The sequence below is a fragment of the Carcharhinus amblyrhynchos genome, chromosome 5 (assembly GCF_965287045.1).
Source record: "Carcharhinus amblyrhynchos chromosome 5, sCarAmb.v2.hapA, whole genome shotgun sequence".
Taxonomy (NCBI): domain Eukaryota; kingdom Metazoa; phylum Chordata; class Chondrichthyes; order Carcharhiniformes; family Carcharhinidae; genus Carcharhinus; species Carcharhinus amblyrhynchos.
In genome coordinates, this window is record NC_137328.1 from 58,031,481 (window position 1) to 58,319,838 (window position 288,358).

At 41.4% G+C, this 288,358-nt stretch overlaps 1 protein-coding gene, 1 long non-coding RNA gene and 1 pseudogene across 4 annotated transcripts; 2 read left to right on the forward strand and 1 right to left on the reverse strand.

The window, feature by feature from the left end:
- Positions 1-48,682: 48,682 nt before the first annotated feature.
- On the reverse strand, positions 48,683-80,693 carry LOC145343446 (uncharacterized). The gene is made up of 4 exons (XR_013886707.1): positions 80,636-80,693; positions 57,518-57,664; positions 53,208-53,303; positions 48,683-49,084 (listed from the first exon to the last, which is right to left on the reverse strand). It is a non-coding gene; the product is annotated as an uncharacterized LOC145343446 (long non-coding RNA).
- Positions 61,527-61,727, forward strand: LOC145343583 (U2 spliceosomal RNA; annotated as a pseudogene).
- Positions 80,694-112,499: 31,806 nt separating the features above from the next.
- On the forward strand, positions 112,500-212,180 carry LOC145343058 (transducin-like enhancer protein 1). Of its 3 annotated transcripts, none has more exons than XM_080188857.1 (20): positions 112,500-113,001; positions 113,465-113,565; positions 114,471-114,534; positions 114,700-114,744; positions 151,750-151,812; positions 152,776-152,880; positions 160,564-160,768; positions 164,528-164,544; positions 184,835-184,954; positions 186,390-186,443; positions 189,575-189,727; positions 192,246-192,378; positions 192,700-192,884; positions 199,003-199,079; positions 199,811-200,060; positions 201,813-202,060; positions 202,636-202,783; positions 205,745-205,895; positions 209,098-209,174; positions 210,522-212,180. In XM_080188857.1, exons 1-20 carry the CDS (start codon positions 112,978-112,980, stop codon positions 210,627-210,629), a joined length of 2,328 nt encoding a protein of 775 aa, XP_080044983.1. In that variant the 5' UTR covers positions 112,500-112,977; the 3' UTR covers positions 210,630-212,180. The 3 variants fall into 3 exon arrangements, with proteins under 3 accessions (XP_080044983.1, XP_080044984.1, XP_080044985.1); XM_080188858.1 differs by having other exon boundaries at positions 152,776-152,850; XM_080188859.1 differs by lacking the exon at positions 152,776-152,880.
- Positions 212,181-288,358: the final 76,178 nt, after the last annotated feature.

Consider the following 288,358-nt stretch of genomic DNA (forward strand, 5'->3'; position numbering starts at 1 on the left):
TATGCCCTGATCGCCAACCCTCTGGTCATCTCTGGGTCAGCCTCGAGCCTCCCCTGCCTCAATCCCACCACCGTCGACAGTCCTGATCTAGCCCCTGGCACTGCAGATCAGGTCTCCCCATTCCCCCCATCCATTGACAGTCCCATCCCCCTGTCCTAGTCATGACTTTCCCACAGGCCTCACTCCCACTGATCTGAACCCACAGGCCCAATCCTCTATAGGCCCCAGGCCCATTAGGCCTCACCCCCTTAGCACTGCCCAATGCCTGGTGACAGTGCCAAGATGCTCCCTGGGCATTGCCAGGGAGCCAAGCTGGCACTGCCCAGCTGGCAATGCTCAGGGCCCACCCCCCCCATCCCCGATCTTCTGGGGGGGCCTCCATGGCCTCTCTTCCCTCCAATGAGGTCAGGCCACCAGCTCCCCGCAGGTGGGGAAAAGTTGCACACCCCACTGGAGTAAAACACTCCTGACAGGGGGGCCGAGATGCTTGCGGGCCCAGAGATTTCAGTCCAGGTTTGCTAATGGGATTTCAATGAGCATTTCAATACATTATGCAGCTTCATGCTGATTTCTGACTTGAGTCTCTCGGATAATGCAGCGCAGCGGGCCCCAATACCTTCGAACAGGCAATAAAACAACATTATTAACAGTCTGTAGCATAGTTTGAAAGTTGATGAAGCTTTAGTCTGTGGTTTTTGGAAAAACAAAAGAATGCACCTGAATTATGATCAGCTCCACTCATTTATTCTCCTTGTGTCTGCATGGGTTTCCTCCGGGTGCTCCGGTTTCCCCCTCACAGTCCAAAGATGTGTGGGTTAGGTTGATTGGCCATGCTAAAGTTGCCTCTTAGTGTTCTGAGATGTGTAGGTTAGAGGGATTAGCGGGTAAATATGTAAGGATATGGGGCAGGGAATGGTTGGGATTGTGGTCGATGCAGACTCGATGGGCAAATGGCCTCTTTCTGCACTGTAAGGTTTCTACAATTCCACTTGTGCTTTGGTGTGTGTTCCACATAGTATGCCATTTTCACACTAGATCAATTAGATGTTAAATTTCAAGACAATGGGCAGGAGGTATGAGGAGGCTGATTTTGAGCCTGTCTCAATGATCCAGGACATCACCGATGTGGGCAGAAAATCTGGAGAGAATCAATAAACACAATTTTTGTGGGAGAGATCCTGGGGGTGATTCTCCGATTTCACTGTGGCCGGTGTAAATCGTGCTGATCTCAGAGAATAACTTGAAGGCCTAAGAATCGGTTTCACGCCAGTGCCAAACAGTTTGCAACCCTCCTGGCCCCTTTTTCAATGACGCAAACTAGATTCCACCCAGAAATTTAAGTATGCATCATCCGTTCAGCTCCCAGCACATGGGATTTTCTGGCTTTCAGGCATGATGTGAGAATCACTACTGGTCTCCACTAGCAGAGACCTGCCACAATGGCGGGGATCTTGGAGGTCACTGAAGCCCCCAAGTGGTTGGGAGCATGGCTGGTGGCACTCATTCAGGCAGTGCCCAGCAGATGCCCTGGAAATGGCCACTGGACACCCCAGCAGTGACCACCAGGCACCCTGGCAGTGCCATTTGGGCATTCTGGCACTGTCAGTTCAGTGCTGCCAGTGTGCTGGGGCAGTGCCAGGGGGGTGAGGCCTGCCGAGGCAGCTCTGACATGGGGGCTGTGAAGTGGGGCTGTGCCGGGGAACTATGCAGGTGGGGTCATGCAGAGGTGGGTCATGTTGGGGTCAAGGGGGGACACGTCAAGGGTCAAGCAAGGGGATGCATTGGAAGGGCCTCAATGCCCAGGTACTGGTGAGCTTTGTTGGGCAGTGGGTAGAGGAATTTGCCACCAATGGTGGGGAATGTTCGATGCTCTAGGGGAAGGGAGGAGGTCTTCCAATGCACTGTGAGATTGGAGCAGTATTGTAAAACAACAGCCGAGTGCTCTGAAGCTTGTATTACTGAGGTGTTTAGCAGGTGCCCCTCCTACGACTGGCATGGAACTCTGAGCTCCCCGAAGAGGTTTTTGAGTGTAGGAAGAACGTGGTCTGGCGCTCACTAATAAAACCAGTTGTTTTGCCGTTATGATATTTAGTCATTTTTTTGGGAGAATTCCGCCCCCACGTTTCTCGATTTTCCCCGGCCCTCACCAATGATGTCATAAGGTTCACATCCATAATGGGCAAGAACCTCATTTTAATGGATTTAAATGTATTGACATCTAATTAGCCAGTCCCCTACCCCACCACATGATCCCACCTCACTGAGGATTCGAACCTCGCTGATATGATGTCACATCAGCTAAGGTTTACAGCAGCTTTTGCTAGACTTGATAGCAGCTGGAGAAGAGGGACCTGCCGAGCAGTGTTCTGGCATTGCTCCTGGGCACAAGTTGGCACAGTGCCAACGTTGTCATCCCAGAAATGCCATCCAGACAGTGCTAACCTGTGCCAAGGGGCTGCTCCAGGAGGCGGTGCCTGGAACCTCGGGGGGGATGGGTGGGAGGAAGGGGGGGGTCGTTTCCACCAATGGGTAATGAGGGACGAGGGAGGAGAGCAAGCAGTGAAGGGAGAATGCAGACATAGCTTGGGGGGGAGGGGACCGAGAATGGGCAATGAGCTGGAGGGAACACTATGGATACGTCCACAGTGGTAGACGGACAAAGTCCCCTGGTGACTGGGGTGGGGGGGGGGTGTGGGGGGTGCTGGGGGGGCGGTGGTTCCCCAATGATCGGTGGAGGTAAGCCTCCAATAACTCCTTGGTGGGGGGGGTGGCGTGGGGGGGTGTTTAACGTCAGCCCTGATTGAGAAGGCCCTTTGAATGTGGCGTCCCAATCTTGGTGGAGCCAGCCTTGCCGGTTCTATCAGGCCCCACCTCACCAGTGACAGTGTAAACCCCATGCCCATTTAAGATATGATTAACACACTTTTGCTGTATAATTACACTGAGAGGCTGAAGATCTGGAGTGAAAACGGGGCTGTACAACTGGTGAGCTACACATCAGTCTGAGCCTGAAATTTTGAAACCATATGCTAAGATTCCACCCTAGATTCCTCATTATTACCAAGTATCAATGTTCAAAACATCATGTACAAAATGCTAAATAGCTCTAATCCGAGGCTTCCTTTGTTCATGGCCACTTCCTTTTGTTGCAGTATGTATTTATGTTGAAAAAATGTTGACATCAATAAAGCTTAACAAGTTAGTTTGATGAAAGTCAGTTTTCTTTTTTAAGTTGCAGTTTCATGTTTCCATATTCGCTAACCACAGATAAAGCTGGCAATCATCTCGAGTCCCATCTGTGTTCACTTCCACTGTCTTGCAACTATGTTTGGCATTTCCACTGTAGCTTAAATGCCTGGTTAAGATAAAAATTGACACACTGTTGCTGTATAATTTTGATTTAATCCAAATCGGATCCAAATGAAGTTACATTATGTAAATAAGGAGGTTCCCCCCATAGCTATTTCAGAAGAAACCTCATTACAACAGCTATTTCCCGTTTTGGTCGGCCCTGTGGAAACAGTTAATCTAAATTGGGTTTGTATGGTCTATTTCTACCACAGCTTTTATTTCAATGTACCACTTGAAGATCTTATGGCACGAAGATGCTGTCTTGAGGATAATTTATCAGGACAATGAAACCACCAGAGAAGTATGCGAGCCACATTTCCAATCAGCATGCTGAGGTGAAGGAATATGAACTGATCCATTGGACACTGAATTTAAACCATCTTGGTCATGCTCACTGGGGTACTTCAAGGTGGCAAAGTAGCACTTTGGTTAGCACTGCTGCCTCCCAGCACAGGGACACGGGTTTGATTGGGTCATTCTCTGTGTGGAATCTGCACATTCTCCCATTGTCTGCACGGGTTTCCTCCAGGTGCCCCAATTTCCTTCCACAGTCTAAAAGAAGTACTGGTTAGATGCATTGTAAGAAGTCTCACAACACCAGGTTAAAGTCCAACAGGTTTATTCAGTAGCAAAAGCAACTAGCATTTCAACTATTATTTTGTAAATTGAGTTTGTGTCTTTATATGACCTGTTTGTGAATAGAACTCCCACTCAGCTGACGAAAGAGCAGCACTCTGAAAGCTAGTGGCTTTTGCTACCGAATAAACCTGTTGGACTTTAACCTGGTGTTGTGAGACTTCTTACGATGTTTACCCCACTCCAACGCTGGCATCTCCACATCATAGATGCATTGGCCATGCTAAAAAAAGCTTCTCAGTGTACCCGAACAGGCGCCGGAGTGTGGCAACTCGGGAATTTTCACAGTCGCTTCATTGTAGTGTTAACATAAGCCTACCTGTGACTAATAAAAAACTTTAAAACTGTGGTCAGTATTGTGCTCCCTACATATCTGTTTGTAGCACACTGAAGTATGAATGTTATTGAATTAAAGAACTGTGAAATGTATTTCTGTTATACTGAACATAGATGTACATTCTCCAATGTCTATGTTATGCACACTTCATAGCTGTCCAGTGACTATCCCAAAAATTCAGTAACACACACCTTTCAATGATCAATTACTTGATTTCATTACTATTGTCCTCAGTATAATTTCTATTATCTTGTACATAACTGATTCGGTTGTTGCAAAATATATGTCCTATAGCAGCTGGAATGATTCAGTACCATTATGGCATTTAATGCTGGGATTATATGTAAAATATTTGCGCAAAATCTGAGTTTCACAACTTGTCAAAGACTGCTGTCAGTAATAATAACAAATCACTTGGTGAATCCTGGTGAATTTTCATCTGAACAAATTCCAACCACAGCAAATGTTTCTTTTGTCCCACTCTGGATATGGTGGCGCATTTGGCAGTGTATACTCTTTTCACTGGAACTGAGTTTTGTTTTTGAACCAATCTCCATGATTTGGACTAAGTGCTGAGGTGCAGCTTGATTCCTTAAAGCTCAGTCCTGAACTGTTAGCCAAGTTCCATCACAAGCTTGAGCATTGATTCCTCTTCTTACGCAGCACAATCCAATTCCACATGGCTGGAAATTCAAAGCCTTTTGGCACAAAGGCACAGTGGTTAGCACTGCTGCCTCACAGTGCCAGGGGCTTGGGTTTGATTCCTGGTTGGGTTGCTGTATATGTGGAGCTTGCATGTTCTCCCTGTGTCTGTGTGTGTTTCCTTTGGGTGCTCCGGTTTCCTTCCACAGTCTGAAAGAAGTGCTGGTTAGGTGTGTTGGCCATGCTAAGTTCTCCCTCAGTATACCCAAGCAGGCACTGGATTGTGGTGAGCAGGAGATTGTCACAGTAACTAATGTCCTACTTATGACACTAATAAATAAACATTGAACACTTTTGCTGCAAACCTGCATTCAAGTACTTGTATCAGCGTCCCTGGATTTTGTTAGCTGGCTTCCGATACACTGCATGGAAGTAGACATGCTGGCCATTTCTGTTATAATTGTACCTCACAAGGAATTCAGGTCAGGGTCTGCACACTTCTTTGGATGGCTTTGGCGCTGACAGATTGGCTGCTGACTGGTTCCAGTAGTTGAATAACCTCTGTTGGTTGGTTGACCATGACTGCATGCTTGGTTGCAGGTTGATGGATTGGCTGGACTTCCCTGTCTGTATATTTCAAGCTACTCACTGGATAAGTGCACTGTGTCAGCATGGTGGCCAGGAAGTGGTAAATGCATTCGGAAACATAGAAGTCATTATAAACAGTCCACTCCAAAATCTGGCAAAATACAGAAAATAAAAAGAAAAGTGAACATATTCTGGGGAGGGAAAGCTAGAGAACACGGTCCCCAGGGAGACTCCATCCTCAGCTTAGAAACTAAGGCCCAGCCTTTCCAGTCAGCAGAAATGCTGGGCACATTGCCACTGCCTGTAAAATTTTCTCAACAACATTATCCATTTTCAACTGGAACTTTTCATTCCAGCTGCTGAATAAATGAACAACTCAATCCTTTCAAACAACAAGCATAGAAGAGTCAATGAAGAGAGGAAACGTCCCTTTTACAACAGTAACTGCTGTATTCAGGGAAGTTTTTAAACCTCTAAAATCTTTTAATGAATGAATGTGGGTTAGTGAATGAGTGGAAGGATGAGTGAATAGGTGAATGAGTTAGTAAGTGTAGTGTTTTGAAATTACAATGTGCATATTGTTCATTTGAAGCTACTATACTATATTTGGAGCCCCTAACCAGGGTTGGTTCGCTCAATTGGCTAGACAGCTAGTTAGTGATGCAGAACAATGCCAACAGCATGTGTTCAATTCCTGCCTCAGCTGAGTTCTTAATGAAGGCCAGCCTTCACAACCTTGCCCCTCGCCTGGTTAAATTACCACCAGTCAACTCTCTCCCTCAAAGCGGAGAGCACCCTTTGGTCATCTGGGACTATGGTGACTGTACCAGGAGAGGGAGTTCTACAAACAGAAGCAGAATACGGAGAAACTGTTTTAATAAAAGATTCATGTTTGCCCTCGCTTTTTGAATTCTTGAGTTTGCTCTGGCTGTTTCAAGTTCCAAGAACTTCACATGAGTGACAAGGCTGCAAGATAACCATTTACGAATCATTTTAGAGGAATGAATCATTTACTCCCAATATCAAAAACCGCATTCTGTGCATCAGGAGTCCTAACGTACAACTTCCAAGTTATGTCCAATGATCTAGATTCCAGGAGATTTGGACATAAACCTGTATGAAGTACATATATTTACTGCTAACATTGCTGCTACAGCATTCCTGTTCACATATCTTTCTGTACATTGAAAGAGCTGTCACATTGTTAAGGTTGAATTGGCAGAGTTTTATTCAGCAATTAGCTATGTAATACCTGAATTGGGAGTGCCTGCTACTCGACCACCAGTGTCAATTGGGAAAACCTTCCATTCCTTGCACAAATATCTTTTACTTAACCACGGCAGGATGAAAGATTATCCACATTCTTGTAGAAATGTTTGTAAAGTTTTCAATAATTATTGGGTTAAGAGAGGTAGCGATCATATTACTGGCTGGAAAATTACATAAAGCAATACATGAAAGATTTGGGTTCAGAACTTGGATGAGGTACAGACATAAAATAGAAGGGCACCATTGACAAAATTTGTAAAGGTGGATAAAGGAGTGCTCAAGTTCTTCACCAGAAACAGGCATTAAGTTTTTACCATGCAAATGAAGGCCCTCTTTTTAAAACTTTTATGTTCTGATCACAACATCTATTCCAACTGTTCCAGTTACATTCATAAAAAAATGATTTATGTGCAATCCATAAAGGGATTGGTGGAGGCCACCAGTTAAAAAGGTAACTTTGTTAAAAATGTGACATCTGAATGTGGAACTGGTAGGAGCAGAATGTTTTAATGTAGCTATTTCCCTCCTGGTCACTTCCCACTATTCCCAATCACTCACTCTCTCCTCAACACTGCCCATCACTCCTTCCAAATGCTTTTTATTCTCTCCTGATTGTCCTCTTTCTTCTCTCTCAACCTACCTGACCACTGCCAGTGACACATCAGCTCCAACTCCAATGTCCATCTGTTGGAGAACTGCCTGCCATTGTCCAGCCTAAACTTGCAACTTGCTGATCTCTACTAAAAGAGACATAAGTCCAACATCAGAGGGCCTCAAGCCCAGCCATTAGGATGTTGTGATCAATCCCTGCATGCATTTTTTTGCCAGCCTGTTGGCACAAACCAATTCCTTGGACTTTGACTTGTCTTCATTTGGATTTGGAAAGGTTTTAATCAACTATGAATGCCGTGCCAATGATTGACGGAAATGTAATAGAAGAGTTATTGGAATATTTGAAATCACATGGACTTGCTTAATAACAGCACAAAGGTAGAGTTGTCAGAGTGTGTTTACTTTTGGAGCTATTTGTTAAAAATGAGGGTGGAGAAACACTGTGAAAGAACATTGACACAGATATCTGAGTCGTCACTGAATATGACTTCAGGCATTTAGTCCCTTAAATATTTGGTCCCACATAATAACATGGGTTTAATTTAACAGAATTAATATTGAAAAAGTTCAAACATGTTTGGTCTGCGAAAGTAAAATCTAACAGCCTTAATCTGAAGCATCGCATAGATTGCCTTATATCATCTTTATTGACAATCCCTTATGCATACAAAGACATGTAATAATTATGCAAATCTATAAAACATATTCTCATTAAATTTGCTACCAAAATTAGTCCTATTTCTGTGAACAAAGGTAAAAGGTGCTCATGATATAAATTTGCTTTCTTGTACTTTTACGTAACTTGCTTGAGATTTAGTCAATGTAGTATGATCTCAATATGCAATATGCAATATCAGTATTCACCTGGTTTCAGCAGGTTGTGTGTGGCATTTTTCTTTTTATCTTCATGATCCTGTACTCCCTGGGAAGGTTATTTTCCCCGAGACTGCGTCACATGAACATTGCTTTTCTGCAATGTTAGCAGCTCTGAATGTTTGGACTCTTCTAAATGGCATTGGTCAACAGATGTAGGGGCTTTTTGAACACTCACCAGCATGTGATAATAAAATAGATTCCGATGTTAGCTTGGTGTTAACCTTTACAATGAAATTGATGAAAACACACTGAATTCAAACTCCGAGCATTTTGGTGCTGACCTACGGTTGACACATTGTAGTCTGAAGCCTTCCACCAGCCATGCTGTAGTCATTGGGATAGCATTATTTAGGGATACTGGGACAGACAAAGGCACGTGGAAGACTAAGGGTGATTAATGGCATGTGGCATGGTTTGTTTTTGAAATGTAGTCTGGAACATTAATTTTGTGGTGATTCTTATTTCAGTATTAAGAGGAGGCTGTGATGGTCATTGGAAGAAGCAAGGTAAGGTATGGGACTGTTGGTGAATGGGGAAGTGGGCCTTTGTTCACTGAATGAATCAATCGCAGTTAACCAGACATGGAAAAGACTGCATTCGTTGCATTCTTTCTGTCTACGCCTGTATCATTTCCATCCCCTCATATTCCATCTCCTCCTCCTCCTCCTCTTCAACTGGTTGCCTGGCATTAAAGGCTATGTCCTCCTTATTGCAAGTTTGTACACTACCACAAATCTAACACATATTCTGCTGAGTACCTCAGGTCTCTTCCAGAGCAGTGTAGGCAGTAGAAACTTTGTTTAAGTACCCTGGCAGTCTGCTATATCACATGCATGGCATTCATTATGCTACCCACATGTGCATGGGTCCTGCATCAGAATCACTAGTGTGGTTTGTACAGTCAATGGCATCCATGCACTTTGGAGAAGCTTGCATCCTTGCAGAGCTATATTTTCACAAGCTTGCTTCTCTCCAGCAAAACAGAAGAAAATGCATTCAGTTCCCTTGGAATTGGGAGCCTTAGTGACCTCCCTTTTACATCCAGAAGAAGGCAAACTGAAAAGTTGTAAATATCTCCTCCTCCATCCTTGAAGGAGCAGAAAGTTCATTGCCACAGTCACTTTTACAGACACTGACAATGCCATCCCTACCCTACTTTGATTGTGCAGTTCTAGTTACAGTCTGTGGCAGATTTTCGTTGAGCATGTCCTGAGTAAAGGAGAAATCAAAAATCCATCAGTGGCTGTGTTTGGATAAGGGATTGGATAAGGCCAATATGACCTCCAATGAGAATCGTCTTCCCGTTCCTCTCCTCGATCCAGCACGTTGTTCTGTTCTCTAGGCGCATCTGCTCCTACTCCTTTGGGTGGCACAGTGGTTAGCAGTGCTGCCTCACAATGCCAGGGATGTGTGTTCAATTCCGGCCTCAAGTGGCTGTGTGGAGCTTACACGTTCTCCCCTTACTTGCATGAGTTTCCTCCAGGTTCTCCAGTTTCCTCTCACACTCCAAAGACGTGCGATTAGGTGGATTGGCCATGCTACATTGCCCTTCAGTGTCAGGGAGATTAGCAGAATGAACACATAGGCTTATAGAGATAGGGCCTGGGTGGAACAGTTTTCAGTGTATGTTTAACAGACCCAGTTGCCTCTTTCTGCACTGGAGGACTTCTGTGATTCTATGATTCTACTCCCTGTCACGCTTTACAACAAGCGGGATGCAACTGCTGTATCCTTGGCAGGGAGAAAATGATTTGTGCAGAAAACTTGGTGTCAGGGTAAAATCCCACAGCATCTGCCACATCACTTCCTGTAGACTTCAGCAACAGTAAACAACTGTAGAAACCACCAAACACAGCTACACTCTCAACAAGAGCCAAGAGGAATGAATTAGCAACTACCTGAAAATATTTGATGATTGCTTGAATTAGAACTGATGATATGGATTTCTACATGCTGACCAACACATGTTTAGCACTGTGTGTTTAGGAGAGGCTAGGAGATGGTGCTCCACAGTGGTTAGCACTGCTGCCTCATAGCGCCAGGGACCCGGGTTCAGTTCCTCGCTTGTGTCGCTGTCTGTATGGAGCCTGCATGTTCTCCCTGTGTCTGTGTGGGTTTTCTCTGGGTGCTCCGGTTTCCTCCCACAGTCTGAAAGATGTGCTGGTTAGTTGCATTGACCCAAACAGGCGCCGAACTGTAGCAACTAGGGGAATTTCACAGTAGCTTCATTACAGTGTTAATGTAAGCCTTACCTGTGACTAATAAATAAACTATTAAAAAAAGGCAACGTTGACATCAAATCTGTTTTACCTGCTGACTGACATCAGAAGCTTCTTACTCTGCACACTTTAGGCTAATTTTTATCATGGATTCCAGAGCTCTGGCATCAGGATCAAGTGGAGGTCCTGACACGCACTTGCCCATATTTGGCTTGGCGATTTTATCAGAAATGGCCTCCAGCTGCTGGTAGCTATCAAAGGACTGGGTGTCTTTGAAGTCTTAAGAGCTCCACTGAGACCTTGGAGAGGTGAGTATCTTCAAAATTCTGAATGGCAGAAGGTGGAGGGCCCCACTGAAAGGAGGGGAAATTCCTCTGTAGCATTGTTAGGGTTACAGTGTTGGCCTCCCCGCCCCCGCCACACACACACACACACACACACACACACACACACACACACACCTCCTATCATGCAGTATGGAGCTTCTAGCTGGCCCAGGCTGGAAGAGGTCTCACAACACCAGGTTAAAGTCCAACAGGTTTATTTGGTAGCAAAATCACTAGCTTTTGGAGTGCTGCCCCTTCGTCAGATGAGTGAGACTGTCACAGAGACACCTCCTCCACAGCCCGCCTCTGTAAAAATGATAGTGGACTAGGAAAGTGACCTTGAACATTTCCTTAGCAGTGGGACAGCACTAGGAAGCCATCCTGATCAAGTTCCTCTCACCTCCCAGCCTGTCACCCTGTGACCAAGAAAATCCTGTCCTTCCAGTTGATATTCTGTGTGTGCACTAACACCTTTACAAAATGACATCTGGTGCAGCTGGTGCCAAAAGTGTACAGAAGTATTTCACACACACACGATTCTGGAAGAAAATCAATCCTTGTGGTGCCAAAAAATGGAATGTTACAGAGCTCAATTTTGCAGCCTTATCATTCAACCATATGGGAAAAGCACGACCTGTTCATTGTGAGACATATTAGCCTCATTCAATTGACATTTTTGGTCTCTCATGAGTCCTATACATTCTTGTAATACAACATCAAAGACTTCAAATAATGCCATACAGTTTTATCTGGAATGTAACACTAAATCAGACCTACCTGCCCAATTTTATCATGGGCACAATGTCTGCTTAGAGCTGTTCACTCAACATAACATTGAAAGTCAGCTTTAACCTAAATGGTCACCAGTATTAAGCTGGTTTCACAGCAAAATTAAAGCTCCTACAAATCTCAAATTGATGTTGTGTGAATGTGTTGTGACTTCTCAAATCCATGCCTACTTTTCCTGCCATGTTTGAAACTCACAAATCAGATTTCTGCTTCTGCCCAGCACTGAATTAGCTGTAATCAAAGACAAAACTGACTGTGATTGTGTCAGTAATATATTATCTCTCCTCATCATAGTTGATCTCACCACAGAACCATAGAACCATATAATCCCTACAGTGCAGGAAAAGGCCATTTTGCCCATCAAGTCTGCACTGACTCTTCAAAAGACCATCTTACCCAAGCCTCCACCTCTGCCCTATCCCCATAAACACACTCATTTACCATGGGTAATTCATCTAACCTATACATTTTATAGGGATTTTAGCATGGCCAATCAGCCAATACTAGATATCTTTAGACTATTGAAATGTTGGCTATGCTTGTTGATATCAGTGGAAAGCAAATTGAAAGGGGTTTATAACAAGTGGCTGATATATCACCATTCATTTTACAATTCTGCTAAGGCTGAAAAATTCTGTCAATTGGTTTGTTGGTTATTAAGTTATTCAAAAATGTATCTCTCAGCGATATCTATACTTCTCGAATTCTAGCTGCTTCTACATTCCCAATTATAATCACTCCACTGGACCTTCAGTTGCCTCAGCCCCCAGCCATGGAATTGCCACTCCACACTTCTCTGCTTCTCTACTTGACTTCCTTCTTTTAATTCACTCCTTTGTCCAAGTGTCTGGTAATCTGACCTTCTTTCTCCATGTGTGGCCTGGTGTGGTATTTTTTGCTTTATAGTGCACCTGTAAAGCACCTTGAGACATTTCATTATAAATTGTTGATGTTGATTGTTTTTTTCAATCAATGTTAAAAATCAGTGAAGCAGTATTACATGTGCACATATAGGGCCTGATTTTACCATTTTCATTCTAAGTGCCGAATCTGGGCATAATGCAGATCGAATTTAGAAAGCTGCTTTCAGGCGCCCCCATACGCACTCAGCCATCTCCAGTCCGATTCGTGCTGTGGGTGGGGCTTTGCACGGCCGAAACGATCGGAGCTCTGAATGGCTCATGCGCAGTAGGAAAAATATTTGAAAAAGCCCACCTGTGTCAGATCGCTCCCAAGCCACACAAAGTGGAGGAAGCAGCCCAGGAGGTAAAAGCAGGAGTGATAGGAGTGATGGCACACACACACATCACTGTCCACCTTTTCCACCCCCCCCATACCTACACACATCACTGTCCACCTTTTCCACCCCCCCATACCTACACACATCACTGTCCACCTTTTCCACCCCCCCCATACCTACACACATCACTGTCCACCTTTTCCACCCCCCCCATACCTACACACATCACTGTCCACCTTTTCCACCCCCCCATACCTACACACATCACTGTCCACCTTTTCCACCCCCCCATACCTACACACATCACTGTCCCCCTTATCAACCACCCCCATACCTACACACATCACTGTCCACCTTATCAACCCCCCCCATACCTACACACATCACTGTCCCCCTTATCAACCACCCCCACTATCCACATACATCACTGTCCTCCTTATCCACCCCGCCACTACCCACACACATCACTGTCCCCCCCCATCCACTTTCCCACTACCCACACACATCACTGTCCTGCTTATCCACCCCCTCACTACCCACACACATCACTGTCCACCTTATCCACCCCCCCCATACTTACACACATCACTGCCCACCTTATCCACCCCCCCATCCCCACACACATCACTGTCCCCCTTATCAACCACCCCCACTACCCACACACATCACTGTCCCCCTTATCAACCACCCCCACTACCCACACACATCACTGTCCCCCTTATCAACCACCCCCACTACCCACACACATCACTGTCCCCCTTATCAACCACCCCCACTACCCACACACATCACTGTCCCCCTTATCAACCACCCCCACTATCCACACACATCACTGTCCCCCTTATCCACCCCCCCACTATCCACACACATCACTGTCCACCTTATCCACCCCCCATACCTACACACATCACTGTCCCCCTTATCCACCCCCCCACTATCCACACACATCACTGTCCGCCTTATCCACTCCCCCACTACCCACACACATCAGTGTCCCCCTTACCATCTCCCCAACCACCCACACACATCACTGTCCCTCTTATCCACCCCCCCATTACCCAGACCAATCACCACCTCTGCCCCCCTTCCCCCCAATGATCATCCATGGAGAGGCAGCGGACCCCCCAGCCCCCCTCAGATCCCCACCAGAGATCCATCCGCTCCCCCCCCACCAGAGATACATCTGCACCACCCCCGCCCCCCGCATGCCTGGGATACACATTACCCGTCTCCCTCCTGCCGCACCCCCTTCTCCTCACTCATCCTCCCAGAGAATGGCCCGGTCTCTCACACCCCACCACCCCAGAGGAACATCTGACCTGCCTCCTCTTCCCTCCTCACCAGACAACGATTAGCCCTTTCCCTCCCCTCTCCCACCAGAGATATATCTGACTTGCCTTCTCCTCCCTCCCCTCCCACCAGACTACAGCCTGGCCTCACTCCCCTTCCCTCCAACAACCAGAGAACAATCAGACCTGCCTCCCTGCGTTCCCCCCACCACTGATCTGTGTCAGAGAACCATTGGAAGCTCTGAACGGCCTCTTCAGCAGCTGGAGTGCCCAATTTAAATGCATTTAAATCGCCGTTGCGCCCGTTTTGGGTGCGAATCAAATCGCCGTCATTCCCGGGTTTCGGTAAAGTGGCAATCTGCGCGGACATGGGCATGGATTGTGTTAATGGCCTCGAGGCGGGCGTGAGGCAATAGTAAAATAGGGCCCGTAGTTTAACACGACTAACTGCACTCGAGATAATAAATGCATTGACTGGTATTAGGTGTCTTGTTTTAAAAGGGACAAAATGATTGTCATCAGACACTTGGCTGGAAATCAGCCCCTCTGTGTACAATCAAGACATTTTAGCCTGTAACTGTTGCAATGGCGTTCACAGAACTAAATAAATACCAGAGTCTTATCTCTGCTGTCTGTTGCACAACCTCACAAAGTGGAAAATCAGGCTGTGAATCAAGACTTCTTCTGATGAGTCTCCTCTTAAATAGGCCTCAACCTTTTCCTGAACATCCTATTATCCCGCCTCAAAACATATGTGAGTGTTAGTTGAGCATAAGATCAAGGATTACTGGCATGATCCTTACAGTTGTGAAACTGGTTAAAATCATAATACATAATAATGAAAAAGGGGAACTTACATGCATAAGAAAAAGGAGCAACAGACGCCATTTGGCCTCTTGAGCCTAATCTGTCAATTCAATTGAGCAAGCAACTGTCTCTAAGCCAATGCCACATCACAACAGATGGACCCTCTTCAACCGATTGTGTCTGAACATCTTCAACATAATGATGAATGGGTGGAGTTTTCAAGCAGAAGTTGCCAAGACACAATAGTAACTAAGGCAATGCGGTGGCACAGTGATTAGCACTGCTGCCTCACAGTGCCAGGGACCCAGTTTCGATTACGGTGTCAGGTGAGTATGTGGAGTTTGCACATTCTCCCCATGTCTGCATGGGTTTCCTCTGACTGCTTAGGTTTCCTCTCACTGTCCAAAGATGTGCTGGTTACGTTGATGGGCCATGCAGAATTGTCCCTTAATGTCAGGAGGGCTACAGAGTAAACATATCGAGTTCCCGGGATAGGGTCTCGCTGGGATTATAGTCAGTGCAGACTCAATGGGCCAAATGGCCACCTTCTACACTATAGGGATTCTATGATCCTAATAAAACATCATTTACCAAAGCACGCCGATCAACACATAGACTGGGCATGCTATTTAGAATAAGCTATGGTATGTGATTAACTAATTCTATGTATTTGTGATGCTGGAAGGTTCTTCGCTTATATTTCCAGCCTATCATATTTGTTCATAAACTAGTAAATTAATAATTAGGTTAAGTGAAAAAGAGTAATCTGATCGATGCAGGCTATGGTGTAATACAGAGTAATAGTCTGTTTCCTCAGAATGCATATAAACCAGCCAACTATCACAGCTCTTCATTCATGGTCTGAGACAATTCAAATTTGAACGAAGTGGACCAACAATTCTGAAAATGTCCATTTTATTTACTATTAATTTCAAAATAGAAGAATTAATTAAACATCACTTTTGAAAATGCAGAACAACTGAAAAAAAAATTGCATTTAAATGATGTCTCTCATAGATAGATAATTGTTCCTGAGGAGCAGTATCGAGAGGCAGCGATTTTTGGGCGTGTGAGGAGGCAGCAAAAAGGTACATTTTTCTGTTTATATTGTTTAACTTTTTATTTATAGTTTTAAAAGTCGCGAGTTTCAGCGGTTTTTTTTAAATTAGTTAGAAACCGGAAGTAGTCACTAGGACGCTTGCCGGTAGTTGTAGTTTTTTTTTCTCGGGCCCCTAACCCTATAAATTAGTGCAGAGAGGATACCCGATCCTCTACACTGGTAGAGAATCCCACCCTCCCACCTCCTCTAACCTAATTATAAGTGTGGGGGAAGTTTTTTTTTATATATTTTTATTTTTCTGCTGGTAATTATTTCAGGGATGGCAGTTCAGGCAGTAAGCTGCATCTCCTGTGGGATGTATGTGGTGAGGGACTCTAGTAGTGTTTCAGGTGATTTTACTTGTAGGAAGTGTGTTAGATTGCAGCTTCTGGAGGAGCGTGTAAAGGAGCTGGAGGTGGAATTAGAGGAGCTCCGCATAATTCGGGAGGCGGAGGAGGACATCGATAGGAGTTATAAGAAGATAGTCACTCCTAGAAATGAGTCTTGGGTCACTGCCAGGAAGAGGGGAAAGAAGCAATTGGGGGGACAATCCCCTGGGGCTGTTCCCCTCCAAAATAGGTTTTCGGTCCTGGAGGCTACAGTTGAGGAGGAATCAACTGGGGATAACCGAAGGGAGCAGGTCTCTGGGGGTGAGCCTAGTGTGAAAGCTCAGGTGGTTAGGGGATGTAAAAGATTGGGCCTCGTGATTGGGGACTCTACAGTTAAGGGGACGGATAGGAGAGTCGAAAGTAATGGTAGGGACTCGGGGCTGGTGTGTTGCCTTCCGGGGCTGGGGTCCGGGATGTATCGGAAAGGGTATTCAGGACTCTTAGGGGAGAGGGAGATCAACCCCAAGTTATAGTTCATGTGGGGACGCATGACATAGGGAGGTTAAGGGAAGGGGATATTAAGCAGAGATTTATGGAGTTGGGGTGGAAACTAAAGACCAAGTCTGATAGAGTGGTTATCTCCGGACTCTTGCCTGTGCCACGGGATAGTTTAGAGAGGAATAGAGAGAGGGAAAGTTTGAACTCGTGGCTGAGGGGATGGTGCAGGAGGGAGGGGTTCAGGTACTTGAGCAATTGGGGCTCGTTCTGGGGAAGGTGGGACCTCTATAAGAGTGATGGTCTACACCTGAATCAGAGGGGGACCAATATCCTGGGGGGTAAATTTGCTAAGGCTATGCAAGGAGGTTTAAGCTGATTCAGAGGGGGGGTGGGATCCTGAGTAGAGGGGGTGAAAGTGAGGGGGGCGTAGATGGGGACTGCAATGCACGGCATCGTGGGGCTGGGGCAGAGCAGGGTTTGAAATGCGTATACTTTAATGCGAGGAGTATTCGCAATACAGTGGATGAACTTGCAGCGTGGATCAGTACCTGGGACTTTGATGTTGTGGCCATTTCAGAGACATGGATAGAGCAGGGACAGGAATGGTTGTTGCAGGTCCCGGGGTTCAAATGCTTTAGTCGGAGTAGAGAAGGAGGTAGAAGGGGGGGAGGGGTAGCATTGCTAGTCAAGGACTGTATCACAGTGTCAGAGAGGAAGTCTGATGAGGACTTGTCTGTTGAGGTAGTATGGGCGGAGATTAGAAATAGGAGAGGAGAGGTCACCCTGTTGGGAGTCTTTTATAGACCTCCTAAAAGTTCTAGAGAGGTTGAGGAAAGGATTGCGGAGACGATCCTGGTTAGGAGTGAAAGTAATAGGGTAATTGTTATGGGGGACTTTAACTTTACTAATATTGATTGGAATTGCTATAGCTCTAGCTCGTTAGAGGGGTCAGTTTTTGTACAAAGCGTGCAGGAGGGTTTTTTGAGTCAGTATGTAGATAAGCCAACTACAGGTGAGGCTATATTGGATTTGGTGCTGGGAAATGAGCCAGACCAGGTGCTAGACTTGGAAGTTGGTGTGCATTTTGGTGATAGTGACCACAATTCGGTTACGTTCACCTTAGTGATGGAAAGGGATAGGCATGAACCTCGGGCCAGTATTTTTAGCTGGGGGAAGGGTAATTATGAGGCCATTAGGAGAGAATTAGGAAGCATAGGTTGGACTAGGAGATTACAGGGACTGGGAACGTCCGAAATGTGGAGTTTTTTCAAGGAGCAGCTACTGCGAGTCCGTGATAGGTATGTCCCTGTCAGGCAAGGAGGAATTGGTAGGGCTAGGGAACCGTGGTGCACTAAAAAAGTTGATTCGTTGGTTAAAAAGAAAAAGGAGGCTTATGTTCGGATGAGACTTGAGGGCTCGGGTAGTGCACTAGAAAACTTTAGATTGGCTAGGAGGGAGTTGAAGAGTGAGTTAAGAAGGGCTAAAAGAGGACATGAGAAGACTTTGGCTGATAGGATTAAGGAGAATCCTAAGGCGTTCTATAGGTATGTCAAGAACAGAAGGTTGGTTAGGGCAAGATTAGGGCCAGTTATAGACAGCAGAGGGAAGTTATGTGTGGAACCGGAAGAGATTGGAGAGGCATTGAACCAATATTTCTCTTTGGTGTTCACGCAGGGGGACAAGAATATAGCTGAGGAGGACACTGGGTTGCAGGGGAGTAGAATAGACAGTATTACAGTTGATAAGGAGGATGTGCTGGATATTCTTGAGGGATTGAAAATAGATAAGTCCCCTGGTCCGGATGGGATTTACCCTAGGATTCTCTGGGAGGCAAGAGAAGTGATTGCAGAGCCTCTGGCTCTGATCTTCAGGTCGTCGTTGGCCTCTGGTATAATACCGGAAGATTGGAGGTGAGCGAATGTTGTCCCATTGTTTAAGAAGGCGAACAGAGACTTCCCCGGGAATTATAGACCGGTGAGTCTCACTTCTGTTGTGGGCAAGGTTTTAGAAAAAATTATTAGGGATAGGATTTATAGTTATTTGGAGAGTAATGAATTGATTGGAGATAGTCAGCATGGTTTTGTAGCGGGTAGGTCGTGCCTTACTAACCTTATTGAGTTTTTTGAGAAAGTGACCAAAGAGGTGGATGGGGGTAAGGCAGTTGACGTGGTATATATGGATTTTAGTAAGGCGTTTGATAAGGTTCACCATGGTAGGCTTCTGCAGAAAATGCAGATGTATGGGATTGAGGGTAATCTAGGAAATTGGATCAGGAATTGGCTAGCAGATAGGAGACAGAGGGTGGTGGTTGATGGTAAATATTCATCATGGAGTTCGGTTACGAGTGGTGTGCCTCAGGGATCTGTTTTGGGGCCACTGCTGTTTGTAATTTTTATTAATGATCTGGATGAGGGTATAGTTGGGTGGAAAAGTAAATTTGCTGATGACACCAAAGTCGGAGGTGTGGTAGATTGTGAGGAAGGGTGTCATAGTTTGCAGGAAGACTTGGACAGGTTGCAGAGCTGGGCCGAGAGGTGGCGGATGGAACTTAATGCGGAGAAGTGTGAGGTAATTCACTTTGGTAGGAATAACAGATGTGTTGAGTATAGGGCTAACGGGAGGACTTTGAATAGTGTGGATGAACAGAGGGATCTAGGTGTATGTGTACATAGATCCCTGAAAGTTGGGAATCAAGTAGATAGGGTTGTTAAGGAGGCATACGGTGTCTTGGCGTTTATTGGTAGGGGGATTGAATTTAGGAGTCGCAGCGTCATGTTGCAACTGTACACAACTCTGGTGCGGCCGCACTTGGAGTACTGTGTGCAGTTCTGGTCCCCACATTACAGGAAGGATGTGGAGGCTTTGGAGAGGGTGCAGAGGAGGTTTACCAGGATGTTGCCTGGTATGGAGGGGAGGTCGAGAAGAATTGGCGAATGTGGACTGGGGGAGCGCGTTGGAGGGAGGGTCTGTTGAGGAGCAGTGGAGGATCTTTAAGGAGATCTTTCTTGGTGCTCAGCGGAAATTTATTCCGATGGTCAAAAAGGACCGTAGGAGGAGAGGTAATAAGCCGTGGATAACGAAGGAGGTGAAGGAAAGGGTTAAATTAAAAGCGGAGGAATTTAGAGTAGCTAAGAGTAGTGGGCGAGAAGAGGATTGGGAGAGGTTTAAATGTCAACAAAGATTGACAAAGAAGTTGATAAAGAAGGGTAGGAGAAACTATGAAGCTGGGCTAGCGCTTAATATAAAAAAGGATAGCAAGAGTTTTTATAAATATATAAAAAGGAAGAGGCTGGCTAGGGTGAATGTTGGTCCTTTAGAGGATGAGAAAGGGGACCTAGTGGTAGGGGATGAGGATATGGCTAAGGTATTGAATAACTTTTTTGTTTCTGTCTTCACGGAGGAGGACGTGAATAATTTGCCGGGTGTTAGAGGTGGAAAGGTGGTAGGACTGGAGGGTCTTAATGACATTACTGTTACTAGAGAGGCAGTGCTCGACAGACTGGAGGGGCTGATTGTGGACAAGTCCCCAGGACCGGATGGAATGCATCCGAGGGTTCTGAAAGAAATGGCGGAGGTGATAGTGGATGCCTTGGTGGTTATTTTCCAAATGTCGCTGGATTCCGGGGAAGTGCCGGATGATTGGAAAACGGCTAATGTTACGCCGTTGTTTAAGAAGGGTGCCAGGCAAAAGGCGGGGAATTATAGGCCGGTTAGTTTAACGTCTGTGGTAGGTAAAATGTTAGAATCTGTCATTAAGGAGGAAATTGAGAGGCATCTTGAAGGGAATTGCTTGATAGAGCGGACGCAGCACGGTTTCATTAAAGGGAAGTCGTGTCTGACAAATTTACTGGAGTTCTATGAGGATGTGTCTAGGACGGTGGATAGAGGAGAGCCGGTGGATGTGGCCTTTCTGGATTTTCAGAAGGCGTTTGACAAAGTACCTCAAAGAGGTTATTGCAGAAGGTCGCGGGACATGGAGTTGGGGGTAGGGTGTTAGCGTGGATAGAGGATTGGTTGTCAAATAGGAAGCAGAGAGTGGGGGTCATTCGGGTGCTATTCGGATTGGCGGATGGTGACTAGTGGAGTGCGCCAGGGGTCGGTGCTGGGGCCTCAGCTTTTTACCATTTATATAGATGATCTGGAGGAGGGAACCGAGTGTAGGGTGTCGAAATTTGCTGATGACATCAAGATTGGGGGAACGGCAAATTGTGCGGAGGGTGTGGAGAGTCTGCAGAAGAATCTAGATAGGTTGGGCGAATGGGCCAGGAAATGGCAAATGGAATTTAATGTTGGCAAGTGTGAGGTGGTCCACTTTGGTAGGAAGAATGGTAGGAAGGACTATTACTTACGGGGTGAAAAACTGCAGCAGGCGACGGTGCAGAGGGACCTCGGGGTCCTTGTGCATGAGTCGCAAAAACCCAGCCTGCAGGTGCAGCAGGTGGTCAGGAAGGCGAATGGGATGCTGGCCTTCAAAGCAAGGGGGATTGAATATAAAAGTAGGGAGGTCTTGCTGCAGCTGTATAGGGCATTGGTGAGGCCGCAGCTGGAGTACTGTGTGCAGTTTTGATCGCCGCACCTGCGCAAAGATATTTTGGCCTTGGAGGGAGTGCAGAGGAGGTTTACTAGGCTGATACCGGGGTTGAGCTATGAGGAGAGGCTGAATAAACTGGGCTTGTACTCGTTAGAGTTTAGAAGAATGAGGGGAGATCTCATTGAGACGTATAAGATGATGAATGGGATGGATAGGATAGAGGTGGAGAGACTCTTCCCGCTCAAAAAAGACAGTAGGACTAGGGGGCACAGCCTCAAGATAAAAGGGGGGCGGTTTAGAACAGAGTTGAGGAGGAACTTCTTCACTCAAAGGGTGGTGAATCTCTGGAATTCTCTGCCCGTTGAAGTGGTGGAGGCTGCCTCGCTAAATATTTTTAAGACGCGGGTTGATGGGTTTTTGATAAGAGAGGGGATTAAGGGTTATGGGGAGAAAGCGGGAAAGTGGAACTGAGCCACGACAGATCAGCCATGATCTTATTGAATGGCGGGGCAGGCTCGAAGGGCTAGATGGCCTACTCCTGCTCCTATTTCTTATGTTCTTATGTCCTATAAGGAGAGACTGAGGGATTTGGGGTTGTTTTCGCTGGAAAGAAGGCGGCTAAGAGGGGATCTTATTGAAACATATAAGATGATTAGAGGTTTAGATAGGGTGGACAGTGATAGCCTTTTTCCTCGGATGGAGAAAGCTAGCACGAGGGGGCATGGCTTTAAATTAAGGGGGGGTAGTTATAGGACAGATGTCAGGGGTAGGTTCTTGACCCAGAGGGTGGTGAGGGATTGGAATGCCCTGCCTGCTGCGGTTGTAAATGCACCTAGTTTGGGGGTGTTTAAGAGATCCGTGGATAGGTTTATGGACGAAAAGGGATTGGTTTAGGTTAGCGGGTCATTGTTTTTTAACTGGTCGGCGCAACATCGTGGGCCGAAGGGCCTGTTCTGCGCTGTAATGTTCTATGTTCTAATGATTTAATCAATCAGTTTAAATAATAATGAAGTCTAACATAGAGAATAAATTCATCAACCTTTTTGAGCATGGCTACCCACTGAGAGCAAGGCACCAGTGTAGTTACCTGATTTTGCATGTCACATGTAGCACAGTGGAGGGATAATGAAATATCTTTCAATCCAGAGCTTCCATCTCTGCCAAAGCTAACAGAAAATTAAGGAAACAAAGTTCTAAGCTTTTTTGATTTTTTTCTGTGTGACCACATTGATTATTAATAGGGTATGTTTTTGTGTCCAATGTGCACATTTTGAATATATCTTCCTGAAATATTCTTAAATAGTTCACAAGACACATTTAAATTTAGCCATGAATGTGTGCTAACACTTAGGTAAGCTATATCTTTGCTGAAAAGAACTACAATTTTGAACGCACACATACCCAGATACCTGGTCTTCTTATGCTGGTGATTTCTCGGCAGTGTTGTGTAGAGAAGAGCTTTTAACCACCTTAAACACAGTCTGCTTCTGCATGGAGCAAGCATTGCAACTGTTTGCATGGAAACATCCCTTTCCCTGCCCTAGTAGGAACCAACTGGCAGGGACACACCAGCCCCAAGAAGACCAAAAATGGGCAATACTGAAAAGGTTTCTCATTATTAATCTCCTCTGTAAGCGGGAAATAAGGCAAAGAAATTGCTTCCCCTATTGTGGGTGCCCACAACAAAGGAAAAGGAGACAGAAAGGGAGAAAAACAAACTGGGAGAGAGATTGCTTTGATTAGGTTATTCTACTGTGAAATGTTTCACTGTGAAGTTTCAGTTGGTCTGGGATGCAGTGCACAAACTCGCTTGCTCAGTTCCAGCAAGTTAGCCAGTCAACAGTACCGCCCCGGAGCATCAGAGCCCTTTTCAGATATCAAGTTATAGAACCATGGGGGGTAAACATCCATCAATGTAATGTCAACCGAAGGTCAACCTTCCCCATCTGGAATAGGAAGGGGAGTAGGTGCATGGAGAAATCATCACTTCCAAGTTTCCTTCTAAGTTACACAACATCCTGACACTGAAATATAACCCTGTTCAAAAGTCGCAGTTGAAGAAGAACACTCACCCCCACTTTTTGGGGAAACTAAGGATGGACAATAAATTCCAGTTTTGTCAGAAACATCCATAACCTGAGAATACATTTTCAAAATGAAAAATATCACCAAACAAAATGTTCAACGTGAAATATTAGCTGAAGGTTAATGCCTTCAGCTGTTTTTTTTAACAACTAGAGCATGTTTTAAAAATGGCTGCAAATGTCACCTGACTTACAAATAGGCCAAGTTTCTGGCAGCCTCTAAAGGTGGATTACTTGGGGACATGTCTGGGCAGTTTGCTTGATAGGCTGTGCACCTATCATTGTCTGAACTCTCTGAAAGACATGAGGACAATAGGCTGTGAGAGTTCACACACACACATATGCTCACACACACACACACACACACACATATGCTCACACACACACACACACACACATATATACGCTCAGACACATACACACACACACATATGCTCACACACACACACGTATACGCTCACAAACACGCACACATATATGTTCTCACACACACACACATATATACACACACACATATGCTCACACACACACATACACTCACACACACATAGGCTCATACGCACATAAGCTCACACATTCACATCCACATATATACTCACACACACATACACTCACACATACACACACACGTATGCTCACACATGCAGACTTACGTACACACATACACTCACACACACATGCACACACATACACACACATGCACATGCACTCACACACATGCTCACACATGCATACGCTTATGCACACACATAACTCCAAACACATATGCACACAGACACACCACAATATTCCTCCAAAAAATTTTAAAAAATCATCACCCCAGTTGCCATGTCATTTTTATGTATGCCTGGTGTTGCTCCTGGCATGCCCTCCTGTAAACTTATTTGAACCAGGGTTGATCCCTTGGCTTGATGGTAATGGTTGAGTGGAGCTTATGCCTGAGGTTCCAGATTTTATTTGAATACAATTCTGCTGCTGCTGATGGCCCACAGGGTCTCACGGATGCACAGTCTTGAGTTGCTAGATCTGTCCCCATCTATCCCATTTAGCACAGTGGTCGTGCCACATAACATGATGGAGGGTATCCTCAATGTGAAGACAGGATTTCATCTGTGCAAGGACTGGTTGTCACTCCTATCGATGCTGTCATGGACAGATGCATTTGTGGCTGACAAGCTTGTGAGGATGAGGTCAAGTCTGTTTTTCCCTCTTGTTGGTTTCCTCACCATCTGCTGCTAGGACGCTTGGAGCTACATCTAGGAGCTACATCCTTCAGGGTCTTGTCAGTTTGATCTTAACACCAATCTGCGAAACAGGTCTCCCAGTTTTTGTAATCCCCCAGAATTAATAAGAGGGTCTTTACAGGGTCAATGGGCCAGAATTTGCTGGTGTCATTTCCAGGTGGTCCGTTTGGTTTAATTCTTTATTGACTTGTTTTAAATGGTTTGACACGATTAAGTGCTTTATTGGTCCAAAGTGTCAAATGCCTTGCTGTGTGTCTGGAGTCACATGTAGGCTAGAGCAGGTAAGGATGGCAGATTTCCTTCCCAAAAGGACATTAGTGAACCTGATGGGTTTATAGAACAATCAACAGTGATGCTATGATCGTTATTAGATTTTTAATTCCAGATATTTATTGGATTCAAATTCCATCACCTTCCATGGTGGGATTCAAACTCATCTCTCTCGGTCTCTGCGTTACTGATCCACATGGATCCTAAGCTCCAACAGAAATTAATAATTAAAGCAGAGACCTTCTCGGTCCGATTTTACCATTTTCATTCTAAGTGCTGAATCTGGAAGCAATTCAAATCCGACTTGGAAATCTGCTTTCAGGCACCCCCATACACACTTAGCATTAAAAAAAAATCACGAGTCTGATTTACACTGTGAGCTTAGCGTGACTGAGACAATTGGATCTCTGAACTGCGCATGCACAGTTAGAAAATTGTTTGAAAAAGCCTGCATGCGTCGCATCGCTCAAGGGCCACGGACGAAGTGACCCAAGAGCAAAAAGCAGGAGTGATGACCCCCACAGACATCACTCAACCCCCCACAACATAATTGTCCCCCTTATCTATCCACCCTTTCCACTACCCAGACCGATCGTGGCCCCCTGCCCCTTCCCCCACCACCAATCACCCACAGAGTGGCACAGGAGATCTGTTTGTATAATGATAATTATAAAACTATGTGGAGCATTGGGATATATTTGCCCTCAATCACAGTGTCATTTTCTTCACACTGGGCATGGAATTCTCAATGAACACTTCTCTTGTTGGCGATGTTCATGGAAGAAGAGGAGGCAAATGATCTGTTGGCCTTCATAGCAAGAGGATTCAAGTACTTGATACAATTATGCAGCACCTTGGTGAGACCGTACCTGCAATGTTGTGCGCAGTTTTGGTCTCCTTATCTGAGAAAGGATGTCCTTGCTCCAGAGGATGTGCAGCAAAGGTTTACTAGACCAGTTCCTGGCATGGCAGGACTGATGCATGAGGCAGTTAGCAACCACAGCACTGAGTCAGTTAGGATTATGCATGCAGAAGCTCACAAGAATGTAGGCGGATCTCATAGAAACTTATAAAATTCTAACAGGACTAGACAGGGTAGATGCAAGAAGGATGTTCCCAGTGCAACAGTTCCCGGTGGGGTGGGGGGGTGGGGTGGTGGCTTCAGCCCCAATTGTTCTGGTGGGGAAGGGTGGCGATTGGTCCAGGTAGGGGGAGTGGGGGTAAGAAGTGATTGGTCCAGGCGGGAGGAGGAGTAGTGATCAGTCCAGGCGGGGGTGGTCCAGGCAAGGGGACGGCGATCAGTCCAGGCAGGGGTGGCAATCTTTCAGGATGGGAGTGATCACTCAAGATGGCAATTGGCCAAACTGCCCCATGGTCGCAGGTGCGGGGATAGGCCACAGAGGCAGGCTATAGCTGGGGTAGATAGCAACAGGTTTCTGCGCTCATGGAGCACAGAGATCTGCACGTGCACAATTGCGCTCACTGCTGCTATCACCCGGCCTTTGGGGAACTTAGGTCCCATCCACTCCCCCTGCTGGTAGATTCCAAGTTTGTGCACTTAGCAACATCAATTGATGGGGGGGTGGGGGGGGCAGCAGTGTGGTGATTTCAGCCACAATTTGTCCAGCAGGGAAGGGTGGCAATCGGTCAGGGGGGAGGAGGTGATCAGGAGAAAACAGGAGAAATCAGCAACTTTTTTAACAGGAGTTAAAAATCAAATCTTACCTCTGCTTGATCCTGATTTCTTGGCTCTCGCGTGATTTTGCCGGCTTGCTCTGCCCATTGATGGGTGGAATGAACCGGTAAAATTCCGCCCATGATGTGTAAAGCGTATTTTTGTGCATGCTGCATCTTGGCCAACAAATCTGTTACAGAAGCATAGAACCATAGAGAATAGGAACAGGAATAGGCCATTTGGACCTTCAAGCCTGCTCTGCCATTTAATATGATCATGGCTAAAGATCTATTTCAATGTCACACTCTCCTGCTCTCCCCAAACTCCTTGATGCCCTTAGAGTCTAGAAATCTATCTATCTCCTTCTTAAGTATATTAGGTGACTTGGAATTCACAACCATTTTTGGTAGAGAATTCGACAGGTTCACACAGTCTGAATGAAGCTATTTTTCCTCGTTTCAGTCCTAAATGGCCTTCCCCGTATCCTATGACTGTGATCCTTTGTCCTGGACCCCCAGCCAGTGGAAACAACATTCCTGCCTCCAGTCTGTCCAGCCCTGTCAGAATTTTACACATTTCAATTGGATCCCCTCTCATTTTTCTAAATTCCAATGAATATAGACTTAGTCGGCTCATTTACAAAAAAGGTACAGATTTATAAAGCTTGGGCACCCATATTGAAAGCATTGACAACGTGCCAACCCAAATCAACCAAATCAACATCTGTACTAATTTCGACTTTAATTTCCAATCCATCAGTCTTAAATTTAACTTTCTGATGACAAAGAACTTTTTATTGGCATAGACTTTACAAGATGCACTCAGAGAAGGCTTGGCTAAATAAAATTAATTCTAAAATCTTACAGAGATTGATGGGATTGTTTCGGGAATACTGGGTATTTCAGAGTTCTAAGCACACTCAACTATTTAGCTGACAGAGTTACCCAGTTTGTATAATATATTCTGAAAATCTGTGTAAGCCAACACAAGCCACTTTGAGTCACTCGTTTTGTAGCTTTGAGAGCCAGCGTACCATGAAAATTCAGGACAAATCAAGTGAGAATTGAAATCAAGTGCTAATTTATGTGGTTCTTTAGCGCTGAAGTCCTATTACATTACATGAAAAAGAATTGAATAAAATTAAAACCATTTTCAATTTTACCAACAATTTGGAGAGATCCTTTAAAAAATAGGAGGGCACTTGTGATTGGTAATGAAGCAATTAGTCTAGCTGATAACTCATTGATGCTTTATATTCAATATTCAGAAACCCTATTAAATATAATTTGGCTGCAATTTTATATACAAACAAAAAAATATGTATTTTCATTACTACAAATTAACTTCAATGCATGCAAAGTTTCAGTTTATTAGATGCCATATTTAATTATCAAGTGAACTTGCATAAGACAATTATTATTCATAATTTTAAAACCACAGGGTCTCCCTTGTAACACAGTTGTGCCTTCCTCAATGCCCACAATGCCCTTTCTGTGAATCGAAGCCTGGGCATGGTGGAAAGAGTTGTGTGCCCCAACTATCCATTGAGCAACACTGTCGGGAGTTTCTTGGTCCTACTGGAGTAAGGTCAGGGGAAGGTGCCATGCAAGGTATGGTTCAAGATGTCTCCAGTTGCTTAACAGATGAAAGAAGACATCACAACTCACTGGCTGCAAAGACAGAAGAAGGCTGCAGTGACAAGTTGGCCCCAGTCATCAGGATTTGACATGTAACCGAAAACTGACCAGCAATTCATTGTTATGGTGTGGACAATGATGGTGCCCCAAGATTCCCATGTATAACAAAGTTATGTGTAGATTTCCACCAGAGTCCATTTGCCAAGTCCTGTGTTGATGGAGAATTGGTGACAAGCTGTAAACCTAGGAATCCTTCGTCAAGAATCTGCAGATTCATGGGTGTTGTTGGACGCCTGTAGGTAGTAATCAGCAGGAGGTTGCCTTGCCCATGTTTGACCTGGTGCCATAAGGATCCATGGAGTCTGGAGTCAATTAGAGGACTTAAAGGATAACATCTGTCTGTATACCACTGTGCTACCACCTCTGGTAGGCAGATCGGACATATCCAAATGATAATGCTGATGAACATTGTCTGCTCATTTTAATTCCATGACTCTATGTCAGGCTGTTGCTGACTCGTCTGTGGGACAGCCTTTAGATGTTAGTAAGGAGGACTTTGCATGGTTGACCAGGCTGGTTTCTGTTATTCTTTCCAGAGTTTATGTCTATGCCAGATCCATCTGGTTTCATTCTTTTTAGACTTTGTAGTGACTTGAAGCAGTATGTTTTGCTGGGTATTTCAGAGCGCAGTTAAGTGCCAACCACATTTCTGTGGGTCCAGAGTCACATTAAGCCAGATTAGGTAAGAACACAGATTTCCCTTCCCGAAGGACATTATGGAACCGATTCAGTTTTACGACAATCATGAAGATTTCATGCTCGCCATTGCTGAGAGTACCTTTAAATTTCAGATTTATTTATTGAATTAAATTCCACCAGCGACCAAGATGGGATTTGAATCTAAGTCCGCAGAGCATTAGCCTGGGTTACTGAACTGCTAATCCGGCAGCAGTAGCTCTATGCCAACACCTCCTCGTCAAAAACTTAAATGATCTCCGTATCACTCAATTCATGCTGGTGACTCGTCCGAGTTGGACAGATCGTAGGCTTGTTGAATCAGTGATGATCATCCACCCAGGGCCGAGACATTGTCAGATTCAAAAGTCCAAGGACGAGATTAATGTTCCAGCATAATACAGCCTGACCCAGGAGAGGAATTCCAAGTGCTATTCACAAGCAAACTGGAAATTCTCCACACATCCAACTCAATTCCAGAACGGTGAGATTAAATAAAGTCAGCTGTACTAGACCCCTGTGCCAAGAACATTAGGTTCATAACACCGTCATCACCAAAACTGGTTCAACGAAAATGATGCTGAAATCCAGAACAAAAATAAGTAGCCATCATTGACTGACAGAGCAGCCCAGGGCAGCAAGTCAAGAAGGCAACATTTCAACTGTTCAATTCTGATAGCTCAGTTGATTGGAATGTACATCCTGTGGTATGTGGGAAATTATGGACATGCCGTGTGTCCTCGACAAGCATGTCTGAAAAAGAAGGTTCTATTGGCTGCAGAAGCTGGAGTTCTAGGTTTCAGGACTCAAGTGGTGGCTGGAATCATTCTGATGCATCCACAAGGCAGAGAGCTGTGTGGGTAGCACATTGAGGGAAGTGGTCATGCAACAGATTTGGAGCATATAGGCAGGGAAAAAATGGATGAGTGCCAAGCTGTCTAAGAGAACCAGGCAGGTAATATAGGAATCCCTGAGTCTATCTTGCCTGCTAATCAGTTTTCCATTTTGAATAATTCCACAGAGAAGTGCAACAAGAGCCAAGTTCTTGGCACTAGGGGTGGCTCAGATCTACAGCACATTGGAAAGAAGAGTGGAAGAACAGTACTGATAAGGGATTCATTGGTTATCAGAACAAGCAGGCATTTCAAAAGCTGTAGATGTGTCTCCAGGATGGTACATTGCCTCACTGGTGCCATGGTCAAGGATGTTACAGATTGGCTGCAGGACTTTCTTCTGAGGGATTTGATTTTGATTTGATTTATTACTGTCACATGTATTGGTATGCAGTGAAAAGTGTTGTTTCTTGTGCACCATACAGACAAAGCATACAGTACATAGAGAAGGAAAGAAGAGAGTGCAAAATGTAGTGTTACATTCATAGCTAGGGTGTAGAGAAAGAGCAACTTAATGCGAAGTAGGTGCATTCAAAAGTCTGATGGCAGAAGGGAAGAATCTGTTCTTGAGTCAGTTAGTATGTGTCCTCAGACTTTTTCATCTTTTTCCGAAGGAAGAGGTGGAAGAGTGTATGTCCGGGCTATGTAGTGTCCTTAATTATAAAGTTTATTTATTCGTCAGAAGTAAGGCTAACATTACACTGCAGTGAAGTTACAGTGAAATTCCCCTAGTCGACACACTCCAGCGCCTGTTCGGGTCAATGTGCCTAACCAGCATGTCTTTCAAACTGTGGGAGGAAACCAGGGCACCCGGAGGAAAACCATGCAGACACAGGGAGAATGTACAAACTCCACACAGACAGTGAACCAAGCTGGGAATCGAACCCGGGCCCTTGGCACTGTGAGGCAGCAGTGCTAACTACTGTGCTGCCCCACTATGCTGGCTGTTTTTCCAAGGCAGCAGGGAGTGTAGGCCGTGTCAATAATGGGAGGCTGGTTTGAGTGATGGACTGGGTTTCATTCATGGCCCTTTTAGTTTCTTGCAGTCTTGGACAGAGCAGGAGCTGTACCAAGCTGTGATACAACTAGAAATAATGCTTTCTATGGTATCTGTAAAAGTTAGTGAGAGTCATAGCTGACATGCCAAATTTTCTTAGTTTTGTGATAAAGTAGAAGCATTGATGGGCTTTCTTAACCATAGCATCAGCATAGAGGGACCAGGCAGGCTGTTAGTAATCTGGACACCTGAAAACAAGACCATTTCTACTTCATCCCCATTGATATAGACAGAGGCATCTCTTCCTCTATGTTTTTTCAAGTCCATATTGACTTGTGTACTTGACTATAGGTGAACAGCCAACGGTCATTGTCCATTTTGGTACCAACAGCATTGGTAGGAAGACGGATGTAGTCCTGAAACCAGACTTTAAGAATCAAGGAAAGGAAATAAAAAGCACTTGCAACAAGAGAGATGATTTGAAGGCACAAATAAAGGTAAGTGGTATCATTTTATTGCTGTTACAGAGACAAGTTTGCAGGATGATCTAGATTGGGAATTGAATATTTCAGAATATTTGTCATTTAGGAAAGATAGGCAAAAAGGAAAAAGAGGTGGGATAACATTGTTACTGAGGGGCAAGATCACTACATTAGGAAGAGCAGATCTTCACAGTTACCAGCTTATCTCTGGTTCTTCATGAAAGTGGTCAGCATTCTTATATAATCTCACAGTTAATCCCATAGCTGTTGGGATATTCAACATTGGGACAAAGAGCAACCAAGTTTGATCCTGTGCTTCTGCAATAGCCACTGATCTCCTTTCCAGGAGGAGTCATTGGGTAGCATTTAGGAATTGGAAAACTGGTTTGTTTGATTCCCTTGATACACAACGGTTAGAGCACATCAGTTCCATCCCATATGAGATGAGCAAATGCACAGAGCTGATGGGGAATTTTACCTGCAAACACACTGGGAACATCCTTGGTAGCTTGTGGAAAACTCAAAGGTCTCTGTACTTTTGCACAGTTAACTCCATAACTTATGACCTTTGGCCCTGTAGGTTCTCTGTCTGGATGTCAGTCTGATTGATAGGCTGGGCTTCCCAGTGAGTGGGTAGCTCTAGGGCACAGGACCAGGCAGGTCAGATCTCTAACCATGATGAAGAGGTCAGGTGGTCAAATACCAAAACAAGGTCAGATCCCTGCAGCTAGGATGCCTGACTCAGCGGTTGTGCAATCCATGCAGAGTTTGCATGGAAGAATGGGTGCAGGCAGATGGTGGATATGCTTGGACAAGGTGCTCCCACTCCTCCTAGCCCATAATGTGTGTTCCATGAGGCTGCCTTCACCTCTGCTGCTGAGGCTTTAGCAGCCCTGGGAAACACAGCTGGCCAATGTTAAAGCTACAAAGCAGAACAAATACATATCTTGCAGCTTTATTAATATATTCAAAACCATTGGGAGTGGCTTGATTGGCTTCCCCTTCTCCTGCCTCAGGAAAACCTGGAAATCAGTAGGTTGTAGCCCTCAGTCCCACCTACTACCCCTCAAAGGTGTGAACATGCTGTTGCCATAGCTTCAGCCACTCACCGAGCCATACATCTACCAACTGAGCCATAGGGGAAAGCTGCAAAGTAGGTCTTTCACTTAGAAACACAGCAGGTAATTTTTTATCTTCTTCACTTGGGCAATATTCTGATGGAGAAAATCACTCACACAGCTTTGAATATCCAGTGTGTACTTGACACCTCTGCTTTTATAACAGTTGTTGCTTGGCAGTCTTTAGCAATCAATTATTGGAACAGTCAAGCTTAGCCATGCATTGTATGCCATTCACTATCGCTTTGAAGAGTTGAAATGTGGTTCTCCTAATTTGTACCAGTCTTGCAGAGAGTGCAGCGGATACATAAGCTCCCATAAATGCTCAAATACTGATGACACAAATACCATCCTTTTTTTTATTTATAAGTGTCACAAGTAGGCTTACATTAACACTTACAACAACATCTGCAGTTAAGTTACTGTGAAATTCCCCTAGTCGCCACACTCCGGCGCCTGTTAGGGTACAGTGAGGGGGAATTTAACATGGTCAATGCATCTAACCAGCACATCTTTTGGACTATGGGAGGAAACCGGAGAACCCAGAGGAAGTCTACGCCGACATGGGGAGAACATGCAGACTTTGCACAGACAGTGACCCAAGCTGGGAATTGAACCCTGACTGTGAGGCAGCAGTGCTAACCACTGTGCCACCATGCCACCCATGTTCTGTTGATTTGGAGTGAAAATCAGAAAGCTTCTACAACGAATAGGAAATCCACTCTGCCACATTATAGCCCGCATAAAAAAAGGATCTGAAGTGTCTTTCACATCTTTTCGTAAAATTTACAGTACAGAAACGGGTTATTCGGCTCACCTGGTCTACGTTGGTGTTTATGCATGACACACCTTCCTCACTCCTCTCACTCTACTTCATCTTTGTACTTTATTCTTTTAAAATCTTTCCTTTTCCTGTCACAGTCAATGTTTATATTGTTTTAAATTGCACATAAAATAATTGGACACTTTTCTACATTCTGGACTCTATATAAAAACTGATTGTTGCATATTTGCTTTCTCTTCATGACTGCATTCTGATCAGCTTTATTTGTTAGCTTGGTTTCTGTTTATTTTTAAACAGATGTTGACCTTCAAGCACTAAAGTAAAACACTTGTATTTCATCAAACTATGTGATGGAACTTGGATGCTAATTATCTCCCTGGCTTTCTAAGCAAGCCAGAATTGGCTGCGACTGAGAATATCAGGGATGTATCAGAGGAAGCCAGTGTTTCATATGGAAAGCTGGCTGCCCAGCGTTATTCTGTCAACAACTCAGTCCTCGCATTTGATGGTGTGAGTGCTGATTGCGCTCTTGTTATTATAGGAAGTAAACAAGAAAATGAATTCCATGGGACAACACAGCCTCTTTGTCTCCTCAAAATCCTGTGTCTGAACTTGAGCCAATGCACTAAAAGTCTGAGTGTTTGTGTCATCGGTATTTGGGCACTTATGGAAGCTTATGTATCTGCTGCGTTCTCTGAGAGAGTGCTTAGGGCAAATTAGGAGAGCTACATTTCAACTCCTCAAAGCGATAGTGAATGGCATACAATGCATGGCTGAACTTGATTGTTACAATAACTGATTTCTAAAGACTGCCAAGCAACAACTGCTATAACAGCCGAGGTGTTAAGTACATGCAGGATATTTCATACCTGCTTTCATTTTGGCCAGCACTCAACTTCTCTGCATTTCACTTTAAGTTGCAATTTTATATGGCCAAGTGTTAAGTACAGCGTGATATATTTTCAATTAAGGTCTGCCAATTAGTATTAGATCCAGGTATACATGTTGCAATCTGAGTTACCCAAAAATGGAATACAGGTAGACCATTGCCAAGGACTATGATGTACATGTATCAAATGGTATCATGCTATGGATCTTGCAACATAAGTAAGGTAGTTTGGACTTGTCCATCTAATCTACTGATGTGAGATCCTGATATCTGAAACCTTCTCAAAACGTGAAGATATATGTCTGTAAGCACCTGGTAAATTTCAGTGCATGATGTATAAAAGTTGTATTCCAAAATTCCCCAGATTCAGGAAAGGTTCCTTTAGATTGGAAGATGGCAAATGTAACTCCTTTATTCAAAAAGGGAGGGAGACAGGCAACAGGAAACATGAAACCATAGGCCAGTTAGGTTAACATCTATCACAGTGAAAATATTAGAAGCTATTACTAAAAATATTGTAGAAAAATTCAAGGCAACCAGGCAAAGTCAACATAGGACATGGGAAAATAGGAATTAGGAGCAGAAGTGGGCAAATTCAGCACTCAGATCATGGTTGGTCTCTCCTTGATCTCAAATCCACCTCCTCATCTGTTCCCCATATCCCTTTATCCCCTTTTTTAGTAGAAATATATCTATCGCCTTCTTGAAACCAACCATTCAACGATTCGGACTCCACCGTTCCACAAATACACCACCCTCTGCGAGAAATAGTTCCTCCTCATCTCAGTTTTAAACCTACCGCCTCTCAACTTATACTTGTGACCTCTTAAGCACAGGCTAAAGAGATGTGTATTGTCTCTAGCTGGGACAGTCAGTGAGATGTTGCAAGCCCAGGCAAGTCATTGGGTTACAGATAGTGTGACATGAACCCAAGATCATGGTTGAGGCCGCCCTCATGTGTGCGGAACTTGGCTATCAGTCTCTGCTCAGTGAGAGAAATCTCACTAACTATCCTTCCTGGAGACAATACACATCTCTTTAACATGTGCTTAACCCTCTCTCCACTCAAATTGTCAGTACCTTTTAGACTTGATTACCTGTAAAGACTTGCATTCCAATCATTATTCTGTAAATTGAGTCTTTATATGCCCTGTTTGTGAACAGAACTCCCAATTACCCCTTGACGAAGGAGCAGTGCTCCAAAAGCTAGTGGTTTTTGCTACCAAATAAACCTGTTGGACTTTAACCTGGTGTTATGAGACTTCTTACTGTGTTCACCCCAGTCCAATGCTGGTATCTCCACATCATATCTAGCAATAATCCAGTCGTTGAACTTGGACCATGATAGATTCCGTTACAGCTGCAGTACTTCTGATTAAATATTTATCCAAACCTTCACTAAAAACTGAGACCAGTATTGTCTTCCCTCGTTTAAGAGAAGCCTACAACATGGTCTGACATTCTGGTCTTTTGCTGAAAATATCAAGAATTCTGGCAAATTAGACAGTCTGCATGGCTGAATATTGGGGTTAATATTTAAAAGTACATGTACCCTACTGCACCAGTTCATGGAGACAAAAAATCAACACTTCTCTCTGTTCTAGCACCTTAATCTGCACATAAAGATCAGATCATGGAATTCCTGCTATGCTGATGACAGTACTTTTGCTACTCAAGCCAATGACTTTCCTACCCTGGACTCCAGGCTCAGTAATGATACGGAATTTATGGTAGACTACTGTCTGATAATGGTTTCATCAACCTAGAATCACAAAGACCATTCCCTTTGTCTTTCACTTGTACATTGTTTACACCACATGTGAACTCAATCTTACGCTGAAGTGGCAAATATCTTAAACATGATGCTCACTCTGTTTAATTGGCATCAGCCTCTAACCTGAAAAATCATCATCTGAAAATAGCTTTGAACATCAGAACCTGAAATGACTGATCAACAAACTTGCAGCTTGACCTGGGGAGAAAATACTTCCACTTTACAATCATCTGTACTTGCACTTCACTGTTCAGCTTTAGAATATTGCAGCCTATTCCAGCTCACTCCTCTGAGACCAAACTATTGACCATTCAACTTCCTGCTACCAAACATCTTGCATCAAGGCACATTGAGCCCTACATTTCTCTCATTCCCTACAGCAGAGATCTTTCACATTATCATTGAGGTGCAGTAACAAAATTAATGGACAGATTTTATGATAAAGTCATTTGCCAGTTCACTTTGATTTATTCCATCCAGCAACAACAAGGCAGTCTTCATGACAACTAACATGGTCATCCTCTCCTCATACCTTTGACTTTTCCTCATGTGCAGGCATTAAAAGTGAACAGAAAATGCTTCTGTAAATCACCAGACCATTTTCAATCCTACGAACTGTCAACCAGGATTCTTCTGACCACATTGAAATTGGTTTTCTCAACTACTATTGAACTGGACAAGGATGGTGCGATTCAATGTTGCACATTTAGCGTTTTCATAATAGCAATAGATTTATTTGCAGAAAAGTATAACTATGTCCAAATCATTAAATAATGCTCACAATCTGAACTATGCTATCCTGAGTGTTTCATATGCTGGTCATGACAGGAAAAAAAGGGTATTGTACTTATATAGAGCCTTTTATAATTTCAGGATACTAGGAATGCAATTATTATTACTGAGTTATAAGAGAATCCAGCTTTAAATATGAAGTTTTCACCAGCTGTAAATACAGAGTTGTAAGATTAAAAAGAGTAATTCTCCTATGTGGCATTAAAAATGAAAAGCAAAATTCATCCACCAGACCAAGGTTTAGAAGTTTATAAACATGTCTGGGCATAATGTGTACTCATGAATACTAACATCCTGTGGCATAGGATATGATATAACACAACGCAGTTCTGAAAAGCACAGCTACTAACCTCACATGGCCCCAGCGAGGCATTGATAAATTGTAAAATATCATACTCTAATATTAGATAACTTTAAGGATGCCCCTAAATTTCTTGTCAACTGAAATCTTCGGTACTGAGTGTGGCAAGGACATGTGTGCCATCTGCACCTCTCAATGTCCTGTTTAATTGAAGGATGTTAACTAAAACGAAGGATGGTGACTAAAACGTGATGTTGTTCATCATATTTGCTCAACATGCTTCCTGCAGGTTGCCATACATATTGCAAACAATATGTATGGCAACCATACATTTTCTGCCATACATATTGGAAACAAAGCAGAATTTTAAATTTGTTGGATTCACTCCAGTGTTTTTCAGGGTAAATATATGACTGCTGGAATATAATAATGATCGTGCTATCCTTAATTAGGGTGGAGGTATCTCAATAGACATGATAGCTTTCCACGCAGAGATTTAAGATGAATACTGTTTTAAATGTTGATGGATATCCTAAATACTAATTTCATAGAACTATCATGTTGTAAATTACATGTTCAGTTCTTTAATAAATATTTATAAAATTAAGAAGTATATTGTCTCATACAGTCGTCTATATCAAATATTGAAAACCTGTCTCTAAACATACTTCAGTGGAAAGGCACATTGTTGAGGAGAGATGCAATATCTGTTATTGTTATAACCTAGCTAAAACTTTTTAAAAAGGCTATCTGGAGGACAGTAAAATGCTGTGATGGTCCCTTTCTTTTGGGGAGAGATAATCAGACCCATTTTGGTGTCTGTGAGGCCTGTCTTTATCTTAAGTGGGAGTGATCATCAGAGAAGTGTGCCTAACTTAGGTTAGTCCCAAAAAGAGGCTAGGAATGTAATTCCTTCTATCTTCAAGTGCTTTATAGCAAATTGCACACTTCTGAAGTGTAACCACTATCTTATTGTCGGGAAATGTGCCAGCCAATTTGAACACGACAATATTCCATACGTATCAAAGCAGTAATAATCATATAATCCATGTTCTTAGGTGTTGGTTGAGGAATAAATATTAGCCATAATACTGTTCTCTTCAAAATAGTGCCATTGAAACTTTTACAATCCCATGAGAAGACAGATGGGGCCTTGTGTTAGCATCTAACCCTAAATACCACATTTGCAACAGTGTCTCTTCCTCAGTACTGCATTGAGGTGTTCAGACATCAAGGGTGGGGCTTGAGGTACAACATTTCTGACTCCAGAGGTGAAAGAACGACGCAATGACCCACGGTTGACAATGCCCTAGATGATTGGAAATATACACAAGACTGCCTATGCTAAATAAATAACAGGACAACAATAAATCCAAACTTGGATTTATTTGAGATTCACACTTCATTTTGCATGTTTTATGGTTCTTGCCAGATCACCAATAGTGCCAGAATAACTGCTATCCAAGATCAGAGTGTTCACTGCCAGACTTCACGTAGGATTACATAGGTTTCATTGACTATACAGAACAAAAACAGGTGATTCAACCCATGCCTGTGTTTATAATTCATTCGAGTCTCTACCTATCTTCTCTCATCTAAATCTATCATCATAGCTACCTATTCTCTTCTCCCTCCTATTCTAATCTAAGTTCCTCTCAAATACATCATTTTACTCATCTCAACCACTCCCTGTGGTAACAAGCTCCACATTTTCAGCACTCTTTTGATAAGGAAGCTACTTCTAAATTCTCTATTGGATTTCCTGCTGATTCACCTTATATTCATGGCCTCTGATCACAAGAGGAATCATTCTCCCTGTACCCATGCTATCAAATACTTTCATAATTTTGAAGACCTCTAATAGCGAAGACCTCTGGTTTTGTTTTTCAAGAAAAAGAAACACAGCCTGTCAATCCTTTCCTGATATTTCTGGTATCATATTTTTAAATCTTCTTTGCACCCTCTCCAGTGCCTCCACTCCGGGGGGGGGGGGGGGGGTGGGTGGGGGGGGGTGGGGGGTGGGGGGGTGGGTGGGGGGGGGTGGGGGTGGGTGGGGGGGGGGGGGGGGGGGTGGGTGGGGGGGGGGGGTGGGTGGGTGGGGGGGGGGGGGGGGGGGGGTTGGTGGGGGGGGGGGGGGGTTGGTGGGGGGGGGGGGGGGGGTTGGTGGGGGGGGGGGGGGGTGGGGGGGGGGTTCACCGCCACCATACTCAACTGTGAAATTTGAATTTAATAAAAATGTGAAGTTAAAAGTTTGGATGTGTTTGCATAGTGGTATAGTCATTGAACTAAGAATGCAGAGACCTGGGGTAATGCTCTAGGGACTCAGGTTCAAATCCCATCACAGCAGATGGTGAAATCTGAATTCTCTAAAAAAATCAGGAATTAACTTTGGTTCAGGGCAATACAGTGGCACAGTCGCTAGCACTGCTGCCTCACAGCGCCAGGGATCTGGGTTCGATTCTGGCCTTGAGTGACTGCCTGTATGGAGTTTGCACATTCTCTCCCGGTCTGCTTGGGTTTCCTTCAGGAGCTCCAGTTCCCTCCCACAGTCCAAAGATGTGCAAGTTAAATGGATTACCATGATCAATGTGTGGGGTTACCGGGATAGGACAGGGAAGTGGGCCCAAGTAGAGTGCTCTTTCAGTCTACCAAGTCTGTTGGTGCAGACTCGATGGGCCAAATGACCTCCTTCTGCACTGTAGGGATTCTATATCCTAAATAAAACTTACGGTGGGATTTTCCAGCTTTTCCCCCTGTGGTGAGTTCCTTGGCAAGTCAGCTGGTGAACTATGCAATTGGCCGTTGACTTTGGTGGGACTGCACAGAAAACATTCCATGTAGGGAGTGTAAATCCTGGCCCTTGTGTTTGGTTGGCCTTTTTTATGGCATTGCTATCCTGCAGCTTTTAGTGATTAGTGTATTTGTATTCTGAGATCACTTTTTTCCTCTACTGGGTTAGTTGAACTAGAACCTTCCGTGTTATTAGTAACCTCCCTATTCTTCCCAGAAAAAATGTGCTAACTCGCATTTATCTGTGTTGAGCTTCACTTACCAACTATTTGCCCATTTTGCAAGTTTGTTAAAGTCCTTCTGCAATTTGTTGCAGTCCTCCTCAATTTTTGATGTCTTCCACAAATTTAGAAATTTGATTCTGAAATTCAAATGGTTAATATAACTTGTGGAGAGCTGTGATCCCAGCATGGATGCTTGTAAGAAAATCACTTCACACATCCTGTCATCCTAAAAATCGTTCATTATTCCCACTCTTTGGGTGCAATTTTACCATTTTGATACTAAGTGCTGGATCTGGGAGTGATCCAGATCCGATTTGTAAACTCGTTCTCAGGTGCTCCCATACGCATTCTGAATCACACTGCAGAACGCTGTGGGCATGGCTTAACACACCCGAAATGCTGCTTCTTCAATCAGAGCCTTAACTGCGTATGCACAGTAAAAATAAATTTGAAAAACGATTCCCTGCCACATTGATCCCGGGCCGGATAAAGCAGCCCAGAGCTATGCCCCCATATCCATTGCCTCACCCCCATTACATAACTGTCCCCCTTATCTAACCACCCCCCTGCTACCCAGACCAAGCGCAACCCCCTGCCCCACATCACCCCCCTCTCCACCGTTCACACACAGATCCCCCCACCAGAGAATGATCTGGTACTTCTCCTTCGCCACCCCCCACAACTCCCAGAGATACATCTGACCCGCCTCCCTCCTTCTCTCCCTCACTACCAGAGAATGACCTGACCCACCTCCCTCATCCCCCCCATCACCGATCTGAGTCGGAGAGCCGCTGGAAACTCTGAACTTATCTCCTCAGAAGCCGGAGCGCCCAGAACAGACCTTTGCGGACAATGTCTGTTTCACGCCAAATCTGGAAGGGTGAACACAGTGGTAAAGGGGGAAGTGCTGGTAAGTTTGGGCATCCAGTCCATTAATTCAATTTCAATGCATGTAAACGTATTTAAATTGACATCACGCCCCATGTCGGGCACGGTGCTGATTGCGTTCATTTTGGGCACTTAGTAAAGGGAGAACCGGCGCAGAGACGGACATGGATCGTGCTACTCACCTCACACCCAACTTTACCAAGTTTTCGCGCCTGAAACAGGTGCAACTTGCTGGTGAAATCAGGCCCAGTGTTTTCAGTCTTGAAGTCAGCAAACAATTGATTCTGTCACTTGTCCCCAGATCTCACAACCTCTGACCTTATTCATTAGGTATTATGAGGGTTATCTACGACTTTTAAAAACCCAGAAAAATTACTTCTACATTATTAACATTGTTTACTCTGTTACCTCCTGCTTAATATATTCGATAAGGTTGGTCAAGCAAAATTTTCCCTTTTGACATCCATATTAATTGATCAGTATTACATTTTTAGGTTCTACACTGCTGCCTCACAGCACCAAGAACCCAAGTTCGATTCCTGGCTTGGGTCACTGTCACGTTTTTCTCGTGTTTGTGTGGGTTTCCTCTGGGTGCTCTAGTTTCCTCCCAAAGTATGAAAAATGTGCTGCTTAGGTGAATTGGCCATTTTAAATTCTCCCTCAGTGTACCCAAACAGGTGCCAGAGGGGGACGACTAGGGGATTTTCACAGTAACTTCATTGCAGTGTTAATGTAAGCCTGCTTGTGACACTAATAAATAAATAAATTTCTATTCTCTGCTTTAGTCAGAATTCCATTATTTTTCCTACCATTGATATTCAGCTGACTGTTTTATAATTCCCTGGACATATTCTGTCTTTGTTCTTAAATGAAGGAATAAAATGAGCTATTGATCAGTCCTCTGGCACTATACCATTTATGAACAAAATACTGAATATGAACAGTAATGCCTCTGCTATCCCAAGATTCTTTTAAAATATGTGGATGCATTCAGGGGCTTCATCCTCTTTGGGACTTTCTACTTTATTCAATGTATCTATGTTTTTATTTTTAATGCATTTATCTCATTGCTCAGCTCAATATTCAATCTCAGGCCTCCCTGTTCTATCTCCCCGGTAAATACCAAAGTAAAATATTTATTCAATATTTCTGTCATCTCTCTACTGTTACCTGTGGCCTTATCCTGTCAATCCCTTAATGGTCCTATTTGCATCACAACCTTCATTCTTTTTTATTGATATACCTGCAAAACATTTTACTATTTACTTTTATGTTGCTTGATACTTGAATTTCATACTTATTTTTACTTGTCTCCTAAGCTCTTTGTATTCTTGTATTCAGCATTCCTATGCTTTCCATAACTTAATATTTGTCTCTTTGCTAACCTCAATGTCTTTATTTGCCTGGTGCTTAGACAAAAAACAAAGAAAATGACAGCACAGGAACAAGCCCTTCAGCCCTCCAAGCTTGCACCAACCATGCTGCCCGGCTGAACTAAAACACCTGACCCTTCCAGGGACTATATCTGTCTAATCCCATCTTATTCATGTATTTATCAAGATGCCCCTTAAAAGTCACTACCATATCCGCTTCCACTATCTCCCCGGCAACAAATTCCAGGCACCCATGACTCTGTGTAAAAAATCTGCCTCGTACATCTCCTTTAAACCTTGCCACTTGTGCCTTAAACCTATGCCCTCTAGTAATTGACTCTTTCACCCTGGGAAAAAGATTCTGACTATCCACTCTGTCCACATCTCTCATAATCTTGTGGAATTCTATCAGATCTCCCCTCAGCCTCCGTCACTCCAGTGAGAACAAACCAGGTTTCGCCAACCTCCTCTCGTAGCCAATGCCCTCCATACCAGGCAACATTCTAGTAAATCTTTTCTACATCCTCTCCAAAGCCTCCACATCCTTTTGGTAGTGTGGTGACCAGAATTGAACACTATATTCCAAGTGCGGCCTAACTAAGGTTCTATAAAGCTGCAACATGACTTGCCAATTTTTAAACTCAATGCCCCAGCCAATGAAGGCAAGCATGCTGTATGTCTTCTTGACTACCTTCTCCACCTGCATTCCACTTCCAGTGACCTGTACACCTGTACACCCAGATCCCTTTGCTTATCAATGCTCTTAAATGTTCTGCCATTTACTGTATATTCCCTATCTGTATTAAAACTTTCAAAATGCAAACTGTTTAGTTTGTTCTTTCTCTTTAGCTGAATATATTTACTCTGCACTCTGTCAAACAGCATTTTAAATGTTTCTCATCATTGTCCTATATCAATGTTTGGCAGTATTATTGCCTTTATTATTTTCCCTAGTTCTATTTCCAGCCCTCCATCATCTTTTCTCAAATTTATTAACTTGGTTTATGTCATACTTTCATCCTTCTCCGTCATCATAGTGAAGCATACTATAATACAGTCACTTTTATCTAAATGTTCCCATACCTTTATTTCTCTTATTTGCTCTGGTTCATTCCTCATTATTACATCCTTTAGCAAGCCTTGCCTTGTTGTGCGTTTTACATATTGGATTAGAAAGAAATCCTGTACACCTTGTGGATATTTCATTCCCTTACTCTTGGTTCTAATCTCTTCTGTCCCATTAATATCAGAGTAGCTGAAATCTTCTATGATTATTATTCAATTTTTTTTACGCAATTCCCTAATTTGGCGGCATGGTGGCACAATAGTTAGCACTGCTACCCCACAGCTCCAGGGACCCGGGTTCGATTCCAGATTTGGGTGACTGTCTGTGTGGTATTTGCATGTTTTCCACAGTCCAAAGATATGCAACTTAGCTGATTTTTGGCATGCTGAGTTGCCCCTTAGTGCCCAAAAATGTGTAGGTTGGGGAGATTAGTGGGGTTACAGGGGTGGAGTGGGCCTGGGTAAGATGCTCTGTCAGAGAATTGGTGCAGACTCGATGGGCTGAATGGCATCCTTCTGCACTGTAGGAATTCTATGATTTCTTCCTCCATCTCCCTTCCACCATTATATGTGCCAGAGACAGAACCTATTTGTGCGATTGATCCCTTCTGATATTTTATCTCTATCCTTGTAGATTCCATTTTGTCTTGCTGATTGCAATGTCTTTTTTTACTACTACCATTATCTTATCCCTAATAAGTACAGCCTCTCTGTTTTGCCTCTCTATCCTTTGTAAATATTTTATACCATGCAATGTTTAATTCCCAGTCCTCACTTTTCTATATGTCTCGATAATTCTCATTAAATCTGGTTCCTTCCAACGCATGATTGCTTCCAGCTCCCTTGTTTTATTATTACGTACATTGCTGTACAGACATTCTAACCCATTTAATAGGATTTACTCTCACTTTTTGTTTAACCATCTTTTTAGACTCCCGTTCTATAATTGCATTTGTTCCCTTGTCATCACTGTTCTCCTTTACTTTATTCTTTCCTATGTGTTCCTGTCCTATTCTGCTTATACTTAGGCTGTTTATGTTTTTTGTAGTACCCTCCCCATTACTTGTTTGAAGTTACTACCTGCCTTGGGTTCCCTTTCCACTGGGTTCCCTTCCAGTTCAGTTGCAGCCCATCCCATTGGTACAGTTCTATCCTGTCCCAGAATGTTGTCAGTATCCTATGGAAAGGAACCCTCCTTTCTCACACCAGCCCTTTGTCTGAGTGTTAACTCTCCTGATTTGTGAGCTCCTATGCCAATTTGTATGTGGCCGAGGGAACGATCCAGAGGTTAATTTTGAGGTCCTATGTTTTAATTAGAGCCAAACTCCTGATACTCTTTAAGCAGGACCCCTTTCCTGTACCTTCCTATGTTGTTTGTTCCAACATGAACCATGGCAATTGGGGTTTCCCTTCCCGAATTCCAGTCCAGCCGTGGTGAGATCCTTTATCCTGGCACCGGGTAAGCAACACATCCTTCAATATTGTTGTCCTTGACTGCAGGGGATGCTACCTAATTATAGAGACCCCCATTACTACCATATTCTTATTCTGTTCTTCCCCACCCAGGACAGCCTCCAGAGCTATGATGCCTACCTCTTCACTGTGGCTGTCCTTCCTACAATCTTTCTCATTAATGTCCTCACATAAGTTCACATGCTGCTGACTTTATTTCTGCATTTCACCCACTGCCCAGAATTCAAAATTCTGCAACTGGCTCTTGCAGGCTCCATCTGGTCCCACCCCTAATGTCGATGACATTGGTGATCTTGGTGAGCAGAGGGTGGGGGGGAGGTTTAGGGGTTTGGCGAGGCAGAACTGGTGGTGAAAGGGAGTAGGAGGCCTTTGCTAGTAGGGACAGGTGGTGCCAGTCATGGATACTCCTCAGGCACCTGGATCAGCAAGTAAGCTTGAAGGTATTATCCTCCTAAATGCACTTCACTGTGTGAAAACTGCTGGGTTACTCAGGAAACCTGTCCAACAGCAGTTTTGAGAGTGGATTGGTGGCACAGTGGTTAGCAGTGCTGCCTTACAGTGCCAGGGACCGGGGTTCGATTCCTGGCTTGGGTCACTGTCTCTGCAGAGTCTGCACATTCTCCCCATATCTGTGTGGGTTTCCTCTCACAGTCCAAAGATGTGCAGGTTAGGTGAATTGGCCATGCTAAATTCTCCCTCAGTGTACCTGAACAGGAGCTGGAGTGTGGTGACTCGGGGATTTTCTCAGTAACCTCATTTCAGTGTGAATGTAAGCCTACTTGTGATTAATAAATAAACTTTAGGTTCCAGTCACAGAATGACAATAACAGTGACAGCTCCATTGTCATATTTAAAGCTGCAACATTGAGTCAGGCTGGTCACCCACTTTACTGCCTCAGTTAAAGCCAGAAATGGGCAAGAGGTGGTGGGTGGGGCTTAATTTGCCAGACATCCTGCAGCTCAGATCGGAACCAGAAACTGCACACGCTCAGAAAAATCTAAAAAAGAGCAGCTCCCCTGACAGAATCCCCCTCCCCCATCCTGGGCCAGATACAGCCTCCCCTTCCCCATCCACACAGACATTAGAGATCACCTCCCAACATTACTGACCCCCTTTCCCCCCACCCCACCTCGGACTCTTGCACGTGGCCCCCTCATCACCCACTCTGCCCCTGGCCCCAATGGCTGACGGACATTACCGTGTCTTGCCCCTGCACCTGATATCAACGTGCAGAAGTACAAATTTCACCCCTCCCCCCTCTACAGTTAGCATGCCTGCAAGGGCTGACTTGACTTCCTCTTCATGATAACAAGGCAAACTGCATTAAACTTGTTGGAATGCGCTAACGGGTGTGTGACTCACCCAAACCGCCTGCAGCTGACCCGCCCTAACAAGGGACAGCTCCATAAAAACCCCCAAGGATGGACAGGCAGTACAGGAAGAAATGGCCTCCCGGAAGATTTTCTGATGCTGATCTGGCCAAGTTTCTGGAGGCAGTGGAGGCAAGGTGGGACACCCTCTTCCCCCCAGTTGGACATCATCCCAGGGGAAGGGATGGAAATGGAAATAAGTTTCTTGCAGCCCAGATTCCTCTCCCTTGTACTTAACCTTGTGTCCTGGGAGGCCAGGAGAACTGGGAAGGAGTGCCGCAAAAAACGGAATAGCCTCAGCCAGGCAACAAGGGAGAGTGTTTAACCGCATCTAATGTCTTCCCCTAAATGACCTCAGAAAGCCCCACGCCCAGCACCCTGCAAGCTTCCAGCCCCTGACCCCCAGACACCACCCGCCTCCCCCCCTCAAGGTATCACAACCCTTGCCCTCTGAGGGCCACCCCGTGATACTCTGCAGGACTCATGCCATCAGATTTTACATGGCTCCTTCTATCCCCAGAGGAGAAGAATGTCCATAATTGCTGGGAGAGGGTGAAGATGGGGTGGTGCCCTGCCTCTGGCGGCTGTCTTCCTCCAGTCCTGCGAGTGGTAAGGCCCGGGCCCCCTCTGCTCGCAATTCTCTCCCCGACCTGAAATGCAATATGGCCACCATGAAACGACCCTCTCTGAGCAGCAGAGCAGTTTGAAAGCAGAGACTTACCTCCTCACTCACCCTCTCTGCTCCAGAACCTGAATCTGACTTTTATACTTGAGGTGTCTTCCAGACTAACCTGGCTGCAGCAAATGAGGTGGTTAAGACAGGTGAGCTGGGACAATTAGGAGTGAAACTCACCAATTACATTTGGATGAATGCAAAAACCTGCAAATTGATGTCATTCCCATTTTGGGCGGATCCCAATCGCTTTGTTTTTTTCTTGGTGTGAAAATAAGCGCCATTCCTGCTAGTCGCATCACGGCCAATTTTATGACTTTTTCCCTCTGCAAATTGGGCACAATGGGTTTGTAAAATTCTACCCAACACCATTGACAATACAGCACTCCAATAACACTGAAATATCAGCTTTGATTTTTATACTCATGCCCCGGAGTGAGATGTGAACCCAAAATCTTGTACCTAAGAGACAAGGGTACTACCATCTGAGCTGCAGTTGACATCTATAAAATATAAGCAAAGTCAGGTGGTATTTCTGTGATGATTACCTTCTTTTGATGGCTGAACAAGCCAATTCTGGAAAGGCAAAGCCTGCTACAAGTACCACACATGAAGTTGTTCCTTGTTAATGGTGGACGGTGAACTTTGCTGACCCTTTGTTTACATGGCTCGTGTCTGCTCTGGAGATTCTGAAACTATGTGTTACCATGATGGCAAAATCCTGCCTGGTGTTGCCACTTGCCTGTGGGCTTGACACTTGTGGTGATTGATGTTGAGGGATCTCATGTCTCTTTTGACAATATCATGAATTGGAGCTTTGGGCATACTTGGCCTGGGCCACCTCCCTATATAACATATTCTTGAAGATGCAGCCATCTTCCATCCTGCACACATAAAAACGGTAGAAAAGTTTCGGTGTAGAAAGAGGCTATTCAGCCCATCTTGTCTGCACCAGCCAAAAGAAAGAAAAAAGAAACTAGCCACTCATTTTAATCCCATTTTCCATCATCTGGTCCAAAGCCTTGCAGGTTACAACAACACAAATGCATTTCCAGGTAATTGGTGGTTGAAGCTCATAAATAAGCTGAACATTTCAGCTTCAACCACCAATTAGGAAGTAAGTTTCAGGTGCCCATCACCTTCTGAGTGAAAAAGCTTTTCCTCATTCCACTCTGATCCTTTTACCACTTATTTTAAAACAATGCCCTTGATAATTGACCCCTCAGCTCAGGGAATCAGCTATTTTCTCTACACCCATCACTTGCTTCATTATTCTGTCCAGCTCAATTAGGTCACCCCCTCAGTCTCTTCTGCTCTAAGGAAAACAACCCTAGCCTGTCCAATCTTTTTCCAAGCTCTGGTAATATTCTTGTCAATCTCTTCTGTACTCTCTTCAGAGTATGTCCAGCAAAACTTTGTTTGCTTGATTAACATCAACTTCTTGATATGTTTTCCCTAGAAAGAACTGCTTTATTGGTGATTCTATCTTTCCATGTGTTGCTAAGGAGGCATTGTAGACACTGGAAACAGTGTGATGACACAATGGAAACTCCATCCTTTGGTGTAAGTGGATGGATTAATGAGTAAATAGGCATTTAGCCAAACAAAATTACATTTGAATTAACTTCTTTATTTTACACAATTACAGTTTATCTTGAAACAGTATTACAGGTGTTTAGCTTTTCCTTTCTAAATTATTAAAACATGACAAAGTATCTAAATGCTACAAATTTAGCTGCCATCTGGTTGGAATGCCGATATGGAGGGATTGGGGAGGTGTCAAATCCTGAAATATTGACAGGAAGACTCTCAGTTTGAGCTCCTATTTGTGATTGACAGTTGCTAGTCTGAGATATGGAAACATAAAATCATAGAATCATACAGCGTGGAAGAGTCCATTCCACCCATCAAATCTGCACTGACATGTGAGAAAGAGGAGAGGAGTGAGCTGACAGTTTATTGACTCAGTCTTTTATTACAATCCCTGCTGCTATTAATTCTGAACAAGTCAGATCTCAGAGTGAAACTTTTGGCTTAATAGATCCTAATTTTTAAATTTTTAAGAAACGTGGAGGTAAGTTACTGAACAAATTCACATGAGTCTGCTGATGAACCTGTAACATAAAGAATAAAACATTTATTAAACAAGAAAACTATTACATCATACAAAAAGGTTGGAAATATCTCAATTCAGGCATAAGAAAATTATTCAAATATTCACTATTGCTTCACCCCAGCCGTATCTTTACTGACAGGCACAAGTTCAGAAAGATAAAACATCCATTTTATATGTTAATATTCAGGGTAAATATTGGGTACATGCGAGCCAATTGACAAACTATGGTCAGACATACCACACTCCAAAGTAAATGACAGATGTGACCAATGCAGGTTCTATGGATTTCTTGACAACAAACTCAGATGCTTGTCATACCATGAGCCAACCACCCTCAGTGATTTCTCTCTCCCATAAGCGTTTCCAATCGCTACATTTGAAAAGTGCCTGGAATTCTCTCCTACATATTGATCTCACTCAGATGGCTTCAACAAGAATCCATCTCTAGGGTTTCGATCTCACCTTCTGACATGCCTTTTCTCTAGCTCTCTAAGTATGTTCAAGCTTCACCTCCAAGTACGCTTTCAAATCTTCAGCCGTGCTGAGCAGGACATCATTTCTTCAAAAGGTATCTTTGCCCTTGCAGCCCACAGCAGAGTTGCCAACCTTCAGTTACCCTCTCAGATCTTCAAGCTTATCTGGAGCCCACTTTCCTTCAAGTCTGCTTCTTGCAGCTCTCCCTCTTTAATTCAGAGCCTGTTGTACTGGTCCATTTTCGCAACTCTACTGAAAAGATCGGTTTCTGAACTTACCTGGAACATTTTCTTTGTTTGAAACCCTTCTGCTCTCTTCTCCTCTGTTCTTGGGGCACCTTCTCTTGAAAGACGGTCCTCTTCAGGAAACTAATCTGCCACTTTGCACATTTTCACTTTTCTTTTTCTTCTGCGCAACTGTGTTCTCAGCCTAAAGATGTGATAATGGACAAACTGCAAGTATGACCCTGTCCCAGCTAATGTATGCCTGCAATCAATGAACTGGCCAAACATGGCAATTTTCACACTGATACATGTACAGGAAACCTGAGGTCTACTGGGAACTGTAATTCCTGAACTCCAAACTCCTGATTTAGCTGAGTATTGCTGGATTTCCTAAAACATCAGATAAATAAACAACAGTCTAATTTTTGTGTGTAGATTATTAATGGTTGTAATTTTCATAATAGAATGTATTTCTAACATCAGCAAAGCTGCCACATAAAAGTACAATTAATGTGTGACCAGAGGACACAATTGCTCTGCTAAGCTCCCTATATTTCATAATTAAAAATAATTTATTAATAATGTTTCCACTTGATTCCTACAGTTACATATAATGAATGGTTTTGGAGTTGTGCAGTGTACAAAATCATCCCTTTCAAATTCCATGCTACATAACTCACTTGCTCAATCATTGTGCAAAATTATACTATGCCTTCTCATTTGATAGATTACTACGCACTATGAACATTTTCCATATCATTTGTATATATGCATATTGCAGTCTGAGTTCAACATGCCTGATATAGAATCATAGAATCCCCACAATGCAGAAGGAGGCTATTCGGCCCATTGAGTCTATACCAATTCTCCAACAGAGCATTTTCCTCAGCCCACCCCCTGCCCTATCCCTGTAACCCCACGTATTTACCCCAGTGGTCCCCCTAACCTCTTGGGACACTAAGGAGCAATTTAGCATGGCCAATCAGCCTAACCTACATATCTTTGGATTGTGGGAGGAAAGCAGAGCACCCAAAGGAAACCCAGACAGACACGGGAGAATGTGCAAACTCCACAGAGACAGTGACCCAAGACTGGAATTGAACCTGGTCCCTGGTGCTGTGAGGCAGCAGCGCTAACCACCGTGCCACCGTGCCATCCTAATATCTCCATTAATTACTTTTGTTATGCCTAGTGTTCAAACATGGGCTGGGACTCTCCAAAGTCCCCAATTCTCGTGAAAATGGGAGTAACTCCTGCTGATTTTTTCATTGTCATTTTTAGATTGAATCTCCCACACTCTATGGATCACAGAGTGCCCTAATGGGATTCCCTCTGAAAATCACTAATCGGGGCCTGTTCTTGCCCAAGAAGTCAGCAGCATAGCACTGAGTGGGCCACTCCCATGTGCCGATTTGTCAGAGTGGAGATCGGTGCATGCACTGTAATCCCACATTGCGAGCCTCTTGATTGCTGACCAGTGCTGCAACCACCTCCCACCCCCCAGCCACATCACTGGCCTTCTGACCCTCCCACTACCCAATCGCTGGCCTCCTGGACCTCCTCGGGCTAGTCCTGAAGTTCCCACTCCCTGGCCAGCCCCGATCTTTCTGATTCCCTACCCAGTCAGCCCCGATCTCTGATGCCCCACTCCAGCAGTTCCGACCCCCACCCCTGACAGTCTCGACATGCAACCCCCCCAGGCAGCCCCAGCCAGTCCTGAGCCCCCACCCTCCACCTCAATGGCCAGCACCAATCACCATCTTCCCTCCCTCTCCCATGATCCTGAATGCAGAGTGGCAGCGGAACCCTCCAGTCCCACCAATCACCCCCCAAACAGGACTCACCCCCAATAGGCCCTGTCCCTCTCTGGCCCCACCCCCTTAGGACTGCCTGATGCCCAGTGGGCAGTCCCAAAGTGCACCTTGGGCATTGCCAGTTTGCCTCTTGGGCACTGCCAGGGGGCCAGACTGGGACTGCCCAAGAGGCACCCCCCTTATCCCCTCCCCAAACTCCTGAGGGGGCCTTAATGACCTCTCTTCACTCCAGCAAGGTGGGCTGCCAGTTCCCCATTAGTGGGGAGCAGTGCGAACCCCGCTGCAGTGGAGAGACTTCAGCCCCATGCCCTCTAATGATATTGAAATGTAGAACAGCATATTGAAATCAGTTTTCCCAGTGTGAAGCTGATTACTCTGAAAAGCTAAGCTAGGAGGCTCGCAGAATCCATGTGGGAAGTCCACAAAATGGCCTCGGCTGATGTCTCCTGGCCCATGCGCTGCTAGAGAAGTGTTGCATGCTGGGAGAATCACCCCCATGGAGTGTGTTTGTATGGAAGCTTTTGGAATTTTTTTTTGGAAATTTACATGAGCAAGACTGACAAAATGGCTGCCAATAGTCAGATGATTTTTGCAAATTTAATATGGAAAGTTCAAGCTTCCAGATAGTTCCTAATTGAATCAGTCTAGATGTGGGCCTCCTCTCTGAATGAACTTAGCCAGACAAAGACTGTGGAATTTACATCAACCACTGTCAATGGTTTACTCCAAATTCAAAATCAATGGACTTCCAGACTTCACGTCTCCAAGTTTCTAATTTAACAATTAGAAACCAGTTCTAATGCAGATACCAGTTAACCATATGTGGGTGTGAATAGCCATCACTTATCTTATTGTATAGCAATGGCTTTTAGCTTTAAACTATTCTGAGTGCACAATGGCAGTTGATTATGAGACCAAAACTTGCTTCTATAATAGAACTTACTCTCCCAAGAACCAGAGAGAAACATTCAGTTGGCAAAGAACCCCACAGCAAATTATCAGCTGCAGAACAAGACAGTAACACTGAAGCTTTGCTAAAGCTGAAAACTTCTATACCTTAAAAGCCACTCAGCTTAATTTCTGATCCAACTCCATCTGTAAAGAAAGCTGACCTTCCGGCAAAATTGACTAAATTCACGATCTGCAGAACACCCATCTCTTTATTTACAAAAGTGTCATAAGATCAACAACCATAGTGCACCTGTGCAACCGCATGTGAAATCAAAACTTCTCAATCTTGCATTCCCTGACACTTCTAGCTGCTCAACCAATATCCTCAGCAGGGAGAAGGAAGGTCTCCACTCTGTAAGGGCCTCTGCCACTTTGTCAGGGCCTTTGAACTCTGTGAGGCCCTTTGCCACCTCAGTTTGATGTTTTCTACCTCTTGCTGTCTCACTAGCAATTTTTCAGTGGCTGATTGTAGAAGCTCATCATCCAACTCAGTCATTGCAGAGGCTCTGCCCCAGTAATCCTCCAAGTGGCCCTGAGCTTGACTGACCATTGCAAACATGTATCCATGCAGTAACTTCCTGAGCTACATCTAGTACCCACTGAGTGTCTCTGTGCTGATAGAGGGTGCAGATGACTGTTGTGAAACCTTTATACTTACACTTTCTTCTCCCTCTCCAATGTCCTCGGTCCTCTATGGGCATGTGACAGCGGGACAGGATATCCTGTTGTTCTCTTGCCCTCGTTCTGTTACCACCTGAAAGTGAGAGAGGAGAGGGTGAGTGACTGCATGAGCTGCCTTCAGTATGGAGGAACGCATGACCCTTAAGTTTCAATGTGACATCCATGGATCCTAACTGGATGGACTGATCTACTGAACCCTGCATCTTCACAGACTCGATCGTGTTCCTCACTAGCCAGCTGGGCTTCCTGCTTTCCGAAGTCAGTCAGATTCTTCTGATCAGACTGACTTCTCCTTCTCCATTTTCTCCTTCTCTCCCCTATTATTCCTTAGTTTCTCCTGCACAGAGAAAGAAGATGGGTTTGTGAGCTATTGGGTTTCATGTATCTTTCCCCTCCTTCCAGTCTTTCAAGTAATCCATTGAATTGTGTGTGATGATTGATGTACTGCAGTTTGTTCTAAATGTTCCTGGGCAGCATCCTCCAGGTGGTGCAAACATGCAGATAAAAGGATAAGGCTCACAGAGACACATCATTAGTATTGCATACTGATGCTTTCAATGCCTGAGCCCCTTCGTCCCTACCCCTACCAGACAGCATGTGAGATCTCTGTGTGGAAGGTTCAGGAAGTCAAAGTGTCCTGCAGGGTAGATGGACTGCATTGGGGCTATCAGGTTGCTGCTGAGGCTTATGACCCGTTTACCATTCAATGCTCACACATTGAGTGTGAGCAGCTGGGGATTCACTTATGATGGTGAAGTGGTGAGGTCATTCTCCACTTCCTGCACTGCGGTACAGTCCTCCAGTGGATGCTGTGGTTACTGACCACCTTGGAGACTTCCTCAAGAGCCTGATTTATCCACCAGCTCAAGGCCTTCCTCTCATCCTCTGGTTGGAGATAACCCCCTCCTAGCCTCCACTTCATTCTGCAAGAGTCCCAGGAAGGCGTCACCAAACTTGAGGGCTGGAGGTCCCTGAGATATGTGGGCCATCTACCTTGAGTAGTGGATAGGTTGCTGTCCAAGTGTCTTTTCATACAGTCCTCACCACCGTGCAAAATGTCAGAAAACCCTGACTGCATAACTAATGAGGGCGGCATTACACATTAAAGCACAAGTTCCCACTGGCCTACATGGCAGGAAACACTCCCCATTCCCACCCCATGTCAGAAAGGAAAATTTCAGCCTCAGTCTTTTGCCTTACCTTTTTCAATTTCGTCAGCTACTGTTCAATATGGAAGGGTTGAAAATTTTCAATAAATTCATGCCACACATTAATATCTGTTAGTGTTACAAGGGAATGAGTGTTTATTCTGCATCCTTGCAGCAATTAAAATGTGTTTCCACAAAGAATAATTTTCACTTTTTATGTGTAAGGAAATGTGTTACTTCATCGCAAGCTGTAATTCACACTTTGCTCCCAGAGAAATAAGGGCTGAATATTAAATACAATTATGGTCGTGTTCCAGATGTGATTTTTCAATCATTTTGGTATATTCATATTCAGCGGTGCAGTTTATTGCATGCGCATTGGCAAGAAATACATCCTTTCATTATTAATTCAGCTCATGTGGCTTAATTGGACAAGACTAGAGTGAATTTGACAAACATCACAGCAGCAGAAAAGGCAATCACTCTTTCAAGATGGAAATTTGTTTGATGTCTTACTGTGTAACTCATTTACTCTCCTCAGGAGTCATGTGACCCAATGCTAATCAGCCAATGATTGGTTTTTCGTCTCGTGGTCACATGGCCTGAATACTAATCAGCTCGAACTTTGTTTCACCGCTGTTATGCAACCCCATGTTTGACTGTCAAGGTAATATAGGCAGATAAGTGGGTGCTTGATGAGCACTTGACAGAACTTCACAGAAAATTAAAACCTTAAAATAGCATGAGAAAGTCTTGTCAAATCAAGCATGATTATCGTGGAATGCTTAAGGAATTCATCATCTGCATAAAATTAATATACTTCAGAGCAGACATGGCTGGCAGTCAGTGGGGACTCATCAAATTTTTATTTATATGTGTTCACCAAATCACATTAATTCTGAGAGCTAAAATTCACTGAGAATGAAGGTTATTTTCTGTTCAATCTAATTTATCTGTGACAATAATCATTACTAATAATGTGTCAAATTGAATCGTAGCCAGTTTTGCATGCTTGCTGATTTGGAGAGCTGTGTTAAGCCAGCCCAGGGCAATTAACCATTGGCAGATCTATACAAAGCTGAGAGCAATGAACTCGCACAGTTGAAAATTCAAGGGTGCCGGACCTATTTGTGTCGTCAAGAATTTCTTGATCACAGTCACTTGAGCATTGCAGATGCCTTCCTCCTGACTTACTGCCAAATTTGATCAAACTACAGGACCTAAAAAAGCACCCATTCTCATACGCATCTTTGACAAAGTGTTGGAAACACTTTGGGTAATCTGCAACCTGAGCACCACATGTGGCCCCTCAAGGTTCTGAGTGTGGTCCATGACTGCTGCCCACATGCAAAATTGTCACATATCATTGCTTTCCATCCATGTAGCTTTTCTTCCTACTGGTATAACTGAAATCACATGCACATAAAGCAAGGTACATGACGTAAAGTGCATGTTGATCGCACACAACATTGACTGTGAAAAATGTGCACTGCCTCTGCATTCAATCAAAGTATAAACATTAATTTTGTTTTACCATCATTAATAAATGAATAATTAAATATTTTCTATAACATATTATGAAATATTCGGCATGTATTCAATCCTAGACATGGTTGGTGAGGTAGCCTGATTTCAATATTGCGGTCCACTGAGGTGAAGGAGGACCCACTCATGTGAACCACTCACTAGCCTGGGTTCCTACCATTCGTTTATTGGCCCAGATATCGCCCTCAACTGTTGAATAGTACCAAAAAGATTGATAAGTGACATCTGGAATATGCCCATAATTATGTTTAGTATTCATCTTCTTTGGTGTTCTGCATCTACTCCTCAGCAATTTTCTGTAGATTCCTGAAGGTATTAAACTTGAATCCTTCCTGCGATGAAATACACAAGCACGAAGAGCCTTCAGTGGAATAAAGAGAGAGTGTTTTTTTTACGAAATAAGAAACAACTGAGTGTCCTTGGCTGAGAATCCTAAGGAGCCAAAACTCAGGTGTCGAGATTTCAAAAGAACAATAAAATTGGGAGCATTGATCTCATGTGCAAATGACTACCATTGATATGTCTGAGCTCATTAATAAGTGGTAGGAATCCACAATCTACATCTACAATGTATTATAAGAAGTTTCTCATGATCTGCAGAACAGAACCTTTGGCACAGTTGTAGTCTTTTCACCTCTGAGACAGAAGGTGCAGTGTTCAATCCCTGCCATTGTAGCAAGTGAAGAGCTTGGCTCTGGCTCAGGATTGTGGATTAGTGTCAAGTGATTGTTGGAGGTCCTCCCCTCTTTATATGAGTTGTGGGACCCAGAAAACCTCACACTCACAGGACCAACTGTCCTATCAGCTGGTAGAAAGATGGTTATGGCCAAGGTTTATGTGATGGTCTATCAGGCAGATAATCAGGCTATGAGCATTTTAAATTACTCTACTGTTCTCCAAGGGAAGTGTATGCTGATGTGATGAAGAGGCAGAGTACCCTGGAGATTGTTGCAGTGTCAGATCTCTCAGAACAGTTTCTAAGACTCTTTTGAAAAGGCAACAAGCAGTAATGCAATATATGTTTTGCAGCAGGCACTTTCCATAGACCTGCCAAGATCTCTTTGGGGCTATTCAGCCTGTCACAACAGCAATCAGTTGTACATCCCATGCCCAGCAGCAACGGACTCAAGGATGAACTCAGAAGTATTTTCAGAAAATTACAATGTGGCTGCTTCATTGAAGTCTTTCTCAATGCCTTGACATGAGCCAGGTTCTGATATCAGCCTGGCTACAAAATTGCAGGAACTGAAAACATCCAAAGCCATTATTAATCCACACATGTTCTTTTAGTTGCTGGCAGCAGGTACACTAAGATCCTCATGAGCTGCCTCCATAGGTACCAACTGATGAAGATAGCCATTTAGGATCCAATTCACAGGATGGTGACATATGTGTTAGGGAGATTTGCAACACTGATCAGCAGATGCTGCACACAAGGGCAAGAATAAGAGGCTACTGAGGCAAGAAATTCTCTCCTAAAGGCAATCTTGCCGACCTTTCATAAGAGACCCTTAACATCATGCAGTATCCATCAACTCTCTATCCAAGTCCTTTTGTTAACTCAGGTATTCATTTGGCCCTCATTTTTACATACCAGGTAGGCTTTTACACCCTCGCTTGAGCCTAGGCCGGAAAATCCTGCTGAGGTCAATGGACATTTGCATCGTTTGCCCCTTGCCCATTCCAAATCCATGGCAGGTGGGGCGGTAGAATTCCGGCAACCATCTATTTAATCTCACACCTATTGAGTATTGCATCAAAATAAAAACACAAGTCATTATACATTGAATGTCAAGACCTTTAACTCATTAAATATTAAATGTTTTGGGAATTAACAAATTACTCTCACCCCGTGAAACCCCAAGTGCTTTTCCATTCATTTACATGCTCACTCCACAGGGTACTCCCCTAGCAATGGTGTGGAGGAAGGCTGCTGCTTCTCTTGTTTCTGTAGATCAGATATGGTTGTGGCTAGTGTCCATTCAGTGCCTGAGTCATACTCAGGCCCTACACATTCAGGGCCACCTGCTTCTCTGTAGGGGCTGCCCCAGTCACAGAGCCAGCTCACAACATTGATTCATTCTCAAAGGAGCCAAGGATCTGTCCACAGCTTTTGAAACACTTGAGAGGAGTCCCTATTACCTTGAGCCTGCCTGTCCTCTGCACTTTCATAACCCATGTGCATTCCTCTGGTTGCCTGAAATGGTTCAGCTCCTTGCAAAGATGAGATGAATGGTTGGCCTATCTCACTCCATACACCTCATGGATAAGACCATGCTTTGGAACTCTATGCATCCTCACAGCATTCACTCAGTGCTACTTTTTGGGGGAGTCTAGAACTAGGAGTCATAGTTTGAGGATCAGGGGTAAACCCTGAGGTGAGGAGAAATTTCTTCACCCAGAGTTGTGACTCTGTGGAATTCACTACCACAGAAACTAGTTGAGGCCAAAATATTGTGTGATTTCAAGAAAGAACTTAAATATAGCTCTTGGAGGAAATGAGATCGAGGGAAATGAGGGGAAGGCAGGATTAGCATGTTGAATTTGATGATCATCCATGATCAAAATGAATGGCAGAGCAGGTTCGTCAGACAGAATGGCCAACTCCTGCTTCTATTTTCTAACTTCCTATGTTTTAATGTTACACGTGACTCTCCATGAGTGCTGCGGTCCTGCAATGGAGGACATCATGCATTCATATACGAGAGAAATGGCTCCACTCATATGATCCTCCATTGATTCTCCTGCACAGTGGTTGCAGGCTGGTGCCACTCATTCTATACATGCAACAAAGCCCACTGATATGAATGGATTTGTATAGGTGGAGGTTGTGCTGGAATGAAGTGACCAAGTGTCAGTGTTGCAACCTCTGCGTTTTCCAGTGTAGTGGGAGCCCTGGTCTGTTCCTTATCCACAACTGTACCTACTAGAGGGATGTAATTTAGGTAAAACAGCTGATCCTTAAACTAAGTCCTGATGCCTCCTTTTGATCAATGGCATTAATGGGCACACATGGTGGAGGGAATGTTAGACCTAATCATTGCTTTACTCACTCTCTGTAGGCTCCCCACCTGCCTCACCTCTGTGGCAGGCTGCTACAGCATGACCCATCTGACCTCCATTATCTGTTCCTCCATTACCATGGCAACAAAATGTACTTTACCGCCAGTTTGTTGTTGCTCCCTGGCTTCACTCATAAGTAAGAAGTCTTACAACACCAGGTTAAAGTCCAACCAGTTTATTTGATCGTAAGCCCACGAGCTTTTGGAAATGCTGTTCCTTCTTCCTTGAAGAGATTCCTGTCAGAGAATCCTTCCTGAACTGATATGGTTTTGTAATCACTTCAATCAGGCCATTGAGGTTGGCCTATTGAAATATGAACTCCCTGATTAAGGGGTTAATTGATGGGCCAATCAAGGAGTCTCTTCCTTGTATTTAACTGGGAGTGTCAGTTCCTCTGGCACTCCTGAAGGTAGACTGCTGAGTGATAGTACTCTGCGCACTGTTATTGGAATTGTAAATAAAGGGATTTTGATGAAGGGACTTTGGCCTCTGAAGACTTATTACAATCTTCTTCTTCTTCTCCTCTTCCCTCTTCCAGTGACTTTTCCTGTGGTACCTCTGCCCAATCTCCCTGTTGCATTGTGGAGCAATGGGGATGCAATGTCTACACTGATGTCAGGAAATAAATGGTTTGTTCAGAATCCTAATAGTCAGGATAAAAGAGGCTGGAGGTGGGTTGGGGTGGGGTTTGCAAGTCTTCAAACTTTTCCTGATTGTTCAACAGTTTTTATATCTCACTTCTTAAAAATTCTTTCACAGAAACGTAAGCACCGCCAACAAAGCAAACATTTGCTGCCTATTGTAGCCATTCAATTCAATTTTCAATGTTAAGAGCTTTGTCATCACCATATATCATATTGCCAGGCAATTTAGATATCCATTTGCTCCATTCAGCCAGCAAATTCAGTGTCCAGCTGTTATGTATTCATGTCTGTCCCTAGTTAGAACAAAGCCACTTTAAGAGTCTGATCACTTGGTGTATTGATGACATCATTGGCCAATATGTATGGACAAATAGCCAGCCTATCCTAACAGCCTGTACAGTAAACACCTTTCTAATAAACCTCATGTTTGCTTACATCTTCATGGTTGCAAGCCTATCCTTTAAAAATACCACACCAACCACCACTGCAATACTCAGGCGGGAGTTAGCTAGCTCTCTTTCGCCCCGCCCCCCCCAACCCCTGAATCCGTAATACTCCTTTTATTTGCTCCATGTAAGATAGCCTTCCATATCCTGTAAATTAAAATTAATCACACTTTAGACTACAACTCTGGAGTTTCATTGAGTGTATTTCTTTCATCTCTCCATGTGGCTGGTAGACTAGTTACATTGTTACTCGACACTTAATTATTGTGCAACAGTAAAATGGGGCGAGTTGGGATGTATGCTTACATAACAATTAGTTCTCAGCTCTTAATGTATAACATAATATACCATCCTACTTTCTTTAAAAAATGTGTAATACCTCTGTATCAATATAATTGTTCCAATCATTAACATTTCTCTAAAATCAACTTTTCTCAGAATACTTTAAAGGTCTTTTATAGCTTGTTTTCTTTTCTGAGAAAATTGTTATTCATCGTATCACTAGGATGTTATGCCAATGTCTTGTGGATTTGGCATTGATCATTCTTAGCGCTGGGTTGGCATGCTATTCAAACAATGTGTGTGTTGCTCCTGGTGTTATAGGAGCCCTGCTTGACTTTGCTAATGTGTCACTTGCTAGTGAGGTTGTTGACATTGTAGGGGATGATGTTTGTTGTGAACGTGGTGTCTGTGTCTTTAAGACAGTCCAGTAGATATGAATCCCCTGACCTGAGAGACCAATGGAAACAGTGTGAGTGATCGCACCCGTGGGTGGAATTCCTCCCTTGGAGACTCATTTAGAAGCCATGTTGAAGTAGGTAAGAACTGGAACTATGCTCCAGGGCAGCCTAGAATTGGAACTGTCCTGTACCTGTTTGTCTTATCAATAAATACCTTTTGTTCCTAACAAAATCTCAAATCTCTTGATGATGCTAGAAAGCCACAACATAACAATGTTGATGTTGCAATGCCAATTAGTGATGTTGATATCGCAATGCTTATTGGTGATGTTTTTGATATTGTAATGCCTTTTGCAGATGTTGTTGATATTGCAATGTTTATTGGTGATGATATTGCAATGTTTATTAGTGATGATGTTATTGCAATGTTTATTGGTGATGATGCTGATTTTGTAATATCTATTCATGATGGTGTTGATATTACATTGCTTACTGGTGATGTTGGTGCTGCAATATTTACTGATGATGTTGCTATTGCAATGCTTATTGGTGATATTGCAATTCTAAATGAAATTGTTGATGTTGCAATACATATTGGTGACAATGTTGATATTGCAATGTTTATTGGCAACAATCTTGATGTTGCAATGCCTATTGGTGATGAAGTTGACATTGCACCACTTATTGATGGTATTGGAATGCTTATTGGTGATGTTATTGATGTTGCAATGTTTATTGGTCATGTTGTTGGTATTGACATGCCTATTGGTGTCACTTCTTGGTCTTTTGGCTAAGATCAAGTGTAGTATCGTCATGCTGTGCTTGAATTGAAGTCATTAGGTTACATTTCAGCTTCATTTGAAGCAATTTTTTAAAAGCTGCATCTTGGCCTTTTTAGCTAAGATTCAAACGAGATCAAGCCTTGGAGGAGGAGCTATGCCTACTCCAATCAGCTTGGATCTTGTAGATCAGGCCCAAGACAGGAGGTGAGAGCCCTCTCTCGTCAGCTTGGATCGGAAATGTCTCAACTTGTTGGGACTCTGGATTGGACTTGATTAGATTGAATTGGAATTTAAAAAATTGGTGATGCATTTAATAGTGCAAAATGTATTGATACTGTAATGCTTTTGGTGATATTGATGTTGCAATGCCTATTGGTGATATTGATGTGTCGCTGCTTATTAGTGCTGTTGAAATTGTAATGCCGATTGGTGATGGTGTTACATATTGGTGATGTTGTTGGTGCTGCAATACTTAATGAGGTTGATATTGCAGTGATCACTTGGTGATAATATTGTAATGCCATATGATGTTGTTATTGCAGTGCTGACTTGTGGTGATATTGATATTGCAATGCTGATTGAAATTGATATTGCAATAAATATTGGTGATGTAGCAATGTTTACTAGTAATTTTATTACTATTGCAACATTTATTGGTGATGATCTTGATGTTGCAATGCTTATTGCTGATGAAATTGACATTGAAATGCTTATTGGTGATAATGCCTATTGATGATGATATTGATGTGTTGTTGTTTATTATTGCAATGCTGTTGATATTGCAATGCCTATTGATCTTGATGTTAGAGTGCTTTTGTTGATTATATTGTTATTTCGGTATCTTTGATAATATTGCAAATCTTAACGGTGATGTTTTTGATATCAGCATGCTTATTAGTGATGATCTTGATGTTTATTAGTGCTGTTAATATTGCAATGCTTTTGGTGAGAATATTGATGTTGCAATGCTTAATGGTGATGATGTTGATATTGCAATGCATTTTTAAAAATTACTCCATTCTTAAAGTTACAAAGTCATTGCGCAGAGTGGACCAGGCATGCCCTTTAACCCCTTTCCTTTCTTCCTCCAAGAAACAATTCAAATTGAATTGATTCATCATCCCCCCAAGAGAGATGTGCAAGAGCTTGGGGATGATCTGATGCTTGTTCTTAGTCAAAAAGCCAAAAAGCGATCAAGCATTTTTTGAATACTTCCTACTGTTTGCAAGTTTACACAGTAGTGCTCTTGAAATTGCTATGTTTATTGGTGATGATGTTGATATTGCAATGAAGTTGATGTTACAAACTTTAGTAGGAATGATGTTGATATTACAAGCCCTTTGGTGATGGTGTTAATATTGCAATGCTTATTATTGCTGATGTTGATGGTGCAATGCACATTAGTGATGATGATCTTGCAATGCTTATTGGTAATGTAATGTTTATTGGTGATAATAATATTACAATGCTTATCGAATGATTGTGGTGTTAATATTGCAATACTTGTGATGATGTTACTATAGCACTGCATTTTTGTGATTTTCAGAACTTATTGGCAATTATGTTGTAATGCCTATTGGTATTGCAACAATTATTGATGTTGACATTACAATGCCCTTTAATCCCTTTCCTTACTTGCTCCAAGAAACAATTCAAATTGAATTGATTGTTCATATTGCAATGCTTATTCATGATGGGGTTGATATTGCTGTATTGTGATGATGATATTGTAATGCTTATTAGCGACGATATTGATATTGCAATGATGTTGATATTACAAAGTTTAGTGGGAATGATGTTAATTACAACACATTTGATAGTGTTGATATTGCAATGCTTATTGGTGATGATATTACAATGCTTGTTGATGTTGATATTGCCTTGCTTATTGGTGATGCTGTTGACTATTGCAGTGCATATTGATGTTCCTATTGCAAAGCTTATTGGTGATTTTGATATTTCAATGCTTATTGGTGATGTTCATATTGCAATGCTGAGCCCCTGATGTTGATATCAGAACACTCATGATGATGTTGACACTTCAATGCTTGTTGACAATGATAATATTGCAATGCTTTTTGGTGATGAGGTTTATGTTGCAATGTCAATTGGTGATGGTAATATTGCAATGCTTATTGGTAGTGCTCCAGTTTCCTCCCATGGTCGAAAGACATGCTGGTTAGGTGCATTAGCCATGCTAAATTCATCCTCAGTGCATCCAAACAGGTGCTGGGGTGTGCTGACTCAGGGATTTTCACAGTAACTTCATTGCATTGTTACCGTAAGCCTACCAATAGACATTAATAAAATAAATTTTAATAAGCTGATAATATTGCAATGCCAATTGATGTTGATATTGTAATATTTATTGACGATATTGCATTGCTTATTGTTGGTGATACTGCAATGCTTATTGGTGATGTTATTGTGATATTTACTGGTGATAATATTGCAACATTCATTGAGGATACAATACTTATTGGTGATCTTGTTATTATTGCAATGCTTACTGATGATTTTGATATTGCCATGCTTATTGAAGATGGTGTCGATTTTTGCAATGGTTATTGATGATGTTCCTATCGCAATGCGTGTTGGTGATTTTGTTATTTCAATGTTTATTGGTGACATTCATATTGCAATGCATATTTGTGATGTTGATTCTATTGCATATTGGTGATGATTTTGATATTACAACGCTTATTGATGTTAATTCCTATTGCAATGCTTATTGGTGTGTTAATGTTGCAATATTTATTGGTGGAATTTTCTTCAACTACCAGCAGACGGAACCATGATGGGTAAGGCTCCTAAATTTTCCATGATGGAAAAAGCTGTTTCCCGCTGGCAGAAAATTAGTTAGGAATTTTGTTAGCAGGTTAAAGGCTGATCTCAGACGGGAACCAAATTTGCAATCATTTGCATCTCATGAATACTCATTAAAAACTGACTGGTATTACGTTCTCCCCTCTGAGTGCCCCACCAATGGATAATTAGTACGTTCTATTTCCCAACTATATATTAGGTGGTGTGTGCTTGGAAAGCTTCAATTCATCAATGACTTGGAGGTCAGTCGATTCTACTTCTGCGATGCTGTGAGATAGCATATGCCTGTATCACAAGCTGTACCACTGCTTAACTTGGGAGGCAATACCTATAGAGAGGAGGGAAATGGAGACAGTACTGGGGATGGCAGTGAAACATAGGAGGGATACAGGACCAGGGTGTGGTCAAGAAACAGAATGGATTAAGGAAAGTCTTTCCAGGGCTAAGGGTTATAAGACCAAGGAAGAGTCAGAGACTGTCCTGGGGCTGAGGCCAAAAGTATATACAGGAGTTTAACAGCAATGGCGCATTGAATGTTGTCAACAGTGAAGGTAATATGTCTAATTTCTCACTGTATTAACCATTTCTGGCATCAAGCTTGTTGAAAACATTTGCTCCTGCTTGTGCTGGCATGATCTCTTCCAATGTCAGAAAAGAGAAGTGCTCTTTATTGCTTGATGAAGATCTTTGGGACTCGAGCAGATTCATAACCAATGCTCTTACCACAATGGAATTTACCAAACCAGAAGGCTCTGTGACTCTGACAATCACCTTTTTTTCCCCATCTCTTGGAGTTCTTTCAAGTTTAATCAGTACTTTATGTGTGAGATGAATCATGGTTTCATTGCTGGGTCAATAGTGATGCGATATTCCAAAATCTTCAAAGCATTTAATGATCTCATTAATCCATTCTGGGTGTATTTGTCTTGGATTCTCGAGGGGTCTTCGGTAGGGGATTTTCACAGTAACTTCATTATAATGTTAATGTAAGTTTATTTGTGAGACTAATAAATAAACTTAAGTAATGCATGCATTCTGTATATTCAGCACAGGTCTTCCCTGCTGGTGTCATAGGCTTCAAGTTTCCTGAAAAAAGGCATAATTGCTTTTTCTTACTGGAGAAGAGTTGTTTGCTTTGAGTACTGAGGTTATTAGGAAAGGGAAAAAAACAATGTTTTTACTCTTGGTCACTGATTTAATAATTCTGCCAAGGTCGGTCTTCCATCACCAAAAAAATCCTCTTAATAACACAAGTAAGAGCCGCACTCGTGGCTTACAACATACAAATCAATACTCGGAGACTTACGAAATACCAGTCCAGATTGAAACAATGGGTTTTAACCCCTCACTGCTCACTTCCTATTGGGCAAGCCTCTGCAAGACAAATGCACCCAGAATGTATTAATGAGATCATTCGATGCTTTGAAGATTTTGGAGTATTGCATCATTATTGACCCAGCAATGAAACCAGTGATTCATCCCACACATAAAGTACCAATTAAACTTGAAAGATCTCCAAGAGATGGAAAAAAAAGGTGATTGCCAGAGTTACAGGGCCTCCTGGTTTGGTAAATTCCAAATAAAGAGTTCATATTCCACGAAGCCCACAGGGTATTTATTGATGATTTCCCATGCCTTTTGTGGTCATCGTAACACATTCAAAAGAAAAGTACTGTTCTAGTACAACATTACAATGTAGAAAATTGCCCAGGTATGGCCTGTCTACAAAAAAAAGGACAAATCCGATCCAACCAATTACCATGCCATCAGTCTACTGGCTATCATCAGAAAAGTGATGGAAGGTGTTATAAACAGTGCTCTCAAGCGGCATTTATACAGCAAAAATCTGCTCACTGATGATCAGTTTGGGTTCTGTGAGGGCCATTCAGCTCCTGATCTCATTATAACCTTGGTCTAAACAAGGACAAAGAGCTGAATTCAAGAGGTGAGGTGAGATCTACTGCCTTTGATATCAAGGCCGTAATGGGAACCAGGGAGAATTCGAGATAGGCAATGAATGCTAGCCTAACCAGTGACGCACACATTCCACGAAAGAATAAACAAAAAACCTTTAAGATCAATGGAGGTTGGACGGGTACAGCTGATGACTCCAGAAGCAGCGGAGACAGCAAGATACCCGATTTGTTCCCTGGTTGGAGTTAGACTATCTCAGTCAGGGCTTTGTTTGGAATACCTGAAATAGACCTAATGCCCCCTAATGTTTGGGAATAAAGAACTAGCCTGTTCTAGTGACCCTCACTGGCATCATGTACATGTGGATGTCTGATCAAGATTAGTCTTGACTGTAATACTTCATATGCTGGAGCAATCAATAAACATTCACTACCAATGCTTGAAGTGTCATTGTTAAGACACCAGAAGATGAATCTGCTCCTTGTACATTACCCTAGAAAGATGTAAAGGCCTTCAAGAGCAGGGGAGAAAGTTAACATTGTAACTGGTTTAAAAGAAGAAAGGCATGACAGACAAAAAGAAATAAACACAATCACCAACTTTTTTAAATTAAAAAAGCAATTTTTCAAATGTAATAACAGAAGTGCTACAATGGAACTGATCTAAATTCCTTTAGGACTGTATTACTCATGAATTATTATTTTAAAAGATAATTACTTTAGTATTTCTGCATCAAATTAAAATAATTTGCTTCAGGATTTACATGCTGGCTGACTGTACAGAAGTCTATTTTGGCTGCTGGGAGTTGAAATCAAATAATTGGCTTAAGTCTTGATACCCAGTCTCGACACATTCATTTTTACTGTGATTGGCTCGAGCAATAGATTAGATCTTTAACCTCTGAGCTTGAACCCAAGGGATGGAAATTTCCTCACTCTGTTGTCAATAGCCAGGCAATTCAAAACATGTTTAAATTGTTTACATGAAATTGCTCTTAACCAAATCAAAGACAAATTGACACAGGGTGGATGGTGTCAGACATGGTAAAATGCCAGATTTGTGTAAGACAAAACACTCTTGGCCAAGATAGTGGGAGCCTCATTCTGCAACTGGCATTATTATACTATAACAATGATAGAATGCTAAAAGTGCAATATAAATGCAAGATAAGATGCTTTATATGAGCTCTCAAATAAAATGTGTCATCAATGCACACAAGGTAATATTAAGACAGATAGAGAAAAGCTTGGTTAAAGAGGAAGATTTTACAAAGTATCTCAAAGGAGGAGAGTGGTAAAGAGAGTTAGGGAGGGAATTTCATTTCTTATGACCTAGTGGTATTATCACTAGATTATTAATCCAAAAACTCAGCCAATGTCCAATGTCCGGGTTCGAATCCTGTCATGGTAGATGGTGGAATTTTAATTCAGTAAAGAAAAATCTGGAATTAAGAATCCACTGATAATCATGAAACCATTGTCGATTGTCGTAAAAACGAATCTGGTTCACTAAGGCCCTTAGGGAAGGAATTCTGTAGTCCTCACCTGGTCTGGCCTACATGTAACTCCAGAGCCACAGCAATGTGGTTGACTCTCAACTGCCTCCAAAGGCAACTAGGGATGGGCAATAAATGCTGGTCAGCTAGTCACCCAACTCCCACAAATGAATTTTAAAATACATACAAAAGAACAAAGACTGTTGCTGGACACCTCTGTCAATGCTAACCACCCACCCCACCCACACCCCCCTCACCCCGCCCCATGATTATACGCTGTATTTCCATGCCCCCATCCCCAGTAGAAACTGATTTTCTTCCTCCCCAGTTGTGGCGAATGCCTTCCCACTCAGTTACTCATATCTCCCAACTCAAATACCACATCCCCCACTTAAGATTCCCCACTGAGAAAGAGGACCGCCCCTAGAGAACTGCTGGTTAATTTGGTTAGTTGGCAGCTCCAGCAGTCCTGGCAGTGCCAAAAGTATTACCAGCACTGCAATGTGGAAGCAGGAACAGGCCCATGGATCACTGGAAACAGGTAAGTCCAGGTTCTTCAGCAGGGTGGGTTTGGACAGGATAGGGAGGTGGCGGGGGTGTGGGTTGGGTGGTAGGTTTAAGGCAATAGGTGAGTTGGAAGAAAAGGGGTGATTCCATCTTAGCAGGGGCCACCTCTCCCCCCACCTCCTCCCTCCCACAGCAAACCACAAAGAGCAGCCCCTGAAGATAGAAATCCCACTTCATTCCTGTCCTTTTGAAGAATTTATTTAAATAATTGGGCTGTACACTCCTGCCTGACAGCCCACGCCAACCATTTTATGGTGAAGGCAGCTTATTATAGTGGTAACTTGACTTGGTAACAAACCAAATTAACCTTTGATGATCTATGTAAATTTGGTGCGTGGGCTGCCAAAATTTTGGCTCCCATCCATCCCCCATGTTTTTGGGGGTGAGCTCCAGCATGGGTGGAAAGCTGGTGGATGGGCACTTGACATATTTTACACCAAAAACCTACCTGGCGGGAGCATGTAAAATGCAGCCCCTTATTTTTAAACTGTGGACCCGAGTTCTGGTCCGAAGGTTTGAAAACAATATTTACTTGAGACAAAAATAAAAAGTGTTAACGTGGCATTACTGATCAAAATCACATTTGTTGCATTATATTGTACTGCACAGTAAATTTTACTCATGAGATGTACTATGCTGCTGTTCAGCTTATAGGATTAGACGCAGTGGATTTGGAAATTTAAAATGAAATAGAAGAATCTGTTGGTGAAATGTTATTATCTTGTAATAGCAGTTCTAACCCAATGTACACAATCAGGTCCTTTATCTGAGTGGATGCCCCATTTAGTTTAATGAAATAATTTTTAAGAGAGTACAAACAGGAAAACAACATTGGTGGGACAACATGTGGAAGAAAAAACTGATTTGAGGATCTGAAGGAAATAGCACTGGAAAAGATGAAGGGAAGCAACAAATATTGTTCACAGTTCTGCTGATGTTTTTATGAATAAATATTTTTGCTAATTGGCACTTTTCAGAGGTATGCAGTGACAGTGTTTCAGAATTGAAAAATATTTCCAGCATAAGGCACTTTAATATTTAATTTTTCATTGTACCCATTTTTTCATTATGTTCTTTTTGATCAGCCCATGGAGGCATCGTCATATATAAAATGTTGGGGATAGGGAAGCCCAGATTAATTTCAGGATGTGGAGCAGGAGAGAAAGAAGGACTGTTTCCATATCATAAATATATGAGGAGCCTATCCTTCCCTAATTGCTTCCAGTGTCCCACCAATGATGCCCACCACCACCAAGGTTGTATACCATTTCTGGACTGAGAGGATAGGCAGACACCTCTAACTCTTTGACCTATCCTGCAACTGGGTTAGGTTGACCCGACTGGATTTGTGATTTATCTCCCCCAGCACTGTGAATTTTTACTAATTCTACCAAGTGGGAATTAGGAGACAGTGTTAGCTATGAAGCTGACAAGAAGTGGGCAAGGTGTAAAAGAGGTATCTGACCCAGTGCTGTCCATTTTCCACCCATGGGAACAACTTATATTGGCTCCTGTGTAATGGTTAGAAAATGGATGGACAAATTACACACTGACCTGCATCATATCACCATTCAAAGTAGCACGATGAAACCATCTCAATATGAGGCCTCAAGCGAGTGTCATACCAGCAGCGGCCATCACCTTCTGGTGACACTGCTGAGCACAGAAGAGCTACTGGTCTCTGATTTGCTTGCAGTTCCTAATGGATAGGACTTCCACTTCAGGGATCCTTGACTCTGGGGATGGTCTGTTGCTAATCTTTCAAGTGCTGGGCGACACAAGCTGCAGTGGCCTTTCCTCAATAGAGGTAAAGCTGGGGTCTTGCTGGCTCTTTAGCTGCTTGCTGAAATCCCTGTCACACCCACAAAATTGTGTTCATTGTTGCAGGTTTTGTCTCTTAGGTGAGATATTAAACTGAGTCCTCATCTAAATTAGAAATTAAAACGTCCTGTGTTATGATATGAAGAACAGAGATCCTGACCGAGCTTAAAGATCATCAACTCCCAATGTGGCGAGTCTCCATCACTGGCTCATCCCTTTGGTTGATTTTCCTGTAAAGGTTGGACAAAATGTCAACCCATTGAGGCAAAAAGGGCACTGCTAGAAATGCTGTTCATCTGGTGAAATGTGCTTCTACTGATTTCTCACTGAAATTACACAGAGAGACTGGGAGGAAGTTTGGCTTCAGTATTTGATAAAATTCTACTTAGCATTTCAGAATAAAGGTAAATGAAATGCAAGTCTTTTAAAGAGAGTCCTTTTTGCCATAGAGCACAATTCAAAATTACAATGGGTTCAAGTCATAGTCTTTAGCTGAATAAAAACAATTACAACCATCTCCTTTTGTGTTAGTTATGGCTGTAGATGGTTGCAAATACTTCAGCTTTACCTTTTGCATTGAGGTGCTAGGCTTTTCCATCATTGAGGATGGGGATATTTTTGGAGCTTTACTGAATGATTAGCACCTCAATGCTGAACAAGTTGATTTGGTAGAGGACACAGTTGTTGAATTGTCTTTCTTCTTACTAGACTTGGAGGATCTTGTAAAGATACTGCTGGTGGTTTTCCAGTGTTTTGAAGTGCCTGTTGGAGGCTGTCCAAGCCTCTGAAGCATTATAGGAGTGGGGGAATTACTGCTGCTCAGTAAACCTGTCTTGGATTTGAGTTCCTGCTCCTCAAATACTCTTTTTCCTCAGTTGGCTGAAAGCTGAGCTGACACACTGGAGGTGATGATAAATTTATGTCATGCATGTGTGCCTTCATCCAGTAGTGGCTCCCAAGATATGGAAACTCATCCACATTTTTCAGGATCTCCTGTTGAATCTTCATGATGTTCGGAAGTGTTGTGCTGTGGGAACTGATTGGAAAAGGACCTTAGTTTTCTGAGTGTTTAGTGAAAGGGCCCTTTACTCAAACACATTGGTGACAGAGATCTGGTGACACAAGTGGCTCAATGTAGCCGACAATGAGTTGACATTTTCTTTCCCTTTTCCTGTGGAACTAAAACAATCCACCCAATCACTCCTAATTCAAAAACTAAAATGTCTGGCTTAAGTGCAGGTATTTGAAACAATAAACCAAACTAACCACATCCAAATTACTGCAAGTCTTGAATTTAATTCAGTGAGTGTCTTTTACCAGGCAAGTCAATTTGTTAGTTTGCTTCTGTTGTTCTTGTGTGCAAGGTGATTTGAAAAACATGCTTTCCTTCTGTAGATATTCACTCGCCATCCTAGATTACTCAGTCTTTCTTCTAGTTCTGCTCACTTGATGAGTTGATCTTCTGGTTATACATCCACAGCGGTCTGACATCAAGCTTTGATTCCTTGGCAGTCTCGCAAGCAATTCAATGAATAACTACTGAATGAAGTATATCCTGTGGGATAGAAGAAGCCAGTAACTCTGAGTATCCTGACGAAGCCAATGTACCCCCAAAAAATAGCTTTAGTGGCTATGATTTGTTTGGGTTCTTTGATGTCAAAGGTTTGCATGGTCATGTGGAGGTTTGGTCTCCATGCCTAAAGAAGAATATATTTATCTTAGACCAGGTATAATGCAAGCCCAGTAGATTAATTGGTGGGATGAGAGCATTATTCTATGAAGAGAGATTGAGTGTATAGCATGTGGAGTTTATAAGAAAGAGATATGAACTTATTTTCAGAAGGCTTGACAGGATGGATATTTCTCTTGGCTGGACAGTCTGAAACAAAGATGGACAGTTTTATAATAAGGAGAAGGCCATTTCAGACTGAGGCCAGGTGAAATTTCTCTACTCAGAAGATTGTGAATGCTTGGAATTCTCTACCCCAGTGAGCTGTGAATGCTCAGTTGTTGAATATATTCAAGACTGGGATCAAACAATTTTTAGATTCTAAGGGAATCACCCAGGGGGATTGGGAGCAAAAGTGAAGCGGAGATCAAAGATCAGTGATGACATTGAATGGCAGAACAGGTTTGTGGAGCCATAAGACGTACCCCTCATGTTTCATTCTTGCAGACTTCTATCTGAGTTACTCAGATTTTTTTCTCTTGCCTCTTGAGTTAGAAAGCTGTGGATTCAACACCTAAGAGCCAGAATTGGAGAAAATAATCCAGACCAACATTTGAGTGCTATTCTGCAAGAGTCTTGAAATAAGAATGGTTCAGGTTGTATGTTAAATCAAGCTCCCATTTGTCCTCTCAGTAAAAGATTCAGTCACACTATTCAGAGGAGACCAGAGGAGCCCTTCCTAGTGTCTGGTCAATTTAACATTACCACAAAACAGATACATAGGTCATTATCTCGTTGACGTTTGTGGGGCCTGCTACATCAATTTGATGTCATATTTTCTCTCATTGCAATATACTTTAAAAGTAGTAAAATGGCTTTGAAGTAGATGGCTGAATAATTGGTTAAGACACTATACAAATGGAAGTTGATTTGTTCATTTTTTTTTCTTTCATCAAGAAATGTGATCCAAACATATCTAAACCCTCAGGCTAGAATGAAATCTACACCTTCTTTCTTGAGACTAGATTTCAGCATGAACCTAATCATGTGATGGGATTATTGATCACAATTAAGTGCATTTTTCTGCTTACAGGATAGAAAACAAGCTTAAGACCTGGCTTTGGTATTTCTTTGAATGCTTTGGTCCTCAGTTGTAGACTGTGTACTTGATGGATGTTTGATAGTACATGTTGATCAGCCAACACAGATTATTGAACAATATCACTTGTTCTCTTCATCAGGACACTTTTGCATAGCATGCTCTCTATTTCCTCAACAAAAATTGACAATCTTTTCAAAGCGAAGAAAGCAGCTTCATAGCAGGCACCCAAATCTACAAGTGGGAACCTTTCAGCTGGTACATTCATGCACAGTATATAAAAACCAATCAGCTGTAAAAATGTTTTTAAAATGAGCCTGATTTTTGTCAACTTTGTGCTGTAATATTTTGTAAAAATGATCTGTGTAAATTATGGCTCAATTTAAAAAATGTAGTATTTGTAAGTTTTCTTTTATGAGTATACGGTATTAATACATGGTCTTTTTAAAATAATTTAGTTAAAAGTATGCAAGGTCTGTCAGTTTGGAATATTTCTCAAATAAATTACTTATTTTTATGCATTCCATCTATAATGTTCAACAAAGCTGGAGTTCCAAAAGAAATGAGTCGCTATGACAATATAGGATGAGATTTTTGTGATGGAATACTCCCCATTTGTCTGGATGAGTGCAGCTCCAACAATACTCAAGAAGCTTGACACCATCCAGCACAAAGCAGCCCGCTTGATTGGCACCACATCTACAAACATTCAATCTCTCCAGCACTGATGCTCAGTAGCTGCAGTGTGTACTACCTACAAGATACACTGCAGCAATTCACCAAAGATCCTTAGACAGCACCTTCCAAACCCATGGCCACTTCCATCTCGAAGGACAAAGGTAACGGCACATGAGAACACCATCGCTTGCAAGTTCCTCTCCAAGTCACACAAAATTCTGACTCGGAAATGTATCGCCATTCCTTCGCAGTAGCTGGGTGAAAATCCTGGGATTCCCTCCCTAACAGTATTGTGGGTCAACCCACAGCGCGTCGACTGCAGTGATTCAAGAAGACAGCTCACCACCATCTTCTCAAGGGCAACTAGGGATGGTCAATAAATGCTGGCCAGCCAGTGACACCCAGGTCCCATGAATGAATAAATAAACGCCCAGAAATCAGCAAAGGTTGATGGTGGGTGGGAAAAGCAGCGTAGAGTGGTTTTGCCTGTTACATAGTGCCAAAGATTTTCAGTCACGGGTTCCATGCCATTTCATTGGCAGGAAGACCTCCAATTGGCCTGTCCTGGCATCACCTCAGCACTACAATCATGGGGGCATCACGTTTAAAGGCTGCCCCAGCACACACCAGTCACACTATGAAGGTGTTGCAGAGGAGAGTGTTAGCTGGAGAGTGTTAGCTGTCAGGAAATCTGGCATTTCCACATCAGGAAATCTGTCCCCAGGTTTCCATATGCTTCACTAGAGAGATTCTTGAATGAAGTATAGGCCTAATTTGACATAATCTACTCCCACTCGGGGCACTCCAAGCAGCAAGGTCATGAGTGCCAACGCGCTGCAGGAGAGGACGACCATCCAGTGCCACGAGAGGATGAATGATCTCATCTGTTTTGCCAGGGCAAGTCATTCTTCTCATCACTCTGGACTCACACCTCACAGAGCCATCACACATCCACAGTGATCCCACTCCCTGCCAACTAAGGGACACCACCACTCACTCTCTCATACATATTTTCTCCCCTGTGGGTTTTGTCCTCATCACCTCGCTGGTCCAACTCACCATTCACACATGCTAGGCATCCTTATCATCTGTCATGGCAACCATCCTGATAACACACTTGCTATCTGTTTTCATGCAGGAAAAGTTGGCTCACAATAAGAGGGAGAGAAATAACAGACTGGCGAAGGGATGTCAGAGCTGAAGATATCCAGCTGGCTGAGGAGGACATTGACTGCTCCTGTGCTGATGATGAAGTCGGTGTGATAAGCCAAGTGAAGATCTAGCACTGCAACAGCCATCAAACAACAATGCTCTGAGTCCTCTCTCCTGTTTTTAAAGGTCCCTGTCCTGCACTAATGACTTCTCCTTTCCGTTACAGGCACATCTGGGAAGCAGCCCAGGGAGTCCTCCAGCCACAGAGGTGGGGGGGTTCCCACACTCGGAGCATTGCTGGAGGCCAGGAATGTGCTGAATCCCAGCCAGGTGACGAGCCTCTGGATTTAGTCATGACTCAATTGCTGGAGCTCCAGGGACAATCTCAGGAAATCAGGAAGAGATGTCTGGTACACTGCTTGGATTGAAAGGCTGCATGCAGGAGTCCATCTACCTTCTGTTTAAGGTGATAGCGCCAAGACCCCAGTGCAACAAGATCAACACAGCTAGGTGGCAGTTGCCGTAGAGACCTTGGTGCAAGACTTCTGTCCTGCATTGCAGCAGGACATGTGCTCCATGATGTAGGATGTGCGCTCCATGGTGCAGGACATGCGCTCCATGATGTAGGATGTGCGCTCCATGGTGCAGGACGTGCGCTCCATGGTGCAGGTACTTGCTGGGATCCAGCAGTGTCAACGCCAGAATATGGTAGAGCTTTTCGAACTCACTCCAACTGTCTCTTTATCCCCAGGAGAAAGCCAGGGGCTCCCAGGCACTCATATAGGCAGAAACATCAGCTGGTGCACACCCCAGGGCCACACACCCAGGTGACTCTGGGAGTGTCTCGCCCTGTGACCGCTCCAGCTCCACAGATTGAGGAGGATGGCACTGCTGCTCAGCAGGACCTCAAAAAGTAGGCCGGGGCATTCCAAAGGATACCTGCCAGGGACATCACAAACAAGAGGGAATGATAGACAGCAGACTGCCTCCACCTCCGCTGTGGATGTTGGGGATGCACCAAGACATAACAGTATGGTTAGAAATGTTAAGAAGCCCCAGTTGAACAGTGTGGGCATGGATATTAAGCACTTGTACATAACGTTCATCTTAGTAAATAAACTCTCATTAATTGCACCCTTTCTGTAGCTCCTTATATTGATCAGCTTTGTTCCTGGAGTCCCAGCCTGAAAACTGTGTTCCTGCACCAGGAAAAGGCAGGTGCTCAGTCCAGGGCTTCCTCCATGTGTTTTGTTTCCAGCACATTGGTGGTGTCCCTTCACAGTGACTGAATGTATCAGTCATGTCTGTTTCTCATCAGGAATGAGGATGTCTCCCACAATGTTAAGGGTGAGTGTCACTCATTCCAGTCATTGTTAATTTGTGCTCTCTGCACCTTTGAGCTGTGGATGGCCCCCTCTCCTATATGCCTCAGCCTCCTGTGATACTGACCTCAAGGGTACAGATCACAAAGAAGGACATAAGATCAGCAAAGGTAAAACTTTCCCCACTGTGTTGCCATGATATGACCCTAGTCATTGGGAGTAAGCGAGCTGCCAACAGCCAGACAGGAGGCAAACACTCACAGAAACTCTGTGAGAATTTATGCCTCTGTTCCTTTTGTAAGTCATCATCATCCTTCTGTAACGTAGGGACTATGGACAACTGCTGTGTCCCTATTACAGGAGCCTTATCATAAAGTGTTGCTGCCATCAGTCTGACAGGAGAGCAATGCTCACAGAGACCATTGGAGATAATGGGATTCCTCATCACCCATGAATCTAGTGACATCTAGCACATCCCCAGTTCATTTGCCTTGTCTGGACATTACCATTGCCTTATTGCCAACATCCGCCCCCTTGAGGGTCTCTTCAAGCTTATCCCCTTCGACATCCTCTTCGCTGGTCCTCCAGGCATGTCCATTATCTATAACTGAACGGTCTCCACTGCAATGGATGCAGCTCCTCCATCTTTTCCTCAGGCACTTCCTCCCACCATTGCAGCTCCAGGTTGTGCAGGGTACAGCGAGCAAACACAGTGCATATCACCCTTTGTGGACTGTGAAACGTGTCAGGGGTCTGAGAGTGGCCCTGAATGTAAGGGCTGTGCACAATCCCTAGGATTCAAGCACACATCTACAGGATGTGTTTGGTGATCACATACTAGCTGAACATTCAATGAATGGAAGTCCTTGTGGTTCATATAGTTTACTGCTTGATGCCCTGGAGATTTGAGTGCCACACGAGTGCAGTCGATGGCATCCTGCACCTATGGAAAAGCAGAGATTTATGCAAAGCCCATTGTTCTTACATCCTGGCTTGGAAACTTGTGTGTGGAGGCTTATGAAATTCCACAAAGGTCACCTGTGGAGCCCTGGAAGCAGCCACTGGCATAAAAATTGAGCACTTCTATAACTTTAAATGACAGTGGATGCCTTCCAAGTTCCCATGGCACCAAATCTTGCAGAGGGCATCAGATGTGACCAACCAATTCCCTGAACTCGTGCAATCTTCGACGACACTGATTCTTGGACATCAACAGTTGTGTTAGGCACCATCTGCAGACCCTGGGTATAGTGAGGTATCACCAAGCGACGGCTCACTGGGATTCATTCTCTACGTATGGAGCAGGCCCTACCACCCCTTCCTCTTATGGTTCTGCTCCTGCCTTTGTTGAGCTAGGCGCCACCATTAACTTCCACATCTCTGCTGCCTATGAGTAAGAAGAATGACAACGAGAATGACAGGCTCCATATTTTGTAAATTCTCCTCACTGCAGTATTGAAAAGAGAGATTTGATGGTTAACATTTGTCTTCTGAGGATCACTCTGTGCTCATCTGAAGTCACCTCTCAAAGCCCACTGGCTCAGGTCCTGACCACCACGAAGATGTCCAGTCCATACTTCAAATGTTACTTCAGCAAGACCCAACACCATCTTTGCCCTACATCACATGACCATGTGGACACAACTTAGCCACTCGACTGCAAACTGAGCTCACATCTCTGGAGTAGGCACTGTCCCAAGCTACACTTCAAGGCTTTGCACTAGACCTGGTCAGGGAAGCACTTGTCAATATGCACTTTGGCACACAGCCATGGATTAGGGGCACTCTTCCAGGCAGTGTACCATTGACTATTCTCTCTAAGGAAATGTATTGCTTGCCCAACCAGCCAGTGACGCAGGCACACCATAGCATTCACCGTTTTGGAAGTCAGTGGTGTACCAAGGGTTAAATGCTGAACAGCAATCAGTGGCATTCATATATATAAGTGGTGATTGAGTGGGCAAAATTATGTGACGAGTTTCACACCAGGCATGTCCATTATCTATAGCTGAAGGGTCTCTGCTGCAACGGGGTAATGGTCACTGACATGTCTTTCCATTAGCCTTGCCCTTGTCAACATTCTGCCTCCATCATTCCAGTCAATCCCCCTTCCTGTGTCAACCCGATACCCACGAGTCTTCCTTTCGGTAATAAGCCCCTGGTACCCTAGAGTCAATGCTGCCCCCCCCACCCACCCCCCATGTTACTCCAGGACTCTTTCAGAGTTACTCCAGTCTTCCTCCAATGTTACCCTGGTCTCATAGAACATAGGACATAGAACACTACAGCACAAACAGGCCCTTCGGCCCACGAGTTGCGCCAATCACATCAATACCTACCAATCTATAGACCTATCTATAACCCCCAATCCCATTAAATCCCATATACTCATCCAGAAGTCTTTTAAAAGACCCCAGCGAGTTCGCCTCCACCACCACTGACGGCAGCCGATTCCATTCACTCACCACCCTCTGAGTGAAAAACTTACCCCTAACATCACTTCTGTACTTGCCTCCCCGCACCTTAAATCTGTGTCCTCTCGTAGTGACCATTTCAACCCGGGGAAATAGCCTCTGAGAATCCACCCTATCTATTCCTCTCAACATTTTATAAACTTCTATCAGGTCGCCTCTCAACCTTCGTCTCTCCAGGGAAAAGAGTCCCAGCTCCCTCAACCTAACTTCATAAGGCATGCCTCCCAGTCCAGGCAACATCCTTGTAAATCTCCTCTGTACCCTTTCAATAGCTTCTACGTCCTTCCTATAGTGAGGCGACCAGAACTGCGCACAGTACTCCAAATGAGGCCTGACAAGGGTCTTATAAAGTTGCAGCATTACCTCCCGATTCCTAAACTCAATCCCTCGATTAATGAAGGCCAGTACACCATACGCCTTCTTGACCACATCCTCCAACTGCGAGGCCGATTTAAGAGTCCTGTGGACCCGGACCCCAAGATCCTTCTGCTCTTCAACACTACTAAGACTCCTGCCCTTGATAGTGTACTCGTTCATCCCATTGGTTCTGCCAAAATGGACGACTACACATTTATCCGCGTTGAAGTCCATCTGCCACTTCTCCGCCCAGTCCTGCATCCTATTTATGTCCTGCTGCAACTTTTGACATCCTTCCAGACCATCCACAACACCACTGACCTTCGTGTCATCAGCGAACTTACTTACCCATCCCTCCACTTCCTCATCTAGGTCATTGATGAAAATTACAAACAGCAAGGGTCCTAGAACAGATCCCTGGGGCACTCCACTGGTGACTGACCTCCATGCAGAAAAAGACCCATCCACAACCACTCTCTGCCTTCTGCAGGCAAGCCAGTTCTGGATCCACAAGGCCAAAGGCCCTTGGATCCCATGCCCTCTCACCTTGTCAAGAAGTCTTGCATGGGGGACCTTATCAAACGCCTTGCTGAAGTCCATGTACACCACGTCCACTGCACTTCCTTCGTCAATGTGTTCATTCCTTCAAGTGAGACCCTGGTTTCCCAGAATAAAGCCCAGTCAGCCCAACTGAAGTCAGAATAAATACCCCCGAGCTGAGCCAGTACCCCTGAGTCAAAGGCTAATCATCTCAAGTTGGAGCCGATGGCTGCAAGTCAACCCTCTTAATAGGTGGAGCCACTCTGTGAACGCTACATTCCCCTCGGAATGATGCTCACTCAGTGCATGCCTTTTGAAGCCAGCTGTGATTTGAGCCATTCTGACATCATTCTGACTTGGCTGGATTTTTTGACAGGGATGGGCAGGGGCTAGGGGTGGTTGGTTCTCCAGTATGGGCCCAATAATGAAATGCAAATATATTAGAATGAAATGGGTAAAGTGGACCTTCACTAACGGGGAGCGGGGTGGAGGGGGGGGGGGGGGGGGAGGTCAGGGGGAATCACAGCAGGCTCTCACACTGACGGAAAAGGCAACTTTGGCCTTCTCATAATATTTCCCATTCCCATCTCCGAACCTGCCCAACGCCAACAGGAGTGGAAAACCCCAGCTACAACTTAACATTTTTACTACTAACCAATGGTTTTTTTAAAAAATAAATTCTGACCATTTTCAATAACCTGAAAAATATATCCTGGTAAAATCAGCTAGGCATCTTGTTGCTGCTCACCATTCAGTGACTCCTGGTAGAAAGAGTATAAGTGTACTTGAGTGTGATGCTTCATGTGAAGCCCACTATCCCACTGTCTAAGATTGGACTAGAGGTCTGCCACGGTTTGTGAAATTATATCCTGCCATGTTTCAGCATTCTCTAGACTAGGGAAGAAAAAACAGGAGAAAAGCAAACAAAACCTTTTTTGAAAGGTTATTTATATTAACACCCAATGGATTTTGTATTTGACAGAAGCAATTATTGAACAATGCAGACTGAGAAAAAGTATGTTTAGTTCAGAGACCAGTGCTTTTAAAGCAATTTTCTTTGTGCTTTTTTAATTACTTCTAATAATTCAACTCTGAATTTTTTAATATAATGCATGTGTAAAGCAACTCGATGGAAAATATATATTTTGTTAGATGGAAATGCTGCACTTAAAAGGTTACTTACCAGTGCACTAATATGCTTTTCCCATGCTTAACATTCTTGGTTTACTGACATTGCTCATCTGATTGTTGTTTCATATTTTCTGTTCTAATCTTCCGTGATCCTGGTACTGCTCTCTCCTCTGAGGTTCTTTTTACTGATTAAATGAATCTGCTCAAAGCCCCGGTTCCCAGGCTCTTTGATCTAATCTGATCTGATTTGATCTGATCGGTTCAGCGGGACATCGGGGAATTAACAATAAGCAGCTTTAGCACAAGTGTTTAATAACTCAACACAATCTCCTTAGTGCAGAGCTGCTCATGTTCTCATACAGTCAACAGTTTGTGGTGTAACAGATTGGACATCCTTCTGAACCCAAGGAATTTTCTGTGCTGTGAAACTAATCACTTCAAGTTCCTTCATAAATCACACTGAGCGGATTTTATCATCTAACAAATGAAAGAAAGAAAAAAAACTTTCATCCACTGAGATAAAAAGGTCCTAGAATATTATAATCTAAATTCTATCATCTTATTTATGAATTCTCTCATCTACTTAACTTCCTACAAGCATGAAATAAATTAAGCAGATTCAACCTCAATGAACCCACCAGACCTACACTGACCCTATTTGGAAATCCAATGAAAACAACATGGTTTGGATAAAGCAGCTGCTGTTGGCTTCCATTCAGCACAATGTAAAGGAAATGATGGTGAACGGAAGTACTGCAGAACATAAAAGCAACTTGTATATAGGGTTAATCAACATTTTTTTGTTCACGTCAACACTTGCAGTGGCCGTTTAGCTCTGTCCTTTCAGAAAAGGATCACTTGCAGTAAGACTTGCATTGCCTAACAGAAACAGGTGGTTTTGAACAGTTTCTGTCAATCTTTTATTTGTTTATGAACAGGCAAAATACTGATATAAATCCAGGGTCATCTTGCTCATTTGCTTTACTGTGCTGAACATGGATTGCCACTCTTCTAGTTCTCTCCCCACTGCAAATCCTGGATTCAAAATAAAGTCATGAATGGTTAAAGCGTAGAAGAAGATCATCCTGCTGAGGAAATGTTGCCTCTCTTGCAAGAGCCATTTAGCTAGCACCACACCTCTGCCCTTTACTTGGAGCCCTGCAATGTCTATCTCTTATGTACTTCTCCAATTCCCTTTTGAAAGACATGACTAAATCTGCCTCCATCACACTCTTAAGCAGTGCATTTCAGATCCTAAATAAAAGTTTATAGACATCTTCTTTCACAAATCCCTGTCCGATATGGTGTTTGCATTATCACTTTATTGTATGTGTTATTCTATACTTAAGTTTCATTAAATTGATTAAACAATTTTTCCAAGACTTTTATAAATTTAGCCAGTTACTAACTGAAATAGTGATTACTATGGCACTTCTATTCTTATTGATATTTTCTTTATTTTGTGCTGGGGAAAAAGATTAAATTTTTATAAAATTAGGATGAATTATATAACTTGGAGAGTTATTTTATTTTTACATAAGAATTTTTGTTGGCAAGAGAAACAGTGATGATTTATCCTACTCATTATTCTTTCAAATAGATATATAATGAGCCCTCTGGCTCTGAAATACCCAATCCCGGTGATACTAAAATCAGTCACTTTCACTTAAGCCTGAATACATTTACAGTACAATAAAAAAGATCTTTTATACGATTAGTCAATCCCCAGAGCTTTGCATGTGAGTAATCTGGCGTGTGGAAGGCTATGTTCCATATGCATTACCTGTATTAAGCCACTTTATTTTTCATCAAGCTCTTTCAGTTGTCTCTTGTGAGAATTTGCTTGTCTGTTGTGTGATATGGCAACTAATGACCACGCTGCAAAGTGTTCACTGATGATGCTGGTCCTTATTGCGTTGATTTGTTTTGATTTAGGAAAGACTTCAACATTGCTTTGACCTAGACTTCCATTTTGGAGTTACTTGGTATGAATGCCTCCAACAAGCGATCTGGGTCGGTCCTGAATCTATATATTGTGTGTTTTCCTCTGTATCTGTGTTACCTTTCATAACAGTGTTAATCTGCCCCTGTATCTCTGTTCTCTTTATTTTCTCTGTGATTTTTTTTGCCATAAATAATCCCGGAAGAGAATTTCACTCACTGGAAATGCATATCAGAAACTTGGGGGTGCACCTGATTAATGGATCAATAATTTTCCGTTTGTTGAAATGAACCAATTTTTTTTATGCTTTGTTCTTTTTGCTGTGTCTGCTATTGTCATCTTTTCTCTGTAACTTTCAGAGTGCCCTTAGGATTTGCTCTGTTATTCCACATGTCTTTTTCTTTATGCTTTTTCCTGCAATGATCTGAAACAAAAAAAGCCAAAGACATTACCTCAATTGTTGCACAATGGGGAGACATTAAACAGCGAGTGAGAGAATATGGGAGACTGTAAACAGGAGATCCATGGTCAGCTCTGTAAATGGTGTCACCCGAACGGCTTTGATTTGCTAACCACCTGTTTTTAGCATAAGGCCTAAGTTGACCTGAGTGTTATCACACAAGGAATGTGTGGAGATACTATTGTCAGTCGGTGACTCAGAGTGCATCTGCATTGAAAAGCTTTGTTTCTGCATGACAGAGGGGACTTTGGAGCATCAGGAATTGGAATGGACATGGTACATTTTTGATTTGTTTTATGAATCATCTTTGAATTATTATGAACTGATGATTACTTGATGTGTTTTATTTTTGATTTTTCGAATGAGCTGAAGGAACATTTTCCACAAAGGCTGCATTCTTGGAGATTATTTTATGTGATAATATGAATAGATGGGAAAAGGTTTATGTGCAACATTGCAAATGTAGAAAATAATTAGGAATAAGACAATTGCAGTGCCTTGCCCAATGAGAAATAACAACATGACTTATCTAAGTTGAGAGTCTGGATTTTCCTGTCCCAACACAGATTGAAATGCGTCAGATGGACTTTAAAAATGGTAGGTGGGACGCAAATCCGGGATTTCTGTCTCAATGCCAGAAACATAAAGTGTCACTGGCACAGGGTGAGGGGACAAGTCAGGAACCTGCATGCTGATGCCCCCATGTTTCTGGGACCAGTGTCGGACATTCTGCAATTCTGAGAGTGTCAGGCCAATTTTGGGAAAACATACATGAATTACACCAGTACAAAGGTACCATGAATGATGGAGGATCCATGTTTTGGAGGCTGGGAACCTTATGCAAGGTAAGTATAAAAAATCTTGGCTACTTCACATATCATAATGAAATGCATAAATTATGTGTGTTTTAATAAAGTGAATGATTTTAGTGTATTGAAAAGGTAAGTACCCATTAAATAATGTGATTGCCTGGTTATCACTTCTGACAACTGACAAGTATTGTGAAAGTGGAGAAGTTTTCAGATGCATTAGAGTATGTTATACTTTGGATTGAGTGCTATTGTAAAATAGTAAAATCAAGATCTGAACTTGTGAAATGTCTCCATTGCTTTAATTTTTCCATGTAGTTCAGCCATCTGTTTGTCTGTTTAAAAGCTTGGAGTGATGGGCAAGCTTTAACTCAATCTTTGACGTTCAACTCAACTGTCTTTTTGGCTATGACAAAACTTTAACAGATGGCTGAGTTTCTGTCTGTGTTAAATAGCTTTAATAGATCCATTCCAGGAGGGTTTATATACATGGTTGTTCCATGGAATTTCTCTATGAATGCTTGGTTGACTTCCAATTTGTTGATGGATTCCATGCAGCAGCTCTCTTGGCACAGCTGTCAAAGGAGAGGTGAGCTTATTAATTTTGAAAATGGTTGAGCTTTTCAAAGAGGATAAACGTTTTTAAATGGGTATCAAATAATGTCTGTTTATTTTGACAAGATTATGAGATTTTCAGGTGGGTAATATTTTTAAGTGGCTGATCAAATAAGGTCTGTTTATTGAGCTTTCCAAATCAGATGTTGGGCAGAACTTTCTACACCCTCTTCCGCACCCCCCCCCCCCCCCCCCCCACCGCAACCCCAGCCCCACCCCACCCATCCCTCCGGCATGTCTTGCAACAGTGGAAGTGGTTGGCGGCTGAATCTTCAAATCCCATTAGGTCTCCTGCTGTTTGCACCACCCACAGGTAGGGAGCCTGTGGTAGAGGTTCACCGTCAACTAGATAGGAAGATCCCATCATTGGGAACAGTTGAAATGTTTTGGTCAATGAATAGGAAGTGCCTAATCAAGTAATGTTTATTTATTTTGAAAGGTCTATAGGCTTTTTGAAGACTTTCAAATATTATTATAGGGCTTATGAGATCAGTTTCTAATGGATACTGGATGAATGGGTTGGTGGGGTATAGGATGTTACGGGGTGAAATGGGGTAGAGGTGATAATGGGAAGTGAGAGGGTACGTTGGGGGGACCATGCAGTAGTTTGGCAGCAAACACAAAAGCTCCAAACTTACACAGGTTACAAATCTGACATTGGCAACAATATCATATATGTCAGTGCCCTTAAAGGTTAATCCTGCCAGAGTCAAATGTGTACCTAATTTGCATGAATGCCTACACCACTAGGAATATGTTTTGTATACCCTATAAACCACCAGTCTGTACTCTACTGCTCTTCGGGAGGCTAATATGTTTCATCTCACATGGCATATCGACCTACAAATTTATTCACCATCTCTCAGTATCGGGAGTCCAGGGGCTTTCCCTGCCCACTCCATTTCATATTTGAGGAAGTTTGAGGATCCACCACACCAACAAGGTCAAATGAAGCCCCCATTCAAGAGCAGCACCCATGCAGAGTTATGACAAGAAGTATGTCAAAATTGCTTCAAAATTTTTTCTAATGTGGATTTATTCCATAACCTTGAATTTTCATTGCTGGCAAGTTACTTTTTTTTTACAATCAATTTGTCTTGTAAACAAAGTCAATATGGTACTGACCAAGGAGTAAGAACAGTAAAGAACAAAGAAAATTACAACACAGGAACAAGCCCTTCAGCCCTCCAAGCCTGCACTGACCGTCTAAACTAATAAACCCCTACCCTTTCAGGGAGCATATCCCTCTATTCTCATCCTATTCATGTATTTGATAGCCTGAGCTGCTGAAGCCAGTGAATCCAATACTGACAAAGCTGCTTTCAGGGTAGCGTGATTCCAGCAATGCCCAGCAGAGCAACCTGTGTTCAAACCTGACTGGATCAGTATTAATATCAGGAGTTATGTCAATCACATTAAATATTAATTATAAGTAAACATATTTAAGAAATGTTCTGGGAAGCCCTTTGGATTCTGTTCACTTGACTGGTCAGATAATGTACTGGATCTTACTGACTGCATTTCTTTAGTGGCATTTTGGTTATACATTGAGTTAGCCCCAATCTGAATTGCGGTGGACATGATGATGCTAGAATTGGCCTCAGTTTCCTCAGCCTAGGGAGGACAGATTTGGCCTTCTCCTGAGGTGCCCAGCATCACAGATGCCATTTTGCAGACAATTTGATTGATTCCATCTGATTTCAAGAAATGGCTGAAGGCAATGGAGACCTCAAAGGCTATGAGCCCTGACAATATTTCAATAATAGCACTGAAGACTTGTGCTCCAAACTTTCTATGCTCCTAGCCAACACTGATAGCTACCCCTCAACATGGAAAATTGCTCAGATATGTCCTGTATACAAAAAACAGGATAAATCCAAGCTGGCCAGTTACCACCACATTAGTCTATTCTCAATCGACAGTAAAGTGATGGAAGGGGCCATCAACAATGCTAACAAGCAACACTGCTCAGTAACAACTTGCTGACTGACACTAAGATCAGATTCTACCAGCATCACTCAGCTCATTACAGCCTTGGTTCAAACATTAACAAAAGAGCTGAACTCCAGAGTTGAGGTGAGATGCCAGCCATTAAGGTCAAAATTAACCAAGCATGGCAACAAGGAGCACTGGAAAAACAAGAGTAAATGGCAATCAGGAGGAAAATTCTCCACTGCTTGGAGTCACACCTGACACAAAGATTACAGTTGATTGTGATCAATCATCACAGTTCTAGGAAATTACTGCAGAAATTTCTCAGGGTAGTACCCTATCGCCAGACACCTTATGCTGCTTCATCACCTTCCTTCCATCGTAAGGTCATTGATGTAGATGTTTGCACAATGTTCAGCACCATTTGTGATAACTCAGATACAGCATGTTCAAATGCAGCAGGGCCTGGACAATGTCCAGCCTTGGGCTAATAAGTGGCAAGTAGCATAAGTGCCACACAAGTTCCAGGCAATGATGATCTCCAAAAAGAAAGAATCTAACCAACTTCCTTTGGCATTCTATGGCATTGACATCACTATCAACATTCTGAGGGTTACCATTGGCCAGAAACTCAACTGAACTAATCATATAAATATTGTGGCTACAAGAGCAGGTCAGAGGCTAGGAATCCTGAGGTGAGCAATTTACCTCCTGATTCCCCAGAACCTGTGTACCATCTACAAAGCAAAAGTCAGGAGTGTGATGAAACACTCTCCATTTGCCTGCTGGATTGCAGGTGCAGCAATACTCAAACTGTTTGGCACCATTCAGGACAAAGCAGCTTTGACTGGCACCCCATCTACAAACATTCACTCCCTCCATCACTGACACATAGTGGCAACAGTGTGTGTCATCTACAAGATGCACTGCAAGGATTCACCAAGCCTTCTCAAACAGCACCTTCCAAACCCACATCCACATATAGAAGGGCAAGGCTGCAGTCAGAAGGAACACCACCACTTGCAAGTTCCCATCAAAGCCACTCACCATCCTGAACTGGAACTGTATTGCCATTTCTTCATTAACATTGGGTCAAAATCCTGGAATTCCCTCCCTAACAGCATTGTGGGTGTACCTACACCATATGGACTGCAATGTTCAAGAAGACGGCTCACCACTACCTTCTCAAAGGCAACTAGAGATGATCAATAAATGCTGGCCTAACCAGCAATGCCCACATCACATAAATGAATAAAAAGGAACAATAGTTGACATTCCAGTTGTTGATTACTACGTACAATCCCACTGGTGGATTTTGGATGAGGATTGCATTGTACCTGCAACTGTTGGACATTGAACCTGTTGTTACTCATGGATAACATAAAGAATGTACCTCTCGGACAAGGTACCAAATAATGTTCATGGAATTGCAGTGCCTTCAGGATAGTGGGAGAGAAAAAATTGGAAGGTAAGAAAGGAATTTTTAAAAATGTCATGAAGAAATAAAATAAATCCTCTTGTTAGAAAGGCCTAATGGTAATCATGCAGGATTTCTCATACGCAGCCTTCTTAGTCTGTGAACCGTAAAATTTGGGAGGTAGAAATGTCATCTGCTGACCATATACATCTCCCATATTATAATTACCAGATAGTGTTACATATCTGTTGGAAAATTATGTATGATTTGAGAGGGGGAGAAAACAATATATTGTAATTATTTTGAATTGTTTTAAAAATCCCAGCTTGTTCAATGCTTCTTTTTTAGAGTGATAACATTTCACCAAAATTTTGATTTCAAATGAGCACAATGAGATATTTTTGTGGATGCTATATGGGTATTTTTCATAAGCTCTTTCCAATGTAACTGAGATATAATTAATTTGACCTACTTACTGAGAGTCAGCACAATCATATTTAAATGGATTGGCTGAAGCAACTGTTAATAGAAAGCCTGTGTTTAATTTAATCCTCTCGAGTAAGCTCATCTGCTCCAGAATTATCAATGCTTCATTGTCAATCGAAGTTTTTAATGGCCCATGGTACACTGAGGTAAGAAATACATTCTCTCTCTGCCTTGTTTATACATTGCACAGACTAGCTTAAAATGGAAATGGCCTGTGTTCTGAACATATTGATTCCTGGTGTTCTGGAGTCTGTCCTGCTTAAATTATGGAACAGATTTGAAGGTGCTGGCAACAATACAAAAACAGCTGTTCATGTGCATGTCTGCACTTCTGCAACTGTTTAAAAGCTCTGTTTGCTACTTTAATTTTCTAATCCGTGATATTCCTAGATGCAATGTTTAAAGTGGAATTTGTTAAGTAGTGGTAATTCTCTTAATTGAGTACCTTAAGCCCCAGCAATCTTAACTCTGCCAATGCCTTTTGGCCCTGCTCATTCAAATAGTTAAGATTTCACAAGTATTTGGTCAAACTCACTAACGTCAATAAGGTCAAAGAACAATTTAGTAATCGCTTGGAAAAGATCAAGTTGTGCTGCATGTTATTTGTCAAAAATATATGCACTGACCTAATCTTTTCTAGACTCGGGTTCATTCCTTCCTCAGCCAAGTGGGCACTTGTTTAATTTCTCCTTCTTAACACACGAAGATACTAAGCCCCAACTAGCTCTCAATTCCAATTTCCCCGTTTGGTTCCTCTTAGCCCCACTAGCTTTCTTATAATTCATGAGATGTGAATGTCAATGATTAGGCCAGCATTTGCTCCCCATCTCCAATTTTATTTTATTCATTCATGGGACATGGGTATCACTAGTAGGCCAGCATTTACTGCCCATCCCAAGTTGCCCAAGGACAGTTGAGAGTCAACCAAATTGCTGTGGTTCTGAAGTCACATGTAGGCCAGACCAGGTAAGGGTGGCAAATTTCCTTCCCTAGACGACAGTAGTGAACCAAATGGATTTTTCTAACAATCAACAATGGTGTCATGGTCATAGGTAGATTTTTAATTCCAGATATTGTTTATTGAATTCAAATTCTACCATCTGCCATGGCAGGATTCGAACCTGGGTCCTCAGAATATTAGCCCTTGAGAAAATGGTAGTGAGCCACTTGAGCGACTGCAGTCCAACTGTTATAAGCACTGTCGAAAAGGGAGTTCCAGGATTTTGATCCAGCAGTTGTGAAGGAAGGACAATATAGTTAGGGTGGCATGTGGCTCAGAGAGGATCTTGCAGATGGTGATGTTTCCATGCATCTGTTGGGCTTTGTTGTTTGAGTTGGTAAAGGTCGTGGTTTGAAAGGTGATGTCAAAGGAGACTTGCCATGTGCATCTTGTAAATGATGCAAACTGATATTATTGTATATCAATGATGGGGGGATTGAATGCTCATGGTGATGGATGGAGTGCAGATCAAATAGGTTGCTTGTCCTAGATGGTGTGAAGCTTCTTGAGTGTTGTTGGAGTTGCTCTCAACCTGGCAAATGGAGAGTATTCCATTGCAGTCCTGAACAAGTTGTCTAGTATACATAAAGCTTGCAGGAGTCAGTAAGTGAGTTACTCTCCACAGAATTAGCAGCCCACTGACCTGCTCTTGTAACCATAGTATTTATGTGGCTGATCCAGTTCAGATGCTGTTTATTGTTAATGAAAATGTTGATCTTAGGGGATTCAGTGAAGGTAATTGCCATTGAATATCAAGAGATGGTTAGATTCTTTCTTGCTGTAGACAGTAATTTCCCGGCACATATTTGGTGCAAATTTTATTTGCCACTTATCAGCCAAAGCCTGAATGTTGTCCAGATCCTGCTGCAAATGGCATGACTATATCAGTATCTGAGTAATTGCAAATGGCACTGAATATTGCAATAATCAGCAAACATCCACATTCTGACTTTCTGATGGAGGGAAGGTCATTGATGAAGCAGTTGAAGATGGTTGGGGCGAGAACATGCCTTGAGGAACTCCTGCAGTGTTGCCCAGGGTGGTAATGGTCAGCTTCCCACAACCACAACCATCTTCCAACCCATGGAAGGTTTGCCCCTAATTCTCATTGATGTCAGACTTGGTACAATTCCTCAATATTACATTCAGTTAAATGCTGCCTCAAGGGCAGGTTCATCTCTGTCCTACACTGCTGATTACTCCTAATTCCACTGTTTAAGAAAACATATGTGCTATACATGTGTAAAATGATGGGCAGTGCTCCAGAAAGCATGTTTCAGTCTGTTGCTAATCTCAAAGAAATCACTAATGATCAATGAATCGATGATCTGGCTTTTGATGGAAAGGGTTCCAGAGGTTCACGATCCTTTGAGAGAAAAAGAAAATTCTCCTCATCTCTGTCTCAAATGAGTGACCTCTTATTTTTAAACAGTGACCCCTCATTCTGGATTTTCCCATAAGAGGAAACATCTCCACATCCACGCTGTCAAGACCCCTCAAGATCTTAAAGGTTTTGATCAAGTCTCCTTTTACTCTTCTAAACTCCAGTGAATACTAACCTAACCTGTTCAACCTTTCCTTGTAAGGCAACCTGTCCATTCCTGATATTAGTAAACCTTCATTAAACTACTTCTAAATGTTTTTACATCTTTGCTTAAATAAGGAGACCCACAATGTACCCAATATGTCCTTTATAACTGAAGCATAACCTCCCTAATTTTGTAATCAAATCACTTTACCATAAAAGATAACATTCCGTTAGTTTTCCTAATTACTTGCTGTACCTCTTTGCTAGCCTCCTGTGATTCATGCACTAAAACATTCAGATACCTCTGTACCTCGGAGCTCTGCAATCTTTCACCATTTAGATCATTAGCTTTTTTTTATTCTTCCTGCCAAAGTGGCAATTTCATATTTTTCCACATTATACTCCATTTCCTGGATCTTTACCTACTCATTTAATCTATGTCTCTTTGTAGCATATTTACATCCACTTCACAATTGACTTTCCTACCTATCTTTGTGTCAGCTAATTTAGCAACCTTGCCTTAGAGAACACTATGAATCTTCCTCATTATACTGTCTCCTACTACCACTATATTCTTTTCTGTTCCTCCGACTGCTCAGCCTGCAGCTCGATGACTCAGGGTCAAAGCTTCTCAAGCCAGAGACATTTGCTGCAGAACTGTTTTCCTCAGATAACACTCATATCCCAGAGCACCCACCTGCTGCAGCCTTGACGCATCATCCGTCCTGCCACACTTACGAGGGTTTATTCATTACTTAATTGTTTTATTCAATTCTTTAGATAATTGTTTATCTTATCACAAATTCCAGTACTATCAAAACCTTAGGAAAACAGGTGCTGACCATTTATTGGATATTCACCAACAGCTCACTTTTCCCCTTGTAGTAGAGTAGAAGCCAATTCCTGCAGGGGGGAAACGTTAGAAATAGCAAACGGATATCTCCCTCCTCACAAACTTTCGTACTCTGTCGAGGTTGCACTCCAGGTCCAGTCAGCAAATGTCCATCTTAGAAAGAGTGCTACAAGATTGGGACCTATCGATGTCTATGATGCTCGTCTGATCTCTGGCTATAGTGCACTCCTGTTGAAGTTTCAGGGGCAAAAGAGCAAAATGTTGTGGGCTTCTGGTGTGTTTCTAAACACATCAAGTGTTTAATAAAAGCTGCCAAAAAATGAGCAAAAAAGACAACATTACTTGTTAAAAGCATATTGAGCATCATTGTAATTAATGATGAACTTGTGCAATATTCCATGCCTCCAGTGTCAAACCGCAAAGTAGGTACTTTGGTCTAGGTCAACTGGAAAGGGAGGATTCCAAAGCATCAACTCAGCCCAACGTGAAGTAAATAATGTAGAGGAGGTTTCTCCCCGGGTGCATGGGTGTGGCTACCATCAATAGTAGTTGTATTGCAATGGAACAGCAGTGGGAGGAAGAAAATCCAAAGTATGGTCTATAGGAGATATTGCCCCTGGCATTGGTTATCATGTAGCAGTCATGACAAAAGAACAGTGCATAATGAGGCTTAGATTGTGAAGGGAACCCACGATTAAAGAGGATCACAAAGTTTTACAGAAATAAGTAACCACCTTCACGAGAGAATAAAGGTGATGAAAGTAATCACAGACTTCACCTTTCAAGCCAGATGGACATTCCAACCTACAACATGGTACATCTGAGAAGTTTTTTTATTCATTCACAGACACGGGCTTCGCTGGCTGGCCAGCATTTATTGCCCATCCCTAGTTGCCCTTGGGAAAGTGGCGTTGAGCTATCTTCTTGAATCACTGCAGTCCACATCTGTGGGTTGACTACAGTGCCACTAGGGAAGGAATTCCAGGATTTTGACTGTGAAGGAATGTCAATACATTTCCAAGTCAGGATGGTGAATGGCTTAAAGGGGAACTTGCAGGTGGTGACGTTCCCATGTATCTACTGGCCTTGTCCTTCTAGATGGAAGTAGTTGTGGGTTTGGAAGGTGCTGTCTAAGGATCTTTGATGAATTGCAGTGCATCTTGTACATAGTACATATTGCTGCTACTGAGTGTTGGTGGGAGAGGTCTTTGTGGATGTGGTGTCAATTAAGCAGGCTACTTTGTTCTGGATGGTGTCAAGCTTCTTGAGTGTTGTTGGAGCTGCATCCATCCAGACAAGAAGGGAGTATTCAATCACATTCCTGACTTGTGATTTATAGATGGTGGACATACTTTGGGGAGTCAGGAGGTGAGTTTTTGCTGCAGTATTCCTAGTCTCTGGTATGTTTTCCCATTCTACTCACAAATCTACGCATATGGACAATAGGAAGGCCTCAACTTATTGTTGCTAATTATAATTGAATTTTGCAAACATGGCCTGAAGCAGAAAGAACCCTAGCTAATGTGGTGATTGCATACAAGCTGTCTGCCATTTTACACACTTAAGTGCCCTGTTTTCACCAATAAAACAGCTAGAACATGAACCTTGCCAAATGAGTTTAGGATGAATTTTCCCTTGTGTGCACAAAGTGCAGAGATGGCTGTGGAAAATGGCGTTCATTGTGCCAGCTGCAATGGCATGTTTTTGCACTGTATTGTCTGCTTCAGAACTAACTAAATATCCATCCATCTCCATTGGATTGCAGGCAGGCAACTCCTGATACACCTGTCCTGACATGACCTTACTGCTTCCTCGCTTGGGAGCTGTATTTAAATCATACCAGAACACAGACTAGGACTGCTCCAGGCGAGAGATAGCCCAGAAACCAAAAAACAGCAAACCCCAAGTTTTGTGACTTCTCATTGAGGCACCTGCTGGACCCCATAAAGAACCACCACAATGTTCTCTCATCTGGTGATGGCCAGTGGTCCGCCAACCTCACCATCTGGCTTGGGAGATGGTGGAAAAGGCAATCACTGCCAAGGCCACTTAGAAGAGACCAGCCACCTGGTTCAGGAAGAGGATGAATCATTTCATCTGTGCCATCATGGGAAGTTCATCACTTTGCTGCTCTTAACTCATGGACTCACCAGCCCATCACACATTCACATTCATCTCACTCACTGCCAGCTCAAGGGACGTCACCATTCAGTCTCTCACACACATTTTCACATTTCCATCAGGCTTATGGCCTCTCGAACTCAGATCCTTATCTTGCCCATTGTTCCATTCGCCTCACACACATACCAGGCATCCTTATCATCTGCTTTGGCATGTGTTCTGCTCACACTCTCTCCATCTGTCTTTATGTAAGACAAGATAGCCCATAAGAACAGAGATGGAGTGGTTAAAATTTGGGCCCTCACTCCTTTTGAGGATGTGGAGTGCACCTGTAGCAACAGTGACCTACACACCCAAGTGAGAATCCTGCATCAACTCATCCTACAGACAGTCCTCTCCATTTCTCTAGTCAGTGTTGAACTGCTGTATCTTCTTGCTCAAATGCTCACTAATATTTGGCATTGGGAGTAATTCTGAAATTATTGCTCTTGAGATCTGGCTTTTTGATTCCGTCTCTAACTCCCTAAAATCTGTTTTTAGGACCTCATCCCTTTTGTCACCATTGATCCCAATGTGAATCAAGATCTCTGGCTGTTCTCCTTCCCCCAAAAGATGCAATGCAACTGCATTGTGACATCCTTGACCCTGGCACCAGGGAGGCAACATATTATTCTGAAGTCTGCTTGCCTAACTATTGAATCCCCTACCACTAGCATTTCCTGCTTGTGCAGCTGAGCCATGCATGGTATCATGAACTTGAGTCTTACTACAGTTATCTAAAGGACCATCTCACTCACCAGTATCCAAAATGGATAAGCAAAGCAAGTTGGCCTCAGGGGATTCCTGCACTACGCGCCTCTTCCTCTGTGATACTGTGGTGCTCACCCATTCCCTTTCTGCCTGTGTACTTCTTTGCTGTGATGTGATCACCTCTCTAAAAATGCTATCCATGTAATCCTTAGCCTTGCAAATGCATCACAATGACTCTAGCCATCACTCAGGTTTTGCAACCTGGAGTTCAGGGCTGCGATCCTCCCATCCGGACCTGCAATTTTTCTGTTGGGTCCGGGCGGGAGATGTGTGTCACTGGCCTTGTTCTGGGATTTGCGCATACGCCAGGAACTCATGTGCACCTCCCAGAGCTGGCGAACAGTCGCTGGTCACACCATGCTGGAAACCAGCGACAAGGCAGGTAAGGCAGAATCTTTTTTTCATCTGTTTTAAATGTATTTTACATTTCATTTTCGGGAACTTACTGGTCCCGATTGAATCTCCCACTTGCCAGGAGTACTTCATTCTGGCGGGATTTAGAGGAGCTCCCCACGTTTGGGGAACAAACGGGAGACCCCCGTCTGAATGAAGGGGAGGCAATTGGAGCCCCGCAGGGGGTCGGGTGGTGGGGGGGGCATTGTTGCCTTCTGGCACTGCCCAAGGGGCAAAGTGCCCATGCCCAGGGGGTACCTGGGCACTGCCCATCAGGTCATACCAAGGGGTGAGGCCTATTGTGGGCAGAGCTTAGGGGTGATCGGTGGGGGGGTCCCACTGCTGCTTTGATGGCGATCGATCTGGGATGGAGGGAGGGTAGTGATTGGGGCGGGGTGGAGGCAGGAGTGGTCTTCTGGGGGGGTGGTCTGACCCCAGGGGGTGGTCAGCAGGAGGGTGGTCTGCCAGGGTGAGGGTGTTGGGCAGAACACCACTGCTGGGGGGGGGAAGGGTGGGCTGGACATCGGGGTGCTTTGGGGCCAGGGAGTCAGGGCTGGCCTGGGAGTTGTTGTGGGGGCTGTGATTGGTGGGGGGGGGTGGTGTGTGGTGCTGAAGGAGCAGCACTGCGGGGGTCCCAAGCTGGCCAGCAAACAGGGAGTCTGACAGATTGAGACCACTGCACGTGTAGAATTCCAGAACTGTCAGACTCTGGCGCCAATAGGCCCTGCCCCCCCTTGTTTTTTAATAAGATTCATGATTGGGACCTCCGCAGTGCACAGAGTGGGGAAATTCAAGTGAGTAGTTGTACTGACAAAACAGTCGGGATCTAGAACAGTTTTCCCGCCAATTCAACGCTTTTGGGAGAACTGCAGCCCAGGTTTTGGGAACTGATGACACTTCCTTCCATACTGCAATATATTCATCCAGGGCACTTTGTGCCTGCACAACTCCCCACATCCTGCAACATGCACATTCCACATAATTATCACTCATGTGTTTCCCCACCACCACCCCCCAAAATATATACGCCTGTTTTCTGACAAATTATTATAATAGAATGGAACCCAGAACCATGGTGAGACCTGACCTACAGTGTTTGTGATTTAAGGGAACTGGCTTGTGACTATGGTTCCTTCATGTTTGTAGGTGGAATGAACAGCAGTCGGGCCCTACATGTTCTGAGAGTTAGCAGCAGTTGATGGAAGAGGGAGATGATGGACTCAGTAGAGCTGGTGCAGGCCAAGATACAGCCTCTGACTATTTTCCACTTTCTCCCAGTCATTACATCAGTGCCGGCACATTACTTGATGAGTGTGAGGCTACCCTGTGAAAATGTTAATTGTCACCAATCCAACCATTACTCCAATGGCTTTGTTTGAAGTTGGAGACTCCAGTGTACCAGGTCAACTCAACAAACCTCCTTCGACAACAACTTCCAAACTCCTGACTTCTACCATCTCGAATGGCAAGGGGAGCAAATGTATTGCAATATCACCACCTGCATGTTCTCCTCCAAGTCGCACACCATCCTGACTTGTAACTATATCATCATTCCTTCATTGTTCCGTCAAAATCCTGGAACTGCCTTCCTATCAGCACTGTGAGAGGGCATACTCCAGATGGACTGCAGCAGTTCGAGAAGGTAGCCCCTTCATCTACTTCTCAAAGGCAATTAGGGATGATCATGTGATTGTCCCTAACCCAATCCTATGAAAGGATAAAAAAAATCAAAGGTTATGGAAGAAACCTGATGTGTGCTAGGACCTGGTACATCCAGATTTCGGTTAAATTTCTGGTCCTTCTAGCACATTTCTAACAAAGCTATATCAGGTATGTGAAAACTTCATTAAAATTATTGATGCTAACCTAGGCAGTAAAAACATTCAATTAATGTTGGGGCAGCATGATGGCACAGCAATTCCAGCCTCGGGTCACTGTCTGTGTGGAGTCTACACATTCTCCCCGTGTCTATGTGGGTTTCCTATGGGTGTTCCTATTTCCTCCCACAGTCCAAAAACGTGGGGGGGGTTAGGTTGATTGGCCATCCTAGTGTCAGAGGAATGTGGGGTTTTGGGACTTGGGCCTGGGTGGGACTGTGGTCAATGCAGACTTGATGGGCCGAATGGCCTCTTTCTGCTCTGTAGGAATTCTATGACTATGTAATTCAAACAATAATTGAGGTCTATAACCAGAGACTAAAAAAAAGGAGTTAAACATGTCCCAATACTGCAAATGCTGAAAATCTGGGGGAAGAAAAAACAAAAATACTGGAAATACTCGACAAGTCTGACAGTATTTGTGGAGCGAGAAACAGAGCTAAAGGTTATTTTCAGCAGAACTAAGTAAATTGATCTTAATTACATTTAAAAAAATATATTTACAGTGACCTTATCATAAAAGTTGGAGGTACAAGTTGTCCAGCATCTGAAAATTGAATTTAAGTTCTGGATTCATACATCAGTCTTTATCAGAACTGGCATAGTCAGACTTTCTGACTGTCAAGGTCAAATCAGGATACACGCAAGAAATCAAAGAGGAGGAGGGGAAAAACAGATAGATGGCACCAGTTCCTGTTCATTACACAGAAAACATACTCAACCAATGTGCTCCAAGATGAGAGATCTGGAATGTCATTGACTCAAATAAGTAGATTGTTGCGACTATGCTTTCATTCCACACCAATTTTCCTGAATAATTTTTCTCCCCATCGCTCTATTTCTGATGGTGTTGGCTCTTTACTTGGTTCATGCAAGTATGCAGCATTCATACTGAATCTTGACATTGACAATCAAGGGCTGTTCAAGTATGCACACTTTCATATGTGAGAGCAATTCTCTCCTCACCTAATATCTACTCAAATGCAAGTCCACCACTTGAACTGTATTTAGAAATGAATGTCTTAACTCCGTTTTTCCCATTTACCTCGTGTATTGAAGTCAATTGTAGCAGACCCATCAGAACTCACTAATTTAACACAGACCCAGGATCCTATGTGGGTACTTTGTTATCTATGTGGCTAAACTACTCACTGAATGAACCCACTGAATTATTGTGAAATGCTGAGTACTCTTGTTGTTAATTTGCTTTTTCTATAAAATATCATTAAACAGGGTATAGATAAATATGGTGTGAAAATGGTGCCTTGCTAAATTGATACTGCTGGCATCTGACAGCATTAGAAACTACTAAAATCATTATACTAGATTATTAACGGTTAATTCTGTCACTTACAATAGTCAAGTGCTTGCTGCTGCAGATTTGGCTCTGCACATCTATTGGAAATTCTACCTCTATATAAGGACTGGCACCCTTCGCTGTGAACCCAAACAACGCCAAAACCTTTATCAACTCCTGCCATATCCTTTTCCCAGTGTCCCAAATCACTGCAATGGCCGAGTGGCTCCTTTTATTGTTCCACCATCCCACAATCTCAAATCTGGTTATACATTATCCAAGGCTCACAATCCCTCAGGATTCCTGTTCTCAATTCCCAAGCACTCATCTCATTGTTACCAATCCTCACAGCTTTCAACAATATTATATACAACTCTGACCTCCAACCTACCTACCACTTGGAACATCTATCTTCCCTGGTATTCTGGGCTTTACAAAACTGCTCAATAACATTTTAATATGGTTTACAGTTTCCATGCAAATACGTACATAGTTGTAGGATTTGAGCCCCAAAATTATCTGTTACACAACTGCAATGTTTTGACATAATAAATGACATACTAAAGCAAATATAATACTGTACATTAGAGGAAATAAAATAGCATATCCTCTGAGTTATCATGAACAGGTGAAGCTACCTGGACATATCAGAAAGGCAGTGCCAAGGGAGACTGCAGCTCTCCAGGGAGATGGTCACAGATGAAGAGCTCACACCTCGTCCACTCATAGACAGGCCCTGCCAAAAGCAGTCAAATTTTCTTTGGCCTTGAATTTCTTTGCCTCTGGATCTTTTCAGTGCTTAGCCAGGGATCTGTGCAGCATCTCATAAATGGCAGCACACAGCTGCATGATGCCAAAAAAAAAGTAAAGTTATAGTTTATTTGTTAGCCGCAAGTAAGGCTAACATTGACACTACAATTAAGTTACTACGAAATTCCCCTAGTCGCCACACTCCAGCGCCTGTTTGGGTCAATGTACGAACCAGCACATCTTTCAGACTGTAAGAGGAAATCCGAGCACCTGGAGGAAACACACGCAGACACAGGGAGAATGTGTAGACTCCACATAGACAGTGACCCAAACTGGGAATCAAACCTGGATCCTGGTGCTGTGAGGCAGCAGTGCTAACCACTGTGCCACCGTGCCGCCCCACCCTTGCCATGGCTGAAAAATACAACAAATTCCCCCCTGATTGGGCCTCCCAGATTTGGGGGGGCCCTTAGATTTGTTGCAATCATTAGTTCCACAATGATGACAAGTACAGGGTATTAGTGACTGTACCCATGCACTTCATTGCAGTGATAACGTAAGCCTATTTGTGACACTAATAAATAAAGTTTAAAACTGTAATGTGGGCATCATGTCACCTACTGACTAATTAACTGGAGATGTGCATCAGCAGGAAGGCCTACCACTTGAAGGTACAGCTGGTGTACAACCACAAGAAAAACTCCCTGCATGTCTGTGCATGCTTTACTGGAAGCTGCCATGATGCATTTACTCTCCACCTGTCAAGCTTTCCATTCCTCTTCCATCTCATGCTTGGCCGATCACCAGGTCTGTGGATGGATTCTTGGAGACAAGGGCAAACCCGAACCTATGGTTCCTCATGCCTGTATGGGTACTGTGAGGCATTAGAATGACAACCATCTGCCATAAGAACCCTCCTCAAGCAGTCCAATGGCCTGCTCAAGATGTGCTTTCGCCACCTGGATCATTGGATGGTGCTCTGCAGTACTGACCTGCCAGGTTTCTTACATGGCTGTGGTGTGATACATACTTTACAACATAGCTGAACAAAGGGAAATGACTATTGATGAGGTAGGGACAGAGGACGGTGGGATGTCTTTGGAGAAGGAATTTGAGAAGGACCTAGGAAAGTATAGGACAGGGGATGCAAAGAGGAAGATTCCTGCTGCATGGTCGAGGTGACCATGGAGGTGGCCGGGCCCAGGGTGTCACTGCAAGGTTTGCAAGAGACCATCTGATGCAGTGATGATTCAGACGAGGAATTCTGAGGTCTACAAAAAGAATCACATGTGCTGGGATATGAAAGACAATCCTGGTCTAAGCTCATGCAATCCTGATGAAACATTCTCGGATAACTAAGAAGAACAAAATGACCAGAGAATGAAACACAGGAGGAATGGATGAGGGTAAGGCTTGGAAATCTTGGAGACTCTGCAGTACTGAGGCATTCTGCACCAATTTGTGCTCAGCATGTTTTCGCACAGTAGAAACACCCTCACTATCTGCACGCTACAGGCACACTAGCCTCTTTAACTGCTGCACCCAGAATAACAGTCTCACCATCGCTAACTTCCCCTGCTGTGGGACCATGGTTACTTCCATAGCTGCCTCTTCAACTGGCTTGATGGTTCTCATCATTGGGATCCTACCTGTGGTACAGATCATTTCCCAGGTGTTGTGCATCTGTTTTTCCTGCAAACACAAGAAGAATAGGAAGATAATGCCCTGGAATCTTGTAGGAAAAAGGGCAACTGCTCCTAATGAATCAAGGCTATATGTTCGCATTGTCATCAGTCCCCATAAGCACTGTGCCTCAAGAGTTTCTCCAAAGGCTGAGTCAGTGTATTGGACATACACTCCTCCAAAGGTGAGGAGCAGCATGTTTCCTATGTCCCTTCATCTGCTGGGTTGTAGCCCATGTGACCAAGGGCCTAAACCTACTTCTTGGAGATCTGGCTCACCTTTCCCTTTCCATAGTGCAAAAAGTAACTGAATATATTGCAACACTGGAGCTAAGTGTGTTGCTGATCTTCTGTGGCACAGCCAATGTCTGCAATGTTGATCCACACCCTCTTCATGATTGTTGGTCACAGATTTTCACAGTAATTCATTGCATTGTTGGTGTCAGCCTACTTGTGATACTAATAAATAACTAAACTTTTCCAACAAGAACCTTGCAGTCTGCATCCATGAACGTTGGGGCTGATGTGCCGTGGCTTGCATGGCTGTTTGTATGACTGTGATATTCTGGCATTGGAGTGCAGCAAATGCAAAGGTTAGTGTGTGTGTTTGCTTCACGACAAGTATACATCAGCTAGGCAAAAGTGAGTTCTAGTTTTCTTGCAAGTGTTGGGAGGCTCATGTGAAGGCTTGATTATCTTGTTTTTCATGTGGGCAGGCCATCGTGGATGGGGTCCTGCTGTTTAGTGGCAAGCAGACCTTTTTTTTCCTTTGGGATGATGTGGAAGTTGGGAATGGCTGGGACAATCAGTATCTTCATATCTGAAGGGTGTCAGATAGAACTACTGAGAGAGGCACTTCAAGAACGTGTGTGAAAAGCAGCTCCTGAAGTTTGGGGCTGTGCTCAATTCATGCATCATGTTGGAACTTGCTGTAGCTGAGAGAGAATAGGCAAATGCTTGGGGGAGTAGTGACAGATTGGACCATCACTTATACTTGTGAGGGAATACTGAGGCATCGGAGAAAAGGCTCCAAGGAGTCTGCAATGGCTTGACTATTCCACAAAGGTTCCATTTATGCTGGGCCTTTTTTTCAGGGGGGCTTTCAAATATTGCACTGCAAGGATAGAGAAAGTGTGAAGGTCAATACTCACACTCTAAGCTGCAGCTAACACTTTTCAGAAACATCAATATTGACTTGACAATTGTCCAAAGGGTTGGTGGCCAAGACTGACCTAAGAACTGACCTGCTGCAGAATTGGCCCACTTCCTTGCCAGGTTGGGCCTGCTGACATGGATGGCAGGCCCATCTCCAGGTTAACTAAGGCCCTCAGAACTGCAAAACCCCAATTTTTACTTCAATTGGGAAATTCCAGCCTCTGCTTTCTGTTTGTTCATCGGTATGTGTTCCAACTGTTTAGTAGTGCTTAAAGCGGTATCATTCAATTGAAAGCGATTTGCCTTTTTATGTAAAAAACATTTTGGGTAGATGGACAGACACTTTGCATGTATAATGTGTGTCGCTTTCTAGATGATACTTTCAAATATATTTTAGCTTCATTTGAAGCAATTTTTAAAAGCGGCATCTCGGCCTTTTGGCTAAGATGCAAATAAGATCAAGCCTTGGAGGAGGAGCTATGCCTATTCCAATCAGCTTGGATCATGTAGATCAAGCCCAAGACAGGTGGTGAGAGCCCTATCTTGTCAGCTTGGATCGGGAATGTCTCAACTTGTTGAGACTCTGAATTGGACTTGATTTGATTGAATTGGAATAAAAACAACAAAAAAAAATTGATTTTCCTCTACACTCTAAATGCTGTTAGGTGTTTAAATAGATTCTTTGTCTCAATATCATTTCTGACAGTACCATTCCTTGTTACCCCTGTCTGAAATTTAAGATTTTTTTCTTAAACCATACAAAAGATATAATTTTATAGTTTTTTAAATTTTTATATTATGAATACAAGCAATTGTACTTAGAAGAGCAATCTACATGCACAGCATTATTACTTCATAATTTCTTAATGAAATGTTTAACTTGCACAGAACATGGCAACAAATCAGTCCTGAATTACCCACCCACAACTTCCCACCATTCTTCAAATGACTAATAATTAGGTAAACTGCACACTAAATCGAGAAATAAATGCTTTAATGACAGATAACCCCTTAGGGAAAATAGTTGTGTTCTGTAATGTGTCACCCGATTACACCTACTGCTTTGCAGAAAAATGAGATTGCCATTGGCATTCAGAAGTGTTATGAAATACGCCAATGCTAAAAAAAAATGATGGCCATTTAAATCTTGCGCCTTTAGAAGTGACAGCTTTAGATATGTTTTTGTTTCCATGGATATTAAATTACTGATTTAGTACATAAATCAGAGTCTACACAGAACAATCATTTCCTCTGTTAGGAAAAACAGAAAAAATATTTGCTTTTCATTGCCATTTTTGACCTTCCAATGAAACCATAGGCACAATGGCTTTTGAAATGACTAATTCCTAAGAATGTAAATAGACACTTATCTTGTAATGTTTATTCTTTAACATTTTTCAGGTAGTTAATTAGGAACCTAACAGGACTACATTTCAAAGAGCTGTTAATCAAGCAGTGTATGAAGTGTACGCTACTTGTGCTAGATTGTTCACTGAAAATATCCAACAGGAAAATTGGCACGATTGTGGTGCAGAGACGCAAAAATGTCAAAGAACAGTTTTACATGTTTTTTATAAATAAACTATTCTTTCTGTTGAATATTGTTGGAAGTGAATCGGTTTCAGAACTCACGTGCAAATTATTATACTTGTTCATGAACAATTGAATGATAATCATGCATAAGGATCCAATATGAGGTTCAAGGGGATTGAAAAGAAATTTTTTGTAGTATTAATTGATAAAATAAGTAAAATTTGTCTGAATAGATTTACTTTGCTTTAAACCTGCTAGATTAACTATGTACGTGTAGACTTTATTCATTCTGCCTACCTCTCTGCCCATTTGTTGATGCTTAGATTTTCTTTAAAAGCAGCTCTAAAGTCAAGCAACGTTTATTGAAAGTCCATCTGTAGTGAAATTTCAAACACTGCACTATCGCAGGAAGTGATATCTAATCTGTTTTAAAAAGTACCTGGTTTCACTGTGCCTTATGTCTACAGTAAAGCAGTTTATTGCACTACTGTGCAAAGCAAATCAGCTCTAATTACTGATTAAGTTTATATCTCTGGACTTCATCATAAACCAAGCATATTTTTTTTTCAAAATCCCAGTTTGAAATCAATTTCACATTTAAGGTGCTGTACAATAGCTACCTCATGATTCCCAGATGAGATTTGTAATACGTGTAAATTTGCAGATCTCCACACCTGTGACAGTGAAAAGATGCAGAGATCAGCAGACTTTCTGCCAGCTTCTTTCAAACTACAAAAGAGACCTGCTTTAGTAATGACCAGATTTCACCTTGACTGCCTTCTCTGATTACATAGTAAACATGTAAATTTACTCCGTGTTGCATGCAATGTCACCGAGGGGTTGAATCAGAAGCTTACTTGATTATACAGTTGAAGTGTTTACATTGGCTGCATGATGGATAAATAACATAGTTACAGGGTCATGTAAATAGTATATCCCATCCTAAAAACACCTCCACTTGCATGCTTATCAGATTTGAACTCCTTTCTCAGCTAATGTAAATTCAAATCAAGGGCAAGCTTTTGGTAAGTGCTTGAAACTATTAATGTCAGAATCCCAGATGAATGCATGCTTTACTCAAATATACCACCACCTAGCATAGTGAATTATGCAAACTGGTTGATACTTACCAGCTTCCCCATTCTATCTATACATTTTCCCAAGTTCATGGGGTCCATTTAAAATTGAAGAGGAGGATTCTAATCTTAACTCTGCTGTGTAATAATAGTGTTAGAGTGTACTGAAAATCTTGGTTATCTCTTCTTTAGATGAAATAATTAGCTTTTATCTAAGTCCAAAATTATATTATGAGGACAGTTTATATAATCTAGGTATGTATCCATTTGAGTTCAGAAGGTTCAAGGGAGGTTTGATCATTTTTCAAGATATTAAGGGAAACAGGTCGGATTAAAATCAAAGAGAAAGTATTTCTATTAGTTGGGAGTCGAGCTTGACAATTAAAGCTTGACCTTTCATGAATAAAATTAAGAAACATTTCTATTTACAACAGATGCTGGAATTATAGAATTGTCTATGAATTTTAGAACAGTTAATTGTAACAATTGCAGGTTGTAAATTTAAGATCAATAAACTTTTGTTATCCAAGATATTAAGGGATATAGGAGAAGATGAGTATATGGAGATAGATCACAGATCAGCCATAATCTCAGTGAATAGCACAACAGGCTCTGGGACTAAATGCTCTGCACCTTTCCTAAATATTAAATTATCAACAATTAAAACTGTAAGTGCTAGAAACCTCTTTATCTTGTACAAATAAGCATTGTGAAATTTGTTTCATTGTTTCGAGGGATGTAGGTGTCACTGACACAACCAGCATTTGTCGCCCATCCCTAATTGCCCTGGAGTCTGGTGACTAACCAGGCCATTTTAGAGGGTAGTCACAAGCTGTCCACATTGCTGTGGATTTAGAATCACACGTACGCCAGACCAGATAAGGATTGCAGATTTACCACCCCAAAAGGACATTTGTAAATAAGATTTTTTTTAAATTTTAAACGAAAATCAATGGTGATTTCATGGTCATGATTACTGGCACTAGTTTTCAACTCTAGTTTTCATTAATTGTATTTAAATTCCACCAATTGCCATGGTGGGATTTGAACTTGTGTCCTCAGAGCATTCACCTGAGCCTTTGAATTACCACTATATCATCTTCTCTCAAATTGACAGTACAGGCCAGGGAGCCAGAGCTGTCAATCAAATTATGTATTTCCAGGGATTTAGATGTTTTAGTACTCTAATGGATATCTGGGCTTTAAGTCAAAATGCATTATTAGGCTTGGCTGGATCCTGAATGTGAAACAACCAGCATCTTAGAATTGGATCCCAGCTATCATTTTCATCCCTCCATAGAGTCTTCCTGACTGCATGAGAATCCGGCCCATAGCTTCTAGACTGCACTTGTGCTAAGTGGTGATGGAACTGACACAAAGGAGCAACCTACCTGACCTCAACATCTACTGCCAGAGATTGATAGCATAGGTAGAAATAATCTCTGTGCAGGCCATAAAGACAAAATACTGGGGAGGAATCTTCTGCCCTCCCCCCTGCGGTGTGGTTCATGGTGGTGGGAAGTGGCTTGCCTTTGCCCAGCAATGGGATCTCTTGGTGCTGCTGCTTTCAATGGGAATTCCCATTCATTCCACCCCTTGCTACTGGGAAACTCGTGGCAGGGGGTTGTCAGTAGAACGAGAAAATCTTGCTGACAGAAAGAGTTGGAAAATCACCCCCATTGTCTTCACCATAAAATCACTCTGTCATTTGGAATCGTACTACCAAAATGATGCATGAAACAGACTAAGTATAGATCTATCAATCAATTACTTGGCATCCAAGATTCTTTAAGCATCATCAGTTGCAGAATTGTTTACTTCATGACCCAACATATCCCTCACTCTTTAATTACCGTAAAACCAAGATATCAGTCCTGCTTCAAGAAGGAGTGTAGGAGCATCAAGTGCCAAGAGCAATACAAGATAGAACTTAGAGTCATACACAAACTTAGTGAAGCTACAATACAGGACTGCAAACATGTAAAAAGCAGGAGATTAAATGCAAAGATGAAAGTTCTACAGCCTATGCATCAGAGCAAATCTCTGTATTCCTCCATACAACAAGCCAAATCTAAAGTAGCCAAGAACTGCTCTATGTGTCATCAACAGTGACATGAAGTGACATCTACTCACTGAAAGCTTACTCACAGATGGTCAGCTTAGGTTTTATAAAGAATTACATACAGTTTACAGCACAGAAACATCCAACCTTTACGAATAAGTACATCCTTGCTGTTCTGGTAGCATTCTAGCCAATCTGTTTTGCATCTTCTCCAATATCTCTAGAACCTTTTGTTAAAAATGGAAAGCAGAATAGTGAGTAGTACATCAAGTGCAGTTTAAGGTTCTGTACAAGTTTAAGAAAACTTCTCCAAATCGCAATTCATCTCTATAAAAATCAGCACCTGCTTAGTTTATTTTTTATAGTCTTATTGACCTGCATTGCTACTCTAGTGATTTGTACCTCTAAATAATTTATTCCTTTCCTTTATGTTTTCTTATTTCAAAAGCAGTATTCGCCTCCTTATTCTTCCCAACAAAATACATTAACCACAACTAACCTACATTGAAATTCATTTGCCAATCATATACCCATTCTCCAAGTTTATTGTGTAGTTCTGTGTTTTGTCGCATTCCTCCTTAATATTATTTAAAACACAATTTCCTTTTGTCAGCAAATTTTAAAATTTTACTTCAGATTCCCAAATTCAAATAATTTATTAATTAAATAAATCATTTTTCCAGGAATATCCAGTGCAGAATTCATCACTGTCATGATCAAATGATGTTTCTGTTAACTAATCAAGCCCTACAACCCTTAAAGATCATCATTCTTGCTATTCTGCCTGCTCCTCATCTCCAATCTTAATTATTCCATCATTGATGGTTATACTTCCAGCTACCTGGGATCTAATCACTGGAATTTTTTCCTTCATCCCCTCTGCGGCTCAACTTCTCCTCATTTAAGATACGTCTTAAAAAATCCCTTTGGCCAAGTTTTTTGCTACCTGTCCTCATACGTACGTACAATACATTTCTGAGATGCTCTTTGGAGCATTTTATTCCATTTAAGATGTTATAGAAATACAAGCTGTTGTTGTCATGGACACGTAAGCCGAATGTCAGAGGAGAGGTGAGAGTAGCTGTTCTTGATATTCAACGGAACATGGCACTGAAGAGTCTGTACAAAACTGAGTGCAATGAGGATCAAGGGGCTGGAATCATACCTTACACAAAGGAAGAGAATCATGGTTGTTGGCAGTCACTCATCTGAACCCCAGGATATTGATACAGGATCTCCATAGGGAAGTGTTCTCACTAACTATCTTCAGCTGCCTCAATGGTCTTCCCCAGCTTCAGATCAGAAATAGGGCTGTTTTTTGTTGATTACACAGTATAGTACTCCTATCATAATTCATTGATAATGAAGCAGTCCACTTTGGGCTGCAACAGGACCTTGACTGTATCCAAGCATAGGCTAACAGGAAATCTTAATTATTCCATCAATGATGGAATAATTTGTGACACATAAGGACTATGTTATTTCTAACAAGGAAAGTTGCAGCCACCTCCCTCTGACCTTCAATGGCATGACCATCACTGAGTATCTCACTATTAATATCTTCGGGTCATTGTTGATCAAAAGATTAACTGAAGCAGCCATATTAACACAGAGGACAAATATTGTCATTAATAAGTGACCCACCTTCTGAGCTTTTCAGAACATATGAACATACTAATTAGGCCACTCGGCCCCTCGAGCGAGCTCCGCCATTCAATGAGATCATGGCTGACTCTCCATCAGCTACAAGATTCAGCTTAGAAGTGCAATGGAATAATCACCACTTACTTAAGTGAGACAATGTGCAACAACATACAAGAAGCCAGAGCCTACTTAGGACAAGGCAGTTAATTTGATTAACCGTTTTGTTATTGGACTTAATGTCCACCTCTCCTACTACTAGTGCACTGAGGCTACACTGTATTGTATCATTGCATCAATTCACTAAATCTATTTTGACAACACCTCCTAGCTCGACAGCCTCTTAAATCAAGAAGGAAAACAACAGCAGCCAAAACCAGAATACTACAGATGCTGAAAATCTGAAATAAAAATAGAATATGATAGATTTTCTGAGCAGGCCAGGCAGCATCTAGGAAGACGAAAGATTATCAGCCTGAAATGTTGACTCCTGTTTTTCTCACTCTCTACACATGCTGCCTGACATTTCCAGCATTTTCTGCTATTATGTCCAAGTTCACCTCAAATTCATATACTTTGCTGACTTGGTCAGATACAACCACTCCTCAATTGTTGCCAGCACCCAACACCATTATAGGGGTGTCATCACATCAAGCACTGTAGAAGTAAAGAAGAAGGGTATAACCATCTTTTAAGGACAATTCGTGGATGGGAAATGATGTGGTTGTATTATTATTGCCTGTAAGTAACAAATAGCAAACAAAAGTAATCTTAGTTTATGAAATGGCCTTAATATATAACAGCAATAATTATGTTGACTGCTTGAAGGAGATTGCAATTGTTTGCAGTTTAATCTTTTTCACACCAATATTATAAAAGTCTCGAAATCATCATCTCCACAATATCTTTGAAGAATTTTGAAAGTTACTTTCCTAAAAACATGCCATGCCCTTTAAATGTATAACTTTGATCACTTGAGGAAGAAATGTTACCATATGGTGGGGAGTTTGGGGTAAACGAACTTCCTGGAACAAGATTCAATTTAACTAAATGCTCAAAGCAACACATGGGTTCTTGAAAAATCAGGAAGTTTCCAGTGTAACAGATACTATATCCATTGCATGAAAATTTGCTCATTTATGTTACTAAAAGTGCAACAACAAACTAATCATTATGCACTACTTTGTACATAAACATAATAAGTGACCATTGAAAGAACAAGCGATTGGTTTTGCTGTGTACCTGTTTGTAGCTGTGGATCACATGTGACTTTGTATAACGTCCAAGTGTTAATGAGGCATTTGGCTCTTTACTGGATAAAATCAATTGATCTATTTTATAATCAAACAATGTTATGAGGCCTGGAGATGTGCTGAGGGGTCAGTTGTCCAAGTCTGATCATATTTTGTGGAGCTTAGCTAGAATCAACAAAACGTGATTTTATAAGGAGTTTACAATCATTGAGTTTGAACCCTGTAAAAAGTCCTTCCTTGTTAGCTGACCCCCATAACCCTATTTTAGCATTACAATGTTGTAAAAAAAATCCCTCTTCTTGTTAGGCAACCTCGGTCGTTGGAAGACGTTGTTGCATTGGAATTACTGGCACCAATAACTGAAGTTGAAATGTGAAAAATTCTAAAAGTACAAAACAGATGTATGCAAATAGCTGTGACGTTATTATAAACAGACTAATGAATTTTATCATTAGAAATTGATGCTGTCTAAATCCCTTGAGCATTCTAAAGACCTGCAAATGCCTAGGATTCTATTGCATATGGCAAAGCTGGAGGGGAAGGTGGGGTTCAAATTGAATATTCACTACTCAAACTGAGCAGCTGCTCCACCTGTCATTTGGGTCCCTGTAATACCTGGATCCTTTGAGGCCTGGGCTTTATGAGAATGCTGTTGGTGAGCTGCAGCTTGCTGGTGCTGGGAAGTGGGAAGTTATCCTGCTCCAATGCTGATCTGGCTAGAAAGTCAGGCTGAGGGAAGGCTAGGCCAAGGGATGGGAGGAATGGTCCAATATGCCACCAGTGGGAAAGAAGTTTTCAGAGGGCCAGAAGGAATGATCTTGTTCCTTTTGGACTCATTCAAAACAATAATAAAATTTTCCTGTGTTGTTTAGTGAGCAATCATGAGTGATTGCTTTTTAGATGCTGGTTCGGCTGCTATAGTACATTTGTATCTGAAAAATGTGCTACCACTGCTTAATATCTGGATTTGTATACTTAGAAGCATCAGACCTGTTTCAGGCACAATCAGGCCTTTGGTGTCAATGGGATGGCTGAGGTTATCTGCTGACATCTGTCTTGCAACACCCCTGATGTTCAATTGCTGGCCATCTGCTTTTCATGTGAGTGCAGTTGAAAATCACCACACGGAGTAAAATCCAAGTCCCCCTTAAGGTGAATCAGGGTTGGAGGGCATGGTGTAATTGCTGTTCAGATGTAATGTGGTTCACTTTTTAAATGTCACAAATTCCATCCTTTTTATGTAACACTTTGATTTTATGAAGCCATTTAAGAGAGAGGTTGTAAAATTTCGGCAATTTGGGAAGCAGGAAGTGGAATTGGTTTGAGTATGGGATCTTCATTCTGCCGTACAAGCTGATTGGAATTGTAAAACTGGAGTGGTGTGGTAACACTGTGACTGAGCTTGAGAATCTAATTACAGCCTGATAAGTTTACAGAGGTAGTTTCCAATCTAAATACCAACATCATAAATTATACAAAAACACTGAAGTATGATGAAAACATGAAACTGAGGAATTGTGTACAGAAAGAGTACTTGATGTGACTGAAAATAAAGACAGATGGATAACGAATTACATCCGCATGCCATGTCTCAATCACACCCGGCCCTCCAAACCAGTCTCATCTGAAGATAGCTTATAAATTTTAAGTTTATTTATTAGTGTCACAAGTAGGCTTACATTAACACTGCAAAGTTAATGTAGTATTCATGGCCAGTGTCACAGAGCAGCATTTATTCAAACGAAGTCACTTTATTGTTAATCCCGTAATCTTTCTATAGTCAATTCTTGCGTAAGACGTCTATGAGATATCACGAATAAATATTAGAAGCGAGTTTGTAATTATTATAGGAATCATTCGCATAAATAAATTTTGATGAGGGATTTGACCTGGTGATGGTATGATGCCTTGGCATGAGAGGGACCATGAATTACTTGCAGGTAGAACATTAGAATAGTGGTACTGTACTATGATTCACACAATGAAGCAGTTGAGACAAATAAAGGCGTCGGCAAGATATCGCGCGTGTGGTCTGGAGTCTCTTTCATATATCAGAGCTTCAGCTTACTGGGGTCCTGAGTGCAAAGAAGGCATTGTCTGGAGATTGTCACCCCGAGGGTTTCCCCCTATAATATAGCCAGCACCCAGACTGCAGCTAGTTGGGGGAGAAATGGATATAATCTGTTCCTCGACACAAGTAATTTTGAAATAATTAATTAGAAGTTTGACGTGAATATTTCTTTTGTGTTAACTAACAAGCTAGGGAACTGTAAACAAACAGAATAAACAGATCTAATCAAGGCTGGAAAAGCCGACATAATACCTGTTAAACATCTGGATGTAATTTTCTAGTAAAACGAAATGAAAACATACGCGGGCCGCTTTGATGTTCATTTCGGTGCAGACATTGGCGATGTGTAAATGTGCTCCTTCCAAACCCAAGTCCCAAAGTGAGTTATGGTAAAATGAGGGGGGAGGGGGAACACAGACGAAATAAATCCCAATTAATTTAGTTTCACCCTTCGCTAATATGTGCTGCCTGACCTAAAATTATTAATAAATGAGTTGAAGGGAAATTCGTTCAATGTTCACAGCTATGAATCGCCCTCTATGGTAACAGCCCAACAAGATGCAACAAAAAAAACTCCTCCAACAAAACCTAAGATGTGAAGCTTTGCCACACAGTTATAATTAGTGGACATTCCTGCTCTGGCTCTTTTAGTTGTGAGTGGGACAAAGACTTGTCTGTGTCCCCCCCCCTCAGAGTTTTGAGCCCACGTTACTTTGATTGACAGCTGGGAACGCTGCTCCATTGTCACTCTGCAACTGACTGACGGGCCCACTCCTTAGATTCCATCCGCTTCAGCCGGAGAGGGGGAGAGGAAACGAGAGACCAATCAAAAAGAGACAAACAAACCTAATCCCGCGCTCTATTGGTCGGACCTGACATCCATCAACATGATTGACGTCCCCCACTCTCAATGGAAAACGTCGGGGGACCGAGACGCGGACGGGCTGGCCATTGGCTGGCTACAGCCTCCTGCTCCGCTTGATTGACAGCCTTCCTCACCCCGGCCGCCTCTGATTGGACAGCGTCTCCCCGCTGACGACACGACCCCACGTGTGCCGGCTGGGGTCTCTGCATTCTGATTGGAGGAGGGCGGGAGGGAGGAAGAGTGGTACTGCGCGTGTCTAAATTTGGTTAGTTATCAGTGTGAGGAGGGGATAGAAACCGCGTGTTAATGTAACCAGTGTGTGTGTGTGTGTGCGGGAAACTGCTACATTGTTTCCCATTGTAGCAATTATATCCCTTTAAACTTCGTACGGCGTAAGATTTGATATTTATTCCGTTGGATATTCTGCAATCCAAGGAGGAGGCGAGAAGATTTCCTGGGGGTGCTTTTAGGAATTTGGTCTTGTTGCAGAAGTGGCTGGTTTTCCTTTCTTTCAACAGACACGCAAAAAAAAGGTTTTGTTGTCTTAAGAAGACAAGGAGTTGAGCCGGGACAACGGAATCTGCCAGTCTCCCCGAAGGCTGTTTAAAATCTCTCTTAACCTTTTTTTCTGGGAGGGGGGAGCCGGATCCAAGATGCCCTTCCAGTAAACGCTTTACTTTTCTTTTAGAGGGGATTTCTTCTTAATGTGCGTTTCTTAAAAGGAGATCGAGCCACTGTTGGAGCCGAGCGGCTGCCGGACCCCGCGATGTTTCCTCAAAGCAGGCATCCTGTAAGTAAAGAGGGAGCGGGAGCGCTTCTCCTCCCGGGCCGGCCTCTTTGTTACTTCATTGTATGGGCTTTATTCATGGGGAAGGGGGAAGCACCTTCAGCCGAATGATATGATGTTTATTGTTGCACGATCAGCAGAAGTGGCCTGTGATGCTTTTAAGCGGTGGGAAAAACAGTCCTGATCCTACCTGTGTGCACATCTGTACAACAGCGTGTATTTATTTGTCTCTCAAAGTGATTAGTCCTTCCTGAAAGTTGGGATCACACATTCTTGAGGGTACCAACAAAAGGTTCAGTGTTTGGTTCCGTCAAACGCCTCTCAGTGCCATGCGTTTGTTCGCTACTTGCTTCAGCAGAGTCAGTCGGAAAGTTTTTCTAATGTACAATCTGCCTCAGATCCGCGGTCTCTTGTTGTCTTGATGTAATCTAGCTTCCTTCCCCCACTCTTTTTTTTCCCCCCTCAGACGCCGCACCAGGCTGCAGCCCAGCCTTTCAAATTTACCATCCCCGAGTCGCTGGACCGGATTAAGGAAGAGTTCCAGTTTTTACAGGCTCAGTATCACAGGTGAAAAGAAGTCTCCCATTCTCTGGCGTGTTTATTTGCAGCCGCTCAGTCTAGTCGCCAGTTGTTGTTTGGTTTGTCTGCGGTAGGTAGCCGCCACTGGTTACTGGCCCTGGCCACAGAGCGGCGCTCTCGCTGCGGCTATCCAAACCACAGCTATTGAGGGAAACAGGAGCCTTTCTGGACTAGACCCTCTCCAATCGTGCTGTTCCATATTCACGGGGTTTTATAACTATTATTCATCAGTTGGCAACAGTTATACATTTCTCAGTTCATTTTTGTAACTAAGCCATTTAAGCATTTGCTTTCTGAACCATGTCTTTGTAGTTGCATTTCGTATCTGATGCATAACAAGGAATTGCGTTTTCCTTTGATTTATCTCGTATTTTTATTTTTGCCATTACTGTATCCTCTTACCAATATACTCGGGTAGCACAATGGTTAGCACTGCTATCTCACGGTGCCAGGGACCCAGGTTCGAGTCCCAACTTGGGTCAACTGTGTGCGTGAAGTCTGCACGTTCTCCCCGTATCTGCGTGGGATTCCTCCGCTGCTCCGGTTTCCTCCTAGTCCGAAAGATGTGCGGTTAGGTGCATTGGCCATGCTAAATGCGCTCTCAGTGCACCCGAATAGGCGCGAGAGTGTGGCGACTAGGTGATTTTCACAAGTTCTTTACTGTGTTAATGTAAGTCTATTTGTGGCACTAATAAATAGTTTTAAATTTAAAACTTAAGATGATTTTGTGCTGTTTTAAAAAGTGCATTGTTTCTATTGCTCTTAAGGGCAATTAGAATGGGCAGTGAATGCCAGGCCTTGCCTATGACGATCCCATCCTATGAAATGTTATTTTTAAAAAACAAGCATTACGTTTTATTGCTGTTTATTCACTATCTCTCAATGTTTTACAGTCTCAAGTTAGAGTGTGAGAAACTGGCAAGTGAAAAAACAGAAATGCAGCGACATTATGTCATGGTGAGTTTAAACAAGTACCTTTAAATTAAGAAGCAGTGTGCATTTAGCTAGCAATGTTTTCCACTCTGAACTGGAAAATAAACAATTGAGAGTTCACATGTAATGATTTGTTTTGTCAGCATATTGTAATTGTTTGGTTTATAAATTTAATATTCTCTTTTGCAGTATTATGAAATGTCATATGGATTGAATATTGAGATGCACAAACAGGTAAGATGGTTTTGATAGAAATTTATCCCAAAAGGAAAGAGTAAAACAAAACATTTGTCATCAACATTGGAAATGAGAGAGGATCCGTTTCCTTTTTTCAGTCATTATTCAGTCATTTTTTCAGTCATTCAGTCTGGAGTTTTACCCAGAGCAGCCTTTTCCTTTCTGATGCTGATTGGAGCTGAGCTATTATCTCACCAGCAAATATTTCATTTCAGAATTAATATTTTTAATATTATATGATGGACCTGGATTACAGTAAAAAGCAAATATGCAAACTTGTGTTCAATTCCAAATGTAGGAATGGGAAGTTGGTATGATCCTCATACTTTGGTGAACATGATTAATATTCTAGTAATGCGCACAGAGCATGGTCTCGTGTAACTAATGCTCCTGTAAATACTAAAGATCTGATTTAAGTTGAACAGAGGCCTCCTTGTCCCTGTGTATGTAGAGTTTATGGAATGAATGTACTTTGTGGTTTGAGATGATGGCTATAAGTTACTATATGTACGCTTTCAAGTGACATGTAGAAGTTCTTTTATATAAGAAACTAGTATATATTCAGTTGGTGAGGTGGTGAAGTAAGATTCTGAGTATTAAAATAAATAAAATCGAGAAAGGATGGGACAATGCATGGGATACACAACTGAAAATCTTAAATGGTGCTTTTGACCCTGGTCGTTTGCTAAGAAAGCATTCATTGCAGGACGTAAGCAATGCAAGAGAAGTGGTGACTTTGAGGGTTTCTAATCCTTCAGATACTATTGATAGCAAATCTTTAAGACATTGATTTACTCCTTTAAAAAGATTATCATTAACTCTTGGCTGATAACATCTCTGCCAAAAGGAATGAAAATGCATTTCAACATGGGTGCTCCTTTGTTAGTTTTTATGGTCTTAAGATTTCAGTAAAGCTGAGAAATGTTGCCTTGGTATATTAATGTAAATCCAGTAATTGCTCTGGCAATCTTTTGTGCTCCTGGTTTGAGTAATGTTGCATTTGAAATGAAATCCAGAGTTGTCTGCACAACCTCCTTTTTGGCTGTCAAATGCTGCAGTGATATTTATGTGCATAAATGAAGGATTTTAAGTTAAACACTTCTTTCAGAATACAGACGGATTGTTTAAAGTGTTCACTTGCTTCCCTCTGGAGAATTGGATTTGTAGGTTGCATTAAATTACATTTAAAAAAAAACATGTTTTCAATGCATGCAGAATTTTTATAGTTGCAAATTTCAGACACGATTGTTAGTGTATAAGCTGACAAAGGTATCTGATTATAATTCTCCAAAACTGATGACGTTTGGACCCAAGGGTGTAACTTGGCTGAAACTGATGCATTTTGCTGACTGATCACCAGTGCGGCCTAAGTGCTCATTATGTTGTAGAAAAAGCCTATGCAGTCTCGTTACATTTGACAAGAATTCTCTCTGGGGGAAGAATGGGCATTAGCTAGGCTCCTCGCAGACTCACAAGTATTCTCCCTTTTTTATAGTTTATACTCTAGATGGCAAGTGAACATTGCTCTGGAGATTTTTTTCATACAAAGCATCATCCCTTCTCGTGGTTTGTCTTCTGAGTAGGCACTCTGCCTGCTCTTTGAGGATACCACCTGCGGGGTTGTAGAGTTGCGAGCAAATGCTTTTTATTCAAGCTTCAGTGCCTTTCATTCATGGTGTAATACCCAAGTCATGAGAAAAGAAAAGTTTGCGTTTCCAATGTTTTTCTTTAAATAGACTTTTTGGTATATTTTAAAAGCAGCTGTTGCAAGGAAATGGATGGATATTGATTATAGTTGGAAGTCTTTAAATGATAGTGAATCTTATTTTGTGTCCTTATTGGCATGGGAAACGTCTATATTTTGACTAGTGGGGAATGCTCTTTGCTTGAGCTGTTTTAATTTTAATGTTACTTTAATCTTTTAATGACTATAAACAGATGATTTTATTATAATGGTGGTGATGTGTACATTGGAGAAGGGATGGTTTGTTACTGGTAAGCAGCTGATTGAGAACAGCTTGAAACTACAGTTGTTAATGTTTCAGCTCTTGACATCGACCTGTATAATGTTCCAGAGTTTAATGATTTCCTACTATAATGTATGGGCAGATAAGTAAAGGTGGAGTGCTTGTGATCATACAGTTTAACTGGCAGTAATACCAAATTGATTTTGTAGATTGATGCAGGAATAATTTTGTTTTTTCTATTTCATGTTCACAAAATTCCTTTTTGTCCAAAAAAGGCACGTTGTTCAGTAAATAGGTGCCTGCAGTAATTTGTGGATTAGCCTTTTTTTTAAAAGATTCAGATTAACATTGTGAATATAACTTTGCATATTGAGATTGTAACCCAGTTTTAATATTAACTTAGCCTTTGTCCTGATTTGTTAGTCTTGGTACAGAACTTATGACTATGCACATTACGTGTTTAGTTGACACATGGTTTTTATTTGTCCTTTGAGAACAGGGGGTGCTCTTTGAGGGTGGTTAGCACTGCTGCCTCATAGTGCCAGGAACCTAGGTGGGATTCCTCCCCTTGGATGACTGACTTTGGAGTTTGCATGTTCTCTCCAGAATCCTGGACGGATTTCCTTCATATACTCAGGTTTCTGCCCACAGCCCAAAGATATGTAGATTAGATGGGTTGCCATGATAGATGGCTAGGGGGATAAGGAGGAAAGGGCCTGGGTGGAAGCTGCATATTATGTTCTAATAGATTTAACATTTGATTAACCGAAGTGAAAGTTACTCTGACAGTATCTATTCTCTGATCATGGAATCAGTAACCATGTATTATTTAGAAAATTTGTACATTCGTTTTCATTGACTTTAAGGCTTGTTGGCTGATGGCCTCATCCAAGTCAGCAGGGATGCAACATCTTATATCTGAACCAGGCATTATTTTAGGTATAATGTTCAATGGTAAATGGCCAAACAAGATTTGCCCTTGTTAAATCAGTTGATTAAGCGGCACTCCTTTATGTTAGTAGCTCCCTTCGATTTCCGTCTTCCTCTTCATTCCCCTAGTTCCCATTGACAGGTGTTTTTTCCTCCAGGTAATTTGATCCATCAGAAATTCTTTTTCTCATCCTTGATTGAAGAGGCTAAGAATATCACCCATCAGTGTAAGAATGAATGGTCTTGTTGTTTTGCATTTTAAATTTACTGCATTTGTAGTATATGATCGAAGAGTGAAAAGTTTGCAACTCAAATGCTGAATATGCAGCGTTTCCATTTGGCTGCAAATGAAGAAATGCTTCTGGGAATGGGAAAAGGGAAGTGTTCTAATAACAGTATATACTCAATGCTCAGATTTGAAAGCATCTGTGGAAAGAGAAATAATGTTTTGCTGCCTATGGCGCATGTTGGATATAGCCTAATAAAAGAAAATCAACAACAAGGCAGAGCTCCCAAATTTGTTGCTTATCAAACAAAGGTGGCTTTGTTGGCTCAGACATATTGGCAGGAAAAAAGATGGTCACTTACCCAAGAACTTGTATACTGTGAAGTAGCATAGCAAAATGACCAAAGGAAGCTTGCAAGTATGACCTGAGGCCCTGGGCATTGATTATCACGCCTGCAAGGTACCTGCAGACGAGAGGGGAAAATAGCAACACCTTGTGTGGGCTGGCAGCAGCACCAGTGGCATGGTGCCAATGCCAGAACGACCCAGAACAACAGTTGTTAGTCTCATGTGCAGCACTTGTGAAAGAATCTACTTGTCAAGAATTGGTCTCTTCCGCCATCATCAAAGTACACCATATGAAGACACCCTAGCTGAATTAGACTTGTTTGCTGTGTGTCCATTAACTTTCATGAATAGAAGGATGTCAAAACTAATGTTTCCAGCCAATTACCTTTTTTCAGAACTGTGCCCACATAACCTTTCTGCCCAACAATTTGATACTTGTATTAGGATTGTAATTCAATATTGCCCCCAAGTATATAAGGCCAGTTGTGTTGGAGGAATAGCCTTAAATCACTTCACTGATTTCAGCCACCTGAATGCAAGTAACCTCAAATTTGAGCCTCAATGCTTAATAAATTTTCAGCCTAACTTAAATCAAATAATGACAATATAGAAGGTCCTTTCATCCCTTATAATAGTCAAAGATGTACGGAGGTTCTAACAAAAATTGTTGACCTGCAATTGTTGACATAATGAAGTTTTGCCATTTAATTTGTTAGTCTCACGCTGATCTCTCAATTTGTGTGCAGGTATCTAGAAGGCCCATTTAATTACAGAGTAGGTCATATCTCTTGTATCTTTGGGTCTGTTCGCTTTATTAGATTTTCATCTCTATGGCCTTTGGTAGGGTTCCCTTGGGTTCTCCAAAGTGGCTGAGTAATTGCTAGTGCTGATACTGGAGATTTTAATCTCCCTTTTCTCATTAGGCTCAATTGAATTGCTTGAGGGTGCTGTAGGTGACTTGTGTAGTTAATTTTTCTGACATTGTGCTCAAGTTGAATCTTGCATTTGGTGAACCATTTAATATTACTCCATTTCATTTAAGTTTTATTTCATTTATTTTAACAAAAATTGCTGAATTTCTTAAATTGACTGCGAAAACCTTTATTTTATGAGGTGAGTCAGTTTTCATGTTACTGTTATGCACTACCATGAAGGAGTCAGGTAGAATTGCAATATTTTGGTGAACTTAGTCTGTATTGGCAATTGAATAGAGATTTGAATTATTGTTTAATTATTGCTTAGTAACTATGTTGGGCTGAATTGCACTAATCATGCCAGTCAAAATTGTGATTTTCACGTTGAATTGCTATTCAAAAATATTGTTTTATTTGTGCCTATAAAACAGGAGCAAAATGGAGCAACTGGCATTGAGGGCTTTTAAAAAAAGTTTCTGATGCGTATTTATCAACTAGCCACTCGCCACTGCCAGGTTTGCAGCAGAATAGTCAGCGTGGATATGATGTATAGGTTAAATATTAGGCGGTCCTCTTTTTTAAAAAAACTTAAACCCATAAGTGGTTTGTTTGGAAACTGAAGGTTAAATGTGCTCATGATTTTTATATGAAGGTGAGCTAATGCAGCTAAGTGTTTTGAAAATTGTCTTAAGGCATTTTTAAATCCAAAGTTTTACATAGAGCAGTTCCATGGAAGTTGAACTGTTAGCTTGAAATTGTTAATCTAAACAGATTAGTTTGTTATATTTTAAAAAAATCAGAACCTAATAACTGAGTGGAATGCCAGGCACTTCTCTCCCTACATCTTTCTTGTAAGACACTGCTGATAAGGCCTAAAGTTTATAAAGTGAAGTGTTAATTAAAGGTCATTGACAAGAGCCAGGGATTCTTGACAGTTATAGCTTACACTGCTTGTGTATCCTATCGCTGTCTTGGGTAAACAGTTGCACTTGGCAGATTATCCAGACAGTGACCAGTCACTGTATTGACAAGTGCAGACACAATAAAAACTATATTAGGAGTCCTGCCGTGGGGATTTGCAGTAAATATATTACAGCACTCAAGTGAATTGCCAATACTGCTTGTTTAGCATTTTGCAAGGGCAATGGGAGTATGGATTTTTGCATTAGTAGGGAAAGGTTGTTGGAAAGCATTGGTTGATGGCTGAGGAGAAATTGACTTCAAGATCCAATTGCTGTCTCTGGGTGAATCATGAAAAGCTCCTGTGAATTATAGAAGAGCTGGTGTGGGAGGACAGAGGATTGAATGGACCGTGGCTCATTAATACTCTTTTTGTTGTAGCTTGGCTGTATAATCAGGCTGTACATGCCACAACTCAGTAAAAGCAGGGTCAAAGAACTAGAAGTCATGTCGATGACTCTTCATTGTGTTTTCAGAAGTGTTGTGTTTGTATACCAGAATAATTATTTCTTCCCTGTTTTAAATTCCTTTCGCTCAATTATTTTTTCTGTGGCCTTTTAATTTGAAATTTCGATCATAGACTTATGGATCTTGCGTCGGCTCTCAGCCAATGGCTACGACAGCGTGAGCAGAACAGGCTTGGCCTTCCTTTCTGATATACTTCAGTGCAAAATCTCAAAGACATCAGTGGTGAGCAAAAGGGTGACAGTGGCAACTGGACTAATAATTAAGACCCAGGGCTAGATCTGGAGAACTGGGTTCAAATCCCACCAAGGCAGATGGTGAAATTTGAATCCAATAAAAAAAATCTGGCATTAAATGTCTAATGATCACCACGAAAATGTTGTCAATTGTAAAAAAAAACTATCTGGTTCACTATTGTCCTTTCATGGAAGGAAATCTGTCATCCTTATCTGGTCAGGCCTACATATGACTCCATGTCCACATCAATGTGATTGACTCTCAATGCCCTCTGAAATAGAGGGCAGTGTGGGATGGGTAATAAATGCTGGCCCAACCAGCAATACTCACTTCCTGTAAATGAATTTAAAAAAAACCCTTTGTTACAAACAAGTACCCAGAGAGCCTGCTGACCAACATCAAATGGAAGGCACCTCCTTTAATAAGTATTTGAATGAGCACTTGGCACATCATAACATTCAGGGCTATGGACCAAGTGCTGGCAGATGGGATTAGGTGGGAAATCAGATGTGCCTGATGTGGATTCAATGGGCCGAAGGGCCCTCTTCTATGCTGTCTGATCTCAATGTCACCATAATTTTGGAAAAGTGCCAAGTTTCTTGTGGTTTTAGTGTTGACTTCAGTTATGCATCTTACGGTGAAGCTGAATAGATTAAAATGTATTGGGATGTGCTGTATAGAGACTGGAGCTACTGAAAGAAGTGTGATGCATTTATGCCAAAGAGACGTGGTAAAGAAACTCCCAATTTAGTTTCTGTCAGTTGGCTATGATTCAGTGATATTCAGTACTGCAGTTGTGTAATGAGAGTATTTACATTAGAGTGAGCGGTAGCTACTAAAAATTAGTATAGTTAGTACAAGTAAGTATACATAGTACAAGTAAGAGATGGGATCAATGTCAGAACTGCTGCACTCAACACAGAGAAGTCAGTAAGTTGCGCACCTCGTTTTGTTTTAAAGGAATCTGACTCCCGATGCAGCAGCCAGAGGAACTTGCTCCATGTAGGAATCCACAGAAAGAGCAATAAAAAGGATCAGTGCAGCCGCTGCCCTCTTTACAACAGGAGTTGGTATAAGATATATTTAAATACGCAGATAATAGCGAGTAGTTCAGTGGGTTGGATAGCTGGTGAGTTGTCCGTATGAATAATTGCTGGGGGAGTGCAGGGAGATTTTCCTGTCTAACGTTTCTTGGCTAATTATTTATGACTCTAACTCAAGGATTGTAGGTATTTGCAGAGAATCCTGGAGAGTAGGTGAATAGCCTGTTGGAAGTTCAAATGTCCCAGGCAATTCCCAATAAGGTCAGCGCAACAAACATCTTGGTTGGTAGATCCGGAAGATCTGGGCCAGTGTTTCAATGTCTTTGAAATAAAACTATTTCTTCCCAAAATTGGATCAGTTTTATAAACAGAAACTAACTGGCCGGCCCATTTTGCTCGATTGTATGTGTTTGCAACTTTGCATGGTTGACTTGTGGCGGTGTTCGATTTACATTGCATTTTTTTAAAAAGGAACAATTTTGACAGTGAGAAATTTCTCTGAATCTTTCTTGTTTCAATTGGAAGCTTGACTAAAACTAATATCTGGAATGTGTGTCTTTAAGCTGTAGTGAAATCTTGTTTCTGTTTGTGATGTATCCCCATATCTATTAATTAACTTCTAATAATAGACGTATGGATTAGTTTGAGGTGACCGCATAAAGATGGGAGTCCTGATCTTCATTCTCTGGATGACCCTGGAAGGTGTGTTGGGGGACCCCTCAGAAGTCCCCATGTACTAACTATGAGAATTGCCTAGGAAGTTTCAACTTCGGTTGGACAATTACCCTGCGTCAATCCTTAAACTCTGATATAAAGTCGGAGACTTTTGGTTGGTTCCGACTTACTTAGCAGATTAGTTACGCAGGAAAAGTTAGCAGGATTAAATCTCCCACGTAAATGGAGTATTAGCCCCCAACCCAACTACCATCCAGACCCCTCTGACTACCTGCCCTACCCCCGTCACCCACTTACCTCGCACACTTGCTTTCTCTCCAGGCTTGTACATTTAAACTTAGCAGAATGTAATAGCCAGTGCTGTAAAAATGTGAGGTGGCTTAGCTTCTGCCAGTGCTGCTACATTGAGTGAAGTACTCTAGAAGTGGGTATGCGCCAAGTTCCACAGGAAGTCTTGGCCAGATCCAGGCAAAAAATCTAGCAGTGATCGCCATTCCATGGAAGATTCAGTACATTTTTAAAATATTATATCATTGCCTTATCAGACTATAGCAACTTGCATTTATGTAGCTGTTTTTAACAATATGGCATCTGAAGGTGCTTTATGGGTGTGATCAAGCAAAAAAAATTAAGCCAAATTAATCAAAAGCTTGATCAAATATGATTTAAGGTGTGTCTGAAACCTAAAATAGCTGACCTGTATGGTGCATTTTCTGACTTTAGGACACCTCAAAGCTTTTCAGCTAATCAGATAGTTTTGAAATGTAGTCACTAATTTAATGAAGACATAGCAATGGAAGTGAAGACTACACAAGAGGCCAGAATTCCCCCAAGGAGTATAGGACTGGAGATGGAAAGTACTGAGACCATGGAGTCATTTGAATATGAGGGTGAGAGTTTTAAACCAGGAAATTGCTGGTCTGGGAGCTAATGAAGCCCGTGCACATGGTTGATAAATTAATTTGTTGAAATAACAACAATGTTTTAAGTAAGCTTAAGGTTATGGAGAGTGGAAGAAGGGAGGCTGTCCAGGGACATGTTAGGTAAGTCGAATCTGGAGGTAACAAAAGCATAAATGAGGCCATTTTCTACTACAACTATATACACCCAAAGTTTGATTTTGTCCTTGTTAATGGCTCTGCAAAGTGGGGACGAATATGGATCCTTAAATGAATATTGCCTCAGAGACTTATAAATTTGATTGTGCCAGCACTGTTGAAACAAATCATTGAATTTTAGAGTGATAGAAAGACAAGATCTCCAATTACTCAATGATTCGGGGATTGAGTCAATGTTGCTATGGAGACTGTAGCCGGAACAAATTAAATTTCAAGGAATGAAATAATCTTTCAGTGCTTCTGGGAGTGCTAATTTTGGCAGTGGCACTTACACCGATTAAGTTTGGTTTGACGAGCTATTCTATATCATTTGTGTCCCAAAGATCATTATAATGAGAACTGACATAAGCTGTAGTAGGTTTTATTTTAAATCAAATCTTGAAAGTGCTTGTAATTTCTTGTATGTGAAGACTTCAACCACTGAGTGTTGATGGACAGTATTTGATGTGTTGTTACACTTGGAACAATTTGGCTCGGGCTTCTCATTTATTAACCAATCAATTAATGGAACACTAAAATACATTGGTGCGCTGTTGCATTTGAGTGACATGGATTTTTCAAAATAAAACCCCTGAAGGAATGCCTTTCAGTCATGTGCCTGCTTAAAAAAAATAAATGGAGATGAAAATTGGCTTGAGGTCAATAAGCCATTTGTGGTGGCCTGACAACCTTCGATTTTTTTTTTCCCTTTGTGCTTGGCAAAAAATCATCTTAAATGATTGAATAATGAGCAAATGTGCAACACTGATATTTCCTGCTGCAGCTTGTATTACAATTTACAAATGGAAGGATATCTGTCATGCACATCCATGCAAATTTAATAGTTTTTAAAGCCATATGTTTATAACATTTGTGAACTATATTTTTACATAAAGGTGGTTGGTGGAAGTTTTAAAAGTACCACTGAACCTTGTACATCTGTGCCATAACGTGATAAAACACATCTCCTTTACTGGTTTTAGTTTTTTTTTCTGAACAAAAATATAACATTTTAATATTTGACTTTTGAGTTGAAGCAGGTTAATGGTGATTATTTGAAAAGGTATGGTCTTTTGCAAATGGCTATAATGGTTTATATTTAGGACCATGAGCATGGAGGCTGTTGCAGGTGTCCACTTAGTAATTTTCCATGTTTCATGCTGGCACGATGGTAACTAACAGTGAAGTGCAAGGAGAACAAGTATTTACTAAAAAATTTGGAATAGTTGCTGTGTATTTCACGATAACTAGAACTAGAGAAGTTCAAATGGAAGGCCATATGGGAATCTTTTGCTGTTAAGAAGCAAGCTAAAGTGCTTTAACTTCACTTTGTATTTTAATGGGCAAGATCTTAATATTGTGGCAGTGTAACCATATTGTCTTTTTTAAATGTGTGAAATGTTTGTGCTATTCAAAGTTGCAGACAATAAAATTTGGTATGGCTGTTTAACATAATTGTTGTGATCAACGTATTATGCATGTGCTGAAGCTTCACGTCTTCCTTTTCTCCATTTAAGAACCAAGCTTTCACATTCTTCATGACAAAAGATACAGAGCCACAACATTAATTGGACTTTTGTACGTTGGCAAGTGCTATGCAAGTTAACTTTTCTGTCCATACAGCAACACATTCCCATTTTGGCAATAAATGCTGTTAATTATTTGTATATTTACACTATGGCATCAGCTTCCTCGATTAATGAATTGGCACGCAACAAAATTCCAGTGTGTCTTTGATGTCTAACAGCAATCTTTAAAATGCCCTATGTAATGGGAATTGGTAATGAGAAGTTGAAATAAATGTTTACTATCATTATCCATTTCAAAAATGATCCTTAGTCTATAGTAAACAGTTGCAAATTGTAGCTTTTCTTAAACACATATGTATTTTAGGAAGAAATCAACTAGGTCACTTAAAATTTCACTCCAAATCTCTCAAGTCACTAATGCTGTCGTATTATTACAAGTTGGCTGGAAATGGGAAGTAAATTTAGCAGTATAATTGTCTTTATCTGTCATTCATGGAAACAATCTCCTTGAATATCTGCCATGATTTAACTGTATAAAATTGTTTTCATATTTCTTAGCAATGGTTTTACTATTGTGAATAGCTTTATGGAAAAACTAGTTCATTGTTGGTAGCGCATTTGCGTGAGTCATATAATTCAGTTTCCTTTTGTTCATGGGATGTGAGTATTGCTGGCAAGGCCAGCATTTATTGTCCGTCCCTAACTTTTTGCTGTTGCCCACGTGCTGTAGGTAGATCCACAGTGCTGTTAGGGTGGGAGTTCCAGGTTTTTGATCCGGTCACTGTGTAGAAGGGGCAATAGTTCCAAGTTAGAATTGTGTGGCTTGATGGGCAACTTGCAGGTGGCGATGTTCTCCTGCATTTGCTGCCCATTTCCTTCCTTTAGGTGGTAGAGGTCACTGGTTTGGAAGGTGCTGTTGTTGGAATCTTGGTGAGTTGCTCCAGTAAATCTTGTGGATGAATGTTTGTTTGTTTAAGGTGCTGAGCAAGCAGGCTGCTTTGTCCTGGATGGTGTCAATTTCATTGAATGTTGGAGTTGCACTTGTCAAAGCAAGTGGAGAATTTTCCATGACACTCCTGCATTCTGCCTTATCAAGTAAGCTTTGGGGAGTTGAGTTACCACAGAATTCCCAGCATCTGACCTTTTTGTGTAGCCATGGTATTTATGTGGCTGGTCCAGTTAAGTTTCTGATCAATATAACACAGGATGTTGACGTAATATTTACATCTGCCACTGGGATAGCCTTAGCCGCTGCTGTAGTGCTCTAACACTATCTGATTATCCTTTGGGGTAGGGAAGGAGTGAAGCTAAAGATGGAGAAAAGTGATATAAGGGGTCTTTTCCAAGTTGGGATGAATTCTGAGTGGTGCCTGCTAATGAAAATTTTGCAGTGCCCCATAGGCTCAAATAATCCAGTATCTGAATCGGGCAAGTCTGCAGGTACTTTTTTTTTGGGGGGCAAGATATATTGATTAAACAGTTTGATTTGTTACTGAAACAAGCGGTTTCATTGAGAATATATCTGTTCTAAATCATGCTTTAAGAGACCTCTGGCTAGCGAAACAATGCCAAACTCATGAGTTTCTTTGTGCTTTTAGTCAGTTAAACTTCATCCTTGTATGAGCTTAAATTAGGATTGCTAAACTCTGACAATCTGCATCTAAGCACTAAATTGTATAGAGGTGTATCACAATGAGCAGAGACCACTTGCTTTGAATTAGGCAAGCAGAAATTTTACTGATTTGTAGCATGGTCATTTGAAAAAGTTGACTAGTGTCAGTGGAACCAAATCCCCATAGTCAATACTTTTTTCAGAGGAAATATAAATTAATGCAGCTTGTCACGTAAATGGACTTGATAATATAGATGTGTGAATTAATGAATAACGATTAACTGACCATATTGAGTGAAGCAGTGCAGGAAAAAGCCAGTGATTTCAAGGTACTGTTGCAATTTTTGATGTATAGATCTTTTTTCGCATAAGCAGGAAAGAGGGACAATTTGAATATTAGTTCTGTTTTAAATTTACAAACAAATTTTACTGAAGAAGTAATGCTCGAACTGGAACATACCAGATCACTGAATCAGCAGTATTCGGAGAATTGTGGACAATTCTGGGCACCATTTTTAAAGAGACGTATAAAGGCCTTGACAAAAGTTCAGAGATGTTACTAGCAATGAAGGGTACCGGTTATGAGGGATAGTTTGGAAAAGTTAGGACTCCTTGGTGCAGAGAAGGTTAAGAGGTCACCGAGCATGTTTTGAAAATTGAGAGGTGAGAGATTTTGATAATGTGAAATATAAAGGAGAGATGTAATGTATTTTCCATGATTCTTTGAATGCCTGGTGTTTATAGTCTGAATAATAAACCTATTGTATAAATTACAGTATAGTACTTGCATGTTGAAACAATTTGGAAGGTATCTGGCCCAGTCTGATATTTGTCAGTGTTGTGAGTCCAGTGTACACTTATGTAGCTGATAATATATATTCCAGCAGTTAATAGTGAAACTACTTACCTTTGAAAGTATCATTAAGTGTTGACCTGGGTTTTGCCTTTGCAACAATAGCAAAACTATCAGCATTTGCATCATTATTCTGTAACCTCTGAATAAATATTCAGTTATTGTGGAAATCCAGAGGTTGCTACCAGTGATTGTCTGCTCTACTGCAGGATGTGCTCTTGAATTCCTCGTAGATGGAAATCAGAGATATTACTGAATTGATGTGTGTTTCCATTTTTTATGCTATGATTTTCAAGAATCCATGATAAAGATACACTTTGGATAAAGTGTAACTGGAATTTTAATTGCATTCCAACTTGATGCTGAACATCCCCTCTGGTCCTGAAAAATATTTTATATTTGCAAAGTGTCTTTTTTTTCAAATTCTATAGTTAAAAGAAATTTTTGAAGTTTCCATTTCCATTTCTAATCTTGGCTAGAACTTTCCATTCTGGTAACTAAATATGGTGGCAGGTGGAAAAGTCAGATCAATTCCTGCTGGGTGGTGGAGTGGGTCTTGGTACCAGATCCTTCACTTTACAGCTTGTTGATTTTATGCATTAGCAAGGTGCTGGTGAAATCTCATTTGGGGGGGGGATGGTGGTGGTGATTTGTTCCTCCCCCTTCCTCCGCTGATTCCTCATGGGGGCTGGAGATTCTAATGCCACCTTTAAAAGACATGTGCCTTCATTCATGCAGGCTAGGTGTTGTTATTAAAAAGAAAACAATGGCACCAAAGCAAATCAGACCCCCTCCACCATGGTTCAACAAGGCCTCCTTGGGGATTTTCCCCCCTGGCAATCCAGGAAAGGTGGGGGCCTTCTCTTCCTTGGGATGGGAGTAGGAGGGTAGGAGGTGTACCAGGGGTGGCACACAAAGAAGGATGCAGTGCAGGAAACGCGTGAATGATCTGAAGAATTTCACCTTGAAGTTAACCTTCTCCTTCCAGACTCTCTCTGTCATCAGGGCACCAGGCAATATAAGTGTTCCAGTCCACAGGAATATCTCACCATTAACAAGAAAGGGTGTGTACGCCTTAAAGACACTCTAGCTACCAACAAGAAAAGGTGAAGAAAGAGCTTGAGCAAGCACCTTAGCTCTAGAAACCTTCAATGATGAAGCAAACAAACCATCCAATTTAAAGACCCACCACTGCATTCATCTGCACACTTCACCAGCATAGATACATGTACCTTGGTGAGTTCTGTTTTAGAAGTAGGCTCAAGCTCACTGTCTAGTGATCACCTCACAGATATGTGTTCACAGCAGACAGCACCCCCCCCCGCCCCAAATTAGGTCCCATCTTGCTCCTTAGTTCCATTAGCTCTCACTCAATCTCATCACAATGAATCACGTTTAGTTCCACATCAACATGAGCAAGGACCCTTCCTATATGACATTGAGTGGACAATATACATCTGACCCTTTCATCTCAGGCAATCATTGTGACCTCTGAGAATTGTTCATCTGGGTTAGTGATTGTCTGAAGCTATCGCACTGAAGTCTTTAGTTTGTGGATGTTGTAATATTTATTGCGTCCAACATTTGAAGTCTTTATACTGAAGTGCACTTTCCAATGGCTTTTATTTTAGTGTCATAAGGTTTTGGTAAAAGTAATATTCAACATTGAACGCCAACATAGAGAACTGTGGTCATCACAATTTGGCTTCATCTTATTCCTCCAGGAAATTTATAGCTATAAGATTGTCTTCACGCCTTCCATGTCATGCCTACCATTCCCATATGACTCATCTGATTCTTTGTCCTGTTAAAATTTATTCCCTTCAGCATCCTCCTTGTCTGAAGAGATGTGTAGCTGCTTCATGTCTTTCTCCCTACCCCACCAAATCTTTTGCAGAACTAGGGTGTGCATGGTGCAGCAAACAACAAATGATGCAGGAGACTGTCTGGCCAGTATTGAAGGGACCTGCCTAATCAGTCTACACAGCTGAAATGCATCTTTAAGAGACCTTTCATTAGCCCTTTTCAGGACCTTGTGTCAGAATATGCAGCATTATATCTCAGAAGGACCTCATTAGCTGTGCCGTTAAAGGGTACGTACCCCTTTTCACTGGGGAACCAATCCTTTCAGTACTAGACTCCACTCAAGTATCTCTGGCACATGGGAATGACAAATGTGAGAGTTGTATGAACTCCCTGGGTACTGAATACTAACGTTTGATCTTCTTTCTGTGATCACAAATTAACTGGATGTTGAGAGCGCAACCGTTTTCTGTTAATGAATCCCTCAGGCTGCTGCGAGGGAACTCTTAAGGCTATATATGTGCAGTCAGTGGTGCCTTACACCTGCAGAAAGCTGAGATCAGTGAATCTTGCAACTCTGGCTCACTTTATCCATATGGAACTGCACATAACGGTGAACTTTATCAAATGCGGCATAGGTCACCTCCCTTATGCATTTGTGTGTCACTGAGATTCTGTTCAGCTCCACGGTGAAGTTCTGAAAGGATCCACTGATGAAAGATTCCATACGGAAGCAACAGGCATTGGGTGCCTGCCAAGTCAATGCAATATGGGTTCCTCTTAGAGAATGTGACAAATAAGAACTATGACATCCTTAGACATACAAAGGTATCTGCAGCACTGTCTTTCTCTCATCTCTGAATGAGCTGCACCTTCTGTAGACCCTTGGTCACGCCAAACATCTTGATGGATTTGGTCAGTGTGTAGGTATTCTGCAGGGTGCTGACCCGAGTTCCTCAGGATGACAATCTTCCATAAGCCATGCCAATCAGCAATGGCCAATTTTCTCATTCCTATCTAAGCTACCAAGAAGGCATTGTTGCCTGCATTCTCCACTCCCGGTTTCTGAGAACTGATATCATTGAGTAATCATGGTGGTTCATGTTAAATTGTCTTCCTCCATATACAAGACAGCTATGTTTCTCCAGCCTTTGACTTTTATGGGTCGATACATTGCATACTAAGGCCACCTGGAGGATGACAGGAGGCTGACCTTTTCACTCAGATGTGAATGTGTGCTCACAATGAGTGTGTCTTAGGAGTTACAGTCAACAGTGTGTTGGTTGCTCACCAGTGGCCTTTGCAATAAATATAGAATGTCATCCTTACACTTCTGTCCTGACTGCATGCAAGGGGCCTTGTATGCCATGATCAATGCACTGCATCGGTGAAGGTTTGTCGGTTCCATAACAGATGTGGCTATTGATTCTTGGAGCATATATCCATTCTGACATACCTCTAAAGATCAGTTGCCGACTAAGATCATGTGCACTGCAGTATCTAAGCTTAATGGATTCTCGCCTGAGTGCGTACCATTAGAAAAGGAGCCAAGCTCATTCATTGTGTATTAGAACCTTGAGTCCAGCACTCTGCTGAGCCCTGTTCTCCATGGTTTGAGCAAGACGGTGATAGATGCCCCTTCAATCATTCAATATTTGTTGTGCAGAATTCCGCATGTATTATGAGACACCTACCTGACAGAATTCAGTTTTTGAAACTGTCTCGTTCCTGGATGAACGTGAAAACACTCTGTTGACTGAGCGTAAGACCAGCTTCCAGAACAGTCTGTTCAATATGACCTTGACACGGTAGCCTCTGCTCCAGCACAGTTTCTGATTCCTCGTCCCAGGAATGTCTTTCACTAATCCACTTTGTTCTGTGAAACTTCATCCACAGAACTTTTGTGGGTAATTTAGTTTGAGGTCGGTGGTGAATGCTATCGCTGAGTGCAAGGTCTGGGTCTCTTTTTTTTGTAACATACAAATGCAATTATGCGCGAGGTATTTGTAATTACTGGTAAAATGTCAGTTTGAAAGTTGTGTTGCTGTTCTTAGCTGTGCCTTTTTAGTCTAGTAGTTGCATATTGAGAATATTCAGCAAATAATTTAAGCTTGGCTGAAAAACTCTGGGTCAGTGCTCTAAGCTGTTAATTAGTGAGAACCGAAGCAAGAATACAAAATGTCATATACTCGTTGATCATGTAAGATGCAGCAGAATTCCTTCATGTTAATTCTAATGATTCTCAAAAGGAGGAAAGTACTTCAGTAAGGGGTTTGCCAAGCTTGTCATTTGTGAATAAATCAAAAGGCCATCATCCCTGTAGCAGGAACTGATGAATGGAATTGCTTTGTCATTCTTTTGATAGGCCTTGCTCTTAAGCTTGCTATTAAAAATGAATGCAAACATTCTGGCATGTTTCAAGTGTTCTGCATTAGAAACATAAACAATGAAGGGTACTTGAGATGCTGGGCTAAGAGCTGCTAGACAGATACAAGAGCTTCCTCTTGTCAATAGGTTCACAATCTGCCTTGAGAGTGAATGAGGGCAATGTACTCAGTGCTGCCAAGCCTTGACCGCGCAGCTTTCAAGATAAGGTTTATATCTGTAAAAGGAAGAACAAATACATTTTAAGTCTTACAGCAATGACTCTTTAGGCATACACAAATTGGAATCTTGAACAAGTGTTCAATTGTTGTGTTTTAAGATGCACGTTAATATTCGCTGATTCTTTCTTCCTCTCTCAAAGGGCACCTTGATGTGTAGATCTCCTTTTTAAAAGCTCAGGCAGGTCCCTTGACGACTCTAGCAGTGATCCAATTTTGTGCCTGCAAAGTAGCTATGAAGTGGGTGATTAATTTTTATGTTCGTCAGCTTTGCAATTAGAAGCTTCCTCACGTGTTGGGAAGTTACTTAAATAATATATAACTGACTATAAAAGCCATTATTTTGGGGCGAAATGAAGTGAGAAAGAGCTACCATGTAATGAAAACATAGAACATTACAGCGGAGTAAAACCCTCAAAACGTGATGGCCGGAATTCTCCAGCCGTTCACACCGACAGGGTTCTCTGATTTCACCAGCAGCGCACTCTTCGCCAAGGGTTTCATGGCAGTGTAGGGTAACATCACTGGGAATTTTCACTGACAGCAGCAGAACCAGAGGATCCTGCCACCTGCATTTGAGACCTCGCACTGAGAAAATGCTGAGGGGAGGCTGGAGGATCTGGTCCAATATGTATCTCTATAATGGATTGATCAAACAAACCAAATCAGTCGGGTGAGATGGTTAGTGTCACAACTGATTCTAGATCCTATCCTGCGTTCTTTCATTATGTATTTTACTCATTTAAGAAACACTTAAGAAACAAAGAGCTTTCATTTGTATAGTTTTTTTTCATGGCCTCAGGGTGTCCCAAATTGAGTTAAGTGTTTTACAGCCACTTAAGTAATTGTGAAATGCAGTCAGTATTTTAGGAAGCATGACAGCTTAACAAGGTTCCACAAACAGATAATTTTTTGCAATGTTGATCAAGTTATGCTGTCAGGGTATGGGGGGAGGGAGGGGGTGCTCCTCTCCAAGTGGGATCTTGTATGTCCACATAAGAAATCAAGATGCCATCTGCCCTAATATCTCACCTGGAAGATAGTGTTGCGCTCCTTCAGTTTTGCACTTAAGTGTCAGCTTAGATTCTGTGGTTGTCTCTTGAGTGGAACTTGAAGCTCCAACCTTCTGACTCAAAGGGAAGTTCCTCTCCTGAAGTATGGAGTACACTTGTATACATCTGATTCCAAGTTATTTGGGGAAGTGTGAGTGCTAACTTGTGTAAATTAATGATTGGACATATTTTGGTTCAAAAATAAAGTTGCGAAGCTTGGTATTTATGCACATGATTCCTGTAATGATGAATTGAGCTGAAATATGATTATATTTATTGGAAAATATCCTTGAGATGAAACCACCAAATATGTAATGTTTTCTTGGTGAGCACCATCTGATGGTGAATTTCCCACAATAGTATGTCAATTCCTTAAAGAATTCTTGATGAGAGCGTGAGGGGGGAAAATGCAAAAATCAAATTGCAAGTGACCCAGCCAGACAGTCTCGCCACAATCTTGATCCAGAGATCAAATGATCAAGTTGGTCAATCATTTGGTTATTCCGTCTCCTTTTGACATGAAGGATACCCATTATGATTTAGTACACTAGGTTCTTGGGAGGAAAAATGTGACAATTTATTTAAATTATCTTCTACTCGTCACAAATTCTCTTGCAGCAGCTTAGTGACATTCAGTCTGTAGTTTTTAAATGAAATTTCAGCTTTAATTAATTCTCTTGTGCACTAGTTATATATTGAATCACAATTGCCCTTCAAATTCCCCATGACAACACTGGGTTTTGAGTGACATTGAAATCGTGTGTTCGCACTTTTTAAAAATTATTTAACAAAGTTAGAATTTTGAAGTCTTTGTCCTGCTAGATTTGGCTTTCTGTAGCCCTCGTACCTGAATGTTTTTCAATGCACAAATTATTCAACGGGACAAAATGAAGGACAGCTGCGCATTAATTAGAACAATGCTAACTCACCAGGCTCGTCAAAAGGGACTGGATCATGCTCCCTTTCTAATACGTTGCAGGTTAAATTATCCATTTCTGTAAGAGATGCATGCCAAAACTGCTATCTGTGCGTATTACTCTCTCTGCTCAGTGCACTCGCAATACATGCTATTTAGAAGTGGACACCCTGAAATTTGCAGATTTAATTCGCCATGATGTGGAGATGCTGACGTTGGACTGGGTAAGCACAGTGAGAAGTGTCTCAACACCAGGTTAAAGTCCAACAGCTTTATTTGGTAGCACATATGGCTTGTTAAACCTGCAGATTTCAGGGTGTCCACTTCTAGAAAGCGTGGATTGCAAGTTCACCGAGCAGAGAAAGTAATACGCACAGATAGCAGTTTTGGCATGCATCTCCTACAGAAATGGATACAATATACCTGCAATGTATTAGAAAGAGAACATGATCCAGTCCTTTTTGACAAGCCTAGTGAGGTAGCACTGTTCTAAATAATGTGCAGCTGTCCTTCATTTTTTCCCGTGGACATAAAGTCTAGCAGGTTTATTTGGTAGCACAAGCCACAGCTTGTGGCTTGTGCTACCAAATAAACCTGTTGGACTTTAACTGGTGTTGTGAAACATGTTACTAAGTTTAACTTGCAGCAGATCACACTTGTTTACTTGTGTAGCCAGTAGACCCAAAGTAAATTTTTAAAGGAACTCTTGAAACATAACGTTGCCTCAACGCTAGAATTGTTCATTTTATTAACCACACATCACGTAAATCCTTCTAATTTAACTGGGTATTAACCTGTAAGAACCATTGTTAGACCTACAAAGGGGGCATGGTGCTGGCTTTTCACAGGGAGAAGGTCAGTACCTGAGCGAATGGGTCCATTTACTGCAGGGAGCTGGGAAGGTAATTTGGATAGTTAGCAGTAACATGGCAATTGGGTTTGATAACTTCATGACAGATATATGAAGATGATTTCCTAAAATTTGTAGTGATTTTGGTTTTTTTTTTAAACAATTTGCAAGAAAAAGACCTAGAATTGCTTATTGTAGTCAGATCATATAAAATATGCAATATGTCTGCATATGTTTGCCCTCTTCCATGAAAGATGAGATTTTCTTTCAAGAATTTACAAAGTCATGCAGAAGATAACCACATTCCTGAATTCCTCACCCTGTAGGAAGAGTTTACAAATATTTATTGTTTTCCTGTTTTTTGACATGATGGGAGAGCATGCTCCCAATGACTTTTTTGTAAAAATCTTGAGCAGACAGATCGGCACCTGATTTTTACCACAAGACTAATTTTGATCTCCTCTTAATCCAAACTAATCCAATGTAACATGTATCATTTGCTGTTAGGATCACTTGAAGTTGTGAATACTTGAAGATGTTTAATTTATTTGAGCTGAATGCTTCAAGCGTAATGTACTGCACTTTATATCTTTGTTACATGAGTAGATCACTAAGTGCCTTGAGCCTGTTCAGTCCTTCAAGGTTATGACTGATCTAACTTCAAATATCTATTATAGCCCCATATTCCTTAATACCTTTGGTTAACAATTGCTTGGGAGCACAGAACTTGAATATTGTTGAAAAGAGAGACATGTTGCAAAAAATTTTCATCTTGCACTAATTCGGACAAATCAAATTTCAAATTGTCACAATTTATAGCACAGGAGAAAAAGGTACACTGGTTGCTAAGTTGACACTAGTTGAATCATTGCCATGGAGAAAGCAGCAGGAATCTATAGACTTCCCCCATTCTTCTGGCTAATTCAAAAAAGGTGTAAACCATGAACATATTCCTTGCATAGTGAGTGGATCCCTGCATATCAATGTATGTTACTCCTAGCAAGTATAAATCAACCATGTTACAAGCTTGACTGATTATGTTAGACTAGTTGCTAGTGTAGCTGTTTGTGCACTTGGGGTTGTTCAACAAGTGCTGCCTAATCACAAATAACATAAGACATTTTGGGCTTTGCAAGTGTTGGCTGGTGAATATGGTTTGTGTTCTGCCAGTTATGAACAGCTGGAGGAACATGCTTCCTTCGATCAACCAATCATTGGGACATACAGCCCATATATTTGGTGTTGCAGCAAAATGTTGTTCAATGGTGTGGAAGACAAAATGACATTTTGGACTGATGACAGCATTCTATTAGTGGAAAATACTACTTGCAGGACCACTGCATGGTAACAATGTGAAACAGCTTGCTTCATGTGCTTGAAATGCTAAGATGCTACCATTAATCCAGAAAGATGTTCCACCTCTTAACAGTTGACCAACATTGGCAAGCTGTCTCTTTCTTTACCTTTTGGTTAACAAAAATCTCAGATTTAGAAATTACAATTTGCTGAGCATCAGTTGCTGTTTGTGGAAGAATTCTAACCTACCACCCCTTTTGTGTAAGAGTGTTTTCTAATTTCAGGCCATATCTGCCATTAATGTTTGGGCTATGCTGCCTAGTCCTTGACTGCTCAATCTACTGATATGGGGTAAAGGCAAGAAATTACCCATTCTTGATATCTTAAAATTCAATCTAATCATCCCTTAACTTTCTAAATTTCAGCTAATACACCCCTAGACTGTGTAATCCTTCCTCACAATTTGATCCTTGTTCAGATTTCATTTTGGTAAGGTACACTCTGAAGTTGTGGAGCCCTGACTGAACAATTATTCCTGGTATGGTCTAACTCCTGGTACAGTTGAAATGCCCTTGCATTCTAACCCTCTAGACATAAAGCCCTGCATTCCATTATTTTTTGAGACGATTTTCTGCTGTTTGTGACGTTTTAATTTTTTTGTGTGTGAATTCTTAAATCTCTTTGGACCACTGCTGTTTCTGCTTTCATCATTTTGCTACCTGTTTAGTTGCCAAGCTTGTTCTTGAGTACATAGAAATCCATTTTCCTCATTCTTGCCTATTCATGTAATCTATTAATATCTCTTTGTAAATGGAGATGTAAAATTTCACTGCTGCCTTTGTCATTAGCAAATTTTGATATCTGGCTCCATGCAAACACCTAGGCTATTAGAAGGTGAATAATTGAGGCCCAAATAGATCTTTGTGGGGCAACCACTACTCACATCTTACCAACACCTGCCCAATATCCTTAGTTAGCCTCTTGCTGCTCAACCAATTTCCCAACCTGGCCAATCATTTGCCTTCAATTCCACATGCTTCAATTTTAGCTGGGACTTTTCAATCCTTGTTGGCAAGAATCCAAACACATTCTGACTTCTTAATGGCTCCTCCTTTCTCCCCCTGCCCCAATGCTAAAGAGCTGTATCTGTTCATTTCCTGCAAATAAGCTACTTTGAAATCGGTGACGGAAAACCATCATAAAATGTTACTTTGAAAGTTTTCATTGATTTCTACTTCTTTGAATACATTTTGATATATGTGACATGACTATGTTCTGAAATGTGTTTTACCCCATGTGTATCATTAATGTTTGGAGGACTTTAAAACTTTCATACTTTATTTTTTTTTAAAAAAAGCAGTTCTATGGTTTCCTTGGATTCTATTTAATTTATAGTTCTCTGTGCCTATTTTTGCTCTGACATTAGCAGAAAACATAGGCTGCTGTTGGCATCAGCAAACTTCTGGTGTAACTTCGTATTGCTGTTGGTGAAAATTCTGCTCATTGTAATATTGTATTGAATATTGGCACATACAAAATTTATCAGAGATTGGATTATACAAAACATATTGTTTACCATTGGTGCCTATGGTACAGCTCCAGGCAAGCCCTTATTGTAGCGATAGTGTTGTGATGTTTCCTCCATCTTTTGAGGCAGGAGTTCAGCATGACAACCTCCAATGCAGTCAACAACTCTTTCTGGTACGTGGGCTATTTTTAAAATTATTGTTTCAGATGCTGTTAGGATTTCAGTGGAGGTTGGCTGACTCTTAAAATCATATGAATTTTCCAATTACCAATGCAAAGAATCTCTCAGCAATGTTTCACGTTTTAAATTTTTTTTGCTGGAACTAACCAAAGTAAAAGCAACATCCACCACGTTTCTTAGTAAGCATGTAATAAGGAAAAGGCTTTTCTTCTTAATTTCTTAACATAGCCAAAAATTCCATACCAAATTTATACATGACACCATACTGTCAGCAGAAATGTAATGTTACAGGTGGAGGGGATGTGAGAGAATTTTCCCATCTTGACAGAGCGCAAGATGCACTTTGGAGAAGTGTTTAAGCACTTTAGTGCTGTGACTTAAGAACAGGCACAAACAAGCTTTTAAATTTTAAATTGTAATGCAGAAAGATTATTTCTAAAGTGTAGCATGCATTTAGGTTGCTGAATAGAAGTGACTTTGATTTTTTTTTAATATATATATTCAGTTACCAAGATGGTAGTTGAAATGTTGTAGGCCTGAAGAATTTTGGGAAAAGAAAAATGGAGGTTTCTGGCTTTTCCAGTCAAAGTTGTGGTTAAGCCCCTGCATCTATTTCTGCAGACAAAACAAATTTAACCCCATTTGTCTGTCTGTGGGTGAGCTTTTAGGCAAGGTTTCTGCTGAGTGATGTGGTTTCTCTTGTGGTGTTGGTCTCAGATTGACTTCTCTGGGCTCTTCTTGGAATAAAATCAATTTGCTATCTCAAGCTGGTTTCTGTCACCTGATGTCACATTCCTATCTCAAGCTAGTTTCTGTCCCATCCACACAAATGATTTGATGGTTTGGCAATGTCACGCAATGGGGAAGTTAATGATGGCCATTCACAGCTTCATATGATAAGGTTGTTTCTTTCACGTCCATCTCTGTGGATTTCAAGTTTGCAGATAAAAATCTGATTGGCTGTTGTATTTGTGTTTTGGTTTCTGTAAACCTCTAGCCAATAGTGATTGTTAACTCTTAAGTGATCTGTTGCAACCTGATTTTTCTTTCAATGAATGATTTCCCCCAAACGTTTACATTTTAATGATTTTCCGAAAATATACAAACGTGAGTTAGCCCAGTTTTATGTACAGAAACTGCAAAGGACTCATGACCTCTCAAATCCATTTGGAGGTAAATTGTCCATGTTCTGTGCTGCTTTTAAAAAGCAAAAATGTCTGTTTTCGTATATTCACAGGCATATGAGGGTGTAGTAGTCTTGCGTACCAAATCCTGAGCTGTTCCTGGCTTTAATGGGATTGCAGTGATTAGCACTGTTGCCTCGTGGCGCTATAGAGACATATTTTCAATTCCAGCCGTGGGTGACTGTCCATGAGAGGTTGATTACATTTTCCCCCATGTCTGTGTAGGTTTTCTCCCACACTCCACAGAGATGTGCAGATTTGGTTGATAGGTCATGCTAAATTGCTCTTTGGTGTAGGTTAAGGGATTTAGCAGGATGATTTACATGGTGTTACGGGATACGCCCTGGGTGGGATGCTTGTTCAGAGTTGGTGCAATTCAATGTGCTGAATGGACTCCATCTGGATTGTAGGGATTCTATGATTTCCTATCTCACCAGGGTGAATCTACCAAAGTCCTTTTTAAACAAAGTCCATTCACTCAAGATCTGAGCATAATTGAATGGCATTTCAGTGACAAGGCACCCAATGAAAGCTCCATGGTTAATGCTCTATAAGCCTTGGTTCTTCAAACTGGGAATCTGTACCTGTCGGCACTCTGCTTGGTGGTGAACCCAAAAACTTCTGTTTGGCAGAGCAGCACATATTGTGGATTGTGTTCACCAAATCTGTCTGACTAACTGTGCATGCGGCAGGATCAGCTTCCTCATCGTCTGTCCGGGTATTAAAACCTGCCTATTATTTTCAGTAAATTTCAATTTTACTTTTTTGCCTACATAAGCAGGTCGAATATGAGTTTGTCTTCAGGCAGATTTCGTAGAAGGTGATATCATGCTCTCCAAAATATTACATTTTACCTTGAATTAAAGGAGATAATTAAGTCCAGCGATCATAACAATGATCAGGTGCTAATAAATGCCAACGTTTATTCCCCTCCATTAGTTGAACTTGAAAAGATGGTGGGTCGCCTGTTTGAACCACTGCTATCTGTGTGGTGAAGGTATTCCTACAGGGCTGTTTGGTACGGAGTTTCAGGAGTATGCCCCAGGATCAATGAAAATGCCAAAACGTGACCAACCTCCCCAGTTGCTGATGACTTCAGCTTTTCTAGGCTTCCTTGGTGCTACATTGGTTGAATAAGAATATGTCATTAAAAAATAGGCTCAGGAGTAGACCATATGGCCCCTTGAGCCTGTTACACCATTCATTACTGTGGTGATTATTTTTTGCCTCAACTCAATTTTTCCACACGCCCCTCAATTCCTCAGAGATCAATACCTATCCCAACGTTGAATATATTCAATAACGGAACTTGCACGGCCCTCTGTTAAACAATTCTGTATGAAGTTATTTCTCCACATGTCAGTCCCAAATGACTGACCCTTGTCCTGAGACTGTGTCCCTATGTTCTAGGTTTTACAGATAGGGGAAATAATTTCTTTTATGTCTGCTGTGTAGCCAAATGCCTTGCATTATGTTTACTTAGTACCATGATCTCTTGCAACAAAGGCCTGCACGCTTTTGCCTTTCTAGTTGTTTTCTGTACCTGTAAACTGACTTTGTGTTCCTCTCTGAAGTTTCAGAAGTTTTGCACCTTTTTGAAGAAAAATGTTCTGCTTTTTTATGACCTACGTGAATAACCTCCTCACTTCTCCCCATGTTACTCTATTTGCTACCTTGTTGTCCACTCACTTTAGCTGTCTTTATTTCTTTGGGTCTGCCTCTTGGCATACATGCTTATTTAACTTTGTATCATTGGTAAATATAGGTACGCTATTCCATGTCTCTCTGTCCAAGTCATTAATATACATTGTACATAGTTCAGACCACAGCACTGATCGCCACTAGTTACAGCTTGCCAACTTTTCCTACCCTTTGCTTCCTGTCCAAGGATATCCTTCCATCTGCGCTAATATTTTTTGCCCCCAATTCCATGAAGACATGACCTTTAATTTTTTGTATGGCACCTTTTCAAATGCCTTTCAGAGTGTCACAAAAACTTGTAATGGTCACCATGATGCAAGTGTGAGGGTGGTAAGCTGTGTTTCCTGTCAGCTCTGGTGCTACTCAATCAGAAATCCTTTCATTTATTGTGCTCATATAACTCGTACTCAACTAATTTGGTGGTGAAAACTCCCTATTATGTCCCAGGAAGGTTTTTGGTCAAAACGTTTCTCACAAAATTCTGTAAAATATTATGAAAACCAATGACGAAAGGAGCAGTTGGAGGCAACTCGGGTGGTGTTGACTCTTCAACATGGTGACTTGGTGAATAGCTTGTGACTCAGCAATTTCAATGGTCATTGATGAGAAACTCTATCCATATAGCGCAAATTATCAATGCTTATGCTCTAGAACTGCAAAATACTGGTAAAGGGTTTGACAAAGCTGAGGAGAGATTTCTACTGTGGAAAAAGCATCTTTCTTGGTAGAGACCCATTTACAATCCCTGGAAAGAACTGCTCAATATGTCAGAACATCAAGACAATCTAGAGAATTGAGGCTGGAGGAAAATTGTTTTGATTATCAGCTTGCAAAAGGAGCTGAGGGCAAGCTCCCAGTTAAATTTTTTTGAGAGCTGGCTACTGTGGTTTTTCAACATAAAGCTGAAAGCCGGCGCATTAAATTAGCAAGGGCATGCCATTTGCTTGCTTTGAGGTCTGTGGACAAATAATAACCTCAGTCCATAATTATACATTGTCATAACTTCAAAGGTTGCCAAAAAAGCGATGGAGGCAACTAGATGTAGTCGTGACCTTCACTCCATCGTAGAGCATGAATCTTTCAAGATTTTTCAGCAGTGAAACAATGAAGGCGCAAGGGTTTTGATGAAGTTAGAAGATAGCTGAAGGCCATTGGAGCAAAATATGTCCTACTGCATCCTACCTTACTGAGGGTGATATTCAAAAACCACAAATGCATTCAATAGCCCAGCTAAACCATGGCTTTTGTGAACTCTGGGGGGAAACAATTTCGATCCCTCAGCTGAATGTCATTAGTAACACATTGCTATTAACTGCAAAGTCTGGACTTTGTCCCATTTCATTGTTTTTAATTCTGGGCTGGTACTTATTCTGACAGGGATAGTCTAGTTACTGAGCACTACAGTGAATATTGCACTTCGGAATGGCAGGAACACATACATGTTTTTAATGAACAATATTATTCAGTGTGTTCTTTCTAGTTGAAGAATTATATACTATATGAATGAGAAATAGTCTTCATCCTTTTCTATATATACACTTTTATAATAGCTGTGCGCATCTTATGGTTTCCTTCATTCCTGTCATAAATATGAGTGGCGCCACTGCTGGGAGGTGGGTAGGCGATGTTAGATTACAGAGAGGGTGCCTCGTTCTCTTCCTTTTTTATAATACATTGCATTTCTCTTTTGAAGGGAAAGGCTCTTTGGTATAATTATGAAAGGTATGTTGGCATAGCTCATCAAGGTCTCGCATTCAGTGAGGAAAACCCCCTAAGGGTTCATGGTTTATGATTGTCTGCTTTGTGGTTTGGAATAGTTCTTGTGCATTCTTTTTATTTTGGGCTTAAAGCATCATTAGTTGATAACTCGTGCTCCTGTAAAGGGACAGATGAGTCTAGTTTACTGGAAAACGCCTGTCACTGGCGCTTCCTGTGTAGCTGGGGATGTGGTAGGCAAATTTTGGTGCACACCTAAGTGGGACAGGAAAATGTGTCAGGTAAGAGGCCAATGTCTTAATGTTGATATCCCACATCCTCTCTTACTGAATAAGTAATAGCAGCTTATTTGGTTAGGCAGTATTTGGAGTATTGTGTGCAGTTCTGGTCGCCACACCACCAGAAGGATGTGAAAGCTTTGGAGAGAGTGCAAAGAAGGTTCACCAGGATATTCTCTGGTCTCAAGGGGGTGGACAGTGAGAGATTGAATAAATTAAGATTGTTTTTACTGGAAAGACAGAGGTCTGTAGAATTACAAGAGGCGTAGATAGGGTGGATAGTCAGAAGCTTTTTCCCAGGGTGGAAGTGTCAATTACAAGGGCGCATAGGTTCAAGGTGAGAGGTGGAAAGTTTAAGGGAGATGTGTAGAGGAAGTTTTTCACGCAGAGAGTGGTGGGTGCATGGAAAACACTGCCAGAGAAGGTGGTGGAAGCAGGAACTTTAGCAGCATTTAAGAGGCATCTGGATGGGTACATGAATAGGGAGGGAGTAGAGGGTTATGATCCAAGTAAGGGCAAAAGGTTTTTAGGAAATCGAGATCAGCATAGGTTGAAAGGCCTATTCCTGTACTGTACTTTGTTCAGTAGCTACACTGAAATCCTGCTTGTGGAATGCATGGGGGATATGCCATCTTATTGAAAAGAAATGTCTCTTCTCAGAAAGGCAAATGTTGATATAGCTTTGATGCAGGAAATTCATCAAGATGATGAAGAACATTTTGAAATTGAAGTAGGAGTGAGTCTCCCTCACTGTCAACTGGCAGCTGAGGGGTTGTGATTTTGACCAATGAAAATGTGCTATTTAGATCTGAGCTGTGAAGGGAAGGTATGTGATCATTAAAGAAATGCTGTATTTTGATAATGAATGTGTTTGGCCCTCCAAATTATTCTCCAGATTTTATCACCTGAAGTCTTTATGAATTTTGCTGAATTAACATCATCAAATTATTTAATGGGCAGGAACATCTGTTACCTGAAGGAACGGACAACTGCCACCTACATCCTTTGGGTAAGTTTTCCGAAGCGAGGAATCCACCCAATCAACAAAGACATTAGTATCTGTATGCAAGGAATTTAGGATATTTGGATGTTTGAAAAGCAGTACGCCCTAAGGAGAGAGAATTCACCACCTTCTGTGCTCCCCTCCAATGTAATACCCAAATTGATTATTTTTCTAAGTGCATTGATTTCAATTAAGTTTAAGGTTCATGTTTGAGGCTCACATGTCACTTTCAAGTTTGGTATGGAATTCAGTTGTACTATAATGACTGTTCTTCCTGAGGATCTTTTACTATATGGTTATTAATTAACCCTGCCTCATTATACAATAACTCCCACTCTCCTCTCGTAACTGGAATGCAGCATTTTCGTCCATGTATCATCCAAGGTTGTAATGAGGTCTAGAGCTGACAACTCAGACTAAGGATGAAATTTTCTCTTCCAGAGACTATATATAGTGTTGGGCAGGATTAGCAGCAAGTTTCCTACTGATCAGCAAGTGAGGTTCTCCTGCTGATCTTCAGCTTAAAATCTCATTAACAAACATGAGCCGAGCACCATCTACCCAATGGGGAAATTGCTCAACTATGTACCATTCACAAAGATCAGAATAAATCCAACCCAGCCAACAACTGCCCTATCAGCCTACTCATAATCATTAGTAAAGTGGAATTGTCAATAGTGCTATCAAGCACCATTTACTCACCAATAAACTGCTCACTGAGAATTAGTGCAGAATTTTCAAAGTAACACAATTTGCAGTCACTTTCGATCAAGAGCTTGATACATCTCCCTGACCAATACACATTGGGCATGCTAACTTAAATGAGCCAGCTGAACATCACATGAATGTGAGACTTACAAAACTAGGCAATCACGGAGTGGGAGTTTAGGTCAGTCTCGCAGTTGAGGACACAAAGATGCACATAAATAACACACTCAAATAACGGGAACATTTTCAGAAACAACAAATAGTTTTTATAAAGGCAATGATACAAATGGTGAGTAAACACCCAGGAACCAGAAGTAATATCTATGATCTTTTTAACACGACTCCTATATCTGGCATCTGCTGCCAAGAAAGAGGAAACCTGCTGAATGCTGTCCCTTGTTGTTTTTGATGACTTAGGCAGGTGTCCTTTTGGAGGATCGAGACCTGGAGGGCCTAATTTTACTTTGGGTAACTTGCTGTGGGGAAGGTGCACCCTCCTCAGCCTGTACTGACCCCTTTAGAAGGGACACTTGGAGGGAAGTTGAAGTTTGCCAACCTTCTTTTGCCTAATCACCGGCAAAAGAAGTGCACTAATTCTTGGTGAGCAGTTTATTGATGAGTAAATGGTGCTTGATAGCACTATTGACAATTCAACTTTACTAATGATTATAAGTAGGCTAATAGGGCAGTTGTTGGCTGGGTTGGATTTATTCCAATCTTTGTGAAGGGTACATAGTTGAGCAATTTTCCCCATTGGGTAGATGGCGCTCGGCTCATGTTTGTGGCGTGACATTAGTAAATTGGCCATGAAAGCTGCTGGATTACTGACTCAACAATGTCCTACGGCAATGTACCATCTAATTATTTTCTTTGGAATGCATCAGTGATTTGTTTAAACGTGAGGTCCCTTCAAATTGTTTTGCATAGCCACATACCTGTTGTAAATTGTTGGGCTGAATTTTGCATAGCCTACATGGGACCTTGCTACACAGATGAAATATTTTTGAGGGAGTGTTGCCCTATAGGGAGTAGATGTGCCACCAGGGTTTGGCCTATATTTGACTCCAACCTCATAATGCACTATTGACTCTTGATGTCCTTGGGTTATGACAAAAAGGCAATAAACGCAATCTTTCCAGCGCCACTCATGCCCCAAAACAAATTGGGGATGACAGGAGGTGGGGCGACGTTATAAGGCTGTGGAGCAGATTGCCGGGGATTACTAAATTGCCTGTTGACGTCAGTTTTTTTAATCCAGAGATTTGTTTCCCGTAGAATAGAATCCATTTGTAATGATCACGGAGATCTAGGCCAGAACTTCCTAGTTGTTCCATGCCAGCGGGATCTTCTGGTCCTGTCAGTGGTGCACCTCTGCTGCAAGTTTCCCAATGGCATGTGGTGGAGTCGATACGAAATTCCACTGACAGCAGCAAGACCAAAGATCCCACCACTGGCCAATAGCATGCTGCCTCCTGCCATGAGAAACACGCTGCAGGGAGGCCAGAAAATCCTGTTCCAGGTTTGGATGAAACAAAAGTTGCACTTTTCAAAACTACTGTTAGTGATCAGAAAATTTAAAAAATCAGCTATTGGTAATTTTTCAGGGCTTCCTTTAGAGATTTTTTTTCTCCCATCATTGCCTCTGTATAGGAACAACATGGAATCCATTGATGTGAGCAATATAGAAGACATTGGTGGTTCGTCAAAACTTAACAATGGATTTGATTCTTTTTGTGGTGAAATATATAGAATGTTCCAGGCAGATTCAGTCTGTACTTAAAGCAGAAGCTTGACAGCAACATCTGAAGTTCTTATAATATCTCATTGGTATATCTAAAGTTAAAATGAATGCCTTTTCTCTCCCTCCCACCTTTAGCTTGGAGTTTTGCTGTTGATCCTTTACAAAGTCATTTGCAGTTGTCTCTCAGTTGAGTGTAGCTGTCATTTGCATTATCACTTTCTATTGTACTGATTATATTTCAGTCCAACCCATTTACTTTTATGAAAGTCTTGTGTACATAGTCTTCATTTGTGTCAATGCTAAATTTTGTTTTATAATTAGTGCATTTTAAGAATTATTTTTATGGCACAAATTCCACTTCCTAGGCAGTCCCTTGGGACTGAATCAATTCAGTGGATTCTGAGGTGCTGATTTATTTGTGATTTGCAGGCACTATCACATATGGGGCAGGTGGTGCTTCAAGGACTGAGTTGATGAGTTGTTGGGAGGTTTCTGAACTATGCTTCAAGCCTCACCTCTCCTCTTGATTGTTGAGTTGGCGCATACTCAATAAGTCAAATGGCCTCCTTCTGCACTGTAGGAATCCTATAATTCCATGTCTATGTTTATTGCCTTCCCGAATGAATCTTCTCTCTTTTTTTGGTCAGGCACAAGCCAAGAACTTGCAAGAGCCTTCTGGGTTGTTTGACCTCTGCAGGGATGATCTCCAGACATCCATAAAGTGTTTCTGTTGTCCTTCTATGAGTTTCATGGCACAACCAAGTTTTGAGTAGAGCAGTTGCTTTGGGGGTCTAGTGTCAGCCATGCCAACAATATGTCCTGTCCAGTGATGCTGGTTCTGAGTGAATAGAACCTTGTTGCTTGTTGTGTTGGCCTGGGAGAGAACATTGCTGTTGAATCATCTTACCTGCCACCAAATTTGGAAGACCTTCCAAAGGCGCTGCTGGTGATACTTCTCCAGTACTTTGAGGTGACTGTCGTAGATTGTTCAGGTCTCTAAAGCATATAGAAGCATGGAGATAGATCACTTCTGCCCAGTTAGCCATGACCTGAAGTCTTTATTTTGAGGTTCTGGTCCTCAGGTTATCTTTTCCTCAGTCAGTCAAAGGTTGTGCTTCCACTTTGGGGGCAATGTTTCAACACCTATGTCTGCCTTCAAGAAGAGGCTCCCAAGATATCTGAATTATCCTCACTTCCCAGGGACTTGCCCTGATCTTAATTGATAGAGAGACATGTCTTGCTGGGGGAGCTGTTTAGAAGAGAACCTTAGTTTCATGGGTGTTTAGTGCCATTTTCTCCTAACCTTTGGAGATGGAATTGACAATGACCTAGTTGTGTTTGAGTGCATGCAGAAACAAGCAATCTCTGCACACTGGAACTCCGTTACTGAAGTTATATGGCAAAATTACAGGAGCTTGCCTTTGGCACAATGGTTTTACACAGTGGCAAAAGTGACTTAAAAATATTGAAGAAAGAAGCATTTTGAGATGATAGAGGAGAATTTATGTTTTTTCTTTTAATTCTTGATGTGTAGTACAAATCTTTTAAAAAGGGTGGCCTTGGATTTAGTTGATACGTTTTGTAATGAATTATCTTGCCTCGTCCGTTGAACTCATTAAAGAATCTGTCGGTAATGGGGAACAAACAAGTACTTAATGGCAGCGTCACAGTCATTGTAAATGAACTAGGGGTTATATAGACATTGATTATTTATTTCTATCATTATCCTCTTTTACTCAATGATGGCACTTCTGAGCAAGCCTGTAGGTTGCCAGGACTTGAATACGTGATCCAGGCTAATGCTTGGATGCAGTGCTGAGGGAGTGCTGCATTGTCTGACATTCTGGCATTAAACAATACGTTGTTTTGGAAGGACATTAAAGAAGAGCAGAAAACTCTTCACCTTTTTGCATTCAAGTAGATTAAGCTGGCCAGTTTCTATTCTGCAGTCAGCTTCTGCTTTGCCTTGATTACGTGAGCTTCTCTTCCTGCTTTCCCACACCCTCTTTTATTCCTTAAGTAGATAAATCTGTAGACACCACTGTTGGATTTAAATGCAGCCACAGAGTTAATTTTGCATTTCTAATGTGAAATTTGATTGAGATCTTATGGAACAATTTTAATTTTTGGGAAACATGTACTTTACCACCACATAAATTGAAGATGCTATAAAAGAGATGTTTCTGAGTAGTTTGGCATTAAAGAGCATTGCATTGTTTCACAGCATTTTGGCAGCATACTTGCACTGTAACAGATTTGCGGATGCAGATAATCTGTTCGCATGTCACAAAATGATCATCTTCTTAACTTGGATTCTGCCACATTATTTTTTATTTGCCAAGCTTACAATCATTGTATTCATTACAAAGTTCTCTCCTGTTTTGATGAATAAACATGACTTGACTCGTGAATATTATGCAACATAAAGGAAGCAGTGATTAGATTGGAGTTCTCCAGGGTCTGGGCCAACATTTTACCCGTCTACCAATACTAGCATCTGATTGAGAGACCTTGTGCACAAATTGGCTGCTGTGTTTCCTACATAGCACATTAAAAGTAATTCATTGGCTGTGAACACTTTGGAATGTCTTGGAAAATGTGAGCACTGTTGTACAATTTCAAAAGCATGTTCTTAATGAAATTGTTTGGTTCATTTAAGTACATGCATTAAGATATTTTCTTTTCCTGTCCATTTTGTACCTTCTCGCAAACAGAACAATTCCTCTTGGAAATTAGTTCTATTTGTGCTAACACTTAGTTCATAAAGCCTGTAATTCTATGAAAGCTGAGATGGTGAGTAGTAGGATGGCATCTGAGTTGAATGTGATTTGACCTCCTGATGTCTGGTGTGGATATGGTTCAGACATCATTGGATATTGATCACGAGTAAGAGCGCTACCATTTTTCTTTCACTCGCAGTGAGGCCAAAAGCGTGATCTCAACCACTTTAACAAGAAAGGTCATTCAGCTGGGTACTGATCAATAATCAAGCTTTAGCCATATCACCTACTTGCATCAGATCAGGGATTAGTATTTTATTTGGACTACTGATGTGAAGCTAATCAATTAAAAAAGAACACTTGTTACAGTAACACTATTGTTTCAGTAACTGATGTTGGTTACTGAATATTATGGCCCAAAGTCAAATAGTATTGGGATATTAAATAAAACTACACTCAGCCTTTATTTGAGTCATGAGTAGGGCTATGATTATTGTTTAACCAATTGAATGCACGTTATGCACATTAAACTAGTCCATAGACATGAAGAGAAAAGAATAATTGATTAATGTTTCGGGTATAACCCTTTGATGGAACTGCGTTCTGATGAAGGATTTTATCCAAAGCATTAACCCATTGTTTCTATGTATTTTCAGGTTTTATTTGGTTCCCAACACTTGTGGTTTTTCTGGCAAGGTAATTTTCAAATGCAAAGTCTGTACAGTTGTGTTTGTGTTGTGTTTTGATTAAAAACTGGAGTGACTGAGTTAGTAGGGTTTAGTTTGTGAGCTCAGCTCCAGAGACTTGAGCAAATAATTTTAGCTAGAACTCCTGCAGTTTGGTGTGAATGCTGCACAATTAGAGTTGCTGGCCTGGATGTTAGGTCCCTAGATGGGTGTGTAGAGCCAGGAGACCACCTGGCTTGCCACAACTCTCAAGGGGAAAATGTGTCCTAAACGGTAGGATTTTCATTGCGGGGTGGTGGCAGGTGCAGGTTTAATCAGGCCCACATACAGCAGATCCAGATTGGGGGTGGACACATGAGCAGCTGAATGCCGAGGTGAGTAGTTTCAAAAGGCTGACCTTGGTTCTCTTGGGACTTTGTGCCAAGACACGTACCAAGCCCTCTATACCCACCCTTCCACACATTCCACATGCCCATACATATCAACTCGAGCCAACCCATGGCTCTTATAGCCCAGTGTAACTTGGTGTTAGTTCATGCTCTCTATTCACCACCCTTTTTGTCTTTAAGCCCTCCATGCCTAACCTATTCATCATGGGCAGACTTTGGGAGTTACGCTGAATTTAAATAAAGTACTACATATCTATTACAGGTTACACAATATTAAAAAAAGACCCATTCATGAAAGCCCATTCAATACATGTGAATCCCTTCAGGCACTTCCTTATAAATCAAACATTTATATTCATAACCCAACATCAAAGACAACTAATCCTTTAAGTGCCTCCTTGAGCTGTCAATCAAGAATTAATAGCACTAAATAACAGTATTAGGGTTATGTCAGCAAATCACTATCGAAACTGCTAGAAGATATTTGTCCAACTCTCTGACATAAGCAGGCAGCTCATTGTTCAAAGTTTAAAAGACAAGCAAACAATTTAAATAACTTGAAGGCTTGACAGTTCTGTCTACCCTTCAAGAGCATTACGCTTCTTCTTAAAATTCATGACTCATGCACTTTAGGATTAAGCCCTTCCTGCAGCAAAAATGGGGTTTGTTTGAACTCGGCACTGATTTCGCATGGCCCTGCTGGATTTTGGTTTCCCACATGTGGGTGTAACATCCTGCGTTGTTTTTGAGTGGAGTGCTCAAAGGTTGACGGTTGTTACTGCTGTTGTTTCAGATTTACGTCTGTAACATAGATTCAGAAACTCATGTGAAGTAATCAATTTTTCAGATGTGATCACACTGTGGTGGGTAGGGTGGTGTTGGGGGAATAGTGGAATTATAAGGATTCAGCTCAAATTACAGAATGAATTGGAACAATATAAGTATGTAAGCAGAAATGACGAAGTGCTATATATATATAAAAAGGGCATCATGCACACTGCATGAATGGTGTTGAATTGCTAAGGCAGAAATTGAAAGAAACCTTTGGGCCTTGTTAGACTTGACGCTAATCATCCCCAGTCAACAAAGGCAATAGAATTTGACCTACATTGCGAAAGCAGTAGAATTTTAATCGGGTAGTAATGATCAAACTGTATAGCATCCTGGTCCGATTACATCTTCTGTAATATGGATTCAGAAACTCCATGTAAAATCAATTTTGCAGATGAAATCACACCATGATGGGTGGAGTGGTGTCTACTTCTAGGTGATAATATTCAATATCAAGAATGATGAACTAAACAGCAAACACAGCTATTGTGTTCAATTGTATGTGCCTGTTGACTGTTCTTGTGTTTGTCAAGCCTCAGTATGATTGCTGGCAACCAGAAACGAAGCTGTAAGCATAAGAGAACAAGCAATTTTAAAAGCACTGTATATAAAATTCCTGTTCAGAATAGTGACTGGTGATATCTCTGCACATCTGAGGCACAAAATACAACAGCATCTCTAGAAAATACGGAAGGTGGCATCATATGGTGATTGCGCAGTTGTACACTTTCAAAGTGCGCTATATGACTTTGTTTTCTGGTTTAGAATGCAAAAAGAGATCTGTTCAGTTTGGCTTCACTGTGTTGGCATTGGTCAGAAAGATTTGGGTTTGTCTGAGGAATATCACTGAAAAACATATGTTACATAATTCACTGTGTTGTAACGTATCTCACTATTCACTGGATGTTTGACAACTGAATGCTGAAATTTGTCATTAATCAATTGTCATCTTCTTATCCAGACAGAAATAGCGAAACGGCTGAATACAATTTGTGCACAAGTGATTCCCTTTCTGTCTCAGGAAGTAAGTCAACTCATCGGACTGTTTAGTTGTTAACTTCCATTTATGTTCTGTGTTTAAGTTAGTTGACATTAGTGATGATTATTGTGAATACCTGTTACTGTTTTGGGCAGGCGTGTTTTCAAACGCAAGTTATATGCTGAATATTGCAGTTCACACCCTAATGTGCAGTGTAAAACTGAGGTGTCTAGCATCAGATTTTTGCTTTGTGCACTTGCCTTTGTTTAATTGTATTTCCTCAGAACTGTGCAAACATGACATTTCACCTTTTAAATTTACAATCATTTTTCATGAAAAATGATAGTTCTTCATTTCTCATTCTCATCCATGGCCCAAAAAGAACTGTTAAGAACTAATTTGTATCCCTTGAACATCATATCCAAAATTGGTTGACTTTCCCTCCTCTTTCCACTATGACCCTTATCCCCGATTACATGTGAATGCACTTTCCTGCTGTGGAATGACTATACAGACCATTCCCACTTTGATTCCTGGTCTGTGCTGAATTAATCAATCTCAATTGGGATATTGCTCAAATGCTACAATAGGCCTTAAAAAGTCTTAGTGATGAGTTGTTCAGTGGAGGAGTGATGAAAAAGGGACAAGCTGGCGTTCCTGTTGCTGATCGCCATCCAGTGACCTCTGCTGGGTATGTATGGTCGTTAAATAATGATACAACCTGATTTAGTTGAGGCCTCTGCTTACACTTATTGTTGAGGCTCACACAGACAGAATGAGCATTTTGCTGAGATTACTCTTGGCGCATCTATGGTACAGCACATCGGCGTTAATGTGCGGCACTGCATAACTTTCAATTTTTTTCTAGTTTGACATATTTTTCATTTTAGTACAACATTAATATAATGATAAATGAAGTAAACTTAATGTATATTTCAGTTTTTAAATGCACTAAGATTTAGTTAAAGATTAGCAATTTAACACAAGCATCTTCTTTCTGTGAATGAGCACCAACAACAGGTGGCACAGGCTGTGGAACGCGCAAAGCAAGTGACCATGGCAGAGTTGAACAGCATCATCGGGGTACGTGGGCTTCCCAGTCTGCCTCTTACAGTGTGTATACCCATCTTATTCACTTACTTTCAATTGTATATTTGTGTGTGTTGGTGCTTTAGGGTAATATGCTTTATGTATGCAAGAACAGTTACATCTTCATTACGTGAAGTATTAGGATTTTGTACATAAGATGATTTTGTCCTGAATGCTGTCTAAATGGACATCTGTCAATAAACTTTAGCAATTGTATTTTCTAATGGGCATTCAAATTTAACCAGTCAGTATGCCTCTGACCAAGTCATTTTCTTACGTCTCTTCTATATACTTACGACTGAAGTATCATGTCCAGACTGTCAGTCTCATAATTCTTGTCAAATGAGCCATGCAAATACTGATGCTTCTGCGTTCTCTTCCTTCCCTCAATATATTAGCAATCAGAAATGAGTGTTGAAAATCTTGATGTTTTCTGTCTTGCTGGAACAATCCACTGTCAGAGGTTGTCCTCTTTTAATTTTCTTCACGCATGAAAGGATTTAGCAAATTCAAATTACTCATTTATCAATTTATGTTAATTGCTCGTGTGAAGATGCCCTGCTGATTTTTATAGTTCTCTGAGACACTTTGTAATGATAATTAGGCATGCCGTTGTAAGGATTAACTGGCAAAGACCAATGACATCTTTAGACAAAGAGACCAGTTAATCCATCTGGGCTCAAAATTACATTCCGACTGGAGATTGAAAAATAAAAGCTGTGGATTAGTGCTGATAAAAGAATTGGACACAGCTTGAAAAGTTTTCTTTCATCAGTTTCTCAGTTGTAGATCTACAGTCAGTTTGCTTCTGGTAAACTATTGGCAGGCAATTAAGTGAAATAAACTAGTAGGGTGACCTTCATTTTCTCTCATGATTTTGTCCCAAAACAGCATCCATGTGATTATTTATAGAGTACAGTTTTTGTGCTGTTTTACATGTATGACTATTGAGCCTGACATTAAACGTAAATCTTCCCACACATTCCTCTTACGTTCTAACCCTCCTTCCTCACCTGTGCTCTTTTCCCTTTATCCCCATCACCTCCCTTTAACCTACTTCAGTCTCATTTTATTAGAACTACAAGTCTTTTTTATGTTCGTGTCATCCCATGCTTGTCCCAAATTGATTTTATGCCCTCCATGAAAGCACAGACTCTTGTAATAAGTTATGTTTGCATACTCCTGATTCATAAGCAATGCTGTGCCTTTAAAGATACGGACAGTCGACTTTTGCGTGAGCTGAAGAGTAGAGGTGGAGGTAGGCACTCTTTGTGATGGAGATGGCATAAAGTTAGATACTGAACTCTTAACAGGAATTCACAGTTGCAAACAGTGTGATTAAGCCTGAAATGGTAATCAGGGAGTGGAAGTAGGTGATATCCAGCGTATGAAGTTTCTGCTAGGAGCCAGATGATGTTGGCTTTTATCTTCCTAATATTTAACTGCAGAAAGTTGCTGCTTATGCATTAATGGATATCTGACAATGCCTGATTTTACTGTCACTGTGCAAGGCACAGAACTGGGAAAATCTCCCATAATGTTTCTTTCCTGATGTGATGAGATATAAACAACTGATATTAAAGAACAACATTCCATAAATCTGTTTACTTCCCCACCCCAAGTCAAAATTAATAATTAGCACCAACTTCAATAGATTGATAAATTGGCATCATTTTTTAATCTTGTGCTTATGCTCAGCTGTAAATGTAGTCGTAATTCATTCTTTTCAGTTCTGTGCCTAATTTTGAAGAACAAACACCTCAAAACATCCATTCTGCCATTTCTGAACAGTGTGTTTTGAGAAGAACTGGTTTTAATTCAGAAAACAGTAAAATATCCTTCTGAACTCAATTATCAAGACCTTAAAAAAAAATCCAAAATTGCCTGCTGAGTAACACGGAAGCTTTATGAATCCTGTTCCACTCTGTTCTTTGTTCTATATCTCTGTCAAAAATCAGATAGCATTTTCATAATTATCCCGTGTAGTATAATTAGATTCATGCTTTGACACATGCATCATTTTACTTGAAAAGGAACTGGTGTATCCTGACGAACCAGAACAGCATAAAATTGGGCTGACAAATCTCAGGACCTTTGCTCCATCATTGAACATGCAATGTGTCAACCTGTCTCCCAAGGGGAAACAGACAACAGAAGTCTATCTATTTGTATTAACAGCAGCTGCACTGCAAATAAATGCTGATCCATTTTATGGCAGCTGCCTGCATTGCGAAGGGACATGACCTAGTGTAAAGGACAATGGGGGTCATGCACTAAAAAACACCGATAATCATACTAAGAATAGATTAAGCAAAAGTTCTGGCAAAGCTTTTTTTCAGAAGGACCAAAGTTCCTTCGATTAGTAGAGAATCCAAGCTCCTAAACTGCACTTCCTTTTAGACTGGTTCCATTTCTCTCTCCTAGCAGACTAAACATTCATTTTGTGACTGTTGCTAATGATAAGCAGCTTGATTAGCAATTTTTACAATTAATGTACAGACAAATCCCTAAAAACGTTAATAGAATTTAACTAGCATTGTTATGTAAAATTAGGCATCCTGTTCTTCATGAAAGAAGATATCATGATTGGATTTGATGAAGGATTAATAGATGTTGGTGTACTTTCCCTAGCCTTCTGCCACCCATCCCCACATGCTTGCTGGCCCTATGTTCCTCAGTTGTAATAGCACCTTGCTATCTGTATTGTGATGAGATTCAAGAACAGAGTTAACCTGTTGTAGGTTTATTCTGCAGAGTAATCAATCTTCTGAACCATAAATAACCAGACTGAGGGTGTGTGATGAGGACAATACTAAGCAGTTGTGGCAAGAATTGCATTTATATTTTTAAAAAGACATTTGGCTTTGTAAGTACCCGATCGACAATGCATAATGGTTTGCTAGTGAGTGGTGTTTAAGGGGATGGGGGTGTGGAAGGAATGAAGCTAGGGAAAAGAGAAAGAGGAACTGAAGTTTGCTTGTAAATCTGGTTTATTTTGTTTATTTGGGTTGTTCAGTGCAGGCTGAATGCTTGAAGAAAAAACGTATGAACACTTAAGGCACCAAGACTACTTGCAGTGTGTTTAAGAGAATAGATGATGTCCAGTGGTGAATTGCTCTTAATTACATTAAACAAATTCACAAGCACTGAAATCTTGTTAGAATGTTCTACTCCCTTCATATTTCCCATTGTAGTTTTTTAAATAAGGTTGAACATAATTATTCCCATTCCCAACTTTAGAATGGATGGAATGCTAGTTAAATGAAGGATTTGTTATTGCTCATTTGACTTCCATGAAAAGTCTATTTTTAAAAGCTGATTGTGAAAGCAGTGAATTTTGCAAAATTTGGAATCTTGTAAGTTAAAACCAACTGAGCACATGTTTTTGACATCAGTCACTCAAAATGCTTTTGGGAACTTCTTTTAATTTTATGGTTCCTGGCTCATGCAATAATGCAAAATTAATTTGTCTCTCTTCTGTATAATGATTAGCAGGGACAGTTGTATTTCCTATTTGTTTCAAAAAAAAATTGTACCCAGACTTCTGAGTTGTGCATTCTAATGATTTCTGCTAGTGCCTGGTTGCTTCATTTCTCATTTTCCTTTACCTACCTTTCTAATCTGTATGCTTGGTCAGTGATGCAACTGCAATCGTCTAGTAATTTGTAAGAAAAAGGAAGACTTTGATTAGACCTGATGGCCAAGTTCAATTAGCTTATTTTTGCTTATCCGATTCCTGCAATCCTGACCTTTTTTGAGATAACATTTTAGGCTCTCTTTCTTTACATTTTACCCCTCCCCGAAATGAGCAAGGAAAGTGTTGGTTATTGTGTTTTGTGTATAGGGTTGTGCATTTACTAGGTTTTTTTTAGTTCTTAGGACATGGGTGTGACCCATTCCTTCATGGTTGCCTTGAAGGCATTGAGTCCAGACCAGGTCAACTTTACAAACTTCTCAAATTTCTTCAGGAATCACTTGGGTTTTTACAATTAGCAGCTTGAGGGTCTTTTTCTGGAACTAACCAACAATTTATCAGGTATAAAACTAAATTCAGTATATTTCCCAAAGCAAAATTTGAAGTTAAATGCTCTGAGTAGCTAGTCCAGAGCCACAGTCACTGGGCTACCATACCTTTGTTGTATCAAGTGGGCAAATATGTATTTTAAAGTCACTTAATGCAGAAATCTGCAGTGTATGTAATATTTTGATACCTGGGTATATTAATTTTTTTAAAAACTGTTCCTTCCAACCACTAAGTTTTTTTTTGTCAAACCATCAGTTGATCAAGATTTGCATCTTGGCATCTGACAAACCCAGTGTCTTGTGTGAGCAGCATAAATTGCCGTTTTTGCCTGTGATCAGACTGGGTACTGCAACACCACTTCCTTTCCAAAAGTGTTTCCACAGTATAAACATGAAAAGCATTTGAATAGCCTCCAAACAGTTGCTTTCAGCAGACTGTGGTACTAAGTTCAAGTGGTCTTATTTTGTACTGTTTGCCTGGTAGTTCAAATAGAAACTTGCCAGCTGTCTTGAATATTTGAAATCTGAGTACTGTGAACCATTATTTAATTCTGCACCTCCAGTAACCTAAATGCTGGTTGGACAGAATTAATCCTATTATCCCCAATTCAACTGGGGAGACAAATTAGCCTAATGCACTTGGTGTTTGCAATGTAAAGTTTTGTTCTTCTTGAGTTCTACTGCTGAAGGGTTATATGTCCACATTTTAGTTATTTTTATAAAGCCTGTTGTTAATTGCTGTCAGTCAGCTGCCTGTACATGCATCACTGCTTCTTCGAAAGAAATTGGACACACCACTTAAGTAGTGCAGTAGTAGTTGTAACTGGTAATAGGACAAAGTTGATACTTGGGTTGCAATGAACATGCTTCTAATGGCAAGTGTCCAATTTTTAATTAAGTGCTAATAAGCATGCCTGGTGGACCATAATGCAGACATCAAGACAGAGCTGGGCATCTCTGCCCTCCTGCCACACCCCCCCTCCCCCCACCACTCCCTGCACAAGCTTGTTGCCTATCACTCAAATTCCCAATCAAAATGGGTGCAAAATGAATTATATTAATGTGCTTCAGAAAATGTACTGTGTCAGTGTTCTGGTATGGAGTTTTAAAGAAATCATTTCGATATTGTGATCTCATTCAACTTTGTTTTAAAAGCCATGTATATTGCAGTAAGATTCACAGACTTCTGTGGAGGAAAAAAATTGGAAGCAGATTTTGTCTACATTGATGCCTTTAGTTTAATGGGCTGTTACTATTGTGTGCTATGTTATGTTTTGTATAGCTATATTTTTTGTGAAAAAACTCTACATTTTATTGCATGTTGCAACCTGTTGTTTTGTGTTCTATAAGTAACGGGATAGTGTTTCTGCAGTGGGTATGAACAATGACTTTGGTACAAATTGCATCTGTTTTGAGATGTGTTTCTTCACCGGCCTTCTGTTGACTCATTTACATATCACCAAGCACGATATCTACTATAAACCAGCAAAACTGGGCATTAAAATGTCATTTTTAAAAATATAGTAACTCAGTAAAAATCCAGTTACCGCTCAAATGGGTTGTCACAAAAAGCAATCAGTATAAATCAACCACCTGTGATAATTATTCTAAACTATTGAAAATAACAAACAAAAACTAGCTAGATGGGGGTACAAAATCATTCAAACTATATCTGTTAGTGTCCTTGCATCCAATGGTTCCTTTCTTTTAAAAGAGCCTCCTTGTCACTGGGCTAGTAATTCAGAAGTCCAGTCTAATGCTCTGTGGACATGGGTTCAAATCCCTGCAACGCAGTAGATGGTATTAAACTCAAATTTATTTGCACCCTCAAATTACTTTTTAAATTGGCTCCACCTTTTTTTTGCAGATCAACACCAGTAAGCTGGATTTAATGTTATGAAGATTCTTAATGAGGGAGCCAGATTTGGCATAAAGATGATTATTTAGATCCTGGTCTCCCAGAAACTAAGTTGAAATCAAACCAACATAAAAATCTGTGTAGGAACTTTTTAATTCATTTGTGCAATTTAAATAAAATCATTAACATTAGGGCCCAGATTGTCCCCCTCCATTCGGGAGCACAGAGACCAAACATGTCGAGCGTGGACCAACCCAACACTGGGGGGAAAAAAGAAGTACAGTAGTTTGAATTTTCATTCCAGAGAGACGGTCTTGACTAGAAGTCAGAACAAATTTGGTAGCTGCTGGCTGCGGATGCAGGCTTGGCAGAAAGCTGCCTCGTGTCAAGCACTTTAAATGCATTAAAAAATGAACCAAATAAAACCAGCCCTCACACATTCTCCATTCCACCTCATGACCTGAAAATCCCCGTACTCCTTGTATCTCCTATGCCAACTTTGTGCCACACCATGCCTCTAAGTATGCTACCCTTTGTCTTTCTCCCTCTGTGCCAATTCATTTAATATTCACCATAGGCAAAACTCAGGAATCATGCTGACATAAAATAATGTGCCTATTGATGTCGCTATTTTAAAATCTCATTTAAAAAAAGCACATTGAAATTGCTTTGACTAATCTCTTACGAAAACAAATATTTTTATTCTATAATCACTTGGGGTTGTCTAAATCAAACTGCTTACTTAAAAGGCACCATACTGTGATAATGCTAGGTTGTTAAATTAGTCATGTAGCACAAATCATATAATAACCTTCCAGCATATATTAACAGACAGTGAAATATCAAGCACTGATTTTTTTTTTTAGAACTCCACATCTTTTTAAGAAAATACACAAATAAAGCCTCGCAGACTTAAATCCCTTGACAGCTTTGACAAATTTCAATGAGCTTTGAGAGTTTGTTGATAGCTTGGACAGTTCCAATGAATTTATGCATTTTAATACATCATTATTACTTTTAACAATCCCAAAGGATGTCTTAAATCTAAGTGTTCTTGATTTGTATCCAAAGTGCTACCATACCTCATCAAAAGGGTACCTGGTATGCAAGCAAATTCACAAGGATAAGACCTGGTCTTGCTTGGTGTGTATTCTGCATATTTCCAGTTTTGGATACCTAATCACATGGGTGGGAGCAGCTGCTGATTATTATGAGCTGCTGCATACATGAACCAGGAATGTGTTCAGAGACTGCCCCAATTCCCCCTGTGAAAATTCGGACGTTGAGTATGGGAGCACGGCCTCTGATCGGACCGCTGCTGGCATTTTTGCAGCGAGCATCTCCATCTGCACAAAGATTGAAGCCTCAGTTCGTATTTTCTTGCTCTAGAATCACCCTAATGCAGCTGTAGTCCAAGTGGAGCTTTTGGAATGGATAAGAGTCAAAATTCAAGTCTGAATATTAAATGTCGGACTTCGCAACTGCTCAAATAAAACTTATAATATTTCAAAGTAGACTAAAAAGCCGAAAGCAAACTTTGTATCAAACTTTGTGACTTCATTACTGGCAGCGTGTGATTGCATCCAGTCGAGACCGCAAATCTGTCACTGTTAACATGTGAATGTTAATCCATTATAGGTGAGGAAATTGAGCAATAGTATTTTGTAACTGCTGTGTTAATTCTTCTTACTTAAGTGAAAAGTTTACTTTATATTTGTTGCTGAACTTTGTACAGAGAACTTCTTGCTGAAATAACTATATTTTGTTGTCTTCTCTCCCTGTTTCTTATTTTGCTGGTAAATTATGGTGACCTTTAATATGGACAGCAACAGCAACTTCAGGCTCAACATCTGTCTCATGGCCATGGACCTCCAGTGCCTCTCACTCCTCACCCTTCAGGACTTCAGCCTCCATCAATCCCCTCGCTTGGTAACAGTGCAGGTCTTTTGACGTTATCCAGTGTTTTGGGTGGACAGCCCCACCTTTCTATGAAAGATGATAAGAAGCACCATGAATCGGACCACCACAGAGGTGAGAAGCAAGGCAGGCCTGATTAGAAACTTATCGTGAATTTCAGTCTGCTCACAGCTAGGTTCTTTCTATAGGTTTCAAAGTCAATACAAGATGCAAAAAAAAACCCCATAATTAACCAATTGCCGAAACAATCAGTTTTTCATTTAATCAAAGATTTAAATTGAATGTCATCTTCTGAATTTTACAAAAATGGTTTCCTGTGCTGTATTATTACCCATAATACAAATGCTACCATTTTGTTGGTTGTCTACATTATAATGAGCAGTATTGCAGCACAACTCATTTTGAAATAGGAGCATTGGACAACTCCTCCCTTAAGGGGAAGCTGGAGGGACGATTATGATGATTTGGGTCCCATTCCAAACTTGTTTCTCGATGTCATTTGTGCCATCCTGCATTAATGCAGCAAATGTTATAATTATCTCATAGAACCCCTACAGTGCAGAAGGAGGCCATTTGGCCCATCAAATCTGCGCCGACCACAATCCCACCCAGGCCCTATTCCCATAACCTCACACATGTGGAGCAAGAGTGTTACGTTCCACAGCATTTGTGGCAATTGTAATGTTTATCTGTAGATTGATCTGAAGTTTCTTTGCTGGTTGTTCCAGAGTATCTTTCAATGTGTGGCAAGTGATCAACATTGAACAAAGGCCCATGTCTACAAATAAATAAGCTGCTATAGTGGTAATATCAGAAAGAGATCAATCCTCTTTACCACATCATTACAACATGGCTGTTTTATTAAAATTGATTCACTTGGAAAGAGGAGGGGGAAGCCTTCCATTCACAGCATTTGAGAATTAGTGCAGCTGTGATTAATGGTGCATGATTTAGATGGGAATAATACAATGTTGCTTACTCTGATAACATATTATTCATTGTTCTCCTTTTGTCTGATTAATAATTCCTCTTGGAATAGGTAAACCTTAAATTAGCTTTTAATTTGTCACTCACTTTTTGCAACAATTGCCAATCCATTGTTCAACGGATTTATTATTCTGATTATTGCACCAGCTTCATTTTTAATTGTATTGGCTTGGATGATTGGGGCAAGGAATCAAATGCACTGATGCATACTTGTTGGCATTGACATCTACTATTTTTTTCTTCTTTTCCCTTGCCCGGCTCATTATCTTAACTGTTAAATTTACAAATTCAAAACGGGTGAGACAGAGACACCTTTGTCTGATAATCTTTACAAAAATTGAAGTAATTTCAAGTGTCTTAATCCACATGTCTTGTCAGGTAACATTTTGAACATTCGCCTTAAGTGACATGCTTGTGGTTTTTGATTGGAGTTGTTCATTGCAAGCATCAGTTTCCCACTTTTGCACTCCCTATTGCCCCAAGCTCCATGGCCCCAGAAATGGCAGGGGCCAAGAATAATCTTATCTTTCAGATGCAACTCACAGCTGGGCCTGTTGCATGGAAGATATGCAATTATTTTAACATGTAGACAAACACAATACTTGCTAACAGCAGCAAAACAATTTAACCTAATACAAAGAAAGCAACTAATGTACCAAAGTCAAACAGCAAGCCAAGGATACTAGCTTGGGACCATTCTCTCCCTTATCTGCACCACCGCCCCCCCACCCCCACCCCAACACACACACACACCCCAAAAAAATATTGGAAATGTAGAGGTACAGAATGATGGTGACATTCTAAACCTCTTCAAGAATAACTATTCATCAGAATGAATACAGGATAAGTTGCATGCCTTTTGGCTCCTTTTGTCAAAAAAGCCTTCTACCAGACTGCCTTGCTCCTCTTGATATGTCGTGTCTTTATGTCTACAACTTACTCAACCTGATGCACAAATGTATGCTCCTGAGTACAATAAATTGCAGTGCATCTTTTTCACCATATATCTATGCAAACTTTCCAGAGCCAATAAACTGTTTCAAAAAGTGAACTTTGCAATTTGAAGTGCAATATGATTTTGTCTTTTTTGAAAGACAGCTTTCACAAACAGTGGCGTCAGTTATCTAATCAATGGGATTTTAAAAAAATCTAGATGAAGTATCTATCTCAAGAAACGCACAATGGCATTGTCAATAATAATCAATTTTTGTTTGTGTCTGTTAACAGACAGTTTAGTCATTAATTGATAACAGTCTTAATAGTCGAAAATTAGTACAAAAATATTCCCATCAATATGATCCCATCAAGTTTACTTGATTCACAAGAAGGATTCTATGATTTTAATGCATGTAATGACAAGCAGCTACAAATGTGTTTTCTGTGTTCTGTACAATGCCAGATATATGGAAATTATTTTTTAAAAATTAGTTTTCTTGAACAAACCTGTCATGTGCGAACTCAGACGTTTTTCCTATTCTGATTAGATCCATAGTAGTCAGGAAAACAAGCTAAATAGGTCACTTGCAGATTAGCTTAAATAGTCAAAATTGTTATTGCAAAGAGACACTTGTATCTAACAATGTTGTCACTGTTTTACCATATAACCTTCCTTGCAACATGTTTGGTCCTTTTTTGTAATGAATATTCAATACAGCTAGCTACCTGAAAGCTAACGTTCTTCTTCCCATTGTTTCTTTTCTGTTCCTCTGCCCCACAAAGAAATCAAAAACTACAGCTATCTGAAATCGTTGTGTCCTTAATAGCATTGAGAATTTTTGGATTAGGCTTTTAAATTTTGTATTATGAAGTTTTTTTATCCTCTTGGTGATGAATGGAGTGATGTAAATGGTGTTTTTTTTATATAGTTTGAAATGTCATTTATGTATTGTATACTGAATACATTCTGGAAAGATTGTGAGAGAGCACATTGTGTGCATTGGACCAAAAATAATGTTAGTTACTTCCACTAATCTAAACTATAAAACAAATGGAAAACAAAACAAGCTTTGGTTCTATCTTTCTTTATTCCCATTCCTCATTTTCTCTTCTCTTTCCCCTACCCCCGCCCTTAGTTTAGGTTTAAATACAATCCAATAATTGTAAGACCTTTTCACATAATGATATTGAGATGGGCGGGATATATAGACTGTAGACATTTTTGTAAAGGCAAGACTGTTTTGAGCCTAAATGATTTGGCCTGAACTTAAGTGGATCACGCTGCAATATTTCTGGCTTCAACTAATCATGTACAGTCGATTGTTGCACTAGCAAGAAGCAAGTGGGAGTTGCTTGTATTCCTAGCACACTTCCTTCATCGTTTTATTGCCCACAGCATTTTTTTACTATTACTTATAACCAGAAAGGGTTTGAAGGACAATGCGATCACTAGAAAACCATCCATACTGTTTTATTTAAGTGTGTGCGGGGGGGGGGGGGGGGGATAACAAACTTGATGTTGCTAGGTTTGCAACTGTAGTCATGTTAAATCATTCTGCTCTGTTAAATTGAACAGTTTTCTCTTTATATAAAAAAAAACTTTGTATTAAGATCAATGTGCTGTGAATCCCTTTAATTTAATGAATACGAATTGCACTTGCTGAATAACTCTTGTTGCCATTTTAATTTAATAACCCAACAGTAATTTATTCTGTCATTGGTTCCAAGGCCAGGGGTTGTATGCAAAGAACTGATGTACCTATAATGTTAAAATACAAGTGGAACTTTTAAAAGAAAATGTATTAGAAATGTGCAATGAATTGAATGAATAAAAGCTGTTGTGAAAGCATCTGTCGGCTTGCGTTCTAATTTTCTTTTTTCTTTGTTTCTTTTTTTGCCTTTGTATCTGAACCACCATATCTATGCATTTTGTGGTTACTGTGGAAACAGAGAGGGATCCAGGCACAGTAAGTACTTCTGAATATCCCACTTCCACTATCTTTATTTTTTTTTAAATGTCCAGGTAGTAAGGCAAAATATTTATCAAATGGGAGCAAGTAAAACATGAATTATTTCATTACAACATCTGTCAAATTTTCTTTGCCATCAAATAACTAGTGCTGTCTCTTCACATTCTTTTAAATTTACTCTGTTTACTCTGAATCTTAAGTGACACAAATTGGATGAATATTTGCTATCCCCTCCATTTGGTTTATATTCCTTTCCTTAATTATACTAGATTGCGGCAGTGCATCAAATGTTAACCAATATGTACCATCACTCCTTTCAATGGTAAAAGGTTATTGGGAAGAAAAATTCACTTGGCCATGCTTTGGGTAAAACTGTGGGTGTTTCCCATATCTATTACATTGAATTTATACTTTGAAATGTATAAATTCATGATCAGTCATGCAAACTTTACAAATCTGTTCAAATTTTACAAGTGAATACATTGTTTGGAGTTGCACGAGGGTCAATTGCAGATTCAATTCCTGTTTACAGACTATTTCCTTAACCATCAGTTATGAAGGTGCTGTATCAACAAAGTAATTCCACTAACTGGAATGACTTCTGCATTTTAGTTGAGTCTGCAAATAATGTTGCTGTTCCTGAAGGTTTACCTTGCTGGCAAAAATAAGATGGTAAATTTTTCATATTTGTACTGAATTGTAAGTTCAATTAGTTCATCGTTAGCTTTATAGACCTGGTTAATGAAATTTAATTACATAAATTAAGACAAATCAGAGGCATTTTGTAGTCTTGAGGGCTCTTACAGACATACAATTATGAACAAAATTTGAGAGCCATTTTGTCATGGAAAAAAAACATTTGAATAATCCAGTGCTCATTTTGATGTTCCATAAATACTTCAAGAAAAATAGTAATACCCAAGACTGCTGATGCCATTTATATTGTGGATTAGATTCCTCAACCCTAGAACAACACACATGGTCATGCGAAAGTTTTCTTGGACATTATCTTAGTGATTTTTTTCAAAAATCTCTACCTGCTATTGATGGGAAAGTTCCATTGTTTGTGACCATACTGTCAATCTGCAGTCCAAAATAAAATAAAGTTCAGTATAATGGATCTTTTAACATGGTCCAGTGGTGGCAGCACAGTCTCATTAACCTCCTGTGAAAGCTCATGATAGAAGAATTATTTGTATATTTTCTCTGCAGGAGAGAGAGTGTGTATGATGGTTACTCCTTGCTTTGTTAATAGATTAGTAGTCAAAATTGACAAGTATTTTAACTGCAAAAATTACACCAAACAGTTGTTTTTTTCTTTGTATGTCATTACATTCAGACATCTACCTGAAGTGCTCATTATTGTAGTGAAGTTGTACAGGAATCATATTTACACCATTCCTTTTGTACCTCATGAAATTAAATGGGAATTATTGCACACGATGACCTGAACTTTCTAAATGCTGCTTCGGTGATTTCTTATTGGCTTCCTATCATGGGAAATATTGATAGGAAACTGCTCAATCTAGTACACTACATAAAATCTGTTAAGGACTGCACTTTTCCTGAATTCACACAAACAACCACTTGATTTTTCTTTTGTGACCAAATCTCCTTTGAGCTTGAAATTTGATTTGCCATCTTTGATTATAGGTAAATTTGCTTAAGTGTATTTAATTAAATTTCAAATGACCCATGAAGCTTGAGCTGCATGGACCTGACACACATTTAGGTGACTACACTTAACAAAGCACTTGATGTCCATGGGTTTACGTCTGGAGAGCTTAATGACTGTGCTGGTGCAATTGTCATGCTTCAGATATTCATTCACCATTTGCTTTCTCACTGTTTGGAGATGATGTTGTGATAGCTGTGAAATGTGTGTGTGTCGGCACTGCCTGACAGCAAGTTGTGGGCAGGTGAAAGTTCAACAGCATTGGACTCTGCAGAGCTTGTAGAAGCATAACCCATCAAGGGTTGGTACCTTTGTATGCTTTTGAGGTGATGCTTGGTGTGCATGTGTGTTTATCCTGTAGTTCATGTTGTATCCTTTGTAAACATTACATCATATATTTTTAAAAAGAATGTACAATAGTGCTGATGCTGTTAGCAGATGCAAATCCTGAAGCAAGTAATTAAAGCATTACCATTAGACCAAATTGAAGTCAACTGAAAGTGGCAGGTTACAAAGCTGTAATTTTAGGGTTAGTCTGAGCTGCACATTTGAACTTCTGGAAAGTCACTTAGCTTGACAAGTTTTAATTATGAAGGGAATTTACAAAGTAATTTTTCTTACCTTTCTGAACTGCTCAAATATGACGTACGTATATTCTATATCGAGAAATGCATCAGAATTCTGCCACCCCGCCTGCCACGAGAATTGGAGCGGGCAAAGGGCAGACAGTGGGAAGGTCCGTTGACTTCAGTGGGGTTTTTCCAGACTCGGGTTGAGCAAGGCTGTAAAATCCTGCCTGCAATCTCAGACAAAGCTACACTATTCTAAATCTGGTACCACTTGAGCAGAGTTAATTTCTGTAGTGTTCTATTCAGCATAAACCTATGTGAGTGATCTAGTCTAATTCCACTTTCATGCTCACTTCTCATTATTTCTAGCTGGCTGTGTTTTTTTTCTTGTATTGAGTTTGAGTGTAGCTGACAAGGCCAGCATTGTTGCCCATCCCTAATTACCATTGAGAAGGTGGCAGAATATCACTGGTCCATGTGGTGTAGTGCTGTTTGGGAGTTCCAGAATTTTTACCCAGCAACTGAGAAGGAGGGTGACTTAAGTCAGGATGGTTTGTGGCTTGGAGGAGAACTTGCAGTTGGTGATGCCCCCATGTATCTGCTGCCTTGGCATTTTAAGCTGTGGAGGTTGCAGATTTGCAAGGTGTTCCTAAAGGAGCATTGGTGGGTTGCAGCAGGCATCATGTAAAGTATACAGCTGTCAACTGTGCATTGGTGGTGGTGGTGGTGGGAGTGAATGTTTAAGATGGTGAATGGGGTGCCAATCAAGCTGGCAGTTTTATCCTGGATGATATCAAGTTTGAATGTTGTTGAAGTTTCACTCATCCAGAGAAGTGAAGAGTATTCTATCTTATTTCTGACTCGTGCCTTGTACGTGATGTGATGCAAATGTATCTTATCAGCTCAAACCTGAACATTGTCCAGGTCTTGCTGCATGCTTTAGTATCTGATATTTTGCATTCATCAGCAAACATCTCTAGTTAGACCTTATGATGGAAAGAAAGCAGCTAAAGTTGTTGGGCTTTTCTTGGACACTACCCTGCAACAATGTCCTGGAGCTGAGATAATTGGCTTCCAACAACCATAACCATCTTCCTTTGTACTAGAAATGAGACAACCAATGGAGAGTTTTTTCCCCAACCCCCATTTGTTTTTCTAGGCCTGCACATTTGGTCAAATGCTGTTAAGGGCAATCTTTCATCTCACCAGTGGTGTTCAGCTCTTTTGTCCATGTTTGGACTAGGGCTGTGAAACAGGCAGAACCCAAACTGAGCATCAGCAAACTGATTATTGCTGAGTAAGTGCTACCACATAGCACTGTTGACGGCATCTTCTGTTACTTCGCTGACAATCACAAGTAGACAGATGGGCTGATAATTGGCCAAATTAAATTTTGTTCTTTTTGCATATAGGACAAACCTTGGTAATTTTCCACCATGCTGGGTAGATACCAGTGTTTTATCTGTAATGGAACAGCTTAGTTTGGGGTTTGGCTATTTTGGGGCACAAGATTTCAGTACTGTGCTAGGTTATTGTCTGGACCCATGGCCTTGCTGTATCCAATATCTTTGGCAATTTTCTTATCAAGTGAATCAAATTGGCTGAAGATGGTTTTCTATGATGACAGGTCCCTCCAGTGGACGATGAGAAAGAACACCTACACTCAGCCAGGGATTGAAGATGGTGGCAAATGGTTCAGTCTGGTATTTTGCACTTATGCTGAGCTCTCCATCATTGACGATGGGAGTATTTGTAGGGCCTCCCCTTCTGCTGAGTTTAATTGACCACTATCATTCGTAGCTGGATGTTTGTTCTTTTAATTTTATTTATTCGCGTCGGTTTACAATAACACTGCAATGAAGTTGGTGAAAATCCCTTAGTCGCCACATTTAAGAGTTTGAAGCAGAGAATTTTTCATTCTGGTCATTTTCTAATGCAGCTGCAGCATTATTTTGTTAAGGAATTCAGTTAAGCAAGCACTGTGTATTCAAGAGAACATTAGATGTTTTTCTGGTTTCAAAACTAAATGGATTTCAGGGAGAAAGTGTCTAGATACCTGTGTAAGAACGATGAGCTTTTTTTAAAAGACATATTAATCTTTTCCCTCAGAGCATCTCTAAACTTCCACTTCTCTTGATTACAGCAACAGGCATTTGTGTATTGTTTCAAAGCCTTTCCAAAAATGAATATTGGTGACTAGACTTGAAACAGTAGACTTTTGATATTTTAGCTTATTATGGCCAAAGTTCTTCTATCAATGGATGTGTTTCTGAGCAACTGAGGGACCAGAAATCTACCCATCTCAGCCTTCTCTAACTTCATAAGCATTGAAGCTCACCTGGGGAAAAAGAGCTGGAGAAGAAACGGCAAGGTGGGAATGAGAAAGTGGATCTGGAGGAAGCATGGTGTCCCAGCTACAAGGCTGTAAATTTATTCAAGAAAACTTCTGCATTGCACCAATAGTCCCTTTTGCTATCTCTTCTGGTCCTTGCACCCTCCATATCCCTTAAACAGTACAAACTCATGGTGGTACAGCAACTCAGAATAAGTTTACTATTCAAACACATCATCACGCAATTCAGTCTGAGAATCTAACTGCTGACTGCAATCTCTTGGTGTGGGCAGGGGCAATGTGGCCTGCCTGAATGCCTAGTAGTAATGACACTAGAAAGCTGATAGGGGAAGAATTATGCATTTAATAAGGACAATATTCCACATTCCTCCACAAGAACTGAAATAATAGGAACAGTAGACCATGTGAACCTTGGAGCCTGCTGTACCATTCAATGCAATTTAATCATTGCTGATCTTGGGCTTCAACTTCAATTCCCTGACTATCCCTTATATCCCTTAATTCCCTGATGCACCCAAAATCTATTTATTCCAGCCTTAAATGTATTAAATAATGGAACATCCACTACCCTGAGGTAGAGAATTCCAAAGATTCACAATCCTTTGAAGGATGTAATTTCCCCTCCCCTCAATCCAAAATGATAGTCTCAGGGCCAATGTTGATGTATTTTAGACTTCTTGACCAGTGGAAACAATCTGTGTCCAGTCTATCAAGCCCCTTGAGAATTTTGTAAATTTCAATGAGATCACCTCTCAGTCTGTCAACTCCAGAAAAAATGGACCAAATTTACTCAGCCTCTCATATAGGACAATCCTCTCATTCCAGAGACCAATTTAGTGAACCTTGGCTGTACTACTTTCAATGCAAGTATTTCCTTCGTTAAATGTGGAAACTAAAACTGACGCAGCATTCCAGTTGTGGTCTCACCAGAACCTTGTACAACTCTAACAAGATTTCTTTATTCCTATATGCAGTTCCCTTGCAATAAAGACTAATGTGCCATTTCCCTTCCTAATTGCTTGATGGACTTGCATGTTAATTTTTTTTGTGTTCCTCGTACAACACATCCCAATCTCTGAATGTTAACATGTAGGAGTTTCTCACCTTTTTTAAAAATTTCTGCCATTCTACTGTTTCAACCACAATGAATTTCTTCACATTTCCTCACATTATATTCCATCTGTCATCTTGTTGACCATTTACTTAACTTGCCTCTCTATCCTCCCAAAACTTACCTTCTTATCAAGTTTGGTATCATGTATTGTAAATAATTGAGGTGCCACCACTACTCTGTGCCTGCCAGCTTGGGGAAAAAAAAGTCCCATTTATGCCTTCTCTCTGCTAATCTGTTAACTAATCTCCTACCCATTTTAATGTATTACATCCAGCTCCATGCACATTATCTTGCCTATTAACCTTTTGTGTGGCATTCCACTGGTTATTTACCTTATCAATTACATACTTTTTAACAAATTAATTGTAGATTTTTTAAGATTTGTCTTCAGTAAAACCATGTTGACTTGTTCTAATCATACTATGCTTTAAGTGTATTGTTAACACTTCCCTGTTAACACTCTCCTTCCTTACTTGAAACATGGAATAATATTTGCCAACTTCTAATCTGGTGGGATCTTTCTTGAATCCATCAATTATGAAAAATCACAGTTAATGCATCAACTATCTCTGCAGCTATCTTCTTTAGTACCAAGGATGTAGATCATCAGCCCCTGGGCAGTTGTTGTATTTTGGTCCCTTAAGTTTATCCAGTAATTTTTCTATAATATAAATTTCCTTTTTTTTTTCACTCTTTTGCCACCTATCTCTGGCATCAAACTTGTGTTTTCTACTGCAAAGTCAGATGCAAAGTATTTGTTCAATACTGCTGCCATTCCCTTTTCTTAAAGTTAAAGTCCATCCTTGAGTGTGGAACTTGGTTATCAGTCTCTGCTCAGCGATGTGCTGTTGTGTGAGCAGAGACTGATAGCCAAGTTCTGCACACATGAGGACAGCCTCAACTGGGATCTTGGGTTCATGTCACTATCTGTAACCCCTACAACTTGCCTGGACTTGCAAAATCTCACTAACTTTCCTGTCTGGAGACAATACACATCTCTTTAACCTGTGCTTAATGCTCTCTCCACTCACATTGCCTGTACATTTAAGACTTGATTAGCTGCAAAGATTCACATTCCAATCATTATTCTGTTATTTGAGTTTGTGTCTTTATATACCCTGTTTGTGAACAGATCTCCCACTCGCCTGACGAAGGAGCAGTGCTCCGAAAGCTAGTGGTATTTGCTACCAAATAAACCTGTTGGACTTTAACCTGGAGTTATGAGACTTCTTACTGAATGCAATTCTAACAACACTCAAAGCTCAAAAGCATCTCCAGAAAGAAGTCTGCTTGATTTAACATCCCATCCATCAGTGCACAGTGGCAGCAGTATGTACTATCTACCGGATGCATTGCAACAACTCATTAAGGCTTCTTCATCAGCACCATCCAAACCCATGAACTCCACCACCTGAGAAAATAAGGGCATCAGGCACATGGGAATACAGCCAACTGCAATTTCCCCTCCAAATCTCACACAATCCTGACTTGGGACAATATTGTTACTCTGCCAGTGTTACTGTCACTGGGTCAAAACCCTGAATTCCATTTCTGACAGCACTGTGGGCGTACCAACACATGGAACTGCAGTCATTCAAGATGGTGGTTCACCACCACCTGCACAAGAGTAATTGGGGACCAGCAATAAATGCTTGCTTTGCCGGCAATGCTCATATCCCAAGAATGAATTAAAAGGTCAAAGACAAGATCCCACATGGGAGACTGATTGAGAAGGTTGAGGCACATGGAATTCCGGGAAACTTGGTGAGATGTACCCAAAATTAGCTTAGTATGGATAACAAAGGGTGGCAGTAGAAGGCTGTGTTTGAGAGATTGGAGGCCGGTGTCCAGTGGCATACCACAAGGTTCAGTGCTAGGTACCTTTATTGTTTGTCATCTATATCATTTAGGTGTATAACAATGTGGGGGGAATGAGAGGCAAGTTTGCAAATGACACCAAGATTGGTAGGGTGATTAAGGGTGAAGAAGAGGCCATAGGTTACAGAAAGATATAAACAAGTTTGACAAGAGCAGTGGCAGATGGTATTTAACCCTGATAAATGTGAGGTGATGCACTTCAGAAGAGGTAATAAGACAAAGGAGTATTTAATGAATGGTAACATACTATGAAGATGAGAGGAATAGATGGATCTTGGGGTACTTATTCACAGATCATTGAAGGCTATAGAGCAGGGGAATAGGGTAATTAAGAAGGCATATGGGACACCTGCTTTTTTTAGTTGTGGGATAGAGTATAAGAGCAAGGAACTAATGTTGAAACTGTATAAAACATTGGTTAGGCCACAGCTGGAGTACTGTGCACAGTTCTGGTCACCTCACTATAGAAAGGATGTTATTGCACTACAAGGGGTACAGAGAAGATTCACCAGGATGTTGCCTAGGATGGAACATTTGAGTTATATGGAATGACTGGATAGGCTTGGATTGTTTTCTTTAGAGCAGAGCTGAGGGGGTGACGTGATTGTGGTGTGTAAGATTGAGGGGTATAGGAAGGGTGAATAGGAAGCGCTGTTCCCCTTGGTTGAGGAATCAATCATGAAGGGGTATAGTTTTAGGGTAAAGGGCAGGAGATTGAGAGAAGATTTGAGGAAGTAAAATTCACTCGGTGGTGAGAATCTGGAATGCATTGCCAGGGAAGGTAGTGGATGCCAGAAACCTTACAACCATTAAAAAGTATTTGAATGAATTCTTGAAACATCAGAACATTCAGGGATGTGGGACAAGTGCTGGAAAATGGGATTAGTGTGACTTTAGTTACTGTCAATGCAGACATGATGGGCCAAAAGTCCTGTTCTGCACTTTACATCTCTGACTTTATGACTAAAAATAATGGCAAGGGTGATTGGTAAGTGGCTGCTAAAAGTATTTTATCTCACATTGAGGGGAAGAATGAGATTTAGGTGAATTGGGAAAGAGGATTGATGACCAAAAACTCTGACACATCATCCTTCAGCCTTTTGAGGAGCTTTGCTCCTGACATGCCCATGATGTCACCAAATTCTCTCTGGGAATATGATGTGGATATACTCTCACTCCTGCTCTGCGTGCCTGTTGCTTTTTGTGGGATTTTGTCTTCACTGGCAAGGCCTACATTTATTGCTCATCCCTAATCAACTTTGAAGGTGGTGGTGAACTGCCTTCTTGAACCGCTGCCATCCATGTGGCAGAAGAGTTCCCTTGTTCGTTATGTAGGCAATTCTGTGATTTTGACTCAGAAATGATGAGTTTTACCTCAGGATGGTGTATGACTTGGCAGGCAACTTGCAGTGATGGTGTTTTCTGTGTCTGCTGCCCTTTCCTTCTGGATGGTAGAGATGCTGGGTTGAGGAAGCATTGGTGCATTGCTGCGGTCCATCCTGTGGGTGATATTCACTGTAGTCATTGTGCAAGGGCAGTGGAGGGAGTAAATTAGGTGTTGACCAAGTGGATTGCTTTGTCCTGAATGGTGCCAAATTTTTTCAAATGTTGCTACAGCTGCACCCACCAAGGCAAGTGGATAGTATCCCATCATACTTGTGATCTGTAAGAAGATGGGACCTCTGACATTCTCTAGACAGGTTCTGTAGACATGTGGCAGATTCAGTTAAGTTTCTAATCAAGAGTGACATTCAAAATTTTGATGGTGAAGGGTTTGGCAATATTAATGTAATTGAAGTTGAAGGGAGATAGTTAAGTTATCTTGTTGAAAATGGCTATCGCCATTTTGTCACAAGAATTTTACTTTCCACTTAGCAGTTTCAACCTCGACACAGACATGGACTGCTTCATTATCTGAAAAATTGGAAGTGCAGCTGAGCACTTTGCAATCTTCAGTAATCCCCCCACTTTTGTCCTTATAACAGAGGGAAAGGTCATTGATAGGAGTTGGGACTAAAATACTGATCACAAAACCTTGCCAACCGATAAGATCGTTCTTCGCCCTTCAAACATCCAAAATCCAGGGGAAGAGGATATCTCCTCTGCTTCCTGCCATTTTCTGAAATCTTGAATTGCAGGTGCCTGTAGCCAAAATGTACCTCCTTTTTAACAGTGACTGGAACACTCACCACTTCCACACTGCTTCAGTTATGCCAGCTGCCACTTAAAAGCTTAGCTATTCCATTCAAATGAAACGCAGGGACCAATTTGGGGCTTTTAATTGTCCCCAAGTAATCAGTTGCGCACTTTGAGCATGCCAAACATTTGACCCTGAGAAATAGCTTGAAACAATTTTACCCCAGTGCCTCTTGGTGACATGAATCCCTTTTCTGCCAGTGGATCATCCATTGCCATTTTAAAAAAATGAAACTTAGCTTAGGTTCTCTGCATGTTGAAGGAAATTTAGTTTGCTGTGGTTTATGTTCTTTTTGCTTTCTGCTTGTATGACAAATTACCCATGACGTTTTAGAGAAGCTGCTTTTAAAAATTCTCCGACAATTTTTTGCAGCTTCATACTCTAATGTGACTATGATCTGCCAGTGAAAATCCTTAGCTTGCTTTGTGCTGTCCTAATTGCTCTTCTCATGTGTATCAAGATCATCTTTGAAAATTACATCCTTTTAACGCTTGAACATATTTTGTTCTTTCCCATATTATGTTTCGTTCATTAAGATGCAGTTAGCCACACATGCATAAAGCGTATCATAATGAGTATGTAGGTGAATTAAAATGTCATAATTTGCACCAGGTGCAGCATAGAATTATCACATAATATTATTTGGAGCTTAATGACTATCTAATTGTTTAAATGTGCAGCACACCAAGTTATTTATCAACACTATGAGCTTATTCGTGCATTAACCACATTATGCTTGGGTTAGGCTAGTGAGGATAAATGAGTTGTCATGGGCTTCAGGTCTGTTTTTCAGACATGCTTCCTTTATTTCTTACAGCCGGGAAAGTATTGGTCCCAGGAGGATTGGTGTGGCAGCTGAGGAAACATATCTGAATAATAGACATTATATTCACATTAGGGAGCCTGCCATCTTGCTTGTGATGCACGATTGGGTTTTCTTTTCAAAAGATGATTTGCGTTTGCCACTTGAGGTTTTTCTTTTGAATTCTGTTGGCAAGAGAGTCAGCTTGAGAGTCCAGATTAGCCATTATGTAGGCTTCAAACCACACAATTCACAATGACAGGAGGTAATGCGATGTTAAGCATTGAAATGCTTTTTAAGTAATAGTTGGAAAAATATGTGTTTAGTTTGCTTGGCCAATTTAGTAATGGGAACACTGAGCTTCTTTTAAGGAATTTCATTATGTAAAGTTAAATTTTGTTTTGTTTCTGTTAATGCAACATGTATCAGTGCTTGAGGAAAAGTCTCCTGTCTGCATTACACAGCAAATTATCTTGACACATTGCTAAATAATGGAATAATGAAGTAATCCTCATCAGCTCTTGTGCATAAATGAACTTAAGTGATTTATAGTAGCATGATGTCTCTTCCCTAAATTGATTTTTCTTTCAATATTGTAGAGCAGATGAAAGTCTTTATTTTCCCCCTTTTGCCTCCATCTATCAGTCATTTGGTGTGGTCTAGGTCATACCGGTGTCAGATTCTCTGCAAGGAGCTCTAGACCAGCTGAGTCCCACTCTGAATTTTTTTAATTTATTTTTGAGCTCTTGACAATATACTGTACCTAAGGTGCTTGGTGTATTGCCTACCACTGTCTTAAAAAGATAAGCTGTATTTAATATTGTTACGTGACACAAGTAGCTCCATAATACAATGTTCTATTATGGTTAACCACCCCTGTTTGTCCTGTAGGTAAGTTCCAGCAAAAAATAGTCGCTCAGATAGTTACACAAAAAAGTGCACTAACTGGGAAAGAAGTTACAACGGCCCCAGCCAACATGATGACCCAATGTCATCTGCTGCATTTGGAGGCAAATTATGATATCTTAAATACTGATTCAAGACTGAGACTGTAATTTTGGTTTGCAATGCCTTGCCATTTAGATTCTGAGATCAAGCTAGGAATAACATTTTGTCATACAGGCTAGATATTAAGCTTTGAAGGGAGGAATTGAGGCCAAGATCACTAGTCTTTAAGAAAGCACTATAAGCCAAAGAAAGAAAAAAATGGAAAATTTAAATTGCATGTTAAAAGTTGCATATTTAATTTGTCACAATAGATGACATTCTTTGAGAATTAATTTTTAGAATCATTTTTCATAGAATACCTATCGTGCAGAAGGAGGCCATTGGCCCCTTCAAGCATTCATGAACAAGAATCCCACTCAGACCCTATCCCTATAACCCCTAAATATTTGCCCTCTTAACTCCCCTGAAACTAAGGGTCAATTTAGCACAGCCGATCAGCCTAACCCATATATCTTTCGAGTGTGGGAGGAAACCAGAGTACCTGGAGGAAACCCATGCAGAGAGAGAGTGTGCAAACTCCACACAGTCACACAAGCCTGGAATTGAACCTGGATTCCTAGCACTGAGACAGCAGTGCTAACCAGTATGCCACCCCCAAATTGATCTTTATGTCTTGCTGATTTTTTTATAATCATGGACCATGATCACACGAAAAGGTGAAAAGCAAAACCAGTTCTAATTTTTATTTATTTACTCCAAACAAAGATCACCAGTTGAGAATGCTGGGACTAAGTGACAACTCTGCCATGAGGTGACACTGAAGGGGAAGAATAAGAATTGTAGAACTATGCCTGGAATCAATTGCTGCCACATGAAATACCAGAGGGTTTTACAAGGCCAGTTCTAGTTTGCTCATTCCAGCTTACAGAAAAGTGGAGTGCCTATCTAGTTACAGTTTACATAGGCATTGCTCCATTCAGCTTTGCCTTGTTTAGTGTTTGATATTCAGTGAGATCATGCCTGATGCAATCATTGTTGTAGGTTGAAAAAGTTAAGAAATTAGTCTATCTATCAAGCCCAGAACCGGCTGTGTTTTATGTCAGGGCATCATTTGGGGTTGAACTAAAAGTGAGACTATCGGTGCTTGTAATTATTTATGTGAAAATGGCACAGCCATGGTACAGTCAGAAATGCAGCTAAACATCCAAAAGGTGCTATCTCAGATGTACTGCTACTGCATAAATTTCATGAAAATGGCATTTTGTGATCTGTCTCACTACTGAAGTGTATTGAATGTCTAAGGTTGCTGTTTTTGGACAGTGAACTGAACTCGCCACAGAAAGAAATGACTTGTCCAGTCTCAGTACCTTTCCAAAGAAATTATAGGTTGGCTGGCATAATTTAAACTTATCTAGCACTGAAAATTAGCCACTACAAATGCCTAATTCTTTCAGGTCTAATTGCTGTTGGAGATGTTAAAAATGTAAATTTTTATTAACTTTTTTACTTTTCCATTTGTCTCTTTCATCTTTCTTGATCCAATCTTTCTTTGCCTCTGCTTGTTTCTGTTTCTGTACCTGCTTTGACATTGAATTCACTCACTCCAATTTATCGTCCTTCTCGATCTTGTGCTGTTCCTTTCACAACCCTTCAATCTGATGGGTAAGGCGACACACATTTTATTATCCTTTGCAGCCATGTCTCAGATATCAAATTTCCTGCACTGATTCATTATCACCTTGTGCTTTCGACATCTAGCGACATTAAAGATTTAAAAATCTACACGTGCAATGTCAAATCTAACCCCAATGGCAAATAGGATGGCAGGATGGCATGGTGGCATAATGGTTAGCACTGCTGCCTCACAGCATCAGAGACCCGGTTTTGATTCCAGCCTTGGGTGACTGCAGAGTTTGCATGTTCTTTCCCGAGTGCTCCGGTGTCTTTCCACACCCCAAAAATGTGCAGGTTAATTGGATTGGCTATGCTAAATTGGCCCTAAGTGTCCAAATTTGAGTAGGTTTGGTGAATTAACCATGAGTAAATATGCAGGATTATTGGGATAAGGCAGGGAGGTGGGCAAAATGGCCTCTTTTGGCACTGTGGAAATTCTAAAGTTAGATGTTATGCTGTAGCAAAATTATGTCCCAGTACTGATGCAATGATCCAGTCTTCAGGAGATAAGTCATTTAAAAATGCATTTATTGTGAAAATTCGCTGCACGGAGCAACGAAGGATACATGTATTTTACTTCAGGTTTTAGGTTAGCTGTAACTTAATAATTTACTTCACTTTAGTTTCAAGTTAATCCTTTGTCCTAGGAACTATATGGAACAGTAGTAATATTAGTATTTGGGACCTACGTTTGAAACCAGACCAAATTTCCAGCATGAAAATTTGTGCTGGTTTCACAAAATTTGTCAAAAGCTATTTCTCAGGGAACAGTGCTGGAACACTTTACTGTTTGTAATTATATATAAATGAATTGGAGGAAAATGTAACTGGATTGATTAGTAAGTTTGTGGACGACACAAGTTGGTGGATTTGCGGATAGTGATGAGGACCGTCAGAGGATACAGCAGGATATAGATCAGTTGGAGACTTGGGTGGAGAGATGGCAGATGGAGTTTAATCCAGACAAATGTGAGGTAATGCATTTAGGAAAGTCTAATACAAATAGGAAATATACAGTAAATGGCTGAACCCTTCAGAGTATTGATAGGCAAAGGGACCTGGGTGTACGGGTACACAGGTCACTGAAAGTGGCAATGCAGGTGGAGAAGGTAGTCAAGAAAGCATATGGTATGCTTGCCTTCATCGGCAGGGGCATTGAGCTTAAAAATTGGTAAGTCATGTTGCAGCTTTATAGAACCTTAGGGCGCGATTTTACCATTTTGATCCTGAAAGTCGATTCTGGGTGTAGTACAGATCTGATTCAGAAATCTCCTTTCAGGTGCCCCCGTACGCTCTCAGTCATTTCCAGCACTGTGGGTGCGGCTTAGTGTGCGCAGTTCAAAAAAAAATTTGAAAAAGCAAGCCCATGTCAAAATGTACCACTATACATTTATCCGGGTTGATGTCCATCTGCCACTTCTCAGCCCAGTCTTGCATGCTATCTATGTCACACTGCAACTTCTGACATCCCTCCAAACTGTCCACAACACCTCCAACCTTCGTGTCATCGGCAAACTTACCAAATCATCCCTCCAGTTCCTCATCCAGGTCATTTATAAAAATCAAAAACAGCAAGAGTCCTAGAACAGATCCCTGGGGCACTCCACTGGTGACCGACCTCAATCAGAAAAAGACCCATCTACAACTACTCTCTGCCTTCTGTGGGCAAGCCAGTTCTGAATCCACAAAGCAACATTGCCTTGGATCCCATGCCCCCTCACCTTCTCAATAAGCCTTGCATGGGAAACCTTATCGAACGCCTTGCTGAAGTCCGTATAAACCACATCCACTGCTCTTCCTTCATCAATGTGTTTAGTCACATTTTTAAAAAACTCAACTAGGCTCGTAAGACATGATCTGCCTTTAACAAAGCCGTGCTGACTACTTTTGATCATACTACTCTAAATGTTCATAAATCCTGTCTCTCAGGATCTTTTCCATTAACTTACCAGCCACTGAGGTTAGACTCACTGGTTGATGATTTCCTGGGCTACCTCTGTTCCCTTTCTTGAATATAGGAACCTCTCCCGTCTCCATCGATGACACAAAAATCATCGCCAAAGGCACTGCAATCTCTTCCCTCGCCTCCCATGGTAACCTGGGGTACACTCCATCCGGTCCCTTGTCTATCTTGATGCTATTCAAAAGCTTCAACATATCATCTTAATGTCCACACACTCGTTGTGCCAGATTTGGGCATGGAACGGATCTGTGCCATTCGCAGGTCTTGGTAAAGTCGCGATCTGCTCGGACTCAGGTGCAGATCACGATAAAGGCCTCACACCTGATTTACCAAGATTTCGCGCCTGAAAATGGGCGCAAATTGTTGGTAAAATTGGGCCCATAGTGTGGTGAACAGAATTGAACACTATCAGAAGGATGTGGAGGCTTTGGAGAGGGTACAAGAAAGATTTATCAGGATGTTGCCTGGTATGGAGGGCATTACATGAGGAAAGTTTGGAGAAACTTGGATTGTTCTCACTGGAGCGATGGAGGTTGAGGGGAGACCTGATAGCAGTCTACAAGGTTATGAGAGGCATGGACAGAGTGGATAGCCAGAAGTGTTTTCAGGGTGGAAGAGTCAATTACTCAGGGGCAAAGGTTTAAGGTGTGAGGGGCAAGATTTAAAGGAGATGTACGAAGCAGATTTTTACAGAGTAGTGGGTGCCTGGAGCTCGTTGCTAGGGAAGGTAGTGGAAGCGAATATGGTAATGACTTTTAAGGGGCGTCTTGACAAGTACATGAAAGAGGTGAGAATAGAGGGATATGGTCCTCAGAAGGGTAGGGTGTTTTGGTTAAGTTGGGCAGCATGGTGCAGGCTTGGAGGGCCAAAGGGCCTGTTCCTGTGCTGTAATTTTCTTTGTTCTTTGAAAATCTTCCTTTTCAGTTGACTTTAAGGTGACTACATGAATATAGTTTGGGAATGCCCCAGGGCATTCTCAGCTGGAAAAATTGAACTAAGTTATCCGTTTGGCAATCTCACTATTTATAATGAAATCATAAATTGATACTATACTTCATTTGTTGATCTATCTTGTAATAACTCACTTTACTTAAAAAAAAAACATTGAATTTATACTTATTGGTCTGCATTTGTCACTTGCAAGTTAACGAATAAAAATGTTGTATTTAGTGGCAAGCCTCAGCTGTTAATTTGAAGCTCCAGGAACCTGAGAGAACAGCATGTGGGTTTGACTATAATGTGAAATTCAACTTGTGCTGCTGTCTGCAGATCTGCTGAAGAGATCTCAATGCAGCAAAGAGTCATCTTCCTCTAAGTAATGAGAGAGAAAGCTGCACATGTACACCATTTTATTTCATATTTATTTTCCATGGGGGATTTTGTCAACCCAAACCAAAATGTCTCCTTTAAGTTGCAGTTCGCAATTGGATAGCACTTGCTGAATAATCCTGAGTGCTACACAATCTGTCAATTCAAGGTAATGGGTCAAACTTGTAAGGTGATTCATTTACACTTACAAGATGTGACATACAGTCATTCACAGGGACCTAATTTCCACAATCAGAAAAAATATGTTCAAGCTTGTACCTTTTTTGGAATTATCTGAAAGCATGACAAACCATGGTGGCACATTGGTTAATACTGCTGCCTCACAGTGCCAGGATCCCGGATTCAATTCCAGCCTTGGGTGACTTTCTGTATATAAGTAACACTCTCTCCCCAAATCCGCGTGGGTTTCCTCCAGTGCTCCGGTTTCCACCAACACTGCAAGGTGTGCAGGCTCCGTTGATTGCCCATTCAAAGTTGCCCCTTAGTGTCGGGAGATTGGCAGAGTTAGTACATGGGGTTACGAGAATAGGATCTGGTTTGTTGTCAGTACAGGCTGAATGGGCCAAATGGCCTCCTGCACTATAGGGATTTTATGATTCTATTATTGCCTGTTGCTTTGGCCAAGGGATTGCCATGGAGAATTAGAATCGACTTGCCAGCTAATCTGTACCACTTTCTCCTCTGGTATTAATTGTGATCATTTAAAATTTGTTATTCTTGCATTTCTCCGGACAAATGTAAGATGAAAAGTTTTGGCAATATCCCTCTTTTCTCAGCAATAAAACAATTTAGGTACTTTGGTCAGGTTATTAACAATATAGTATGAGGCCTGGCTTTTATGAAGTGCTTTGCTCAATGACACTGAGCTATGTGATGATTTTGAAGTTATGCCTATTTGACATTGCGAATGAAATTAATGCCATCGGATCATTGCTTGGCCTACCCCAAAATACTCTGACCTAGCATGAAATGAGAAGATGTCTGGTCTTGAAGATTAAGTGTATGTTGCAGCCAAAACCTGCCACAGCTGCATGATTTTGATAGACTGCAGGGAATTTTATAAACTGGGCTTTAAATCTTGTTAATCCTAAGGTCAAAGTTGTTACATTAACAAAATAGGCCTAAAGCAGCCTTCATAAAGTACTAAGCTGCAATGTGCTATAAAATGCCAGAGCACTTAATAAACTTTTTATAAGCAAAAATGGGTTCAAAGGTGAATTTGTGAGTAGCATCAAAAGCTTGCTCTAATTGTTGTAGCAGATGAATTATTTCTCTGCTTTTTGAGCTTCAAGGACATTGAGAATGGAGGAGGTAGATCATTTAATGGGGTAAAGATAATTGTAATGTGCACTTAGCCCACAGCACTTCCAGTGCCCCTTGAGATGGTCTATAGAATTTGTGTCATTGGTGTTTCTTACCACAGGGCTGTTTCAGCTCCAGTTGGTAAATTATAAATACTAGCCATAGAACTTGCCAATTCTCAACAGCATATTATTCTGCACTATACTTGCAGTATTGTCACAGTTGTTAATCTTTCAGCGAGCATCATCAGGCTTCAGTGAGGTTGAATGTATTGGCAGTCAACATCTGCCAACCAAGTTAGATGCTGTCAACACAAAAACTGAACAGAACCTCCCTGTAATTTTTTTAATAAAAGCCCTGGAATGGTTTCAAAGCAGCAATCTAATCATTGGATTCAGCTGACAGTTCAAAACCACTGAAGCTTCACTCTTGTGGTTCAGGGCATCGTCTAAACCTCTCGATTAGATTAGTGCAACGTAATTGCTCCCAGGCATCAATTATCCTCAGTATGCTCCACAAAGTGTATAAGGGTTTCCATTTGCATTGAAAACTCCAAATGAATTGTCCTTTTGCTTGTGGGTTTGGGGTTGGGGGGAGGGGTAGCGACTGCGGGGATGCTGCGGTTCATGGCCATTATCGTAGTCGTTGCCCAGTTTAAGTTTTAAATGCATAATAAGGAAGACTGCCTACTGGAAGTGAAATGAAGTGTTGTCAGGATTCCAGAAGGCTGTGCCTTTTGGCTGCAAACCAGTAGTAAAGGTTACACGGGAGGTTACACTGGATTAAATTTCATTTGGGTCTTGTACAATTTATGTGAGACCGCTGGCTGTTCTTTAGCTTGACTGACCATCAATAAAAGACAGCTTAGTATTAGCCTTAGAGAAGCATTCGCTGAAGTAGGCAGAAGGTTTTTGAGGCTGACAGAATGAAGCTTGAGGTATTGAGCAATCTTGTTTCTTGTGCTTGTAACTCTATATCATTTTTAGCTGTGCTGGAAAATTGCACTGGTAGCTTTATATGTTAAAGCTTTTATTTCCTTTTGAGTCTGGTACTTGGGTAGCTTTATCGCACGTTAGTGAGAACCATGTCATTTTAGCTAATATTTGAGATAGTTATCTTATATTTGCTGATTCAGCAAAGCAGAGAAAAAGAGGGGAAGAGCTTAATGCATTCTAAACAGCATGTGATTGTCATGTGGCTCCACATCATTTTCTTGTTTCAATTTTTTCAAAACAAGGGCTATCTGAGCATTTAGGCACATTTTATTCGACATTGCTCATACCCTTAACACATCACTGAACAAATTGCTCCTTGAATATGCTAATCCAGCCCAGTTCTTTAAATGGCTCACTGTTGCATGGAATGTGGATTAGAACTGGACATGTTAAATTGTATCATGTGACAGTTAAACTTGCTATGTACAAGTCAGCAGTTCAATGTAAAATGTCATAGGTATGCATTGTTTTAATTTTTAACTGAGATTACAATTGTGTTGGTCTTATCACAAATATTCCTCTCTATCATCTTTCTGTCGTCTTCAAAGTGTTTTTGTTTGCTTTTTAATTGAGGCTGAGTGGCCTACTGCAGCACCTAGTGCTTATATAGTTAAACTTGACTCATTTATTCTGTAACTGACTAATAATGCCAGTTTTTGAGCCTTGAGTCTACTGCCTGGGTACAAGAACCCTACTTAGTATAGTAGCGTAAACTCTGGACATCAGTTCATGGATGGAAAGCTACAGGACTTTGAATTATTATCAGACCATTAAACAAGCAGCTAATATTGTCTTTGTAGGGAATACATTTTGGCTGCAGATGTTAATGCATGTACCATTTTGACAATCAGTTTATCTTTCACATGCACACAAATCATAGAGATTGGGTTATATTGCCTCTTAGATTTGGTTCTTCCAGTCTTGATGTCATTACCTCATTATGTATATTAATCCAATGCCTTGCTGTACACCTGCAAATTGGAAGTGTGATTTGAAATCCCACTGCTGGGACTATCACTTCTACCTTAATTAGTCATCTGACTCTCAAATTGTACCACCACGTTTGCATTATGATGAAGTGGAAAAGTGGCAATATAACTGCAGACTTAAATGAAAAATCCCCTAAATAGTTGGTGTTTGGCAAGGAGCTACTGTAAACAAACTGTCAGACTTTATGGGCTAGGCAGTAAAATCTTAATTAATGAGTGATGTTAAATGCTTGTTATCCATGAGTATTTTGTCAGCAGTGTATTCTGCAGGTTAAACATTTAAAATGTAGTCTTGAGGCTTCAGTGAGAGTATGACAAGTCTATTTATTTTTAAACAAATATCTCTCTTTACCAGCAATCGATAAATTGCTAAGGGCACTGAATACTCTGTAAATATTGTATTTATAATTATTTGTTTTCAGTATCATAACCATTCACAGGATTGTAGACGGAAATTGAAAGGAGTGTTCTTTTGAATGCAGCTATTATGTCTTTGCAGAGCAATTCCCTGTTGGTACCCGATGGTCTGCGAGGCACAGATAAGCGCAGGAATGGACCTGATTATTCTAATGATGTGAAAAAGAGGAAGGTTGATGATAAGGATTCCATGAGCCACTATGTAAGTGCATGCATTCCAGGCTTGAGAAACATGCAGGCTTGCCTTCAAGTGCAGAAACTTTTTTTTAAGTGCATTTTTCAAGGGTGAAAACTCACTAATGGTTTACACTACATCCATGAATGAAATCGAAGATTAAACTAAAAGTAATATAAATAACTGGGCAAATTTCTCACCTTAGCTGCGAATTTCCTAGAATCGTGTAATCCTGCAGCAACTATTCGGCCCGTTATTCAGACTTGGCACCCCAGTCTCCATCTTAAAGGGTTTATTTTTGCGTCACAAGTAGGCCTGCACTAACACTGCAATGAAGCTACTGTGAAAATCCCCTAGTCACCACACTCCAGTGCCTGTTTGGGTACATGGAGGGAGAATTTAGTATGGCCAATGCACCTAACCCGATTATCTTTGGACTGTGGGAGGAAATCGGGATACCGGCTGGAAACCCATGCAGATACAGGGAAAACACGCAGACTCTACTCCAACAGTGACCCGAGGCTGGAATTGGAAATGGGTCCCTGGAGCTGTGAGGCAGCAGTGCTAACCACTATGCCACCGTGCTATCCATGCCTCACAACTCTTCCTCACAACTCTATATCCAATCTTGTTTCAGAAGTTTTTATTGAATCTGCTTGGACCACTTTTTCAGGTAGTGCATTCTGAGTCATAACAATTTGCTGTGTTGAAAAAAAAATCCTCCCCTGTGTCCCTTCTGGATTTTTGGTTCATTATCTCAAAATACTTTGGTTACTGACCCTCATGGCAGTGGTAACTGCTTCTCCCTGTTTAAATAGTTTTGTTATTGAAATGCTGTTTATATGGGGATACACACTTGTAAACACTTTTGCGGGAGAAACTGGGAGGTAATTCTATGGCTTGGGCTGAGCTAGGAGGAGGAGAAGAGAATAGGGCCAAAAGAATTGAGGGCAGAAAATACACTGGCCTGAATATTAACAGGAGTAGGAATGGGAGCCAAGAGGAAGTACTTCTACATCTGGCTCACAAACAGTGCTGCAAAGGTGTCTTCCTTCTCCCCAGAGCTGTCCTTGCCTCACATCAGCTGCCAGAACCCCAGCAATACACTTCATAACCTGCAGAATAGGTTAGATCAGAGGCTGCCAAGTTCATCAAAATATTTAAATTGCTGCCAACTTCCCTCCTGTGAGTGGGTTGGCAGTCCACCCTTTGTCGAGTATCCATTAACCTCAGAAATGGGCAGGTTCCTGAAACGCTCAGAATTTTCCATGATTTAATCTCATTCACATCTAATCTTGCATAACAACTCGTATTAATTGCCTGCAATTTCCTAATCTCCCTCCACCTAGTAACTGCTATAGTCTTGAGGTAAATAGTTCACTTTGTATCTGATGAATGCTTGGGGTGATCAAGCCGTTACTCCTTGTTAAGTTTATCTGAAAATATTTATTTTGTTTTAAAGGACAGTGATGGAGATAAAAGTGATGACAATTTAGTTGTGGATGTTTCTAATGAGGTTTGTACTCTTTTAAAATTTTGTGCATCATGCTGTTTGATACTTTACTGAAATTAATCACCTTGCTGAAATCTTTTGTCCTTCAAATGAGACTAGATCTAAAATTCAAATGTTATGTAACATTTCCCTCAAAATAATGGACAATGGAGTTTAACACATTGTAATAAACAGACTACATTTTCACACAATATAATTTCAAGGCCCTTTCGTTTCCACTTACCACTATTTACAGAAGCTCATTTGTATTGGGCAATGGTTCCATGAGAACTGGAAGCTCAAGTACCCAAACTTTTAGAATTTTGGAAAGCAGTGTGACTGGAAAGGACATCGAAGACGAGCTTGATTTCTCTTCTCAGTTGATGTCTACCCACAAGCACTTTTCAGCACTTAATAGCAACGTGAGCAGGAACCCTGGCTGAAATTTACCCCCACGTTTTGTTGCAGGCATTGAAGCCAGTTGTCTCCTTGCAGAGATTGGCAAATTGTTCATCACAGATCAGGGCCAAACCTTGGAACTTGTGTTTACATAACTATTTGCTTCAAGCACTAATGTTGGAGCTCTGGTGAAGTCCTTACCAGCTTTTATTATGCTGGTTGTTTTACCATGTTCATGTAAAGATAAAGGTTTTGCTGTCCAATGACTTTCCTCTCTGTATCATGGTAAAATATGTGGCAATTTATAAATCTCAGCATCTTTTGCAACCCATTTCAATGCCTCATCCCCCTTTGTTGCTGTGCTGGAATGGAGTGGTGGACATCGACAAGGGGCCATTGACTGCTATGGAAGAATGAATGGCTGAAAAATCTCCACAGCCTTCCCTCATCTGTAACTTGGTTTGCAAGTTGGATTTTCAGAGTGTTTATTTTACTGAAGACTGCTAAGAGAAAAGGTCATGCTGCAATTCTATTTATTTTAATATATTGTGTAGTGACTTTTTTTCATCTCTCTGGTTTGGAAGATATCTAACTGTACTATCAGTTGCAATATTCTCCATTTGAGTCCTTGGTGTCAAATTCTAGGGCGGAATTTTGCCATGTGTGATGTTGGGTGGGAAGAGGGTAGCTCGCCAGCTGCACTGCCAGGTTTTTTAAACTGTATTTTCAAACACTACGCCAAACAAAAATGAATGGGCCAGGTTCCAAGACATAATGTCTTGCCAGCAACCTAGGGTTTTAAATGATCATGGTGATATTCTTAAAGGGTGCCTGATGTAAATAAATAAAAATTGAAATGACCCTGCCAAACGCATCCCCCCACCCCCCCCCCCTCCCTGGCATTGTCTCGCAGAGCTCCATCCCCAACATCACCAAGGAAGCCCCCTACACAACTCCCTACCCTCCCAGCACTATCTACACCAGGGCATTACCCTCAGTGGCCTGGGCCTGTGCACCTCCCTGCTGTGACTGGAGTTCCTGAACTTCCTAACTCTCAGACCACAATCAGTAAAGATAGGAAACAACACCTCCTCCACGATCATCCTCAACATCAGTGCCCTACAAGGCTGTGTTCTTAGGCCCCTACTATACTCCTTATACACCTATGATTGTGTGACCAAATTCCCCTCCAACTCGATTTTCAAGTTTGCTGACGACAGCACCGTAATGGGTCGGATCTCAAACAATGATGAGACAGAGTACAGGAATGTTAAAGAGCATCTGGTGAACTGATGCGGTGACAATAATCTCTCCCTCAATTTCAACAAAACGAAGGAGATTGTCATCGACTTCAGGACGCATAGAGGAGAACATACCCCTGTCTACATCAATGGGGATGAAGTAGAAAGAGTCAAGAGCTTCAAGTATTTAGGTGTCCAGACCACCGATGATCTGCCTTGATACCTCCATGCTGACACTGGTTAAGAAAGCCCAACTACGCCACTACTTTCTCAAAAGACGAAGGAAATTTGGCATGTCAGCTACAACTCTCACCAACTTTTACAGATGCACCACAGAAAGCATTCTTTCTAGTTATATCACAGCTTGTATGGCTTCTGCTCTGTCCAAGACTGCGAGGAACTACAAAAGGTTGTGAATGTAGCCCAATCCATCATGCAAACCAGCTTCTCATCCATTGACTCTGTCTACACTTGCTGCTGCCTCGGCAAAGTAACCAGCATAATTAAGGAGCCCACGCACCTCAGACTTTCTCTCTTCCACCTTCTTCCTTCGGGAAAAAGATACAAAAGTCTGAGGTCATGTTTCAACCGACTCAAGAACAGCTTTTTCCCTGCTGCTGTCAGACTTTTGAAGGGACTTACCTTGCATTAAGTTGATCTTTTGCTACACCCTAACTATGACTGTAACACTACATTCTGCACACTCTCGCTTCCTTCTCTATGGACAGTATGTTTTGTCTGCATAGCGCACAAGAAACAATACTTTTCACTGTATGTTAATACATGTGACAATAATAAATCAAATCAAAAGATCAGTTGTGATTCCCCCCAAAATGGAAGTGGGCAATCCCTCTCCTAGAGTGAGATTCTATGGCCTGCCCTCGAAGTTGATCCCTGTGGTGGGAGGTGGTACACCATTCACTAACGGTGGGATTCTCTGGCCCTGTTGCTGTAATTGGGAATTCCCATTGAAGTCACCCCATGCTGCCAGGAAACCCAGGGTCCGCGGTGCCTCGACGGCGGGAACAGAGAATCCCACCAGCATGAATGGCTGAAGTTATTTCCCTCACCTCCTTAACCCCAACACAAAGGAGATTTCTTTGATTCTTAAACCGCACAAATGTTAGTTATCCACTTTTCCAACCAAAAGGTTAACTAAAATCTCTTTAGGCCCCTCTCCTCACAATGATGGCACAAAACATGTCCCCCTGGCCCCCTACTTTAAAATGGTAAAGTGTGGGAGGATCATATCAGAAAACTTGCCTGTTTCTTAGGGAGCAACATGGTGATTTTCAGTCTGAACCAGACACTTTGCCATTTTTTGGGAAAACACCACCCACTGCCTACCATCCTCTCACCTGACAAACAACCATTTACTATGACGAGCCATTTTCAGAACTTGACCCAATTATTATCTAAACTGGCACAGACTGCCTGAATTTTGCTGATCAATCTGCGTAGTACTTTTATGGAGTTGTGAATGAATAACTGAAAAAAATGTGTATGTATGTGTAGGACCCATCATCGCCACGAGGCAGCCCTGCCCATTCACCCCGTGAGAATGGCTTGGATAAATCTCGTCTACTCAAGAAGGATGCTTCCAGTAGCCCAGCCTCCACAGCATCTTCTGGCAGTTCTTCATCCCTCAAATCCAAAGAGCTCGGCCATGTGAGTATCAGGTTTAACCTTTCTCATTTAAGTCATGCCAGAAGTTGCACAGAACTCAAGGAAGTTTGAAAATGAATATGTCTTAAAAATGTTTTGAAACAGAAAATATTTATGACTTTTGTTATGTGTAATGAGCTTGAATATCAAAGCGACCTATTTACAGTTGTGGCTTTGCAAAGATTTTGTGCATGTTGAGGGGAAGGGAGGTGAATTTTCTGGCCTCCCTGTGGCGTCTTTCTCACGGCGGGAGGTGGTGTGCCATTCACCAGCAGCTGAATCTTCTGGTCCCACCATAGTCACTGGGATTTCCTATTGTATCCACACCATGGCACTGGGAAACCTGCAGCAGGAGTGCACCATTGGCAGGACCAGAGGATCCTGCTGGCGTGCACAGCCAGAAAATTCCAACCTAAGCATTGTGTAAACCATTGTCTTGATGTTTGGCTCAGGAAATATTTGAAGTAAATCCTATTCAGATAAACATTTATGCATTGTTAAGCCTTGGAGATATCTTTTCAGTTGCAAGATAATTAAAGCACAATTAAAATTGTATACATTTAGTGGAATAACTGCTTGTACTGTTTGAAGTTTTGATCCTAAGTTAAATTAGAAGTCATTTATTACTTACTGCCAATTCTATCAGATGCCTTTAGCAGCCAAGATTAAGTTAACTGTTCCACATAGTATCAAGTTTAGATTTAACTCCTCATGCTGATGTTATTCATTAGTTCAAATAATTCAACTTGCTTTTTACTGTCTGTAGTACGCACTAACATTGTTACCCCAAGATGCCAGTGCACAAATTGTCTTCTCAGCCTTTACATTTCCAGCATGTGTTGTAAAGTGTGGTTGGTAAAACCTTGCAGTTCATGACCTGTAAGTTTGACTGTGAGGAGATGGTATGGTAGCATTGCTGACTCTGAGTCGGGGACCTGGGTTCAATTCCAGTCTCAGGTGATTGTCTGTGTGGAATTTACACATTCTCCCTGTGTCTACGTGGGTTTCCTCCAGGTGCTCCAGCTTCCTCCATAGATGTGAGGGTAAGGTTGCTAAATTGACCCTAGTGTCAGAGGAATTAGCAGGATAAATAAATGGGATTACAGGGATAGTGTGGGATTGTGGTCGGTGCAGACTTGATGGGTCGAATGGCGTCCTTCTGCACTGCAGGGAGTCTATGATATTGTATGAGGGAATTATGATCTGAAATGATCATTGTTTGCCTGGTCTAAAAGTATATTAATGTAAGCTATAACAGTGAATCAACTGCACAGAATTTTATTTTACTTTAGTTTACTTTGCAACCAGGAGTTTTGCCCAAGTGATGTCATTTCAAAATTTCAGAACAAATTAAACATTCAGATTCTGTTCACTATCTAAACTGAAATCTCAAAATAGCTGGAAAATATTCATTCAGATATGTACACAGGCCATTGATTCAGTAATGGACAGAATATGAACATTAGGACATAGGTTTTTCTGCTCCGAATTTTTCCGTCATTTCTTTCAGGCTACTGTAGATATATGCAATTATGTTCTGTTGTTGAACGGAACTTACATTCTTTAAGAATGGTGTTGATTAATTTTCTCTTAGTTTATGGGGCCAATGTTGTCTCTACCTACCCCCCCCCCCCCCCCGCCCACAAAACCCCCACCCCCAAACCTTTCCTTAGTCTGTGTCGGCATTATTCTTTCTTTCCCTTCTCCACCTGCACTGAGAAAGCAAAGCCAGCTACCATTCTGGGTGCTCCTGGCTCCTACCTGATGCTGTGGTGGGAAATCGAAAGCTCCTGTATGATACAAACAGGAATTTCTGATTGCACAACGCTGACGTCAGGAGTTCCCACCCACATTGCAGTATTATTCCAGGTCCAGAACAGCTTCAGGTAACATTTGGAATTTATTAATTGTAGCTGTTTCACCCTTTCTGAGGGTAGACCTGAATTTTCACAGCTCAAAGCTTTTGGGAATCCTGACTGGTAAATTTGTAAGAAGTAAGAGTTTGTGCATTCTCCCTGTGGTTGCGTGGGTTTCCTCCGGGCGCTCCAGTTTCCTCCCACACCCCAAAGATGTGCTCTTAGGCTGATTGGTTTTACCAAATTGACACTATTCTCCCCTGAATCTGGCTAAGTTAGGGGTTCCATTCGTAATCCCGCAGGGTAGAATAGGTGTAGGGTGATGCGGCAGCGCGGGCTCGTTGGGCCGAAGGGCCTGTTTCCCATGCTGGGTTGTTCTTTGTTCTTTGTAAGTCTCACAACACCAGGTTAAAATCCAACAGGTTTATTTGGTAGCGAAAGCCACTAGCTTTCAAAGCGCTGCTTCTTCTGGTAAGAACTTTTTGTCTCCAGGCCAGGGATCTGTAGAGCAATAACATGCTGTTCTGCTGGTTAACCACTTTTTCTAAAGTTTGTATTTTATTTGAAGCACATGGCCAATGTTGCATTTTTCTGTAATTGAAATAATATAACGCAATTATGGTCATAAATGTTAATGTGTATTTTTAAATATAACCTTAATATAGCATGAAAAGGCCAGCACTCCAGTGATGAAATCTAGTACTCCGACTCCACGAGGTGATGTGCCAACTCCAGGCACAAGTGTACCTTCAGGACCACGTCCAGGGCTCTGCAAACCTCCAGGGATGGACTCATTACGTAATTAATTTATCATCCTTTGTTTAAGAACCTGATAAAAGCATCTGATAAAATGACTATTTTAAAAATGTTATTCAAAGACTAATTTGAGAAGCGAATACTGTAAAACATCTCTTGTGTTAATTCAAATTGTCAGCACTTTGAATCTGTTCAGCAGATCTATATTTTGAAAAAGTAATTGTTATTTTGTGATCATTTGTGAACTGTTTTGCAAAGATAAATATTTTAATCGTTGTCGCGTAGATTTGCTTTTGAATCTGAAGCATAATCCATTTTTAGTAAATACTAAAACAAAGTAATCCCATCTCACTTACTTTACAGCCTCAGCATTAAGACCACCTTTGGCAGTACCAGGTCCTTATCCTTCACCTTTTGGGATAGTGCCACATTCTGGTATAAATGGAGAACTAAACAGCCCAGGAGGTTATCCAGGCTTGCATAATATCTCACCTCAGATGAGTGCTGCGGCAGCAGCTGCTGTAGTTGCCTATGCACGACCCCCAATGGTAAGCCATGTACTGCACACATCCATAATGTTTCTTCCCTTCATTCGTTATTTTCAAAAATAGCAGTAATAGACGACAGATTACAAATCGATAGGTTGTATTCTTGTTATGCGAGATCCCAAACAAATAGTGTGTGTAATTTTGATTTCTCAGCCAAAGAAAATCTTGCCATCTTCAAGGTGAATACTAAAAGTAATTCAGGCTAATGAAAATTAGTTATGAGGGCATGTTGAGTATATTGGTGATCTTTTTGGCAAAATGAAGACTTTGGGGTGGGCTTGCTGAGGTTACTAAAATTGTTATTTTTTTAAACATTTTCATGGTATCCATAACATAGTACACAGTTCAGGTACAAGGAAACAAAAAAGAAAGGTATTGAGGAGGGGTGACAAACACTTGGTGAAAGACATTCATTTTAAGTAAGGTCAAATTGACTGAAGGCTTGCATCTATGACGCTCAGGAGCTTGGGAGGGAGTTGAGTTGGATTGCCCACTCAGATTCTGGGTGAAGATGTTTGCAAATGCTTCAGCCTTGTCTTTTGCACTGATGTGCTAGGTGCCACCATTATTGAAAGCAAAAGTGTTCATGCAGTCTCCTATTCCAATGTGTTGCTTAATTATCCAGAACCACTCACGGCTGGGTATAACAGGACAGCAGAAATTTGAACTGATTAGTTTGCGAGAATACTGAGTTTTCGATGCTTAGCCTGAATGTAGACCTACGTTGCATATGCTTCACCAGGTTGGCATTTATTCTTAGACATGCCTGGTGCTGCTCCTTGTATGTTCTTCTACACCCCAAATTGAACTAGCGTTATAATGGTACAGTGAGGAGTAGGATAGGCTATGAGTCATGTATTATGGTTCTTCTATGGTGATGGGCCAGGGTGCCTCATGAATACCCAGTTTTAAACTATTAGATTGGTTCTGAATCTTTTGCCATTTAACACAGTGGTATTGCCACACACTTGATGGAAAAGGTCCTCATTATAAAGACATGACTTTGTTTCCACAAGGACTGTGCTGTGGTCACTTTTACCAAGACTATTAAGGGAATGCTTCTGTGACAGGTAGATAGGTGGTAGTGATATCCATGGGAGATATTAATCTACAAATAAACTTGAAAAGTCAGATGGGTAAACATAACCTAGATGAGGAGTTAATTGAACATTTTCAGGATAGTTTCTTAAAACATCACTTTCTGGAGCCATCCAGAGAGCAGGCCATATGAGACCTGATATTGTGCATTGAGTTAGGAGTAATTAATGACTTCATAATGAAGGCATCCCTAGATAGCAGTGACCGTAATATGATTGAATTTTACATTCAGTTTGAGGGAGAGGGGAGTGGGTCTGAGGCTATGCTTTTAAACTTAAATGAGGACAATTATGAGGGTAAAAAAGCTGAACTGGCTAAAGTGAATTGGCAAACTAGGTTAAGAAGTAGGCCAGTAAAGATACAGTGACAAACATTTAAGGGGATATTTCAGAAAGCACAGAATAAATATATTCCAATAAATAAGAAAAAAATAAGAATAAGACAAACCCACCAATCATGGTCAACTAGAAATTTAAATGTAGCATCAGACTTAAAAAGACATAGAAATGTGTACAGACTAATGGCAGGTCAGGAATTTGGACAGAATATAAGAAATGACAAAGGGTGACTAAAAGATTAAGAAGGAGGAGGAAAGTTAGAGTATGAGAGAAAGCAAACAAGAAACATAAAAACACTGGCCCTGATTATACCAGCAATCGGGACAGGCAAGGCAGACAACATGACATTCCCCGTTGGCCTTGGGCGCAATCTCATGAGTCTCGAGTGGCCATGCTGGCAAAAGTAGGGCCAGTGAGTGCCATTACAAATATTTCAAAAAGAGAAGTGTTAATAAATGAGCATTGATTATATAGAAAGTCTAGAGAATTAATAAAGAAAAACGAGGAACAAAAGCAAAATACTGCGGGTGCTAGAAATCTGAAATAAAAACAATAAATACTGGATAAACTCAATGGCTGAATTCTCCGGCCATTCACGCCATAAAAAAACACCATGGGGAGGCCAGAAAATATTGCCCAGCAGGTCTGGTAACACCTGTGAAGAGAAGCAGAGTTAACTGAGTTTATCCAGCTCTTTTGTTTTTATCATGGTAAACAAGGAGCTGGCAGATGAATTAAACATGTATTTTGCATCAGTCTTTGCTATAGAGGGTACAAGTAACATTCCAAAAGCAGCTATAAACCAGGAAATGGACGGGAAGGAGGAACTTGGGGAAAGTTACAATTACCAGAGAAGTAGTTCTAGGTAAATTGTTGGTGCTGCAGGCCTTCATCCTTGAGTCTTAAAATAAATGCTGAGTGAGAGGGTAGTTGCATTTCCAAAACTCCCTAGATTTGGTGAAGGTTCCATTCCATTTACACTGACGAAAGGGGGCAAGATAGAAAGTATAAAACTACAGGCAAGTTAGCTTAACATTTGTTATGGGGAAAATGTTAGAAGCTATTATCAAAGATAAGGTCAACATAATCAGGCAGAGTCAACATGATTTTGTGAAAGGAAAATCAAGTTTAGTCAACTTATTGGAATTCTTTTGAGGAAGTAACGTGCTGTGAATAAGCACCCAGAGGAAACCCACGCAAACGGGGGAGAACGTGCAGACTCCACACAGCTAGTGACTCATGCTGGAAATCAAACTTGGGTCCCTGGCACTGTAAGCCAACAGTGCTAACCACTGTGCAACCATGCAATCTCAGCTGTTTATAATTTAAATGAATGATTTGAATGAAGGAGTTGACAACAAAGATTGGCGGTTTGGATCATCTGATTAAAATGAGTTTTTATTAAACATTGAGAGGCATTGATAAGCATTATCAATGGTTTTGAAAACTGGGTCATGAAATCCTAGGCTGTCAATGGGGCTAGCTGTTAGATAAGTAAAAGTTATATAACGTTCATACTGCTATTTTAACATGACTGTGAAGATATATCATGCTTACATTGCATTATAAATCCAAATCCTCACCCGCTTGCACTACTGAAGTGCAAAAGAGTAGTTTTGGAAGGTTACAACTGTTCACATTCAGTATAGTGTCATACTGATTTAGAAAGTGTCAGTGTGCCACTTTAATAAACCTGTCTATAGTTAATCTGATTGTTTAGAGTATGGACGTTGCAATCCACAAACTAAATATTTAAACTGAAACCGTGGGGAAAGGAGCTCTGTGCATGTACAGTTAAATGTATGTGTGGAATACTCTCTAGGGAAAGAACATTGGAATTCCAGCAAGGCACTGTAAACAGGCTCAAACACATAATGCAATGTAGGAGTAAAGATCTGTGATGAATGAGAAAGTTGGGAGAAAGTAAACGAACTGCAAAATCCTTTTGAAAACCGCATAGACACTTTGGGCCGGATTTTCCAGCTACGATGGCAACAAAACCAGAAATTTCTGTCCAAGCTCCACCAAATTTTCTATTCCACACACCACCACCACGCCCCTCCCCAATTCCCATGATGGGCAAGATGGGAAAATTCCACCTTTAATGTTTAAAGTTTAATTGCATTATTTTGCCATTTATATAAAATATCTGCAAAATGAAATCCTCCATGACATGTTTAATATTCTAATCCAAATGCTTTCTTGACTAGACATGTTAATAGTAACAAATAAGACCATGTGCCAGTGAAGCAGTAAAGAAATTCCAGACACAGAATTTGTAAGCAAAAGAAATCTAACATCTTGGTGATAGTGCAGCATTGTATTAAACATCTTTAACACTTTACTTTGGGCTTTTGTCGTAGCAATGAACATGAAGTTAGTTACCTAACAATTTAAAAATAATAAAGCACTGTTCAATGCAATTGAAATATTTCAGACAAAGATTACAGGGCCGATTTTGCCAAAAAAATCCCAAGTGTTGAATTTGTCTAAAGCCTGGAGTAAATCCCGTTGTTTTTTCAGCAGGAGTTCTGAAATGAATCTCCCACGCTCTGTGTACTGCAGGGTGCACAAACGTGAATCACGCTAAATATCAGGGGGGTGGGGCCGATTCCCGTTGAAGAAGCCGGCAGCATGCAGCACTGTGCATGCACCAATCTGACAGTGCCGAGATTGGCACACGTGCAGTAGCCCCACACTGCCAGCCTCCTGATTGCTGACCAGCTTGATCGATGGCCAGTTCAGCGACCTTGCATCACTCGCTTACTGACCCCCCCCTCCCCCTACGAACTGATCACTGGCTCCGCTAGGCTAACCTCCCACCCTCATCCCAATGGCCAGCTCTGATCTGTGGCCTCCCTCCCTCAGTCACTGATCCTGGGAGCAGTGTGGCAGCGGGACTCCCCATCCCCACCGATCTCCCTCCAGTGGGCAGTGCTAAGGGGCCCTCTGGACATTGCCACTTTGCCCCTTGGGCAGTGACAGGAAGTCCAGGCTGGAACTGTCAATCTGGCAGTGATGATATGGAGATGCCGGCGTTGGACTGGGGTAAACATACTAAGAAGTCTGGTTTATTTGGTAACAAAATCCACTAGCTTTCGGAGCATTGCTCCTTCGTCAGGTAAGTGGGAGCTCTGTTCACAAACAAAGTACTGTGTCTGTACCTTTAAGACCTGATTACCTATAAAGATTTGCATTCCAACCTTTAGTTTGTAAATTGAGTTTGTGTCTTTATATGCCCTGTTTGTGAACAGAACTCCCACTTACCTGACAAAGGAGCAGCACTCTGAAAGCTAGTGGATTTTGCTACCAAATAAACGTGGAACTTTAACCTAGTGTTGTGAGACTTCTTAATCTGGCAATGCCCAGGGGTTACCCGACTCTCTGGGGGGCCTCGATTGCCCCCTCCTTCACTCCAGCGGGGATGGACTGCCAGCTTCCCACAAGTAAGAATCTATAGTAAACCTTGTTGGAGTGAGCCACTCCTGGCAGAGGGGAGACACTAGTAAGCCCAGAGACTTCCGTCCTGGGCTCGCTAATGATATTTAAAATAGATTTAAACTAATATTTAAATTATACAGCTCCACGCCAATTTCTGGTGCGGAGCTGGTGACGCTGGAAATCTAATGCCCAGAGACTCAGTCCGTGGCGCCCAGTGGGAGCTCGCAAAATGAAAAGCAGCGCTGCGGGCTGGGAGAATTGCCCTGTACGTTTTCACTTTGTAAAAAGTGGCAAATTAATATCCTCGGGATTTCTCTGACTCCACCTTGTTTAAAGTATCACCAGGTTTCTTACCAGTGTTGTGGTTAAGAGAATCATTGTGAATATTCATTCATCCAAGGATTGCACCTATTGTTAAGCTGCAGTGAATGTGTTTTCAATGTTAAAATTAACATTAAAGTATAAATCCCTTTGATCTTTGGAAAGAATTTGAAAACTCCTTTTCTTCATACTCTTTCCCCCACTTATTTCCCCAGCTCTCCCTTTCTCCAATGCTCCTATAATTGAAGTTGTAAATTAACTAATATGTAAGGATTTGGGTTTGGACCCAAAGTATAGGTATTCCATAGGTATTGTATGAAAGGGCATAGTACCGTGTCTGAGAACACTTTGAATAGAGGGCATTCTTCCCTATGTGAACATTGCAAATTTAATTTAAATTTCTTACACCATTGGAGGAAATGTTCCAAATTTAGATCCTCAAAAGTTCTGCAAAGCACCTCTCCCCACAACATCAAGCTCATCAATCAAGAGATCCCCTGTTTTTTATACGACTGCAAGTGTTACTGATTCTTCCAAAAGTAGTGGGGTGAATAACCTCTTCAAATAACTCTCCAGAGGAAACAGCAATGCTTTCAGCATTTTGGAATACTTTGACATTTGCAGCCTTGTTACATAAAGAGACTACTTGAGTAGAGAAATGTAATATTCTAAAATAAAAACAAAAAATCCAGAAGCACTCAGCAGGTCATGCAGCATCTATGGCAAAAGGAACTGAGTCAATACGTAAGGCAGTTCCAGTCCATCAGCACTAGAAGAAAGGACATTGATCTGAAAATTCTTTCTCTATCCACACATGTTGCCCCAAGAAGGATTACATGTTTTATACACTTTGTGGAATTTTTGGATCGTTGTCAACTATGTTATACTTGGGTTTATCTGCTATTTTTGTTTAATTACAGGTTGGGTTCGACCCTCACCCTCACATGCGTGTGCCTGGAATGCCTCCAAATTTAACTGGCATTCCTGGTGGAAAACCGTAAGTGACTAAATAAAATTCTTCTGCTTCAAATAGAAACATATTAATGTCTGTATAGTTTGTATTAACACTCCATCAGAGTCTGGTTTTCCTTTCTGAATATTAACAATGAAAGTTAGTTGTTTTGCTTTCTTCCTTGTGGCAGTAGAACCACTAACATTCACTTTTATAAGTATTTATAGCCATTTAAGTTCAAATAACGGAAGGTAAAACATAATTTTACCCTTTGGACCTGTTAATGCAGTACTTCCATTGTCCGTAGACAGATGATGTACAGCCTGCTTATAACTCAAAAGTTGCTTATTGCAAATCATGTGAATATCATTTTAGTGTTGAATTATCATATTGCTGTGTTACGAATGTTGCTTAATTCAAATTATTGCCTAGTTGAAGGTTTTTAGTGCAAAAATGATATTAACAGAAGTAATCATGCAAAATATTGATCAGGTTTTAAATTCTGTTGTGTGATTTACACTGGCACCTGCGTTTTGAGTCCAGAAAATCTCAACTATTGCATTTCAACACAAAGCGTGGCAACAACATTTGTAGATTTTTTAAAAATAAAAATACTAAAGTGTTATAATTTGTTAATCTGTGGCATGTAGACTGGAGGTGGTCACTTGCAAAAGTGAGCAAGAAATATTGAGATCTGTGGTTAGTAGCAGGTTAGTTAGTTAGCAGGTGTTAGTCCAATTCCTTCAGTTTTGTTTTCTTTAACTTCCACTAAATAGAGCCTATTCATTCCATGTTACTGCGGATGGACAAATGCAGCCTGTGCCTTTCCCTCCTGATGCCCTAATTGGACCAGGGATCCCAAGACATGCTCGGCAGATCAACACACTGAGTCATGGTGAGGTTGTGTGCGCAGTTACCATCAGCAATCCCACAAGACATGTGTACACTGGTGGAAAGGGTTGTGTGAAGGTCTGGGACATCAGCCAGCCTGGCAGCAAGAGTCCAGTGTCCCAGCTGGACTGCTTGGTAAGTGAATGTAAACCACCTTTTGAAATTCAGTTCCCTCTTTTGAGATTCAAATAGAGAAATACAAAACAGGTGTAGCAATTCTAGGTAGCTATCTGTTCACAAATAAGGAAGAAGCAGTGAATTGTGCTTCCTGATGTGCAATTTTAAAACCAATTTTGGAATATTCCCATTTCCTCCGTCAAAGCTTGGTGAACCACAGTGGCCTTAAAAATTGAAACTTAGTGGCCTGTAACATCTGCAGAATGACATCAGGGTCAGATTACCACTCCACTCTTACTTAACCTGGAAATTAAGCCCCTCTCTTCTCACCAAACCTTCCAACTCAGGCCAGGCGAGAATAGTGCAGTGTGGCAGATTCCCAAGGCTTTGTGTCGTGGACAGGAGAGTCAGAGGTCAGGAAGCAAGGCCCCTTCTTTATGGCACTAGCTGCCATATAGCAGGGTGAGTTTAACAATCCAGCCGCTTTCAGAAGCCAGGAAGAAGGTAGGTTTGTAAGGTACATGAATAAAAATAGGAGGTTGGTGGTTGGATGGGTGGGGGGTGATGTCAGGGAGTTGGGTTTGGTGGGGATAGACTGTCAAGTGATCAGTGGGATAGATCAGATTGCCAATGGGGTTGGGGTGGGGGGAGTCAATGATCATTAAGGCAGCAGTCAGCGAGATGGATAAGATGGCGAGTGGGATGGTCTGTGGGAATGTAGGGTGGTCAATAGGGGGTTGACTAGTGATTTGGATTGGGTGGTCAGTGGTGAGGGGTCTGGTGGTTAATGGGGTGATTGGTCAGTGGGGAGGTTAGGTGGCCAGAGGGGACGGTTAGTGAGTGAGGAAAGAGCAGTCGGGGTTCCATGGGGGGGGGAGGTTTAAGATGGGGGTTTTGGGATGGAGGGATGAGTCTCTCAGGGATCGGTGTCTAGATGGGAGGGGTGGTGATTGGGAGCACATTGAGGGTCAGGGTGTAGTTGGTGGGGATTATTGGGCTGGTTAGGGTGTCAGGGAATCCAGTGCAGCCTTTGCCAGGGTGGGGGGGAGGCGGGGATGCGATACTTCCAGAAATTGTTTTTCCAGCCAGATTTCAGCTCTGGTTATTTAAATCATTTATACAAATGAGGAACGTACAATAATTATATGTAGCTGACCACAAGGTGTCACAAGAAAATCCAAAGGGACCACCACATTTTCCTTGCGGAAGTCAAGTAACTTTACTATTACTGTTTATAAATGAAGAGCTGAACTGGTATTAAATGTTTTTTCTGGATTTTTTTTGGACAGTATGGTTTAAGGAGGATTAGAAAATCTCATTCAATGCTGATTGAGCAGATTAAGTCTTTGGGCGGGATTTTCCGGCCATGCTTGCCCCAAGACTAGAAAAGCTCACTCGAGGTCAGCAGACCTTTGAATCGTCCGTGTCCTGCCCGCTACGATTCCCTTGACAAGCAGGAATGGAAAATCCTGCCCCCTTTGTCTCGTCACAATGTGGAGATGGTGCAAATTCACACTAGTTATAACTCAGCACTAAATTATTAGTCTCACTTAAAGCACAAATATGGCTGGTGTACAAACCATACTGATGGCTGGAGCATGCACACATTTGAAAGTTCATGCCCATCTAAACATTCAGCCTTGTGACAAATTACTGGCAGTTCTTCTAGTTTTCTAAGTTTTTGGTACATGTTACTAAACAAAAGGCTTGAATGTACTTTACTGAATAAGAAATAGCACATAGAATGTCACTTTATTTTTTTCCCCACAGAACAGAGACAATTACATCCGATCGTGCAAATTATTACCGGATGGATGTACCCTGATTGTTGGCGGGGAAGCCAGCACGTTATCTATTTGGGACCTGGCAGCTCCAACTCCACGTATAAAAGCAGAGTTGACCTCCTCTGCTCCTGCCTGCTACGCTTTGGCTATCAGCCCTGACTCCAAGGTCTGTTTCTCCTGCTGTAGTGATGGTAATATTGCTGTCTGGGATCTGCACAATCAGACTTTAGTCAGGTAAGAATTAAACTGCTCTTAGATGCCAAGTTAACACTAAAATCACAAATCCCTTTCCCTATCATTTTGACAATCAGAATCAAAGTTATCTGGTCGTGATTTGGTGAAGTAATAATGAAGAGTACACAAAGGACACCTGTCTGATTTGAGCATTATTCCCCAGGGACCACTTTAGTTGTAAACATGCTTTAGACGTTAATAATCCTCTGAATTCAATTAGAATAATTTAGTCCTTGTATTTAATTACGAGAGATACTTTGTGTAAATAGAATGAAAGTTTAACAATAAATGAATGTGACACTTTAATTAAGAGGGAAACAATGTATCGGGTACAGCTGCATTTTGATGAATGTAACTTTACAGAGGAGCTGTTTTGCTTTGGGCTTGTTGCACTTGCGTAATATTTGCACATCATAGATCATGAACTGATGTTATGTCCTGTCGCAGTTGTTTAACCAAATGCAATACCAGACAGTGAAGAAACATGTTGATATGGAGTCCAAAACTAACAACATAATTGTGTTTATCTAAGGCTTGTGGAGGAAATCTTTATTCCATTTTGTTTGCTTAATCAGGCAATTCCAGGGTCACACAGATGGAGCCAGCTGTATTGACATTTCAAATGACGGCACCAAGCTTTGGACGGGAGGTTTAGACAACACGGTGAGATCCTGGGATCTCCGAGAAGGAAGGCAACTACAGCAGCATGACTTCACATCTCAGGTATTTGGAGAACTGAAGCTGATACTAATTTCTTTGTGTGTCTTGAATTGAATCGCAACTATAATTGGAAAAATAATCAGATGAGGAAAGTAGCTGCAATTGCTTACCAGATACTATCAGCAGCCAGTAGTCATCAGCATGTGACAGCAGGTGATTACACTCTACCACTTCACTGATTTCATAAATCATGGTCAAAATAAGTCAATGTTTTCAATCTTGGCTATTTTTAAGGGCATCATCTCCAGGTTGACTGTGGTTTTCTGTCTATTGAATATATTTGGACTTGTTAAGTAAAGCATATGGCTGATATTCTTGATCACTTTTCTAACTGTTTGGTTAATTGTTTACTCCTGTAGCCCAGAACTACAATCAACATTTTTCTGTGTTTGTTTCTGAAATATGTAGTGATAAAATCTTGCAATTGCATTGGTTAGTCCTTCTCTTGGGTTTTTCTCATTTTTAAACTTATCAGTGCAACTTGAGGTTCACTTGTGATTTTAAAAAAAGGTTGGAAAGTTGTGACTGTACCAGATTTTTTTTCAATTCAAATTTTATTATCCATTCAGAAATTCATTGTGGATACACTGCCTGTCCATTAAAACCACAGACAAATATGTAACAACATTCGATTCCCAGCTTGGGTTACTGTCTGTGTGGAGTCTGCATGTCCTCCAGTGTCTGTGTGGGTTTTCTCTGGGTGCTCTGGTTTCCTCCCACAGTCTGAAAGATGTGCTGGTTAGGTGCATTGGCCATGTTAAATTCTCCCTCAGTGTACCCAAACAGGTGCCAGAGTGTGGTGACTAGGGGATTGTCATAGTAACTTCATTGCAGTATTAATGTGAACCTTACTTGTGACGCTAATAAAAAAAACTAAATAATGGGGGTGGGGGGGTGGGAACTACATCATAAATGATGAGCAATCCCATGTTGCAATGTAAAATTCCATCTTGGCTCTAAGTACATGGATAATATACAGACAAATTCCTCTTGGTGAGAGAGCTAGGAGAGAGGCGTAGGAAGATGAAAGCTTAATGGGGAGACTGTCCCAGAGATGTGTGGAGCAATAGACCCATCCAATGGCAAAGTATCAGAAAAAGAACTATCCACTTGAGTTTCCTCTCTCCTTTTGTGATCTTCATCTTGTTCAGTGGGCTGGCCTTTGCTACTGATGCAAGTTGAGCTGTCACTCATGTTGGCAAAGAATGAATGGTGCCAAAGGCTTCTCCAGTGCATTGCCTTCGGTCCTGGCTTTTCTACTATGATCATGGACATTGTCTAGCTGGGCTGCTGATACACTCCCATCTGCCCCAGAATTGGACACTGCCAGTCGTGTACGATGCTGAGCCAGGGACCCTGGTGATGAGGACCACTGGATCTTGAGGGGAAAGGTTCTGTTAGGTGTTGCAGCTCTTGCCGTCCTCTTGGTGTTCCTTGAAGTAATTGTAGGACGCACAGGAGGTTCCTTCCCCCCTCCAGGTGATGGGGTAATCAGGCAGCACATGAGTAACCTGCTTGCAGTCTAGTCCCTAGCCCATCTCAACAGCTTCCACCATGGCTCCATGACATAAGGAAGTACTGCACTTCAGGGGGTCACCACTGAGGGAGTGCCACACTGCCAGAGAGCCAGTACCAAGGGAGAACCACACAGCCAGAGGACGAGTACCAAGGAGGCGTCACACAGCCAGTTGCCAGAGGGAGCACCATCTTAAAGGACAGTTTTGAAGCAATCTAAATGCTAATATGGTAGAAGTGGGTTCCTTTGAACAATCCATAAACAGATGAGTCTGGAGCCAGAAGAATAGATTCTTAATCCAACACCATAGATTGTTGTTATATCTTGTGGAGGTACAAAATAATTCGAAGTACTTCACAATGTTATGATATAATTTCACGGCTCTCTGGAAACATGGGAATGCTGAGCTAATGTGGCAAGAAGGAAGTGATTTGAATAACTTCCAAACCAGTTCAACAGTGGGTGACCTACTTGCAGGAGGTAGTTTGTTTTATTCCTTGCCTCTTGCAGTACCAGTCTCTGATGCAGGAAAACACCAAGCAGAGGACTTGTGCAAGCTCAAAGGAGAGGGGAAATTGAATTTGGAAAGTTCTCCCCAGGATGCTGTATTTGGCTGGTTCGGAGTATAAGTATAAATCTGGATCTATAGCCTCTTTACCCCAGCCCCTCGATGCTTTCTTCAGTCACAGATTGTGGATTGCTGTTTTGATTGGAGCACTGCGATCAATTTTAAATGAAGAAACCAAATTATTTATATTCAGTACGTAAATGTTGTGGTTGCTCAGAACTGCAAAAGTTCAAAGAACTTTCCATGCGATGAATAAGAGCGAAGAATTGGACAAAGACTAGATGGACATGGTTCATGATAGATGCAACATATGAAGGGTTCATAGTCACATTGCAAGGTCTCTTGCTCTGATGGATCTGAGACGTTAGTAGAGATGTTACCTTGTGGAAATACGTGACCTCAATTTCTCCTGGCCTGCTAGGAGGAAGAAATCAACCCAAGTCCAATTCCTGCTTAACTATCCAGTGGTGTGTGTATGATGTGTGTTTAGATATTTGTTGAGTACAGCGCTCAGCTATGGTTCATTATAAATCTGTTTCCCTACTTTGCCCTGGCTTATAAGAACAATTATCACCAATGAATTCATTTGGAGTTATCCCTTTTCCAACATCAGAAACAAAATTCTTCAGTAATTGCTGAACTGCAAACCATTTTGAATATCATTGCAATGTTTCAACTAGTGATGGCCTTGTTTCTAAATCAGAGTTACACAAAGATTACAAGTTAATTCGGACTATTACACTGTATTAACACTTTTGACTAGGTTGCTGAAAAGGAGCAAATAAAGCTTTGATGATATAACCATTATTGTTTACTAATCTGTTCAGTACTTCTGTTATTTCTAGGATTTCTAATTAAAAATTAATTTTCTTTTTTTAAGATCTTTTCTCTTGGTTATTGTCCTACTGGAGAATGGCTGGCTGTGGGGATGGAGAGCAGCAACGTAGAAGTGTTGCATGTTACAAAACCAGACAAATACCAACTGCACCTCCACGAAAGCTGCGTTCTGTCCCTTAAATTTGCTTATTGTGGTAAGGATCATTAGTGATGGTTAAATTATCCTATTCCTGGTGTCATTGACTCTATGCTAAGATTCAGTTCTTTTCGGAACACCATTGGTACTTTGCACAAACAAACATTTTTTCACACAAACATTTTCAGTTAGCAGATTATTCAACCACATTTTCACCTGTCATTCCTTTGATCTGTACTGATAGTCGGATTTCAATTAGGAGTAAGAACCCCGGTTGTTTATGGCTTCCTATCTCTCGCCCTCTTCAAGCCAAATAAATCTTGAGGTCAGTTGTAATCACATTCTTAGCCATAGTAGCTATTTGAAATGTTTGTTAGATGACCACAGAAAACTGTCAGGAATCACTTTCCTTCCACTGCTGATGTAATGAATTTCAGATCCGTGCATGGCCTTTAATATAAAATCCTGTTTCTGGCATTGTCAATCCATCAATACCTGCTTCATACATAAAGCAGCCTATGCATGCTCTCTGTTCAAATAAATGGTTAATATTCCATAAAACGTATATTTTCCAAACATAATCTAATTTTTGCCTTTAAGGATGAAATGTCAGTGGTGTGCATGTTTTATAAATTAAGTATTTAGAAAAAATTCTCAAATTAAAATTCAGCAGTGATGTGACATTGATTAATTTTGATTTTATAAAAGGTTTCAGACTTGAACAATAATCTGCACCTTATTAGTTGATCCCAGTCAGGCTATTACCTCCTATCTATTCCTAGTTTACGACTAGGTATGATGCATCCTATTAGTTGCAAGCAAATGTATCTTGAAGTTTACTCAATGTCCATATTTGAATACCTTTTGCCAACTGCTGCAAACCTAAACCCATCACTTCTATTTCCACTTCCAGTTATGTTTCCCTCTATTTACTCCTCCTAGACCTCTCTGTCATGTTGTCATATCTCCTTTCATTTCTCCCTTCTCGGGCATTCTGCGCTCCCAAACACTTGAATACTTTTCAACTTCCTATCCTTCTGTCTCCCATCCAAGCTTGCCCCTCTCATCAGTTAGCTTACAAATGCTCTCTGTACTTCTTTAGGCATCCTCTGAAATGCATGGTGAGACACTCATGCTTCCCTCTTATGAATAGCAGCCCCAGCTGCCTATCCCACTCTCTTTCTTAGCTTTCTGCCCAGCTGACTTGCAGGGGCTAATCTTGCTAATCTCCTTCACGTCCAACTCCTCATTGTGCTGACCCTGTGGACAGAAGTCATGAACCCTATAAGACATTAGGAAGTCCTGTGAGGAATGCATACAACTGTCAAAATAAACAGTTATTCAAAAGTTACTTTAAGAACTATTATCCTATTAAGACAGTCATTCAAAATCTATTTCAAAAACTTTGGGCACAATTCTCCTCAAAAATATGCAAGTGTTGCCCCAATGCCACCCTGGCACTGCCAGGACACTATCCAGCCATGTGCACAGCCACCAGAGGGCTTCAATGGCCTTTAGGCTGCCTAGTGGCCATCAAAACTGGTCTCTGTTTGTGGAGACCAGCAGTGAATAGTGCTGAGTTCCCACTGCCCCCAAGAGTTGAAGAATCACAGGAGCAGGGAAAATCCAGCTTCAAACAGGAATGGCATATTTGAAATAGATTTAAATATTCTAATCTTGTTTTTGTTCTGACTGGGCATGAACCAGCTTATGTTGGTACTCAGGGCAGGGAGAATCCCAAAGGGCTATGGTCCATCCCCCGAGATTCTTTGGCCACAGAGTGATCTGGCATGAGTGCACAAGATTGGAGAAATGCCTTATTACCCTCTTAACTCATAAAACTGTCAAGATAAATACACTCTCAGTCAAACTGTGTCAGCAACTCCTGTTGAGCTGAATCTAGAGTTTGGAGCTCAGTCATGCATTCATAATGAGATTCCATTACACAATTCTCAAAAAAAACCTCAAGCTAAATTAATTTAATTCTTGCTTTGGAACAATATAATAGATAACTTTGCAATTATTCAATTAACTCAGCTATCTTTTGAAGCTTTGAGCTGTCAAAAATCAATAAATGAAAATATTATATCACAGGACAGTTGACACAATCAATATTGTTGATGTAGAAGAACACTTTATCTAGTGGATAATGTACTCCAACACATTAGCATACATTTCCACATTCACAGTGCTGGCCAATTTTATCTTCTAAAAACAAAAAACCTACCATCAATCATGTGTTAAAAACCTTTTAAATTAATCATACACCATTTAATTATGACATATGAATTAGATAACACCCTTTTAAATTACTTGTCAATGGTTTCCAACTCCACAACAGGGTCCACCATGGTTCAGGACACTTCTGAGATGATGCTTACCATCTCACATCCAAAAACTGGATTGACTGCATCAAAATTGTGGCAATACAAAATGCCCACCTCCACCTTAGTTGAAAACTCAATTCATTTACAACTGCACTTTCAAAATCTGAACTCTCTTCTTGACTTTGGCTCCTCTATTTACCATGACGCTTTTGCAGCTACTGGTTTGCTCCACAACATCCTCAACTCTATCTTTGATGCCTTAATCTCCATTAAAGCCATTAAACTTTCACACCTGGTCACTCTCCTGATAAAGTCTTCTTCTTCAGTCTCATTCATTGAGGGATAGTGAAAGGGTGACAGACTTGAAAAGATATGACAGACATAGCCTTCACTGCCAGATCTTGCTGGATTGTTTAAAGCATTATTGAGTCCTCTCTCGTCCATTACAGCTATCCACTATTCCAGAACAATCCTTGAATAAAGGAATAACCCCTGATTTATTCTCTCTTCTGTGAATCATCATCTTAAAATTCTCTCCCCATCTACTCTGCCCTTGTCTCAACAAGTGTGATGTACTAATGGATTGGTTTCACTCATTTTGAGACCACCCAATAAGCTGTCTCTACGGTATCTCACCAACTCGTACATACACGCTGCTCCAACTCCGAACTTGCATCATTCTCTCTCAGTTCATCCAATCCTCTGCTCCCTTGACCATATTCCCACTATACTGTATGAACCCACTGACAATTTGAGGGAACCTGTTTGTAATGTGGCTATGCAGAAAATTTAAGCTCTTTATTCCCTCAATTGGTCAATAAGATTGAAGAATTTGATAGGATAGAGACCGGGTGCTACAGGCTGTTGAATAACACAAAATTTGAATCGGACAGTGAATGGAAAATTACATGGTTCTTTTGTATATTTACACAGGTAAATGGTTTGTAAGCACTGGAAAAGATAACCTTCTAAATGCATGGAGAACGCCTTATGGAGCAAGCATATTCCAGGTAATTTTATCGGAAATCTTTCATCAAGCCTGCATTTCTGAACTTGCTAAGAAAAATGTGAAGCAATATGGCCTTGATTGAGAGTAGTGTTCATGTTAAGGGTATAAAGTGTGATCAGTTTGTTGTAATTGTGATAACTTTGAAAAATTTATATTGACACCAGTATGAGTTCCACAAATGTGACTGTTGGATTTTCATAAAGGCTTAACTGGTTTATTAATGCCCTTTAGGGAGGGAAAAGTGCCATTGTCACCTGATTAGACCTTTATGTTACTCTATTCCCACAACAAAACGGCTGACCCTCTGAATTTGCCTAACAAAATATTGTGTCAGACTATTACAATGAATTATTTCAAGAAGGCTCACCATCTTCTAAAAACTAATTTGAGACAGGCCATGAACAATATTTCTTGATAATTTATATTTAAAAAAATGATCAATCACTGAAAAAGCTCAAAGGCCTTTTAAGAAGCCAACACACTAAAGAAAATTTGACCTGATACTTACATCTTTTAAGTGATTTTTTCAACACTTCATTGTCATGGTCTGGCATTTCTGAATGTACAAGGGTGACGAGGTCTTGGAGAAACTGCAAAGGGCATTTACCAGCATGGTACCAAGATGAGAGGTTTTAGATTTGTGGAGATACTAGAAAAGCTGGGACCATTTTCTTTAGAGAGAGAAAGGTTAAAAAAAGTTTAATAGAGATGTTCAAAGGGTTTGATTTAAGTTAACTGGCAAAAGAACCAGAGAGGTGATGATTAGAATTTCTTTTACTTCATGAGTTATGATCTGGAATGCACCACCAGAAAGTGTGGTTGGAGAAACCTCAGGAAGCATTCTTGAAAGGAAAAGTTTGCAGAGTTTGGGGAAAGAACAGTGGGGGAGGGGGGGTAGTTCTAATGGGACAGCACACTCAGCTGACTTAGGTATGATGAGCTAAAATAGCTTTGTGTGCTCTGATCTTATGAGCATGGGAGAGTTCTGCACGTTTTGGCATTTGACCATTTAATAACACTTTTTAATATGTAATTTTACAGATCAAATAGAAACTATTCACTCAGTTTTTAACAGTGCTTCCCTCTCTTTTGGACAAGGGTGGGTTTGAGTACAGGCTACCTCTTATTGTCATTCACGTTCACTTGTTTGTCTGTGGAATATTGAGGAAGGCAACAGAGAAAATAAATAGAAGAGAATGAAGGCATATACGGGAAGATAAAGACTTCATGTTACAATATTGTCCTCAAAGCTTTAAACCATATTATGATCTTTAAATGAAAAGTTATAATTGTAAATTCATTCTGGTTATTTTGGATTTCTTGATTTTCTTTTCCCCTCCTTCTACAGTCAAAAGAATCGTCATCGGTGCTGAGCTGTGATATCTCCGTGGATGATAAATATATAGTCACTGGCTCTGGAGATAAGAAAGCATCGGTCTATGAAGTTATTTACTAACATTTGTAACTGAGGAAGTATATCTGGAACTGTTTCTCTCAAACGACGAAAACAGCATCCTCCCGGCCTTCAGAACGGAAAGGGTTTTTATTTCTGAATGCCTGTACTTAAGAACTGATCATCAGTACACCAATGATTGACTGGATTAAAGAAAACACCATTGAACTAGGCGCAAGTAGCTGTTTTTGGTAGTTCCAAGAAAATTCCAGGACCCTGCTTTGTAGAACCCTGGATTATTAGAAGAGCATTTGAATCCTCTCTGACCTCACGTTGTATTTTTGTTATTGCCTGAATTGCTGCATTTGTGGAGTTGCCTAACCAGATGTTCATTTGTTCTTTGAAAGACATTCTGTCCTTTGTAGTGCAATGGTGTTCCAGGTGAAACTGGATTCTGGTTATTGCATCTTGTGAACTGTATTTTGTATCTTGTTGGAGCTCAGACATTTGTACAAATTGTAAATATTCCGTTTAATACAGTAAAGACAGTATTGAAAAAAATGTTTTTTAACTTTTTTAAAACTATGAAATGATTATAATTACATATTGCTTTTGCTGTACGCTAAGGATGGGTCCAAGCAAGTAAGAACAGCACCATTATTCAATTACGTTTCAGAACCTAATATGTAATCCCAGTGTCACTAAATGTGGCACATAACACTTCCTTTATTTTTTAGCCATTAGAGCATGAGTGGAAAATTGCATGTCAATTGTTTAAAGTAATTGCTGGATTTTCACTAAATTTTAGAGTTGATTTGATTTATTATTGTCACATGCATTAGCATACAGTGAAAAGTATTGTTTCTTGCATGCTATGCAGTCAAAGCATACTGTTCATAGAGAAGGAAACGGGAGTGCAGAATGTTGTGTTACCGTCATAGCTAGGATGTAGGGAAAGATCAACTTAATGCAAGGCAGATCCATTCAAAAGTCTGGCAGGAAAGAAGCTATTCGCGAGACTGTTGGTACATGACCTCAGACTTTTGTATCTTTTTCCTAAAGGAAGATGGTGGAAGCGTGTATTCCAGGGTGCATGGGGTCCCTGATTATGCTGGCTGCTTTGTCAAGGCAGCGGGAAGTGTAGACAGAGTCAGTGGTTGGGAGGATCTTCTGCCTGTGAAGTCCCTATGAAGGTAACTGTCCTGAGGACCACCAGTGCTTGATGGTGTGATGTGGATATGCCGGCATTGGACTGGGGTAAACACAGACTTTTTACTGTCAGACTTGATGGAATGCCCATAAACTCAGCTTCCTTCAATTTTGATTAGTTCACCACTTTGTAATGCATTTTATAACGTTTTCTTGGATTATTACCAAAATCGATGAGTGACTTCTTGATATCCTCCTCTGAGTTCCTTTTAAAAATGGGTATGCTTGGGATCATCTGTGCTAGAAACTGTGCCCATGTATCCTAGAAGCTTTCAAGGTGGACTTGGCTCTTTAGTAATTTCATTAGAAATTAACCAAACTGAAATGGTTTCCTTCCATAAAGTTCTCAATTGTTTTGAAACATTAGCAGACTGAGAACTGTACCTTAAGTTGGGGTATTTAGCAGTAACAGAAGATACAATATTTTGAAAATAAAAGATCAATGGCAAATTATGACTTACTAGTTTTGTGCAAAATACAGGATTGTTTTCCAGCTATGTTGTCCTCTTAGATTTTGAACACCATTCTTCTTAAATATCCTGATGGGTGGGTGGTCATTTAGGGTACACACAATATAATGGTACAATTCGGGCCATTTTGTGACTGGCGGGCATACCAAGAAGTAGTCTGTCTCATAGAATAACCAATAATATTCGGTTTCCTTTATTAAACCAGAGTAGATGATGCTGTTGGATGTGCCTCCTAAACATTAGGAGGTACCTGAAGATTTGTTCTTTCATTTGCAAAATGGTGTCAGTGCAAATCCATTACATTTAGGGAAGCGAGCTATCCAGAACATAACTAATTACCTTAAGACCTTAAGCATTTGAAATAATGCTCTATGTAGTTCAGAAAGAAGGGATGGCTAAAACTATTATTGTTATCTTGTTTATGAGATTATTTGCGAGGTAGGACAGTATTACCTATTTCAAACAATGCTGATGAAGGCTTTTATTCCACAGCAGGTTTCCTTGAAGTGCTGGAACACCTTTTAAAAAACGATATTGCTGAATGATATTGAAAGCCACATGCTTAAAAATACTGCCTTTTCTGGTGGAGAATTGAAGGTATCTGGATGATGCAAGTAATTTGGGTCAATTTTTCATTGAATTCACTTAGTCTAGTTCCATTTACTCTGGAATCATGAGGCTGCCATAGGCTAGGATCCTGCTGCTCCAATCGGCGATGAATGACCCTTTCCCGAGAGAACCTGATTGATTCATATTCAAACCTCACGTGAAATAAGGTGTCTGCTGAACTTCCATGTGGAGCCTGGCAGGCAAAGTTCATCATTTCCTTTCAATTCTGTTTGTGATGCCCAGCTGGCTTTTTGCATTGTGCAGTCCCTTTTTGATTAGTGTGTTGCTGTACTTCGAAACAGAATTCCCAGTTCTTTCCAAATCACTTTCCAGTGTGACTCCATTATAACCACTGGGAATTCATGGGATCCTGGAGACGAAGAGTTGTTGAGCTGGGTTGAAAGGGTAGACAATTGCATTTGTTGGGGTGGGGGAAGGGTTTCTGTTGTTGACCTATGTGGGTAGTAGTTGATCTTGGAAGGAGTTGATGAAAAGGATGGGTTGCTTCAAATGAAGAAGCATACAGCTACCTGTTCGGAGGCTTTTTTTTTAAGCATCAGCTGGGTCTCAGAGTAGTCCATCAGGCCACACTCACCAACAATAAAAATGCAAGCATTTAAAGGCACTTTGGAGCTATCAGAAATCAGTCCAAGCTTCAGGACAGCAGTTTCTGCTTCAGTGCTCATGACCCCAAAATCTCACCTTGTGACCCACAGTTTGGAAAGCCCTTTCCTAAAAGAAACATTGCTTGTACATGGTCTCTATTCCCGATGTAGCACATTCCCAAGAGCGCAATTTTGAAGGAACATTGGAAAAGCTGCTTTGAATTCTGAGTTGCTCTCTTGCTCATCCTTCTCCTCAGGTAAGTGGTTAAAGAAGAAGAGAGTGTGAGCATGAAGGGGACATCTGGATTAGAAGGGATGAAGTTGGAGAAGAGTAACTAGCCGTGACTACCAAACATTTAGCAGGGTGATGCCATTTTCTGTTCTGGGCCTGTTAAAGGGCTGATAGGATATAGCCATGTTTCTTGAACCTTCTGCAACCCCAGGGACTAAAGCGAGTGACGTTACCAATCGTGGGACATTGATATACAAGTATCTATCACATTCAGTTCAAAGAGAATAAAAACCATCCACAACTTATATATGATATTAAAACCATGTCAAAGCATTTTAATTAAACGCAATTTGAGAAATTGAATTCTTGCCCTCAATTCCTTTTGTGTAATTGGAGAAATCTGATTTTTGCTTGCAATTTCTTTAATCATCATCATTCTTTATTTAAAATAGGTTGTGTTAATGAAGATTAAGAGAGAGAGAATGACTGAACATTGCATTGTGTTGTAAGTTATGAGCCTCTATTGGGCAATTAAAGGAATGCCCTTGGCTCGTATTGATATTGTGGGTTCAGCTCAACATGTGTGTACACTCGTACATGTGGATATGTCTCCATGGCAGGTGAAAGCTGCCTTGTGTTTTTAAATCACGTTCTGACAATAGACGTCTATTGAAAGTGAAAATGTACAATCGAATGGTGGTTTAAGAGATCAGTATAACAGATTCAGTGTAACTCTCTATAAGTACTTTATGGCTTATAGCCAGTTAGTAAATAGTATTCGAGTATACCAAATCTAATGCTTTTCTCAGTCCTTACATATTTCCTCCTTTTGCCTTTCAAAATGTGGATAACTTTTGTAAATGTGAAGTATTATTATTGGTCGTGAGGTTTACTAATAGTAGTAAAGGTTTTTAGATTAGCTGGTGAGTATTTTCAATTTATGTTCACAAGGGGATTTCAATCAGGGTAAGCAGAACATTTATTGAAAAAATATAATCTTAGAGAAGATTAGAAGCAATAATTAAAATTTAGTCAGTAAAATAATTAAATGCTATAAGGATGAATGCTATAAATTCAGGTGAAATGTGGCAGCTGCAGAATGTGTGAGTTCAAGAACACCTGTGTGAATCAAGGCAAACGTCTACAAGAAGTGCCTACAACTGGAGGAACTTTGGCTCCTCCAGAGCCATTGAGCTGGAAGCTGAGCTGCAGACATGGCATCATATTAGAGAGGGGGAAAGTGACCTGATACTTTGTTCCAGGAGGTGGTCACCTCAGGTTAGGGCCATCTGATTTGGTGCATGGTCAGGAATGGGGGCTGTGACTACAAGTGGCACAGGTGTGGAGATTGAGAAGGGGACCATATAGTTGGGGGATAGACACAGTTCTCTGCAGCCAAGCGCATGATCCTAGAAGCCTGTGTCGCCTGCCTGGTGCCAGTGTTTGGGCTGGAGAGCAACTTGCAGTGGGAGGAAGATCCAGTTTTTGTACTCTGCATAGATACCATTGACATAGGTAGGAGTAACGGAGGTTCTGCTTAGAGAATATAAGAACCCAGGGACTAAATTTAAAAAGATAATCTCTGGGTTATTACCGGAGCCAGAAGCAAATCTGAGTAGGGTGGGTAAGATTAGAGTTAAATGTATTGCGCAAAGACTGGTGTGGAAGAAATAGGTTTAAATTCATGGGACATGACACCAGTACTGGGGAAAGTGGGACTTCTTCACCTAAACCATGCTGGGATCAATATTCTGGCATATAACTGGAGAGACTTCAAACTAAATGGTGGGAGTGAGGGAGCAAAGTTGCAATTAGGAACTGAGTAATCCCAACTAGGTAGATGAATTGCCATTATGAATATGTGACTAAGACCATAAGAAATAGGCCATTTGGCCCCTCAAGCATGCTCCACCATTCAATAGGATCAAGATTGATCTGACATTCCTCATGTCCATTTTCCTGCCATTGATTTCTTACTGATCAAATGTCTACCTATTTCAGCTTTAAATGTACATAAGGACTCTGTCCCCACAACTCTCTGTGGTAAGGAACTCCAAAGACTCAACCCCCAAGAGAAGAAATTCCCCGTCATCTCAGTTTTAAATTGGCACCCCTTCATTCTGAGATGATGTCCTCTGGCCCTGGACTCTCCCATACTGGGAAACATCCTCTCAATTTAAGAATCGTATATGTTTCAATGCAATCATCTTTCATTCTTCTAAATTCCAATGAGTAGAATTCTAACCTGTTTAACGTTTGCTCGTAAGACAATTCCTCCATACTAGGGATCATCCTGGGAAACATTCTCTAAACTGATTCCAAAGAAATTATATCTGTCTTAAAATAAAATCTGACCAAAACTGCTCTCAGTATTCCAGATGTGGTCTCGTCAGTAGCTTGTACAGTTACAGCAAGACTTCCTTATTTTAAACTCCAAATATCTTGAAATAATTCTGCCTTAGTTAACAGTCACATAAGTTTAAAAATCACACGGGCTGAAAAACAAAGCTGACAAAGCACATAAATCAGATATCTGTAACGGGAAAATAGGAGTGATCCAAAGACACAGAAATGAGTTGTACCATAAAGTTTTCATGCTGATTAGGTATTGTAATGAAACAAGCATAAAGTAACTGTGGTTTATGCTAACTACTTGTAATCAATTTTGAAAACTTTAATTACCTTTGTAACTTGGAATATGCCACTGTGGCTAGCTACAGGGATGCGAACTGTAGCTTCCCAGCGTCCTTGCTATAGCTTGTATTGAAACACCTGTTTAAAAAAACTCTGTTACTTGTCTGGTTACTCAAAGGGTAAAGTTGGGATCAATAAGGCTGAGATCAAAGTCCACAACACTGAGTTACTAACTGCAAGCCATTATGCCAGTTCTCCATCCTTGCATTATAACTATTCAACAGTTACAATACATTATGATTTACATTGTGTCTATGCTGCATGCCATATTATACACACTGTCTTGTAGTAACTAAGAATGAACATTTAGGCTTCATTTTCATTCCCTGGTTGGGAATGCAGGAACTGGGACAGTTCCTGGCTAAGTGAACCTGACCTGGAAGAAAGTGCTCCAGAAGGTCAGGTCTTTTGGCCCGGAGTGGCAAGCGATCCCAGGATGAATGTGGAAGCTGCAGAATGCAGAGGAGCACTGGGAAGATGGCCTGCTTCGGTGCACTGACACTGTTCGGAAGCTTTATTCAAAAACTGCAAGGTAAAACAGCCCTCACACTCCACATTCCCACCCACTCCATATGTCTTATCCATGTCAACATACACCACCTCATAGTATTGCACGTTGATCAGTTTCTGGGGAGTTCCAAAGTGAATTATAAGTTTAAAATTTATTTATTAGTGTCACATGTAAATTAACATTGCAATGATGCTGCTGTGACAATCTCCTACAATTCATAGAATTCCACACCTGCTGATGTTAAGAGCTACCTCAAAAGGATTTATTGAAACTGCATTGGATCTCACATTCACAGTTCTATAAGGCCACCTCGCGAGCAGAAACAGAAATTCTACTCGAACAATAACTGCATGAAAAGGTAATTTTATCTTATCAAGGTGGATAATGGATATTCAGGAGTTACTGGCTGGAACATTACAGAATCTAATCATCTTGACTATGAAACAACAGCCACAGTCTGTCCAGATTCCAACTAACGAAATACCTACTGAAACCATTCGGGGAAAAAGATAATGCAACTTGAATAACAATTTTTCAACAGATCTCTTTAATATGGTATACAAGCTGCTAAAACAGTCATCTGGAAAAGTTACCAATGAAGCAGCAATGAGCTCCCATTTGTTCCCTCCCAAGTTACAGCCCCATCTTGATTTTACTTAAAAGTCCAGCACAGGATTTAAATTGCCATCGAAAAGAATCTCAGGTGCAAAAAGCATGAATTTTTTGGAAAAGAGACTGTTTCCAGAAATTGTGGTCTTGTGGGCTTTCACTCCTCTGAATTTTCAAGACCACCGTGAAAAGTTTCTGCTTTAGCCGCACATACCAGCAAAGGTCTCCTAAACAGTGAACTCTTTTTCTCTTTTGCACTGAAATTTAATTTGGCAAGAAAGTAACTACCTATAGTATAATGTATACATTTTGCATGCTTGTGTGCATATGTGTATATGGGTTGCAAAGGTCAACAAATGGGTTTACCTTTAAAATTTTTTTCATATCTTACCTGCAAGGGTTTTTAACTCAATAAAAAACAACTTATTTTAAACTTGACCGCCTGCTTGGTTTGTTTCTTTACAATGCGAATGCAAATGGTTAAACACACTGTTGCGCCTGAAAATTGCACTGGTAAAATTGGATGTAAAGCCTTTAGTGCAATTGGTGCTGGTTTTCACGACAGCGCAATTTTACAAGCTCTGGATTTCCAGAGAGGTCAGTCTCTCACCGGAAATGGGCAGGAGGCACGCTAATCTATCAAAATTTATTATAATGCTATTTTACATCTGCTTAGTGAGCCCGGCGCTCATTCGAGCAGGCCTGCCCCCCTTATGACCTTGCCGTGAAAGGTTTGCGCCCGTGAAGAATAGACATGCTCTCCGTGAATGGGAAGCAAGCAACTTGGCCTCACAGGTGGAAGCAGAGGCCATTGAGAGCCCCTCTCTGCTCCCTCTCGGGAGTAAGAAGGTGTGTTCCACACATCTGACAAAGGAACACCGTTTCCGAAAGCTTGTGAGATTACTATCAAATAAACTGGTTGGACTCTAACATGGTGTTGTGAGACTTCTTACTGTGTTTACCCCAGTCCAACGCCGGCATCTCCACATCATGACCCCCCTCAGGCGGCCGAAGGGCAAGGGGATTGCTCCTTAGGCAGTGCCAGATTGGCAGTGTCAGTCTGACATCTGGGCCAGGTCCAGTGGTCAGTGCTGGGCAGGGGAACTAGTGGGGGAGGAGTTAATGGGAGGAGGGGCAAACTGCAGCTATCAGTGGGGGGAGGACATTGGGTACACAATCAGTGCGGGAGGGGGTTCTGTGATTGGACTGGATGGTGGGAACTATATCTCGGGCTGTGGGCCCCCATGATTGCGTTGGGGGCGGGGGGTGGCGGTGGAGCTGCTTCAGGCTGCCTTCACAAGCATGAGCCTGACAGCTCTTTCCTATCAGATCCCTATTATTGCTGATGCGCATGTGCAGCATCAGAGGCCTGCGCATGCGCACTACCTGCCTCTGCAGACATTTGGGTGTGTTAAGTCCCACTCATAGGCTTCTGTAGTGAGCAACAAACTTGCTGATACTTTTGCAGGCAGAGTGCTTATTGGGGAGGGCCTGAAAACATGCTCAAAGGATGGATTTGAAACTCTCCCAGTTTCAAGTCCACCCAGCACTTAGAAACAGAATGTTAAGATATCCCCCAGATAGCGAGTCTTCACCTTTGTCAAATTCACAACAAAACCCTTTTAGAGTCAGACCTGAAGAAGTAAAATAGCGGAATAATATTTTATCCATGCCCATATGGCCATAACACCTTGTATTGTAGTCTTCTAAATATAAAGATTAGCATCACCATCCATTGACTCTGTCTACACTTCCCACTGCCTCGGCAAAGCAGCCAGCATAATCAAGAACCCCATGCACCCCGGACGTTCTCCCACCTTCTTCCATCGGGAAAAAGATGCAAAAGACTGATGTCATGTACCAACCAACTCAATAACAGCCTTTTCCCTGCTGCTGTCAGACTTTTGAATGGACCTACCTTGCATTAAGTTGATCTTTCTCTACACCCTAGCTATGATTGTAACACTACACTCTGCACTCTCTTGTTACCTCCTCTATGAACGGTATGCTCTGTATAACACACAAGAAACAATACTTTTCACAGTATACTAATACATGTGACTATAATAAATCAAACGCAATCATTCTTTAAGCCTTTTTGAGTACTCTTATTCTGCCCTTTTTAATTGGATGATCTCACATTTGGCTATATTGAAATTCATTTACCATTCATACACCGCAGATTGGCTCATGCAAATTAATCTACCAATGTTTCTTTGTTATTTTGTGCTTCTACCTACACTCCTTGTGATGCCTCCTAAGTTTATGTCATCAGCTAATTTGGATATGTGGCTTTCTATCCCATCATCTAGGTTATTAAATACAGTGAATAGTTGAGGCTAAACCACAGGACACCACAAGCCACATCCTGTCAATTAAATTACCAGAGCTATATTACTATGCTCCCGCTCATGTTTTCAGCCAGTTTCTGAGCCAGTAATCTTCAATTCCAAGAGCTTCAACTTTAGCTACCGGCCCATATAAATAACATACATTGACATTGTTCCTGTGCAACAATTTAGTCTACTCTTCAAAAAATTCAATCAGGTTTTTCAGGCATAACATACTATTTACAATTCCATACCAGCTCTCTCCAACAGTTAAAAATATTCAAGGTGATCAGTCACTTTATGCTTAGTTATAAAATCTGGTAACTCCCAACAATAAATGATAGGCATTTTGGTCTATAATTACAATAGAGGCAAAACAAAGTACACAAATAATTGGAAGAGACAGACAGCATTAGAGTTTGAAATAGTCAGGTATTAAAGGGTGCCAAAGTAAGAGAGAATGCAGTAATGTCTAAATTAGCTTTATAGTGCATGTGCATGAATTGTAAATAAAGTTGGTGAGTTGCAGGTGCAGGTTGTGAGGGTGATATTGTGGCAATAATAAATGCTGGGTGCAATGAAGGGCAGAACCAGGTATTAAAAGTTACTGATACAAGCTGACGAGGAAAGATAGAGAAAGAAGGAGAGGCGGCAGTATTAAGGAAAATATTAAAGTTCTGGGGAGAAAGAATGGAGGGGATAAGGCAGAATCTATTTGGTTAGAGATAAGAAACCTTTTGTTGTATCCTATCCTATCATTGCAGTATGGCACAGTGTCACAGTGGTTAGCACTGCTGCCTCATAGCACCAAGGACCCAGGTCCGATTCCCAGCTTGGGTCACTGTCTGTGCTAAATCTGCGCATTCTCCCCATGTCTGCACGGATTTCCTCCGAGTACTGCAGTTTCCTCCCACAGTTCAAAAGACGCGCTGGTTTCATGCATTGGCCATGCTAAATTCTCCCTCAGTGTACCCAAATGGGTACCGGAGTGTGGTTACTAGGGGATTTTCACAGTAACTTGATTGCAATGTCAATGTAAGCCTACTTGTGACTAATAAACTAACTTTAAAGCTTTATCGCTATCATTTTCTATATTTTTTTCTTGTGGACTTTAAGACCTGATATACTTAGTTCCCAGTCTGGACTATCTTGCAGCCAATGTTTCAGTAATATTCATTAAGTCACAATTTCCAAGTTGAATATCTGCCTACAATTTCTTCAATTTGTTCCTTGTACACTACGTATCTGTATAAAGTTTCAGTTTAAATATTTTTTCACCTGTTTCTTATTTTTCTCTCTGGTTTAATCACTTTCAATTATCCCTTCACCTGTACTGCCTGAAGCACAATGCCTGTTATTTTAATCTGTTCTCTTTTTGTTTTTGAGCTATTAATACTACCTCTTCCTGTCCCCATTGAGGGGTTAAAGTCCCCATGACTGTCTTATTTATCATTCCCACTAGGACCTGGTCCCAAAAGGCACAGTTCCTTCCTGTCTCAGTAGTTTTCAATTCCCCATGAGATGAAATCCTCTTTTCCCTCACCACTCCTTCAGCTACGCGTCCAACTCTTTTCCAGTTATTGCTGTGCCTATTTACTTGGGTAATAATCCATAGATTTTGGCTGGGATTCTCCCAAAAAAATATTTGAAGCTCCCAATGTGCAGGACAAAGGGAGCAAATCCTGCTGGATTTTTTAGCATGATTTTCAGAATGATTCTCCGACACTCTGCGCATCACAGAGTACCCTAACATGATTCATTCTGGAAATCAGGGGTCAGGGCTTATTTCTGCCCAAGAGAATGGCAGCTTAGTGCTGAACATGTCACTGTGCATGCACCGATCTGTCAGCACCATGATTGGCACATGCACATTGGCCCCTCCCATTGTTTGCTTCCAGATCGCTGGCCAGTCCCGCAACTCCCCGTGACTAGTCTGTCAGACCCCTTACTCCCCCCCAGAGAGTCCTACCCTGATTTTCTCCCCTCCACTGCCACTCAACTTGGATGGTCAGCCCCGATCACCCTCACTCCGGCCCTCTCCCGTCAGTCCTAATTGCGGAGTGGCAGCAAGTCCCCCCACCTCTACCTATCAGGCCCCCAATAGGTCCTGCCCCCCCGGCCACATTCCTTGGCACCATCCCCTTGCCACTGCCAGGTGGGCAGTGGAAAAGTGCTCCTTGGCAAGTACTAGTTTGCCCCTTGGGCAGTGCCAGGATGTCAGGCTAGTACTGCCAGGATCTCACTGCCCAAGGGACATCCCGTCTTACCCTGACCTCCCGAGGGAGCATCAGTGGCCTCGCTACCCTCCAGCTGGGTCAGGCTGCCTGTTCCCCATTAGTGGGGAGCAGTAGTGAACCCCACTGGAGGAAACCACTCCCAGTGTTGTAGGGTGTAAGATACTAGCGGAATGGGAGAATTCAGTTCCGGCTCTGCTAATTGCATGGAAATGTCAATTTTCATGATATTTCCATATGATAATTAGTTCCATGCTGACTCCTGGCATGGAGCTGATTATATCAAAAATCTTTGCCTGGGAGATGTGCGGAGGCCGTGATGTTCAGTGAGAAGGCCATGAAACTGCTGCGAATAATGTCTCCTAGACGGCCTGCTGCACTATTCGAGCAGCACAGCGGGCTGGGAGAATTGCCTTTTATAACTCATGAAGTCCTGTTTTCTAATTTAGCTGCTAGTTCCTGGTAGTCTCCAAACAGAACCTCTTGCATACTCTTCCCTATATCGTTCCAGCATGGACCACAAATGACTGGATCTTCCAATATTCTTTCTTGAATTCCCTGTCTGGCTGTGAATCTACATATCTTACTTTAATTTGGAAAGGAACCACACAACATGCAAACCTGCCAGGAGCTGCTCATTATACAGATTAAGGACCAATGAGGAGCAGTTCCGCAAGGGGAATCAATGTTGAACAACATAACATGGAGATCAATGAGGAACAGTATAATAGAATATGACCAATTACCACATTGCAACCAAGGTTGGGAAAATCATTGGCACCACAATGGGACATGGGCAGTTGGAAAAAGCAGCCTGAAAATGGAATCCGATTAGGAGAAGCAGCAGCACTACTTCAAAGTGCATAAAGTTTTATGTAGGCATTTAGAATAAAACTGCTTGCCACGGCATTTATCTGCCTATGTCCACATCTCTGAGCTGGAAAGAACTCACTCCTAAGTCCTTTATGAAAAATTTGTGGAAAACCTTCATGTGAAAATGTCAGGTAAGTAGAAGAAAAGGCTGCTAATATCTATTGTAAAATCTCTTGCACGGAGTAAGTTTCCCTGGGAATCAAACCGCAGGGTGGCAATGGAACAGTTTTCCAGTGAAGAGCCAATGATTTTGGGGCAACAAGAGAATAAAAAATTAAGAAGAAAGAAGGACAACAAATTGCTTTTACAAATATCATGTAAGACATAGGAAAAGGATCACTGATGGTTCCATGCATATATTGGATAGAAAGCTCTTGTTAATCAGCAGGTACATTATCAATGGCCTCACTGCCTCCAGTTGAGGAGGAATGATTCTTCTAGAATCATAGAATGATACCATACAGATTGAGGCTATTAGACACATCGTTTCTGATCTGTCTCTTTGAAGGCGTTATGTAATTATTGAAACCCTATTCCCTTGTCCATTCCTCAGAGTCATACAAATGTTTCCCATTTAGGTATTTGTCAAATTCACTTTCGAAAATCATTATTTAATCTGCTTCCACAATCCTTTCAGGTGATGCATTCCAGATCATAACGATGCCTTGGTTTCATCTTTGTGTATTTTGTCACCTACTCTCATAGTGGTGTCCTCTGGTTACTGACCATTTTATTGCTTGAAACAGTTTGACCAAGGCTGGTCAGTGAATTCCTATCAACATGTCCCATCAGCTTTCTGCATACCCACATGTTTGCAGTCTTCCAGATTCTTTTTAATTCTCCTTCATCCTGTGATTCTTGTTCTTACCCATTCTTTCATTCTTCCACCCTTTCCCACCAATCCACCACAGACACACGGAATGGGGATTCAACTGAAGAAAGATGAGGTTTGGGGTCTTTCTTCCATCTTGTTGCAAAAGGCAAAAATGATGGGAAGGCCACTTTCATCTAATTCAGTCCAGTCCATTCATAGATGCATTATGGATTTTGATTGGGGTCTTTGGTGAGACTCATTCCACAATTAAAGAATCTGCCGACACTCGTTGTCAAATTTCAATGGATTTCCTGAGAGAAGCTGCTAACCACCTTAGTGGTAGCAACAAGACAACATCTTCAGGAGAGGAGGAAAGAGTATTGCAAGAAAATAGCTCGAGAAAAATACCAAAAAAAAAGTAAAGCATCAAGCTTAACTCAAAGTGATATTCTAAAACACAAAACATGCTATATTTGTAATGGTTTGTGATATTTTCAATGAGAGCAAATGGTCAAAAACCTTTCTGTCTGTTTTCTTAGCAAACCATCAACTCTCAAAAAATGAAGTCTTGCCCAAACACTTGTTCATTGAAAGATTTCTGGTTATGAGCATGAGGCAGCAGGATAGATTACATGACTACCTCAGTTACATGATTCATGACCTATTTTCTATTCCTTTTGACTCTGATAGATTTCCAATTAACTAGCCTGAGAAAGGCCTGGTCATCTACCATAGACCATGAAATAAATCACAACTCCTACCTGCAGAAGAAGAGAAGAGAAAGATTGGTTAAGTGCACACACCCTGTTAAGTAGGACTGCTTAGTAAAGCCTGACTAAACAAAGACTTGAAAGAAAAAATATGAACAGAGAGTTATGTACTTAACCTCAATTTTTCAATAAAACCACTATCAAATGTTTTGAGAAGGAACAGTCAGAGGTTGTCTACCGTACACCACCGAACACTGTTTCTGTTGCACTGGTTACACAATAGTCACTCCTGAAGAGTCTCTTGGCTCTTTATACAGTTTTAACCCAAAAGGATTTGAGACCTACTAGCACTTTCACATCTTCAATGCTCGCTATTCAGTTTTAATTGTTAAAGAATAGAAATCGCATTATGAATTCAGCACAATTCCCTTTAATAATCCTTCCATTGTCTGCTTTGCTGTTGTTTTACAATGGAAGGTACATTGAGGGATTGTACGATGCCTACTCCTGGGTGACTTCTGCACTCTGAATGACAAGAATTGTTTGTTAAGTAAAACCAGCAGCGTTGATTGACAGTGCCTGATTCTTGTGAAATTGGTATGATTCATTTAATCACTGCACACCGCCACTGGGATCTCATTTGGAATAGCAGGTGTGGTTATTTCTACTTGTTTGATAGAAACACAATGTTCTAGTCAGGACATGTTAAAAAAAGCAGCAACTACATACAGGCCAATTTTCTTATTAGCTCATGTAAGGAAGGACAAGCTGCTGCTGGCAGGTTTCACTATTGTAGCTTTTCCTTCTAATTTTCACAATCGCTCTAAAGACAGTTCACCTTTAACTTAGAGAAGAATAAATTGGAGAGATAGTCATCTCTCAGCAGCAGTTTTCCAGTTGCTTAGTTCTAGTGGTGCCAGTAGATAACTGAGAAGCTTTACTGTGTTGTTTTCAACACCATTTTCTGTTGGCAGGCATATCAAGATAAACCAAGAGTGGTACCGGTGTCTGCCACTTAATTAGATGACCTTCTGCTGATGGTGAGTACACCATCAGAGTCCAGGTTGGAAGCCATTCTTCTTCGGAGGAGCAGTGTTGAGGATTTATGGGATGACAAATGAGGAGAAAAAACGGTATTGACAGACAGAAAGATAAGTGTTCAGAAAAAACAGATTATTGCAACTGGGAGGAGAAGTTGATAAAGCTAATAAGATGCAGCTGTAAAAATATGGGATCCAAGATTCTGACAGGGATAAAGCATAAATAAAGAGCAGGCATAATGCCAAACCTATGCAAATGACTGATTATACATAGCTATATTTTTTTAGGCAGCCTATTTGGAATCGACCCCAATGGAGAGGATGCAGAAGAAATAAATTGAGCTGATGTATTTGGATCGTGCCACCCATTTTGTGCTGGAAGCTGGCATGAGTTGAATTTCTTCCCCCACGTTCTGCTGTCGTTGACTCTGTGACCATCTGAAGTAGATCTTCCCCTGTTCACCTCAACAAAATTCCTTAAAGTTACAAAAAAATCGAAACCTCCTTTGCCCCACTTTCTCTAATCTCTCCTTATAGCCAAGGTCTCTCAGCCCTAGTGCCATTATAGGGAGTTGTGATTCAAAGCACCATTCCAACTTGAATCAGTGGCCCAGGCCCCTGCTTTAGTTAAACCAGATATCAGGGTGTTTGCAATGCAGGATCTGCTTATGAGAGGGATCAGTAATAATGCATCCATGGAAATATCTGGAGAAGACCAGAAATTGAAGCAAGAATGTTGGTGTTAATTAATCCAATAAAATTAGACTAGTTCTAGCAAATAGAAGTAATATTGTTGAACAGTAACAATGTTGAAATGCCTGAGATAGCTTGGGAACTGAGTGGATAGTTGAAAAGTGAAGAAAAATGTTCCATAGCATATTTTATCCCAGTGCAGTTTATTTTTGAATAATTAAGTCTGCAAGAAACATGTTGGAATTGTTTCTCTGGAATCATAGAATCCTACAGTGCAGAAGAAGGCCATTCAGCCCATTGGGTCTGCACTGACCACAATCCCACCCAGGCCCTATACCTATAACCCTATGCATTTACCCTAGCTAGCCCCCTGTCACTAAGGGGCAATTTAACATGGCCAATCCACCTAACCTTCACATCTTTGGATGATGGGAGGAGACCGGAGCACCCGGAGGAAACCCATGCAAATACAGGGAGAATGTGCAGACTTTGACCCAAGCTGAGAACCAAACCTAGGTCCCTGGTGCTGTGAGGCAGCAGCGCTAACCGCTGTGCCACTGTGCTGCAACATTAATATGTAGATATGTAATCAGACAGTATCATATTTGTTGCCTAGGAAACCCTTGTGTTTAATTAGGAAAAGATAACTTTGATGAATTTGATGTTATTTGTAAAATTGTACAGTAATGTAGACAAACACAAAAGTAAGTAGAAGAGGTGCAATTCAAAATGAGTGTTCATTATTACAAACAGTAATCAGTCCAGGATTGGCACAGGAAGGTGGCTGTATGTGGCTGTCCTTGCAATTGAGAAACAAACACCATCTCACTCTAAATAAAACTGTACAGTTTTGTATATAAATTGTGACTTATTGTACCTGGTATTCTCAAAAATAGCATCGAGTGGATCATGTTTGGATCAAGATTTGAGTGAGACAGGAAGGTATGGTCCACATTATGTCTGTTTGTTGCTAATCTAAATGATCAATTTGCAAACGGAGTACTTCATTTCCGCATACAGGTCTACCGAGTTGGGGTTTCCTTTCAGCATTCTTTGAAGTGACCCATGCTTATGTTTGCTTAACCAGACAACCCATGTTGAAGACAGGATCCTTGTATTACTCTACAGACCTTTTCCATTTGAGAACTTGTATCCTGTGTGGTTACTCACAACCACAGCACTCATCAGTTTACCTCTGTTCTGTTCACTGAGTTTATTTAGTAAGCAGATTGCAGGACCATTCAGCTCACTAGGCTCACAAGGTTGATGACCACATATGCATTTCTCAGTTCACGTGGATTTTCAATACTCCTGATAACAAGAACCATTTTTTCTTTCAGCTGGTGTCGGCTGCTTTATCTTAAGTCTTTTCACGTGGCAATCATATCAATATAGCATTATGCTTAATGCTGTATAGTGCTCCTACTTGCTAGATGCACAATACTTCATAGAATTATGGAATCCCTACAGTGCAGAAGGTGACCATTCGGCCCATTGAGGCAGAACCGACAACAATCTGGCCCAGGCCCAATCCCTGTAACCCCACATATTTACCCCGCTAATCCCGCTGACACTAAGGGGCAATTTAGCATGATCAATCACCCTAACACACACATCTTTGGACTGTAGGAGGAAACTGGAGCACCCGGAGGAAACCCACGCAGATGCAGCGAGAATGTACAAACTCCACACAGACAGTGATCTGAGGTCGGAATTAAACCCTGGTCCCTGGAGCCGTGAGGCAGCAGTGCTAACTACTGTGCCACTGTGCCGCCCCATTAACTAGTCAGTTTCTAGGTTGACTTTACCTAGATAACAAATACCTATATTCTCACAATTGTCATCACAAGGACATATTTAACAATAAATCAAAATAATTTGTTACTTAATAAACTATGAACAAAATAAATCCAGCAATTTTAATCTGAGACTTGAGACTTGAGGCTATTTTGCACCATTTACTTCTTATTGTATAAGAACATAAGAACTAGGAGCAGGAGTAGGCCATCTGGCCCCTCGATCCTGCTCCGCCATTCAATAAGATCATGGATGATCTTTTTGTGGACTCAGCTCCACTTATCCACCCGTTCACATAACCCTTAATTCCTTCACTGTTCAAAAATTTATCTATCCTTGCCTTAAAAACATTCAGTGAGGTAGCCTCAACTGCTTCACTGGGCAGGGAATTCCACAGATTCACAACCCTTTGTGTGAACCGGTTCCTCCTCAACTCAGTCCTAAATCTGTTCCCCCTTATTTTGAGGTTTGCCCCCCTAGTTCTAGTTTCACCCGCCAGTGGAAACAACTTCCCTGTTTCTATCTCATTTATTCCCTTTATAATCATATATGTTTCTATAAGATCTCCCCTCATTCTTCTGAATTCCAATGAGTACAGCTCCAGTCTACTCAGTCTGTCCTCATAAGCCAACCCTCTCAAGTCCGGAATCAACCTAAAGAATCTCCTCTGCACCCCCTCTAGTGCTAGTATATCCTTTCTCAAGTAAGGAGACCAAAATTGTACACAGTACTCCAGGTGTGGCCTCACCAGCACTTTATACAGCTGCAATATATTCTTGCTGTTTTTAAACTCCATCCCTGTAACAATGATGGACAAAATTCCACTTGCCTTCTCAATTACCTGCTGTACCTGCAAACCAACTCCTTGAGATTCCTGCACAAGGACACCCAGGTCCCTCTGCACAGCAGCATGCTGCAATTTTTTGTCATTTAAATAATAATCCATTTTGCTGTTATTCCTACCAAAACGGATGACCTCACATTTATCAATGTTGTATTCCATCTGCCAGACACTCACCCACTCACTTAGACTATCTATATCCCTTTGCAGACTTTCAGCATCCTCTGCACACTTTGCTCTGCCACTCATCTTAGTGTTTTGACACATTACATTTGGTCCCCAACTTCAAAACATTTATGTAAATTGTAAACAATTGCGGTCCCAACACTAATCCTAACTGATCCCAACACTAAGGCACACCACTAGTCACTGATCGCCAACGAGAAAAACATCCATTTACCCCACACTTGGATTTCTGTTAGTTAACCAATCCTCTATCCATGCTAATATATTACCTGTAAGACTGTGCACCTTTATCTCATGTAGCAGCCTTTGTATTACACTATCAGTACCATCACCTCAGTGTGCTTGCTGATTAAGTGTTAAACTTCGATAAACAATGTTCTGGGTTAAAGTTCTGTGGTAATTCTCGATGTCCTGCCCAAATTGATCATTCCTTTTATGATTGGTGACTAACTCAGCAATAATAGACATTAGATCTAGGAAACACTTGGCCAATATGGCTATATATTTACCCACAATGCCATCAAGGATTTGACAAAGTTATCAATTACTTAGGATATAGTAGAAAGAATGATTGGTGCTCTGCCGTGAAGAATGGGAAAGGATCAATAGGAGCACACATAATTTCTATCCACTGGTCTTCTTTGGTTCCATTTATGTCAATGTATTTAGCATTTCTAAGCAAACAGAAAAACAAATTCACAGAATCCCTTCAGGGCAGAAAGAGGCCATTTGGCCCATTGAGCCTGCACTAGCAACAATTCAATCTGGGCCCTGTCCCTGTAATTTCACATATTCACCCTGTTCTTCCCCTTGACACTAAGGGGCAATTTAACACGGCCACTCTATCTAACCTGGCACATTTTTCAAATACTTTTGAATGAAGCCAGTAGGCCCCTTTAAACCAGTACTTGTGAACTGCTGAAACCTTTTAAAATTGTGACTAGCACCATTAGAACACTTTTTTGAATTACTGACTTGTCAGGAAGTAAAATCCTCTGTAAGCTCTTTGCATTGGTTTCAAACAAATAACATAAAGATACAAAATTTAATGAAGCCCAGAATTTGACACATGAATCATAATAATTCCTGCAGTAACCAGTGTGGAAAAATACTTGCGGGTTTTCACAGGAATCCAGCAATTGGTCCTCCAACACGTAGCTAGGATTGTTGAGTGTTACCATGGGGTGCAGCAGTGGTTCTGTGGCAAACAATCCCACTGCTCCATTCAGATGACAGTATCTGTCCTCCCAACACTGCCACTGCATCAATGCCAAATGCCAAAGTCAGGACGAAGATGTTTGTTTTAAGTTTATTCATTAATGTCACAAGTCAGCTTACATTAACACTACAGCAAACTTATTGTGAAAATCGCCTCATTGCCACACTCTGGCACCTGTTTGGGCACACCGAGGAACAATTTAGCATGGCCAATGCATCTAATCAGCAAGTCTTTTGGACTGTAGGAGGAAACTGGAGCAGCTGGGGGAAACCCACACAGATGCGGGGAGAACATGCAGACTCCACACAAACAGAGGCCTAAGCCGGGAATCAAACCCGGATCCCTCGCAACAGTGGCAACAGTGCTAACCACTGTGCCACCATGCTGCTTCTCTATTCGCTGCACCACTCCCTGTATACTTAAGCAACACCACAAAGGGAGACAAGCCCTGAAATACTTCTACCAATTGAGTTACAGCCAGTAGAATTTAATCAGTAACTGACCTCAAAGTAGTTGATTATCTCCTTGAATAGAATTTAGGAGGGAGGAGTCCTTCCCAGTACAGAATGTATGTTCAGCTGTGTAATGTTAAGGCAAGGCATTAACTGGAATGTTCAGCTTCAAAATAGCCAGAGCAGAATTCTAGCTTACGCTTCCAGGCCCCACACTAAAAATGAGACCAAAGTGCGTCTGGCATGCTCAGCATCAGAAATCTGCATGTGCTGCATAAGTGCAATTTTGTGCCCAAAACAGTACATATTGTGGTCAAAATGGTTTCGGAAATAAACTTTGTAAAAGTGTTTAATCACATTGTCAGATTTTTTTTGATGTTTAAAACATACGTCTTTAAAGCTGCAGGTATTAATCCTTGAAGAAATATCTGCATCATGTGGCAGTGCAGCAGCAGCATGTCAGAGGATGAGGGAAACTCTGAGGGGCAGAGATTTGTTGGTCTTGAATCTTGAGCAGTGGTGTGTGGCCTATCTGTACAAACTGGAAATAAAGGAGGACAACAGATAAAATTCATGGACTCGCCACATTTCCATGATAGCAATGTGGTCATGAGCAGCTCTCCCACTGAGCTGGACTCTGTTACGCTGCTGGTAACCTCTGTGCACCACAGGGACGCTGAGGAGAGTTCTAAAGAAAGTGTGTGCTCCAGGAATTCTGCCTTTTTAAAGATTAAACAATTGTAAGAGGGAAGTTGCAGGAATGTATTGCAGGCTGCTGGATAATCACTTTGAAGCAGTCAGGGTGAATGGTGCAGCATATCAGAGAAAATGCTCACAACTGTAGAGAGGTGGAGGCCAGGAAGGAAGCTATGATTCCACCAGAGCAGCAGGAAACCATAAAGAATGAGCTCTGGTCTGGAAGGAGGCTAAAGCAAACACAGTTACTGCCCAACGTGTGACACTTACGTCATGACAATACTGCCCAAAGAAGGTTAATGATCTCACTTGGGTAGGCAAGGTGTAAGAATGTATTTGCATGTCACATCTCATACAACCTACAATTCCCTCTGCTCAATGCACAATGCTTCTATCACTTATCCAGCAGCACATATTTGCAACCAGGGTTTAACCCTCACAGAGTCATCCTGACTCAAAATATTAGATCTTGTTCTCTCGCCACAGATGCTCTCAGACCTGCTGAGATTTTCCAGCATTTTCTAATTTTGTTTAACCCGAACTTCCTGTTTTCTTATTTATCCATGGGATGTGGGCATCGCTGCCGAAGCCTGCATTTATTAGCTTCCCGTAGTTGCCCTTAAGAAGGTGTCGAGTGTTGCTCCTTCCGCAAATGGGGGAGCAATTTAAAATGGCATGCTGCAGCTACAGGAAACTTCCATCCCTTGATCAAACATTTAAAGACAGGCCATTCCAATTGGCATACATCCAAGGAATAGCTGATACTGAAGGAAAGGATAGAGCCTTCTTCATGTCATGTCTGAGCCTCAAGAATCTACTTGGTAAACAGAGATCACTGTTAATGGCCAAAAAACAAATTTCCGTAGAATCCCAACAATGCAGAAAGAAGCCACTTGGCCATTGAGCCCACCAACAACAATAACCCCATACATTTACCCTGCAAATCCCCCTGACACTAAGGGGCAATTTAGTATTGCCAATCCAACTAACTCGCACATCTTTGGACTGTGGGAAGAAACCAGAGCACCTGGAGGAAACCCACGCAGACATGGGGAGAACATGCAACCTCCACACAGACAGTTACCCAGGACGAGAATTGAACCCAGGTCCCTGGTGCTATGAGGCAGCAGTGCTAACCATTGCGCTGCACTGCCACTGGGCAGATGAGTAGGTAGATCAAACCTTCCAATGTGATGGTTAGAATCTGAATTTCTCCAACTGCCTCCAGCTCCAGTACCTCATGATGCAGGAGGTATTCCAGCCAAGGTTTGAGGAGAGATGATGGCTACATTTTGTATAACAGTATAGAGCGCACCAGTATGGTGCTAGCAAGTGGTCAGCACTGCTGCCTCACAGCGCCAGGGACCCGGGTTCAATTCTGGCCTTGAGTCATTGCCTATGTGGAGTTTGCAGTTTCTCTGCATGGGTTTCCTCCAGGTTCTTCGGTTTCTTCCCAAAGTCCAAAGATGTTGCGAGTTAGGTTGATTAACCATGCTAAATTGACCCGAGTGTGAGGGGAACCAGCAGTGTAAAAGTGTGTGGTTACAGAAAAAGGGCCTGGGTGGGATTGTGGTCAGTACAAACTCGATGGGGCCGAATGGCTTCTTTCTGTATTGTAGGGATTCTATGATTCTATGAATATACGTCATTGCTAATAAACAATGTGAGAGCTGGTGCCATGCAAGGTGGTTGTGGTTACACTGCTGCCTGCACTGGAAGGCCTCAGGGAGCAGGAACACTGTACTTTTCTCATCAGGCTCGGTCAGTGGGTAAGAAATGAGCAACTCCTAACCTGGGTAAATAAAAAGCAGCAGAATCTGTGATTTCCATTCCTCAGAAGCTCTGGCCCATTATTACCTATGAGTTTCTGCATTTTAGTTTTAGTCCTCAAACTGTAACAGCAGAACTTCTTTTCTATTTGCACCCATTTCAGTGGATCATGAAAACTGGATCTTTTCCTCCCACTGCAAATTCTTCATCAATTCATGACCAGATGTCTTTAACTGTGGTGGGGAGCAACCTCTGGGACTCCCAGTCACGGATGCAGAGAATAGCAGTCATCCATCTGACCGTCCTGTTCCCTATTACTACACATTCCTGTTCACTTTCCCCACTTGAATGGCTTCCTGTAACATGGTGTTCTGCTCAGTTTGCTCGCCCACCAGCAAATGTTTAGAAGGTTATCCTCTCTGATAAGTCAGAGCAGAATTCCTCCTCATTTCTCAGTAGCTATAGAACTGTAGAGGATTCCAGCACTGGCATTTGTCAGTGCCTACTCTTTTGCAAAATGAATCCACAGTCTCACTGTCCTCCCATTGGCTGTACCTTCCCCTCTTACAAATATTTACTCAATCTCCCTTAAAAGATGCAATGTCATTCCTTCAACTGCTATAACTGACAAAGCATTCCATCCTTCACCAACTTTTTATATAAATAATATTTTTCCTAACTTTTTCCACCATTATTTAAGGTGGGCAGCACAGTAGCACACTGGTTAGCACTGCTGCTTCACAGTGCCATGGATTTGGGTTCGATTCCTGGCTTGGGTCACTGTCTGTGAGGAGTTTGCACGTTCTCCCTGTGTCTGTGTGGGTTTCCTCTGGGTGCTCTGGTTTCCTCCCATAGTCTAAAAGATGTGCTGGTTAGGTGCGTTGACCCGAACAGGTGCCGGTATGTGGCGACTAGGGGAATTTCACAATAACTTCATTGAAGTGTTAATGTAAGCCTTACTTGTGATACTAATAAATAAACTTCAATAAAATAAGCTTCAAGTTGATGATTCCTCAAAACTGACTCTTCAACAAAGGTAAATAATCTTTTCCCCTATCATATCCCCCCTATCAAAACCCTTTATAATTCTAAAAGCCTCTGCTAAATCTCCCAGTATCTCAAAGCCATAGTTTTCCATCGCTGGAAATAGCATGACAAACGTGTATTCTGCATGCCCAAAAATGCACTCAGTGTTTATCATCATCTTTTTACTCTTGTATCAATGTCCCTATTTGTTAAATTCAAGATGTTATTGACTTTAATGTGGCTTTATGCAGCTGAATTTACACATGCAGAGAATTATGCAGTTTGAATCCCGAGCTTTCTCTGTTCTTTCTCACCCTTCATCAGCTTTGCCCTAAGTGGATACTGCCATTCATTGTACTTCTTCCTAAAGTGTATTACCTTACACCTCTTCACATTAACTCAGAGCTGTCACCACCCTGCCTGTTAAGCTAACTCCCTCCTGAAGTCTTCTGCAGTCCTCCTTGTTCTTGTCAAAAATGCCATATTTATGTCACCAGCAAAGGTTGATGGTGTGCTCCTTCTGTTCAATTCCAAATCATTTTGTGTTATATATTCCAAAAACAAAAGTGGATCCAGCACTGACCCCTGGGATAGACCACTCTCAGTGTTGCACAAACTATCAAAGCAATAGCCATTAGCACTAACCTTTTTTTTGTTCCTACTTGTAAACTGACCTTCTTTGCAAGTCTTGCACAGTTTTAATGCATATGCACACTCTACAGCTCTGAAATCACACACCTAATTTTTTGCAGACACCGTACTGAATACCTTTCATAATGCTTCAGAAAGGAGCTCTGAAGCTCCTAAATAGGCAGCAAGATATTACAGTTGTCCTACTATATTTTTATGCTTGAAGCAACTACAAAATCCTCATTGTTGTTGGGCAGTCAGTGCTCTTCATGATGTAGCATATTTTAATGGAATAGAGTTAATGTCAATAAACAAATACCTTACAGAAACAAACTTATTTGAAAAAAAATCGTTTACATTGTTTAATTCTGTTTTTAATTTCTATTCATGTCATATTACAGGAAATTGTATATTAGTAGGTGGCTGGATGTATTTAACCACAAAAGAGGGATTGTCCAGGCTTATCATAATTGCAGCTGGTTTTCAACCTAATAGAGTAGTCCTCAGGGGCTACCAGAAGGAAGTGGAAGGAAGACTTTGAAATGTAACAGATGGAATTTATTTAAAACAAATTAGGCCTTTGGCCACAGCTGTAACAGGCGACTATTGCTTTTCACAATACTGCAACCTAGTGTTGACCCTTAATCTTCCGTACAGGTTGCATGGTTTCCTCCTGAACCCAGCCACAATTCCTGTAGGAATTCTGATGGGCCTTCCTGTTTTACTTTAGAACTCCCTTCCTTGTTACCCAAAGTAGCTGAAGATAAGTGTTGGTGCAGCATGAATACCCAAGGAATGCCTTTTGTTTCATTTTATAGACTACATTGCAACATGCTTATTAGTTTTCAAACGCTCATGAATCCGTGTCAATAAGTTTCTTCCTTCAATAAGTCTAGCCTTTGTTTAAAGTTCCATCAGGGCTTTTCGGGGAGCGAATAATAACTTTTGAGCTGGGCAAGAGCTACCTTCACTCTTTACATGTGATCATTTCTTGAACAAACAATGTGATGGTTATAAGGTGATGAAATTGGCATACGTGCAAAGTGAATGATGTCAATGCTTTGTGTCTTATTAATAAAGCTCCCGAAACTAACTCATCTCTGCTAATATGGTTTTTTGTTTCTCAGACAGCCGGCAGGTTTAGGAGAATTCATATCAAGCTAAACTAGCTGGCTTGTTGTCAGTTCAAACGCTCTCATTTATGTTTAATGCTGCATTAATTAAGCATAGGCATCAGAAAAAAAAATCATTGAAATGATAAGCAGAAGCAGTGAAATATACATCTTAAAACTACTGTGGCACCAAAACCGATGGGTCATGGAATGGAAAAATTGCACAAAAAGATTGTGATATAGAGGCTCTTGCCAAATGTGTGTGTTAGTGTTTGTGTTGGATGTTGGATACTCAGTTGTCGGACTGCTACCACCCACGCAGCCTTACGATACTTCCCAAATCCCACAGTAGAACAGACCATCAGGTTTCACTGTCTGCAGAAGGATCTAGATAGGCTGGGCGAATGGGCCAGGAAATGGCAAATGGAATTTAATGTTGGCAAGTGTGAGGTGGTCCACTTTGGTAGGAAGAATGGTAGGAAGGACTATTACTTACGTGGCGAAAAACTGCAGCAGGCGACGGTGCAGAGGGACCTCGGGGTCCTTGTGCATGAGTCGCAAAAACCCAGCCTGCAAGTGCAGCAGGTGGTCAGGAAGGCGAATGGGATGCTGGCCTTCATAGCGAGGGGGATTGAATATAAAAGTAGGGAGGTCTTGCTGCAGCTGTATAGGGCATTGGTGAGGCCGCAGCTGGAGTACTGTGTGCAGTTTTGGGCGCCGCACCTGCGCAAGGATATTTTGGCCCTGGAGGGAGTGCAGAGGAGGTTTACTAGGCTGATACCGGAGTTGAGGGGGTTGAGCTATGAGGAGAGGCTGAATAAACTAGGCTTGTACTCGTTAGAGTTTAGAAGAATGAGGGGAGATCTCATTGAGACGTATAAGATGATGAATGGGATGGATAGGATAGAGGTGGAAAGACTCTTCCCGCTCAAAAAAGACAGTAGGACTAGGGGGCACAGCCTCAAGATAAAGGGGGGGCGGTTCAGAACGGAGTTGAGGAGGAACTTCTTCACTCAAAGGGTGGTGAATCTCTGGAATTCTCTGCCCGTTGAAGTGGTGGAGGCTGCCTCGCTAAATATTTTTAAGAAGCGGGTTGATGGGTTTTTGATAAGAGAGGGGATTAAGGGTTATGGGGAGAGGGCGGGAAAGTGGAACTGAGCCACGACAGATCAGCCATGATCTTATTGAATGGCGGGGCAGGCTCGAAGGGCCAGATGGCCTACTCCTGCTCCTATTTCTTATGTTCTTATGTTCTTATGTTCTTATGTAAAAAGTAGCTTCACATGCACTGAAATGCCAAACTTTGAATTGCATCGATCTGTATCTTCAGAGTTGGATGAGGGAAACTTGATGAATTTTGGCAAGGGCAGAAATGAGGAAAAAGAAATAGCCAAAATCAGAATACAATTGACATAAATAGATGTCCAGAAATATCTTCTGAACAATTGAATACAGTTAGAGAAACAATTGCATTGTTCACCCAAAGAAGGCAATGATAATGAGAAGAAAAACAATTTCACTTCAGTTTTATGTAAGCCCAAAATTAGGAACAAGAATGTGCTAAACTCCAGTGAGGCAATAAGAGTTATTGTACTTACCACAATAAAATTTGTTGGGCCAATATTTCCTTCACGTTGTTCCCAGGGAATACTCAATTCCCAGGTGTAAAGGAGAGGAAACAGGGTCACAGACTATTAACACCATGGCCGGAATTCTACCACCCTGCCTGCCAAGGAATCGAAGCAGACGAGGGGCAGACAATGGAAAAGTCCATCGACCTTGGGTGGGAATTTCCCATCTTGGGTTGAGCAAAGCTGTAAAATCCCACGGCTTTACTAGGAGCTGAGATTGCCAGGTCTGCCACAGGCATAGTTGTTATGTAAAGTAGGTACGCAGCACCTTTGGCCCCATAACACCTTCAGCTCTTGTTTTTTGACAGCACCCTTTTATGAAATGATATAGTTTTGGGTTGGGGGGTGGAGGGGCGGATGATAGATGCAATAATAAATTATGGGATAAAGTCAGTGTAGAGAAACAATTTTAGCCAAGAAAAACATGATGTTCAATCGGTTTGTGGGGAGCTAACAAGCTACAAGGTCCAGAAAACTGCAGAGGGAATTGTTCATAGACCCCGAAACATAACTATATTGTCAAACAGAAACTCAGGAAATTAGAGGGGCGTGTAACAAGGGTAAGGCAGTATCCACTGGACACTTTAATCTTTGTACAGACTGAACAAACTAATTTTGCAGTGACAGTATGGAAGAAGTGTTCACTGGATTTGTACTGGATGTTGTCTAGATCAACGTGTAGAAGAAACAGTGAAGGCACTTTTTATTTTAGTTCTGGTATTGTGCAAAGAGAAAGGGTTAATTAACAAACTTGTCATCAAGGGACTTCTAGGGAAGAGTAATCTTCATCACAGAATTTTATACTTAGACTGATTTAGTCATGTCAGAAATTTGGCTTTTGAACCTGAATAAAGCAAACTATGTAGGTGTGAGGGTTAAATTGGCTAAAACAGACTGTGAACTAACATTAAAATATGTGAGAGTAGATAAGCAAACACTTATTGAATTAATTCATAATTTGCAACAAATGTAGATTTTCTTAAGGCACAATCTGACCATTGATGTTAAGAGATATTAAAGAAAAAGAAACAGTTTTAAATGTTGCACTAAAGAGTAGGAAGATTGAGAAGATTTCAGAACACAACAAAGGAGGACAAAGAAATAGATAAAGAGAAAGAAAATATCAAAGTAAACAAATCATAAACATTTTTATAGGTATGTGAAAGGGAAGAGATTTGTGAAAGGAAACTTGACCTCTCAGAGACAGAAGCAGGAAAAATTATAATAAGGAACAAAGTTGATGAGAAACTGTTATTAGGGATTATGTTTAAATAGCTGAAGCTAAAAGAAATGCATTATCTATTGGGAACAGTATTATTTATTATCTCTATCTAGATTTGTTCTAATCCAAGGCATACATTTTATATTAAAGACATGTCAGGTGAGGACAGCTGGGCAGATTGTGTGGCTTGTCACATGTGCGAGACTTGGACGCTCCAGTGTCCTAGATAACCACATGTGCAGAAAGTGCTCCCAGCTGCACAAACTGAAGCTCCAGGTTTCGGAACGTGAGCGGTGACTGGAGACAGTGTAGTACATCTGTGAGGCTGAGAATTACGTGGTTAGCATGTTTAGAGAGGTGGCCATACCACAGCTGAAGGAACTTGAGAGAGGAAGGGAATGGGTAACCACCAAACAGTCTAGAAAAACAGACAGGTAGTGCAAGAGTCCCCTGGGATCCCGCTTACAAATCAGTATCCCATTCTGGAAGCTGGTATGTCAGAGGAATGCAGTCAGAACTAAGCTACTGGCACCACAAGTGACTTGCTTGTACAGAGGAGGGAGGAAGGAGAAAAGAAAGCAACAGTGATAGGGATACATTAACCAGCGGAGCAGATAGGTGTTTCTATGGTCAAAGACATGACTGCAGGAAGGTGTGTTGCCTCTCTGGTGCCAGGGAGGTCACTGAATGGGGTGCTGGGCACCCTGAAAGGGGAGGGTGATGAGTTTGAGGTCAGAGTACATGTTGGTGCGAATGATAGCAAGATGGCAGCTCACCACCACCCTCTCAGGGGCAATTAAAAGTGGACAATACATGCTGGCTTAGCCAGTAATGTTGACATCCCAGGAAGAAAATAAAGGAAAAGCACTAAAGCGGCAGCCTGTAATTGGATAGTGGATAGGAAACATTTAATAACAAATGACTTGGTGGTGCAAGGTCAATGGGATTGGTAATAAGAGAAGTAAAGAATCAAAAAATGTGTCTAGAGGAGGTGTGAATGGCAAGTTCCTGAATAGCTGCTAACTGAAAGCCAAGTGAAGTAAATAAGAGAGAAACAGGGCACCCGGTTTTACCATTGCGTCGCGCCTGTTTTTGGGTGCGAAAACTTGGTAAAGTCAGGCATGAGGCCATTAATGTGATCCATGCTCCCATCCGCGCAGATGCCCACCTCACTAAGGCCTGAAAATGTCTGTGATCCAAATCGTGTCTGAAACGGGTACAGAGGCGATTTAAATGTATTTGCATGCATTTAAATTGAATTAATGGGCTGCCCACCCAACGTTACCAGCATTCCCCCCTTTACCATCATGGTCGTGCGTCCAGATTCAGCGCAAAACAGACATGTTCAGCAAAGGTCTGTTTTGGACGCTCCAGCTTCTGAAGAGTTAAGCTCGGAGCTTCCAGCGGTTCTCTAACTCAGATTGTGGGTAGGGTGAGGGGAAGGAGGTGGGTCAGGTTATTCTCTGGTGGGGGGAGGGGGAGAGAGAGGAGGGAGGCCTGAACATTCTCTAGTTGAGGGGGGTGGAGGAGGGAGGCCAGATCGTTGTCTGGTTGGAGGGGAGGGAGGAGAAAGGCCAGATAATTCGCGATTGGGAGAGTGTAGGCGAGGCCCGATTGCTCACTGGTGATGACGGGGGAGGCCAGATGGATCTCTGATGGGGGGGGGCCGAGGATGACTGCTACCATTCTGCGGACGATTTGTGGGGGAGAAGTGGGGCAGGGGGTCGCGATCAGTTTGGGTAGTGGTTGAGGGGATGGATAAGGGGGGCTGCTGTGTTATGGGGATGGGATGATATCTGTGGGGGTCATCGCATCTGCTTTTCACTCCTGGGCCGCTTTATCTGTTTTTTGCGGCCTGAGAGTGATGTGATAGGTGAGCACTTTTCAAATTTTTTTCTCACTGTATATGCACAGTTCAAGTTTCAGGCATGATAAGCTCCACACACAGCACGATTCAGATTCGTGATTCTTTTTCAGGCTAAGTACATATGGGGGCGCCTGAGAACAGATTTCCAAGTCGGATCTGAATTGCACCCAGATTTAGCACTTAGAATCAAAATGTTAAAATCAGGCCCAGGGGAGGAAGACATAAACATCAACGACAACAAAGTAAAATGGGGGCATGGGTTACGCTCTAAAATTGTTGAACTCAACATTGAATGCTAAGGCTATAAAATGCCCAGCCAAAAGGTGAGGTGTTGTTCCATAAGATTGTATTGAAGTTCCTTATAAGGACAGACAGGTCAGATTTGAAGCAAGGTGGCAAATTAAAGTAATGGGGAACTGGAAGCTTGGGTCACACTTCTCCCCTGAACAAACAAGTTCAGTCTTCAACCAAACATTCAAAAAATTAATCCATAATTCCAATAAATATAGTTTTGCTATAGGAAAGATGTAGAAGCTATTGAAAGGGTGCAGAGGAGATTTACAAGGATGTTGCCTGGACTGGGAGGCATGCCTTATGAAGTTAGGTTGAGGGAGCTGGGACTCTTTTCCCTGGAGAGACGAAGGTTGAGAGGCGACCTGATAGAAGTTTACAAAATGTTGAGAGGAATAGATAGGGTGGACTCTCAGAGGCTATTTCCCCGGTTTGAAATGGTCGCTACGAGAGGACACAGATTTAAGGTGCGGGGAGGGAGGTTCAGAAGTGATGTTAGGGGTAAGTTTTTCACTCAGAGGGTGGTGAGTGAATGGAATCGGCTGCCGTCAGTGGTGGTGGAGGCGAACTCGCTGGGGTCTTTTAAAAGACTTCTGGATGAGTATATGGGGTTTAATGAGATTGAGGGTTATAGATAGGTCTGTAGGTTGGTAGGTGATGTGGTCGGCGCAACTTGTGGGCCGAAGGGCCTGTTTGTGCTGTAGTGTTCTATGTTCTATGTTCTATGTTCTATGAATAAAGATAAACACTAGAAAAATCCCTAACAGGAGAAGTTAAAGGTAGTCTTAGATTTGAGGAAGAATGGTTAGCATAAAGATTGGGAGGACTTTAGAATTCAACAAAGGAGGACCAAGAAATAGAAGAAAAAGGATCAAATGATTAAAGCTGGCTCTCAGTGGGCCACACTTCCTGATTCCTGGGTCCCTTGATAAGCACCGACTGCCTTTTAAAGGGGACCATCCCCTGTGAACTCACAAAAAAACCAACAGGAATTTTTTTTGTGGTCTTCCTGTGTGGTAATTTCCCCACAATGAAATAGTGTTTGAGAAATCTGTTGCAATTTTTTGAGGTCTCCTTCTGCCCCCTTCTGGGAAGAGGACCTTTCTCCTCTCCTTCATGGGTGACTGACCTTTGGTCCCCCTGTGCCATCGCCAATCCCTGTGGTGTAGTGGCAGGCTTTGGCACAAACTGTCCTTCAAGGCAACCAGCAGTGTCGCTGATGGTTGCAGCCCTGGGTATTTGAAACCTCCCTCTATCACTACCCCAACTTGCTTTAAATGGATATGAAACAGATGTTCCCATCAATAAGGGCTCATCCTGAAACTGTCAGTTTCCCACAGGAAGTGGGTTTCTGCCACAGATCTGGCTTTTGTTTCCCATCTCTGAGGGGAAAGTCCTGACCATGGTGTTTAAATATTTGCCTACATAGTGCAGTTAGAGGAAGGACTCAAAGGTAAAAATTTTTATCCTGTGCTGTTTTCTATAAAGTAATTCACATATTACCCTGTTTCTGTCTAATGGACGGCCCCAAGCCCTTGCCCAGTGGTTCAGATGTGTGCTAATCATTGTGTTAAAATCAAGCCATCATGACATTTTTGTTTCAGTATTTCCAATAGCAGTAAGAACCCTGGTTAACCTTTCCCTTCTGTAACTGGGGATTGCTCAGGTCAACTGCAGCACTCTCCTTGTATTGTATTTGTGCATTGAACCGCCGGAAGCTCCAAACAAATAGGATTCAAATCAACGCCAAAGAGGAATTAAACTGTTGTTTGCCAGTATAAAAGCGATAAATTGTAACTATTTATTAAAATGAATCTCGTTCTAACTATTTTGGAAAGTTAGAACGTCCAGCAGAATAAATATCGATGGGTTTCACAAACAAATTTCCAATGACAAGTCACTATGACTACTAGCTGCACTTGGCACAGAATTTAGTTGTCTCGGTGCAGGCCCTGGCGTCAGACCCAGAGGTGCCAACACTGTAATAAGTACAGCTGGTTATGAGTAGGTGGCAGTCAATGGAGGCACCAAGAGATCCTCTTGCCTGGCCAATGGAGCCTGGATGGAGAGCAGAATAGAGGTTAGCAGCTGTGGGATCCACAGGCTCAACTGAGTGCAATGCAGAAAGAGGGTCAATGATTTCTTCCAGAGGGTCAGGGTGAGAATGACATTATTGTTAGAACAATGTGGCTCTCATGAGGGCAAGAACCCAGTGAGGGGAAGGAGTGGACAGTAGGCAAAAGAGCGACAAGGTTGTGCAATAGGTCCGTCCTGAGGCTTGAATGTATGTTGGCCAGATGTTGCAAGTTCATGCTTCAATTGTCAAACAGTGCTGTGAGAGTGGGAGTGTGAACGGGTTACCTAGAAGGTCCCATTTTCTGTCAGAGGATTGCATGCTGACAAGGGGGTTTGTTCTCTAATGAGTTGAGAATTATTCTCCTCTTTGATTGCAGGAGAAAATGATACATAATGCCAGAGCATAGGCAAGGGTGGATGGAGGAATGTCTGACATTAGGATGAGTACAGCAGCAGAGGGGCATGGAATTGGCCAGAGAGCAGAGAGGCCAGGCAATCACAGACAGTGAAGCAGGAGGACAGGCAGAAAGTGTGAGGAGGCATTCAGCTTGGTTGTCGATGTTTTGGGCAAAAGGAGACATGCATCAGAGAGGGTCGGAAGATTGATTGATTGATTGATTTATAATTGTTGCAAGTATTGGGAAACAATGAAAAGTATTGTTTCCTGCACGCTACACTGACACAACATGTTGTTCATGCGGTACAATGGGGAGGAAAGGAGAGGGTGCAGAATATGGTGTTAAGTCACAGATAGAGTGTAGAGAAAGATCAATATATGGTAGGTCCATTCAAAAGTCTGATGGCAGCTGATGGTGGCTCTGATAGTTGTGTAACCTGATAATCTGCCATGTCTCAGATGTGTAAGTGTTTGGCTTCCTCGTGGGAAGGCTGGTGACTATTCTGGAGAGCCAAATTCAGCAGAGTAGTCTGTAACTGTCAGATAAGCACTCAGAACTGCATGCCATCATGTTGACCCTTGACAGTATATAGTAGTGGCCAGGCGATAGGAAATAAGAATCTGGACATCCCTACAGATGACTCTCCTTTTCTGGTAGGCACCGAGATGACATTATAGGTGCCATTGTCTACTGAGAGGAAGGGGGAGCACCAGACTGCCTCATAGGGCCCTTCTCAGTGCATTCTGAGCAGCTTCTTGTTTGCCTCTCTGTCACTGATCCAGTGCCTTCAATAACCAATGGCCAAAGAGGATGTACCTGCATTCATGGAGGACCCCCAGCATGCTGGGGTCCTTCCAGACATCAGGCAATAAAAGGACGACCACCAAGGTCACCTCAAGTAATGGAGCAACCCACTCATGAGAGACTTGTTATCAAGGAGCAGACTGGTTGCTGATACTCTCTGCTCCACTGCCATTAAGTCCTGAGCAACAAAGCACAGCTGGAGAGAGAAGTCAAAAATAACAGGGGAAACACTGGCAGCAGCAGGGGAGCAAAGCACAGCTGGAGAGAGGTGGAATGGTGAGAGGCCGGGATATACCACAAAATACCACCACAGCACAAGGAATGACATGGGGTGAGTACCCTGGTAAGCTTTTAATTTTTATTGTGGTTTAATTAAATTATTCAACTGCAAAGCAGAACTAGATCAATTAATTAGTATAAAGCTAATGAGGGATAGCCAATACAACCAGAGTTCAATTAAATCTAGGGATAGAGTTGACACTAAATAGAAAAGGATAGCAACACTAAATGTTCCTGAATATTTTAGCAAATTAACATCGGAGGTATCTAGGAAATAAGTGCTAAGTAAAATACCTATGCTAATTACCCTATAGAGTGAAGTGATGTCAATGCTAAGAAAGAAACTAATTGTTCTGTCAACAATTCTATATAGTTTAAGTCTTGATTTGTTACTGTTAACTCACTTAATAGTCCAAAAACATCGAGATATGGCAGGGCATCTCAGTACCATGGAGCCCACATCTTGATCCATTGGGAAATGCAGGACACTTCTGGTGTGCTGGACAACCACATACGCAGAGACTGTCACCAGCTGAAACAATTTGAGATTTGGGTTTTGGTGCATGAGCAGTAACTTGCATCAGTGCAATGCATCCATGAGAATGAGTTTCATTGATAGCACCTTTCTGGATATGTTCACCCCACAGTTCAAGGTTATGCAAGCGCATTGTGAATGGATGACTGCTAGGCAGTCAAGGAGGACCAAGCAGGTAGTGCAGGCATTTCCGAAGTATATCTAGCTCTCCAGCCAGTATAGAATTCTCAAAATTGGTGAGAATTAGAGTTCCTCCAGGGAGGGCAACTAATGCCAAGTCCAACATCAGTTGTGACGGAGTGATAGTGGTAGATCAGGAAAGCAATGATTATAGCAGATCCTCTCATGAGGGGAACAGAGAGGTTCCTCTATGGTTGCAGATCTGAATCGAGGAAGGTATTTTGCCTATCTGGTGCCAGAGGCCAGGATGTCACTGAGCAGCTGAGGGGGAAACCAAGCGCCCATAACCTCTGAGTTAAAGAGCAGTGAACTGGGGATACAAGAAAAGATACAACAATGAATATGATCACTACAGGGATTTAGACATAAGAAAGTTAAATTAAATGTTCTTTATCTGAATGCACAAATCATCTGCAATAAGATAGATGAATTATTGGCACAAAGACAGGTAAATAATTTAAATCTAATCACCGTTACGGAAACATGGGCTGTGATTTAGTGGCAGTGTTAGCTGTGGGTGCAAATCCTCTAACGGCTGTCACATATCATGAGAGGCCAAAAACAGGATGCCGGCAAGAATCCTAAGCACGTTCTTCCCTGCCACCAGTTGGTGACACAATCAGGTTCACACCTGTGAAAGGTGCACACTTGATTAGCGTAGATTATAATAAATGTAACTATTATTAGCAGCCTGATGCCCTCACCATATGTTCCCACCCACTTGACATGATGCCAGAGTGAATCACTATTGGTTTGCAAAAGTGAAAAGCTGTCATGGTGACCAGTGATGTATAGCCCCCAAGTAGTGTGGGACATGGCCGGGTGGTTCCCTGGCATTGTCTCCTTGCACCCTGGTCTGCTCCTTGGCAATGCCTAACTGGCACATGGCAATGGCAGACTTCCTTCACATGAGTGAAGGAAATTTGCCACCCTTACCTGATCTGGCCTACATGTGAATCCAGACCCACAGCAATGTGGTTGACTCTGAGATGATCTAGCAAACCACTCAGTTTAAGGACAATTAGGGAGGGGCAATAAATGCCGGCCCATATTCCTTGAATGAACTTTAAAAAAAGCTTCCCACCCACACATTAGGGGAAACCTTCCCCCCAGTGGAGCTCTCCAGAGGGCCCAACATTGGCACTGCCCCCTGGTAGTGCCATCCTGGCAGTGAAGGTGGGTGACACCTACGTTGGGGTGGGAGGCCGGTGCCTGCGAAGGGGGAGGGGTATAGTCTCTCAATCCTAAGGGGGGAGGGGACAGGTGGGCTTGTCCCAATGCTTGCGGGTTGGGATAGAAAGGATCTGGCCTCTGAAATTCATGGAGCAGAATCTGAATGGGTGGAAATTAAGAAATTGAAAGGTCAGAAAATATTATCTTGAGTCATTTACAAGTCCCCTAATAGCAGTTGTACCATTGGACCCAACAATAAACAATAAATTATTGGAGCCTGTAGCAAAGGAATTGTGAGGGGCTTTAATGTGTATTTAGACTGGGACAATCAAATTGGCAAGAATGATCTAGAAATGAATTTGTACAATATATCTGTGATAGTTTCTTAGAGCAATACATACAGGAAATGGCTATGGATAAAGTGATCCTAAATCTATTATTGTGTCATGAAGTAAGGTTAATCAGTAATGCTATTGCAAAAGATCCACTGAGAAATAGTGACCATAATACCATTCAATTTCATGTTAGGTTTGAAACTGACATATTCCAATTGCAAACAAAAATCTTAAACAAAGCCAATTACATAGGTAGCAGGAGAGAACTGGCTATGGTGAATTGAGTAAATGGGTTGAAAGGAATGGTTGTTAATGAACAATCAGAAACATTTAAAGAAACAATTCAAAATATTCAACAATAATATGTTCCATTGAAAAACAAAATCTCAGCAAGAAAGACCAACCCACATTGTACCTCAGATATTAGGGATAATATTAGATTAAGAGAAGAGGCTTACAATGTTTTAGATAAATAAATACAAATCTAAGTAGTGGAATTATTTTAGAAACCAGCAAAAGGCTACCAAAAAGTTGATATAAAACAGAAAAAATGTGAGAGCAAACTAGTTAGAAATATTAGAACAGACTTTTTAAATATAAATATAACATATGAAAGCTGGGAGTAGCTAAAGTTAACATTTGTGCATAGAAGTAGATAAAAACAGGAGAAATTATCACGGGGAATGAGAAAGTGTCAAAGACTCCGAATAAATATTTTCTATCTGTCTTCACAATAGGCACAAATTCCATACCAGATATAAATAATAAACTAGGGGCTGAAAAGAGTGAGGAAATTAACTTCAGCGGAGAAAAGTATTTGAGAAACTTCGGGGCCTCTAATCCAACAAATCCCCAGGACCTGATGGCCTACATACTAAAGCTGTAAAAGAGATTGTTGCAGAGACAATGGATGTGCTAGCTATGAAATTCCAAAATTTCTTAGATTCAGGAATGAAAGTTAGTAACTATTACACTGCTTTTCAAGGAAGGAGGGAAAGAGAAAGTAAGAAGCTACAGGCCAGTTAGCTTAACATCAGTTTTTGGGAAAATGCTATAATCTGTAATTAAGGAGAATTAAACAAAACATTATGAAAAGCATAGTGTGATTAGAACAAGCCAACATGGTTTTTTGAAAATTTTGTTGGAGAATTTTGTTTGAACTTTTTCTGAAAATGTAACCTATGACTAGTAGCATATCTAGTTTGCCAAAAATTTATTTGATAAGGTGCCACACGAATGGTTAATAAGCAAAATGTTGTCTCATGGAGTTGAGGGGAAGTATGTTTCCATGAGTAGACCATTGGTTAGGAGATAAAAAAACTGAATGTGGGCATAAATGGGACTTTTTCAAGTTGACAGACAGTGAGTAGTGAAGTGTCACAAAGATCAGTTTTGGGGCCTCAACTATTCAAAATCAATAATAATGTACAAATGAAACGTCAGAGAGTCATGTACGTAGGTTTGCTGATGATACCAAATTAGGTAGGAAGATAAGCTCTCGGGAGCACACAAAGAGCCTGCAAAAAAATATTAGGTTAGCGTTAGGGGAGCGGACAACAAGATGATGGATGAAGTATAATGTAGGGAAATATGAAGGCATTGAGTTTGGTCAAGTAGAATATTTTTTAAAAAGTGAGAAACTTGTAAGCATTGATGATCAACTAGACTTTGGGATGCTGGTACAAGGAACACAAAAAGTTAGCATGCAGGTGCGGCAAGAAATTAGAAAAGCAAATGGCGTGTTGGCCTTTATTTCAAGGGAATTGGAGCTCAGGAATACAGAAAACTTGTCATGATTGTACAGGATTTTGGTCAGATTGTATCTGGAGCACTAGGTGGAGTTTTGCTCTCCACATTAGGAAAGAACACATTTGCATTTTTGGTGGACAGTACAGTGAAGGTTCAGTTAATTGATCACTTGGATGAGGAGTTTGTCCTATGATAAGAGGCTGTGTAAATTGGGCTTATATTTCTCTGTCGTTTAGAAGGGTGAGAGATGATCTCATTGATACCTACAAAATTCTGAAGGGGCTTGATAGGGTGGAGAGTGAGAGATTGAATCTAAAACATGGAGGCATAGCCTCAGGGTAAGGAGCCGATCATTTTGGACTGAGATGAGAAGGAATTTCTTTGTTCAAAGGGTTGTGAGTTTTTTGGAATTCTCTTCCTCTGGAAGTTGTAGATGCTCCATACATTGTTCAATACATTTTAGGTTGGGACAGACAGATAGCTGATCTTGCAGTGAATTAAGGGATAAGGAGAATTGGTGGGAAAATGGAATTGAAGTCCATGATCAGCCAGGATTGTATTGAATGATGGGCTCAATGTTCTACCCCAGCTTCCATTTCTTATGGTACTGTTCTTAAGTATTAGAATCTTAGAATTCCTACAGTGCAGAAAGAGGCCATTCGGTCCATCAAGTGTGCACCAACTGTCAAAAAGAATATCCTACACAGGCCCATCCCCGGCCCTATCCTCGTAATCCCACACATTTATCTCACTAATCCCCCCTAACCTACATATCTTGGGGCACTAAGAGACAATTTAGAATGGCCAATCCACCTAACCTGCACATCTTTGGACTATATTTCTAGAACGCTAGTAAGATACCATTCTCCATTTTTTGATTTGAGTGAGGTTCCCTCTTATTAAGCATGCATGCTCTTTTCTTTCACTTTTCCTCAACTCTGTATCAATTACAGCTGAATGGTTTCTGTTTGCTTGGCACCGATCCAGACAGTTTGGCACATGGAAGAACATAAATCTGTATCTTACTGTGGTTCAATGAGTTGTGGTTGTCTCCATTTTATATTGTGTGAGCACCATGTTGGTAGTGAAGCAATCCCCAACTTCAGGCTAAAGATAAATCTATCATTCTTTCTACTGTCAGCATTTCTCCTGTTGAATTTTTCCGGCTGTGCTTCAGGAGGCTGTAACATAGAAGAGCCTCAGAAAGGTAGGCTTCATCTGTTCACACCAATGTGTGGGCTGCCCATTCCATATCCCAGCAGCATTTGATTGAGTGTGGCATCAAGGAGCTCGAACAAAACTGAGGCCAATGGGAATTGGGGGAAAACTCTCTGCCATTTGGAGTCATATTTCAAGTAAAGTTTTTAACGTTTATTCATTAGTCACAAATAGGTTTACATTAACACTGCAATGAAGTTACTGTGAAAATCCCCTAGTTGCCACACTCCAGTGCCTAATCAGGTACATTGAGGGAAAATTTAGCATGGCCAATGCATCTAACCAGCACATCTTTCAGATTGTGGGAGGAAACTGGAGCACTCAGAGGAAACTCACACAGACACGGGGAGAACATGCAAACTCTGTACAGACAGTGACCCAAGCCAGGAATTGAACCCAACTCCCTGGCTATGTGAGACAGCAGTGCTAACCATTGTGCCACTGTGCTAGCACCAGGGAAGGTGGTTGTGGTTAACGGGGATCAATAATCTCACTCGCAGGACATTGTCGCAGGAGTTGCTCAGCATGGTGTCCTAGGCCCAACCATTTTCAGATGCTTCATCAATGAGCTTCCTTCTATCATAACTTCAAAAGTGGAAATATTTGCTGATGATTGAAATGTTCAGTGTCCTCTGTAACTCCTCGGATACTGAGGCAGTCCATGTCTATATGCAACAATATTTGAACAACATTCAGGTTTATGCTGAGAAGTACCAAGTAACAATCACATCATAACAGTGCCAGGCAATGACTATCACCTACAAGAGAGAATCTATCTATTTCCCCATGACATCCAATGGCACTGGCATCATAAATTCCCACTCCCCACCCCCTCAGCCCTCAGCCCCCAACTCCCTGAGCCTTTCCTATCGATATCTGGGGGATTTCCATTGACCAGAAGCTGAACTGGGACCAACCATATAAATACTGTGGCAACAAGAGCAGGTCAGAGGCTGAGAATTTTGTGACAAATAATTCAACTTCTGTCTCCCCAAAGCTTGATCACCATCTGCAAGGCACAAGTCAGGACTGTGATGGAATACTCTTCACTTACTTGGATGACTGCTGCTCCAACAGCACTCAAGAAGCTTTATCCATCCAGGACAAAGCAGCTTGCTTGATTGGCACCCTATCCATCATCTTAAATGTCCATTCCCTCTAGCACTGACTCACAGTGGCAGTAGCATGTACCATATATAAGATGCACTGCAGCAACTCACGAAGGCTCTTTCAATAGCACCTTCCAAACCCACTTTGACCACCTAGTAGGACATGGGCAGCAGATGCATGGCAAAACCACCACCTGCAAGTTCTCCTCCAAGCCATGCATTACCTTGACTTGGAACCACGTGGCAGGACTTTACGGCCTTGCTCGCCCTGAAACTGTAAGATGCCACCCGAGGTCAATAGACCTTCCTGTTATCCACCCCAATAGAAACCCTACAGTGCAGAAAGAGGCCATTTGGCCCATCGAGTCTACACTGACCACAATCCCACCCAGGTCCTACCCCATATCCCTACATATTTACCTGCTAATCCCTCTAACCTACGCATCTCAGGACACTAAGGGGCAATTTTTAGATGGCCAATCAACCTAACCCACACATCTTTGGACTGTGGGAGGAAACTGGAGCACCCAGAGGAAACCCATGCAGACATGAGGAGAATGTGCAAACTCCACACAGACAGTAACCCAAGCCAAGAATCGAACCTAGGTCCCTGGAGCTGTGAAGCAGCAGTGCTAACCATTGTTGGGCAGGGCGGTAAAATTCTGGCCTATGTCTCTGTTCCTTCACTTTCACTGGGTCAAAATCCTGGAATTTCCTCTCTAACAGCACAGCAGGTTCATCTACAACACAAAGACTCAAGAAAATGGTTCACCAGCACCTTCTCATAGGCAATTAGGGATGAGCAATAAATGCTAATCTGTAGCCATTTCCATGAAAGAAAAAATGAAATTTTCAAGGAAAGTCAGATGAGGCGGAAAGCAGTGTCGCCATGCATTTCTCACCTGCTGAGAGCTGCTAAAATAGACTCCTGGCATTACTGACCACTTTCACCCCACTTATGTCATTAAAAAACTCTGGGGAAATTGCAATCAGTTTCTCAGTTGATAAATGAAGATCTTTGTTACTCGATCACCAAAGCTTATCCTTCAATAAGATGGAGTTTTATTGAGTTTAATATTGCAAGAAAATAATATATCTTGAATATTTAACAGATAATATCATTCTTCCTCGGTGTTGCAGGAGTGTGCATGACATACTCTGAAGAGCTGCCGGCTGTCAGGGAAATTGCAATCTATTTATTCTGCTTTTTGTTAAGTTTTCCACACATTCTTGAATCAGGCCATTGTGGTGATAATGAAAGCTGAAGTGTTTTTTATGCTAGAATAGGGGACAGAGAGATAATTGAAGCATGAGGCTCAGCCAAGTGCTTTAATTTGCTGGAGATTCCCCTTTGTCTGGCTGTAGCATCCATTCCAATCATTAGTAGACAGATGCAATTAATTGTGTCATGACCACTAAGCTATGGCAGTTGAGCTCGTTCTCGGAATGTGAGCTTTCGCTGTACATTAATGCTCCAATGTCTCTTCCAGGATAATCTATCTACTAATAATTGTAGTGCAGTGAACTGTAGTGAATTATCATTTTTAATTTCACTGAACCGAATTATTACATCCTGGACCTTGAGCAATGAAATGATCTTTCATGTCCTTGGAGTGAAATAACTCTTTAGATAAATGTAGGTTTCTGTGCAGTCACCATTCAGTGGAAAAGATTGGGCTAACATTAAAGTGTTTTTCTCTCTGAAAACTGTTTGCACGTCGGAAAGCTTTATTCTGATTCATTTAGAGATTTAACACAGCATTCTTTACAGCCTGGGTGAGTCCTGATATTATTTTCTCCCAATTTATTTCCACCAATCCTGGAGGATTTGCTGGAATGTGTTCTCTTCCCTCCAGTACCTCAGCAACCATTTTCCTTAATGTATGAACCTAGCACTAAGAATGACTATGATCTCATTGCATCAACTGGAATTTTCTGTCCCCGGGAGCCTACTCTGCCCACCAATGGAAATTATGAGGTTTCTGGCTTACCCAAGTGTGGTTTGCTGTGGCCAGCATGTGGGAGTTGGTGGTAGGCCCTAGGAACAGCAGTGAAGGACTGAAATCCACCCTGTCTCCCGCCCTTAATAAAAAGTGAATGTTTTCTCTATCCCATAGAGTGGAACCTTCCACAAAGCCTGCAAATGCACTTGAAGAAAGAATTGGACAGTGACTAGGAGCAAGAACTCTGCATTTATTTTCTTCTTCCAAGCCCAAAGAATTTAGAACCACTGCAGTGCTCCTAATTTAACTATAAATTTAGGTTGATTAGTATCTTCTGTAGTTCTCGCATTCACACACAAAGAGATGAAACATGAAAGCATAGATTCTCCTTGTTGCCATATCCACAAGAAAAAGCTAATTTCTTTTCTGGTTTTTGGCATTTAATAATCAAGAACTAGCAAGCACAGGTTCAACATAATGGGCTAAAAGAGTAGAAGTAATGTGAGGAAAACCTTTTTCACCCAGAAAGTGATTGGAGTCTAGAATGAGCTTCCTGAGAGGATAAGGCAAGGGAGTGGGGCTAGCTAGAATGCATTTTCAGAGATCCAATGCAGACTCGACTGAATTCTGCACTGTAGTGATTCTGTGATCTGTGTTGTGCAACTAAATACAGTGCAAGTGATAACTAATTTCTGAACATATTCATGGTGAATTCTGCAAGGAAGTATAACTTTCACATGCACTGAACTCAGAAAGCCTGTGACCAGACCTTCAATAATGGATATAAATGTTAACAGTAGGCATCAAGCAGTTAGAAGCACCCAACGATACTCCCTCCAGCAAGGTACTCAAGTCACATTTTTCAGTGACAGGTTGATGCCAACTGTGCACTTGCCTTAAGGCAAATAGTGAGCTGGTTATAAATAAACCTTCTCCAAGTATTTAATGTTTTGAAAGAAAAGATACTTGGTTTATTTTGAAACAACCTGTTAGTAAGATCACACTCCCTTTTGCAATTCCTCAGGCAGTTGAGTTATATGGTTTTTAAACACAGGAAATACTAATTAATTAGTTAATTACTTAGGTTAAGCAGTATCTTTCCTATACAAACTCAAAGGATTTATTTACATAAGGAATTGTTGCAAATCAGACATTGTGTAAATTCTTTGTGAGACAATTTAAACTGAATTTAAGCTACAAACCATCAAATACTGATTACAGTCCAGACTCTGCTTTTCTCCATCATCGATCAGCCCACTACCATTAGGGTATTCTTCTTTTTCCATGTGATGGTTTCAGCAGCACTTTTCTTCGGCTGAATTATTTCTTTTGTGCTACTCTTAAATTACAGTAAACGCTGATGTTGGCAAAGTGTGAGGTATCAACTAAATGAATAACCTTTGAGTGATGGCTTGACTGAAAAATGAACTATCTTGGCTATTATGCTGACATAACTTTGTGAATCCAGTTGGGCTATGTGAGTTATGTAGTTGCTTGTCATACAATGATTTATTTGTCAGTATCCCACTGCTCACTATTAGTTATCATCTGGTTATGACCAGCCTGGGAAATTGTGAAATGTTGATACTTATTTATTGACAGATTAATCCTTCAGTTGTGGAAATTTGGCCAAAGTAATAGATAATTCATTACAATTCATGTTGCATCATTGGAACTGACCCCAGTTCCTCCAAACAAGATGACACTAGACAATATATGGGCGGCACGGTGGCACAGTGGTTAGCACTGCTGGCTCACAGCGCTAGAGACCTGTGTTCAATTCTGGCCTCAGGTCACTGTCTGCATGAGCTTGCACGTTCTCATTGTGTCTGCGTGGGTTTCCTCCAGGTGCACCAGTTTCCTCGTACGCTCCAAAGATGTGCAGGTTAGGTTGAATGGCCATGTTAAATTGCCCCTTCGTGTCAGGGGGACTAGCAGGATAAATGTATGGGGTTTTGAGGATAGAGCCTGGGTGGGATTGTTGTCAGTGCAGACTCGATGGGCCAAATAGCCTCTTTCCGCACAGTAGAGACTCTATGATTCTACGATTCCAGACATCTGCCTGAGGGCTGGTTAGTTCAGTTTGTCGGGTGGTTAGCGTGTTGTGTGGTTCTGAATAATGCCAACAGTCAGGTTTGATTCCTTTTGCAGCTGAGGTAGACTTGGGACCCACCTCCTCACCCTGCCCCTGGCGGAGAAAGGCAATGGCAAAGCATCTCTGACAAAAACTGCCAAGAAATGGCTCAAGATGAAACATTAGGAGACAACGAGCCTAGGACCTGCCTTTGGGCAAAGCACAGATGGAAAACGTCTATCTACCATTGAAGTAGACAAAAATATATCTTTTTATATGCTCTGCATTTTCCTCTTAAATCATGATTTTTCCTGAAATCATAGTGTTGACTATGGGTGAGTAGACCAGTAACATGTATATCACAGCTGCTAGTTTTTGCCTGTAAGGTAATAGAGTGCTAACGATTTGAGAGGAAAATATTTCAGGAAATTTGAAATGTATATGCCGAATTGGTGACTGATGTGCCATGGGTATGAGATAGCGATGGCCTGTGAGACTGTAAATGCTATCAATGCATTTACCCAGTCAGGTGGCAGACAACTAATTTTTCTTTTCAATGACTGCCTGCTGCTTGCCATATCTGTTCCTTTGCGTTATCTCTTGTCACAGCTTATTAAGTACCAAAGAAGATATGTGGAAAATTGTCTTTGGTATGCAGGAAATTCTATCTGTAAGCTCTTAAAAAACTCTCTTGAGTGTGACACCTTCCACTTTGCTTATTAGGATCGTAAAGTATATTTGTTTTTAATCCCAGCATTAAATGTCTAATGTATGCTGTTAGATGAATCAAAATATTGTTAACAGTTTGAAAAGATTTTCAGAACTAAGCAATAATGGCAGTATGATCGCACGATATATTGGAGCATTGTTGCAGCGATGTCAAAGAGGCACAGAACAATAATTTAACTCTCTGCCCTGCTTGCCTTGTGAGCTCAACTATGTTAGTTCATTGAAATATTTTTGGGGATGAGTTCATGTACGTCTGGAGTGGAGAAGACTATGGTAGGCTTGTAATCTATCTCCATCAGCTTTCTTCCCAATCCTTGCCGCAACAGTAACTGCCAATAGAGACAGGCTAGATGAGAAAAACAGTTTCTTCCTGCCTCCTTCCCCCCACCACCTTGCTCTCGTCCCTGCCTTGAGGTTATTTTCAAGGGACATATGGTGAGGTTGCCCCAGTTCCCTTGAGAAGACCACCTGTTATGCCATCTATATGGAACAAAACAAGTGTACATATCATATATGGCATGTGGGTCTCATGCTATATATGATATGTACACTTATTACATATTATAAGTGTACACTACAGCAGCACAATTACAAGCAATCCCCGAAATATCAGTTGAAGTTTGATTAAGGAATTCAGCATTGACAGAGCAGCAACCATTGAAGAGTTTCATCCTTGGGCAGATCACACTGTGGCCTTCTTTGTGGGCCAAATTCCCAATCAGCATTGGTACTGTTGTGGTAGCCTTATTTCACATCTAAATGACTAATTCTTGGTGTTTGAGATGGAATCTTGGAAGGAGGACTGATCAATAGATGGAAGTCTGACTTCATTGTAAAAAGATACTACAAGGAATTAATTTTTGGAAGAAATCTGTCATTCAGAATTCCAATAGAGGCAGGTAATTTGCCATAACATATTTCCTCGTACTCTTTATAGAGTGATCATTTGATATGAATTTAGTGATGCAATTATTACAAGATTATTGATTTTTATGTTTCAAACAAAATGTGGTAAATTAACCCTTGAAGTCTCAGTGAGTATACCTAATGAATAGCTGAGGACAGAATAAGATAGACCACATGGTCTGTCCTCAGGGTGTGCTAAACTATCTCTAAACCAGTGTGAAGGAAAAATTGGTTTCATTTACAAAAAGGAAGTAGCTAGAGTAGGCTGATGCAAGGGGCAGATTGTCCTTTTTCACACATGGGCATTGACTTGGGTGGACAGCATAGAGGAAAATTTTGTGGAGAGCATCACAAATCACAATTCAACTCACATGATTTTCTGCCATATTCTCCAACAGGTAATTGTTTAGCATTCAAATGCAAAGGAGAAAATATTACTCCCATCACTTCTTATGTGGGGTGTCCCCTTAAATCTGTAACACATTCCCGGTTGTCAGGCGATTGCTACATTATCTAATAAAATCTGCAGCCTTTATTCTAAATGCATGTTCATTTTTATATTGGAAAATGTGTTCAAAACTATTGATTCTTTTAAAATGCCAATTTTCCAACTCTGATAAAGATCTGTTAGGCTTGATCTCCTTATTGCCAGCTGCCTGACGTGTAACTTCACTATTAGAGGCACTTAGTGTGCTTTCAAATTTGTTTATGGGATATGGATGTTGCTAGTTAGGCCAGCATTTATTGACCACCCCTAATTGCCCTTGAGAAGGTGGTGCTGAGCAGCTTTCTTGAACTACTACAGTCCATGTGGTGTAGATATGGAACTGGGCAATCCCCTTGTTATATTGCTGAACTTGTTTTCTCCAGATCTTGCCTCTCCTCTAGTTAAGCTGCTCCAGTACAGCTACAGTACTGACATCTACCTGATAATGTGGAAAATTACCCACGTATGTCCTCACCACAAAAATTAGGATGGATCCAATCTGGCCAATCACCAACCCACCAGTCCACTCTGTATCAAAAAACTAAGAACAAAGAAAATTACAGCACAGGAACAGGCCCTTCAGCCCTCCAAGACTGCACTGACCATGCTGCCCGACTGAACTGAAGTCCCCTATCCTTCCAGGGACCATATCCCTGCATTCCCATCTTGTTCATGTATTTGTCAAGGTACCCTTTAAAAGTCACCATTGTATCTGCTTCCATGACCTCCCCCAGCAGTGAGTTCCAGATGCCCATCATCCTCTATAAAAAGCTTGCCTCGTACATCTCCTCTTAAACATTGCTCTCTAGTAATTGACTCTACCACCCTGGGAAAAAGCTTCTGGCTATCTACTCTGACCATTGCCCCTCATAATCCTTTAGACTTCTTTCAGGTCGTCTCTCAACCTCTGTCGTTCCAGTGAGAACAAACCAAGTTTCTCTAACCTCTCCTCATAGCTAATGCAACATCCTGGTAAATCTTTTCTGTACGCTCTCCAAAGCCTCCACATCCTCCTGGTAGTTTGGTGACCAGAATTGAACACCATATTCCAAGCGCGGCCTAATTAAGGTTCTATAAAGCTGCAACACGACTTGCCTACTTTTAAACTCAATGCCCCGGCCGATGAAGGCAAGCGTGCCGTATGCCTTCTTGATGATCTTCTCCACCTATGTTTCCACTTTCAACGACTTATGCCCTTGTACACCCAGATCCCTCTGCCCATCAATACTCTAAAGAGTACTGCCATTTAATGTATATTTTCTCTCTGCATTAGACCTTCCAAAATGCATTACCTCACATTTGTCTGAATTAAACTCCATCTGCCATCTCTCCGCCGAGGCATCCAATCAATCTATATTCTGCTGTGACCTCTGATAGTCCTCATCGCTATCTGCAAATCCACGAACCTCTGTATCGTCTGTAAATTTACTAATCAAGCCTGTTACATTTTCCTCCAAATCATCAGCAAAACAATGGAAGTGGCCATCAACAGTGATAGCAAATAAACACGTACTTACGAATAATCTGTTCACCAGTGCTCATTTTAGGTTACATAGTTACCATTTGGATCCAGACCTTACTAGAATCTTGGTTGAAACATGGACAAAAGAACTGAATTCCAAAGATGAGACAAAAGTGACTTCCTTTGACAACAAGGCAGCATCACAGACTCTCATAAAATTGAAGTCAATGGAAATCAGGAGGAGACGTGTCTACTGGCTGGAGTCAAGCTAGAACAAAGGAAGATATTTGTGACAGTTGGAGGCCAATCATCTCAGTTGCAGGACATCGTATTGCCCAGTTTCTTCAGACAGTGACCCAAGCTAACCTCAGCTGCTTTATCAGTGACCTACCCTTCATCATAAGATCAGACATGAGGTTGTTCAATTTGAAATTCCTCAGATAATGAAGCAGCCCCAGCCCTTATGCAGCAAGGTCAGGATAGCATTAAGCCTTGGGCTGATAAGTGACTAACAATACGTGTACTATGTACTGGGTGCGAGTTCTCCAGTCTTTGGGTTTTACTGGCAGCCATGTCCTTAGGTGCCAAGGTTCTGAGATCTGAAATTTCTCTCTTAAACCTCAGTGTCTCTTTCCTTCTTTAAGGCACTCCTTAAAATTGACCTCTTTGATCAACCTTTTGGTCATGGCTCCAGTATCTCAATTTGCGACTTGGTGGCAGACATTTTTCCCTTAATTACTTTTTGGTAGAATAAACACTAATGATGAGACAATGTACAATGTTGACAGATTGCTCAAACATGCGTATCACACTTCCTGGCTCCTTATTATCTCAAATATGGATTAATGAACATTCTCACAATAAGTTGAGGAAAAAAACAATTTATACATATGAAGATCTCGTTAGAGGCCAATTATAGGACATTTGAGTTGAATAATGCAGAAACATTAGGATATAATTGAAAATACAGCATCTGATGCCAGTTTGGACATCAATGTATGATTGATAAGCAACTCTCCAGAAATGTAATGCATCCCATGCACAGTGGCTGGCAGGAGGCACATGACCGGTGGGATTTTACAGCCACCGGGATCATCTGGTCCCACTGAAAGGCAATAGACTTTAGCTCCCATGGCAGATCCCACCATAATGGGATCAGTAAACCCCAACCAATGCTTGTATTTTGAAGCAATTGTACATGACACATTTCTTAATTACAGACAGAAAGATAAGTGTCTGGCTCCTTGGAGATTATTCCACAAAGAAGTTGTGGATGATGACAATGTTTCCCAATTTTAATGATCGAGCAAAAGTCACATATATCAAGGCATACAGAAAACAATTCCAACTTTAGATTTAATTTGGAATACTAAAACATACTCTACATTCTTGGGCAGTTTTATTTTTTGGGGGATGTGCTTACTGATAATATGACCCATTAAAAAACTGCATGCACTTCATGCCACTCTCAGTATAGCTGTGGACAGAGGCCTCACTGTGCAGCAGCTGCAATCTGTGAAAGAGAACAATAGTGTGCATCTGTCACCAGCTGCCAGTCAGCTACTTCGGGCAGCAGGACAGATGCATGAGATTGCCCATTTGCTCCAAGCAGCTTAGAAAAGAGTATGATTGGGCATGTTTACAATTGCTGAGCTGCTGTTTGTTTTACCTGTTTATCTTTTTTGCAGCCACCTGCATGTTACGTAAGTTTACTTTTAGTTGGAATTAAAGAGCAAATGCAAGATATAAAAAGTGAACTAATTTATCAATGTCTCGACTGGCCATATCTTTAACATCTTTTCCTATTTAATTTGTCTTTTGTGCAACATGAATTTGGCCTCATGTGTTGTGCATATGTGTGTTCAGTGTTCCCTCAGTTAATACTGGACTTGTATACCAAACAGCAAGCTGCAAGGGTCTTGTTCCTTACATTGGAGCATGATCTTATGTGTCAGTTGGCAACACTCTTGCTCCTCCATCAAAACGTTGTGGGTTCAAGTCCCATTCCAGGTAATGAGCATACGAATGAAGAATGACACTCCAGTGTAGTGCTGAGAAAGTGCTACATTGCTGATGTTTGAATGAGACATTAAGCCAAGGCACTGTTTGTTCTCTCAGATGGATATAAATGAACTCATGACACTATTCTGAAGAAGAAATGTCTTCTTTGGTGCCTTGACAAATATTTATCTGTCCATCAGTTCCACAAAAACACATTCGCCGGAATTCTACCACCATGCACGCCTGCTACAGAATCTGATGGGGTGACGGACAGACAATGGAAATATCTGCTGACCTCAGGCAGAAATTTCTGGTCTTGCTCGAGCAAGGCTGTAAAATCCCACCCATTATCTGGTCACAATCATATAGCTGGGTTTTTTGCACACAAACTGGCGGTCCCATTTCTCACATTAGAACAATGTTGATTTTAAACAAGTTGTAAAGTGCTTTGGACTATTCAGTGATCATAAAAGTTGCTTTATAATTGCAATTCTTTTTTTTTACGCTTGCATTAATACAAGCTCCTGCTTTAATGGAATTTTTTTTCAAAAGCAGTGCCTGCTGCCATTTATCCAGGACTATGTGAAAGCGCAAAATTGCTGCTGGTTCAAATATCAACAGCTTGTACCTGTGTTACTTCATGCATAGTAAGGAGTCTCACAACACCAGGTTAAAGTCCAACAGGTTTATTTGTAGCAAACACCACTAGCTTTCGGAACTGGCTGTTCCTTCGTCAGGTGGGTGGAAGTTCCGATCATAAACAGGGCATATAAAGACACAAACTCAATTTACATGAATAATGATTGGAATGTGAGTCTTAACAGCTAATCAAGTCTTAAAGGTACAGATAATGTGAGTGGAGAGAGCATTAAGCACAGTTTAAAAAAGATGTGTATTGTTTCCAGACAGGAAAGTTAGTGAGATTTTGCAAGTCCAGGCAAGTTGTGGGGGTTACAGATAGTGTGTCATGAACCCAAGATCCTAGTTGAGGTCATCCTCATGTGTGTGGAACTTGGCTATCAGTCTCAGCGACTCTGCACTGTCGTGTGTCGTGAAGGTCGCCTTGGAGAATGCTTACTCGAAGGTCAGAGGCTGAATGCCCATGACCGCTGAAGTGTTCCCCACCAGGAAGAGAATACTCTTGCCTGGTGATTGTCGAGCAATGTGCATTCATCTGTTGTCATAGTGTCTGCATGGTCTCCCCAACGTACCATGCTTCGGGACATCCTTTCCTGCAGCGTATCAGGTAGACAACGCTGGCCGAGTTGCAAGAGTATGTACAGTGCACCCAGTAGATGGTGTTCTCATGTGAGATGATGGCATCCGTGTCGATGATCCGACACATCTTACAGAGGTGCAAGACCTCAAAGCAAAGACTGTGGGCAACTTTGAGCTCTTGAATTTGTCTCCTCTTGGTTGCTGTGAATGTGATACCATCTTGCAGTTCAGATACCTTTCATGAGATGCATTTATGATGCTGATATCCTATTGTCAATGCCCCTGGCGTGCCATGTGCTTAATGGGCCACTGCGTTGTTTTTAAAGTTTACTTATTAGTGTCACAAATAGGATTACATTAACACTGCAATGAAGTTACTGTGAAAATCCCCTTGTTGCCACACTTCGGCGCCTTTCGGTTACACTGAGAGAGAATTCAGCACGGCCAATGCACCTAACCAGCATGTCTTTTGGACTGTGGGAGGAAGCTGGACCCCGAGGAAACTACGCAGGCAAGGGGAGAATATGCAGACTTCACGCAGTTACCCAAGCTAGGAATTGAACCCAGGACCCTGGCACTGTGAGGCAGCAGTGCTAACCACTGTGCCACTGACTGATGCCTCATTGGAGTGAACTGCTGTTGCATGACAATTCATTTGTTGTACCGAGTTCCCCCAGAAGATCCAGATCACTTTAAAATGTTGTGTTCATGAAGTCAACTGTCTCCTCAATATTGATTTGGTTCGGTACCAGTCTCTTTGTCAAAGCTAGCTTTCAGAAAGTGTCACAGCATGCTAGGCTTCTGTCTTGTATCTTATCCCTTCACTGATGTGATCCCTTTCTCATGAATTGCCCTGTGTTTGATTTCAGTTAATAACAGAATTCCTTGCAGAATTTTCACTGCTGCTGATGTTTGTTTCTAGTGTGGATGATGATTCATGTGGATTATTACCTTTTATGTTTAGATCAGGCTGATCATGATCTTCTGGATTTGTCAAGCAAGTGGATGTATTAAGATAGCTGTGATATGCACAGTATTTGTGAGAAATTGATCAGTGACACATCTAGTCCAAGCCCTGCAGGTACGAGTAACATTGAAAGTGTGCAGATCTTTGGCGGGAAATCCAGCAATTTGCAAAGGAAAGAATGAGCGTAAGACAATTCCTGCATTCCTTTGTGACTATGTATGCATTACATTTCTAGTTTATATTAATGTCCATACCTTACCTATAAGCTCCTTGTTACGTTATGCAACTTGCTTTGGAACTCTTCCGAGTTCCTCAGATCATGCTATCATTGAGTTCCTCTTATGCTCGTTCTTTCCTTTGCAAATTGCTGAATTTCCCACCAAAGGTTTGCGCTGTTTCAATGTTACTCATACCTACAGGGCTTGGGCTAGACATGTCACTGATCAATTTCTCACAAATACTGTGCATATCACAGCTGAGAACAAGCCTTTCTACATTTTTGTTAAATGTTCTTGAGGTGTGGCAAACCAGTATTTAATGTCTTCAGTTGTTCTGAGATCATTAAATATCAACCACACGACATTGAATTGGAGCTGTTACCCATCAGATAATGAGGTAAAGGTAAACAGTCCTAAGTAGTCAGTTGGGTTCTGACAATAGACAAGTATGCTGGAATTTTACTGCCATGCCTGCCTGAGGCTTGTAGGATCCTGCCTGAAGCCAAAAGAGAATGCTGTTCTGTGAGCCTCGCCAGCTCCGATTCTGGGGTGGATGTACTGGTAAAATTCTGGCCATAGGGCCTCAGTCGTCCCGAAATCATAAAATCCTGCCCGAGGTCAATGGACCTTTCCATGGTCCAATTCCAGTGGTGGGCGGAACAGTAAAATTCTGCCTATAATCGCAGAATGGTTACAAAACAGAAGGAGACATGTCCTCTGCAGACAAAAGGAATAGGTGCAGGCTTTACACCTTTTTAAAATATATTAAACAAAAGTACAGTTGCAATAGTTCCTTGGTTCATTCTCCATGACAGCTTCTTAGTCAGAGTTGACCAGCCAAGCAACCCACAAGCTGTATCAAATTGTTGCTCCTTTTGAAATTTGGTATTCTTGCATTGTCTTGATGAATGCAAGATGAAAATCTTCGACAGCATGAGACTTCTTTCAGCAATATTTGTGTAAAATGTAATAAGTTTTTTGGTGATATAAATGAAAACACATCACACTGGTAATGTGTTTGCATTTTTTCCTGGGGCTAGGTATCATAATCATCTAGTTTCATGGTTTATATTAGTATTTGAGATATTACCTATAGGTTGGAGATTAAAGTGTTAAATTTTAATGGAAAAATAGAAATTAATAAATGGAAAAAGCTCTAGTTAAGAGATTGATAAACAAAAGCAATGGAAAGGCAAATTGGACAAGCCTAGGTTTCATTTATCTGTTTTCATCTTATAAGATCAGAGTTGGTCATGAAAAAAAACTTGAATAATGAATGATCCATATCTAACATTGTAATGGAGTGAGGTCCAACCCTGTCACAGTACAATTATTAAATTATTTGTGTAATTCTCAGATGAAATATAGTGGCATCATTTTTCCAGTTACTTATTTGGTGTTCAAATTTCTCTTTAAATGCTAACTGTCTTTGCAACACCATATTCTATTCATTTTCCTAACCATCCCTGAGATCAGTTTTCTCTATTCGAATTTTCCTCCCTTGCATCAGTTGAATGCCAGTCAGGTGGAAGATACCTGAAGTGAACTCAACCTGACCTTTCCTGAACCTACCTTCACCTGTTGGTGCAGGATATCTGCAACAGGTCTAATGCACGTCAGATAATGAAACATCCCCAGTAGGAAATCCATTAAATAATCTCTTATGAGAAATATTCTTTGCTATAATTCTGAATGTCAACCTTGTCTTAATGATAACACTCTGCAATTTTGCAAACAATACAACATTTATTCTTCCAGAATTGTTTATCTTCCTATACTTTTCTTTCTTGGTCATCTCTTTTCAAAAGTGAAACATCTAAGTCTTTCTAGCATCTCTTTGTAGCTCAGTCTTCTGATACTAGGGTCAACTTCATGGATCATCTATGCAGTGCCTCAGGTCTCGCTCATGTCTCAGTCATCAAACCTGAACACAATTCTCAAGGTGACATTTGATCGGAGCACTGACTAGTTTTAGTCTGATATCATTTGCTTTCTTCTCTCCTAATGGAATTCATAATCTAACAATTTCTCAGATAGTTACTCAGTGACGGTCCTATGAGGATATAATTACAATCCATTTAATCGCAAAAAGTACCACAGTCATCATCCTGTCAGACACTATGGAGCTTTAATAAAACTGTCTATAGTACCTTCCATTCCTGTCTTCTTCAGTTTAATTTAGTTCTTTCAAAACTTACCCTTTTACACACCCTGTGCATTTTCCAATCTCTCAGGGATTGTCTGTTTTCAGTAGGGATTTAGCTCATGTGATTGGAACCCATTTCTGCTGAGTTTCTGCTTCTTTCTGGCTTCACTGAAGGGGCGGGGATAACATTCACCAACTTTTCTCAGTCTGCGTGTAATTTCTGGAGGCAAAAATGCCAAGAAGTTGGGCTCTGGGTGTAATCTAAGGCCAGTAGCATAAAGAACTCATGGCTTATAATGCCAGCTTAATCCTCTGAGCAAACTGTAATCACATATCTTGTTCCCAACCACTCAAAATTGTGTGTCACTAAAATCAGCATTTCTGAATACACTATTATTGATTACAACTGGCTGCTGTGTTGTCTGGTAGAAATCATTTACACCTTGCTTCAAGATGGACACTCTGGTCTGGATTTTGGTGTTGGGCCTAGAAATGTGAGTCAGACCATTTCCCAACTTTGAAAATGCAAGCCTGATGTCTCTGCCCACATCTGCCACATTTTCATCTCTTGGATGATCTGGGTAGCATTCATGTTTCCTGACTCCCAAGGCAGCGTTGGAGGGGTGCAGATGCTGATGTAGGCTGGTTAGAAGGTCTGCCTCAGTTTGTGGGAGCATCAGTCCAGCTTGTCACATTGTTCTTATGTTCCCTAACCCTCATCCCCCTCATTCCCTTCCACTATCCATTCCCCCTTTAGAATCATAGAATCAAACAGTGCAGAAAGAGGCCCTTTGGCCCATCGAGTCTGCAACAACCACAATCCCACCCATGCCCTACCCCATTATCCCTATATATTTTAGCCGCTAATCCCTCTAACCGTGCATCTCAGGACACTAAGGGGCAATTTTAGCATGGCCAATCGACCTAACCCGCACATCTATGGATTGTGGGAGGAAACTGGGGCACTTGGAGGAAACCCACGCAGACACGAGGAGAATGTGCAAACTCCACACAGACAGTGACCCGAGCTGGGAATCGAACCCAGGTCCCTGGAGCTGTGAATCAGCAGTGCTAACCGCTGTGCTACCGTGCTGCCCCCTCTCATTTCTTCCAATTCCCCCCATTGCCCTCTTAGAACCCCAGGCCCCCCTCATACCTCCAAGTACCCCACATTTGCTCATATTTCCCATATCCTCACGTCCTTTCACGTTCCCCATGGATTCTCCATGCTTCCCCACAAATCATCCAAAGCTACTCACCCAGTATTCACTGTTACAGTTCTCAAGCCATGTTACAGGAATAAGAATCCTTTTACATGGATCTAAAAAAATTTAACCTCTAGCAATATAATAGGTCTGTCAATCAAACAAACTGCCATTCATGCCACACAGAAAAAAACCCTTCATTTTCATTGCAAAAATTTTAAATGACTTTAAATGGCCATTCAGTTGTAAAAGTAAACTAATATTATTGAGTAACCACATCAAAGACAGCTAATTCTTTGATAACATCTTAAAACTGTCAGTCAAATTGTGTACATGACCTTCTGCTGCAGTAAGTAGCTTAATTGCTTTTGGAAATCAGTCAAGCATTCATAGACTCAGCTGTCATAACAAACCTTTGCAACTTCAAGCAATGGAACCTATTGAAACCAAAAGGCCAGTTTTTTTTTCCCAATTCCAAGCCAGATGGCCTAAAAATCAAAGGAAGTCTGGGCTTGTTTCTAAGTTTCAACAACAGGGCTCTATTTTAAGTTAAAGAACTCTGGGCACATGTCAAGAGGCTTCTCAAGCACATTTTTCTATAGATTTGATTGAACTATGGAAGGGAAAAAGTCCTCTGATGTCTATCATGACTTAAACAATACTGGCCAATGTTACGGTCAACCTACCTTTGCAGGACAGAGCCCTATGATCAATCACTGCAGTATATATACTTCTAACAATAATATTTGAACATTTGAACTTTTTACACTTATTTGTCAGAATGGTCCCAACACTTCAGGAGGCTTCCCCAAGGTTCTGAGATCTCAAAAAAGACAAATTTTCGGAAGCCTTCCAAAGCTCGCTTAACCCAACAAAAGTACTGGGGGACATGAAATACAAGTTTCCCCATGGGCTGTCAATGGTGACCCTGATATCAGAGGATACATGTATGTGCTTGTGGCCCAACCCTTACCTGAACCTCTTTCCACCAATGGAAAGATTGTAAGGCCCCTTTTTTAGCAGGAAATATAAATTTGCAGTGAGAATGGCAAAGTCTTGATGATTCCCAATCCATTCCGCTTCCAATTCCAGCATCAGGTGGCTGTGAGGAGATTGCACATTCTCCCCATGTCTGCATGGAATTCCTTCAAGTGCTCCAGTCTCCTCCCACAGTCCAAAGATATGCAGGTTAGGTGGATTGGCCATGCTAAATTGGCCTTCAAGTCAGGGGAAGGATTAACAGAGTAAATATGTGGGCTATCAAGGTTAGGGCCTGGATGGGATTGTTGTTGGTGCAGGCCTGATGGGCCAAATGGCCTCCTTCTGCACTGTAGGAATTCTATGATTCTATCCTCCACCTGAAAATCTGGTCCATGTATTTCACCTGCAGATATCCCGATGTCAGGTTAACCATTTGTCGATATTCAGTAGCTGCCGTAAGTTTCTGAACGGAGGCACAAAGTGTGATATTGCGCATGGTCAAACCATATTAAGCTGCAAGTATATTTTGGACAAAGGAGAACGCAAGGTACACCACAGGAAGAAACAATCTCAACTGAAATACTGGTCAGTTAGGGTCAGAATTATTGAAATAAATATTGAACATCCAACAGAGCAATTAGAGAATGGTGAGCAGAATTAATCTGATTGCAATATTCTTTATCCTGTCTGCTGGAAATGACAGTTTTCACTGTGTAGCTTTACTGCCTGAACAAATGATGCTGCAAATCTGGTATCAATAGGAAACATTCACTTGGCAACATTACCAATCAATATGTTGATAGTTTTCACTGTCCCAGGCTGAGGACACAATGGGAAAGATCTATTTTCCTCATCACACTGATACCCTGTATTAAAAAAAAGCACTGGGAAAGACAACTCATTGTTCATGGTGCTTTGGCTGTTGGCAACATTGATCTGGGTTACTGGTTTGGAAGTATCGCTGTCTTAGCTCAAATTCTGATTTTCAAAATGATTTCATATCAATGCTGCAATAGCAAAAAAGCGTTACTGAAGCAAAGCCTGAGCAGGCCAAACACTTGTTCACCATTTTTAGTTTTAACAGCATGTGGCTGCTGACTGGTAGTGCATTAGAATGCTAAAGGTAAGAACTTCAATGTTTCCAAGCCGCAAATGCCTACCTAGGGACCAAGAGAAGTTGGCTGCTGGATGCTGTTAGAAATGAGTTACTTTCTACTGGGCTTTGACAAAGGCTCACCTGGACTTGAATCATCAGCTTTTTTCTCTCCTTAGAGATGCTGCTGAGATTTTCCAGCATTTTCTCTTTTGGTTTAATTTTTATAGCAATGAATCATCTGTGAAGGGAATAGAGTATGCCTGTTGTTAACAGCACATTACCTATCTAACAATGCCTTTGGACTTTCAGTCATACAGCACAGAAAGGGACCATTCAGCCCATCGTGCCTGTATCAGTTCTTTCCCCATAAACGTGTAAATATTTTACCCTTCAGGGTGGATTTGGAAAGGATCTTTCCTCTTGTGGAAGAATCTAGACCTCAAGGCCACTGTGTTAAAAAAGGGACCTTACATTTAAGACAAAGATGAAGAAAATGTTTTTCCCTCAAAGAGCCATGAGTCTTTTGAACTCACTTCATCAAAAGTGAAAGCAGGATTTTTGAATATTTTTTAAGGCAGAGCTAGGTGGATCGCTGATAAGCAAGGGGGTGAAAGGTTGTCTGGGGTCAATGGGAATGCATAGCTATGATTCCAATAAGATCAACCATGATCTTATTGAAAGGGGGAACAGGCTCAAGGTCTGTGTGACCTACCCCTGATTCTAATTCATATATTGAAGTATATACCCTCTTTCCTATTGAAAGTTACCATTGAATCTTTCATCAGCATTTCTGACAGTGCATCCCAAATCAGAATGGCTTTCTGTAAACAAAAACTCTTCATATCGCCTCTACTCTAATTTACTAATTATATTGAACATGTTTAGTCTCATTCACAATCCTCGTCAGTAGAAGCTGCTTCTCTCTAATTTCTTTGAAATATCTCCAAGGCCTGGACATTCTTTCTAAAATGTGATGTATAGGTATTGGCACAAAACTCTAACTGTTTTGTAAAGATTTACCAATCCATCCTTCCTTCATGTACGCATCTATTAATAAAGCCAAGTTTTTAATTTTCTTATCAACATATCCTGCTGTCTTCAAAGATATGTGTGGATACAATGTCAGCTCTCTCTGTTTCTATGCCCCCTTTAATATTAAGTCAAACTCAGGGGAGAGTGTGCCTCCACTTGGCTAGTTCAGCCTATAGCCATTAAATGGCTGATGGCCCTTTAATTGGGGACATTCACCCATCATCTGAGAGCTACTGGGTGTCAGCAACCCTGCAGCTCAAGTGAGAGCCTCACTACTGACTACATTTCTGAGTTCTTGCCAATACAATAACTATTACATCCAAGTTTACATCATGAACTTCTGTCAAAAAGAGCAATGGCCCTAATACTATTCGTTGAGACATCACAATCTTTTTCCAGCCAATTGGAAAGGCAAGCATTCCCCACCACTCTCTGTTTTCTGATACATTGTTAGTTTTGTATCCATGCCATTTCTGTTCCTTTAATCTCAGGGGTGCAATGTTTCCAAAAAGTTTTTATGTGGCACTTTATAAAATGCCTTTTGGAAGTCTTCAGACATACATCGACCACACTATCTTCTTCAACCCTCTCTGCTATTTCACTGAAATACACAGTCCAGTTTTTGAGCTGGATTGTTCTATAATAAATCTACATTGGCTTTCATTTACTAACACATGCTCCTCCAAGTGATAATAAATTTGATCCCTGATGATAGACTCTTAGGCCGGAATTTGACTGTCTCTCCTGCAATGGGAATCAGAGCAGGGTGAGGGGCAGACCATGGAAAGGTCTGTTGACTTTGGGCTGGATTTTATGCTTTTGGGACGAGCAAAGCCCTAAAATCCCATCCTTAAAATTTCCCCACAACTGATTAACTGACTTACGGATGCTGGGTTAAACACCTTCACTTTTTTCGAACAGGTTGTATAACATTTGCAACCCTCTGGTCCTGTGGCACCACTCCCATGTTCAAGGAGAACTGAAATATTTAACCAAATTGTGCTGTCCTAATAGCAATGAAGGTCGAGAAGCTCATCATTATTGAGGGCAATGTTTGTGATAAGATAGGAATATGCCTTCAGGGAAGATGTCTTAAATTATTAGCAATCATTACATACCTTGAGAGGATGTGATGTACTGGTCCCCTCATTTGTGGGCAATCTGTAAATGGCAGTGGACAAGATTAGACATGTGCCTTACAGTCTCCCTGTGAGCATTATGTGTATATAGAATAATCTTCAAATAAAGATTCAACCTTATTATTCCAACAACTCCTGTATCTGACTGATACATTTAATTGAAAGGAAGAAGAACGTAATGTGATGGCAGCAGTAGAAGCATGTTTTTGAAGGTTTTATTACAAAATATACAAACCTTAAACTTTTGCACAGAAGAAAAGAGCTAGTGTGAAAGTAGAACAATTATCAAGACTCACCTTGTGTATAAGGATTCTGCAGCTTTCTATACACATTGCACCTTTACCCTGGGATCATACTTTGGTCTAGCTAGTATTGTTTAAATCTTGAAGAGCTGAATCAGTAAAAGTCTAACTGCTATAAAAGTCTAAGAAGAAACAGGAATTAAATAGTGCAAGACCTCATTTTATGTAGAGGTCCACAGAGAGGAGAATGAATTACTCTTGAAGCTAAGTATTACGGGTTGGACTGGGAAGAGGAATCCATGCAACAACAGTCCCTAACAGCTCGAAGAAAAATGTTATAAGTCTTTTTTCACTGGTCGTGCTCTCATCTAAAGAAACTTTCTCATCTAAAATCACTTTTTTGGGGGACTGAAACTTCAGACTTAAACCAGGAAAAATAGAGCGTGTACAACAGCACCACCAATACAGCCAAACAGTAAGTTGTAACCAGCTAAGTAAGTAAGTTATGAAGCAGTAAGTTATGATTGGCCACTAAAGTTACTGTGACTCAGAGCCAAATGAACTTTTAAAGTAATGGAGGAAACCTGCGATGGCTGCAAAACACTCTGGATAACATTGAGAAATCTTCAAAAAGCTGAAAGATGACTACAAAATTTCCAACCCTCAATTGGAAAGCACTTGATCTCCTATCTGAATTTACTTTGTTCTGATGACAATGCATCGGTATTTGCTGGACCTTGATATTATCAAGTCAGATACACAAGCCATTAAAGATTCAATTGTGCCATACGCAATGGAGGCTTCCACAGACAGAACACACCACACCTGTTTAACCAGCACCTGAAAAATCAAGAAAAAATATGGTCAACAATTGAAGATAAAATAATAATGAAGTTCACCTTCAGAAAACACCATCTGGAATTCATATCATTCAGACAACTGTCAGTGACCATTTATCAGTTCATAAATGGATGCAGAGAGAATGGGCTGAATTTTCCTGTCCCACCTGCCATGGAAAATGTAGTGAGTGGAACATGGGCCATGAAAAGGTCTGTTGACCTTGTAACCACACCTATTGGGTGGGATTTTCCAGCCCCAGTCACCCCAAATCTGAAAACTCCCGCCCAATGAGCATGACTAGGACTTCATGGCAGCTGAGCTAGTCAACAAAATAATCAAGCTTGTGATTGCATCTATTGCAATGGAAGTGTTCCAAAATAACATCTTTGATCAGCCCGGGGTTACACCATGGAAATGCTCCTATAAAGTTCATGCAATGAAGAAGCCATACTCCGAGCAGACAGACCAGAGTCTACAGGCCATATGTAATTCACCACCATTAGCACAACAGCCAATAATAAGTATTGTGGTTGACATGGCCTCATGCATGCATCTAGAAATTTTCTAGCTTCCAACACTGAATGCAAACATGTGGTCACAGAGGACATTGGGAATGTCAGTACAGAAAGCAAAGCCAAAAAAGATGGTTTGCTATCATGAGAAGGCACAAAGTGAGGCCAGACAGTTACAGTATTCCAACCAAACAAGAATGCGTACTCAATATTATCAGGACAAGATCCATGAAGTCTCACCAGCCTACACGATCAGACAATGAGGATGACCAAACCATTGATCCACAAAGTGAGCAGACATTCTGCATGGTGAACATCAAAGAATGTATTGACACTTTGGTGCCAACAGACACCTTTGTCACCGTCCAAATTATATGCCCACAGATGAAGAGTGAGCATAATCTATATGAAAATCTGGATGCCAGTGCAAGTACAAATATCCTTCCAGTTCATACACTTAAATGTATGAACAGAGAAATGGAAAGTGATGTTTTGACCAACCTATACCGAACTCATTGTGTACAATGACTTGGAGATTCCAGCTCTGCGATCTATTACACTCAACTGTTGCTACAAAAGCTCACTCTGGTCACCCAAGACATTTTAAGTTGTGGATATTGTAAGTCCAGTGATTGCAGGCTCACTGGCATACAGGGACCATCCGTGGTTTCATCAAGACAACAAGGCAGACCACAAGGAGCATCTTCAGAAACCCTATGCTTACACTGGAAGAAGATCACCTCACTCTGCAATGGAGATCAAGAGCCAACAAAATGAGCAGCGCAATTTACAAAAAATACGTGTATCCATTCTGAACATGCACACTTCATTGCATTGCAGATCCAATACAGAATTGTTATTTGGCAGATAAACCTCCAGGAGTATGTGATGAACTACTTATAAAAATAGGGCAAATTGAAAGCTGCCCATGACTGACATGTAGGTAATGAACTATTAAAACCTGAAGATTGGACTGAAATATATGTCCAAAATCACGAATGGATCAAGTACTAACACCAAATGATATGAAAGTGTGACAAAACAGATACCAAATCAGAACAATCACACAACTAGAAACACTGAACAATCCTACTGCGACCAGAAAACTGTCAATACAAACAAAACATCCCACCAAATATTCTAAAATCATATAGCAACTTCCAGCCAAGATCACCATAACTAAAACTCGACGCATAAACCAACAACTGACATGTTTCAGAGACTTATTAATCTATTGCTCCGTGATAAAGTACAGTCAGATACAATGTTATCTTGTTTTGTTGTCATGTAAATGGTTTGAATCTTTAAAGGTAACCCCCTAATTTAGGAAAAAAGGAGTGTTGTGATATGATATGTATATAGCTGTATATATGCATATCTTAAGCCAACGTCAGTCAATACATATCTTGATAGGGTGTGATATATTAGTCCCATGATTTGTACTTTCAACAGTACTGGATAAGGTCAGCCATGTCCCTCACAGTATCCCAACGAACACTATCTGTATATTATCTTCTCTTTGAATAAAGAACCTATATTATTGTTTCAGAAACCTTTGTGTGTGATCGTACGTTTACACTGTTGTGCACACTGTACACCAATAGCTGTGCTGTTATTCGTATGTTTGCTGATGGGAGTGCTTCACAGTTTTAGCTGCTGACCTTTGGGTGAAAGGTTAAATTAAAGGCCCACCAGTTCCTTGGGTGGATGTGGCACTATTTCAAAAATGGGCAGGTGAGCTATCCCTGGTGCTTCAGCCAATATTTATCCCCTCAATCAACATCACAAAAACAGATTATTTGGCCATAATAACATTGGTGTTAGAGGGAGATTCATCAAAGATGCCAAAAGACAATACCGGACCAGGATAGAGTCCCAGGCTAGCCAAACTGACCCCCGCTGACTATGGCAAGGTCTGCAAGACGTAACAGGCTACAAGATGAAGGCATGTCAGATCACCAGCTCCAATGCACTCCTCCCTGATGAGCTCAATGCATTCTACGCCTGTTTTGAGCAAGACATCAGCGAGAGCATGCCCACCACCCTGGAAGCCCTGGATGAACCTATATCTGGGGTCACCATTGCAGATGTCAGAGCAGCTTTCTTAAAAGTCAACCCACGGAAAACAACTGGCCCAGATATGTTACCGGGATGTGCACTCAGATCCTGTGCAGATCAGCCTGGCGGGGGTATTCACAGACATCTTCAACCTCTCTCTACAACAATCTGAGGCCCCTATCTCCTTCAAGATGATCATCATCCCAGTACTCAGAAAAGCCAAGCAACGTGCCTTAATGACTATCAGCTAGTGGCTCTGACATCCATCATTATGAAGCGCTTCGAAAGGTTAGTCATGGCACGAATCAATTCCAGCCTCCTGGACTACCTGCATCCACTACAGTTTGCCTACTGCCACAATAGGTCCACAGCAGATATAATTTCCCTGGCCCTGCGCTCAACCCGGGAACACCTGGATAACAAGGACACCTACGTCAGACTCCTATTTATTGACTTCAGCTCAGTCTTCAACACTATTATTCCCATGAAACTCATCTCCAAACTCCATGGCCTGGGCCTCGGCACCTCCCCCTGTGACTGGAGCCTGAACCTCTTAACTCACAGACCAAAATCACTAAGGATAGGCAACAACACCTCCTCCACGATCATCCTCAACACAGGTGCCCCACAAGGCTGTGTTCTCAGCCCCCTACTGTACTCCTTATACATCCATGACCAAATTCTCCTCCAATTTGATTTTCAAGTTTGCTGGCTGATAACACCATAGTGGGTCAGATCTCGAACAATGACGAGACAGAGTGCAGGAATGAAATAGAGAACCTGGTGAACTGGTGCGCCAACAATAATCTCTCCCTCAATGTCAACAAAATGAAGGAGATTGTCATTGACTTCAGGAAGTGTAAAGGAGAACATGCCCCTGTCTACATCAATGGGGACAAAGTAGAAAGGGTCGAGAGCTTCAAGTTTTTAGGTGTCCAGGTCACCAATAACCTGTCCTGGTCCCCCCATATTGATACTATAGTTAAGAAAGCCCACCAATGCATCTAGTTTCTCCAAAGACTAAGGAAATTTGGCTTGTCAACTGTGACTCTCACCAACTTTTACAGATGCACCATAGAAAGCATTCTTTCTGGTTGTATCACAACTTGGTATGACTGCTGCTCAGCCCAAGACTGCAAGGAACTACAAAAGGTTATGAATGTAGCCCAATCCATCACACAAACCAGCCTCCCATCCATTGATTCTGTCTACACTTACCGCTGCCTCGACAAAGCAACTAACATAATTAAGGACTCCATGCACCCCGGACACTTTGGGAAAAAGATACAAAAGTCTGAGATCACTTACCCATCAATTCAAGAACAGCTTCTTCCCTGCTGCCATTTAACTTTTGAATTGATCTACCTTGCATTAAGTTGATCTTTCTCTACACCCTAGCTATGACTGTAACACTACATTCTGCACTCTCTCATTTCCTTCACTATGAGTGGTATGCTTTGTCCATGTAGTGCACAAGAAACCATACTTCTCACTGTATGTTAATTCATGTGACAATAATAAATCAAATCAAATCAAAAAGCTTACTAAGTGCAAATTGAAAGCAGCATTTCCTCTAGAAGAGACTATGGGGGCGATCTTACCAGAAGTTGGCGGAGTGTTGATTCTGGCAGAAAAACAGTGTGTTTCTCTCCCATCATGGACATGAACCTGATTATGCTGCCAGGGAGGGGCAGCAGAAATCAGAAGTTGTGATCTCGCTGATGAAATTCGCTGCTTCCTAGTTTTGCCACATCTTGAGCCCTCGCTGCCGTTCCCACAGACTGCGAGAGTGAGCTCACATTCTCGTCCTCTATTTCAATAGTACTTCATTGGCCGTAAAATGTTTTGAAATGTCCTGTCTTCATTACCCCACCAAATAAAACTAAATTGTGGAACAACTCTTATGAACTTTGGCAACATCCAAAGAAAATTTGTATTGAAATGGTTTGCGTTACATAAGCCTTTTCACTGGTGTTCTCCTGCTCTTTGTTAATATAACACATTATTACTGTTAACATAGATGTCTCTTCTTATTCTTCAACATGCAGTATTTAATAGTTTTCTATTAATTTAACCTGCAACTGGAGGATGGAAGAACAATGACTTTGATGCTTTGAGGAAGAATATTAACACAGCTGCTTTATAATACAACTGGAGCACTTCATGACCTGAAATGAACTTCCAATAATTTTCAAACGCTTTAAGGTTTGCGTACTCTGCAATATACATACACCAGGCAAAGGGATTTTGTATAAATGGGATTTTTTAAAAAAACATTTAAACAATGTAATCAGGAAGGAAGAGGTTCTGCCATGTTTCATTTATATTTAGCCAAAACAAACTACACACTATTTATATTGCATGGTTCAATTCGATCTGAACCTTCATTGTGAATGGAGCTAAATTGAAGAGCTCAGTTTAAATTACACCTTTGAGCCTGAGCTCTCCAGCAGAATGACTTGCTCAACCTTGGCATTCTCTTCTGACACTATCTTGAGCATGAAGTGTTGGTTTCTGGAAGATTTGTTTATATGATCCATTTGCCATCGGTGGAAATGTTTGCTCATTGCTTAGATCCTTTGTTTTAAGCACAGAGACTTGCTGGTTTTTCTCCAACGTGATAGAAATATGGATGATTTTCAGATTTTGCTTTCTGGCCAGGGAGATTGGTCGACTGGAGTATTGGAAACTTCAATGCAAAATACGCACAATTTGCTGATTATTCATTTAAATGGTCAAGAAAGCATGAAGTCGGAAAATTACACCATGAACTCAAACACTTCCAGTTCGGTTTGAAGTGCTGGGTGTATTTTCCAGGGTCTGTGAGGTCTGGAAAAATTTCTCGCTTGGGTCTCTGTTCTGCTTTGTAATATAATAACTGAGATTTCCCTGCTTCCATGCCCAGATACATTGCAATAACCGGAAAATTGAGCAGGACAGAATGCACAGCTGTAAATAAAATCGCATGGTTTTCCAAAGTTCTTTGCATCAAGCAATCTAGTGCAAGTGGGGCAAAACAATATGAAAATCTCTCCAGATTTAACCTTTTTTATTAGTTTGGTTTATTTCTTAACGTCACAAGTAGGCTTACATTAACACTGCAAGGAAGTTACTGTGAAAATTCCCTAGGTGCCTGTTTGAGTACGCTGAGGGAGAATTTAGCATGGCCAATGCACCTAACTAGCACATCTTTCAGACTATGGGAGGAAACCATTGCACCCTGAGGAAACCCATGCAGCCATGGGGAGAACCTGCAGACTCCACACAGACGGTGACCCAAGAGCGAATCAAATCTGGGTCCCTGGTGCTGTGAGGCAGCAGTGCTAACCACTGTGCCACCGTGCCATGCTGTGTTTATTGATTCCATGTTTGTAGTGACCAGCAGATTTGACTATCATGAATCCATGCAGCATTTTAGAAATGGCTGGGATAAATGTTTGCATCCCAGTTAAAAAGCAGTTTTCAGTAGACTGTCTGCAACATATCTCAGGCTTTATTCAAAATGTCTGCCTCATCTGAGTACAGACACTTGTTTATCAGCTCCATATATAACATATTATTATATTCCGTGCTCTTAAATTGTATTTCTCCTCTCATTTTCCCATAAAATCATATTACTATTACTGAATTTATTTGGCTGGGATTGTTTCTGTTGACCCTGCTTCCATTCAGTCAGTCTTAATCAGAGATTCTTTGATAAATTATTGTTAAGAGTGCTGGGGCCTTGTCATGCCTAAATTCAGCTTTAGAACAAGCTCTTAGGTTAAACTGAGTTTGGAATCAGTGTCTGGCTGTTTCCTTGGCTTGGGACTGTTTTGGGGGCTTAGAATCTGGCGATGAAGAGTGAAGGCCTTATCATAGCGGGGGCAAGAAGCTAAGGAAAATCTAAAGCAGCAGATATCTTGAGAGTTCCAGGGCTAGAATGGAACTAAGAGAAAGTAAATGATATTTGCCCTAATGTAGGCTAGATTTTCAGGGTGGGACCTACTGTGGGGAAACGTCAGTAGACTTTTGGTGGGACCAGTTGATCGGAGAATTGGGCAGTGCTGGAAAATCCTTCCTTTAGTTTCCATATTAACATTTTTTAAAATGGGGCTGTCCTGTGCTTTAATGGCTCATAGCTATCTTTCTATTGTTGTAGATGATAGTATCCAGGCTGTTTTGGTTTATGATAAAACAGAGAATTGTTAGTGAAGAAAATTGAGGATTTATTTGAAATTTCCATTTAAAATCTCTCTGGATTTGATTGAGTAGGCACTTTGCCTCTGTGTAGTTTTATTTACTTTTTCAGTGTTTTCTTGTTCTGTCAGGTTGTTGACCAGCTGTTGATAGCAATATTCAGCCTCTCAGATACACACTGGCTCTGTGGTCTAAATTTTCTGGTTCAACATTTGTTGTTTCTATCACTGCATTTGCTGACTAAATGTTCTCAAACTTCTGTGCCATTGGTAAAGAGGAGAACCTTTTTTCATTTTTTCATTTCTTTGGATTTCACAATAAAATCCTGAACTTTGAACATTGGTACAATTGTTGTCATTGGCGCAGGTGTTGCTGCACATATTGAACTGAACTGCTCCCATGCCATAGTGAAGGCTGGCATTAGGGAAATGCAGCACAAGGTGAGTAATGTGCAAGATAGGGAAACTTAGCTTCCAAGAAGCTGGTAACACCTATCAAGCAGCAATAGCATTCTCTGAAAAGGAGTGCTGTGATCAGCACTCTCTCGCTTGGCCATGGCTACAACTCTTCACTTTCACTGATCAAAGGCTTCCCAGGCTATCGGTTTCAGTGAAGAAGTAATTCCTACTGTATACTTGTCTCATTTGTATTGAGTTGCTGACAACATGGGAATTAGGCCCAATGGATCCTTAGTTAAAAGAAAACTTAATTAGCTGTTTGCAAAATGCAATTATCTTCCTGACAGTCTCAAGAATGTTCTCCACTTGCCTCTAAACCTGCCTGGATGGAACCTGGAAGTCATTCTCCGACCCTATGAAGCATGGACTGTTGCTTTGAAGCCCTTAGTGGCAGAATTGGGAGAAATGTACAATTCTGCAACACAACCTTCTCACGCAGGGGCTAAATTATAGGAAACACACTCTCAGGGCTTTCAGGACCTAATGGATAGCAATATATTTGCTGTCTCAACGTCAGTGGGAACCTGAGCCTGAAAAAACTACTAGTGGCACGGTGGAGTAGTGCTGCTGGAAGCAACACAAGCAAAGTCTCTGGCCTAACTATAAGATGTTTGCTGAAAGACCATATAGCATATAACATCAGAATAGTCAGATAAATGCACGGGAAATGCAGCCTACAACAGCTCCTTCCCAAGGCTCAGCTGTAATAAGATGAGGGCTGTCTCAGATTCCAGGCTCTTTTATACTGTTGGAGCTGACAAATATCTCTCATAACATTGGCTGGCAGGTGTGAATGAAGCATTGCACCAGGATAGGCATTAGAAGCAACAACAATTGTGTTTATAGTGCCTGTAGCATAAAAAAAATCCAAGACACTTCACAGGAGCAATATAAAGCAAAACTTGAGTAAAACAAGTCTAGAAACTTGCCATAGCAAAAATAAAAAAAGGCATGTGAACAAACTTGAGAGATTGGCAGAAATATTGCAAGTTTTAAACATTTTTAAGCTTTTCACTTTTGCAGAAGAGTAAACATCCTGAGAAGGCTGCGCTCATTCCCCTGTACATTACCTGTTGTATAGTTGCATGCTACCTCATAAAGAGGTCTAGAGGCTTGTATGGTTGAACAATAACTGTTAATTACCAACACCTAACTATATACATACTCACGGGATCATATATAAAGGATGCAGTCTTGACTAGGGGCTACATTCATGTTACTTTTTACCGGACACAGCAACATACTCTTTCCATGTGGCTCACTACATCTCAATGTGGGATGAATGTGGACCCTCACATTAACTTTTACAATGGTGAACACCCTCATGCTACATTACACAACACAAATTATAGATTTGATTTTGATTTGATTTATTATTGTCACATGTATTAATATACAGTGAAAAGTATTGTTTCTTGTGTGCTATACAGACAAAACATACCATTCATAGAGAAGAAGACAAGAGAATGTAGTGTTAGTCATAGCTAGGCTGCAGAGAAAGATTAACTTAATGCAAGGTAAGTCCATTCAAAAGTCTGAAAGCAGCAGAGAAGAAGCTGTTCTTGAGTCGGTTGGTACATGACCTCAGATTTTTGTACCTTTTACCCAATGGAAGAAGGTGGAAGAGAGAATATCCGGGGTGTGTGGGGTCCCTAATTATGCTGGCTGCTTTGCCAAGACAGCAGGAAGTGTAGACAGAGTTTAATGGTTAAATAAAAATGCTGATTTATTTAGCTGTGAATATGATTTACAAATGCAATTCTGGTTTTGAGGTGGATAGAACAAGTAACACTCCCATCTGGACTATAAGAATTGAGGATAAGAAGAATGGTTGGAATTTTGGTGGCAATGGGTCCATTCAAAAATTCAACCTTCCAAAATTTAATCCTGTTGCACTCTGACTTTACCAAAACAATTGTAGAAATTAGAAATCTATTGTATTTCTCATATAAAACAGCTTTTGAAAGCAGTCACATATATTTGTCTTCTATAAAATTATCTTCTATAAAAACCATTGTGCTAGTACTTTTCCAAAAATTCAATATGAAGTTATTTCCATTATAATTGCTCCCACCACCCATCTTCTAACTATACTAATGGGCCTCTTAAGTTCCTAATCGTTGTGAGTTAGTAGCAATAGGCTAGAAGTTTACAGTCCCCACCTGGCAGATCCTGAGGAAGGATGGGAGCATAGAATAGCATAGACGGAATTCCCTCCGGGATCCTGCCTGCCTGAGCTGGATGTGATTGTAGAGTGGGGTGGACAGAGCCTTGGATGGAAACCCTAGAACTCTAAGTCCTTAAGTGGCCACTCAATTTTAAAGCTGGCGGGCTTTAAAAAGGCGGGTGAGAAAAAAATTCTCACCTTCAATGTTGGGTAGGAAGGCTCAATTGGAAGGCTCCTTCAGATTGGGGGTGCCCTCCCCTCAGGGAACTGAGAGCTCCAGCCATCCCTCCTACCCCCGGCTTGCCCAACGTCTGACACCAAGATTATCCTCCCGACACCCCACTGTAACCCCTACCCTACCCTCCCTGAGACCACTGGCATTTACCTGAATTGCAGTCTCAGGACTTAGTCTGAGGCAGAGTGCTACAGTATCTTCTCTGGTCACTGTAACGCTGTGCATGGATGGATCAACATCTCTCCAAGATGGGACTTCAGGTGCAGAAACAGAAGGAAACCAGAGCACCCGGAGGAAACCCATCAGACACGGGAGAAAGTGCAAACTCCACAGAGTTACACAAGGCCAGAATTGAATGCAGGTCCCTGGAGCTGTGCCACCGTGCTGCCCAAATCAGTGGGAATTAGTTCACTGCTATCTCTCCAAATGTGTGATTGCATCCTGAAAATTTAGGCTATTCTGTTTTATAAGGAAAGGAGCATATAAAATAACATAACATATTGTGAATGGTTGGCTTGTCAATGGTGAAATTCTGACAGGTATTGTGTCTAAGATGTACACCCCGAGGTCAGTTGCAGGTGACTTGACTGGGTGAGGTGAAGTTAAATTCAGGCAGCTGCTTTTAAATCCCTGGCTCCAAGTAACAGGAAATTTATATATTTCTTGTTAAATAGTCCTTAAAAGTGTGTCACTGAAGTCTCTCGGTGTAAACAACGTGAAAGACCTGAAGCTTGATGCAGACATCCCAGAACATAGATTGCAATTTGTGATGTTATTTCTGCAGGCCTGTAGAAATTATTGTAGTGGTCAATTGCTAGCGAGTAATATTGATGCGTACATGTTTAAAAATAATTTTACAAAACACAACATGGTTGCAGATCATTTATAATGTTTACTAAGGGAGTTATTTGATCTTTGTAGCCTTTACATTTCTTCATGTGACTCTGCAGAACTTGGACCAGTTCTCAGTGTGAGAGATATTTGGATAACTGTACAATCAAAGAATAAGGCTATCCTCCAACAAATCAAGTAAAGATTACAAATTGACTCTGTATTCCTTTTTCTCCCCACTGCTCACATATTTCATTGTCATCCCTGGCCCAGATGTACAAAGTAAAAGAGGAAACCATTTTGAACCTGCAGATTTTGACTCCATGAGGTAGCATTTGTAGGTTGCTAAGCAACAAAAATTGATACCTGGTACAATGAAGTTGTGCGCTCTCTCTCCCTTTTTTCATTTTGGGTTTAAAGTCAAACATAGTTCAGGTTCACACCAGCAGGGATCTCTGTTGATCTGCAGCCATGTTGCATTTTGTAAATTACATTTTAAATCATTGCTGGTAGTCTATTTTATTTATGGGTGGACAAAAATAAATCAAGCTTTAAGCTTCTTACTCATGGGATGTCTAATTAGTGAATTGCTGCTGCTAAGTGTGAATTATCTTACCATTGCACCTGGAGGAATTTACACTGTTTTGTTTCTGGAAGTGTGTGATATGAATATTCCCATCATGCCAACAGGCAGATAATCAGCTTGTGGCATTTCCTAAGCTGCAATATTCCAGGACATCCATGGCAAATATTTAAAGCACGGGAGTGTTATTTGTTACAACAGTGATAAAGGGTATTTAACTGTTGCCATTTTTCTATAAGCTGTTTATGCATGGGAGTTAAATGCTTTTGTTGTTGTTTTTTTTATCTATTAAGCCCCCATATCATAGCAGATCCTTTGGTGGGAAACGTGCCAAATAAGACATATTGAAAAAAAATGGACTTTTCCACACACTTGCTATTGATTTTCCATTATAACTTGTGACATTTCAAATGCAGAACTTTGCAATATTCTAGATCTCTAGGTGCTGAAAATCCCATTTCCAGTAAAGTAGGATAAATAATTAGATTTTATTGAAATTAATGGAGCACAAATTAAATTATAGGAATGTACACAATTGAAGAATTCAGTTCTTGAGAATGCACTTGTGTTTGCAGTGACCAAAAAAAAAATCAACCCACCATAATATGACTGTAATAATGATCCCTTAATACAGTACAGGGAGCTAACAAATCATTTAACCTGCAAGATTGTCAGAAATGTCACTTATCCAGCTGCGCTGTGCATAGTAGACATCAAGGATGTTTCAGCATTGTGTGAGAAAATCTCATGTTACCATTCAGGCACTGCAAATCTGCTTGCACGCCGAAAAGGAACGTGTTTTGGCTGGAGGATGATGATCCACAGATATATTGAGGAGAAGGAGGCAGATCATAGGCCAGGAAACTGCTGACTCAACAGGAAGAAGATCATTATGTAAGTTAAAAATGATTCTATTTCAACTTCTATAGTCCAAATGACCAACACTTGGAAGTTCACTGGGGGAATTTTCCAAATTCCTATTCTTGGTGAAAGATCATCAAAAACAGAGGGTGCAGAGGAGATTCATCAGGATGTGGTGGTGCGGTTGCACAGTTAGCACTGCTGCCTCGCAGCGTCAGGAACACAGGTTTGATTCCAGCATCGGGTGACTGCCTGTGTGCAGTTTGCACATTCTCCCCACATCTGCGCAGGTTTCCTCCGGTTTCCTCCCACAGTCCAAAAATGTGCAGGTTAGGTTGATTAGCCATGCTAAATTGCCCCTTAGTGTCAGGGGGACTAGCAGGGTAAACGTGTGGGGTCATGGAGATAGGGCTTGGGAGGATCTGTTGTTGGTGTAGGCTTAATGGGTCGAATGGCCTCCTTCTGTACTGTAGGGATTCTACATGATTTTATGTTGCCTGGGATGGAACGCTTATGAAATGAAGAGAGGTTGGGTGGGCTTGGGTTGCTTTCATTGGAACAGAGAAGAATAAGAGGTGACCTAATCAAGGCGTACGTAATCATGAAGAACGCTGAAGGGTCAGTCACAAGAGCACACAAATAAAGAAATTAATTATTTAATTTAACTTCATTCTGATAAATATGAATATCCAAAACAAAAAAAAAGCTGATGTTAAAGCAAGTAATTCTTACAACTCTCTATGATTTGTTGAGGTGCAATTAGAGACATCCTCTGGAAGCATAGACTGTGGATTGATCTGCAGTGCCTTCTCTGAGCTGAACGTGGACTGCTATCATTATCAAATCTTGTTTGAGGTTTACATTCTGCAAATTATTGCAGGATTGCCAAAATAACTGATCTTAATATTTTGTTTAATTAATATTGCAGCACTTGTAACAGCATGATTGTGATTGCCGACTTCAAGAGGAATTTATCTTTGCTGAACTTATTGCTATATTCTAAGAATAATATTGGAGGTAAAGGGTAGGTCAGTGGAGGGAAAGGTTGGATTATCTATATCATTGAGTTTTGTAATAATACGCAGTATTATAATAGCAATTTTCAAGCAATGCAAAACAGTCCAAACTTATTCCAGAGGAAGTGCCTCCTGTAAACCATCAGGCAAACATGTCTAATCTAGCTAAGAACAATGCTCAAGATCCTATTGCATTAAGATTTATTCTTGGCAGCCTCTAGACAATCCTTTGAGCTTGATAATTCTGCTGGCCTTTCAAATAAACATACTCTAGGGTAATCACCTCGCTCCCTGGAAAGGAATGTGCCGACAATATTTCTACGACTCAGAACAGTGAAAACGACATCAGCTCAGGACTTTCCCTCTGAATAAGCAGACAAGTGGTGTACTTGCTTTTCCTCAGGATTAGACAGATGGATTGCCAGTTTCCTGTTGAAAAGTGATAAAACTCATGAGACATAGGCCTGCCAGATTGAACCATAAGACTCTCATATAAACAAGACCACAAGGACGGGATGAACCCATGTCATATTTCTGCTATACCCTGGCTGCATTATTCCACAACATGAAACTATATTAATTTGGGAAACTAATTCCAGGCATGAAACAAGTGAAGAGTAGGTGAAATACTTACCTGATCCTGCCTCCGGGAGTTTTGGCCCATTTGGAGAAGTACATCTTACTACAATATCAAAAGAGAGCTGTGCTATACAGGCAACCGACTGAGGCAATAAGTGGTTTAAATTGAAGAAATCGTTTTACTTTTTCGTTTGCAGACTACTTATTCCCTTTGAAGAAACCAATCAGGCTTGGAGTCAATGTCAAGATACTGGGTTAGGCGCATTAGAGGGATATGAGATGCATTCAAGTGTGAAGGGAAATGTAAATAAAAACAGCTGACTGGAACCTGAGTAGAAATCCATTAAGCTGTCAATGGAAGTCTCTTTCAAAGCATTGTGCTTTGAAATTGACAGAGATCATCGATTTCAAATAGAATAGAGAGGGTTTCAAAGGTTTCAGCTTCTAGGAAGCCTCAGAGACATCAAACCAAAGCTGTGTGAATACATTGGGACTGAATGCATAGCTGTGCAGAATGGACCCCTCCAGCTCAGGTGAAATTGACCTTTGTCAGAAGTCTTCAAAGGGGCCTGCTCGCACCTGCAGCTTCTGTCAGGGAGACAGGATAACCTTGGCTACAGATTGGAGTGCTGAAATGATTTAAAAGCTTGCTAGGTGACCCTGGGGGCCATAGAGGTTAATGTGACTTGGCCACTTCAGAATGTTCACAGCTGACAGGCAGGAATGAAGTTGTTGATCACAGGGCTGCCTGAAATCACCATGCCAGGGGTGATCTTTGGGTCTGTCAAGGCTGGAAGGGGCAGTCCAATCATGAGACCCCCTCCCAGGGAAGAGTGGTGAGGTCAACCCCCAGTCATAGCCTGAGCCCACCCAACCCCAGGATCTTTGAGGGACCCTTCCAATGTGGCCTGGCAGCAGCAGAGGTGCAAATAGCCACTGGACCTGACTCCTTGACCCTCCTCTTGGAGGCACCAGGTCAGGGTGTCAGTGCCAGGGTGAGAGGGGGCAATGCACTGTTGGCACTGCCAAGATGATGATCTGAAGGTGGGCCTGAGTGAGGGTCCGAGGGGTGATGAGTGGCATGTCTGAGGGGGAAGAGGTAGAAGTGGGCAGTCTGAGGGGAGAGAGGGGCTGAGTGGGGATCTGAGGGGGGCCTGATTGGGGGGAGGTTCACGCCACTTTCTTATCTGTGTGGTTTAGGGGAGGTGACCCATTATTAGTGTAGAGGGTGGGGGGAGGGAGGCGGGGCATGGGGGAGATGGTCCTTTTTGGTGAGGGTTAGTGGTATTCCCCTAGTCAGCAGCAGGGTCACCAGTTCATTTTTTGAGGGGGAGGGCCTGTCTCCGTGTGCGTCCCAATCTCGGAACAGCAGGGCTGACTGGCATGTTCCCTGAGATGAGCTCATTCACATCTTTCAGGGGGAAGAATCCCACTTGACAGGTGCTGCCAACACCAGTATGAAACACTCTTGTTTTCCCGCTGGAGTGAACACTTCACCTGAAAACGGAAGAACTCTGTTCTTTGTTTCACTTTCACTTGTCGGTTTCAGTTTTGCTCTCTTGTTTCTCTTACGGTTTTAGCAGCTATTCATCATTCTGCTATTCATACCTCCTCTGGACACAAATACCATATCTTCACCTGTCCCATTATCACTTCCTTTGGCCTTGCACCACAAACTCTTTTATCACTTAATCTCTCTTGTATTTTACCCTATCAGCGATCTTCTCTTTTCTTCTACTTCCACACTCCCCCCTTCACATGCTTAAAATCTAGTACGTTTGTAATGTTTCCTAGTTTTAATTAAAAGCCTGAAGCTTTCGCTGGGATTTTACCTGCTCTCTGGAGATGGGCTGAGTCCTGGAGACTTCACAATCGCTGGGTCAAAATCCTGGAGTTCCCTCCCTAATGGTATTGTGGGTCAGCATACAGCATGTGGACTGCAGCAATTCAAGAAGGCAGTTCACTACCACTTTCTCAAGGGCAGCTAGGAATGGGCAATAAATGCTGGGCTAACCAGTGGCAGTGGACAGGGCTGAACTTGCCAGCCAGCTTGATCAAGCAGCAGAGGAGGTTATTGTGCATGTGCAGAACTCTGTGGCTGCTCATGGGCAGTTGTAAAAGCAGAGAACTGAAGAGAGAGAGATTGGTCAGGCCTCTGATTGCAGCCGGCCAAACCACTCGACTTTCGCAGGGGCCCGTGGTGTGGACATGCAACTTGCATGTCCCACACCACCTGAAAATATTGCCCCCACACCCAAACCGATTGCGTCTCCCTCCCACCAATCTCCTGCAGAATGGCAGCAGACCCTTCTCTCTCCCCATCCCATTCATGATGCAAGGTGGCTGCAGGCCCCCTCCTCCCCACTTGGGCCACACCAGCTTGGCCCCAGTCCTTTCAGGGCACGCCCCTGTAGGCCCTTCCACTTTCAGGCCCCACCCCCTAGACCCTACCCTTTCAGGTCTCACCCCTGGCTCTGCCCACTGGGCAGTGCAAAGGTGTCAGGTGGGCATTGCCAAGATGCCAGGCTGACACTGCCATACATGTATGCTTGCAATGTCTTACAAGCTTGCATTTCTTGAGTATAAATTTCTCATATTACAGTACACTTGCTCCCATTTAGGGCTCTTATAAGCCTAAGAGAACTCTATCTTTAATCAGCTCATCGTTCAGCTGCTATAATTCACATGATTGTTCAAACTGTGTCACTGCAGTCACATACTGTTCAATGCGCTCATTGTGTTTTGAGCTTTACTGTTGAATATATAGTGCTCATAAGTAACATTTACTTGGGCTTAATATATGGGGTTTGAGGCATTCAAAATCTTTGTCATCTGTTTCCTTTGTTGGATAGATTTCAAATGGAATATAATTTGTAGCAGTTCCTCCCCCGCAGTGTTAGAAATGTGTTTACTTGTATTGCTCTGGCTTGCTAATTAAATCTGTTGCTAGCTCATCGTTTTGCCATTGTGAATGGAAAAGCCGCCAGTTCTGCCACATATCGCCCTTCATTTTGACAAGAGCTGAGAGGGGGAGGTTTACGGCACCCAATTAACTCATCCGTGAAATGCGAAGGGTGGCCAGCCCACTCCCTTCCTGCCACTCCCCTGACCTATAAATATTCAATCCCTCCATTAGACAGAGAGACAGTTCACCCTCCATTTTGAGAAAAATAATTAATGGCCAAAGGAAGGGAGGGAATAGATTTTTATGTAAGATATTAACTCCCTCTGGACTTCCATGTTACTTCCCATGTGGTCACCAATATCTACTCCCTCACTCTCCTCACGACGATCCCAAATCCCACCCTGTCCAAAATCCCAGATATGAATGTCTCCATGATCCATCTCATCATCATGTGGAGGCCCAGTTGCAGTCCCAGCAGCAGCCATTACTGAGT

Bases quoted from the DNA above. Each gene is read 5' to 3' on its own strand.
- LOC145343058 (XM_080188857.1), top strand. From the start codon at position 112,978: ATGTTTCCTCAAAGCAGGCATCCT. The intron at 113,566-114,470 runs GTGAAAAGAAGT...AATGTTTTACAG, and splicing joins TTACAGGCTCAGTATCACAG to TCTCAAGTTAGAGTGTGAGA. The intron at 199,080-199,810 runs GTAAGTGACTAA...TCCACTAAATAG, and splicing joins GGCATTCCTGGTGGAAAACC to AGCCTATTCATTCCATGTTA.